At 42.4% G+C, this 282,500-nt stretch overlaps 6 protein-coding genes across 20 annotated transcripts in view; 4 read left to right on the top strand and 2 right to left on the bottom strand.

The window, feature by feature from the left end:
• LOC129813751 (arf-GAP with GTPase, ANK repeat and PH domain-containing protein 3-like) overlaps positions 1-53,858 on the bottom strand; it is a gene marked incomplete at its 3' end in the record, with an annotated part of 150,233 nt that extends 96,375 nt beyond the window's left edge. The window contains 1 exon segment of the mRNA XM_055866247.1: positions 52,976-53,858. Within this exon segment, the coding sequence (XP_055722222.1) occupies positions 52,976-53,345 (370 nt within the window).
• A 29,805-nt stretch (positions 53,859-83,663) lies between these two features.
• Positions 83,664-104,954, top strand: LOC129813749 (RB1-inducible coiled-coil protein 1-like). Of its 2 annotated transcripts, none has more exons than XM_055866244.1 (23): positions 83,664-84,025; positions 85,455-85,587; positions 85,701-85,827; positions 86,021-86,191; positions 89,455-89,657; positions 90,231-90,651; positions 90,847-91,017; positions 91,223-91,407; positions 91,651-91,837; positions 92,008-92,089; positions 92,228-92,292; positions 92,408-92,511; positions 92,649-92,781; positions 92,895-94,810; positions 96,712-96,904; positions 97,889-97,997; positions 98,215-98,512; positions 99,100-99,154; positions 100,717-100,764; positions 102,977-103,035; positions 103,283-103,410; positions 103,755-103,825; positions 104,017-104,954. In XM_055866244.1, exons 2-23 carry the CDS (start codon positions 85,517-85,519, stop codon positions 104,092-104,094), a joined length of 4,875 nt encoding a protein of 1,624 aa, XP_055722219.1. In that variant the 5' UTR covers positions 83,664-84,025; positions 85,455-85,516; the 3' UTR covers positions 104,095-104,954. The 2 variants fall into 2 exon arrangements, with proteins under 2 accessions (XP_055722219.1, XP_055722218.1); XM_055866243.1 differs by having other exon boundaries at positions 103,737-103,825.
• A 6,628-nt stretch (positions 104,955-111,582) lies between these two features.
• LOC129813748 (suppression of tumorigenicity 18 protein-like) lies at positions 111,583-175,816 on the top strand. Of its 9 annotated transcripts, XM_055866237.1 has the most exons (24): positions 111,583-111,671; positions 112,041-112,126; positions 113,554-113,710; positions 145,546-145,664; positions 148,408-148,459; positions 149,404-149,434; positions 149,877-150,070; positions 158,413-159,225; positions 160,224-160,358; positions 161,766-161,856; positions 161,942-162,034; positions 162,791-163,077; positions 163,498-163,703; positions 165,533-165,781; positions 166,501-166,613; positions 167,285-167,347; positions 167,527-167,595; positions 167,931-167,993; positions 168,266-168,346; positions 170,840-171,064; positions 171,177-171,265; positions 171,463-171,566; positions 171,650-171,796; positions 173,491-175,816. In XM_055866237.1, the coding sequence occupies exons 3-24, from the start codon at positions 113,560-113,562 to the stop codon at positions 173,629-173,631; spliced, it is 3,516 nt and encodes a 1,171-aa protein (XP_055722212.1). In that variant the 5' UTR covers positions 111,583-111,671; positions 112,041-112,126; positions 113,554-113,559; the 3' UTR covers positions 173,632-175,816. The 9 variants fall into 9 exon arrangements, with proteins under 9 accessions (XP_055722212.1, XP_055722213.1, XP_055722209.1 ...); XM_055866238.1 differs by lacking the exons at positions 111,583-111,671; positions 112,041-112,126 and adding an exon at positions 112,306-112,541 and having other exon boundaries at positions 162,851-163,077; XM_055866234.1 differs by lacking the exons at positions 111,583-111,671; positions 112,041-112,126 and adding an exon at positions 112,306-112,541 and having other exon boundaries at positions 171,653-171,796.
• Positions 175,817-191,492: 15,676 nt separating this feature from the next.
• On the top strand, positions 191,493-221,232 carry LOC129813747 (protein-L-isoaspartate O-methyltransferase domain-containing protein 1-like). 6 transcript variants are annotated; one of them, XM_055866229.1, is made up of 10 exons: positions 191,493-191,892; positions 200,744-200,841; positions 201,176-201,214; positions 201,388-201,468; positions 202,492-202,807; positions 203,092-203,258; positions 203,510-203,612; positions 210,634-210,805; positions 214,738-214,861; positions 215,365-221,232. In XM_055866229.1, the coding sequence occupies exons 5-10, from the start codon at positions 202,668-202,670 to the stop codon at positions 215,775-215,777; spliced, it is 1,119 nt and encodes a 372-aa protein (XP_055722204.1). In that variant the 5' UTR covers positions 191,493-191,892; positions 200,744-200,841; positions 201,176-201,214; positions 201,388-201,468; positions 202,492-202,667; the 3' UTR covers positions 215,778-221,232. The 6 variants fall into 6 exon arrangements, with proteins under 6 accessions (XP_055722204.1, XP_055722202.1, XP_055722203.1 ...); XM_055866227.1 differs by lacking the exon at positions 201,176-201,214; XM_055866228.1 differs by lacking the exon at positions 201,176-201,214 and having other exon boundaries at positions 191,493-191,910.
• Positions 221,025-258,088, bottom strand: LOC129813746 (gamma-1-syntrophin-like). The gene is made up of 19 exons (XM_055866225.1): positions 257,319-258,088; positions 246,152-246,458; positions 244,652-244,706; positions 242,325-242,459; positions 242,011-242,067; positions 241,739-241,796; positions 241,603-241,646; positions 241,345-241,386; positions 240,925-241,027; positions 240,523-240,605; positions 240,012-240,142; positions 238,231-238,360; positions 230,781-230,819; positions 228,203-228,319; positions 227,452-227,523; positions 226,351-226,503; positions 225,914-226,006; positions 224,201-224,311; positions 221,025-224,021 (listed from the first exon to the last, which is right to left on the bottom strand). Exons 3-19 carry the CDS (start codon positions 244,676-244,678, stop codon positions 223,836-223,838), a joined length of 1,581 nt encoding a protein of 526 aa, XP_055722200.1. The 5' UTR covers positions 244,679-244,706; positions 246,152-246,458; positions 257,319-258,088; the 3' UTR covers positions 221,025-223,835.
• Positions 258,089-260,598: 2,510 nt separating this feature from the next.
• Positions 260,599-263,460, top strand: LOC129813745 (zinc finger protein SNAI2-like). The gene is made up of 3 exons (XM_055866224.1): positions 260,599-260,826; positions 261,124-261,645; positions 262,263-263,460. Exons 1-3 carry the CDS (start codon positions 260,748-260,750, stop codon positions 262,442-262,444), a joined length of 783 nt encoding a protein of 260 aa, XP_055722199.1. The 5' UTR covers positions 260,599-260,747; the 3' UTR covers positions 262,445-263,460.
• The last annotated feature ends 19,040 nt before the right edge of the window (positions 263,461-282,500 follow it).

Raw genomic sequence — 282,500 nt, 5'->3', positions numbered from 1 at the left:
ATGGGTGGAAGCTGAAAATCAAAAGAGACCGACGACCCTGACAGCACCATGATAACAATCAACCTTTACAAGACTGGGACTGTCATGGTGCAAGGTAACATTAGGCTGTTTGAAACAGACTTTCAGACCATTAAGGAGAGAGAGAAGGACACCACCAGTGACATGCCCTCCTACAAGACAAACTCCACCAGCACCACCCTCACCTCTACTATCCCCACCCAAAAAGGCACATCCAGCACCTCTCTTCCCACCATAGCGGAGGACACGCCGCCCCAGGAGAGCGACCCCCTCAGTGCAGAGCAGGCTCAGGCCCGCCTCACCACCATGGCTGCCATGAGGGATGAGTTCACCAAACTGGAGGGGGAGGTGGTCCTGCTCAGGGAGAGCGTGATCAAACAGCAACCAGACAACCACACCTCAGAGGAGCTCCTAACCAAGGTGAGGACAGAGCAGGACAGCAGCCTTGCAACACAGCTGAAAGAGGTTCAGCAAGAGAGAGACGGACTCAAGAGAGAGCTGGCTGATCTAACAAAGGAGGTGAGAGAGCTCCAAAAAGACAGGCAGAGCAGCAATAACGATCTGACCACACTAAGAGAGGAGCTGCAGGAGAGAAAGAGAACAGAGGACAGGCTGCAGGAGCAGCTAGATCACCACCCTATGACCTGCCCTCACACAGCAGAGGAGCCCAGCTCAACCAGCCAGGCTTCCCCAGCCCTGCCTGCTGCACGCCTCCCCCCCAACCCACAGAACAGCCTCCCACTGACAGTGGCACCGACACAGACCAGCCACACCCCAGCTCCAACACCCACCAGCCCCCCCTCCAGTCCAGAAGAAACACTGGCTGACAGCGTCCTGTTAATGGACTCAAATGGGGAGTATGTTCAGGAGAATAAACTTTTCCCTAGACACAAAACGAGAAAGGTGTGGTGCCCAACAACGCAGAGTGCCATGGAGCTGCTTGATAAGGCCCATCTCGGGTCGCCAAGCCACAATCATACATACCGGAAGCAACGACCTGCGTGCTCAGCAGGAGAGGGTGGCGACTTCACTACGGGGAGTGATTGAGAAGGCCTCCGCAGTCTTCCCCAACTCAAGAATCATAGTGTCAACCCTTTTACAGAGGAGGGACTTCCACCCTGCCACAATCCAAAGAATAAACGCCAGCCTATCCCGGGACTGTGCCCTGCGACCCAATGTACACCTGGCCTACCATCCCACCCTCGATCTGGACTGTCTCTATGACCATGTTCACCTGTACAGGGAGACAGTCCCCATCCTTGCCAAGACTCTCAAGGACGTCGCTTTAAACCGCAGCCCGACCTCTCCACCCAGGAACAGCGGAGCAATCTCCACCCCGCCGAGATCACCGAGACAACACCCCGGACCAGCACCCTGGAACCCCCAGCCACGACCACAGCACCACCAACCTCAATGCCCACGACAGCCAGCGCAGCACAGACCACCCCAGCCCAGCTTCAGAGCCACCCAGACGAGGCCTCCCACCCCCCTGCCCCCCACCACAGACCCACACTTGGAGGAGCCACAGTCCAGCAGGCAGAGCTACGCACAGGCTGTGAGAGGAGCAACTGGCCCAGCCCCCACCAACCAAATGAGTGACATTAAACAAATGCTGAGTCTACTATGCTCACATGTGATAGGCCGAGGGTCATGGTAAGATGAGCACAAGAACTCCACCATCCTCACACTATATCCACCCAAGTGGCATCTTAAATGATAAACAAATCACATTTGCAAAATAAGAGTTTAGGTTAATTGAAAAATCCTATTTTAATAGTTCTTGTTGGATTGTGAGTGTTTGTCTCATTTTGAAGGTAAAGAAGAAAAAAAAGTTATGAAATCTTTTTATGTTGCATGTTGGAATTTACAAGGATTGAAGTCCTCTGCTTTTGGGCTAAAGTGCAGAAACCCAAACTTCCTGAAAGAAATTGATGATGGTGATATTGTAGTACTACAGGAAACATGGTGCAGAGGTGATGTTTCCACTGGCTGTCCACTAGGTTATAGGGAGATAATCACACCATCCACTAAATTAAAAGGAATCAGACAGGGCAGAGACTCAGGGGGAATGCTAATATGGTATAAATCTGAACTAATTAATTCAATCGAATTGATGAAAACAGGAGAATTCTTTATCTGGTTAAAAATCAACAAGGAGGCTATCTTGACAGATAAAAACGTCTTTCTCTGTGCCACATACATTCCCCCCTCAGTCACCCTACTTCAATGAAGAGAGTTTCTCCATTCTAGAGGGGGAGATTAGTCACTTTCAGGCCCAAGGCAACGTACTGGTCTGTGGAGACCTGAATGCTAGAACAGCAGAAGAACAAGACACTATTAACAGTCATGGGGATAAACACCTACCAGGAAGCAACAACCTTTCCCTCCCCACATACCCCCACAGAAACAACTATGACAAAGTGAAAAACAAAAACGGAGTACAGCTCCTGAAGCTCTGTCGAACACTGGGTCTGTACATAGTCAATGGCAGGCTGAGAGGAGACTCTTTTGGTATGTACACCTACAGCTCATCCCTTGGCAGCAGCACTGTAGACTACTTCCTCACCAACCTAAACCCAGAGTCTCTCATAGCCTTCACAGTCAGCCCACTAACACCTCTCTCAGACCAAGGGAAAATCACAGTGTATCTGAGAAGAGCAGAACCCAACCATGAAGCATCACAGCCCAATAAATTACATGGTACTAAACAGGCCTATAGATGGAGTGCAAACAGTACAGACATCTACCAAAAAGCAATTAGTAGCCAAAAAATACAATCTCTCCTAGACAACTTTTTAGCCTTAACATTCTCCTTCAGCAATGAAGGTGTAAATTTGGCTGTTAGGAACATAAACTTTATATTTGACAAATTAGCCTCCTTGGCTAATCTAAAGAAGCATAAGAGCAAACCAAAAATAACAGATCATGAAAAATGGTTTGATAATGATTCCAAAATATAAGAAAGTCATTGAGAAATATATCTAATCCAAAAACACAGAGAACCAGACAACAAAAATATACGCCTTCAATATGGGGAAACACTGAAGCAATACAAACACACCATAAGAACAAAAAAGGAACAGCACATTAGAAATTAGCTGGATGGAATTGAGGAATCCATAGAATAAAACCACTTCTGGGAGAATTGGAATAAATTAAACAAACCTCATGAGGAATATGTGGAGAAATCACTTTGCAAACCTCTACAGCAATATAACAAAGAGCCCAGAACAAAAAGATATACAAGAAAAATTACAAATCCTTGAATTAGCAGTCAAAGACTATCAGAATCCTCTGGATACCCCAATTACAGAAGAAGAAGAATTGGAAAAACTAAACACTCTCCAACCCAAAAAGGCCTGTGGTGCTGATGGTATTTTAAATGAAATGATCAAATATACAAACCACAAATTCAAATTGGCTATACTCAAACTCTTCAACATTATCCTCACTGCAGGTATTTTCCCCGATATTTGGAACCAGGGATTGATCACACCAATCTATAAAAATGGAGACAAATTTAACCCAAATAATTAGAGGAATTTGCGTTAACAGCAACTTGGGGAAAATTCTCTGCCGTATTATAAATAGCAGACTACATAATTTCCTTGACGAACACAACGTCCTGAGCAGAAGCCAGATTGGATTTCTAAAAAATTCTCGTACAACAGACCACATTTACACCCTCCACACTCTAATTGATAAACAAGTTAACCAAAACAAAGGCAAAATCTACTCGTGTTTTGTAGATTTCAAGAAAGCATTTGATTCAATTTGGCACGAAGGTCTTTTTTATAAACTAATAGAAAGTGGTATTGGAGGGAAAACATATGATTTTATTAAATCAATGTACACTAAAAACAAATGTGCGGTTAAAATTGGCAACAAGCAAACAGACTTCTTCTCTCAGGGGCGGGGAGTGAAACAGGGCTGCCCAATAAGTCCAACACTATTTAACGTCTACATTAATGAATTGGCAAAAACATTAGAAGAATCGGCAGCACCTGGTATCACCCTACACAACACTGAAATCAAGTGTCTGCTGTACGCAGATGACCTGGTGCTGCTGTCTCCCACTAAAGAGGGGTTACAGCAGCACCTAGATCGTCTTCACAGGTTCTGTCAGACCTGGGCTCTGACCATTAACCTAAAAAAAACAAATAATGATATTCCAAAAAAGGTCCGGAAATCAGGATGACAAATATAAATTCTATTTGGACACAGTTCTATTAGAACACACCAAAAACTACACATATCTAGGACTAAATATCAGCAACACAGGTAGCTTTCACATGGCTGTGAATGAGTTGAGAGACAAAGCAAGAAGAGCATTCTATGCCATTGAAAGGAAAATCAAAATCGAAATTCCAATTAGAATCTGGCTCAAAATGTTTCAATCAGTTATAAAACCAAATGCTCTATGGCAGTGAGGTATGGGGTCCACTCTCTAATAATGAATTTACTAAATGGGACAAACATCGAATTGAAATATTGCATGCAGAGTTTTGCAAGACTGTATTGCAAGTACAAAGAAAAACTCCAAATAACACATGTAGAGCAGAATTGGGCCAATACCCCCTCATTCGAATAGAAAAAAAGAGCCATCAAATTTTACAACCATCTAAAAACAAGTGACCCCAAAACAGAGAAGAGTCCGAGAGAGAGAGAGAGACCGAGAGAGAGAGACCAGGAGAGAGAGAGAGAGAGAGAGACCGAGAGAGAGACCGAGACAGAGAGAGAGAGAGAGAGAGACAGAGAGAGAGACAGAGAGACCGATAGAGAAATTGAGCAGCAGCTGCTGAAAAGATGAGCTCCTACAAATATTGAAATTTACATGGTTTTTAGAGTGAAGTACATCGGAAAAAAAGCAAAAGAAAACTGCAAGACTGAATAGGAGACAAAACAAGCAGCAAACAAAGATAGGCTTTTAAAAAAGTAACTATTTTTCATAAAATTGTACCGTTTCCTTAGCTAGCTGAATTGTTTACCAGTTGCTAAGCAGTTGCTAGGGACTCTCCTGGAAGAAGCTAACTAGCTAACAAAGAATATCTAGTTAACAGAAGAAAATACAAAATAAGACAAAATAAGGACATCAAAGTCCTCTAAAGACACAAAAGACAATAATACAAGAAACAACACTTCTATTGCAACATTGTAGCCAACATCACAAGCGTTGCTATGGAAATTGTTTACCCACCAGACATCCAAACAGAGAAAGCTAAGAAAAGTTTCAAAGGTATGTTGATGGGACAGAACCATGAATGCCTGTTTGCAGATCTTACCAGTTGCAAAACAAGAGCAAATTAAATTTTGAATACCAAATGAGGGGACATATGGAAAAAGGTTATTTGCAACCATTTCCCTTTCTCAAAAAAAGAGAGGCATCAGCCAAGGATGTCAGATCAGCATTTTTGAAGAAGCTGACCAGAGTAACAGGTATCAAACAGTAAACTTATATACACTGCTCAAAAAAATAAAGGGAACACTAAAATAACACATCCTAGATCTGAATGAATGAAATACTTATTAAATACTTTTTTCTTTACATAGTTGAATGTGCTGACAACAAAATCACACAAAAATGATCAATGGAAATCAACTTTATCAACCCATGGAGGTCTGGATTTGGAGTCACACTCAAAATTAAAGTGGAAAACCACACAACAGGCTGATCCAACTTTGATGTAATGTCCTTAAAACAAGATGAGGCTCAGTAGTGTGTGTGGCCTCCACGTGCCTGTATGACCTCCCTACAACGCCTGGGCATGCTCCTGATGAGGTGGCAGATGGTCTCCTGAGGGATCTCCTCCCAGACCTGGACTAAAGCATCCGCCAACTCCTGGACAGTCTGTGGTGCAACGTGGCGTTGGTGGATGGAGCGAGACATGATGTCCCAGATGTGCTCAATTGGATTCAGGTCTGGGGAACGGGCGGGCCAGTCCATAGCATCAATGCCTTCCTCTTGCAGGAACTGCTGACACACTCCAGCCACATGAGGTCTAGCATTGTCTTGCATTAGGAGGAACCCAGGGCCAACCGCACCAGCATATGGTCTCACAAGGGGTCTGAGGATCTCATCTCGGTACCTAATGGCAGTCAGGCTACCTCTGGCGAGCACATGAGGCCCCCCCAAAGAAATGCCACCCCACACCATGACTGACCCACCGCCAAACCGGTCATGCTGGAGGATGTTGCAGGCAGCAGAACGTTCTCCACGGCGTCTCCAGACTCTGTCACGTCTGTCACATGTGCTCAGTGTGAACCTGCTTTCATCTGTGAAGAGCACAGGGCGCCAGTGGCGAATATGCCTATCTTGGTGTTCTCTGGCAAATGCCAAACGTCCTGCACGGTGTTGGGCTGTAAGCACAACCCCCACCTGTGGACGTCAGGCCCTCATACCACCCTCATGGAGTCTGTTTCTGACCGTTTGAGCAGACACATGCACATTTGTGGCCTGCTGGAGGTCATTTTGCAGGGCTCTGGCAGTGCTCCTCCTGCTCCTCCTTCAACAAAGGCGGAGGTAGCGGTCCTGCTGCTGGGTTGTTGCCCTCCTACGGCCTCCTCCACGTCTCCTGATGTACTGGCCTGTCTCCTGGTAGTGCCTCCATGCACCGCCAGCATTCAAAAGTGACCAAAACATCAGCCAGGAAGCATAGGAACTGAGAAGTGGTCTGTGGTCACTACCTGCAGAACCACTCCTTTATTGGGGGTGTCTTGCTAATTGCCTATAATTTCCACCTGTTGTCTATTCCATTTGCACAACAACATGTGAAATGTATTGTCAATCGGTGTTGCTTCCTAAGTGGACAGTTTGATTTCACAGAAGTGTGATTGACTTGGAGTTACATTGTGTTGTTTAAGTGTTCCCTTTATTTTTTTGAGCAGTGTAATAATGGAACTGTATTGATACAAGGCAATGATTCAAGCCTCCAGGCTTTTGAGAATAGGTTAACTACCCTAAAAGCAGAAGCTGAAATCATCTCAGAAACTGAGGAAAAGGTCAAGGATGGAGATGGAGAAAAGCAGACCCCAGCGGTCTCTGTGACCCAGCAAGAAGCCCTCAGTGTCCCTCTACCTACCTCACCTGCAGCAGACAGAGCCAAGGACATGCCTACAACACCAAGAACACCTGCTATGCAACGTTTCCACAACACCCTCTCTCTAGTCGAAGCAGAGGTCATAGAACTCAGAGAGAACAAGCTTCATGAGGAGGAAACTGTCCAGAAACTAAAACAAGAGATGAAACAGTTGAGGGAGGAGGGCATCTATTGCTAAATTATAAAGCAGAATGGACAAACTGAGTCAGACAAATAATGACCTCAGAGACCATCTGAGCACAACGAGAAAGGAGGTAGAACAAAGAGAGAGGTACATTGACACCCTCAACCAGCAGCGAGTCATTATGTCCTCTGCATCTAGAGAACATGTCCACCAGCTTGGCATAACACAAGCAGAACCTGAGACCAGCATGGCCTCCACCACACAGCCTGATGACACTGCACCAGCCTACCAGTCTGCTCCAGCCCAGATCAGCCAACCAGCGTCCCAGTCTGCTCCAGCCCAGATCAGCCAACCAGCGTCCCAGTCTGCTCCAGCCCAGATCAGCCAACCAACGTCCCAGTCTGCTCTAGCCCATGTCAGCCTACCTGCTTCCCAGTCTGCTCCAGCACAGTGTGCTCCAGCCCAGGTCAACCTACCAGCCTCTCAGTCTGCTCCAGCCCAGGTCAGCCAACCAGCCTCTCAGTCTGCTCCAGCCCAGGTCAGCCAACCAGCCTCTCAGTCTGCTCCAGCTCAGGTCAGCCAACCAGCCTCTCAGTCTGCTTCAGCTCAGGTCAGCCAACCAGCCTCTCAGTCTGCTCCAGCTCAGGTCAGCCAACCAGCCTCTCAGTCTGCTCCAGCTCAGGTCAGCCAACCAGCCTCTCAGTCTGCTCCAGCTCAGGTCAGCCAACCAGCCTCTCAGTCTGCTCCAGCTCAGGTCAGCCAACCAGCCTCTCAGTCTGCTCCAGCCCAGGTCAGCCAACCAGCCTCTCAGTCTGCTCCAGCTCAGGTCAGCCAACCAGCCTCTCAGTGTGCTCCAGCTCAGGTCAGCCAACCAGCCTCTCAGTCTGCTCCAGCTCAGGTCAGCCAACCAGCCTCTCAGTCTGCTCCAGCTCAGGTCAGCCAACCAGCCTCTCAGTCTGCTCCAGCTCAGGTCAGCCAACCAGCCTCTCAGTCTGCTCCAGCTCAGGTCAGCCAACCAGCCTCTCAGTCTGCTCCAGCTCAGGTCAGCCAACCAGCCTCTCAGTCTGCTCCAGCTCAGGTCAGCCAACCAGCCTCTCAGTCTGCTCCAGCTCAGGTCAGCCAACCAGCCTCTCAGTCTGCTCCAGCTCAGGTCAGAGTACAAGCCTCCCAGTCTCTCCACCCACAACTGCAATCCTTATTGACTCAAATGGGAAGTTCTTAGTCCAGGAAAGATTATTCCCTAGACACCAGGTGTATAAGTTCTGGTATCCTACAACTGACAGTGCAATGCAGCTACTCAGTCAGACCAGGATTGACACCCTCGACAACATCATCATCCACACTGGCACAAACAACCTTCATGCCAAAGGTGAAAATGTATCTGGGGCAGTGAGAAGAGTGGCAGAACGGGCACAGGCTGTGTTCCCAAAAACCAATATAGTTGTGTCCACCCTCCTACCAAGAAAAGACTTCCCAAGAAAGTTAATCAACAAAATAAATCAACAGATGACTGGACTGTGCCTCACTGCTCAACGTCAGAACGGCTCACCACCCCACTCTGACATGTCAACACTTATACGATAATGTACATATTGATCAGGACAGTATCAGAACCTTTGCCAAGGACCTAAAAGATGCAACACTTGGTAGGGACCCACACACCCATTACCCCAGCAACAGAGGTCCCCCGCCCCACCTTCTGAAACAACAGTACCTCCACCATCCTCAGGAGAAAAGAGCCAGACACGGCTTATTACAGCACAGCTCTACTAGACCAGACCCGCCTCAGGACAGCACGACTAGACCCGGCCAATCACAACACAGCTCTACTAGACCAGGCCCATCACAACAGAGCTCTACTAGACCAGGCCCATCACAACTCTACTAGACCAGGCCCATCACAACACAGCTCTACTAGACCTGGCCCATCACAACACAGCACTACTAGACCAGGCCCATCACAACACAGCTCTACTAGACCAGGCCCATCACAACACAGCTCTACTAGACCAGGCCCATCACAACACAGCTCTACTAGACCTGGCCCATCACAACACAGCACTACTAGACCAGGCCCATCACAACAGAGCTCTACTAGACCAGGCCCATCACAACAGAGCTCTACTAGACCAGGCCCATCACAACACAGCTCTACTGGACCTGGCCCATCACAACACAGCTCTACTAGACCCGGCCCATCACAACACAGCTCTGACCACTACTCCAGGGTCGGACAGAACACTGTCCTTCAGAGAAGTACACCACATGATGCAGTCAACACCATGTATCATTCAGATCATCAGCCTACATATGCTGAGGTAACCTCTGGCAAAAGACACCTAGAACAATCAGAAAAAGGAGAGGTGCGCCAACTACTGCAAATAATATGCAGACTACTGAGCTAGACAGACCCTTTAATTCACGCGCACGCACACACACACACACACACACAGGGTTGCAGATTGCATTGTACAATCTTATTTCATTCTTATTCATTTGTTTACAACTATTCTTAATTTTTATTGGCACCGGTATTATAATAATTATTATTTGTAATGGTGTGTGTGTGTGTGTGTGTGTATATATTATTTTGTTTTTTTTCTACAATGTACTTTACTCAAACCAGTGATTATCACTTATTATAAATGAGATCACTATCTATCAGCTCTTGGAATATCCAGGGCCTATACTCTTCACATTTTGGTTATAAAACAACAAATCCAGAATTGATTAAAAACATCAAGGGACAGGACATCATAATCCTACTGGAAACATGGTATCGTGGAGACATAGATACTCAGTGTCCCTCAGGCTATAGAGAAAGTTTACTACCATCAATCAAACATAAAAATGTTAAACGGGGCCGAGACTCAGGTGGAATCATCATTTGGCATAAGCAGGACTTAGCACTGATTGAAATGAAAAAAGGTACCAGTCACATTTGGCTAAAACTTAACAAAGGTACAATCTATTGTGACAATGATGTATACATGTGTGCAGCTTATGCTCCTCCTTCAGATTCATCATATTATGATGATCAGTTTTTTGACAATCTCCATACAGAAATCATTACATTTCAGGCAGAGGGTAAAGTGCTTCTTTGTGGAGATTTCAATGCAAGAACAGGTTCTGAGCGTGACTACACTGATGCGGGAGGTAACCACCATATATTTGGACACCCCTCCTTGTACAGTAGCCCTATTATAAATAATAGAAACAGTCCTGACCAAATACTGAACAAAAATGGGAAGGAGTTAGTGCATCTCTGTCGAGCCTTAGGCCTGTACATGCTTAATGGTAGAATCAGAGGGGACTCTCAGCTCTTGGGACAAGTGTAGTCGATTATGCCATCACGGACATTGACCCCTCCTCCATTAGTGCATTCACTGTCAGACCACAGACACCATTGTCAGATCACAGTCAGATCAACGTGTTTCTGAAGAAATTAACCGGCAATATTCATTAAAAAAAACAGCCCAATAAACTCTACAACATAAACCAATCGTATAGATGGGCTCCAAACAGTGCAGAGAGATTCATTGAACTCTATACAGTTTTTCAATAACTCACAATACCAAAACAATAAAGATGGTGTCAATTTGGCTACTCAATACATCAACTGCATATTCCAAAAAGCAGCATCGAAAGCAAATTTGAGAAAACCAAAGAAATGCGACATCAATAACAAAAAACAAAATGTTTCTGACAAATGGTTTGATAATGAATGAAAAACAATTAGAAAACACCTAAGACAAATGTCAAACAAAAAGCATAAGCAACAAAACAACCCAGAGCTACGATATGAATACTTTGAAACTCTGAAACAGTATAAACATACACTGAAACGCAAGAAACTGAATTATACCAACAAGACACTTGATGAAATTGAAAACCCAATTGACCAAAATCAGTTCTGGGACATGTGGAACAATTTAAGCACAACAAAGCCACAAGAATTAGCCATACAAGATGTAGGAATTTGGAAAACTTATTTTGATAATCTATACAAAAACATCCCACAAAAAGACTTAAAACAGAACCAATTAGAAATTAAAGAAAAATTGAACATCCTTGAATCAGTCATTAAAAACAACCAAAATCCATTAGATTACCCAATAACAACTAAATGAAAAGCTCAAATCTATTAAATCAAAGAAGGCTTGTGGTCTTTGACAACATCAGAAATTAAATGCTGAAAAACAGCACACCTGAGTTGCAAAATGCTGTGCTTAAATTGTTCAACATGGTTTTAACGTCTGGCTGCTTCCCTGATGTCTGGAACCAGGGGCTCATCTCCCCTATCCACAAAAGTGGAGACAAATCAGACCCCAATAATTACAGGGGAATTTGCGTAAACAGTAAAAAAAAGGTTTTCTGTAGCATTTTGAACTCAAGAATTCAAACCTTTCTTCAAGAAAAAAATGTAATAACTAAATGTCATATTGGCTTTCTCCCTAACCATCGCACTACAGACCATATATACACCTTACACACACTAATTAATAAACACGTCCACCAAAAAAAAGAGGGCAAAATCTTTGCTTGCTTTATTGACTTTAAAAAAGCATTTGATTCTATTTGGCACGAAGGGCTATTCTACAAAATTCTACAAAGTAGGCTTGGTGTATGACTTAATAAAATGTATGTACACAGAAAACAAGTGTGCAATAAAAATCAGAAACCAAAGAACAGAATTCTTTTCACAATGTCGAGGTGTGAGACAAGGCTGTAGTTTGAGTCCAAATCTTTTCAACATTTATATCAATGAATTAGCAGACATGTTGGACCATTCTCCAGCCCCAGGACTCACACTATTTGACACAGAGGTGAAATACCTGCTATATGCTGATGACTTGGTACTTCTATCACCAACCAAAGAAGGTCTTCAACAGAACATTAATATTCTAGAGCAATATTGCCATAATTGGGCCCTGGCAGTAAATTTCTCAAAAACTAAAATCATGATTTTGAAGAAAAAAAAACAGATGTCAGAAACACAAATATAAATTCACCCTGAACAACATCATAATTGAACACGCACAAAATTACACCTACCTTGGTCTGACCATATCTGCATCGGGAAACTTTAATATGGCAGTGAATGCACTCAAAGAAAAAGCCCGCAGAGCATAGTATGCAATAAAAATGAAATTATTCAAAATCAACATCCCAATTAAAATTTGGACCAAAATATTTGACAGTGTAATCCTACCAATAGCTCTTTACGGTAGTGAGGTTTGGGGGCCACTCAATAAACTGGACTTTAAAATGTGGGACAAACATCCAATTGAAGCCCTACATGCAGAATTCTGTCGGAAAATCCTACAAGTCCAGAGAAATACACCAACTAATGCATGTAGGGCAGAATTGGGCCACTTTCCAGTAATAATGAAAATACAGAAAAGATCATAAAATTTTTGGCTACATCTAAATTCAAGTCCATATTCGAGTCTGCAATTTAAAGCACTTCAAACCCAAGAGTTGAGCCCAGAAACGAGCCCTCTCAGTCAGCTGGTGTTGGACCTAACAAACAAGCTGACACCAGCACTGCTTCAAAAGAAAGAATCCCAATTAACAAAATCATGAACCCATCAAAGGACTCATATATACAACATTGGAAAAACGAAACAAAATCCCAAAGCCGACTAAATTGCTATCTGACCCTAAACAGAGAATATGAATTGGCTGATTATCTCTACTCTGTCAGAGATACGAAGCAGAGACAGATACTTACCAAGTACAGGCTGAGTGACCACCGATTGGCAATAGAAACCAGCAGACATAAAAAGACATGGCTACCCAAAGAGGAGCGTGTATGTGGTCACTGCACGACAGGGGAGGTAGAAACAGAGATGCACTTTCTTCTTTACTGTGATAAATATTCCTCACCAAGATATTCATTATTCACAGAAATGACTACATTTATTCAAAATTTGAACTTATTAAACCAAGAGGAAAAAAACAAAATACTCATGGGCGAAGGAGCAATGGCTCCTCTTGCAGCCAAATATGTATTTGCCTGCCATAGCCTGAGGGACACTGAATAATAACATCTGCATAGTAAGCAGTAACTTACTTATTATTACTATTATTGTTATTACTGTTATTGTTATTACTATTATTATTGTTGTTTATCATTCCAAGTAGTAATGGTATGGGTGGTAATGGTAATGATAGCAGTTTAATGATGGTGGTGGTGGTAGTAGTGGTAATGATGATAGTAGCTGTAGTACCGATGTAAATGGTGAAGATGACCGTTATTTAGTTATAAGTTAGTTTCATTTTTTATTTTTATTTTTTATTTATTACATTACATTCGATTATTGACTGTTACCATTTTATTGTTATTGTCTATTTTTATATTTAATTTTGTATTATTATTTACCGTCATTCTATATTATTATTTGTCATTGTTTATAATTTTATTACAATGTATATTGTATACATTGTTGCTTTGGCAATATTGACACAATGTTTTTCATGCCAATAAAGCAGCAGAGAGAGAGATAGAGCGAGAGAGAGACAGACCGAGAGAGAGAGAGAGCGAGAGAGAGACAGACCGAGAGAGAGAGAGAGAGTGACCGAGAGAGAGAGAGAGAGTGACCGAGAGAGAGAGAGAGAGTGACCGAGAGAGAGAGCGAGAGAGAGTGACCGAGAGAGAGAGCGAGAGATAGTGACCGAGAGAGAGAGCGAAAGAGAGAGCGAGAGAGTGACCGAGAGAGAGAGCGAGAGAGTGACCGAGAGAGAGAGCGAGAGATAGTGACCGAGAGAGAGAGCGAAAGAGAGAGCGAGAGAGTGACCGAGAGAGAGAGCGAGAGAGTGACCGAGAGAGAGAGCGAGAGAGTGACCGAGAGAGAGAGCGAGAGAGTGACCGAGAGAGAGAGCGAGAGAGTGACCGAGAGAGAGAGAGAGAGAGAGTGACCGAGAGAGAGAGAGTGACCGAGAGAGAGAGAGTGACCGAGAGAGAGAGAGAGCGAGAGAGAGTGACCGAGAGAGAGAGAGAGCGAGAGAGAGTGACCGAGAGAGTGACCGAGAGAGAGAGTGACCGAGAGAGACCGAGAGAGAGAGAGACCGAGAGAGAGAGCGACCGAGAGAGAGAGAGAGCGACCGAGAGAGCGACCGAGAGAGAGAGAGAGCGACCGAGAGAGAGAGAGAGCGACCGAGAGAGAGAGAGAGCGACCGAGAGAGAGAGAGAGCGACCGAGAGAGAGAGAGAGCGACCGAGAGAGAGAGAGAGCGACCGAGAGAGAGAGAGAGCGACCGAGAGAGAGAGAGAGCGACCGAGAGAGAGAGAGAGCGACCGAGAGAGAGAGAGAGCGACCGAGAGAGAGAGAGAGCGACCGAGAGAGAGAGAGAGCGACCGAGAGAGAGAGAGAGCGACCGAGAGAGAGAGAGAGCGACCGAGAGAGAGAGAGAGCGACCGAGAGAGAGAGAGAGCGACCGAGAGAGAGAGAGAGCGACCCAGAGAGAGAGAGAGCGACCCAGAGAGAGAGAGAGCGACCCAGAGAGAGAGAGAGCGACCCGAGAGAGAGAGAGCGACCCGAGAGAGAGAGAGTGACCCGAGAGAGAGAGAGTGACCCGAGAGAGAGAGAGAGTGACCCGAGAGAGAGAGAGAGTGACCCGAGAGAGAGAGAGAGTGACCCAGAGAGAGAGAGAGTGACCGAGAGAGAGAGAGAGTGACCGAGAGAGAGAGTGACCGAGAGAGAGAGTGACCGAGAGAGAGAGTGACCGAGAGAGAGAGTGACCGAGAGACAGACAGACAGACAGACAGACCCAGGCAGTGTGACGACCCTCCCACTCGGTCTGCCGTATTCTCTCTCTCTGCTCTTGTTTTCCTTATTAGGATGTTGGCGGGCAGCGCTGAGAGGGTCGTCAGTGACATGGGACACACCTGGGCCCGGGTGTGTCCCGGGATAAATACACCTCTTCCCCATTCATTGAGGAGATTCTCTCCATGCAGACAAACTGTTAGATTTTGGTTGTGGCCGATTTGTTTTGGCACCTTAACACTCCATCACGTTTATGCACGCAACCACTCACTTACACTACTGATTCCACACACCATTTTATTTACGTTACCTCAGTTAACAAATATATTTTTGTTATTCCTAATCTCCACGTTATCTACCTTTTTGTTACGGTTCGTGACAAGAGAGAGACACAGACCGACAGAGTCCCAGACAGATAGGCAGACAGGCAGAGTCCCAGACAGACAGACAGGCAGAGTCCCAGACAGGCAGAGTCCCAGACAGACAGAGTCCCAGACAGACAGAGGCCCAGACAGACAGAGGCCCAGACAGACAGACAGAGGCCCAGACAGACAGACAGAGGCCCAGACAGACAGACAGACACAGAGGCCCAGACAGACAGACAGACACAGAGGCCCAGACAGACAGACAGACAGACACAGAGGCCCAGACAGACAGACAGAGGCCCAGACAGACAGACAGACAGACAGACAGACAGACAGAGGCCCAGACAGACAGACAGACACAGAGGCCCAGACAGACAGACAGACACAGAGGCCCAGACAGACAGACAGACAGACACAGAGGCCCAGACAGACAGACAGAGGCCCAGACAGACAGACAGAGGCCCAGACAGACAGACAGACACAGAGGCCCAGACAGACAGACAGACAGACACAGAGGCCCAGACAGACAGACAGACAGACACAGAGGCCCAGACAGACAGACAGACACAGAGGCCCAGACAGACAGACAGACAGACACAGAGGCCCAGACAGACAGACACAGAGGCCCAGACAGACAGACACAGAGGCCCAGACAGAGGCCCAGACAGAGGCCCAGACAAACAGACAGACAAACAGAGGCCCAGACAGAGGCCCAGACAGACAGACAGAGGCCCAGACAGACCCACAGACGGCCGAGGCAGAGACGGACAGACGGCCGAGGCAGAGACGGACAGACGGCCCAGGCAGAGACGGACAGACGGCCCAGGCAGAGACGGACAGACGGCCCAGGCAGAGACGGACAGACGGCCCAGGCAGAGACGGACAGACGGCCGAGGCAGAGACGGACAGACGGCCCAGACGGACAGACCGGACAGACGGCCCAGACGGACAGACCGGACAGACGGCCCAGACGGACAGACCGGACAGACGGCCCAGACGGACAGACCGGACAGACGGCCCAGACGGACAGACCGGACAGACGGCCCAGGCAGAGACGGACAGACGGCCCAGGCGGACAGACGGCCCAGGCAGAGACGGACAGACGGCCCAGGCGGACAGACCGGACAGACGGCCCAGACGGACAGACCGGACAGACGGCCCAGACGGACAGACCGGACAGACGGCCCAGACGGACAGACCGGACAGACGGACAGACGGCCCAGACGGACAGACCGGACAGACGGCCCAGACGGACAGACGGGACAGACGGCCCAGACGGACAGACGGGACAGACGGCCCAGACGGACAGACCGGACAGACGGCCCAGACCGGACAGACGGCCCAGACCGGACAGACGGCCCAGACCGGACAGACGGCCCAGACGGACAGACCGGACAGACGGCCCAGACGGACAGACCGGACAGACGGCCCAGACGGAGAGACGGGACAGACGGCCCAGACGGAGAGACGGGACAGACGGCCCAGACGGACAGACCAGACAGACCGGACAGACGGCCCAGACGGACAGGCGGCCCAGACGGAGACAGACAGGCGGCCCAGACGGAGACAGACAGGCGGCCCAGACGGAGACAGACAGGAGGCCCAGACGGAGACAGACAGGCGGCCCAGACGGAGACAGACAGGCGGCCCAGACGGAGACAGACAGGCGGCCCAGACGGAGACAGACAGGCGGCCCAGACGGAGACAGACAGGCGGCCCAGACGGAGACAGACAGGCGGCCCAGACGGAGACAGACAGGCGGCCCAGACGGAGACAGACAGGCGGCCCAGACGGAGACAGACAGGCGGCCCATATAAACAGACAGGCGGCCCAGACAGACGGCCCAGACAGACAGACAGACAGACAGAGAGACAGAGACGGCCCAGACAGACAGACAGACAGACAGACAGACAGACAGACAGAGACGGCCCAGACAGACAGACGGACAGAGACGGTCCAGACAGACAGACAGAGACGGCCCAGACAGAGAGACAGCCCAGACAGACAGACGGACAGAGACGGTCCAGACAGACAGACAGAGACGGCCCAGACAGAGAGACGGCCCAGACAGACATACAGAGACGGCCCAGACAGACAGACAGACAGGCACCAGACAGACAGACAGACAGGCGCCAGACAGACAGACAGACAGGCGCCAGACAGACAGACAGACAGGCGCCAGACAGACAGACAGACAGGCGCCAGACAGACAGACAGAGACAGACAGGGCCCAGACAGAGACAGACAGACAGACAGGGCCCAGACAGAGACAGACAGACAGACAGGGCCCAGACAGAGACAGACAGACAGACAGGGCCCAGACAGAGACAGACAGACAGACAGGGCCCAGACAGACAGACAGACAGGGCCCAGACAGACAGACAGACAGGGCCCAGACAGACAGACAGACAGGGCCCAGACAGACAGACAGGGCCCAGACAGACAGACAGGGCCCAGACAGACAGACAGACAGACAGGGCCCAGACAGACAGACAGACAGGGCCCAGACAGACAGACAGACAGGGCCCAGACAGACAGACAGACAGGGCCCAGACAGACAGACACAGGGCCCAGACAGACAGGCAGGCAGACAGACAGACAGGGCCCAGACAGACAGACAGACAGGGCCCAGACAGACAGACAGACAGACAGGGCCCAGGCAGACAGACAGACAGGGCCCAGGCAGACAGGGCCCAGGCAGACAGACAGACAGACAGACAGGGCCCAGACAGACAGACAGGGCCCAGACAGACAGACAGGGCGCAGACAGACCGACAGGGCCCAGACAGACAGACCGACAGGGCCCAGACAGACAGACAGGGCCCAGACAGACAGACAGGGCCCAGACAGACAGGCAGGCAGACAGACAGAGACAGGCAGGCAGACAGAGACAGGCAGGCACAGGGCCCAGACAGACAAACAGGGCCCAGACAGACAGGGCCCAGACAGACAGACAGACAGACAGACAGGGCCCAGACAGACAGGGCCCAGACAGACAGACAGACAGGGCCCAGACAGACAGACAGAGACAGGGCCCAGACAGACAGACAGAGACGGCCCAGGCAGAGAGACAGAGACGGCCCAGGCAGAGAGACAGAGACGGCCCAGGCAGAGAGACAGAGACGGCCCAGGCAGAGAGACAGAGACGGCCCAGGCAGAGAGACACAGACGGCTCAGGCAGAGAGACAGAGACGGCCCAGGCAGAGAGACACAGACGGCTCAGGCAGAGAGACACAGACGGCCCAGGCAGAGAGACACAGACGGCCCAGACAGACAGACGGCCCAGACAGACAGACGCTGCCATGCGCTGAACAAATCAAATCAAAGTTTGTCACGTGCGCCAAATACAACAGGTGCAGACCTTAGTGAAATGCTTACTTTATAGGCTCTAACCAATGGTGTGGGGGGAAAAAGGTATGTGTGTGTGTGTGTGTGTGTGTGTGTGTGTGTGTGTGTGTGTGTGTGTAAGTAAAGAAATAAAACAGTAAAAAGACATTTGAAAAAAGAGTAGCAAGGCTAAATACAGACACCTGTTAGTCAGGCTTATTGAGGTAGTATGTACATGTAGGTATCGTTAAAGTGACTATGCATATATGATGAACAGAGTAGCAGAAGCGTAAAAAGAGGGATTGGTGGGTGGTGGGACACAATGCAGATAGCCCGGTTAGCCAATGTGCAGGAGCACTGGTTGGTCGGGCCAATTTAGGTAGTATGTACATGGATGTATAGTTAAAGTGACTATGCATATATGATAAACAGAGAGTAGCAGCAGCATAAAAGAGGGGTTGGGGGGGCACACAATGCAAATAGTCCGGGTAGCCATTTGATTACCTGTTTGTCTTAGACTTGGCACTCCGGTACCGCTTGCCATGCGGTAGTAGAGAACAGTCTGTGGCTGGGGTCTTTGACAATTTTTAGGGCCTTCCTCTGACCGCGCCTGGTCTAGAGGTCCTGGATGGCAGCTTGGTCCCAGTGATGTACTGGGCTGTACGCACTACCCTCTGAAGTTCCTTGCTGTCAGATGCCGAGCAATTGCAGTACCAGGCAGTAATGCAACCAGTCAGGATGCTCTCGATGTTGCAGCTGTAGAACCTTTTGAGGATCTCAGGACCCATGCCAGATCTTTTTAGTTTCCAGGGGGGGAATAGGCTTTGTTGTGCCCTCTTTATGACTCTCTTGGTGTGTTTGGACCATTCTAGTTTGTTGTTGATGTGGACACCAAGGAACTTGAAGCTCTTAACATGCTCCACTACAGCCCCGTCGATGAGAATGGGGGCGTGCTCGGTCCTCCTTTTCCTGTAGTCCACAATCATCTCCTTAGTCTTGGTCACGTTGAGGGATAGGTTGTTATTCTGGCACCACCCGGCCAGGTCTCGGACCTCCTCCCTATAGGCTGTCTCGTCGTTGTTGGTGATCAGGCCTTCCACTGTTGTGTCGTCTGCAAATTTAATGATGGTGTTGGACTCGTGCCTGGCCATGCAGTCGTGGGCGAACAGGGAGTACAGGAGGGGACTGAGCACGCACCCCTGGGGAGCTCCAGTGTTGAGGATCAGCGTGGCAGATATTGCTACCTACCCTCACCACCTGGGGCCAGCCTGTCAGGAAGTCCAGGATCCAGTTGCAGAGGGAGGTGTTTGGTCCCAGGTTCCTTAGCTAGGTGATGAGCTAGGTGATGAGCTTTGAGGGTACTATGGTGTTGAACGCTGATCTGTAGTCAATGAACAGCATTCTCACATAGGTGTTCCTTTTGTCCAGGTGGGAAAGGGCAGTGTGGAGTGCAATAGAGATTGCATCATCTGTGGATCTGTTTGGGCGGTATGCAAATTGGAGTGGGTCTAGGGTTTCTGGGATAATGGTGTTGATGTGAGCCATTACCAGCCTTTCAAAGCACTTCATGGCTACGGACGTGAGTGCTACGGGTCTGTAGTCATTTAGGCAGGTTGCCTTTGTGTTCTTGGGCACAGGGACTATGGTGTTCTGCTTGAAACATGTTGGTATTATAGACTCAATCAGGAACATGTTGAAAATGTCAGTGAAGACACCTGCCAGTTGGTCAGCACATGCCCGGAGCACACGCCCTTGTGATCTGTCTGGCACCGCAGCCTTGTGTATGTTGACCTGTTTAAAGATCTTACTCATGTTGGCTATGGAGAGCGTGATCACACAGTCATCTGGAACAGCTGATGCTCTCATGCATACCTCAGTGTTGCTTGCCTCGAAGCGAGCATAGAAGTGATTTAGCTCGTCTGGTAGGCTCGTGTCACTGGGCAGCTCGCGCCTGTGCTTCCCATTGTAGTGTGTAATAGTTTGCAAGCCCTGCCACATCCGACGAGCGTCGGAGCCGGTGTAGTATGATTCAATCTTAGCCCTGTATTGACGCTTTGCCTGTTTGATGGTTCGTCGCAGGGCATAATCGGGATTTCTTGTAAACTTCCGGGTTAGAGTCCCGCACCTTGAAAGCGGCAGCTCTACCCTTTAGCTCAGTGCGAATGTTGCCTGTAATCCAGACAGACAGACGCTGCCATGCTCTGAACAACCAGACAGACAGACGCTGCCATGCTCTGAACAACCAGACAGACAGACGCTGCCATGCTCTGAACAACCAGACAGACAGACGCTGCCATGCTCTGAACAACCAGACAGACAGACGCTGCCATGCTCTGAACAACCAGACAGACAGACGCTGCCATGCTCTGAACAACCAGACAGACAGACGCTGCCATGCTCTGAACAACCAGACAGACAGACGCTGCCATGCTCTGAACAACCAGACAGACAGACGCTGCCATGCTCTGAACAACCAGACAGACAGACGCTGCCATGCTCTGAACAACCAGACAGACAGACGCTGCCATGCTCTGAACAACCAGACAGACAGACGCTGCCATGCCCTGAACAACCAGACAGACAGACGCTGCCATGCCCTGAACAACCAGACAGACGCTGCCATGCTCTGAACAACCAGACAGACAAAGAGTGAGGGAGGGGGAGAGGAAGTGCTTTCACAGTAAGAGAGCAAAGATACACAGATGGAACAAGGCTCATTGCTCCATGCTGTGCTCTTCACAAATGACAGCATGGTGTGCGCACAAACACACACACACACACACCAAAAAGGTCCAATTGTGTGTGTGTGGACGCGCGCCAGGTCTTGTTTGTGGTGGCTAAGGTTTAAGGGCTGAAACTACACTAAAAATTAGGAGGTTCAACAAATCAACGTGTATTTGTCACGTGCACCGAATAAAACAAGTGTAGACCTTACAGTGAAAGGCTTACTTACAGGCTCTAACGAACAGTGCAAAATAGGTATTAGTGAGGGTTCTTCTAAGAAACTTAGGGTTCTTGGCACTGAAAATGGCCCCCCAAAAGGTTCTTAAAAGAACCCCATAGGAGGTGGGGATCATTGAGGAACCTTCTTAGGTTTCTGCAAGAACCCCCCACGAACTAACTGCCCAACTGAAACATTTAGATTTTTAAGGACCACAGATGCAGGCACTTAACTGAAATGTAAAGATCTCCTCAATTTAAGGTAAGGTTTGTCCCTTGTATGATCTAAATTGATATTGTTTTATGATGATACCATCAATCTTTTCATATTTGTGCCAATCTTCTAAAAACAGAAAATGCATGCAATTCAGTGGATATCAATCAACAAAGAGGTAAGAATATGTAGGCTATAAGAATATGTTGAAGGCTAGCTGTATCGGGTGCAGATGACTGAACTGCTCACTTGTGTCTGTAGGTATACGAGAACGAATGTCAATAGGTATTGGTATGTTATGCAGATCACATTTACCATCCTCCTCCCTTACCTCTTCAATGAATATCCCAGAGGCCTCTACATTATGGACAAGGTATGTGTATGAAAACCATTATCAAAACTGTTGTTTTCATTCACCACAAAAACCAAAGGTATGAATTATGGCTTGTGCATCTTTTCTAAAACAGCTGTATAAATAATATTTTTTTTCCAAACTTCACCCTACCTACACCTCTGAATATAACAGGAAACCTGTTCAATCACCATGCACTGAAAAATATTTCTGGCTATGGATACAGAGAACATCAACACGACAGAGGATATACCCATTGGACTTGGGGCTCTGCTGGGAGTTTACCTCATATTTAGATTTTTTTTTCTGCTTTGCCACTAAAAGCATAATAAACACTGACAACTAAAATTGTTTTATGCACATTATGATTATTATTCATAATAATAATAAATGAAGGTAGTTAAAAAATAAACTTACCCCAAAAGATTCTTTAAAAAAGGTTCTTCGAGAATCCATCAAAGAACCCTTTTAAAGGGGTTCTTGGAAGAACTTAGGGGTTCCCCCAGTTTCAATTTGAAGAACCCCTAAAGGATACTCCAGGAACCTTTCCTTATTAGAGTGTATATACACCCAAGATATAATTGTGTTGTCATCTCCACCTGCTGGGTGAATGTTCACTATGTATGGTACACCTCTGTTTGTAAGTTCAATAGAGTAAATACCTACAAATTAACAACGTAAACGCTGTTTGTTTGCTTGCCAGGCCCCTACAAGATAGACAAGTACTGTTCCATCCTCAGGGCACATTGCTAACATTATTGATTGTGTTGAAAAGAATAGCAAAGTAGCTGAGGAATACGTAGTCTCTCCTTGGTATACAGTAACATATTGTAGGAATCTCCACTTCCTTCATACATTGGTTCTTACTATTGTACATATGTCTAGACACAAAACAACAACAAAAAACTATCATAGGAATAGGTTAAAAAATACATTTGTCACATCCACCCACCAGATAGGTGCAGTGAAGTGTGTGGTTTTACAGAGTCAGCCATCGTAGTACGGCACCAATGGAGCAAATAAGGGTTAAGTGCCTTGCTCGAGGGCACAGACAGATTTTTCACCTTGTCGGCTCGGGTTTGAACCAGCGACCTTTCGATTAATGTCCGAACACTCTAACCGCTAGGCTAGGTACAACACTCAAATATCCAACAGAAAAATGGCCTTGGCTGCAAATCTTTTACAATATCTAATAAAAATGGAATTCCTTGAAAAATAAGAAAATATGCCAATTTTCCTCAACATCAAAACAATTGCTTCCTCCCACCATCCTTCTGTTAAGTCTTCAGATCCCAAAGCAGAGGAAACGGTGAGCAGGAGGTGGAGATGAGCAGGAAAGGAGGGTACTATAGGGACTGGGAAAAGTGGGAACCTTAGCAAAACTCCAAACTGTTTTTTGTCTGTATACAGATGCATACATGTCTAGGAGAGGGAAGTGTGTTAGCTGTTAGCTCATGTTCATTAGTCACAGAACAGAAGAAAACTGACTGAAACAGGGAAAGACTACTTGGCGTTGTCCAAAAAGTTACACATATTGTTTTCCAGTTGCATGCCATAATGAACACAACCCTGGTGACTGGGTACTGCTGTGAGAGAGTCCGTTTCCAGTATGACATCATCATCTGAGAAGGGAACTCCTCATGGGACTAGGCTTCTGGCTTTCTGCCAAGGCCGATCATTTGTGTACACACAGACACGAAAGGCTTTAACAGCCGGCCTTGTCCCCTCCACCTCCCTGAACAATGATCTGACAGGACATGATCAGTGAAAGCAATATGGAGGAAACCTATCCAGTCTCACCTTTCAGTGATCATGAAGGAAAGGATTGGGACTGCAGTGCATGTGACCTCTAAAAACCTCCCAGTCATGTTTGCTTCCTGCCAGAGAATGACAGCCATTCGAAACGCACATGTGCCGCATTAGATGGCTGTATCAATAGAAGCAGCAGCAACTAAAAGCTGGGTACTGGTTACCATGGGGAGAGGGTGATTTAGTTACCATCCCACCGTCTCGGTCTGCCCCATTAACAGTTACATGTAATGAGTGAAAGAACTGGACGAGCAGAGAAAGACATCTGCAAAAGGCATCTAGACTAGAGCACTTTCCATTATTCCTTGAAAGAATAGGTTGGAGAGTTTTACCCATTTACAAACAATAACCAAGACGCATTAAGCACACACTCCCTAATAATACAGAAGGTATAGAAACGGTGACCCACTTCTATTGGAGATTTGCGCTCATTATATTAGCAGGCAGCAGGTAGCCTATGTTCTCATTAAGTAGAGAATGGCAGCAGAGCACTCCCCTGGGAAGAGAGGGAAAGATAAAGGGGGGGAGAAAGAGAGCAGAGGGACAAGAGAAAGAGACAGCGAGAGACCACGCCACTACCTGACCCTGATTGCTTCTTTAGATTAAGAGGTAACAGTGGGTAAAATGCAGAAATATCACATAATGGGTAAAAATGCCAATAGAATAATGACTTCTGGTTGTTTACACCTATTAATTAAACATGGAGATAGATATATTCTTCTTCTGGAAATGTGTAATGTACTGCTCAAATAAGCCAACAGGCCAAACCTAGCGATGCCACAGAGAGAACATGTCCATTGGTCCAACTTCCAATGTCGAACATGCTTCTAAGAGATAAGCTTGATGTCGTTGTATAGTCGATGAGATGAGCTTCAGTAGATGTCATGTCGTGAGCCAGCCAACAGCGGCCTACGTCAACACTTTGGGCTGCTGTCCAAGCCAACAATCTGAGGGAGCAGGACAGACCGGCGTGAACTGCAAAATGGCTTTTTCCCTCCAGGGTTTTCCCTCTTGCCTTGTCTATGCCCTGGCAGCAGTCCTAGCCGTGGTGCGATTCTAATTCTGCCACCATGCAGGCCAGCGAGACCCTGGCATCCTCGCCAGATGGTGCTTCAGGAGGTGAATGGAGAGAACGGGGACATTTGGAAGTGAGTGATGACTCTGGTTCCTGACTACACAACCAACAGGCTGCACACACAGGACCAAGGCACACCCTAATGTTTTGTACACTCAGTGTTGGTTGTGCCTTTAGATTTCAAGAAAATTAAAACCTAACGAAGATTTTTTCAGCTCTCATTGACTTCTCTAGCCCCAAACCCCAGCATGGTCTGTTTGGTCTGTTCTCAAGCGTTCCTGGAAGTCTCGCAATGTTGCGCCTCTGGGTTTTACATCGCAGTGCTAAATGCGTACTATAGACCCGGGTCCATTCCCAGGCTGTGCCCCAACCGGCCGTGGCCCATAGGGCAGCGCACAATTGGCCCAGCATCATCATGGTTAGGGGAAGGTTTGGCTTTACTTGGCTCATTGCGTTCTAGCAACTCCTCGTGGCGGACCGGGTTGCCTGCGGGCTGACCCCAGTCACCAGTTGAACAGTGTTTCCGCCGACACATTGGTGCGGCTGACTTCCAGGTTAAGCTGGCGAGTGTTAAGGAGCACGGTTAGGCGGGTCATGTTTCGGAGGACACCTTCGCCTCTCCTGAGCGTTGGGGAGTTGCAACGTTGAGACAAGATCCACAATTGGGGAGAAAAATACCAAAATATCTCAAATTTAAGATAAATCAGCAAAAAAGGGACAATCAACCTGAGCTTTTTTTAAGTGAGCGACTGGCAAAGCTAATCATCTGGCCCAAAATATCAAATGCAACTTGCGTGGGAAAAGTTGTGTCAGCGCCCACTGAGTTTGACACAAATGTCTACTTTTGTGATGACACCAGGGAAAGTAGCAACACTTAACAGACTGAATAAAAACATATCAAATGAGGGATCATGGATTGCCACAGTGAATAAATAGTCATCGAGTTATATGGTCCACAGTGGATCAGTTACAGTATAATTTACTTGTTCAACTTCATAATAATCCTGCTCAATATCTTCTAAAATACTTTGGAATGATTCAACAACCAAACCTCTGGACCATAAGCTGTACCATCATCACACCAACAATCTAATCATCTTAATGATCATTCATCTCACCATCATTTCTTTGATCTTGACTTCCTGACACCCTCTCTGTGACACTTCACCATGATTGGCAGTGTTATGGAGGACAAAGCTAAAAGGGAATAGATACAATTTGCCCCTAACCACTGATACAGGGTCAGATATGTTGTCATCCCTAGGAACAGTAGAAACCAATGAAGGCCAAGCTATTTAAGGTGGGAGGCAAGAGAACTAAGGGCAGGATGTAAGAAACATGGCTCTGATCCTAGATGTGTTGCGAGGGTGGAGAGAGAGAGAGAGAGGTGGAGGCAGCATGCAGGCAGCGTTGGGGTTGTCATTATCTGTGTAGCAGGTTGATTTATGTCTGGCCTTTACATAAAGCCACTCATCTGGAGGAGCCACCACACACACACGGCTCTCCACAGGGCAATAATCAATCAATCAAGTTTATTTTATATAGCCCTTCGTACATCAGCTAATATCTCGAAGTGCTGTACAGAAACCCAGCCTAAAACCCCAAACAGCAAGCAATGCAGGTGTAGAAGCACGGATGAATTCATCTCTTCCTCTCGCCCGCAACCATGTCTCTCACGTTCTTTGATTTGACCATTATTACATTGACAGAGAAGGGCAGGGAAGTCTATCATAAAAGCCTCTGATCGTATCCATCTTTGTCTGGCAATCAGGAAGACCAGCAAACTTAAAAACATTCTCCAGTGGTTTTTGAACTTCGTTTTGAGCAAAATACATTTTTGGGGGGGCAGAACTGCAGACTTCAAGGAGTAGGTCTGATGTGAATTTGTGAGGTCGCGGCCTAAACCCTTGCTTGAGGAACAATATAGGCGCAATAGAATACAAGAGGAAAGCTCCCCCCACCATGTCATGACTTACCTGGACCACTATTGAGGTGAAAAATAGACTGGAATGCCACTAACTCAATAGGATACTTCCTGAGTCAATGCAAAATCTATGCAAAAGTACCGATCCTCAGTCATAGACCTCACCTAGCCACAGACTGCATATCCACAACAAGACTAAGGCTGCATCTACTGCATCTAAGATTTAGGCCACAAAATGCACCATTACAACCATTTACTACTGCTCTGTAAGTACTTTAGTCTGGAAATGGGCAGTGCTCCACAGGCCAACAGCCACCTAACTCAGAGACAAATACCTTCAGAGACAGACAGGACAGGAGTGGATAGATAGTGCTGATTTGGGAGTGTGTCTGGTCGATAATCCTACTGTTTGGTGCTCACTGCGTTCTGTTGTGGCTGTCCCACCCAATCACACAGGCAGCGCTGGGCTGGGGAGGCTGGCTGGGCATAGAGTTGGAGGCAAACAACAATGATAAAAATAAACTAAGGTGGATGTTCATAATTATCTGCTTTCTGTGAAACTCCCAAATGTGTGTTTGCATTTCTGTATATGAGTTTGAGTGGAGCAGAGCAGAAGTTATGTGTGTCTCACCAGAGCAAAACTAATCAAAGTACTCTTCTGCAGTAGTTAGAAAAATATACAAGTCTGCTGCTGATAACTTCCATCACTACTCACTAGCTTATCCCACTGCGCTGAGAATGATGGCAGGCAAATACGCAGTTAGTAGTAGACCCCGCTGAGACTATTTCTGCTCTCAGCTACAGTACTTCCTCCTCCGTAAGACAGGCCAGGGTAACACTTTATATGAAGTTGCTCTTTTACATGCTATTACCACACTAACAACATAATCACAGCCCTAGCGCCAATCCCATACCAGCATCATCCCCTAGTGGCAACTATGGTGGGGAAACAGTCATCAAATCATCCCATGTAGTTTGCAGCAGGATTTGTGCCACAGTCTGCAGTGTAAACTAAAAGGAGCCTACTGTCTGCCTGCTTGTGCTTTCACCCTCATTTGCCCTCTATTCATCTAGAGTCAACATAATGGAGTGCTTATGGTTAATTGGAGAGCTAGAGTGTTCCACAGAGGGAGACGGGATGTTTCATACATATCAATTGAGCAATTCTCAAGGCTGAGACCATGCATTAAATATTATGAGAGAAGTAGTTTGGCCAGTAGTATTCCTTGTCCGGGGCTATGACCTTGTGTACAGGCCCTGTTTTACAGTGTCAGGATCATGAGCGAGGAAACGGAACATAGCATTAAGCCCAGGTGGAAAAGCGCAGAGCTGTTACTTTAGCATCTGGTAGTCCGAGTTGCTGACAGAACAGGGCAGGGGCAGTCTGGTAGGGTTACGGCAGGGCACAATAAGGGGAATGGTGCTTATACTGTATGCATCACATCACATGAAAATAGTCATATATCCCAAAGTGTTTTGTCAATTTGTTCCGTGTAGCTTCATTTGGGAATAAACTGGTCTTACTCACCTCAGTTATGACATTAAGTAAGCTTGCCACACAAGGCTAGAAATCAACTGCGATGAGTCAGAGCAAGACCTATGTCCTAAGTGCATTGGACATGGAATACACTGGATTCACACAAAAATATGACTTACCTTCAGAGTTGCATTATGGTTGGAATCCATCATATAGGGCAGGGACAGGATATGGGAGAAAAGAAGAGACATCAATCAATAGATGTGACAAATTTGTGATAATTAAATCATTAGATGTTAGGTTGACAAAGTTCGACAGTTGGTAGGGTTCAACTTCCTGTCGTACTAATAAAATAAAAGGTTAAAGAAAATAAATGACGATATCCATAGCTAATTCCTTGAGTGCAGCACAAGTCATTATTCTTGCAGGGTGAGAGCAGTGCTTGTTAAAATTGATTACACACGGCTAAAGTACAATACCAATGTACTTTGAAACAAAACTTCCTTAAACAAGCCTCTATTTGCATGATGTAGCATTTCAGAGAACATGATCTGAATGATTCATGAGTCCGTCACAAGCTGTCAAAATATGATGTATCACGTCCATGTTTCCATATGGTTGACGTTTTAATATTTTGTCATTCTGTCAGATGGCAGAAAGCACGGCAAAAGATTGTGAGGGTTTTTATAAATCTTTAGGCAATATGAAGTCTCCTCATAACAAATGCTTTGTTGGGCAAAATTACAGCCAGTATTTGAATGATATTTTGCGATGGATATCCTTGGTGTATCTGAGCAAAATTGAGGGGTAACAAACAAAAATGCTTACGAGAGAATATTTAGCAATAGTTTATTTTTTTACTGCAAAGCAATGTCCGGCTTTCCTCAGTGTGCACAATATTTCCTCAGAAAGTGTAAAGTAAAAATGTGATATTTCCTAACTTATATTGCCAGCCAGCATGACAGTAGTTAGCTCTTCTCTCTGTCTATTGAGTGTATCTAAGAGTGAGAGGTGCTGTCTTCAGTCCTCTGAATCTGTTGACTACTGGAAGCTCAATTAAATTAATGTAATCTGGTTGCCCATCCACCTTCCCGTCTGCCATGGCTGTAGTTTTGGATACTCCGTTGTTCCTACCAGAATCAGCAGCTTGAACAAGACTCACTGCTGTACAATGGGCCTGTACCTCTTGTTTGTGGTTTTATTTTATTATTTCACCTTTATTTAACTAGGTAGGCTAGTTGAGAACAAGTTCTCATTTACAACTGCAACCTGGCCAAGAAAGCAAAGCAGTTCGACACATACAACAACACAGAGTTACACATGGAATAAACAAACGTACAGTCAATAATACAGTAGAAAAATCTATACACAGCATGTGCAAATGAGGTAGGATAAGAGAGGTAAGGCAATAAATAGGCCATGGTGGCAAACTAATTACAATATAGCAATTAAACACTGGAATGGTAGAACATGCAGAAGATGAATGTGCAAGTAGAGATACTGGGGTGCAAAGGAGCAAGATAAATAAATACAGTATGGGGATGAGGTAGATTGGATGGGCTATTTACAGTTGAGCTATGTACAGGTGCAGTGATCCGTGAGCTGCTCTGACAGCTGGTGCTTAAAGCTAGTGAGGGAGGTAAGTCTCCAGCTTCAGAGATGTTTGCAGTTTGTTCCAGTCATTGGCAACAGAGAACTGGAGGGAGAGGCGGCCAAAGGATGAATTGGCTTTGGGGGTGACCAGTGAGATATACCTGCAGGATCGCGTGCTATGGGTGAGTGCTGCTATGGTGACCCGTGAGCTGCGATAAGGCGGGGCTTTCCCTAGCAGAGACTTGAAGATGACCAAGAGCCAGTGGGTTTGGCGACGAGTATGAAGCGAGGGCCAGACAACGAGATCATACAGGTTGCAGTGGTGGGTAGTATATGGGGCTTTGGTGACAAAACGGATGGCACTGTGATAGACTGCATCCAATTTGTCAAGTAGAGTGTTGGAGAATATTTTGTAAATGACATCGCCAAAGTCGAGGATCGGTTGGATAGTCAGTTTTACGAGGGTATGTTTGGCAGCATGAGTGAAGGATGCTTTGTTGCGAAATAGGAAGCCGATTCTAGATTAAATTTTGGATTGGAGATGCTTAATGTGAGTCTGGAAGGAGAGTTTACAGTCTAACCAGACACCTAGGCATTTGTAATTGTCCACATATTCTAAGTCAGAAGCGCTCAGAGTTGTGATGCTGGGCGGGCGGGCAGGTGCAGGCAGCGATCGGTTGAAGAGCATGCATTTAGCTTTACTTGCATTTAAGAGCAGTTGGAGGCCACGGAAGGAGAGTTGTATGGCATTGAAGCTCATCTGGAGGTTAGTTAACACAGTGTCCAACGAAGGACAAGAGGTATACAGAATGGTGTCGTCTGCGTAGAGGTGGATCAAAGAATCACCAGCAGCGAGAGCGACATCATTGATGTATACAGAGAAGAGAGTCGGCCTGAGAATTGAACCCTGTGGCACCCCCATAGACTGCCAGAGGTCCGGACAACAGGCCCTCCGTTTTGACATACTGAACTCTATCGGAGAAGTAGTTGGTGAACCAAGCGAGGCAATCATTTGAGAAAACAAGGCTGTTTAGTCTGCCGATAAGAATGTGGTGATTGACAGAGTTGAAAGCCTTAGCCAGGTCGATGAATACGGCTGCACAGTAATGTCTCTTAACGATGGCGGTTATGATATAACCGACCTGCTCGTTCTAGGTCCTGCCACAACATCTCAAATCAGATTTAGGTCTGGACAAGGCCATTCCAAAACTTCAAAATGTGTCGTTTCATCCATTCTGATGTAGACTTGCTTGTGTGTTTTGGATCATTGCCTTTCTGCATGACCCAGCTGCGCTTCAGCTCACAGACTGATGGCCTTACATTCTCCTGTAGAATTCTGATAGAGCAGAATTCATGGTTAATTCAATGGCAAGTCATCCAGATCCTGAGGCAGCAAGGCATCCCCAAACCATAACACTACCACCACCATGCTGGACCGTCGGTATCAGGTTCTTAATGTGGAATGCAGCGTTTGAATTTCGCCAGACATAACGGGACCCACATCGTCCAAAATCGTCCACTTTGTCTCTCTGTCCATAGAACATTCTTCCAGGAGTCTTGACGATCATCCAGGTGCTTCTTGTCAAACTTGACTGGACTTTTGGGTGATGTGGGTCCCGTTATTGATGGCAAAAACAAAGCACTGCATTCCACAGCAGGAACCTCATACCAACGGTCAAGCATGGTGGCGGTAGTGTGATGATTGGGGAGGCAGTCATTCCAGTTAAAGATGGCGCAACCAGTTATTGAGTGTAAAGGCGTCCGCGTCCTTCTCAGCCGAAACATTTCGGAAGAGTTTGTGCATATATTATGACATTGTAACGTTTTTGTTAGTTTGGACTTCGGTAAGGTTCCCCCCTAGCTGTTCGGGCACGCATTTCTTCTTGAAGAAATTCAGTGATTGGTCAACAGTAGGGATTATTCGATAAAGTCTTTCTTGTCCTTCAACTTTAAGAAGACTCATTTTCAGGCACATTTTTTCATTTAGAAATACTGCACCAAACATCGTAGTTAGATGTAAAATGTAGCAATTAAGATCTCCTTTGCAAAAACGTCAAAATCAGAAAAGGTGCAAATACTTTTGATAGCACTGTACATTTCCTCGTGCACCTTTGAGTCTTCTGGTTGGGTCTAATTATATACTGCATGTATAACAGACCCAGTGCATAATAAATCCAGAAATACAGTGGTGCAGCAGAAAGCCATGACAAATTTGCATGGCTAGACAGTCCAAGAAAGGGTCAACAAGGCTGAGGCCTATACAATCAACAGACAACATCCCCAGTCAAAACAAAAACATCCAAGCTGTTGAAATCATATACAGTCCTTCAATAAAAACATTTCAGAGAACAATGTGTTGCAATTGCAGTCAGGGACCTTGTTATGAATGCAGCAGAGACAATACAAGCCATTGATCGGCCCCTCCTGAACAGCTTTGAACTGCAACCAACCGCTCGCTGTATGACGTGTGACGCCTTAACAACACTTCTATCTACAGTAACTGATTTCTATGGCCATTCATTTGTTCATTGAGGCAGTGCCATGAGGACAGGACAGAGTCAGATGGCCCTCTGGATGGTCTGTCCTCAGGCTACTGCCACCCTATCTGACAAGATCACATGTCTTTGTCAGGAATAAGGGTGTCTGGGAGGGCTGTAAACAACGGGAGTCAGGGAGTCATAGAGCCAATAGTGAGTGTAATAGGCGAGTGATTACTTTGAGTGAAGATTGAGGAGAGATCGGGGAGGAGCGAGAGAGAGTGAGAGCAAGAGAGAGGAGGGGGTAGTTAGCAGTAGCAGTTGTGTGAATTGGCCCTGACAGGCAACTAGGGTGAGGATAGGGGGGGGCTGCTGAGGTGGAAGACTCCTCTACCAACCCCATTACATCCCATTCATCAAACCCCTCAGGGCTTCGCACTCAACAGCCTTCCTTCCACCCAGGCAGGCGAGGGGGATGTACAGAGAGGGAGCTTCACACCCCCAGGGAGCCCCTCGACACAGAGACACCCTCCCTGGCCAACTCCTTCCTTGGCGGTTACATAACAGGCAGCCGTGCCTACTTACCGCCCACCACCCACCAGCAGCTTCGCACTGTCCTCAAAGACAGTTATATAGACTGAGATCCACTTATAGAGGAAGATAGATAGGGATGCACATAAGAGATGCACAAATATAGATATATCGAGAGTGAGTCCATGGAAGTTGCATATCTAACTCAGACTGACAGGTAGGTGTATCCTACCTTCGGTCAGAATAGGTATGACAGTGAAGGCCGTGAGGTCGAAACATTGGTACAAAATAAATAAATATGTTAGGCCTTTATTAGGCAAGTTTGTGTAGTGGGTGGGGACTTCTTTTGCTTTATACTCCTATTTAACATTTCCTACTACGCACCTGCAAAACAATCCCGACATGTAACTACTGAGGGTATTTTACTGTGATTCTGGTTCACCTCAGACAAACTGGAAAACCTTGATACTCCCTGTATTTGCATGGACAGAGGAGGCTCATGTTGTTCAACCTCCATCACCAATGGTACGCCAAAGCTCCAAGGCTCTGTACAAATACTATAAGTGTTAATGGCGTTCTCTCCACCCCAACTAGCCGCACATAACCACACACACACAGCAGGCAAAATCTTGAGCCCTCTCCCAAATTACACATTCAGAGAAGACGAAAGACAAGACAGTGATGGCTAATTGGGCCAATTCCTGACAAAATATCTTGCAAATTCAGATGAAAAGGGCCCCATTGTCCTCATGCAGAAACCAAAGCCAAATCTTTTGACCAATACACAGTCCAATTTCCCCAACCCTAAGGGTTATGGCACCACTTGTTCCTGAGCTGTACTAGAGTAGACTCTGAGCTGTACTAGAGTAGACTCTGAGCTGTACTAGAGTAGACTCTGAGCTGTACTAGAGTAGACTCTGAGCTGTACTAGAGTAGACTCTGAGCTGTACTAGAGTAGACTCTGAGCTGTACTAGAGTAGACTCTGAGCTGTACTAGAGTAGACTGAGCTGTACGTTACTGCAAGTGTCATAATTCTCTTTTTTATTTAACCTTACAGTATTTTCTGTGAGGCTAGCAGTTTGCCCCTGTGTATGAGAGAGAGATGGCAGAAAAGAGGAGAGCTCATCTTCTGAGAGCTTTTTTCTGCCTGGCCTGCTGATCACTGCACTTTTCCTGCCAGCTCTCCCTCGCTCACACAGCCACTGAGGAACACCTTATCATAAAAACTATTCCTGATGCAGATATAAAAACGTCTGATTGAGCCTTGAGCTTAAGTCTTTTTCTTCAAAATGAAAGGGGTTAGCATATTATTTTGCAGAAAATTGACTTTTGAATTTTTTTACATTTAACTAGGCAAGTCAGTTAAGAACAAATTCTTATTTACAATGACGGCATAGGAACAGCGGGTTAACAGCCTTGTTCTGGGGCAGAATGACAGATGTTTTACCTTGTCAGCTCAGGGATTCGATCCAGCAACCTTTCGGTTACTGGCCCAATACTCTAACCACTAGGCTACTTGCCGCCCCGCGGAGACAATATGCCTACACTTCATCTCAGGTTTTGTCATATTAAGTTTTGCATTGGAAGTTCCACCTCAGAGCATGACAACATTTTGGATGAGGTGTAATCAGAATGGAGTCGGTCTGTGTGTATGACATGGCTGCTCGGCAATGCAGCGTTAGGATGACCTTGATGTGCCCAAATCTCTATAGTAACCGCTTTCCTAACTAACCCGGCAGGCTATTGAGGAACAGGTCATTCATATTAATAACTCAGGATGCAACACAAGTGGTCTCCATTCCTTATTCACATCTGCCTTCTGGTGCTTCTTATAGCCTTGCTTTTATTTCTTGGTGGTGCTTTTATTTATAATAATTTCAGGACATTTGGCTTGTCCCCTTGAAAAATATGTTGTAGTTTTTCCGTTAGGGTCTACTTGTTTAAAACAGAGCAGGGTCTCTCAGTGCTCTGTTTTCTGAGATATTGTCCACCTTAACCAATGGATCTTTGGAATTGTTATAATATAATGGCTTAAAATACAAAGAAAGATATTTTCTACAAAACCACCTGTGTGTAATGCATTATGGGTGCAGTAACGCATACACTAGGATCTTGTTAGGGGGGGGGGGGGGTATGAGCTGTAATGAATGCTTATAGCATGTTTATGATGTTATATGCGTCCTCTGTGAAATATATTATCAATGTGTGTATAGTCTTTGTGTCATAAACATTGTACATAGAAAGTGTTACCAACCAAAGTGTTGAAATAAGGAAACTCCAGGATACTAGCATTCTGGTTTGCATCACAATGCTCTTTTACAGACCACTAAAACCAACTAAAGTCCTCCATTAGGATTTACAGAACAAACCAAAGTGTCAGAATCTATTCAAGCTCAAGCCAGGGCCAAAAAGTAAAACCCAACAAAGGCACAAGTTCAGTAGGGACATAAAACCAACTGAACCACATCCAGCCAAGACCGACCTAGACAAGAAACTAACAAACACCTCCTCACAGCTTGGAGCTTGTCCGTGCCCTGGCCCATACCAGTTACCCTCCCCGTGCTAACAGATGAATGACCAGCCTGGAAACTACTTCAAAGGTGGGGTCCAAAATGGCTGCCAGGGGTGTATGTGTTCCTTCCTGGGTCATAGTTACACACATGGTTCACATACTACACCACATGATACGGGTCCTGGATCAGGGCCAGGGGGAGTGGAATGAACAGCTTTGGGTTATTCCCATCAGGGAACGCAGGAAATGTGTGAATAAACCGTAACGGGGTCATATTAGTTCCCTCTGCTGTATTTCCTTTTAGAAATGGTCCTTTAGACAGGCACTCTATTAAAATGAGTCTTACCTCTACTGTTATGATAAACAATGCATGGACGGAACCCCCAAAACATGGACACTCCCCTCCGTATTTATTTGGACAGTGAAGCTAAAACTTAATTTCACTCTATACTCCAGTATTTTGAATTATATTACATTATTTTCATACACGCCCCCATTTGAAGGTGTCACAAATTCACTTATCGTGTATTAATATGGTCAAATGTTTAGTATTTGGTCCCATATTTCTAGCACAAAAATCACTACGTCAAGCTTGTAACTTTACAAACTTGACATATGCATTTGCATTTTGATTATGTTGTGCCCAATAGAAAATGAATGGTAAATAATGTATTGTGTTATTTGAGTCACTTTTATTATAAATGAGAATATAATATGTTTATGAACACTTCTACATTAATGTGGAGGCTACCATGATTATGGATAATAGGTAAAAATAATGATTAGTGAGAAAGTTAGAGGCATAAAAAACATACCCGCAAAAAAATGCTAACCTCCTGTTATTGGTAATGGTGAGAAGTTAGCATGTTTTGGGGGTATGACCTTTGTACCTCTAAGTTTACATTCTCAATATAAATATCGAAGAGAATGACCTGTTAAGCATAGGTTACAGAGTCCACATGTTTGATGTTGTTTGCAATGTTACTACTTTTACTGTAATTGATCTAAAGTTGGTGAAAAATAGCTCTAAAAAGAAACAGTTTGTGTGCGTTTGTAGTTAGTTGCTCCTACTTGGCATGTTGCCAACAGAAGTCCTTTGAAGGCAGTGTACACAGGGTCACAGAGCTGGCTGCTAGCCTTCAACATGATGACATCTACACCAGAAATGTAGGACGGAGGCGATAACTCTGACGCATTAAACAAGCTCTATTGACAACTGACTTGCCTCAGTAAAACAACCAAGAACACCTACACTACTAGAAAGCAGATATGCTTGTTGTGTTCCGTTAAACAATATATTAAAATGACAAGAAAATGTATATGCTTGTTGTGTTATATAATATAGTATAGTGATACTTGCCTCAGAAAAACCTCAACCAAGAGCAACTACAGTATATATAATTCCATGAGAAGAATAGCGATCTGTGTGTGTTGTGTTTGTGTAATACACTGAACAAAAATATACAATGCAACATGTAAAGTGTTGGTCCCATGTTTCATGAGCTGAAATAAAATCCCAGCAATGTTACACACACATAAAAAGCTTATTTCGCTCAAATGTTGTGCACAAATGTGTTTACATCCCTGTTAGTGAGAATGTATCCTTTACCAAGATAATCCATCCACCTGACAGGTGTGGCATACCAAGAAGCCGATTAAAAAGCATGATTATTACACAGATGGAGCTTGTGCTAGGAACAATAAAAAGGCCACTAAATGTGCAGTCCTGTCACACAATCCCACAGATGTCTCAAGTTGAAGGAGCATGCAATTGGCATGCTGACTGCAGGAATGTCCAACAGAGCTGTTCCTAGAGAATTGAATGTTCATTTCTTTACCATAAGCCATAACCATTTCTCTACCATCTACAGCCTCACAACCGCAGACCATGTGTAACCACACCAGCCCAGGACCTCCACATCCGTCTTTTTCACCTGTGGGATCGTCTGAGACCGGCCACCCGGACAGCTGATGAAACTGTGGGTTTGCACAACTAGGGCTGTGGCAGTCATGACATTTTGTCAGCCGTTACGGTCATGCAAAAGATGTCCGGTCTCACGGTAATTGATCAATAATTAACATAAACACATTTAGCATATCCAGCCCTCCACACATACAAGCTGCTGATTCACACCTTTGGAACATCTACATGTAAAAAAAAAGTAGAATAAATTTATTGGATATACACCGTCACAGTAAATCCATTATTTTTTTAGGCAGGTCTAAAGAAACATGAAGAAAATGTATTTCAGAATAACAGAATATGAGTTGGTCTACTGTATGTTATATGGCTAGGCACCATGCCATAGTCTGTACATTTACATTTACATTTAAGTCATTTAGCAGACGCTCTTATCCAGAGCGACTTACAAATTGGTGCATTCACCTTATGACATCCAGTGGAACAGCCACTTTACAACAGTGCATCTAAATCTTAGGCTTGTTCATTTAGCAGGCAAGATATGCTTATAAGTACCATGTCATTATTTTATAGTAAGAAGATAATGAATTTAGCTGAATAAAATAGAAAGAATATTTTCCCCATTCCAGAGGAGAGTGTGTATATGAAATGGCTATTTTGAGTGTAAAAGTGAACATTTGAAACAGCTCCTATATGCTAGATTTAGAATTATTTGGCAACTTTAATTGTAAATGATAGAATGCCTTTGAAATCAAAAGATATGGGCTGCATGATGTGACTATAGGCTATTGATTTGTGAAAGTTACAAGAAATGCTTGCGCTCTGTTCCTTGCCTCAGGCTGCACACACTGTTCTCTCCAGCTCTATTCAAGTGATCATTATGTCACCCATTGGACTATTCTCAATTTAATCTGGTCTTTACTAATATGTCAAATTAGTTTAGATTTAGAATGTCCCATTATCAAATGGGCACGAACAGTGGCAAGAGAAAAAAAAGACTGTATGCACTTGAATAGTGATTGGAGGCCATTTTCCCACTGATTAGTCCCATGTCAGATAGGCTACTCCGGTTATTTCGCTGTGCAACCGGTGAAATTCTGCCCTAACTCTATATGCCATGGGCTCTCCAAACCTGTTCCTGCAGCTACCCAGCGCTTCATTTGGGAAATAAAGTTATATCTGTTCGGGAACATCGATAGTAACAGGTTTTCACAACGAAACATATTTCATTAAACTGTTGCCAGCACCTCTCTCTGCGCACTGTAGAACGGATTGAAGGAGAGAAGGGAGGAGATGGAAATGCACAATGGTGAGATTCTGTAGTCAAAAGGTAATGTGTCAGCCTATTAATTATGAAAATTACTGTATAAAAAAAATGCCCTATTACTAGGCTATTCAAAATCAAAGGCACTATAATGATGGCGAACTGAATCTGTTTAATTTAGGCTAGACCAATTATGTACCAAAGATCTCTTAAATCAGTTTCGTATGTTTTTCTGCCTTCTGTAATATGTGGTAGGCTATGCATTGTATAAAAAGGCACAAACATTTTAATTCAGAATTGTTTTCATATATGAGCCTATACATAAGCTCTAATATGCATATAAAAGTTTTGAATTCATCGTCACCTTAGAAAGACCTCTCCATTTCGTTGTGTTAGGCTTTGAAACATCCACAAAGACACATTTTTTCCCAGCTCAGTTTCAACCAGTTGTTGAAGTTTTCTAATTCATCAATCACAGAGGTGAGTTTTAAAAGCACATACTTTGATATGATTTTTTATGGCATTTGCAGATGTCAGACTGGTTAGAGAGACAATAGAGCCCTGAGTACAAGGCCATTAGCGACCTGATGATTGTTAGCAAGTTGGGTACTACTAACATGTCCAGAGTGCATAAAAAGGAGATTACCATGATTCAACGGTCAAATAGAATTTTACTGTGGTCATTAATGCCAGTGTGGCGGTAATGCAGTCACCGCAACAGCCCTATGCACAACCGAAGAATTTCTGCACAAACCTTCTCAGGGAAGGTCATTTGCGTCCTAGTCGTCCTCACCAGGGTCTTGACTGCAGTTCAGCATCATAACTGGGTCAAATGCTCACCTTCAATGGCCACTGGCACGCTGGAGAAGTGTGCTCTTCGCGGATTAATCCCGGTTTCAACTGTACCGGACAGATGGTAGACAGCATGTATGGAGTCGTGTGGGCTAGTGGTTTGCTGATGTCAACATTGTGAACAGAGTGCCCCATGGTGGCAGTGGGGTTATGGTATGCGCACGCATAAACTACAGATAAACACAATTGCATTTTATTGAGGCAATTTGAATGCACTGAGATACTGTGATGAGATCTGGAAGACCATCCACTGCTATTACCGCACGTTTCAGCATGATAATGCACAGCCCCATGTCGCAAGGATCTGTGATCAACTCCTGGAAGCTGAAAATGTCCCAGTTCTTCCATGACCTGCATACTCACCAGACATGTCAGCCATTGAGCATGTTTGGGATACTCAATCGATGTGTACGACAGTGTGTTCCAGTTCCCGCCAATATCCAGAAACTTTGCACAGCCATTAAAGAGGAGTGGGAAACATTGCACAGACCACAATTAACAGAATGATCAACTCTATGTGAAGGTGATGTGTAGCACTGCATGAGGCAAATGGTGGTCACACCAGATACTGACTGCTTTTCTGATCAACACCCTACCTTTCTTTTTTTTTTATACATGTATTCCCAGTCATGTGAAATCCATAGATTAGAGCCTAATGCATTTCAGTTGACTGATTTCCTTATATGAACTGTAACTCAGTAAAATCTTTGAAATTGTTCCATGTTGTGTTTAAATTTTTGTTCAGTGTATTAATCTAATTCTATTTCAAGAGCATGAAGAAAACAAAACGTTGGGGATTATACCATATTATCAACACATTTAACCTAGAAACTATACCAAAAGACCAAATATGCCACACGATTTTGCCAGTATTGCAGAAAGTGGAAGTCCTATTGGCTCTGTACTTTCTGGTGGAAAACAGATTCATCATTTCATGACAATGTGACTGTCAATTTCCACTGAGACTTTCAAATGAGAGCAGACCTTTTCGGAAATCCGTGCGGCACACTCAACTGCACTGAGGTGTTAGTAATGCTGGCAGTGAAGGGAGCAATAAGACACTCCAAGAACATTACCCCTGAAAGAAAACCATTCACATCCTTCAACAGAACTCATCAAAACAACTCCACCAGCTATTCATTGCTCTTTTGATGGCATGGCAGCACTCAAAACTGTCCACAAATGTTCTTGAGAAGTGACTGATGCGCAAGAACTGTGACATGGCCTTGTGCAAGAATTGCTATTTAAGAAATTCATTTTAATATCCCAGTTCCACAGCCTGGCCACCAACCCTTAAATAGACATTCCCAATTAGCTTTCTAGGAGTGGGAGATACAGACTCAGACTCCTGACTCCAATGTAATACCCAGCACCAGGTTAGCCCATGCGGTCATGATACTACTCTACATTATGGCCCCGCATATGCCACCTCCCGTCTCGATTTCCCTTATCCAGGATTTTCTAATCAGGGAGGAAAACGTGATGGGCCTTGAGGGAAAGGGAGGGAATGTCACGGTCTGAAGGTTCTCTTCAGAGAGGCCGAGTAAAGTAGAGCCCTGTGGTTCAGCCGAACCCCACAGCTCCCCGCTACACCCCAACCTGTCTAGATCTCCACACAGTGAGACACGGGACTGCTGGCAGGCTTGGAGGCCTGGAGTCTTTCACTCCCCCCGTCACTGCTTTCTAAATCAGAGCCCCTTCCCTTCCAGAGACCCTGTGTGTGTTTGTTTAACTATGCTTATGGGTACCAGAAGTCCTCACAAGGATAGTAAAACAAGGACAAGTCAGACAAGTGGGGTTAGCTTTAGGTATATTTCTAGGGTTAGGGGTTTGGCGTTAAGGTTAGATTTAGGGGTAGGGGAAATAGGATTTGGGATGGGAATCAATTATTTTGTCCCCACAAGGATAGCAATACAAAAATGTGTGTGTATGTTATTGACTGTATGTTTGTTTATGTGTAACTCTGTGTTGCTGTTTTTGTCGCACTGCTTTGCTTTAGCCAGGTCACAGTTGTAAATAAGAACTTGTTCTCAACTGGTCTACCTGGTTAAATATAGGTGAAATAAAAAAATATTAAAATGACTGCTTTCCAACACCCCTTCCCTTCCTCTGTCAGTGGCCATCTGCTTGCAGGCCCAGCCTCACTCTGGCAGGAGAGACAGTACTTCCATGATGTGATCAGGGCGGATAGAACACAGCCAGGTTGAGAAAACACCTCAAATTATTTTGACCACTGCGAAACTTTTGCGACAAGGTAATTACAGGTATCAAGTGAGGATCCGTTACTGTTCTACTTGTTTATATAGAGCACAGAGAGATAGTGCTGAAAGGACAAGCCTTCTACAGAATTTATAGAGGTACATTTCTCATCACGATGTATCACTAACAGTAATTGTGAAGATCACACTCACTTTGTATGGAGTAACACAAAGCTCCTCTCCACATTCATTATGCTTCTAGTCCTGGTGTGATCATACATTACCATAGACATGGAGTAACACAAAGCTCCTCTCCACATTCATTATGCTTCTAGTCCTGGTGTGATCATACATTACCATAGACATGGAGTAACACAGAGCTCCTCTCCACATTCATTATGCTTCTAGTCCTGGTGTGTTCATACATTACCATAGACATGGAGTAGCAGAGAGCTCCTCTCCACATGCATTATGCTTCTAGTCCTGGTGTGATCATACATTACCATTGACATGGAGTAGCAGAGGATTCCTCCCCACATTCATTATGCTTCTAGTCCTGGTGTGATCATACATTACCATAGACATGGAGTAGCAGAGAGCTCCTCTCCACATTCATTATGCTTCTAGTCCTGGTGTGTTCATACATTACCATAGACATGGAATAGCAGAGAGCTCCTCTCCACATTCATTATGCTTCTAGTCCTGGTGTGTTCATACATTACCATAGACATGGAGTAGCAGAGGATTCCTCTCCACATTCATTATGCTTCTGGTCCTGGTGTGATCATACATTACCATAGACATGGAGTAGCAGAGGATTCCTCTCCACATTCATTATGCTTCTAGTCCTGGTGTGTTCATACATTACCATAGACATGGAGTAGATGGAAACATGTCTCAAAAAATCGTTACGTTTTTTACAATTCCCCACAACCCTCTACAGACGAAACCAGATTACTTAAAAAATAAAATAAACCGTCCATCAAATGAGAGAGAAAGCCTTTGTTCAACAAAACAATGGAGGACATTCTACTGTGGAGGGAGCATTGTATCACATTATTCACTAAGACCTATGCAGTAATGGCCTTGTGCAGAGAGTACTGAGGGGACGACAGAGCCACAGAGATACTGCAGTGCACACAGGCAGCCCTACTACGACCTCACAGACACATTCATGCCCTGTGATTGGCTTTGCCGCTTGGCACATCCCTGACAACTGTAGGAGTCAGAGGTCAGAAAGAATGTTGGAACTCATCTGAATAGGGATGAATGTAAATGAGCATTTTGACGCCGTAAAATCGTATGGAGTAACGATGGGACAAAGGGGCTTTTGACACGGAGAGCGAGGCGTGCGCAATCGTAATTTCAAATGCCACCCATCCATCTGTCAAGGCTTGGGGGAAAGGCTCTTACTGTACTCCCATATTAAATGATTAAATGTTACAATAGGCTGGGCTCGATGGAAAAAAGCGATTAAGAGGATCTTTGACAGTTCTCTAAGATTCAACATAGATGAATGGTCTTAAGAAGAGGACTGGCCACCCCTCATAGCCTGGTTCCTCTCTAGGTTTCTTCCTAGGTTTTGGCCTTTCTAGGGAGTTTTTCCTAGCCACCGTGCTTCTACACCTGCATTCTAGCTGTTTGGGGTTTTAGGCTGGGTTTCTGTACAGCACTTCGAGATATTATCTGATGTACGAAGGGCTATATAAAATAAAATTGATTGATTGATTGATTGAATTTTCTTGTTTTCTCTCCAGATAAATCAACATTGTGCTGCTAGGTTGGTCGATATTCAGTTGCTGGCGTAGATCTAGTATTTTCCTCTCTAAAGTGAAAGTTAAAAGCAACAGTAGAGAACACTTTGTAGAATGAGCCAATCCCCACAAGGGTGACAGGCATGATGGCTTCATACACCTTACAGGTGTTCACTCCAATCTTTGTTGGTTCACATGAATGAAAGACTGGGGATGTGGCACTCTGCAAAGCTTCCTTTTTCTTCAAAGAGATGTAGACACATTCTTTAGAGCATACAACTACCATCTTCCAGTCAACCCTATAGTAATGAGGTGCATTGTGGGTTTTGTTTACCTCGTCCTTAAAATGAGAAAGAAAATGTGTCCATTTACAAAATAACATTTCAAATTCAAAACCGTTGGTGTCAAGATAAATAGTCAAATGTCAGAGAAACAAAAGTGAAAGTTTCAACAGTCAGAGACACATTGTACTTCCAGTGATCTAAAGATAACGGTATTTTGTTCCAGTTTGTGCTCCTCTCAGAGGTTGAAGCTGCAGCTTTATTTCAGGTTGTCCTAGTGTGGCAGGCAGATGTGTTTATACGCCAGGCTTCACTTTGGTACAGATTTAGAGCCAGCAAACAGTCTCCCAGCTACTCTATAAACACAACATTCCACATTAAAACATTTCATAAGAGATGCAGGTGGTGGGGCTGACTGACTCGTTCACTCTACTCCCTTGTAAAATGACTGATTCTGTGACTACAAACTGAAATATACTGGACTGGTTTTCTTTATACACTAGTAGCAGCAGTGCCTTGGCTTGGCCAAGGATGCTCCATACTGATCAATACCTGTGGACGTTATATCCCACAAGTATCCAGAAAAAAAACTATTCACTACTCCCACACATCTTATACTAGCCTCCATAATATCGATCCACTACCTAGCAACGCTCCTGTGCAGAAAACACTCTAACTTCAATTTCCGCTCAACAGTGTGGGCCTAAAACAGTTTTTTTGTGGATGACTGAAGGTTATTTGCAAGTGCAAAGTAAGTGAAAAGGAGAAACAGGTGCCTTAATTGGGGCACACAGAACACTTTGTCCATACTACCAGAGGAAAAACCAAATCCATAGGAGCATGCCTTACTGTTTAATTATTAGTCTGATGGGCAGTGTGTCAACACTGTGAGAGCATTGAGAATGCAAACAGCACTTGCCATAACCCCACATAAATAATCGCCATCACTGAATATGACATCAGTCATTTCATTCTCATTTCAAGGGTAGAGGAAAAATCAGCAAAAAGGAGAGACGCAATGTCTTCACTACGTTCTTATGGGCCTCTAGAGAGGTTACGTTCACTATGGTAATTGACTAAAGGAGAGAAGCATAGTGTTTAGGCAGGCTGCTTGTGCCAGAGGACAGCTTATGTTATGTGCCACACTCTGGCAGCAGGTTGGGCTCCCCTGTGTCTTCCTCTCTCTCCCGCTGTCTGCTCTCTCCCGCTCTCTGCTCTCTCCCGCTCTCTGCTCTCTCCCGCTCTCTGCTCTCTCCCGCTCTCTGCTCTCTCCCGCTCTCTGCTCTCTCCCGCTCTCTGCGTCTCCTCTGTGTTGTCTCTTCTAGCATTTTCTGTACACAATGTGACATTGGGCTGGACTCAATACTGAAGTGAGTGCAGCCTTGTTAGCCCATGCTCGAGATCCCCATATTGTATCACTACCTGGGGCAGCTGTGGGTTCAGGAGGTAAGGCCACCAGCCTGTCCTTGACATTGGTTAGTGTCTGGGTGAGTCCCTTGAAGCCAACGGGAGTTTGAAACAACACGCAAAGAGGTACATGAATAGTAATAATCAAACAAATGATGAACAGATGTTAAGATTATATAAACAGCAGTTTATTACGACACTCACAGATGTCAGTTGTGTTTATTACTGTACAACTACGCTATCTTAAGACACCTCCTACTAAAACATTGAAAATCTGAGATTCTATAGAAGAAAGCTGGGTTAGGTTAACTCAAGACTGACAGTCAAATCGTTTCCATACTGAACTGTAAAGGCTTTAATGTAAAAACAAATGAGGGTAACAATTACAACAGCCTTCATCACCAAATGAAACAAGCCATATTCCCAAGGCAAGCAGTCTTGTTAATGGAACACTACCCCGGTCCTCATTGGAATGACTGGCTAAATATAACACAGAAATAATCGGAGGAGCTGCTTCTGTATCACACTGATCTAGATTTTACTTTTACACTTTTCACAGCTAACCCAAAAGTGTTTTCTTCCTAAAGCAGGCGTGCCCTCATTCAAATCCGGCCTACCGGTAATTCCATTGAGGCTATGCGGTGTGAATGACATTACTGTTTAAAAAAAATAACAAGCCTCTCTTCGCAGCCTTTGACCTATAAAAATCTCAGTCACATCTGAGATGATGTATTTAATCTGAATGGTCAGTCTCCCCGCTCTTTAAAACAAATAAATTACCCAGAGGGGATGTAATATCACCAACATGCAATCATTGGACAATAAATTCGACGAGGTACGATCACGAATATCCTACCAAAAGTACATCAAAAACTGTAATATCTTGTGTTTAACGGAATCTTGGCTGAATGATGACATGGATATTCAGCTAGCGGGATATACGCTGCACCGGCAAGATAGAACATCGACAGGGCTGTAGTGGAGCAGCATATTTGTAAACAACAGCTGGTGCACGAAATCTAAGGTAGTCTCTAGATTTTGCTCGCCTGAAGTAGAGTATTGTGTGATAAAATGCCGACAACACTATTTGCCAAGAGAGTTTTCAGCTATACTTTTCGTGGCTGTTTATTTACCACCACAGACGGATGTTAGCACTAAGACAGCACTCAGTCAGCTGTATAAGGAAATAAAAAAACAGGTAACCGCTCACCCAGAGGCGGCGCTCCTAGTGGCCGGAGACTTTAATGCAGGGAAACTGAAATCAGGTCTACCAACATGTTAAATGTGCAACCAGAGGGGAAAAAAATTCTAGATCACCTGTACTCCACACAGAGATGCGTACAAAGCTCTCCCTCGCCCTCCATTTGGTAAATCCGACCACAATTCTATCCTCCTGATTCCTGCTTACAAGCAAAAATTAAAGCAGGAAGAACCAGTGACTCAGGCTATAAAAAAGTGGTCAGATGAAGCAGATGCTAAACTACAGGACTGTTTTGCTAGCACAGACAACATGTTCCGAGATTCTTCACCACTGGCTTTACCAATAAGTGTATCGAGGACGTCGTCCCCACAGTGACTGTACGTACATACCCCAACCAGAAGCCATGGGTAGAGCTGCCGCTTTCAAGATGCGGGACTCTAACCCGGAAGCTTATAAGAAATCCTGCTATGCCCTCCGACGAACCATCAAATAGGCAAAGCGTCAGCACAGGGCTAAGATTTAATCGTATTACACTGGCTCCGACGCTCGTCTTATGTGGCAGGGCTTGCAAACTATTACAGACTACAAAAAGGAAGCACAGCCGCGAGCTGCCCAGTGACACGAGCCTACCAGATGAGCTAAATCACTTCTATGCTCGCTTTCCAGGCAAGCAACACTGAGGTATGCATGAGAGCATCAGCTGTTACAGACGACTGTGTGATCACGCTCTCCGTAGCCGACGTGGGTAAGATCTTTAAACAAGTCAACATTCACAAGGCTGCAGAGCCAGACGGATTACCAGGACGTGTGCTCCGGGCATGTGCTGACCAACTGGCAGGTGTCTTCACTGACATTTTCAACATGTTCCTGATTGAGTCTGTAATACCAACATGTTTCAAGCAGACCACCACAGTTCCTGTGCCCAAGAACACGAAGGCAACCTGCCTAAATGACTACAGACCCGTAGCACTCACGTCCATAGCCATGAAGTGCTTTGAAAGGCTGGTAATGGCTCACATCAACACCATTATCCTAGAAACTCTAGACCCACTCAAATGTTCATACCACCCAAACAGATCCACAGATGATGCAATCTCTACTGCACTCCACACTGCCTTTCTCACCTGGACAAAAGGAACAGCTACGTGAGAATGCTATTCATTGACTACAGCTCAGCTTTCAACACCATAGTACCCTCAAAGCTCATCAATAAGCTAAGGATCCTGGGACTAAACACCTCCCTCTGCAGCTGGATCCTAGACTTCCTGACGGGCCGCCCCCAGGTGGTGAGGGTAGGCAGCAACACATCTGCCACGTTGATCCTCAACACGGGGGCCCCTCAGGGGTGCGTGCTCAGTCCCCTCCTGTACTCCCTGTTCACCCACGACTGCATGACCAGGCACAACTCCAACACCATCATTAAGTTTGTAGACAACAGTGGTAGGCCTAATCACCAACAACGAAGAGACAGCCTATAGGGAGAAGGTCAGAGACCTGGCCGGGTGATGCCAGAATAACAACCTATCCCTCAACGTTACTAAGACTAAGGAGATGATTGTGGACTACAGGAAAAAGAGGACAGAGGACACACCCATTCTCATCAACAGGGGCTGTAGTGGAGCAGGTTGAGAGCTTCAAGTTCCTTGGTGTCCACATCACCAACAAACTAGAATGGTCCAAACACACCAAGACAGTCGTGAAGAGGGCACGACAAAGCCTATTCCCCCTCAGGAAACTAAAAAGATTTGGCATGGGTCCTGAGATCCTCAAAAGGTTCTACAGCTGCAACGTCGAGAGCATCCGCCCTGGTTGCATCACTGCCTGGTACGGCAATTGCTCGGCCTACGACCGCAAGGCACTACAGAGGGTAGTGCGTACAGCCCAGTACATCACTGGGACTAAGCTGCCTGCCATCCAGGACCTCTACACCAGACAGTGTCAGAGGAAGGCCCTAAAAATTGTCAAAGACCCCAGCCACCTCAGTCATTGACTGTTCTCTCTAAAAACTGCATGGCAAGCGGTACCAGAGTGCCAAATCTAGGACAAAAAGGCTTCTCAACAGTTTTTACCCCCAAGCCATAAGACTCCTGAACAGGTAACCAAATGGCTACCCGGACTATTTGCATTGTGTGCCCCCCCCCAACCCCTCTTTTTACGCTGCTGCTACTCTCTGTTTATCATATATGCATAGTCACTTTAGCAATACATTCATGTACATACTACCTCAATTGGCCCGACCAACCAGTACCCCCACACATTGGCTAACCGGGTTTCCTGCATTGTGTCCCGCCACGCCCTCTTTTACACTACTGCTACTCTCTGTTCATCATAAATGCATAGTCACTTTAACCATGTCTACATGTACATACTACCTCAATCAGCCTGACTAACCGGTGTCTGTATGTAGCCTCGCTACTGTCATAGCCTCGTTACTGTTTTTTATTTTTCACTGTTTCTTTTATTTCTTTACTTACCTATTGTTCACCTAATACCTTTTGCACTGTTGGTTAGAGCCTGTAAGTAAGCATTTCACTGCTGTATTCGGCACACGTGACAAATAAACTTTGATTTGATATCATATCTTGCTTAATGATTATAGCTTAATATTAGCAAAATACGAATAATCAGTTAACTAAAGATACATTAAACAATGAATAAGTAATCCCCTCTTTTAATTGGATAAGAAACAAGGCCCAGAAGTCAAATGGAGGACATTTGAATGATCGACCGATCCGATTCAGATTCTACTGCACATGATTATCTCTCTGGCCCTCCTGTAATACTGTAAGGGACAAGGAACCATTTGGTCATGTTTAGTTAATGACAACCAGAAACTGACCCAAATTCATCTTCTGCTTTGATCCTAACACCTCCAAAAGACACACACAGGTTGGAGAGGTTAATGTTAAGTGTTCTACCTAAATCTATATACTTCTCTTACATAAGTGGTCAGGGTGGACCCTAGCATGGAATCTTTCACAGATGCTTCCAATAAAAAGGGACATTTTGTTCTTCCCCTTGACACGCTTGGTACATGCATACACCGGTTCTCAAAAAGTCACATTCATAGCTTGTCATATTCCTCAACACCAGAAAATGTTCAATCGGTTATATCAGACAGTGAGCTGTAAACAAACAAGGTAAAACATTTATATTAAACAAACTGTCATTACAAACCATGTCTTCTGCACTACATTGTTTGTATGACAGTCAAAAGCATTGGTTATTCTGTATTTTCTAAAAATCAATAAAACATTGATCACCCACAACAAAAAACACGCTCCTGCTGCTCCTTTGTCTCAGTTCTTGTAATTGCATTAAATTTGCTCACTGAGACAAACTGGTGCTTGGCATATCAAACATTACTGTGAAGGGAGTGGTGAGAAGAGAAACCTCACCTAGTATTATCACTACTCCCTATGATCTGTCCCTAACGATTCACACAGAAGAAGATATGTTCGACAGAGGCTGCATTTTTCTGTTAGCATAGAATTGTTATTCCCTCTCTAGTAGTTTCAACTGAAGGCATGAGAGCCATTGGTTTCTTAGCAACAGAGACTGCAATGATGCAAGATGGAAGGGGAACGTGCAGTCCTACAGTACAGGTGAAGTCTAGTCGACTACACTAATGTCTCCTGTTGCAGCTCTTCAGGCTTTCTGCAACGGGGACATTAAGAAAAGAGCTAAAACACAGGGTGTGTCAAATATTAATGCATCTAAAAATGGGGAGCTTGCTGAGAAAAAAATACAAATAGATGTTCATTGTTTTGGGGCATTGGACTTCATCATAAGGTACACTAAAACAAATACATAACTTGCCTTGCCTGGGGAAGAAAAATAACTGTCTTTTATTTCAGACTAATAATTGTTTTGTATAATTGAACAATCTAAAATGATCAGATTTTAGAGGGGAAATGTTTTTTCCTAATTTGTGTCACTCCGATCTGGCAGTGAACCAGAAAACTGCTCATCCTCATTAAAACAAATACTCTGCATTTTTTAAGAGGGCAACATAAAAGGCTCTAGTGTTCCCATATTCAGCCATTGCATAAAGCCACGCATTCATTGATAAAATTATGTAATAATTTTCATCAGAACAAGTCAGTGCTATTCCTCAAAGCCTAAAAGGAGACTTTTATCTTAACACATCCATGACAAGTACTACAGGATCAACTCCATTCGCTGAAACACTGCTGTGTCAGCCACGGTGAATGTTATGATGGTACGAGGCACAGGTCATAGACCTCATCACGTACCCACACCAAGGGAACATTTCTCATTCAGCACTAATGGCTCATGCCTGAGTAGAGCTGCTACTAAGAAGAAGTTTCTCAGAATCTATTAAAACACGCCTTGAGAAAAAGTGAGGTCATTGTCTGCCATTTAAAGACGGCATAGTGAAGTTTGTGTAACTTGGAGGTAAAATCTGATGGAAACATGGTTCCAGTTGGTGAGAACACACAGAGTACCTAATCTAATGTTTAATTATGTTAACTGCACCTCTACTCAATAGTTATCAAACCCATACAACTGCAAATACACTGGGTGTACAAAGGAACACCTTCCTAATATTGAGTTACACACACACAAGGTGTTGAAAGCGTTCCACAGGGATGCTGGCCCATGTTGAAGCCAATGCTTCCCACAGTGGTGTCAACTTGGCTGGATGTCCTTTGGGTGGTGGACCATTCTTAATACATATAGGATACTGTTGAGCGTGAAAAACCCAACAGCGTTGCAGTGCTTGACACAAACCGGTGCGTCGATCACCTACCACCATACCCCATTCAAAGACACATTTTTTGTCTTGCCCATTCACCCTCTGATTGGCACACATACACAATCCATGTCTCAATTGTCTTGAGGCTTAAAAATCCTTCTTTAACCTGTCTCTTGAAGTGGCTTTAGCAAGTGACATCAATAAGGGATCACAGCTTTCACCTGGTCAGTCTATGTCATGGAAAGAGCAGGTGTTCTTAATGTTTTGTATACTCAATATACAGTAAGCATCATTCTAGAATGTCAGCATAATGGTACAGATATTGATTTCTGTGTAGGTTAGACAACCCAACCTATTCTACCTGTTCCCTTGCTGCTCTGTTGATAAATTTATGCCTGTGAATAATAGTGTTGCTCCAATGCATTTATTATGTTAGAGCTCCCAAGCGGCGCAACGGTCTAAGGCACTGCATCTCAGTGCAAGAGGCATCACTACAGTCCCTGGTTTGAATCCAGGCTGTATCACATCCGGCCGTGATTGAGGGTCCCATAGGGCGGCACACATCCTGGTTTGGTGGTCATTGTAAATAAGAATTTGTTCTTAACAGACTTGCCTATTTAAATGTAAAAAATGTAACGTTACACTGTCTGAGAAATGAGAATTCACTGTTGGTGGAAGTGAACCCCTGGCTTTCACATGGTCACACAATAGACCTACATCTTAGGTTTGTTCACAGTTCCTCTTATGACAACGACCTGTGTGGGTCATTTCACTAGATAATGGCTCATGTTACAGGTACTATTAACCCCCCTGTGGTTTGAACTCTGACTACTTTTCCTTTCAGTCTCCTATGCAAGTAACAAAATACATTGGTAAACACTTGATGTTAGCACAAGAATTTGCCACCACTTAGACCAGCTCTTTATCTTAAATCCTTAAACATGAGTGTAAGAATGAATCTCTAAATCCAAATGAGGATTTAAGTCAATGAGCCTAATTTAAACCTTTGGAAATGGATAGAGCGGTGGTGGAAACGTGCATTAGATCTAGGTGTCTCACCAGAGCTTAAAGTGTGATGTACAGAATCTAAACCACTATGTCACAGGTGATGCAGAGTACAGTTTGAATGGCATCTTTTAAGAAATAGGTGTTCTTACTGTTAGGTTATATGGGATACTGCTTAGCATTTGAGAGAAATAATTTGTGCTGCAGTGAGGCATCTTTATGCAAATCTGTAGGCTACTGAACTCAGATTGCAATGTACAGCAAATCCAGGCATGTTTTTGTTGTTATTCAGCTGTGAAGTATATTTTCCTGTGTAGCCCTACTGTCATAAGCACTACTAGTAGGTCATATTCTATGATGTGCCTATATAAGAAGCAATAAAATAAGAAATGTACAAAGAAATGGTGGTTCAACACAGGAGCACTGAGAAAAGGTTTTCTATTCACCTCGCATGACTTCGGAAAATTCAGGCATATGGAATACTAATTTATCTGTCTGTATTCTAGATTACAGTAGGCTAGCCCTTGGATGAATGAAGGAATGAATGCATTTGCAATGTTATTCCCTAAACTCCTCCTAGGAGGTTCCTGCGCTGAGCCCCCCAGAAAGTGAGATTGTTGTCACCAAACAATGAGCTGTAGACTACCTCCATGGAGACCATGTTGCCATTGCCCATCAGAGGAGATGACCGACTTGGGTGTTACATTGCAAGTAGCCTACTTGTGACAATTGCTGAGAACCACACTAGCTTTTATCCCTCCTACTCACCTTCAATAGAGATCACATGTTCTCGGATCTGGTTCTGCAGGGCCATGTCATCGATGCGTTCGATCAGGTCGTAGATTGAGTAAATGTTCGGGTGGACCGATTCGAACCGATGGATCTCAGCCCGGATGGCTGCCGAGTTGGACAAAACAAACTGCTGGTTGCCTTGTTGGCCGGCCTGGGAAGCCTGTCCTGATACTGTCCCCGAACCGAACTGACCCTGCCCGGAGCCTCCGGATGATCCTGATCCGAACTGGGACGGGATAGACTGGGGTACTGGTACAGGAACGGGCGCTGGGACCGGGCCTGGGGTGGGCATGGCTGGTTGAGACTGCTGCGCGATACTGGACACCGACCCCGATTGGAAATTCATCTTGGCTTGAACAAGTAAGTCTTTACAATTGGAAAACAAATGAATAGACCCCTATTCTAGGAGTTAAAAACGATGTGATCAAAAGAAGTCCGCGGGAACTAGCTAGTTGTCTGAAAACGAGATTGCACAGACGCATCAATAGTTCGTCACCAATTGCAACAAAACGCGGTTCTTATTCATACTATCAAAACTTGAATGTGGTTCATTTTCCGTTATAAGCTATAGGCTACTGGGCACTTCCGCTTTGGCCGTGTCCTGCCCTTTTCCGGAGATCACAAACCGCAATGCCTACCACTAGACACTAATTTTCTGGGCTATTCGGTCCCTTTTAATGGTTTAATTAATCGAACGGTTTTCTTTGGCTGCTCTGTCAAAAGCATACGATGGGCTCGGCTTCGGCACTGCCCACTAAATGCGTTGTTTCTGCGTTAAAATGAAATCGCGTTGATTCCTCTTTGGTCCAAGTGGTCCCTGCCCAGCGCCCTCCTCCGCATTTTGTAACGTCACATATAACGTAATTGTACTTGAGATGGGGGAGGGAGTAATTCGATTGGATGATTATGTGGAGGAAGAATAAAGCAACGTGCTCATCATTTTAATAACCTAGCCTATTTGACAGTTATGCAACCAAATAATTTGGATGATATGAGAAAATAATTACTCAGATACGTTTTATGTAGGCTATTATATTGATGTATTCCCTTTTACCCCCTCCCCAATAGGAGACCCACGGTCAGTTGCTCTGGTGTGTCTCCTCTCTTATGGTTTACCTAAAAAGCCACATTGAAGGGGGAGCTATTATCTATGTGTCTCTTCAACATCCTTCATCATGTCACAATACCTGCAGGGAAATCTTTTCAGCTTTATACCAAACAAGCAACACTATTTTGACCTATACAATATACAACCGAATGTGACATTTAGCCAATTTCTGCTTTCATACGTTGAGTTCAGACTATTCTCTGAGGGGTTCCCTTCCTCTGATTATTTTCCTTCTATAAGGAAAGGATGTTTGCAGTGTTTCAGTTAAAAAGTCTACAGAGCACCATTCAGCCAATTAGGTTGAAGAGTATCCTTTCAAAATACATCATGGCCGATCTTCAAATAGCCATGAATATTATGTAGAAGACATAACTTCTGAATGCATTAATCAAATGTAAATATCACTTTTCTCAAACAAGCAACATAAATGTAATGCATTTCTCAACATAACCAAAGATATGCCATCACCATGATAGGATAGTGAGGCATTAGTTCTCCTTAGTTAGAAGTAACGCCAAGTGAAGAGAAGAAGAAATCTACTGGTCTGGCTGTACAACAGCCATTATGCAGTGGTGTGGTGTGAAAGTCTGGATACAAAATAATTCAGACTAATGTGACTAGAGGAGATTCCAGACAAACACTAAAATAACCACTTGTGGGAAAACGGAGAAACATGTATTCAGCATCACATCACATGTTTTGTAGAATGAGCTCTGATAAAAAACCTTTTCTGCAAATAAAGTACATAGGCTCATCCTTCTGGGTAATAATTGACATTAGTAACGCTGAAATTACCAGTCACAACACAGTGGTATAGAGAATGTTGCTACATTGCCGTCATCACAGTCCCAGTTTCAACATAGTTTCATTAGATGAGATTCATAAAATGTTATGTAATGAAATAATGCATCTACCCCTCTGGTAGATTACAAAACAGGAATGAAAACGTCTGCATGCAGTACATACAGTGCATTCCGAAAGAATTCAGACCCCTTGACTTTTTCCACATTTTGTTACATTACAGCCTTATTCTAAATTGTATTAAATCGTTTTTGACCTTCATCAATCTACACACAATTTATAGATTTAAAAAAAAAAAAATTTAACAAGGTAAGCCAGTTAAGAACACATTCTTATTTCCAATAACAGCCTACCCCAGCCAAAGCCGGACGACGCTGGGCCAAATGTGCACCGCCTTATTTGACTCTCAATCACAGCCGGATGTGATGCAGCCTGGATTCAGCCTGAACCAGGGACTGCAGTGACACCTCTTGTACTGAGATACAGTGCCTTAGACCGCTGCACGACTCGGGAGCCCCATAAGGACAAAGCAAAACCAGGTTTTCTGAACATTTTGCAAAAAAACAACAACTGAAATATTTACATAAGTATTCAGACCTTTTACTCAGTACTTTGTTGAAAAACTTTTGGGTATAATGCTACAAGCTTGGCACACCTGTATTTGGGGAGTTTCTCCCATTCTTCTCTGCAGATCCTCTCAAGCTCTGTCAGGTTGAATGGGGAGCGTTGCTTCACAGCTATTTTAAGGTCTCTCCAGAGATGTTCAATCAGGTTCAAGTCCGGGCTATGGCTGGGCCACTCAAGGACATTCAGAGACTTGTCCCGAAGCCACTCCTGCGTTGCCTTGGCTGTGTGCTTAGGGTCATTGTCCTGTTGGAAGGTGAACCTTTGACCTAGTCTGAGGTCCTGAGCGCTCTGGAGCTTGTTTTCATCAAGGATCTCTCTGTTCTTTGCTCCATTAATCTTTCACTCGATGCAGACTATCTCCCAGTCTCTGCCGCTGAAAAACATCCTCACAGCATGATGCTGCCACCACCATGCTTCACCATAGGGATGGTGCCAGGTTTCCTCCAGACGTGAAGCTTGGCATTCAGGACAAAGTGTTCAATCTTGGTTTCATCAGACCAGAGAACCTTGTTTCTCATTGTCAGAGTCCTTTAGGTGCCTTTTGGCAAACTCCAAGCGGGCTATAATGTGCCTTTTACTGAAGAGTGGCTTCCACTCTTTCATAAAGGCCTGATTGGTGGAGTGCTGCAGAGATGGTTGTCCTTCTGGAAGGTTCTCCCATCTCCACAGGGGAACTCTGGAGCTCTGTCAGAGTAACCATCAGGTTCTTGGTCACCTCCTTGACCAAGGCCCTTCTCCCCTGATTGCTCAGCGGCCAGCTCTAGGAAGAGTTTGGTGGTTCCAATTAAGAATGATGGAGGCCACTGTGTTCTTGGGGACCTTCAATGATGCAGACATTTTGTGGTACCCTTCCCCAGATCTGTGCCTTGACACAATTCTGTCTTGGAGCTCTACGGACAATTCCTTCGACCTCATGGCTTGGTTTTTGCTCTGACATGCACTGTCAACAGTGAGACCTTATATAGACATGTTCAATCAATTGAATTTACCACAGCTGGAATCCAATGAAGTTGTAGAAACATCAAGGATGATCAATGGAAGCAGGATGCACCTGAGCTCAATTTCGAATCTTATAGCAAAGGGTCTGAATAGTTAGGTAAATAAGGTATTTCAGATTTTTATTCGAAAACATTTCTAAAAACCTGTTTTTGCTTTGTCATTATGCAGTATTATGTTTTTTTATTTAATACATTTTAGAATAAGGCTGTAACATAACAAAATGTGGAAAAAGGGAAGGGGTCTGAATACTTTCCGAATGTACTGTACATTAATAGTGAATAATGTGTACTGAAACATTGGTATTTCATCTTGGCATGCCACTCTAAAGAATACAAATTTGAGCCGGGTGTTTTATAAACGTTGCATTGCCTCAAGAGTGAATTTCAATGGCACAATGTAAAACTGAGCATTCAGATGATAAAGGCAACTTTTTCACTTCGATCCCCAAGAGAAGTACATTCTTGCCATTAGAAACAGAATAGAAAGAGCTATTAAAAAAGGGTTGATTTGTAGTAAATGGTACCTATATCTATAGGATGTGCATATGCCCCTATAATATACACTGCTCAAAAAAATAAAGGAAACACTAAAATAACACATCCTAGATCTGAATGAATGAAATATTCTTATTAAATACTTTTTTCTTTACATAGTTGAATGTGCTGACAACAAAATCACACAAAAATGATCAATGGAAATCAAATTTATCAACCCATGGAGGTCTGGATTTGGAGTCACAATCAAAATTAAAGTGGAAAACCATACTACAGGCTGATCCAAATTTGATGTAATGTACTTAAAACAAGTCAAAATGAGGCTCAGTAGTGTGTGTGGCCTCCACGTGCCTGTATGACCTCCCTACAACGCCTGAGCATGCTTCTGATGAGGTGGCGGATGGTCTCCTGAGGGATCTCCTCCCAGACCTGGACTAAAGCATCCGCCAACTCCTGTACAGTCTGTGGTGCAACGTGGCGTTGGTGGATGGAGCGAGACATGATGTCCCAGATGTGCTCAATTGGATTCAGGTCTGGGGAACGGGCGGGCCAGTCCATAGCATCAATGCCTTCCTCTTGCAGGAACTGCTGACACACTCCAGCCACATGAGGTCTAGCATTGTCTTGCATTAGGAGGAACCCAGGGCCAACCGCACCAGCATATGGTCTCACAAGGGGTCTGAGGAACTCATCTCGGTACCTAATGGCAGTCAGGATACCTCTGGCGAGCACATGGAGGGCTGTGCGGCCCCCCAAAGAAATGCCACCCCACACCATGACTGACCCACCGCCAAACCGGTCATGCTGGAGGATGTTGCAGGCAGCAGAACGTTCTCCACGGCGTCTCCAGACTCTGTCACGTCTGTCACATGTGCTCAGTGTGAACCTGCTTTCATCTGTGAAGAGCACAGGGCTCCAGTGGCGAATTTGCCAATCTTGGTGTTCTCTGGCAAATGCCAAACATCCTGCACGGTGTTGTGCTGTAAGCACAACCCCCACCTGTGAACATCGGGCCCTCATACCACCCTCATGCAGTCTGTTTCTGACCGTTTGAGCAGACAAATGCACATTTGTGGCCTGCTGGAGGTAATTTTGCAGGGCTCTGGCAGTGCTCCTCCTGCTCCTCCTTGCACAAAGGCGGAGGTAGCGGTCCTGCTGCTGGGTTGTTGCCCTCCTACGGCCTCCTCCACGTCTCCTGATGTACTGGCCTGTCTCCTGGTAGTGCCTCCATGCTCTGGACACTACGCTGACAGACACAGCAAACCTTCTTGCCACAGCTCGCATTGATGTGCCATCCTGGATGAGCTGCACTACCTGAGCCACTTGTGTGGGTTGTAGACTCCGTCTCATGCTACCACTAGAGTGAAAGCACCGCCAGCATTCAAAAGTGACCAAAACATCAGCCAGGAAGCATAGGAACTGAGAAGTGGTCTGTGGTCACCACCTGCAGAACCACTCCTTCATTGGGGGTGTCTTGCTAATTGCCTATAATTTCCACCTGTTGTCTATTCCATTTGCACAACAGCATGTGAAATTTATTGTCAATCAGTGTTGCTTCCTAAGTGGACAGTTTGATTTCACAGAAGTGTGATTACTTTGGAGTTACATTGTGTTGTTTAAGTGTGCCCTTTATTTTTTTGAGCAGTGTATATTGGTTGGCTATCCTACACTCAGAAAAAAAATATTCTAAAAGGGTTATTTGCAGAGGGGTATGAAAATCCCTTAATAATAAAAAAAAACCTTCTTCCCTTCCAAAGAATCATAAAATATATTTTAGATTCTTCAAAGTAGCCACCCTTTGCCTTGATGACAGCTTAGCACACTCTTGGCAATCTCTCAACCAGCTTCATGAGGGATGCTTCTCCAACAGTCATGAAGGAGTTCCCACATATGCTGAGCACTTGTTGGCTGCTTTTCCTTCACTCTGCGGTCCAACTCATCCCAAACCATCTCAATTGGGTTGAGGTCAGGTGATTGTGGATGCCGGGTCATCTGATGCAGGACTCATCACGCTCCTTGTTGGTCAAATAGCCCTTACACAGCCTGGAGGTGTGTTGGGTCATTGTCCTGTTGAAAAACAAATGGTAGTTCCACTAAGTGCAAACCAGATGGGATGGCGTAATCGCTGCAGAATGCTGTGGTAGCCATGCTGGTTAAGTGTGCCTCGAATTCTAACGGACAGTGTTACCAACAGACAGTGTCACTAACAAAGCACCCCCACACCATCACACCTCCTCCTCCATGCATCACGGTGGGAACCACACATGCGGAGATAATCCATTCACCTACTCTACGTCTCACAAAGACATGGCGGTTGGAATCAAAAATGTCCAATTTGGACTCATCAGACCAGAGGACAGATTTCCACCGGTCTAATGTCCATTGCTCATGTTTCTTGGCCCAAGCAAGTCTCTTCTTATTATTGGTGTCCTTCAGTAGTAATTTCTTTGCAGAAATTTGACCATGAAGGCCTGATTCACGCAGTCTCCTCTGAACAGTTGATGTCGAGATGTGTCTGTTACTTGAACTCTGTGAAGCATTTTTATGGGCTGCAATTTCTGAGGCTGGTAACTCTAATGAACTTATCCTCTGCAGCAGAGGTAACTTCCTTTCCTGTGGCTGTCCTCATAAGAGCCAATTTCATCATAGTGCTTGATGGTTTTTGCGACTGCACTTGAAGAAACTTTCAAAGTACTTGAAATGTTCCATATTGACTGACCTTCATGTCTTAAAGTAATGATGGACTTTTGTTTCTCTGCTTATTTGAGCTGTTCTTGCCATAATATGGACTTGGTCTTTTACCAAATAGGGATATCTTCTAGATAGCAACCCTACCTTGTCACAACATAACTGATTGGCTCAAACGCATTAAGAAGGAAAGAAATTCCACAAATTAACTTAACAAGGCACACCTGTTAATTGAAATGCATTCCAGGTAACTACCTCGTGAAGCTGGTCGAGAGAATGCAAAAAGTATGCAAAGATGTGTTCAAGGCAAAGGGTGGCTACTTTGAAGAATCTCAAATATATTTTGATTTGTTTAACACTTTTTTGGTTACTATATGATTTCATAGTTTATGTCTTCACTATTATTCTGCAATGTAGAAAATAGTCAAAGTAAATAAAAACCCTTGAATGAGTAGGTGTGCCCAAACTTTTTGACGGGTGCAGTAGCTATCACAAAGGCACAACATTTTATTGCTATAGTGCAGTGTATTGTACAATATATACAGTACAGTGATTTGACTACTCATCCTGGTACAACACATTTAGTTTACATCCAATAAATAGAAGAAAAACAATCAGTCTAGATTTAATTTGAGATCCTCATTTCTGCAGAGCTCAAATCCCTGAGTTCAATATTCATCCATTACAGAATAATGCTGATGATGCGGCCACTGATTATACAGGACTTTCAGATTATGCAAATTAACATAATTCTCTCATTTTATTTAAGAACATTGCACTCTTGCTTCTCAGCATTTTCCACCACCAGTTGTACTAAACATAAAAAGAGCTGTGGTTTGGAGAAATGTCTCTGAATTCCATTGTTTATCAAAACATTCAGATAGAGGCCCTCTGACTGGACCATAGGCTATTCAATCAAACTATGATACCAGGTTTCCTGGAAAATTAAAATGATGATTATGCTTACACTAAAAGCATAGTTAGAGGCCCAGTGCAGTCAAAATAGATGTGTTATATATATATATATTTCCACTCTATGAGGTTTGAATAATATTGTTAAAATGTTAAAATGTAGATAATCTTTTCAAACAGCTCTTTAAAAAAAAGTACCTGCCTATTTTGGTTGGATAGAGTTTTTGCCTGCCTGGTGACATCACCAGGTGGTAAATTAGTCAATAGACCAATAAGAAAGACCGTTCCAAACCGCTCTGATTTTCAGTTTTCCCCTCCCCACTCAGACCACTTCCAGACAGGCCTTGTAACATTCTCGCTTGAGAAATGTGTATCCGCCTTTAAGCTATTTTTGTTTATTTTTGATCATTTTATTTGAAAACAATCACAGTAAGGTACTTAATTTTACCCAGAAATGATTTGATAAAAACGGCTGCATTGGACCCTTAAGATTTTAGGTTCAAGTGTGTATAAATTCACATTCATTATTGATTTTTGTTAGGCAACCTGGTTTCTAAGCATGATGATGCTAACCATCATGCTAGTTACAGCTAAGGGTTTGAGTATGAGGATAAGAGACATGCACATTTTTACAATATATCAATGGAAAAGTATGTAAAACCCATTATAGCTGTAGGAGAGCCAAAAGAAGAGCCAAACTGTGTGGTATTCACTGCCTTCTGCCACCATCTGGTGACCAAATCTGGAACACTCTCAACCACATTCTTATCCAAACTCATCATTATGCTCACTAGCCATGATTGGGAAACCATAGTGTTGTCAGTATTTCTGATCTGACTGGTTCTGAGGTACATTTGTCATGAGGATGGAAGAGAAGGGGATTCCTTAATTGTAGAGCATATGAGTGTATATATACAGATTTTTGAAATATAATGTTTAACCCCATATTCAAGCAAAATACTCTCAAAAGTGAAATAACACATTATGCAGTGCATCTGATCTATAAACTGTGACATGCCTGATTAAGATTTATCGGTTAATGTTTCTGTACATATCACACATAAACTATGCAGCCCTTTCCTCTTGTACCCATTTATAGCCTGAGGACAGATGGCTTTATTGGCACCACTATTATGGAGCGTGATCTATTCCAACAAATGAGGGATGAGTACACAGTCTGCAGGGTTTTCCTTTCTGGTGTTGGCCAACAACCATAACCAGCTTTCAGGATAACAACAGTCCAAACTTCCTTCCACCCACCCACTCTCTGACTGGGGCGTGAGCTTGTAACATGGTGTCTATGAATGCTATGTATGCATATTACAATGCATCATATTCCATTATCTCCGATTTTATATTTAGGCCACGTATTAAGAGATTTTGCTGAAAATTACTCTCAGAATCCTATGGTTAAGCCAGTGTTATGCGTTTTGTGTTGGTATGTGCTTGGCATTTTTACGGCAGTCTACTTAAAAAACACAAACACACATGCACACACACAGTACATTTGAATATTTCTAGATGGAGTTTGTTCCCAATTTCACCTACCTTGGTCTTAATGGTCTTTATGGCCTCAGTAGATGAAGTGTCTCTCTACTCCACTGATTGCTTCTTCCTCTTCCTCCCAGTGCTGTGGGGAGCCTATGGAAGTATGCTCCAGGACACTGAGTTGACGTGAATACAGGATCATCAGCAAAGTGTGGAAAAAGTACCCAATTGTCATACTTGAGTAAAAGTAAAGATACCTTAATAGAAAGTTACTCAAGTAAAAGTGAAAGTCACCCAGTAAAATACTACTTGAGTAAAAGTCTAAAAGTATTTTGTTTTAAATATATTGAAGTATGAAAAGGAAGGGCCTCCTGAATGGCGCAGCGGTCTAAGGCACTGTATCGTAGTGCTTGACAGACCCAAGTTTGATCCCAGGCTATGAGGCGGCCACAATTGGCCCAGCGTCGTCCGGGTTAGGGGAGGGTTTGGCCGGCCGGGATTTCCTTGTCCCATCGTACTCTAGTGACTCCTTGTGGCGAGCCGGGCGCCTGCAAGCTGACAACAGTCGTCAGCTGGATGGTGTTTCCTCCGACACATTGGTGCGGCTGGCTTTTGGGTTAAGCGAGCAGTGTGTCAAGAAGCTCTCGAACTTCGCTTCTCCAGAGTCGGGGAATTGGGGAGTTGCAGCGATGGGACAAGACTGTAACTACCAATTGGATATCACGAAAAAAGGGTAAAAAGTTAAATCTTTTCAAATTGCTTATATTAAGTAAACCAAACGAACAATTTGATTAAAAGTAAAAGTATAAATGATTTCAAATTGCTTATATTAAGCAAACGGCACGATTTTGTATTTATTTTTTTACAGATAGCCAGGGGCACACTTCAACACTCAGACGTCATATACAAATGAAGCATTTTCCCATCCTGCTAAGCATTCTAAATGTAATGAGTACTTTTGGGTGTCAGGATAAATGTATACTGGAAAAGGTACATTATTTTCTTTAGGAATGTAGTGAAGTAAAAGTAAAAGTAGTGAAAAAATAAATAGTAATGTACAGATACACCAAAAACGACTTAAGTAGTACTTTAAAGTATTTTTACTTAAGTACTTTACACAACTGAGCAGGGGTTCATGGGAGCAGAACAGAAAGCCTGGAGGGGCAATGCATATGAAATCTCCCTGAATGATTGATCTTCATTGTTCCCCCTGTAGGAATGGAGACTAATTCTTCATCTTCAAGATTACTTTAGTCGCTGTTTAAAAGATCTTCCAAACTTGGGTGTTTAATGTTCTCCAGTCTCCCAGCCATTAATATGGAGTATGAATTGTTACCTTTATTGATTCAGTGGGGAACTCTAATTTCTGGCTACACCCATAAAGCCTCAGGGAGCACCATACTGTACCCCAGTTGAATGGAATAGAATGGGTGGGGAGAAGTTCCCAACTGACTTCTATGAATTTGCATGAGGCGATGGTGCAACATACATAGACCAGGGTACAATATTTTGGTTCAAACATCTAGTAATTACATACGTAGGTAAATTATAATTAACAACCTTTTTTGGGGTAAATGTTTTGATATATCTGCTGGATATTCTGAAAATTACACCATGCTCTGAGAAGCTATTGTAGAATTAGGCTAATAAATCCATATATATGTATATATATATATATATATATATATACAAAAGTATGTGGACACCCCTTCAAATTTGTGGATTCGGCTATTTCGGCCACACCCATTTTCTGACAGATGTATTGAATTGAGCACACAGCCATGTAATCTCCATAAACAAAAACATTGGCAGTAGAATGGCCTTACTGAAGAGCTAAGTGACTTTCAATGTGGCACCGTCATAGGATGCAACCTGTCCAACAAGTCAGTTCGTCCTGGTCAACTGTAAGTGCTGTTATTGTGAAGTGGAAACGTCATGAAGCAACAACGGTTCAGCCGTGAAGTGGTAGGCAACACAAGTTCACAGAACGGGACCGCCGAGTGCTGAAGCGTGTAGCACCTAAAAATGGTCTGTCCTCGGTTGCAACACTCACTACCGAGTTCCAAACTGCCTCTGGAAGCAAAGTCACCACAAGAACTGTTCGTCAGGAGCTTCCTGAAATGGGTTTCCATGGCTGAGCAGCCGCAAACAAGCCTACGATCACCACGCGCAATGCCAAGCGCCAGCTAGAGTATTGTAAAGCTTGGCGCCACTGGAGCATTGGAAACGCTTTCTCTAGAGAGTGATGTGTGATTCATCAATCTGGCAGTCCGACTGACAAATCTGGGTTTGGTGGATGCCAGGAGAACGCTACCTGTCTGAATACATAGTGCTACTTGTAAAGTTTTGTTGAGGAATAATTGTCTGGGGTTGTTTTTCATGGTTCGGGCTAGGCCCCTTAGTTCCAGTAAAGGGAAATCTTAACACTGCAGCATGCAATGACAACCTAGATGATTCTGTGCTTCCAACTCCATATTATTGCCCATGATTTTGGAATGAGATGTTCAACGAGCAGGTGTCTACATACTTTTGGTAATGTAATGTAAATCAAACAGTGATACCAGCTTTCTGATATATAGTCTGAAATAAAGCACTGCAACGACTTGGAAAGATTGCTTACAAGCCAGAATGTTGAATAAAGACAAAACAGTGACAAAATATACACAGGAAAGTATTAGTTATCCAACTTTTTAGTGCCTCAGTAAATCACCTGGCAAATGCGCAAAACCATGTAAACTCCTACAAGAATTTGGTTAGTATGCATGCATCGCATGTGTTGCTCCCATTTTTCAAGAGCTGAAATAAAAGATTCCAGAAATGTTCCATATGCACAAAAAGCTTATTTCTCTCAAATTTTGTGCCCAAATTTGTTTATATCCCTGTCAGTGAACATTTCTCCTTTGCCAAGATAATACATCCACCTAACAGGTGTGGCATATCAAGAAGCTGATTAAACAGCATGATCATTACACAGGTGCACCTTGTTCTGGGGACTATAAAAGGCCACTCTAAAATGTGCAGTTTTGTCACACAACGCAATGCCACAAATATCTCAAGTTTTGAGGGAGTGTGCATTTGGCATGCTGTCTGCAGGAATGTCCAACAGAACTTTTACCAAAGAATTTAATGTTAGTTTCTCTACCATAAGCCTCCTCCAATTTCATTTTAAAAAATTTGGCAGTACAGCCAACCGGCCTCACACCAGCAGACAACGTGTAACCATGCCAGCCCAGGACCTTCAGATCCGGCTTCTTCACCTGCGGGATCGTCTAAGGAGGGGGAGCGGTGCTGAGGAGTATTTCTGCCTGTAATAAAGTCCTTTTGTGGGGAAAAACTCATTCTGATTGGCTGGGCCTGGCTCCCCAGTCAGTGGACCTGGCTCCCAAGTGGTTGGGCCTATGTCCTCCCAGGCCCACCCATGGCTATGCCCCTTCCCAGTCATGTGAAATCAACAGATAAGGTCCTAATGAATTTATTTCAATTGACTGATTTCCTTCTATGAACTGTAACTCAGTAAAATCTTTTAAATTGTTGCATTTATATTTTTGTTCAATCTTGTGCATGTGCCTTAGGTGATGAGCAAACAAATCGTGATAGCCACACACAGAGACCCGCGTTTTGAAGTCGGTTTAATAAAACTTCCCTCTGAATATTTTTCAAAAATTTCCACCAGGATAAGGACGAAATCAGTGGACAACAGGTAAAGTTCAAATTAAGTTTATTCAACATTCTGACCTATAAAAAGGACAGTTTGGAATTTTTTGAAATCTAAAAGTTAGAGAGACGAGAGTGGACCAGTCCACACCCGGATTCGTAGAGGCTATTGTAGAATAAATATCGCTTAGCCTACAATAGACTACTATTGTGTAACTGATTCAATATTGTGACATATTTATTATTACTAACCCCAGGTTCTATGCCCATTTATAGGGAAACAGTGAAGTAGATATAAAAGAACAAGCAACGTTTATTAAAGGATTGGGGTTTAGGTTTGCTTGTAGTGAATAGGTAACTGTATAAACCATGGACAAGCAGGAGTGGAGTAGACTACTCAAGATGTTCTCAGTTCTACTTCTGCTGGAGGGTCTAATCACAGCATAGTCACGAAGTGTGGCGATGCCTTCAAACGTGTAGGCAACACCTAGCACATTTACATAGAAAAAACCTAAACGTCCCTTGTCTGTCACGAATGTTGAATAAATTTATATTTTAACTTACTCTGCCGATTGTCCGTGGTGTTGGTCCTTCAGCTGGTCAAAATTTGAGACAAAATATCCACAGGAAAGTATTATTAAACCAACTTCAAAACATGGGTCTATGTGTGTGGCAATCAAGATGTGTGTCACGTCTGCTTCCAACTCACACTCTCAAACACGTAGATCCCCTGAATGAGGCTCACACTCTCAAACACATGGATTCCCTGAACGCAGCTCACTCTCCAGATCCCAATCACCTGAATTCTGATCACCTGTATGCCATTTAGACACACTATTTAATTCAGTTCTTTGCACCCCCATAATTGTGAGGTATTGTTTGTTTTGATACACATTTATATTTGGCGCGCTGGGTTCCCTCTCCTCATCAACCTCTTGCCTGATCTCCTGGACTATGTCATTAGCCTTCTCCCTGCCTGTACTGTTGCCTTTTTGGACACCTGTGTATGAACTTCTGCCTGCCCCTGGACCCAGCTACCTGCCTCCTCCTGTGGTCCTTTATAAATAAACACCTGCACCACCCTGCGCTTGAAACCAGCTCTCTGTCGACAATCTTATTCATTACAATGTGTTCATGACCGAAGGCACGTGCACAAGACGGAAGTACATGCACATGATGTATGCATAATGACAGGTGTTTACATGTTCTTGCGCATGTGCCAGGTGATAGAAATGTTAACTTCAGTATAGGCACTATAAAAATTCAGGTAAACAATACTTTCCTGTGGCTATTTTTGTTGCATTTCGAGGAGCTGAAGGATCAACCGCACAGACAACCAGTAGAGTAATTTCAAATGAAATTTTATTCAACATTCTAGCTTGTAAGGAAAATGTCCACGATTTTGCAGTGCTTTGTTTCAGACTGTATACCAAGAAAAATCTGACTTGTTAGGCAACTCACTAGCTATAAATTAAACAGTATATGTGATGCTCCATACCCGTTGCAGATTGGCTAATGGAAAGCCTCGCAAGGAATTTCACACCTAACCTGTTCTTGGTATTACTTTGTTCTCAATTCGGTAAAAAGTGTATCTTCTAAATGTCTGTGTCTAGTTGCAGGTGGATCTCCAAAAACCAGAGAATATTTACAAAGATATTAAATGCATGTTTTTTATTGACTGACCCAGTACACAAATAAACCAAACAAAATCTCAGATATTGAATTGGAATGAATTGAAATAGGTATACAAAATTAAAAACAATCACCTTAGGTTACTGGAGGACAGGTTCCTTAGGCCTTGCATAAACTGCAACAAAAAATACATTGCAGTAGCATAACTTTCAAACAAACATCTTGAATTATTGTATAACTTAAATGAAGACACACTAAACAAATTCAACCACACCCCAAATATTTATTAAAAAGACTGCATGGCCCTAAAAATGGTCAAAAATATACCACCCAGTCTGGACACGCCTTCAGGTACAAAAGCTCTCATCAGAACTGCTGTAATGCTGCGTTCATAACCAAGTGGGATGGTGGTATATACCACATAAGACCTGGAAAAATTTACTTGGAAACTCGGCTATCATCCCTGAGTGCTGACTTCTCCCACATGCTGACCTCAGACATCAGCTACTACAGAAAGAGCATTTTCGGCAGTTAAATGTAACAAAACATAATTTATAAAAATGTATTAATATTTTTTTGCACATAATTTGTTTACAAGTGTGATAGCTGTACTTTTAGTTCATGGTTGATGGAGCTTGTTGCCATTAGCCAATCTGTGTTTCTCAATGAGCTCAAAGCACAAGAATGCATCCAATTGGTATTTACGACTTCACAACTGGTAATTAACACCTTCCTTTTTGGTTATGAACACAGCATAAGCATTGAGCTGTAAAAGAGGCTGTAAGGGGCATGATTTTATACTTAGCTGTTCCACGCTAATTAGCCTCGTCAGAATAGTGACAAAAACAAAGGTTCCCATCCTTTCATATTTAAGCAATTGAATGTGTCATTATATTGAATTACTACAGTACAACTCCAAATACTATATAAAGAGATTAAAACCAGAAGCAAGTTAATCCACAAAATTATTCAATCAATCATCAACAGTTGTCACAGTGTTTATACAGAAACCCAGCCTAAAACCCCACAGAGCAAGCAATGTAGATGTAGAAGCATGGTGGCTATGAAAAACTCCCTAGAAAGGCAGGAACCTAGGAAGAAACCCAAATCGTCCTTCAAGATGTTCAAATCTTCATAGATGCAAGGTCAAATAATAATCATGGTACTTATAGAGGGTGCAACAGGTCAGCACCTCAGGATTAAATGTCAATTGGATTTTCATAGCCGAGCATTCAGAGGTCGAGACAGCAGGTCGAGAGAGAGGGTTGAAACAGCAGGTCTGGGACAAGGTAGCACGACCGGTGAACAGTTTGGGGTTCCATAGCCACAGGCAGAAGAACACAAACTGGATCAGCAGTACGACCAGGTGGATTGGGAACGGGACAACTAGGAGTTGTCAGGCCAGGTATTCCTGAAGCAAGACTGGAGAATTACACCAGATAGGCCAGACTGACCCTAGCCCCATGGCACATAGACTATTGCAGAATAGATACTGGAGACTGAGACGGGGGTTGGGGACACGGGCCCTGTCCAAAGTTATCCTCCAGACAGGGCCAACCAGGCAGGATATAACCTCACCCACTTTGCCAAAGAAAAGCCCCCACACCACCAAAGGGATATCAACAGACCACTAACTTACTTCCCTGAGACAAGGCAGAGTATAGCCCACGAAGATCTCCCCCACCGCTCAAGCAAAAGGGGGCACACTCAACCTACTCAAGCCGAGTATAGCGAAAAAAGCAAAAAAGTAATAGGGTAAGACAGAGAATCCCAGTGGAGAGAGGGGAGCCTGGCAGGCAGAGACAGCAAGGGTGGTTCGTCACTCCAGTGCCTTACCGTTCATCGTCACACCCCTGGGCCAGACTACACTCAATCATAGGACTTACTGAAGACTTAAAAGTTGAGACTGAGTGTGTCTCTCACATGGATCGGCAGTCCATTCCATAAAAATGGGACTCTGTAGGAAAAAGCCCTGTCTCCAGCTGTTTGCTTAGAAATTCTAGGAGCAATAAGGATAGCTACATCTTGTGAACATAGAGTACGTGTAGATATGTACGGACCAAATCGGAGTGATAGATAGGAACAAGTCCATGTAATGCATTTTAGGTTAGCAGTAAAACCTTGAAATCAACCTTAGCCTTAACAGGAAGCCAGAGGCTTGCACTGGAGTAACATGCTAAAATGTTGGGGTTCTAGTCAAAATTCTAGCAGCCGAATTTAGCACTAGCTGAAGTTTTATTTAGTGCTTTCACTGTAGCCAAAGAGTAGCGCATTGCATTAGTCTAATCTTGAAGTGACAAAAGCATGGATTAGTTTTTCTGCATAATTTTGCGATAAAAAAAATCCGATTTTTTTGCAATGTTAATGAAATGGCAATGAAGATAGAAAAAAAGCTGCTCTTGAATTTTTTTTGATATGTTTGTTAAAAGAGAGATCAGGGTCCAAAGTAACGCCTCACAAGTCCTCAACTGGGAGCTTCATTAAATAGTACCTGCAAAACACCAGTTTCAACGTCAACATTGAAGAGGCGACCCACGGGATGCTGGCCTTCCATGCAGAGTTGCAAAGAAAAAGCCATATCTCAAACTGGCCAATAAAAAGAAAAGATTAAGATGGGCAAAAGAACACAGACACTGGACAGGGAGATGGCTTTTTCTTTGCAACTCTGCCTAGAAGGCCAGCAACCCAGTCGCCTCTTCACTGTTGATGTTGAGACTGGTGTTTTGCGGGTACTAATTAATGAAGCTGCCAGCTGAGGACTTGTGAGGCATCTGTTTCTCAAACTAGACACTCTAATGTACTTGTCCTCTTACTCAGTTGTGCACCGGGCCCTCCCACTCCTCTTTCTATTCTGGTTAGAGCCAGTTTGCTCTGTTCTGTAAAAGGAGTAGTACACAGCGTTGATCTTCAGTTTCTTGGCAATTTCTCACATGGAATAGCCTTCATTTCTCAGAACAAGAATAGACTGATGAGTTTCAGAAGAAAGTTATTTGTTTCTGGCTATTTTGAGCCTGTAATCGAACCCACAAATGCTGATGCTCCAGATACTCAACTAGTCTAAAGAAGGCCAGTTTTATTGCTTCTTTAATCACCACAACAGTTTTAAGCTGTGCTAACATAACTGCAGAAGGGTTTTCTAATGATCAATTAGCCTTCTAAAATGATTAACTTGGCCATTGGAACGTGCCATTGGAACACAGGAGTGATGGTTGCTGATAATGGGCCTCTGTACGCCTATGTAGATATCCCATAAAAAATCTGCCGTTACCAGCTACAATAGTCATTTCCAACATTAACAATGTCCACACTGTATTTCTGATCAATTTGATGTTATTTTAATGGACAAAAAAATATGCTTTTCTTTCAGAAACAAGGATATTTCTAAGTGACCTCAAACTTTTGAACAGTAGTGTACATACCTACTTCAAATACCTCATACCTCTGCACATTGATTTGGTACTGGTACTCCCAGTATATAGCTCCATATATTGTATTTTATTCCTCTCTTGTTATTATTTTTAATTTTCTTATTATTCTTTAACTCTGCATGATTGGGAAGGGCTCGTAAGCAAGCATTTCACGGTAAATTCGACACCCAATGTATTCGGCGGATGTGACAAGTATTATTATAATTTTACAAATTAAACCCACCCCCTCCTCCCCCACACACATCTGGGGGACAAAACTATTATTATTACATGTTTTATTTATTAGATTTAATCATTTTTGTTAATGTATTCTTTTTGTTGTTGCAAGGAGATGTCTTTTTTTTGTATTTCTGGGGGGGTATTTCTTTCCTTGTCTTTCGTCCTCCAAAAAATCAGTCGTAGGCAAGTAATACCATTGACAGCCATTACAAATAACCTTCACACAGTAGGGAAGTGGGAGCTAAAGGTTCATGGTCCCCCAGACTACCCGTCACACCCCACCCAGCCCACTACCTCTACCTCGATGTGGTGGACACAAGCAATAACCTAACAAACTAAGAAAGGATATAAAAAGGAATTACATACAAAAAATGAACAACCACAATAAATACAACTCAACAAACAAAAACAAATAATAACTAGAATTGTCGTATTACTGGCAATCTGGAGCTCCTTTCCTTTGTATATGAATGTGTATATGAGTTCGGTCCCACTTATCAGTAAAAATGTTAGAACTCCCACTTTCTTTTGCAATCCATGATTTTAGTGTATAATAGTGTTTGACAATTATTTTGAAAGAATCCAATACTAGCATATTACTTTTCTGAGTTTTAAAAATGAAAACCTTTCCCAACAGAATCAAGAGATTGTATATCGTGTTGCGTCTGTCCCTTAAGTCACCCAATATAAATGTTTGTGGAGAGATAACAAAATTGTGTAAAACAGGAAGTAACCCCACTTGTACATTTGCCCAAAAGGGAGCCACTATGGGGCAATAACTGAAAATATTTTACAAATCTTCCACACAACAAAAATGTCACAAAGGAGATTCGTTGATGCCCTGTAGCTGTAACATATTTTTAGTATACAGAAATGTGTAAAATATCTTCAACTGAAACATTTGGATTGTGGAGTCTAATGTTGTTTTATAAATCAAACCAAAAACTTGTTTCCAAGGGATGGGAGTAGTAAACTGCTCCTCCCAGTAAAAGTGGATTTTGAGTGGGATGGCAACCAATTGGTTGTTTTCCAAATGAAAATGGTACATACTTATTTATTTTATCTCTAGTTAACCATCTGTGAGATTTAATGTGAGGTCTACAAACAAACAGTTTCTCCTTTCTTTCCCTTAACTTTTTCTTCTATTCTGTTGGAATTTCTGCCGGTAACTGATTTCAATTATGATTTGTACATATGTTCCCATACCTTGTGCACAGTGTTTCAAACCAAATAAAATTCCCATTGCTATCAATGATATCAATCTAATTTGATTTGAAGTCACTTTATAATGACCTCAAATGGCTGGAAGGCAAATGTAATACATTCACATGTTCTCTCCCAGTTTGCCAACAGTAGCATGTAACGGCGTTCCTCTCTCTCTTCATAAGAAGAGGTGGAGTAGTGATCGAGCCAAGGCGCAGCGGGTTGTGAATACATGATGATTTATTAAATAAACAAAACAGACAAAGACGAAAACGAACTATACTTGATATAACTAACAAAATAACAAAACGATGTAGACAGACCTGAACAAACGAACTTACAAATACACGAAGCACGCTGACACAGGAACAGACTACATAAACGCACGAACAAACCGAAACATTCCCGTATGGTGTAACATCGACACAGACACAGGAGACAATCACCCACAAACAAACAGTGAGAACACCCTACCTAAATATGACTCTTAATTAGAGGAGAACGCAAAACACCTGCCTCTAATTAAGAGCCATACCAGGCAACCAAAACCAACATAGAAAAAGATAACATAGACTGCCCACCCAAAACACATGCCCTGACCTAAACACATACAAAAACAACATAAAACAGGTCAGGACCGTTACAGAACCCCCCCTTCAAGGTGCGAACGCCGGGCGCACCAGCACAAAGTCCAGGGGAGGGTCTGGGTGGGCAGTTGACCACGGTGGTGGCTCCGGCTCTGGACGCTGTCCCCACACCACCATAGTCACCCAACGCTTCTGTCTACCCCTCCCAATGACCACCCTAAAACTCACATCCCCTAAATAAACGGCCAGCACCGGGAGAAGGGGCAGCACCGGGAGAAGGAGCAGCACCGGGACAAGGGGCAGCACCGGGACAAGGGGCAGCACCGGGACAAGGGGCAGCACCGGGACAAGGGGCAGCACCGGGACAAGGGGCAGCACCGGGACAAGGGGCAGCACCGGGACAAGGGGCAGCACCGGGACAAGGGGCAGCACCGGGACAAGGGGCAGCACCGGGACAAGGGGCAGCACCGGGACAAGGGGCAGCACCGGGACAAGGGGCAGCACCGGGACAAGGGGCAGCACCGGGACAAGGGGCAGCACCGGGATAAAGACCAGCACCGGGACAAGGGGCAGCACCGGGACAAGGGGCAGCACCGGGACAAGGGTCAACACCGGGACAAGGGGCAGGTCCCGGCTGAGGGACTCTGGCAGGTCTATGCAGGCTGACGGCTCTCGACGCTCATGGCAGGCTGACGGCTCTCGACGCTCATGGCAGGCTGACGGCTCTCGACGCTCATGGCAGGCTGACGGCTCTCGACGCTCATGGCAGGCTGACGGCTCTCGACGCTCATGGCAGGCTGACGGCTCTCGACGCTCATGGCAGGCTGACGGCTCTCGACGCTCATGGCAGGCTGACGGCTCTCGACGCTCATGGCAGGCTGACGGCTCTCGACGCTCATGGCAGGCTGACGGCTCTCGACGCTCATGGCAGGCTGACGGCTCTCGACGCTCATGGCAGGCTGACGGCTCTCGACGCTCATGGCAGGCTGACGGCTCTCGACGCTCATGGCAGGCTGACGGCTCTCGACGCTCATGTCAGGTTGGCGGCTCTGGCAGATCCTGTCAGGTTGGCGGCTCTGGCAGATCCTGTCTGGTTGGCGGCTCTGGCAGATCCTGTCTGGTTGGCGGCTCTGGCGGATCCTGTCTGGTTGGCGGCTCTGGCGGATCCTGTCTGGTTGGCGGCTCTGGCGGATCCTGTCTGGTTGGCGGCTCTAGCGGCTCCTGTCTGGCGGACGGCTCTAGCGGCTCCTGTCTGGCGGACGGCTCTAGCGGCTCCTGTCTGGCGGACGGCTCTAGCGGCTCCTGTCTGGCGGACGGCTCTGTAGGCTCATGGCAGACGGGCGGCTTTGCAGGCTCATGGCAGACGGGCGGCTTTGCAGGCTCATGGCAGACGGGCGGCTTTGCAGGCTCATGGCAGACGGGCGGCTTTGCAGGCTCATGGCAGACGGATGGCTCAGACGGCGCTGGGGAGACGGATGGCTCAGATGGCGCTGGGGAGACGGATGGCTCAGATGGCGCTGGGGAGACGGATGGCTCAGATGGCGCTGGGGAGACGGATGGCTCAGATGGCGCTGGGGAGACGGATGGCTCAGATGGCGCTGGGGAGACGGATGGCTCAGATGGCGCTGGGGAGACGGATGGCTCTGGCCGGATACGGCGCACTGTAGACCTGGTGCGTGGTGCCGGAACTGGAGGCACCGTGCTAAGGATAAGCACCTTCCTACTAGTGCGGGGAGCAGGGACAGGGCACACTGTACTCTCAAAGCCTACTCTATCCCTGATGCGAGGTACCGGCACTGGTGACACCGGGCTGAGGACAAGCACATCAGGATTAGTAGGGGGAGAAGATACAGTGTGTTCAGGGCTCTGGAGACGCACAGGAGGCTTAGTGCGTGGTGCCGGAACTGGAGGCACCGAACTGGATACACGCACTACAGAGAGAGTGCGTGGAGGAGGAACTGGGCTCAGGAGACGCACTGATAGCCTAGTGCGTAGTGTAGGCACTGTAGGTACTAGGCTGGACCGTGGAGGCGTACTGGCACTCTTGAGCATTGAGCCTGCCCAACCTTACCTGGTTGAATACTCCCGGTTGCCCGACCAGTGCGGGGAGGTGGAATAACCCGCACCGGGCTATGTAGGCGAACCGGGGAAACCATGCGTAAGGCAGGTGCCATGTATGCCGGCCCGAGGAGACGCATTGGAGACCAGACGCGTTGAGCCGGCCTCATGACACCTGGCTCAATACCCAATCTAGCCCTACCAGTGCGGGGAGGTGGAATAACCCGCACTGGGCTATGCACTCGTACAGGAGACACCGTGCGCTCTACTGCGTAACACGGCGCCTGCCCGTACTCCCGCTCTCCACTGTAAGCCTGGGAAGTGGGCGCAGGTCTCCTACCTGCCTTGGCCCACTACCTCTAACCCCCCCCCCCAAGAAATTTTTGGGAGTTACTTACGGGCTTTTTGGGCTTCCGTGCCAGACGCGTTCCCTCATAGCTCCGGTTCCTCTCTCCGGTAGCCTCTGCTCTCCTCAGTGCCTCCAGCTGTTCCCATGGGAGGCGATCCCTACCAGCCAGGATCTCCTCCCATGTGTAGCAACCCTTTCCGTCCAATATATCGTCCCATGTCCATTGCTCCTTCTTTTCCTGTCCCTTACTCCATTTACTCCGCTGCTTGGCTCTGGAAGGGTGGGTGATTCTGTAACTGCGTTCCTCTCTCTCTTCATAAGAAGAGGTGGAGTAGTGATCGAGCCAAGGCGCAGTGGGTTGTGAATACATGATGATTTATTAAATAAACAAAACAGACAAAGACGAAAACGAACTATACTTGATATAACTAACAAAATAACAAAACGATGTAGACAGACCTGAACAAACGAACTTACAAATACACGAAGCACGCTGACACAGGAACAGACTACATAAACGCACGAACAAACCGAAACATTTCCGTATGGTGTAACATCGACACAAACACAGGAGACAATCACCCACAAACAAACAGTGAGAACACCCTACCTAAATATGACTCTTAATTAGAGGAGAACGCAAAACACCTGCCTCTAATTAAGAGCCATACCAGGCAACCAAAACCAACATAGAAACAGATAACATAGACTGCCCACCCAAAACACATGCCCTGACCTAAACACATACAAAAACAACATAAAACAGGTCAGGACCGTTACATAGCAACACCTGTGCTTTTCGTCTCTTGGGTCATCAGAGCAACAAAGTCTCTGACATCACCATCAATCCACAGCTGTCTGCACCACAGGACTGACTACATTAGTTTCCCCCAATTGTTTACACACTAAAACTGCCCCATGAGGCACAATGACCCAGACCTGTAACTCTGTAACTCATTTAGCAGAACCATACACCGAATCTGCAATACTACTGGCACGTTTTACTTTACACTCAGATTGAAATTGTATAACAAACATTTGGCACAACCTTCACAACTAAAATCTCTTGTGTGCAAATGAAAAGCAACACTGTTCAACAAGCTAAGCTCAATTACCAACTGATCAAGACCAAGAACAAGGGCGATGGTGGTGGACCATGTGGTCAACCATGGTTTGACCTTGAGAGAGTCTGGGCAGAGAGTGCAGCCCAATCTGAGCCGCTTCACCGTAGCATCCATCATCCGGACGTTCCAAAATGAGAATAGGTCCGATGTCTGCAATACATACTGTACCTATCTACTACTTTTACTACTTGACAGTAGTACAACATAAAGCACAGTAAAGACTGTAGATTCCAATACATACTGTACGGGGAAACTGTTTCATGTATTACTGTTATGTATGGAATTGGGAGCTATACTACTTTGTCACATGTTTATCTTGTATACTGTATAACTGTAGTGTTTACTGTACTGTAAGCTATTTTGGTTTTATTGAACTGAAAGACTACCACCAAGTGGTGGTAGAACGTGTCTATTTACAGACGAACAGGAGACTGCCATTGTACAAATGGTAGTTGAAAATTCTGCCATAAAACTACGGGAAATCAAACAACAGATTATTGAAAATCCTGCCATCTTCCATAACATCAGAGTGAGTTTATCAACCTTAAGAAACACCATCTCCGGATGAAGCAAATCTACAGAGTCCCATTTGAAAGGAATTCCCAAAGAGTGAAGGATAAATTTGAATATGTACAAGTAAGTAATGTACTAGTATTACACTCTTGAAACATTAGAGACTCATTGATGTTGTCAGTGAACTTTACTATACAGCAATTACAGTATTTACTGTCATTTCAGAGAATCATGGAGTTGGATGCAAGTCCCATCCCCCAGCAACTCATATTCATAAATGAGGCTGGATTCAATTTAGCGAAGATGAGGAGTAGAGGTAGGAACATAATTGGTCAAAGCGCCATCATTGAGGTACCTGGGCAGTACGGGGGAAATATCACCACATGAGCAGCTATGAGCCACAATGGGGTCCTCCCTTGGACCATACAACACTGCCCATCTCCTTAATTTCCTGAACACCTTACATGACAATATTTTTCAGCCAGAGCAGAGAGGGCCAGGTGACCCTTAGCAGCAAATGTATGTTCTAATTTGGGACAACGTGACTTTCCAATGGGCTGCTTAGGTCCTCAACTGGTTCCATGACCATCCCAGGTTTACAATTCTCTATCACCCACCATATTTCCCCTTTCTCAACCCCACTGAGGAGTTGTTTTCAGCATGGTGGTGGAAGGTGCATGATTGTAAACTCAATGAACGTGTGGCCATTCTCCAGGCAATGGAGGAGACCTGTGGTGACATTTCAGCAGAGTCCTGTCAGGGGTGGATGCGTCATGCCATAAGATATTTCCCCCACTGTCTGGCAAAGGAGAATATCGCCTGTGATGTTGATGAAAAGCTTTGGCCAGACCAATACAACAGACATGCATGCTTCTTATTTTTTTTCGCAATGGAGTATTTCTTTCTTGACTTATGATTTTAATTTTACTGTATTTTAACAGTTTCCTTATCTATTCTGTACAATTGATCTAACATACAGTACAGTAGTACAAATAAGACTCTTCCTTTGCATATGCAAAAAATATATGTACTGTATGTTTGCATTTTTACTGTATTTGTGCTTACAGTATGCTGTTTGACTATGTATCGAGTCATGTTGTAATATAAAAAAAATACATTTATGTTCCTTTCTTGTTTGAGTACACACAAACAATATACAGTGTAAAAACAAAATCATAGTCTTTACAATGAAATTGGTTCTGAGAATAGTGTTATGAATATGTCACATTAGTGTGATGTCGGTAGTCACTAAATTAGATTACTTTGATGTGTGTGTGTGTGTTTCATTTTGAGCATAGAGTACATGATTTTGATTGCTGTGTTTAATTCTGCAAGATGTCTGTGGGGTTTGGGGAAATTGGCTAACTGTTTTGTGTTTAAAGTTTTGAGTACCTGAGATGTAGTTTCAGCAAATGTGTGTTAACTGGGAAAAACTGTAATTAGTATAGCCTTGTTGATTGAAATGTATGATTGTAAATTGGTCTAGAACTCAGTCTATGAATGCTAATATGACTACTACTTTCCCGATATAAGCCTTGTAGAAGTCCCTCTAATTATTTGTTGTCATTTTTAATTGTACATAAACCGTCCTGAATTGAATATTCAGATGACCAAAAGTAGGACTAGGAGTATGGTAGGGGAAATGTGTTTACTTGGTGTGTAATTGTTCTGTTTTGTTGTATCTATAGTGTATATACTGTATGTGGATTATGTGTAAATAATTTTCTTATATATTCTGTCTGTATATTCTGCTTGTTGTGGTCAGCACCATTTCACCAGGTCGTATTCCTGGTACATGTGTAGGCAACTTCATGGTGAATTAAGTTGATTCTGATAGCAAATACTTTATTACTTGAAGGGTTGATTGCAATTATACTAAAATTAAAAAAATCCAAATCAAATTTGTCACATGCTTCGTAAACAAGTGTCGACTAACAGTGAAATGCTTACTTGCGGGCCCTTCCCAACAGTGCAGAGAAAAAACAGATAAAAAAATATATATATATATACAGTTGAAGTCAGAAGTTTACATACACTTAGGTTGGAGTCATTAAAACTTGTTTTTCAAACACTCCACAAATTTCTTGTTAACAAACTATAGTTTTGGCAAGTCGGTTAGGATATCTACTTTGTGCATGACACAAGTAATTTTTCCAACAATTGTTTACAGACAGATTATTTAACTTATAATTCACTGTATCACAATTCCAGTGGGTCAGAAGTTTGCATACACTAAGTTGACTGTGCCTTTAAACAGCTTGGAAAATTCCAGAAAATTATGTCATGGCTTCAGAAGCTTCTGATAGGGTAATTGACATAATTTGAGTCAATTGGAGGTGTACCTGTGGATGTATTTCAAGGCCTACCTTCAAACTCAGTGCCTCTTTGCTTGACATCATGGGAAAATCAAAAGAAATCAGCCAAGACCTCAGAAAAATATTGTAGACCTCCACAAGTCTGGTTCATTCTTGGGAGAAATTTCCAAACGCTTGAAGGTACCACATTCATCTGTACAAACAATCGTACGCAAGTATAAACACAATGGGACCATGCAGCCATCATACCGCTCAGGAAGGAGACGCATTCTGTCTCGTAGAGATGAACGTACTTTGGTGCGAAAAGTGCAAATCAATCCCAGAACAACAGCAAAGGACCTTGTGAAGATGCTGGAGGAAATAGGTACAAAAATATCTATAAATACATGTACACTGCTCAAAATAAATAAAGGGAACACTAAAATAACACATCCTAGATCTGAATGAATGAAATATTCTTATTAAATACTTTTTTCTTTACATAGTTGAATGTGCTGACAACAAAATCACACAAAAATGATCAATGGAAATCAAATTTATCAACCCATGGAGGTCTGGATTTGGAGTCACACTCAAAATTAAAGTGGAAAACCACACTACAGGCTGATCTAACTTTGATGTCTTTAAAACAAGTCAAAATGAGGCTCAGTAGTGTGTGTGGCCTCCACGTGCCTGTATGACCTCCCTACAACGCCTGGGCATGCTCCTGATGAGGTAGCGGATGGTCTCCTGAGGGATCTCCTCCCAGACCTGGACTAAAGCATCCGCCAACTCCTGGACAGTCTGTGGTGCAACGTGGCGTTGGTGGATGGAGCGAGACATGATGTCCCAGATGTGCTCAATTGGATTCAGGTCTGAGGAACGGGCGGGCCAGTCCATAGCATCAATGCCTTCCTCTTGCAGGAACTGCTGACACACTCCAGCCACATGAGGTCTAGCATTGTCTTGCATTAGGAGGAACCCAGGGCCAACCGCACCAGCATATGGTCTCACAAGGGGTCTGAGGATCTCATCTCGGTACCTAATGGCAGTCAGGTTGCCTCTGGCGAGCACATGGAGGGCTGTGCGGCCCCCCAAAGAAATGCCACCCCACACCATGACTGACCCACCGCCAAACCGGTCATGCTGGAGGATGTTGCAGGCAGCAGAACGTTCTCCACGGTGTCTCCAGACTCTGTCACGTCTGTCACATGTGCTCATGTGCTCAGTGTGAACCTGCTTTCATCTGTGAAGAGCACAGGGCGCCAGTGGCGAATTTGCCAATCTTGGTGTTCTCTGGCAAATGCCAAACGTCCTGCACGGTGTTGGGCTGTAAGCACAAACCCCACCTGTGGACGTCGGCCCTCATACCACCCTCATGGAGTCTGTTTCTGACCGTTTGAGGAAACACATGCACATTTGTGGCCTGCTGGAGGTCATTTTGTAGGGCTCTGGCAGTGCTCCACCTGCTCCTCCTTGCACAAAGGCGGAGGTAGCGGTCCTGCTGCTGGGTTGTTGCCCTCCTACGGCCTCCTCCTCGTCTCCTGATGTACTGGCCTGTCTCCTGGTAGCGCCTCCATGCTCTGGACACTACGCTGACAGACACAGCAAACCTTCTTGCCACAGCTCGCATTGATGTGCCATCCTGGATGAGCTGCACTACCTGAGCCACTTGTGTGGGTTGTAGACTCCGTCTCATGGTACCACTAGAGTGAAAGCACCGCCAGCATTCAAAAGTGACCAAAACATCAGCCAGTAAGCATAGGAACTGAGAAGTGGTCTGTGGTCACCACCTGCAGAACCACTCCTTTATTGGGGGTGTCTTGCTAATTGCCTATAATTTCCACCTGTTGTCTATTCCATTTGCACAACAGCATGTGAAATTTATTGTCAATCAGTGTTGCTTCCTAAGTGGACAGTTTGATTTCACAGAAGTGTGATTGACTTGGAGTTACATTGTGTTGTTTAAGTGTTCGCTTTATTTTTTTGGAGCAGTGTATATATATATACAAGAGTCCTATATCGACATAACCTGAAAGGCCGCTCAGTAAGGAAGAAGCCACTGCTCCAAAACCGTCATAAAAAAGACAGACTACGTTTTGCAACTGCACATGGGGACAAAGATCATACTTTTTGGAGAAATGTCCTCTGGTCTGATGAAACAAAAATAGAACTGTTTGACCATAATGACCATCGTTATGTTTGGAGGAAAAAGTGGGAGACTTGCAAGCCGAAGAACACCATCCCAACCGTGAAACACGGGGGTGGCAGCATCATGTTGTGGGGGTGCCTTGCTGCAGGAGGGACTGGTGCACTTCACAAAATAGATGTAATCATAAGGGAGGAAAATTATGTGGATATATTGAAGCAACATCTCAAGACATCAGTCAGGAAGTTAAAGCTTGGAAGCAAATGGGTCTTCCAAATGGACAATGACCCCAAGCATACTTCCAAAGTTGTGGCAAAAGGGCTTAAGGACAACAAAGTCAAGGTATTGGAGTGGCCATCACAAAGCCCTGACCTCAATCCCATATAAAATGTGTGGGCAGAACTGAAAAAGCATGTGTGAGCAAGGAGGCCTACTAACCTGACTCAGTTACATCAGCTCTGTCAGGAGGAATGGGCCAAAATTCACCCAACTTATTGTGGGAAGCTTGTGGAAGGCTACCCGAAACATTTGACCCAAGTTCAACAATTTAAAGGCAATGCTACCAAATACTAATTGAGTGTATGTAAACTTCTGACCCACTGGGAATGTGATGAAAGAAATAAAAGCTGAAATAAATAATTCTCTCTATTAATCTGACATTTCACATTCTTAAAATAACGTGGTGATCCTCACTGACCTAAGACTGACATTAAATGTCAGGAATTGTGAAAAACTGAGTTTAAATGTATTTGGCTAAGGTGTATGTAAACTTCTGACTTCAACTCTATATAACACAAGGAATAAATACATAATGAGGTACGATAACTTAGCTATATACACGGGGTACCAGTCCCGAGTCGATGTGCAGGGGTACAAGGTAATAGAGGTAGATACGTACAGTACATATAGGTAGGGGTAAAGTGACTAGGCAGCAGGACATATAATAAACAGCAGCAGTGTATGTGATGAGTCAAAAGATTTAGTGCAAATAGTATCAATGCAGCTAGTCCGGGTAGCTATTTGGTTAACTATTTAGCAGTCTTATGGCTTGGATGTAGAAGCTGTTCAGGGTCCTGCTGGTTCCAGACTTGGTACCTCGGTATCGCTTGCCATGCGGTAGCAGAGAGAACAGTCTATGACTTGGGTGACTGGAGTCTTTGACAATGTTTTGAGCCTCTGACACCACCTGGTATAGAGGTCCTGGATGGCAGGGAGCTTGCTTGGCCCCAGTGATGAACTAGGCTATACGCACTTGCGGTCAGTTGCCATACCAAGCAGTGATGCAGCCAGTCAAGATGCTCTCAATGGTGAAGCTGTAGAACCTTTTCATAATCTGAGGGCCCATATCAAATATGTTCTGCCTCCTGAGTGGGAAGAGACGTTGTTGTGCCTTCTTCACAACTGTGTTGGTGTGTGTGGACCATATTAATTCCTTAATGATGTGGACACCAAAGACCTTGCAGCTCTCAACCCACTCCACTACAGCCCCGTCGATGTGGATGGGGGCGTGCTCACCCCTCTGTTTCCTGTAGTCCACGATCAGCTTCTTTGTTTTGCTGACGTTGAGGGAGAGGTTGTTGTCCTGGCACCACATTGCCAGGTCACTGACCTCCTCCCTATAAGCTGTCTCATCGTTGTCGGTGATCAACCCTACCACCGTCGTGTTGTCGGCAAACTTAATGGTGTTGGAGTTGTGCGCGGACACACATTCTTGTGTAAACAGTGAGTACAGGAGGGGACTAAGCACGCACCTGAGGGCCCCCCGTGTTGAGGGTCAGCATGGCAGATGTTTTGTTGCCTACCCTCATCACCTGGAGGCGGCCCGTCAGGAAGTCCGTCAGAGTGCTACGGGGCGATAGTCATTTAGACAGGTTCTCCAGGAAAGACTGTGACCCGAATCCAGTGACATGCCTGCCATATTTCAAGTTTGCTAATGCTGCATGGATGTCTGCTTTCAAGTATAATGTGTAGGCAGGTAGCTTAGCGGTAAAGAGTGTTGGGCCAGTAACCAAAAGGTCGCTGGTTTGAATCCCTGAGCCAAATAGGTGAAAAAAAATATGTTGATGTGCCCTTGAGCAAGGCACATAACCCTAATTGCTCCTGTAAGTCGCTTTGGATAAGAGCATCTGCTAAACTTACATAAAATGTAAAATATGTATTGGAGGTGGAGAGTTATCAATCTCGACATACAATGCCATATGTGTTTGTCGTTGGATTATCAAGTTGGTGGGGTAGATCATTAATTAAAGGTCCCCAGTCTATGTGTAGTGGAGCCCCTCTCTACCACACCCCTTCACATGTTGCAGCAAAACACAGCCATTATTTTTTCTTCTCCCAGAATGCACCTTGCTGTGCAGTGACGACGAAGACAACAACAAAACACAGCTGCAGAGTAGGGTGTTAGCTTGCTAGCTGACGTTACTTGAAATAAACCTTAAGTCTTGTCACATAACCCTGGGCAAAAAAAGATACCCGTAATAAACCATGCACATGTGTAGTTACATAGCAATATGAATCAATCGTAAAAACTAGGATTGAGTCAGACTAGCTAATCATTCCACACAGCTAGCTAGATTTTCGGCTAGCTATTAACGTTAGCTAAATCGATGCCGTTAAAGCTAAACCAAGCTAGCCAGCTAAGTTAGCGTGCTACCGGTAGCTCGCCAAAGCGGAGGAGAAGATGGTATTAAACAAAAAAGGTAAGAGTTTGTCTTATTGTTAGACACATGTCAGTCATGTAACATTTATGTAAATAGGAGAGGGCACTTTGCGGACCCATTTCACTGTCATGGTTGTAAACTTGCAGAAATATAACGCTAGATAGTTAGCCAACGTTAGCTAAACTAGCTAACAGTAGGTAGTGATTAGGCAACGTCTGCCAACGCTAAGTTGTTGAGAAGCGTCAGAGAAAATTGATTTAAGACATTTATTAGTTACTTCATTAAACAAATAGCTATTTCGATATAAATGTGTCTTTAGTTCGTACTTTTCTTTGCCTTTTATTTAGTCCAACCTTGACTTCAAGCTAGCTGGCTAACGTTAGCTACTAACGTTAATGGTCTATTACGCAAGCATAGCGAGCTAACGTTAAAGCTTGCTAGCCACGGCCGACGGTGTCAAGGCTTCGTATTTGATCAGCAGAGAGGCATACGGTCATGTTTCACAGTAGACAAATCATTGTTTTTTTCCCGCTGGTGCGTGCCGGGGCGTATTTCCAATGTTTTTACGTGTCTGTTGTGTTTGGCTGATCAAAACTCTAATTTAGTTGGCAGCTAGCCATATTACTTGTTGTTTCTAGACCAGTTTCAATGTGAGACAGGCGTCCTCAGTCTTGTTTACAATGTAGTTCGCCGACGTTAGCGTTTCCTTGCTAGCTAGTAGCCACCATGACTCAGCCTGTAGCTAAACCCCCTGACTGCCTATTTAGTGAGTGTGTCCAAATGTAAATCTTGCCTGATAATAATTTTGCTGGACAATGAACGTTTGCCCAACTAGGAAAGTAGCAGCGTCTATTCACTTTGGAACAAGCCAGATGCTGTCAAATTGAAATAAACATTATTTAGTTGAGTTCAAGCAACTACTGAATTAGTTTAGGTTAGAAGCTCCACATGTGTGGCTGCTTATTAGTTATCTTCTCAGTAAGGCCCGAGGGTGTGTGGTATATGGAAAATAGACCAGGCTAAGGGCTGTTCTTAATCGCGAAACAACGCGAAGTGCCTGGACACAGCCCTTAGCGATGGTATATTGACCATATATCACAAACCCCTGAGGTGCCTTATTGTTATTATTAACTGGTTACCAACGTAATTAGACCAGTAAATATAAATGTTTTGTCATATACCACGACTGTCAGCCAATCATTCAGGTCTCGAATCATCCAGTTTGTAATTATATTTTTGGGATTAGTTTTCTTACCAGTACAGGACCACTGTCTTTCAAAGAAAATTAGCTCGAGATTGTGATTTATGTGTCAATAAATGTCTTTGGTAGACTTGAACGAATTGTCTAAAATTTAAGGTAGCTTCCAGTAGTATAAATAGTAAACAGTATAGAAAATCATAACCAAAACTAAATACCTAGCTATTGTAAATACCTTTTTTTTTTTTTTTTTTTTTTTAATCTTCACAGGTTGGTGTTGAATGACTAAATGATCAAGATAAAAGAGTGTGAAGATCGCTGGAGGATTCAACATGAAGTTGTATGTGTTCCAGGTCAACAATGGAAGCACTCTGACATTTGACACAGAGCTTGCTGTCCAAACGTAAGACCCATTTATTTAATCTTTCAGATTATCCTTATCCTTTTTCTACTAGTTTCTATGGAAAATGTAATTTGTGCGGAAATTAAACATTCTCTGAACCTGTCTTCTTGCAGAGTGTTGGACCTCAAACATGCCATCCAGGTCAAGTACAAGATTGCAACCCAGCATCAAGTCCTGGTTGTCAATGGAGGGGAGTGTATGGTTGCAGAGAGGCGTGTCTGCAGCTACAGTGCTGGCACGGTAAATTTTGGAATGATTGTGTGTTTTTGGAGGTGATTGTGTGTTTTTGGTGGGGATTGTGTTGTAGAAAGGAGCTGGTTTTGACTTGATTGATGGCAGTATTCTGTGCAAGATGCTAAAAAAAAAAAAAAGGATGTCATAATTCCAGATGTGTTCTGTTCAAGAGTCTTGACACATTGTTTTTGTTTCCCAGGACACCAACCCCATATTCCTGTTCAACAAAGAGATGATTTTGTGTGACCGGGCTCCGACTATCCCCAAAACCACATTCTCTATTGAGAATGAGATGGAGCTCAAGGTGGAGGAGTCACTAATGATGCCAGCAGTCTTTCACACCGTTGCCTCGCGAACACAACTTGCTGTGGTAAATGTTTTGATTCTTTCTGGTCTAGTTACTACTTTCTCAAAATAAGCCATCAATGTCGCTCTACCTTGTTTTACCATACTCAATATTACAAAAAGGGTATTTTATTTTTTATTCAACCTATATTTAACTAAGCAAGTCAGTTAAGAACAAATTCTTATTTACAATGACGGCCTACCAAAAGGCCTCCTGCGGGGATGGGCGCTGGGATTAAAAAATATACACTGCTCAAAAAAATAAAGGGAACACTTAAACAACACAATGTAACTCTAAGTCAATCACACTTCTGTGAAATCAAACTGTCCACTTAGGAAGCAACACAAATTGACAATAAATTTAACATGCTGTTGTGCAAATGGAATAGACAAAAGGTGGAAATTATAGCAATTAGCAAGACACCCCCAATAAAGGAGTGGTTCTGCAGGTGGTGACCAGAGACCACTTCTCAGTTCCTATGCTTCCTGGCTGATGTTTTGGTCACTTTTGAATGCTGGCGGTGCTTTCACTCTAGTGGTAGCATGAGACGGAGTCTACAACCCACCCAAGTGGCTCAGGTAGTGCAGCTCATCCAGGATGGCACATCAATGTGAGCTGTGGCAAGAAGGTTTGCTGTGTCCAGAGCATGGAGGCGCTACCAGGAGACAGGCCAGTACATCAGGAGACATGGAGGAGGCCGTAGTAGGGCAACAACCCAGCAGCAGGACCGCTACCTCCACCTTTGTGCAAGGAGGAGCAGGTGGAGCACTGCCAGAGCCCTGCAAAATGACCTCCAGCAGGCCACAAATGTGCATGTGTCTGCTCAAACAGTCAGAAACAGACTCCATGAGGGTGGTATTGAGGGCCCGACATCCACAGGTGGGGGTTGTGCTTACAGCCCAACACCGTGCAGGACGTCTGGCATTTGCCAGAGAACACCAAGATTGGCAAATTCGCCACTGGCGCCCTGTGCTCTTCACAGATGAAAGCAGGTTCGCACATGTGACAGACGTGACAGAGTCTGGAGACGCCGTGGAGAACGTTCTGCTGCCTGCAACATCCTCCAGCATGACCGGTTTGGCGGTGGGTCAGTCATGGTGTGGGGTGGCATTTCTTTGGGGGGCCTCACAGCCCTCCATGTGCTCGCCAGAGGTATCCTGACTGCCATTAGGTACCGAGATGAGTTCCTCAGACCCCTTGTGAGACCATATGCTGGTGCGGTTGGCCCTGGGTTCCTCCTAATGCAAGACAATGCTAGACCTCATGCGGCTGGAGTGTGTCAGCAGTTCCTGCAAGAGGAAGGCATTGATGCTATGGACTGGCCCGCCCGTTCCCCAGACCTGAATCCAATTGAGCACATCTGGGACATCATGTCTCGCTCCATCCACCAACGCCACGTTGCACCACAGACTGTCCAGGAGTTGGCGGATGCTTTAGTCCAGGTCTGGGAGGAGATCCCTCAGGAGACCATCCGCCACCTTATCAGGAGCATGCCCAGGCATTGTAGGGAGGTCATACAGGCACGTGGAGGCCACACACACTACTGAGCCTCATTTTGACTTGTTTTAAGTACATTACATCAAAGTTGGATCAGCCTGTAGTGTGGTTTTCCACTTTAATTTTGAGTGTGACTCCAAATCCAGACCTCCATGGGTTGATAAATTTGATTTCCATTGATCATTTTTGTGTGATTTTGTTGTCAGCACATTCAACTATGTAAAGAAAAAAGTATTTAATAAGAATATTTCATTCATTCAGATCTAGGATGTGTTATTTTAGTGTTCCCTTTATTTTTTTGAGCAGTGTATATATATATAGGACAAAACACACATCACGACAAGAGAGACAACACAACACTACATAAAGAGAGACCTAAAACATACAACATAGCAAGGCAGCAACACATGACAACACAGCATGGTAGCAACACAACATGGTACAAACATTATTGGGCACAGACAACAGCACAAAGGGCAAGAAGGTAGATACAACAATACATCACGTGAAGCAGCCACAACTGTCAGTAAGAGTGTCCATGATTGAGTCTTTGAATAAAGAGATTTAGATCAAACAGTCCAGTTTGGGTGTGTGTTTGCAGCTCGTTCCAGTCGCTACCTGCAGCGAACTGAAAAGAGGAACGACCCAGGGATGTGTGTGCTTTTGGGACCTTTAACAGAATGTGACTGGCAGAATGGGTGTTGTATGTGGAGGATGAGGGCTGCAGTAGGTATCTCAGATAGGGGGGAGTGAGGCCTAAGAGGGTTTTGTAAATAAGCATCAACCAGTGGGTCTTGCGACGGGTATACAGAAATGACCTGTTTACAGAGGAGTATTGAGTGCAGTGATGTGTCCTATAAGGAGCATTTGCGGTGTCAGAGGAAGGCCCTAAAAATTGTCAAAGACCCCACCCACCCCAATCATAGACTGTTCTCTCTACTACCGCATGGCAAGCGGTACCGGAGTGCCATGTCTAGGACAAACAGATAATCAAATGGCTACCCGGACTATTTGCATTGTGTGCCCACCCCTGAACCCCTCTTTTTACGCTGCTGCTACTCTCTGTTTATCATATATGCATAGTCACTTCAACTATACATTCATGTACATACTACCTCAATTGGCGCGACCAACCAGTGCCCCCGCACATTGGCTTACCTGGCTATCTGCATTGTGTCCCACCCGCCAACCCCTCTTTTACGCTACTGCTACTCTCTGTTCATCATAAATGCATAGTCACTTTAACCATGTCTACATGTACATACTACCTCGATCAGCCTGACTAACCGGTGTCTGTATGTAGCCTTGCTACTTTTATAGCCTCACTACTGTATATAGCCTGTCTTTTTACTGTTGTTTTATTTCTTTACTTACCTATTGTTCACCTAATACCTTTTTTGCACTATTGGTTAGAGCCTGTAAGTAAGCATTTCACTGTAAGGTGTTGTATTCAGCGCACGTGACAAATAAACTTTGATTTGATTTGGTGGCAAATCTGATGGCTGTATGGTGAAGAACATGTAGCCGCTCGAGAGCACCCTTACCTGCGATCTGTAAATTACGTCTCCGTAATCTAGCATGGGTAGGATGGTCATCTGAATCAGGGTTAGTTTGGCAGCTGGGGTGAATGAGGAGCGATTACGATAGAGGAAACCAAGTCTAGATTTAACTTTAGCCTGCAGCTTTGAAATGTGCTGAGAGAAGGGCAGTGTAGCTAATCAAGTGTAGGACTGGTTTGGCATTTTTAGTGTGATCAAACTTCTGAATACCTTTTTATTATGCTTCTCTAGGAAATGTTTGAAGTTGCCAAGAAACTTTGCTCTTTCTGCGAACGCCTGGTTCACGATGAACACCTCCAACACCAAGGCTGGGCTGCCATCATGGCCAACCTGGATGACTGCACGCTGTCCTATCAGAAGCTACTGTGGAAATTTGACACAGCATACATGAATTATCAACAAGACTTTGAGGATATCAAATTGAAACTGACAAAGTAAGTGACTCCCTGCATAAATTTGAAGTTCAATGCAATTGGAAAGGGGGGGGGGGGTAATGGAATTTGGATGTGTTGGCCTGCTGTGATACTTCAGTCAATAGGTTCAATTTCAATTAATTATTCAGGTTAAATGAATGGATCTCACAGATAGGGCTGTATCAGGTTATAGATCTCTGTGTGGCATACCACATCAGCTAATTATGTTCATTACATTTGAGTCATTTAGCAGACACTCTTATCCAGACTGACTTACAGTACTAAGTGCATACATTTTCATATTATATATTTTTTCTTTCATACTGGTCCCCATGGGAATCAAACCCACAACTCTGGTGTTGCAAGGGCCATGCTCTACTAACTGAGACACTCTTTCTCTGTCTCTCTCGGTCTGTCTGTCTTTCTCGGTCTCGCTCTCTCTCGGTCTCGCTCTCACTCAGTCTGTCTCTCTCTCTCTCGGTCTGGTTGTGTGTGTGTCCTCTCCGTGCCACACTTGCATTAATGAATCTGTATCCAAAGATGTAAATCTATATTCTATGGTTGTGAACTGAGATTTGGCATGTCTTTTTCTAGACTGGGGACAGCAGTCTCAGTCATGGCCAAGATCCCCCTACTGGAGTGTCTGACCCGCCACAGCTACAGAGAATGTCTAGGGAAGTCCTGCTCCACTCCAGCCAAGGACTCCGATGAGGACGAGAAGTCCACTGACTCTGTGCTCTGCCCCACCCCCACCGAAACACAAAGGAGCTCCACCAAGTTACCTATGTCAGTTTGTGCTCCGGGGGCGGGGGGCTCACCCGACACCGCCCAAGCCCAGGAAAGCAGTGAGATGACTGACAGTAGTGGGCTGAGGGCAGCCCTTCAGGAGGCAGACTCTCCAGAGAGGGCCAACCCCCCGTCCTTCAACGTCACACTGCTGGACTGGATCAACGTTCAAGACCGGCCCAATGACGTGGAATCAGTTGTGAGGAAATGCTTTGACTCCATCAATAGGGTAAGTCACTGTTGTTTGTGTCTGTATGTTGTCTTTACTGTGCCTGTCTGTATTTGTGTATGTGTGACTGAATAGGCCTCTGTGGCCTTGCCATGACTCCACAGTGTAATTCTTTATAAACATGAGTCCACAGTCAGTTATGAGAGTTTATTCAGAAACAGTTCGGATGGAGCCACATCATCCTTTCTATTTCAGCTCGACCCACGGATCATTCAACCATTCTTGTCGGAATGTCGAGACACGATAGCCAAACTGGATAATCAGAACATGAAAGCCATCAAAGGGCTTGAGGACAGGTTATACGCTCTAGACCAAATGATCGCAAGCTGTAACAAGTTGGTCAATGAACAGAAGGAACTTGCTCAGGTAAACAAAATAAATCTTATCTAAATTGTGTTATTGTACCAAATGCCAATAGTGAATAAAACACTGCATAGAAATGTGCCTAATCATTCAAATGACTACTTGATAAAATGATGTACTGTATGTATACTGCAATCAAGCTTTTAGTTGAAAATGTGTTCATGAAATCTAACTAAACTCCCCTATTAATCAATCTATTGGCTGTTAGGGATTTCTGGCCAATCAGAAGCGTGCTGAGAACCTGAAGGATACGTCCGTGCTGCCTGACCTGTGTCTTAGTCACGCCAACCAGCTGATGATCATGCTGACCAACCACCGGAAGCTGCTGGACATAAAACAGAAGTGCACCACTGCCAAACAGGAACTGGCGAACAACCTACAGGTTCGACTCAAGTAAGACATCTGTTCATCTGTGTCATTTTTTATTAAGATGTTCTCCGTGCATCTTCATCCCAGAAGCCAGAAAACATACTGCTGAAAATCCCTTGAGCAATGAAATTAACCAAATTGCTCTACTGAATCCAGATGTGTAACTGGTCAAATACAGCCATTGAAAGCACAAAACGAACTAAGCTAACACTGTAGAAATAATGGTAACTTAGCCAAGCTAAAGCATCCTGACCACTGTGAATGTAGATGGTGCTGCTATGTGATGCTGCACGCGGATCAGGATGGAGAGAAGCTGCAGGCCTTGCTGAGGCTGCTGACAGAGTTGATGGAGAGGGTCCGGGTGGTGGACGCCCTCAGCACCGTGCCTCAGATGTACTGCCTGGCCGTGGTGGAGGTGGTCCGCAGGAAGATCTTCATAGGCCACTACAGAGAGGTCAGAGCACAGAACCATCATGTGACCACTTCTCAAAACCCAATCCCAACCCACATCTCCCCTCAGTTCCAACTTGCAGACCTAAAACAAGCCTCAAACTCCAGCCGGGCCTATAGATATGTGGCGAAACTCAAAATAGTGCTCTTCTGTTCTTCTCTCTCTCTCCTCAGTGGGCCTGTGCTCTCGTGAAGGATGGAAAACGTCTCTATGAGACTGAGAAGTATAAAAGGGAAACGTTTGGCAAGTTGTTCAGTAAGTTCCTTTATTTAATAATAAAAAATAAAAAAAATCCCATTTGATGATATTTAACGAGTGTCCCCTCTGAAATTAACATACATTCATTCCTACCAACAGCTGAGCTGACATAAAGCTCTGTGATCCTCTTTGCAGGGAAATCCTTTCTCAGAAATCGCTTGTTTAGAGGACTTGACTCATGGCCCCCCACTTCATTTTGCGTAAGTAGTCAGTCAATTGTGTTTTTTTGTTTTATATATCTATTTAATTCCCAAAATATTGTAATCCAATCCATTTCTCATGTTTTTGTTGTTTATCCCTCTTTTATCGTGTTAGACGCGAAAGCCTAGAAAGTTTGACTTTGAGCTTCCAGATATTTCCCTTGGTGACCTGCAGTACTTAAAGACCTGTTGTCCTACAGAGGTGCAGCCTTTCCTCAGGTAGGCTGTGGTTTCCCTCTCGTGCATAGTGGAGCAATTACCAGGCATGCCTGCCTTATGTTTTAGTTAACTTGTGAACACTTGGCTGTATTATCTGTTGCGATATGCAGTGCAATAAACCTGCTACTTTTCCCCAGGCTTCCAACACTGTGTGACTTTGAGCCTTTGCACCAGCACGTGGACATGCTTCAACAGTTGGTGCTAGCTACTCAAGCTGCCAGTGTGGACGAGATGTCTCGAACTATCACTAACTTGCTGAGCGAACAAAGGGTAATCACAATCTACAATGGAATATGCACTGGAAATAATCCAAAAGCACAGCGATCACTGTCCCTTAATTGCATATTCTTCACTCACTCCCCTTCTCATTTCTGTTCCTCCAGGTGTCGTGCAGCCAGAGTGCTCAGAGATCCACGGCAGCGGTGACCCTGTTAACCACGCGGTCCAACAGCACCCCGGGGACCACCTTTACCTCCTCCATGACCCCATCCTCTCTCAGTCTCCCAGGCCCACTCTGCCAGCCCCTCCCTGGCCACGGCCCCACCATGCTGGAGGACCTGTCTCCAGACAGCATCGACGCTCAAACCTTTGACTTTGAGACCATTGGCCACCCCAACATGGACCTTGTCCTGCAGCAGGCCAGTTCCCTGGACCTGGACTCCCTGGCTGAGAGCCCCGAGTCAGACTTCATGTCGGCGGTCAACGAGTTTGTGATTGAAAACTCGCCCACCCCCACCAGCCCAGGGATGATGGTGGAGTCGCTGTACTCTTCGGTCATCAACGCTATCGACAGCAAGCGCATGCATGACACCACCACTTTAGAGAGGGAGAACTCCAAGATGGCCGTGCTAAAGCTGAGCATGGAGAAGTACCGCACTGCCGCCGAGGAGTCCCAGACCAACCTGCGGTTCGTCAAGGATGACCTGTACCGCCACAGAGACCTGCTGCTGAAGGAGCAGCGAGACTTTGGTTTCGCCCTGAAGACCATGACCATTGAGGTGCGCAACATGGTGGACACCATCCGTAAGAGAGAGGAGGAGGAGCACCAGGCTGAGCTCCTCTCCCTGCAGCAGGACCACGAGAATCAGCTTCAGGACCTGATGGAAGAGAACCAGGTCAACAAGAACATTGTGAAAGAAGTGCAGCGGGCCATGCTGGAACTGGAGGGGCTGCTGGAGCACAAGAAGAAGGAGCTCACCCAGTTGGAGGTCGAGAGAGAGGACTGGGCCGAGGCAGAGAACGGACACACTCAAACAGCCAGGGTCCTGGAGCAGAAGATCAGCGATCAGGCCCAAGAGGTGCAGACCCTGGCTGCCTCCAGAGACTCCCTCGCCAGCCAGCTGGAGACGCTGCACATTGAGATCGAGCGCGGCCAGCAGAAGATCCGCCAGGAGCTGGAGGGGGCCAAGCAGTCCCACCTGCAGGAGCTGGAGGAGAGGATGAGGCACCAGCACCAGGCCCAGCTAGATACCCTGGCCCGGGAGAACCAGGAGGCCCTGGAGCATCTGGCCACAGAGAACAGGGCCAAGCTGAGCGAGGTCACTGACCTGCACACCGCCACCCTGACAGAGAGGGACTGCCAGCTGAGGGACCTGGAGGCCCGGGTCATCGAGCTGGCTGACCTGCGCTGCAAGCTGGAGGTGGAGCTGGCCCTGAAGGAGTCTGAGACGGAGGAGGTGAGGCTGCTGTACGAGGAGGCCAAGCAGGGGCAGCAGGAGGCCAATGTGGGGAAGGCCACCGTGGAGGCTGAGACCCAGTCCCTCAGCGAACAACTAGCCCAGGTTAACAGGCAGCTGCAGGCCAAGAACGGGGAGTACGAGACAGACCTGTCTGAGCTGAGGAGGCTGATGGAGAAGGACCAGTGTATCTCTGAGTTGGTGGACAGGCACGAGGAGGAGAGGAACCAGCTCCACAGAGAGCTGACTGCCCTGCAGCAGCAGACCCTGGACACTGAGAGGAGCCAAGTTGAGCAGCTGCAGAACCTCCAGCGAGACCTCGACCTGCAGAGAGTGGCACTGTGCGAAGATAAGGAAAAGCAGCGGGGGAGTTCTGAGGAGCAGGAACAACACTTAAGGACTGTTATCTACGATTTGCAGGTGGAGAACGACCTGCTCGCCAAAAGAATAGAGCAAGACACACAAACAGCCCAGGAACGTTTGGAGAAAGAGATGGCCTTGAAGGCTGCTGTACCAGATGTCTTTAAAGACTTAAAGCAACAGAAGGTGGAAATGGAGAAAAGACTGTTAGACAAAATTAGACAACTTGAATGTGACCTTCAGGAAAGACAATCCTCTGAAAGGTAAGAGCTGATGAATGCCCCACTGCTCTCTACTTGCATTAAACAGTGATTTGCTATAAAAATGTCATTCGCCCTGTAATGAACAAGGTAACTATTTATACAGATCATTATTAGCTGTGACATTAGCTTCTCCATGTGATATACTGTATCTAATATAGCAAACATTTGAGTGAATCCCACCCAGACTTCAGCCTGTGTTGACTTCAGTGAGCTGTAGTATACGCTGAAAATAGCACTTTTGTAATGTGGCATAGCTGCATTTTGGGTTGGGGTACCACTATGTGCAATGTTTACATCATGAAAAAAGGGCCTGTGTTAAATGCTAGGGGAAACCAGCGCTTGTACCGTATACTGTGTCAAGCGTGCATGTGGTTGGATGTTTTTGACATACCTGTTGCCAAAGGGATTAACATGAGTTTAAGTTGTGAGGAGTTAGTTTTTATTTTGACCTGGTGTGTGTGTGTCTCTGTCTGCCTGCCTGTGTCTCTGTCTGTCTGCCTGTGTCTCTGCCTGCCTGCCTGTCTTTGTCTCTGTCTGTCTGCCCGTGTCTCTCTGTCTGCCCGTGTCTCTCTGTCTGCCCGTGTCTCTCTGTCTGCCCGTGTCTCTCTGTCTGCCCGTGTCTCTCTGTCTGCCCGTGTCTCTCTGTCTGCCCGTGTCTCTCTGTCTGCCCGTGTCTCTCTGTCTGCCCGTGTCTCTCTGTCTGCCCGTGTCTCTCTGTCTGCCCGTGTCTCTCTGTCTGCCCGTGTCTCTCTGTCTGCCCGTGTCTCTCTGTCTGCCCGTGTCTCTCTGTCTGCCCGTGTCTCTCTGTCTTCCCGTGTCTCTCTGTCTGCCCGTGTCTCTCTGTCTGCCCGTGTCTCTCTGTCTGCCCGTGTCTCTCTGTCTGCCCGTGTCTCTCTGTCTGCCCGTGTCTCTCTGTCTGCCCGTGTCTCTCTGTCTGCCCGTGTCTCTCTGTCTGCCCGTGTCTCTCTGTCTGCCCGTGTCTCTCTGTCTGCCCGTGTCTCTCTGTCTGCCCGTGTCTCTCTGTCTGCCCGTGTCTCTCTGTCTGCCCGTGTCTCTCTGTCTGCCCGTGTCTCTCTGTCTGCCCGTGTCTCTCTGTCTGCCCGTGTCTCTCTGTCTGCCCGTGTCTCTCTGTCTGCCCGTGTCTCTCTGTCTGCCCGTGTCTCTCTGTCTGCCCGTGTCTCTCTGTCTGCCCGTGTCTCTCTGTCTGCCCGTGTCTCTCTGTCTGCCCGTGTCTCTCTGTCTGCCCGTGTCTCTCTGTCTGCCCGTGTCTCTCTGTCTGCCCGTGTCTCTCTGTCTGCCCGTGTCTCTCTGTCTGCCCGTGTCTCTCTGTCTGCCCGTGTCTCTCTGTCTGCCCGTGTCTCTCTGTCTGCCCGTGTCTCTCTGTCTGCCCGTGTCTCTCTGTCTGCCCGTGTCTCTCTGTCTGCCCGTGTCTCTCTGTCTGCCCGTGTCTCTCTGTCTGCCCGTGTCTCTCTGTCTGCCCGTGTCTCTCTGTCTGCCCGTGTCTCTCTGTCTGCCCGTGTCTCTCTGTCTGCCCGTGTCTCTCTGTCTGCCCGTGTCTCTCTGTCTGCCCGTGTCTCTCTGTCTGCCCGTGTCTCTCTGTCTGCCCGTGTCTCTCTGTCTGCCCGTGTCTCTCTGTCTGCCCGTGTCTCTCTGTCTGCCCGTGTCTCTCTGTCTGCCCGTGTCTCTCTGTCTGCCCGTGTCTCTCCGTCTGCCCGTGTCTCTCCGTCTGCCCGTGTCTCTCCGTCTGCCCGTGTCTCTCCGTCTGCCCGTGTCTCTCCGTCTGCCCGTGTCTCTCCGTCTGCCCGTGTCTCTCCGTCTGCCCGTGTCTCTCCGTCTGCCCGTGTCTCTCCGCCTGCTACTTGTGTCTGTCTGCCTGTTACTTGTGTCTGTGTGTCCCTCAGAGAGGCAGGGTTGTCGGAGGTACAGACAGAGGGTCGGGGGTCTGATGCAGGGGCTCCTCTCTCCCTGGACTCTGCATTGCAGGAGCATCTGCAGCAGGAGACTGCCTCGCTGCACACCCAGATGGAGCTCCTAGAGAGGAGGAAGAACGAGGAGATGCAGAACCTCAAGACCTCCCTCATTGCAGAACAACAGGTCAGTGTTAGGCTAGTCCTCCCCAGATCTTCAGAAGGTTCCTCTGTCAATATTGACCAGTACCAAATCTAGGAGCAGCACCTAGATACACTACAATTTAAATCCTATAGTCTGTCGTTTGTCTGCCTAAAATGTTTAGCTTTTATCTTATTGTGAGCCAAATTTTTCAGTTTTTTAGCGTTTGTCTCCAATTAGCTTTCCATTAAGTAGGTCTAATTGTGATCCACTGGCAACTACAAACAAACTGACCACTAGTGACCAATATCTACAATTCTTCAAATACTCCATTACATCACTACTACTAAGTCTTAGTCACCCCATAATGAAGCAGGTCTGTGGGGCAGTATGTGTGTATTATAATTAGAGCACAGTGTTCTCATGTCATCTTGCTTGCTGGGGAGCAGTCCAAATGGGAATATGATACTGGTCACTGTGTGTGACCCTCTTGGTGGAACGTGGTTAGGCCTAAACCATGTTGTTGGGAGAAAAAGCGGTTAGAACAAGTCAAACATTGGTGAGAACACATTCTGCCTCACAAATATATTTTTTACTATTTTTATAAATTATTATTATAATCATAGATTTTGCTACCAAGCCTAAGGTCCTCCGAGCTGGCCTAAGGTCCTCCGAGCTGGCCTAAGGTCCTCCGAGCTGGCCTGGCCTAAGGTCCTCCGAGCTGGCCTAAGGTCCTCCGAGCTGGCCTAAGGTCCTCCGAGCTGGCCTAAGGTCCTCCGAGCTGGCCTAAGGTCCTCCGAGCTGGCCTAAGGTCCTCCGAGCTGGCCTAAGGTCTTATGTTAAAGTGAGCAGGCTTGATTGTGGTCTATTGTTCTGAGCCATGACTCAACCCTCAGTTGACTCACTGAGCCTGTCACCTGTCTGGTAGTTCTTTGTCCTCTGTGACTGCCTCACTGTGTGTTAACTTACCTCCCAGACAATGCAGTAGCAGTATCTGAAAGCCTTCATTTCCCCCTCCTCCCTCCCCAGACTAACTTCAACACTGTGCTGACGAGAGAAAAGCTGAAAAAGGAACAGATCATCAATGATCTGACAGAGAAGCTGCGAAAGGTTACCCAGCAACAGGAGAAGGACAAAGGTACAGGACAGACAGACACGTACAGCTATGGCACTGAGAGAACGGAATGATTTCCGCCTTCTGAAAACTTAATGTGCTGGATATACTGAAACTAGATTGCATTTTCTATGCTGTTATTGGTTTGTGGTTCGTTCAATCCTTGAATATGTTGGTTGATTGTATTGAAAGTCAGTCTTGCTGCAGTCCAGTCATGCTGATATGTTCACTGTGTCTCCAGGTCTAATAGAGACACTGTCTGAAGACCGGGCCATCGTCATGCAGGAGAAGAAGCAGTTGGAGGAGGACCTGAACCGGCTGCGCAGCACCGCCCTGGTGTCCTCGGCCTACTACAGCCCTAACCTCTTAGCTCTGGAGCCCACTGGAGCCGGGCCTGGTCCTGGGACTGAAGTTGAGGTTGGGGCTGGAGCCTGCTACTCGGAGCCCTTCCTTGACACAGACAGACTGGCCTCTGTGGCCGCCATCAGAGAGGACGACAAGGTGGACTCAGCTGTGGAGGCCAGTATGGTGACCGTACAGTAAGCATCTCCCAAACAAAAATAGTCCAATAAACAGTGACTCATAATAACCCCCTAACATCGCAATGAATCTGTCATTTTATAGAAATAAGTTAAGCTTTGACAGATCTACTTGTCAAAATATTTGTCTAATGGTACTTGTTTAAACTTGGAGACTTATTTGGTTGAACTGAGGACAGTGACGGCCTTTGAAAGGCATTAGACCAATTTATGAATAGAAGTTGTAAGCTGTCAAAGAATAATGTTGAAGATAGTAGTAGCATGTCAGTTTTAATGTGTAAAAGATTAAGAAGGATGTTGAAAGTACTTGTTTGAGATAGCCAGACAAGGATGGACAACGTGAGGACAAATAAGACAGAACAAGGGAGACTAGGATTAGAAAATGTAAGTTATTTATTTATTTTTACTTTTAACTACAATCAAGCAGGCTAGCAATCATTATTACCCCAGAGAAGGTCACTCTAAATTCGTATTTATGCTTGTTGAATCTTCATATTTCAGAGTAAGAATTTGTTTGAATGATTCTCAAATGTGTTAAACGCTGTCACCACAGTGATCTGATTATTCATCCGTTGTTTACTTATCAGCGATAACATCCTGATGATGTCCGAGGAGAAACAGCGGATACTGTTACTTGAGAGGGTGAGTAGACACCTCTATGACATAATCTTCTAAATGGAACCGGAGGAAGTTGGGCTCATTGAATGAGGAATTACAATGCTAAGAGGATCTAAACTCAGCAACAAAAAGAAACGTCCTCACTGTCAACTGCGTTTCTTTTCAGCAAACTTAACATGTAAATATTTGTATGAACATAACAAGATTCAACAAGTGAGACATAAACTGAACAAGTTCCACAGACATGTGACTAACATAAATTGAATAATGTGTCCCTGAACAAAGGGGGGGGTCAAAATCAAAAGTGACAGTCAGTATCTGGTGTGGCCACGAGCTGCATTAAGTACTGCAGTGCATCTCCTCCTCATGGACTGCACCAGATTTGCCAGTTCTTGCTATGAGATGTTACCCCGCTCTTCCACCAAGGCACCTGCAAGTTCCCGGACATTTCTGCGGGGAATGGCCCTAGCCCTCACACTCCGATCCAACAGGTCCCAGATGTGCTCAATGGGATTGACATCTGGGCTGTTGGCTGGCCATGGCAGAACACTGACATTCCTGTCTTGCAGGAAATCACGCACAGAACGAGCAGTATGGCTCCAGTCATGCTGGAGGGTCATGTCAGGATGAGCCTGCAGGAAGGGTACCACATGAGGGAGGAGGATGTCTTCCCTGTAACACACAGCATTGAGATTGCCTGCATTGACAACAAGCTCAGTCCAATGATGCTGTGACACACCACCCCAGACCATGACGGACCCTCCACCTCCAAATTGATCCCGCTCCAGAGTACAGGCCTCAGTGTAATGCTCATTTCTTCAACGATAAACGCGAATCCGATCATCACCCCTGGTGAGACAAAACCGCGACAGTGAAGAGCACTTTTTGCCAGTCCTGTCTGGTCCAGCGACGGTGGGTTTGTGCCCGTCTGGTGAGGACCTGCCTTACAACAGGCCTACAAGCCCTCAGTCCAGCCTCTCTCAGCCTATTGCGGACTGTCTGAGCACTGATGGAGGGATCGTGCGTTCCTGGTGTAACTCGGGCAGTTGTTGCCATCCTGTACCTGTCCCGCAGGTGTGATGTTCGGATGTACCAATTCTGTGCTGGTGTTACACGTGCTCTGCCACTGCGAGGACGATCAGCTGTCCGTCCTGTCTCCCTGTAGCGCTGTCTTAGGCGTCTCACAGTACGGACATTGCAATTTATTGCCCTGGCCACATCTGCAGTCCTCAGGGACCCTGGGTATCTTTCTTTTGGCGTTTTTTAGTCAGTAGAAAGGCCTCTTTAGTGTCCTAAGCTTTCATAACTGTGACCTTAATTGCCTTTGCGTCTGTAAGCTGTTAGTGTCTTAACGACCGTTCCACAGGTGCATGTTCATTAATTGTTTATGGGTTTATTGAACAAGCATGGGAAACAGTGTTTAAAACCTTTACAATGGCGATCTGTGAAGTTATTTGGATTTTTACGAATGATCTTTGAAAGACAGGGTCCTTAAAAAGGGACATTTCTTTTTTTGCTGAGTTTATATGGGTTGTTCTAGAGTTTGTCCTGAGTTGTTTGTCCTAACGTGTGCTATCATATTTCAGACTTTACATATGAAGGAAGAGGAAAACAAGCGCCTCAGTCAAAGACTGGTAGGTTTGATTCAATTTGATGACTGATTAGAAAATGTGGAAATGAGGCCTCCCGGGTGGCGCAGTGGTCTAGGGCACTGCATCGCAGTGCTAACTGCGCCACCAGAGTCTCTGGGTTCGCCCCCAGGCTCTGTCGCAGCCGGCCGCGACCGGGAGGTCCGTGGGGCGACGCACAATTGGGCTAGCGTCGTCCGGGTTAGGGAGGGTTTGGCCGGTAGGGATTTCCTTGTCTCATCGCGCTCCAGCGACTCCTGTGGCGGGCTGGGCGCAGTGCGCGCTAACCAAGGGGGCCAGGTGCACGGTGTTTCCTCCGACACATTGGTGCGGCTGGCTTCCGGGTTGGAGGCGCGCTGTGTTAAAGAAGCAGTGCGGCTTGGTTGGGTTGTGCCTCGGAGGACGCATGGCTTTCGACCTTCGTCTCTCCCGAGCCCGTACGGGAGTTGTAGCGATGAGACAAGATAGTAATTACTAGCGATTGGATACCACGAAAATTGGGGAGAAAAGGGGGGATAAAATAAAATAAAAATAAAAAATGTGGAAATGTTGCTGTTAAAATAATGTGATTGTTTAACTGTTCTAGGGCAGATATACAACCAGATATTGCCATTTCTTGATACATACATTTTTTACATGGTTTCCATGTGTATAGTTGTCCCCCACAATGAAATCGGGGAGGGGACTGTGCATCTGTCTCTGTACGTTTGTACGTTAGTCACACGCAATATATCAGACAACACTGGCCCGATTTTGATAAAACTTGGGTGAATGATGCGTTTTGCCGTAGACATACGGCATTTACAAAATTACACTGATAGACCCAATGGAGGTGCTATAGGAATCAACTGAAATTCTAAACTTTCAGCATCCGTATCTCCTGTACCGTTTGAGCTTGAATTGTTGTCACTAATTGGCGCTGCATCATTTGTGGGGGACAGCATATTTACTATTGCCTTGTTACTTATGGATATACACTCATTGGCCAGTTTGTTGGGTACACCCATATTGTACTGGGTCGGACCCCCCTTTGCCTCCAGAACAGCCTGAATTATTTGGGGCATTCAAACATTGCTCAATTGGTATCAAGGGACCTAACGTGTGCCAGGAAAACATTCCCCACATCATTACGCTACTGCCACCAGCCTGTATCATTGACACCAGGCTGGATGGGGCCATGCACTCATGCTGCTTAGGCCAAATCCTGACTCTGTCATCAGCATCACGCAACAGGAACTGGGATTCTGTTTTTCTTTTCTTCAATTGTCCAGTGTTGGTGTTAGTGTGCCACTGGAGCGGCTTCTTCTTGTTTTTAGCTGATAGGAGTGGAACCCGGTGTAGTCGTCTGCTGTAGCCCGTCCGTGACAAGGACTGACGAGTTGTGCGCTCCAAGATGCTGTCCTGCACACCACTGTTGCACTGCGCTGTTATTTGCCCATTTGTAACCCTCCTGTTAGCTTACACGATTCTTGCCATTCTCCTTCGACCTCTCGTCAACGAGCTGTTTTTGCCCACAGGACTGCCGCTGAGTGGATGTTTTTTGTTTGTCGCACCATTCTCTGTAAACCCTAGACACTGTTGTGTGTGAAAAGCCCAGGAGGCGGCAATTTCTGAGATACTGGAACCAGAGCACCTGCCACTGATGATCATACCATGCTCAAAAGTCGCTTAGGTCACTCGTTTTGCCCATTCTAACGTTCACTCGAGCAGTAACTGAATGCCTCTCCTCCTGTCTGCCTGTGTTATATAGCAAGCCACAGCCACATGACTCACTGTCTGTAGGAGCGAACCATTTTTATGAATGGGGTGGAGTACCTAATAAACTGTGTTAGTGTATATCCCATTTGAATTCATTTAGCTTAGACACAGGTATTGTCAGTGTACCCCGGTCTATTTTACCCCAGCACCACTAGATGGCAGTAGCATCAAAGCTTATGTCCCTGTCCAGCAGACCTAGGAGATTTCTGAGCCCTAACAGTAACTTCCTCCATCAAAAGGATAATCAATACAGTCCTTCAGGCAGTTAAACATATTGCACCATTATTGCACACATACATTAAAAATAAGTGCCAAAACGTGTATGTTCCAGCAAATACATTTCACGCCATACGGTGGTGGTATTGACAGCTGCCATGCAAAGATCAGTCAGACTAGGAAAGCATCCATGACCAGCAGTGTCAAGAAGATCATACTCACCATTACCTTTCTCTCTTTGTAGATGTCTCAAAGCATGTCCTCGGTGTCGTCACGGCATTCAGAGAAAATCGCCATCAGAGAGTAAGCTTATAAGATTGCCACAAGTGCTGATGTGTAGAGTGTGTAGATACAGTGCTTGTACGTTTTCTCCTTTGTAAAAAATGAAATGAGTTTTCTCCAGCAAATCTCTGTTTTTCATCAGTATGAACATCAAAGCTTTTTTATGTGTTTTTTATTTCATTTTTGTCTCTTAATATCTGGTTCATCCTTTTGTTGTATCTAGTATCTAGCACCATTTTGTGTCAAGGTTGACCTCTGTCCTTTTCAGTTTCCAGGTTGGTGACTTGGTTCTGATCATCCTAGATGAAAGGCATGACAACTATGTACTGTTCACCGTGGGTCCCACCCTGTACTTCCTCCACTCCGAGTCCCTCACTGCACTGGACCTCAAACCAGGTCAGACAATCACCATAGCCTATACTTAAAAAACAATATGTAGCTAAGTTATTATAGAATATTTAGTTACTAAGTTATAATATACAAAGTTATATACAATTTTAACTTTTGTTGCGTAGATACAAAGTTGCATACAATTATACACATTTTTGTATAAATGAAGATGTTTTGTCGAACAAGTTGTGCAAAAAACAAGCATTTATCTACTCTTTACAAACTCTAAATATTGGTGAATTTATTAACTTGGACAACTGAATTGGAGTAAGCTATGTCAAAATGTTTGTGTGTATTGATTGTATTGGTTTTATTCTGTCAATCGCTGACAGATCCTATGTTTACTTCAGCATCAGGAGCCTCAAGACGCCCGTGGGTTCTTGGAAAAGTGATGGAGAAGGAATATTGCCAGGCGAAAAAGGTAATTAGCATATAGGTAATGAATTGTAATAGTCATTTAATAGTCCATTAGTATAGCACAGTATCTTTTCTTAATATAGATTGTCATCAAAGAAGGTAAAATGATAATTATAATAGTAAATTAATAACCGACTAAAATAATCAACAATCAAAGGGTTTTAAAAACATGTATGTGGTGACTGTTTCCCTTAGGCTCAAAACCGGTTCAAAGTTCCTTTGGGCACCAAGTTCTACAGGGTGAAAGCTGTTTCATGGAACAAGAAAGTATAATATAGCCAAGTTATGATCTAAAATGTATGTTTATATTGCATAAAGTTTTAAATAGACTCTCACATCATTCATAAATACATCTCTTATCAACTTGATAATGAAAAGAAAGATGATAATCAGGCTATTATTTGGGCTTTCAGTTCAACATCCCATCAACCCTCTCTCTTTTTAATCCAGAAGATTTGTTATTGTGGACCAAACGCTATTTCTTTATTAGGGCATGGCCCTAAACACTGGCAGAAAGCATTCATACCTGGGTGTAAATTGAACAAAAAGTATTTGGATGTTTATATATTTCATTCATTATCAGCATTTGTCCTCTTTGTGGAAAATACTGTATCATTACCAACAACAAATGAAAATATACATTTATTATAAATGTTTATGAAGGAATGTTCATGGCATGCATATTGATATATTTTCTTTGATTTCACTTATCCAGTTAAATGTCGTAGTTGGAAGTGTAGTCAATGCTGTTTGTTACTCACAGCGCAGTATGGCCCTGTGTTAATACTGACATGTACATTTTGGCCGACTGGTGAAAGCGGTCGTCATTGCAATCCTTGAAAATGCACTTTCAAAAAAACAATGCTTTTTGTTGATTCAAAAGGGAAGGAATTGTGCTGACAAATAAAATAAATACGTAAAAATGAACTACAACAGCTCAAAACTTCCCGCTGTCATAGAATATTGATATGTAGAAAGGAATACTTTGCTTGTGACTGTGTTTCATTACTGGATGACATTGTACATTACCCATCATTCAAATCACACAGGTAACAATAAATGACTGTATTGTAAAAGAATTTAGAGTTTTGAAACAATAAAAGATTGACCCCAAAAAACTTTACTCCACTGTTATTTCTATACATAACTGAAATACTCACCCATAAAAGCATTGGTGGTTTACAAAATATTTACACACAAAATATAAGACATAAAGACATGACAGATTATGTTTTAAAAACATGCAATTCAGTAAAGTATGACATAAAATTTCCATGATGAGCAACATCTCAGTGCAGCATTAGAGAGAATATCATATATCGAATATACCTCTAATGACCTGATTTCTAAAGCTCATTTATAGAAATCATGTCCCTGAGCTGATCCTGCCTTTAGAATGCTCATAAGGACATAGGAAGGAAAATGCTACTTCTGTAGTTAAAGGACAAGCAACGCATTCATTACACTTAGTGACAACCTGCCTGTTTTAAAACCTAGTTTGTTGGCTCTTCAGGAAATATAGTAGGCCAATATTAATGCTCACTATCTAAGGACATTTAATTAGAATATTTTCATTGTACAACAACAAAATCATTGATAAGAGACCAAAGAAAAAGGCTCTTTATTGCTATGGATTTATTTTAATGGCATGGTGTTTTCCCCCACCAGTATGACCAATTGAAAAATTACAAATAGACAAAGAAAATGTGTAACGTTTTGATAATAGCAGTTGTTTCAGAAATCATTGGTTTGGAAATCCGTGTAAGTTCCCACAAGCTATAAAGAAAATACATTCTTATTTGATTTAGAATTTCTGCTTTTGTGGAAGGCATTAGCTAACGTGGCAGTAGTGTTGGCATGCTATGGCAGGAAACAGACTTCAAAAAGGCTTCAAATCAGGACCCAAGAACGGTGCGGCCCTCATGGAGGAGGAAGCGCACCAACATCACTTTCCCAGATCACAGCAGGGAGCATCGCAGCTCTCTGCAGAGCAAGCGCTCACTAACCGTGTGGGTCTAGGGGTGTTTTAACAATGTTTAGCTCTATTTTCTCCATTTAGCATAAGCCTGTTGTCACATTTGGACAGCTTCTTCATAAATGAATGGTGTGATTCCTACAATTTTTTTCGGGACGGGCCTGAATGAGAAAATATGCGACACAACACAGCATTCGATGATACCGAGGTGGCCTGGCACCCACCAACCATGTGCACTGGACAGGCTCTTAGTGTAAATGTTTACGACCCCCCTCTGAGCTTGGAGCTGCTTGGAGTCACTTATCAGGCTAAATGGGATTTTAGCATTGCCATGTTCACAGTCAATGGCTTAGGATTGTACTCCAACTAGTTCCATTGATTCCACCAGTATTAGTTTAAGACTGCTAGCTCCCTCAAACGTGTCTCAACACTAGCTAAATTTACTATCACACCAAATAGTCTATTATTCAAGTCAATTCGATGGGCAAGTGACGATGTCATGCTTATGGGTCCTGTCCCCTAACCCTTTGAATGGGCTTGATTATATCATCAAATTCATGAAGAGGCATTTTTTTTAATTCCTGGAAAATTACACGTCACTTTCATACCATATAGGCCTTGTGCTGCTCCAAATGCATCAGATTTGAACTATACCATACAAAATATTCAACAACTCAAGTAGTTGTGCAAGGTGAATAAGGAGCTAAAAATGGCTAGCAGGGAAGAAAGTGTTGTCTGTCTAAATAGACAGGTTCTCTGTATGTGGAGGAGCATCTGAACACAGTGGCTGTCTAATACAGTATTTGTCGGCCGCGGGAGTAGGAATGAAAAGGAAAGAAAATGACTGCAATGCAGGAATGTTGGCTTATTTATAGAACCATACAAGGAACGTTGAGTTATTTGTAAAACTATACAAGAAGTGTTGAGTTATTTGTAAAACCATACATCTGCAGTAAATGTGCAACCTGTTTTTCCAGAAACATCTGAGAAAACATTTTAAAACGTGATATTAGAGATTGGATAGCTATATGCATAAGACCCAGAATGCTAGCTATGCAAAAAATAGTAGTAGCTTGTCATATTGAATTGATCTCTTGAATACCATCAGTGCAACAAGAACGATCTTGACTCTCAGCTCATGTATGAAACAACAATAATCATCAAAGATACTCCAAACTGTAAAAGGCAAGGGATAACCAACCACCCCTGCCTTGAAATGGCATAGTCAAAGGATTCTTTCCTCCAGGCATTTATTCACATGTCATCATGCTATAGAAACACTCAATGTTGTGGAGAGTTATAGTGACATATCAAAAAGATTAAGTGAAGACAGGACACACAAAGAATCTCATATTTAGTGTTAGATTCTACCCTTTGTTACTCATCTCATTCAAGATCATACATACGTTGCATTAGATTTTTCCGCATCTTTGACACTATACATTAGATAGTGGGGCAGCAAATAAACAAGTATTGTTCACGGAGTAAATATGCACTTAAAATGGTGGATAAATGAATGGGAATGCATTATAAAAATCTTATTTTTGGAAAATCAAAATGAAAAGAGTCTGTTGAAGAACACCCAGTGGCATCAAGAAGGCTGAAACAGCAAACCAAGGAGTAAATTGACTTAATGCCATCAAATTTCCCCCTATTCATGCTAGAAGAATGGGGTAAGGGAAAGAGATTAGGCTATACATCTGCTGTCAGAGACTGTAGAGACCAAGCAGAGAACTTCACCTAAACAGAATGATGATCAAACAGACATGCCTCCTATCTTCTCCTTTATTGTCCCTTCTTTCCTTCTTTCACTCGACTACAGGCACAAACCCAGACAGGGGCAGATTTAATTCCTGATGAAACGAGTGAGAAATATGAGGGAGTAAGCAGCAATATCTGGATCTGAAATGTTCTACCCACCACATGAAACCCCCCCTCCCCCCACAATGTCACTATTAGTAACACATTCACATAAATATGGATATTTTTTTATTCAAACATTTACTGTGTTGTTAGTGTAAATCTACATCTGATGACATAGCTTTGTAGGTAATTACTACCGTAGAGATAATTCACCATAGAAAGCCTGAGGCTTTGGGGCTTCTGCACTCACTAGGAAGAGAGAGTGCGTAGGTTTATAGTTGAGTAGCTATGCTGTGCCCTAAAGGCACATATGAGGCAAAGTTTGGTAAGTAACATTCTAACGTGTGGTTAACAAGATTTTTTTATCTTAAGTGCAACAGAAAGTATACAAAATTATAACTAAACGCATTTGAAGTGCTTCTCAAGTAATTTTCACATTCAGTTCAGAATTGTATGTAATCCTCTCAAATAGAGTGAACTATTCCATTTGCAAATGAGAATAATTATTTGAATACCACAACACTGTAAATCCTATTGATTAGTGTGCATGACACATTTTTTCCGTTTCCTCCTCCGAAACAAAACCCCTAAGAAGCCAGTAAACATTACAAATATGTTGTTTTATTGGGGTAATCTGGCTGCTTAGTAACTGACAAGTAAATTAAATCAATACAAATAGTTTTGGAGTGTCTGAAAATAGACAGTGATTTAAACTGTAACTAACAGCCATGCATTTTCCAGCTGCAGTGGCAGTGTTGAGGAAATGACACCAGCTTTGATGGGTTGTATAGCTTTTGAGATGAGTCTCTTCATGTTGCTTGCAGTCCCATCATGGCTTTGTTCGAAAGCTTGTTTACCTGCTGATAACATACACTGGTGGATTCAGGAGCACCGATCCAAAATCTGCTGCCAAAGTCACTCAAGTTTCATTGTACCGCAGGAGGAGAAGAATGAACTGTTTACGCGGAGGGTAATGCAAAATGCTAAATGTGAAATCAAACTATGGGACCAATAAAGAATCACAATAACTTTGCCAAGGTTTTATTTTTAGCCCCAGTTGCAATGCTAGCGTTCTGGAAAACTGTAAAAAAAAAAAAAAAAAATGCCTGTGTGCTCTGTATGGCTAGGTTTGCACTATCGGGGGGGGGGGGGGGGGGTTATATCATTTGTGCAAAATGGACAATGAAAAAGCAACATTTATGTTAGTTGTGGATTCAGTTTTCGAGGTGAAATTAAATTAAATCAAGGATTCAACCGAAAATCATTTCTAAATCATGCATCTCATTTGGTCTGTAGATGTTTCATTTTAGAGAAGAAGCTATGTTTGCAGGTCAAAGGCATCCTTTTGCTTTGTATATATAATAACGTGGTCCTCCTTGAGCCATGGCCCAAGCATTGGGCCCCACACCCATCCACAGGCAGGTATCCAGCAGGGCCCCAGACGGCCATCTATGGGGGCCAGGTGAACCTGTCTCTGGGGTTAGCAGGATTACCACTAAAGAGGGATGGGCAGAGAGGCTGAGGAGCCACTGAGTGCGAGTGTGCGAGGCTGGTGATGGCAGCTGTCAATGGTTTGGAAGGAGAAGCCAGACAGATTGTGCGTTCTGTTGGTGCAGCCAGTTCGCCACCTGGCAGGCTTTTCCTTGTTAGAACTTCTTGCTGTTTCTGTTCTCGTCGTCAGAGAGATGGAGAGATGTTTCTTTCCCTCCTCTCTCCTCATTTGCGTTTTCATCTAGGGGGGAGATTTGGGATTTGTCAAACGGTTTAGAATGCTTTTGTATGAAATTATGGAAGATATGCACTCTACGTTCTAGACAAAGTAAGTAGGTTAATCAAGGGCACTATGTCACGTCACATCTACAGCTATAGAAGTATCCCATTGATTCCCACAATGACATTAGTGATTAGCTTTCCCATGCCCATAAAACACATCACCCATTATAGCTCATTATGACAGTAATTAATCAGACATGTAGCAAGCCAGACAGACAAAACATCAGTTTGATCATTTGAATATTGCCCTCGTCATGAAATGTTATTAAGAGGCATTAATTACCATTAATTAATTAACATGTGCAATAATGTTTAATGATTAATTCAAGTTATCAGTCACCTCTCCCTCCAGGCATCTGATTGACAAGATAAAGTATAACACTTAGATGTTTTTTTTAAAGGCTAACAGCCTGATGCATCCCTTATTAGTTAGTCATTCCAACATGTACTGTATCACACCCAGAATCTAGCTGTCACTTCACCATTTCCTTCTATAATGCATATGTGCCTCACACCACACTCACGTCACAACAGCCACTGCCATCTCACAAGTTGATACAGAGGGATGTGATTCAGTTCCAGGTTTTTCTAGGGTTCAGAATCAAGATGTAGCCCACCAGTTGTCCACTGTGAGATGTCTACAGAAGATGTATTGTAGACTCTAAATATGTCTACAGAAGATGTATTGTAGACTCTAAATATGTCTACAGAAGATGTATTGTAGACTCTAAATATGATGTCAATAGAAGATGTGTTGTAGACTCTAAAAATGATGTCAATAGAAGATGTATTGTGACTCTAAAAATGATGTCAATAGAAGATGCATTGTGACTCTAAAAATGATGTCAATAGAAGATGTATTGTGACTCTAAATATGATGTCAATAGAAGATGTATTGTGACTCTAAATATGATGTCAATAGAATATGTATTGTGACTCTAAATATGATGTCAATAGAAGATGTATTGTGACTCTAAATATGATGTCAATAGAATATGTATTGTGACTCTAAATATGATGTCAATAGAAGATGTATTGTGACTCTAAATATGATGTCAATAGAAGATGTATTGTGACTCTAAATATGATGTCAATAGAAGATGTATTGTGACTCTAAATATGATGTCAATAGAAGACGTATTGTAGACTCTAAATATGATATCTACAGAAGATGTATTGTGACTCTAAATATGATGTCAATAGAAGATGTATTGTGACTCTTAAAATGATGTCAATAGAAGATGTATTGTGACTCTAAATATGATGTCAATAGAAGATGTATTGTGACTCTTAAAATGATGTCAATAGAAGATGTATTGTGACTCTAAATATGATGTCAATAGAAGATGTATTGTGACTCTAAATATGATGTCAATAGAAGTTCTAGGCTTTTCAGTTAAGTTTTAACACTGACTATCAACTAACACGTGTCTTTCCAGTGGCTGAAGACCTCTTCATCCACATACAGTTATGCCTCTTTAATTCCTTAACCTCATACTTTAACAGTATGAGCTATACACATTGTGGGGTATTTTAGGAGGTGGCACTGGTCAGAGGAAGTTCCCTCCAAACAGTCACAGTAGGCGGAGACCATCAGAAATCGACTAGGCATTTGTAAAAAAAAAAAAAAAAAAAAAAAATGTAACTAGGCAAGTCAGTTAAGAACAAATTCTTATTTACAATGATGGCCTACTGGGGAACAGTGGGTTACGTGCCTTGTACAGGGGCCGGGACAGAATAAAATTTTTGTTTTACCTTGTCAGCTCAGGGATTCGATCCAGCAAACTGCTGGCCCAATGCTCTAACCACTAGGCTACCTGCCGTCCCAAAGTATAACTGGTTTCCAACCTTTCCCAACCGTTCCAGGGACCACCAAATCTCCGCCAAAAGAACCACTATTTGCGGAGTCCTGGATATATTTTTTTACATAACATATCGTGGACGTCAATATTAGCAGTGAACGTATCTTATTAAAGACCTATTATTATTGTTATTATTCTAAACAATTTGCATTGTGAAAACTATTTAAATTGCTTATATTACGATTAATACTCGCAACTGTTATTATTTTTGGAAGAAAAATATATATATATTTTATTTAATTTTTTTTTTTTATCAACACTTTTTTTGCGGACCCGCTGCAGTACCCACACGGACCACAGGTTGGTAACCGCTGAACTAGAGATACACCATCTTTTAATACAGCATACCTTTGCAACACAGGGGAGTGATATCAAAGGTAATGTATTGATCAGAAGTTAAAGATTTCATGAACAACTTACAATAAACATGTTGGTTGGTGTGCTAGCTTAGAAAATATGCTATGAAAAGGGCACTTCACACCAGTTTGCAAGCTAGCTAGTAGCTATATAACGTTAAGCAAATACGTTAAAAATGACTAACGTGTGTGGTTGAAGTCCACAATTTGTGAAGCTTAACTATAAGAAGTGAAAATATGACTTGTTAATTTGTAGTCTTCAATGTTTTTTTGTGACATGAGCTACAACTTTACAAAGCTAACTATACTACTTCTGAACACCATCAGAGGTAGCTACTGAAATCAATGTGTTGATACAATTTATCCATCCTGTTTCTTTATTTGTTACAGCTATTTTCCAAGAGACCACCACAACTCATAGAGAGACTACAGGACGAACATGGCTGTGTCCCCAAAAAGAAGAATGAGGAGCAGAGGTAAAGTGTTAAAGCCAGCTGCTAAACTGAAAAGCTCACTGTCTGTTCAAATTGGGAGGGAGGGAAGATTTTTTGCAACAGAAGTTGCACTGTTGGCCTGTTGAGTGTGGTGTCAGCTGGTCCCAGACCCAGTGGCCCTCACCGGGCTATGCTCTGCTGAAGGGAGGGAGAGTGGCTAATGGCTGGCCACAGCTCAGGACATGGCCTCGTTTGTTCATGGTCCCCCATCTCTGAAAAGAGTTATGCTGTCTGCTTTGAATGGACAGCGTTTTTCTTTGTGTGCTCGATCAAAACAGAGGGGCAAAGTTAGTCAGCAAGTTGCATAGCTATCTGCATTCTAATTCTTCCAGCCTCTCTTGTATCAAGTTTGGAAACAATGTTTGACACTATGTTTGACTGGACTGGGATGCTGGAGGTAGGAGAGATTTGTTTACCTCCCCAAATACTAGATAGAACTAGATTTTAATTTAGTAGTCAGCCACTTCTCAAATATATCTACTACAGTAGTGTACAGTAGCCTACAATCATCATATAGCCCTCAGAATATAATGCATACAAATGATGGTACAGTGAGTATAAGCTATGTAGTTAAAATATTTATATGCTTTTTTTTAAAAATCTGATCTATTTTCTAACAAGGTATTTGCCTATGAATCCCTGGCACTTTTGATATTACCTGAAGGCAAATTGTACAGATTTCTACAAGTTATTTCCAACAACAGCCAAGCCATTCCTCTGGAAACTAGGCTGCAGATCAAAGGATTGGTTTGATCTCTACTTAGCATATTTGTTTAACCTAGCCAGTGATTCAGAAAAGTGCACAAGCTTTTGCCGTGATATGCAGAGCACCCTTTATCTGTCTTTTTCTTGTGTTAGCTCTGGATTTAAGTACTTTCTGTATTTAAGAGACAACTGGATTTGCCAGCTTTTGAAATTGAGTTGCCCACTGCTAGCTGTCTTGGCAGCCATGGATAGATAACTAGGTATGTTCCACCGCTAATCCTGATCGGCCTTGTAATAGTATTTGTGGACTGTACAGCACTCAATTAGGGCATAATGTGCTATTTTTATTTCCTCTAAGTTGGATTAAATTTGAAATCATGTGCAGTTTTTACATATCTACTGTTTACTTTTTGAAGTATTGTTTTATAGCAGTTTTATTCAGGCAATGATGCTCTGCTGTGCACACACAGATGCAAAATGTCAAGCAAAGAAACAATGTTCAAGTGCTCAAAAAAAAATATGCCAGGGCAATCGGGCCATTTTCTGGAAAGCTTAAGAGAATGCATATGCACACAATTCCCTAATTCTCTCTTACTTTGGGCATGGGGAAAGATGAACACTGGTTTATTGAGAGGCAGAAAAGGGGGCACATAACTCACAAGAGGGATAAACCTGGGAAGTCATGCTGTAAATGTGTTTTACAGAAAACAATGAAAGGAGCAGACAAAGCGATTGTGGCAAAGTCCTTTGGAATATGGAAAAGCAGCTCTCAAAGGTCCAGGACCATGGAGAAGCCGGATGAGCCGTCCGAGGAGAGCAAGGAGAACCTTTCCAGCTGCACCTGTGAGTCCCTGCGAAAAGGTAAGGAACCAACAACCGATGGAGGAAAAGTGCCTCTACCTTATTTCAAATAGTCATAGGCCTATGTCTCTCAGCTTATTTTTCTTGTGGCCATTTTAATTATTACTAGCAACATTGTTTTTCATTTTACTCTCCAGCTAGCCTGCTCTTTCCAGCCAGTGAACAAACAAACAAACAAACCACATTGTTGGGCAGGAGAATTCCTTTTGAGGGAAAGTGTGTCTCCAATGATACCACGCTGCCAGGAAAAAGACAAAGCAAAAAATAGCTAACACAAAAACGGTCACAGGTGCATGGGACTGAGAGAAAACCCAGTGAATGGTCACCGCAGTCCCCAGGAGGTCTTTCAGTGTAAGCCAGTGCGGTGGGTGGACTTCTGACAAGGACATTGGTGAGCAGCCAGGTGGAGTGTGTAACTGTGAATGCTCCTGTTTATTCTTTTCACATGCTAATGTTCCTCCAATCTGACTTCTCTATGTGGCAAAAACTTTACTTTTAGTTTACGTTTATCCCCACTAAATATTGTACTACACTTAACAAAATATAAACTCAACATGCAATCATTTCAAAGATTTGTCAAAGAGTTACAGTTCATATAAGGAAATCAGTCAATTGAAATGTATTCATTAGACTCTAATGTATGTATTTCATATGACTGGAAATAGAATATGCATCTGTTGGTCACAGATACCTTAAATAGAAGTGGCGCTGTGGATCAGAAAACCAGTCAGTATCTGGTGTGACCTCCATTTGCCTCATGCAGCGCGACACATCTCCTTCGCGTAGAGTTGATCAGGTTGTTGATTGTGGCCTGTGGAATGTTATCTCACTCCTCTTCAATGGCTGTGTGACGTTTCTGGATATTGGCGGGAACTGGAACACGCTGTCGTACATGTCGATCCAGAGCATCCCAAACATGCTCAATCGGTGACATGTCTGGTGAATATGCAGGGCATGGAAGAACTTGGACATTTTTAGCATCCAGTAATTGTGTACAGATCCTTGTGACATGGGGCCGTGTATTATCATGCTGAAACATGAGGTGATGGCAGCAGATGAATGGCACGACAGTGGGCCTCTGGATCTCGTCACGGTATCTCTGTGCATTCAAATTACCATTGGTAAAATGCAATTGTGTTTGTTGTTCTTGGCTTATGCCTGCCCATACCATAACCCTACCATGGGGCTCTCTGTTCACAACGTTCACATCAGCAAACTGCTTGCCCACACAACGCCATACACGCTTGTCTGCCATCTGCCCGGTACAGTTGAAACTGGGATTCATCCATGCCAGTGGCCATCGAAGGTAGGCATTTGCCAGCTGAAGTCGGTTAAGACGCTGAACTACAGTCAGGTCAGTACCCTGGTGAGTACGACGAGCACCCTGAGACAGTTTCTGACAGTTTGTTCAGAAATTTTTCGGTCATGCAAACCCACAGTTTCATCAGCTGTCCGGGTGGCTCGTCTCAGACCAACCCACAGGTGAAGAAGCCGGATGTGGAGGTCTTGGGCTGGCGTGGTTACGCGTGCGTTTGCGGTTTTGATGGTGGTTGGACGTACCGCTAAATTCTCTAAAACAATGTTGGAAGCTGCTTATGGTAGAGAAATAAACATTCAGGTCTCTGGCAACAGCTCTGGTGGATATTCCTGCCGTCAGCATGCCAATTGCTTGCTCCCTCAAAACCTGAGACATCTGTGACATTGGGTTGTGTGACAAAACTGCACATTTTAGAGTAGCCTTTTATTCCCCCCAGCACAAGGTGCACCTGTGTAATGATCATGCTGTTTAATCAGCTTCTTGATATGCTACACCTATCAGGTGGATGGATTATGTTGGTAAAGGAGAAATGGTCACTAACAGGAATGTAAACAAACATTTGAAAGACATAACATTTTTGTGCATATGGAACATTTCTGGGATCTTTTAGTTCAGCTCATGAAACATGGGACCAACACTTTACATGTTGCATTTCTATTTTTGTTTATTATATAAATTGTGCCTTCCTGTATTATACTTACGCAAAAATGCATATTCTATTCTTCTGAGCCATTTACTTTATGTTCGTATTTTAATCTTTTATTATTTCTTACTGCAAGTAAGCTTTTCGTTGGATAGTGTATACAATGTGTATCCTGTACATACGACTAATAAAGAATGCATCTTGAAACTTGAAAAATGTAAAACATACAGAAGCATTTTGATAACTCGTTTACATTCAATGTAATAATTGATGATGTGCATTGAAATTGAATTAGTATGCAGTATGGTGCAGGATGGCAATCTAGTGTTACATGGAGATTAACAGGCCTTTTTATTGATACTGTAGGGTCTGACTTTCCATCCTTAATTGATGTAACTCTGTTTTGTCCACGCTTACAGTACCATGTATTTGGTTTATCAGCATACACTTTTGGCATCAAATCTTTGCAAATGGCAGATCAAATCAAATTGTATTCGTCACATGCGCAGGTGTAGACCTTACAGTGAAATGCTTACTTACGAGCCCCTAACCAACAGTGCAGTTTCAAAAAATATTGATAAAAGTAACAAGTAATTAAAGAGCAGCAGTAAAAAATAAAATAACAATATATATAGGGGGGTGCCGATACAGAGTCAATGTACGGGGGCACCGGTTAGTTGAGGAAGTATGTACGTGTAGGTAGAGTTAATTAAAGTGACTATGCATAGATGATAACAACAGAGATGCGAGTAGAAGTTGTTTAGAAGCCTTTTAGACCTAGACCAGGCGCTCCGGTACTGCTTGCCATGCGGTAGCAGAGAGAACAGTCTATGACTAGGGTGGATGGAGTCTTTGACAATTTTTAGGGCCTTCCTCTGACACTGCCTGGTATAGAGGTCCTGGGTGGCAGGAAGCTTTGCCCCAGTGATGTACTGGGCCATACACACTACCTTCTGTAGTGCCTTGCGGTCGGTGGCCAAGCAGTTGCCATACCAGGCAGTGATGCAACCAGTCCGTATGCTCTTGATGTTGTAGCTGTAGAATCTTTTGAGGATCGGAGGACCCATGCCAAATCTTTTCAGTCTCCTGAGGGGGAATAGGTTTTGTCGTGTTCGCTTCACAACTGCCATGTTGTGCTTGGACCATGTTAGTTTGTTGGTGATGTGGACACCAAGGAACTTGAAGCTCTCAACCTGCTCCACTGCAGCCCTGTTGATGAGAATGGGGGCGTGCTCGGTCCTCTTTTTCCTGTAGTTCACAATCATCTCCTTTGTCTTGATCACGTTGAAGGAGATAGGCTCCACATTCTGTTCACACGCACCACTATGTGGACAGTATGAACAGAGAAGTATGTGGATTATACGAATAAGATCATTCAGCCCATCTAGGTCGATGGACCCACAATTCTGTCCACTTTACCAATACTCCATCTTGTTAATCTCACATAATTCCAACCTTACAGTAAATAGCTAACTTTAAAAGATATCATAAGCTTTCATCGTAGTAAAATCATTTATCTATCTGTGGATATGTCTCTTTCAAATTCAGTTTCTGGAAAGGGATATATGGCTCCTCTATACTAGAAACATTTCCATACCTTCTAGTGTGTACTCTCTTAATAGCATCAAAGGCAGCATTAACATCTGCACCTCTAGCATATTTTCTGTATAACCAACCACTACAAATGACATGCTGTGTTCCTAACCCAGCTCCAACCCTGAATTACTGTGTGCTCAGTGTAATTATAAAGGAGGATTGTTGTCAGGCTATAATGCAGAATGCCAGGTACACACTGGCGGTGTCTCCCATTCCCACAAACTCACAGAGCCGTAACTATGTAGCCTACAATATGTACCCTAATCTCTAAGGTCAGCAGTAATTAGTTTAGATTTCTCTCTTTCTTGTTGAAACCTGAAATCAGCCATTTGTCTGCTGATAAAAATAAAACATGAGGGAAATGGAGAAAGTGCAATACTTTGGTGCTCCATTCTTCCTAAGCCTGTTTAGGTCAGGGAGATCATTCAAGATTAAGTTCGAAATTGGACGTCTATCCATGTCCTTATGATGTCTGGAAATGCCTTCAAAACTGTCAGTAGGGGAAACGGTGAGCGCTATTACGGTCAAGTAGGCTTGGGTGGTGTAGATGGCTGGAGGATGGGTGTAATCCCATGACTCTGGGGCAGAATGCTGTGTGTTCAATCCCAGTGGTGGACACAGATATTTTTTTTTTAACCCTATCCCTAACTCTTACTTTAACCATTTGGAATGAATGCCTTAACTTAACCCTTAAAGGCCCATCTCAGAGGAAGTTGCTGCACCTATTTTGAGTAATTCCTTTCCTAGAGCGTAAATTCTCGTTTACATTCCACCTCGAAGACTGACGCAGGCTGCTAATTCAGGAATTGGGGGTGGGAACATTGTCGTAGCAGAGAAATTACAACAAATATGGCGCTGACTGACAGCTGTCAGTGTAACTAGCTAGCATGTTAACCTTAGCCAGCTAATGAAAATTATGTGAGCACCATTTCAGTTAAGAAGGTTGAAAATAATTGTATCAGAAAAGATTACCAGCCTACCTGTCAGGAGATGAGTCCGAGCCAAACCATGCCTCTACGGGCTCCCGAGTGGCGCAGCGGTCTAAGGCACTGCATCTCAGTGCTTGAGGCTTCACTACAGACCCTGGTTCGATTCCAGGTTGTATCACATCCGGCCGTGATTGTCCTATGGGACATAGGGTGGCGCACAATTGACCCAGCGTCGTCTGTGTTAGGGTTTGGCCAGGGTAGGCCGTCATTGTAAATAATCATTTGTTCCTGACTTGCCTAGTTAAATAAAATCTAAAAATATATATACTAGCTGTTGATATGTTGAGGGTTGACATTTGTCCGACTTTTTCCATTTTAATAATACGAGTGAAACCGTGTCGGATTCCAGATGTCATGAATATTTGGACATGCACACGGACATGATCAAATAGCTATATTGTTTGTTCTCTCTGTTTATCATTTTCTCTTTAGGATCAATAGAATGGTTGAAAATGAGAACCCTGCATACCCAGGGCACCGGGCCATGCAAAACAAATTTGCCTAAAACGTTAGTGGTCAAAACCATTCATCTTGGGGGAGTGGGGTTCTAAAATGCAATCATATCACGCAATGTTACCGTTTGTAACCCACCATGTCCATGGCGCTTTCATTGCAACAGTCCTGATCTTCTCAAATATATGTTTGCTGGGTTGTGTCCAGTCCGGGCGATGCTTTCACATCTCTGGGAGGAAGGACATCAACATTGCACAGCAGCTGAAATCTGGTTCCATCTGAGTGAAAGCTCCTTTGTCACAACAACACCAGTTTCCAGACAATTGAAGCTGTAAAGGAGGAAAGCAGACAAAAATAGACAAGACATTAAAACATTGCATACCAGAAATAACATTCATTGACCCCCAAGTAATAAGCTCAAAGTACAAAGACAAAATACCTAAAGTGTTGCTTGTTCACCCTCGATCATCTCCTTGTATTGGTGACGGAGAGCAGGTTTATACTGAAAGACAAATTCCAGAAAAATAGGTTAAAACATTAATGAATTAAACTCCTATAGCTTGTTATTGCCTGTTGACTGCTACAGCTGTACTAAAATGCCCACTACCCGCTCAACCTGCTTCCAGCCAAACAATGACAATGCAGACACTACAAGATAACTAGCTAGATTTAGCAAACATTTGTAAATATAAAATGTTCATCTATTTTTTTTTTTTAATGCAGACTAGCTATACAATTTGTAAATCTTAAAAAATTATCTAAAGGATTCTGATTATTTGCTGGTAAAAAAAAGGGGAGCTGCAAGAACAGTAGTTTGCACCCTCTATTTTAATGGAAAGGTGGCCGTGTGTAGGGTCGTCACTAGTTAACACAGACAAAGTCACAAACCCCATCTACTTCTACTTTTTCTCTTAAAATTGCATTTTAATTCTCTGACATTTACCCTAACTTTAACCACACTGCTAACCTTAGCCTAACATTAAATTAAGAACTAAAAGCTCATTTTAGTTTTCATAAATTTGTACGATATAGCCAATTTTGACTGACTGTTTTGTCTAATGGAAACCCAAGTATAGGCTACTGAGAAAAGCTATTTGGCTCTCAGACGACTCATAATTAGGAAGAACTTTGCAGCAGGGGTTTCTGATTTAATTAACAATTGCCATGCTGGTGGTTGGTAACATTTTAAATAAATCCAGCACTGAAATTAAACGTAGGCTGAAAAGAAAGTGCACATCTCATAGGAAAATACACGTAACATGCTGACAACACCACTCGCGCATGTTGATTTGTCAACCCACACCAGATGCGATCAGGACATGCAGGTTTCTAGTAATCTCTCCTCCTTCAGGCCTCTTCTTGGCGGTTTGCAACCAACTTTTTAAGGTGCTTTACCACCACCAACTGGACTGGAGTGTAGACCTCAGTTCATCTTTCAATCACCCACGTGGGTATATGCTCCTAAAAACCAATGAGGAGATGGGAGAGGCGGGACTTGCAGCACGTCAAGCGTCAAAAATAAACTCAGCAAAAAAAGTTACGTCCTCTCACTGTCAACTGCGTTTCTTTTCAGCAAACTTAACATGTAAATATTTGTATGAACGTAACAAGATTCAACAAATGAGACAAACTTTACAAGTTCCACAGACATGTGACTAACAGAAATGGAATAATGTGTCCCTGAACAAGGGGGGGTCAAAATCCAAAGTAACAGTCGGTATCTGGCCACCAGCTGCTTAAAGTACTGCAGTGCATCTCCTCATGGACTGCACCAGATTTGCCCGTTCTTGCTGTGAGATGTTACACCGCTCTTCCACCAAGGTGCCTGCAAGTTCCCGGACATTTCTGGGGGGAATGGTCCTAGCACTCACCCTCTGATCCAACAGGTCCTAGACGTGCTCAATGGGATTGAGATCCGGGCTCTTGGCTGGCCATGGCAGAACACTGACATTCCTGTCTTGCAGGAAATCACGCACAGAACGAGCAGTATGGCTGGTGGCATTGTCATGCTGGAGGGTCATGACAGGATGAGCCTGCAGGAAGGGTACCACTTGAGGAGGATGTCTTCCCTGTCACACACAACGTTGAGATTGCCTGCAATGACAACAAGCTCAGCCCAATGATGCTGTGACACACCGCCCCAGACCATGACGGACCCTCCACCTCCAAATCGATCCCGCTCCAGAGTACAGGCCTCGGTGTAACTCTCATTCCTTCGACGAGAAACGCGAATCCGACCATCACCCCTGGTGAGACAAAACCGCGATTTGTCAGTGAGGAGCACTTTTTGCCAGTCCTGTCTGGTCCAGCGACGGTGGGTTTGTGCCCATAAGCGATGTTGTTACCGGTGATGTCTGGTGAGGATCTGCCTTACAACAGGCCTACAAGCCCTCAGTCCAGCCTTTCTCAGCCTATTGCGGACAGTCTGAGCACTGATGGAGGGATTGTGCATTCCTGGTGTAACTCGGGCAGTTGTTGCTGCCATCCTGTACCTGTCCCGCAGGTGTGATGTTCGGATGTACCAATTCTGTGCAGGTGTTGTTACACGTGCTCTGCCACTGCGAGGACGATCAGCTGTCCGTCCTGTCTCCCTGTAGCGCTGTCCTCATGCCTCCTTGCAGCATGCCTAAGGCACGTTCACGCAGATGAGCAGGGACCCTGGGCATCTTTCTTTTGGTGTTTTTCAGAGTCAGTAGAAAGGCCTCTTTAGTGTCCTAAGTTTTCATAACTGTGACCTTAATTTCCTACCGTCTGTAAGCTGTTAGTGTCATAACGTCTGTTCCACAGGTGCATGTTCATTAATTGTTTATGGGTTCATTGAACAAGCATGGGAAACAGTGTTTAAACCCTTTGCATTGACAATCTGTGAAGTTATTTGGACTTTTACGAATAATCTTTGAAAGACAGGGTCCTGAAAAAGGGACGTTTCTTTTTTTGCTGAGTTTAGAACCAAGTTCTATTTTATTGCCTAGCTACGCAGACGTGTGGGTGCAATGATTGAATAACATGTATGTGTACATTTATTTTGCAAAGCTTGCGCGGGCGTTGTGGTCAGCATGTAAGAGTCACGAAAACATTCAAAGTCACACATTCGAATTTGGCACTTCAAGCCCAAATACAGTGAGCTCCAAAAGTATTGGGACAGTGACACATTTTTTGCTGTTTTGGCTCCAGCACTTTGGATATCAAATGGTACTATGGGTAAGCTCTGGCCATTGTCTTTCAGCACAAAAAAAGTGCATTTCTATTCGTGTGGGCGTTTTTAAATTAAAAACTTTTGGAGAAATTTAACAATACTGAGCAGCAGCTTCAAAATTTGAGTAGGGTGTCCAAAACACTTCCAAATGTTATGTTTGCAGCAACTTTGAAATTTGATGTTTGGAGAAACGTGGATGAACATCTAATTCTGCCGTGAGACTGTGAGAGCTTGTTGGCTTAGGTGACTGAGCCATGGTTGCTGTGTGAAATTGTATCCCGATACTGGCACTGCGTCCTTGTGAGGGAGTCTTGTAAAATGGGTTTACTTAGCGCCCTTGCTGGCATTTTCCGAAGATAGCAAATGCACAAACACTGCCCCCTGATCGTATTAACTGTAAAACAAAGTGATGTAACTCTTTGTCTTGCTTGTGTGGCATAGGTTTCCTCTGTATGAGTTTAGTGGTCAGCTCAAAATGTATGTTGCCAGGGATGTTACAGAACCAACATGCAGTTCAGCCAAGACAAGTATCACTATATAATATATATGACTGATTGTCTCTTCTGTGGTTTATCATTGGACATGAATTGACTGTAAACGTCTGTCTCCAATGCACCATGTTAAACTAGAGACCTGCTGAGTGAGATACCCTTGCCCTTGGGCAACCATCCATGGAAGCAATCTCTTATAGTAACACATACAGTACTTTACATTAAAGGAACTAGTATGAGACAAGTTATTAATACTGTTGCCCTCTTTTGCAAGCACATGTCTTGCTGATATGGTGTTCTCCTTTAGCCCTTCCTATGGACACATTGTATTTTTTTATCATGCATAAAAATAATAAACTGTATAGTATACTGTACAATGCATACAGTACATGGCCCACATGTGTACTGTACACCTAGTATTTTGCAGAGACTAGAATACCAAGGTGTGTCGACCTTTCTTTAATCACTCAATTTACAGTACAAATCAGTTGAAATATCTCCACGCATCCCACTTATTTACATTTTAATTACTACTATTACTTATTTTTGGGATGTGGCTATAGCAAGGCCTTGCACTAGAACGAAGCAAAAATACTTTTTCACTGGAGGTTTAGGTGCTTGTTTCTTTTAAATACCATCATCTTTGCTGAAATCCCCTCTCAAAAGAACCTTTCACTTGCTGGAATAAATTAAAATTTAAATCCCTCTTTGCATTTCTTCAGCCTCTTTTAAAATAGCTGCCTCCTCTTAGAAAGCTGTTTATGTAGTGATCTGTTCATAATCCAGTTTGTTTCTCAACAGCGAAAAACACAGAAATCGTATTATCACTATCTTGGAGAGATGATGCGAGAAATCAGGAACTATAAATGTCTGGATCTGTAGAAGTTTTTTAAGTGCAAAAGACCATTGATGTAGAACAGTAACATTTGACTTGCAAATATCGATAGTACATTGTATTGAGAGATCTCAGAATGTATCAAATACCTTTTGTGATGTTATTCAGAAAACTAGACAATGGCTGTACAGAAGTCTCAAATATCTGCTAGGTAGATAACTTATCAAAAATGTCCTACCATGTGATATACAGCTTTTGTACTGAGCATATGAAGATTTAACTATTGGCACATTGGGTGAACCTTACATGTCATTGACAATCTTCCAGACTTCTACAAACAAAAACCCTTCTCAATCTCACAAGTCCTTCTAATATTTTGTAGAAAACAAGATTTAAACAAGAATGAAATTAATAAAAACATAAAACAGCAACACATTTATATGGAAGTACCTTGTGATATCTATCCAGTTGAAAAGATGTCAAATAACTGGGAAAAGCCTGTTGGGAGATTTAATTTGCTCCAGCTAGATTGGGTTCATTGTTTGGAAACAAATTATAATTCTGTCTCCAGAAAGTTAACAAATATCTAAACAAAAGGAAATCAATGGCCAAGTCCATTAATCACTCAAACCAAGCTACTTGTGCTGAAGAAACTTACTTCATAATCAATTTCTTTGTTTTGCTCAAAAGGGCATTTGCATTCTGATTCATGTCAGCAAGCTTATTGTATTGGGCGCAATCAAAATATTGTAAACCACATTAATGAAAGTATTTTTGTATTTTCAAGTGTCTCTGAATAGTCATCATGAAAAACTGTGGTTGTCTTACAAACTGCTGTAAAAAGCTGTTTTTAACATAGACCACTGCGCTACTGATAAGGGTCATGTGTTGATTTGTCAACAACAAAAGGTATCGAGGTGGAACATTGTGCCAGACTCTTGTGTCTAGTGATTTAAGACTTATGAGTCTGGCATTGATAATACTGACCTTTAAGCACAAGTACAAGCAATCCAACTCTGCAGAGTTTCTGCTAAAGATCGTTTGTTATATAACCGAGACAAATCTGTGAGCTACAGAATGTGTTGCTGAATGCTACTTATTATTCATTATTATTATTATCAAGACAATCTACTGCTCATCAGCATGATCATTACAGAAGCCACAGACTCACCTGTTGCCATTGTTTGTGGTCATCATTTTGCCTGGCCATCCCAGGGGAGCCACTTTGTGGATGGGTCGGGGGTTATGTCGGTCTGTTGCCTCGAGTCAATATCTGAGACTGCTAGAGTAGACCCAGTTGAAAACCAGTCCCCAAGACCCAATACTTAGACCCAGAACTAGACCTAGTGTTTCAAAACTGTGACAAGATCAAGACCAGTTTAAATGTTGAAAACGAGATCCAGGCCAAGACAATTGTAAGAAGTCAGGCATCTTATTCCTAAACATAAGCCATTGCATTGCCTAACAGCTCACACATAAGGGAAGCAAGGCACCCTGGCACTTGTGCGTTAAATCATTCCTTCTTGGCCACATAACTCTGGCAAGAGGAGGTATTGAGCGATATGTCTTGACCACAAGTTGAGTGACGACGAAGACCATGTTGTCCAAACATTAGCCCAGACCCAGACCAGAAGTATTGGATCCAAAGACACCGATCCATACACCTTTGGCACTGAAACCCTGGTCCATGCGGTCTTAAGTGGTGTTGACCTAGACCATGAGATCAAGTCTCCATCTTTGCTACATTTCACTAAAAGATGAACAACTAGTCCATTTTAATCACCTAGCATACTACGATATTCAGAACTGTTGAGCATACAACTTTTCCCAGAGATTGTGTTTGCCATGGTAAAGCACGAAAGAACAGTCAAACTTTTGTCTGCAATCTGACTTCTTCACTACTACAGCAGCAGATCACCCAACGGTGTTATGTGTGGTATCTTTTCAAAGAAACTTTCCCAGCCTGTTGACATCAACATAAGGATAGTTACATATCCTGGAGCTATATCATCAACATAAGGATAGTTACATATCCTGGAGCTATATCATCAACATAAGGATAGTTACATATCCTGGAGCTATATCATCAACATAAGGATAGTTACATATCCTGGAGCTATATCATCAACATGCACTTACAGTGCCTTCAGAAGTATTCATACCCCTTGATTTATTCCACGTTTTGTTGTTACAGCCTGAATTCAAAATTGATTAAATTGATTTCCTTTCTCCCCCATCGACACACAATAACCCATAATGACAAAGTGAAAACATGTTTTAGAAAATGTAGCAAATTTATTGAAAATTAAATGCAGAAATATATCATTTACATAAGTATTCACACCTTTGATCCGATACATGTTAGCATCTCCTTTGGCAGCGATTACTGCTGTGAGTCTTTCTGGAGTAAGTCTTCTAGGAGCTTTGCACACCTGGATTGTACAAAATGTGCACATTATTCTTTAAGCTCTGTCAAGTTGGTTGTTGATCATTGCTAGATAGCCATTTTCAAGTATTGCCATAGATTTTCAAGACGATTTAAGTCCAAATTGTAACTAAGCCATCTTTGAAAGCGGACAGAACCAAGTTTTCCTCTAGGATTTTGCCTGTGCTTAGCTCTATTACGTTTCTTTTTAGCCTAAAAAACTCCCTGGTCTTTGCCGATGACAAACATTTCCATAACATGATGCAGCCACCACCATGCTTGAAATATGAAGAGTGGTACTCAGTGATGTGTTGTTGGATTTGCCACAAACATAATGCTTTGTGTTCAGGACATAAACTTCCTTTCTTTGCCACATTTCTTTTGCAGTTTTACTTTAGTGCCTTATTGTAAACAGGATGTATGTTTTGGAATATGTTTTATTCTGTACAGGCTTCCTTCTTTTAACTCTGTCATTTAGGTTAGTATAGTGGAATAACTGCAATGTTGTTGATCCATTCTCAGTTGTCTCCTATCAAAGCCATTACACTCTGTAACTGTTTTAAAGTCACCATTGGCCCCATGGTGAAATCCCTGAGGGGTTTCCTTTTTCTCTGGCAACTGATTTAGGAAGGACGCCTGTATCTTTGTAGTGACTGGGTGTATTGATACACCATCCAAAGTGTAATTAATAACTTTACCATGCTCAAAAGAATATTCAATGTCTGCTTTATTTTTTAAAAGTTTTCATCTACCAATAGGTGCCTTTGTGAGGCTTTGGAAAACCTCCCTGGTCTTTGTGGTTGAATCTGTTTTTTTTATATATATATTTTATTTAACCTTTATTAGGCAAGTTTAACTAGGCAAGTTTGAAATTCACTGCTTAACTGAGATGAGGTAGTCATTTATTAGTCCATGCAACTTATTATATGACTTGTTCAGATTATTTTCACTCCTGAACTTGTTTAGGCTTGCCATAACAAAGTGGTTGAATACTTATTGGCTGAATACATTTCAGCTTTCATTTTTATTAAGTTGTACAAATTTCAAAAAATACAATTCCACTTTGACATTATGGGGTATTGTATGTAGGCCAGTGACACAAAATCTAAATTGAACCCATTTTAAATTCAGCCTGTAACACAAAATATGGAAAAAGTCAAGGGGTGTAAATACTTTCTGAAGGCACTGTATGCTTTGTTGCTCTTTATTTGCATATGCAAATTGCTAAAACATTTTTAAATTCCAATAATTTTATGTGACTATTTCTGTGATGAACAAGGCATCAAGTGGTTGCACAATGGCAGACAGATGAGTAAATGGGGTTTTGCACTATAAACCAGGAGGTGGCGATTGGCTATTCGTATTATTTGAGCACAATTCTGAAGCATTTTATCTTAAATTAACCTCACTTTATTTTAGTACATAATGATTTCAACATTTTAGATTAATGACTGAATGAATATTCATACCTACTCTGTTGTATTGCATGGAAACCTAGAACTAGAACCAGCTTTGGGTTGCCGGTTGCCTAGATTTGAATTTAGATTTTTTTAAAGCATCGTTGGTTGACTTCATAAAGATAATTTATTGTTCTTACAGTACATTAGAAGAATTCCGGAAAACATTATATTTGTGTAGGCTTTACACACAGCCCGTATTGTGCTCAAAAACAATGGGTTGCTTTGACATTTCACTCCTTTGCTTACATAATTTGCAGCAGAATGCAAAAAGCTTTTAGACACAGATGTGACCCGTTGTAATACTTTTCTAAATGCATTCAAACACTTTCTACAAACATGAGCAGGACTTTTTAAATGTGAACCCTTGTCTGACATGTAATTTCATCCAACCCACTCCTCTTTTCATTCCTCCACTATCTCCCCCCAGTTTTCCTGTTGATGAAATAGTTTTGAAAAACACTATATGCTGGTTCATGGGTCATGTTGTAGGCTTTGGAATAAACCTTTTTGTAGATTAATCAGGGACAACGAATATTTTTTTGCGATTTAATTTCACTGAATTTGTGAATAACTGAGCTGCTGGGCTTACTACACTGTCCTCTAACGTTTTTCATTTAGGATTGCTGTCTTACAATAGTTCAGGACATGACGTAATCAGTATTTTCTTGGACAAGCGCTTAAGATATTCTTTCACTATGATTGTCTGCATCAGATACGAAAGAAAACATGATTTTATTATTATATGATGTTGAAAGTGATGGCTCTATGCTTTCATATTTTCTAAACCACCAACACGCACGAATGGTGCATAAGAAAGACTAAACGGAACAAGAATGTACTCTTGACGACCCTCTTTTCAGTATGTACCATGAAATGGCTCTTGAAAGACAGTTACAAAATTAGACGTTAAATTGGGCGTTAAACAAGGTGATGATCAACTGCCAAACCTTAAGTAATGATATGCCCTAGCCATCCTCAAGTCCCCAGCCTTGCTTAACCAAATTGCGCAGATAACAAAAAGCACAGAAAATACATTATTATTATTATTACACTGTGTTCACACGTCTCTCCCCGGAGACTGGGATGACACAACCGTGTTGATAAGCGTGTTTTGGGTGGCCTCTGTCATCAGCTGGGGAAGGAGATGCTTGCATCTCTAAGAGGCCCCCTTATGGGTATCACTTATTTTAAATGCTAAACCGCGGCACCCTACCCCCATACACCCCCTCTCCACTCCCCCGCCCCTCACCTCTCCTCCAGCCCCAGGCTCCACCCATAAGTGTGGCTTGCCTTTGTCATTGTAATCTGGCCCTGTTTGCTAAACGCTTCCAATGTTTACTCTCTGCTACGGTGGCTTGTATTAACAGGAGTCAGCAGGATGCGCATGACATCACTAGCACTGGGGCTGGGGGGATTTTGTAGGAGCTGCGTTTGTGATGTCTCGAGGCCCCTGTCTTCTCTCTCTTTATTCCCCCTTCTCTCTATCCAGGCTTGTCTAATGCATGAGCTAACTCAGGAGGCTAACATGGCCTACAGGGAGGAATTACACCTAATTACTCAAATAACTGCTGTGCAGCAGCTAGCCTTCCTTCCTTAGTCACCAAAAATAATTTCCACGTCCCTGGCTTTTAATGATAGCTTGTCCTCTCTGGTAACAGAAAAGATCTAGGACAAAATGGGTTTTCATTCATTCAAATAGGAGAGAGGGAAATAAAATAAGACAGACAGGTACTAAGATACAGAAGGGGGAAAAAATTCCAATTAACCGACAAGGCTTTCATGACATATACTTTGGTTGTTGTTGCCGTAGCGATAAAGTCGCAGACATTGAAACTCGTCTGTTGAGCCATTGTTATCATCCCTGGCCATCTGCTGCCGAGGACTGACATTCCCGCTCATTTGCATGATGAGTGATATGGGAAGCTTGGGAGGGCGTATGCCCCAGTCAGTCCTATGACAAAGCAAGTGAAAGTTTTTGAAGCAGAATGTAAGGGGTAAGAAAAACTATATATATATATATATATATGTATATTTATATCAAGCATGTGTGTGTGTAGAGGGCTAACGCATGCATCTGCCTCCTGTTTGTGTGTTTTGCGGATGTGGGAGTAGAATGAGGAGGGGGTTGTCTGCTGTTGATGTGCAAATGTGCATCATATTGAAGGACTGTGAATGGGGAGGTGTGACGTAAAAAGGGACCCGAACGCAGGTGCTTATCTCCAGGCTGTCAAAGGCATAGTATGTCATATTCCTGGGGACTACCTTTCAAAGACACTGCACCAGCTCGGCCATCAAGCGACTGGGGGGAAATCAAACTTTCTGGATCATAGAAGTAGGTTTGTGTCAAAAGTAATTTTATAATAATAATAATAATGTATAGTGGATATGGTGGTTCGTTTTTTTTGTCATTGACATCAAGTGCTGAGTGTGAGTGCATGTGAAAGACAAGCATTTTATCCTCTTGATGTTTGATGCTGTCATATGACTTCATAAAAAGGTGATTATATATGTTTAAAAGTTAATGCACATGTTTATTGCTATAGGACAGTAACTACTAATGTGTTAATAAGTTTGCTATAATTTTACAATATGAATACAGAAATAATATAAATTGTTATATTTATAAATGTCATGTCTGCACTTCAAGAAAGTATCTGTCTGCTAAATACAGGATTGTTGCCATGATGTGGATCAGTGCTCTTAGTAAAAGTGCAGCTTCTACAAGGGTCTCGGACAGCTAGAGAGAACATTATGTTGCTCAAATGGGGTTTTAAGAAGCACAACCTATATTTGGATCATCCAGATCGCATTAAACGCTGTCGACACAAATGTTGTATGTTTAATTCAGGTAGAGTATAAGCTAAGGTCTTAGAAGAACACGTTAGTATTGTGTCTGAAGACAATGCTTTGTCAGGTTGTGCTGGGCAAAAGTTGCATTAATGCTTGTTGAAATCCTGTTGTATTCTAAATGTTGTATTATGGTCGATAATAAGTGATCATTGAGACTTCTGTGGCAGACATGGTCCAGACCTTACACTTGAACAAACTCTGAAGAGACACAGTACAAGGTCTCCAGGGAAACTGTTGATTTAGTGGGAAGGATGGATGTTTCAAAGGTTTATCATCAGGACCGTCAATAGACTTAGGCCTATGCCTCGGAAGGGCAAGGATAGAAGAATATGTTAAGGGCTAATTTGGAAGAAAATTAATACATTTTTTCATAACATACTGCAGCTAGGGATTTTGTCAAGACAACTGGTGGGTTGATAAGTGACTTGTGTATTGAGAAAAACAACTTGTTTTTTGAGGCCTTTGCATAGGCCACATGATTAAATTAATATATTTTCAGGCGTAACATGTTGTGTGGGTAAGAATACTTTAATTCTAGTCAGTCCCCCTAGCGGAAACTTATTTTCAAGATGTAATTTAAAAAAATATTTGTTTGTGTAGTTCTCTTTTTGCAACCTACTATGTTATTTTAAGCTTGAGTAAGTGTGCAGAGCAAAATGAACATCCCAACTTGTAATTTAAATAGTCTGTTCCTGTTGGAACTGTTTAGAACATACATTTGAATAGATTTTAGAGATTTTCAGAAATTTCTCAAATATTACATTTTGTGTCATGTTTTTGAAAAACCATACTGAAACAAACAAAAAAATGACTTGTTAATCAACTCCCAAATCGCTGACTCCCATTTTAGCTGTGATATTTCAAAAAGGCAATGTGATATACAGACCAATATGCCATGTGTAATATATAATATGCCAAATATAATATATTTAATTTTCCATGTATAATAATTATTGCTGCAAGGTGAAATCTTTTCAAAGTTAGGTATGCACATACAAAGAGTTGTAGATGTGATAATACTGAGACAAACCACTGAAATCATGAGCATATGGTCAATCTTTGGAAGGTATTTTAATACCACAGTTACAACAACACAAAGATGACAAATTATATGGTATTGAAGTGAAGTCATCTACTCTCTTGCTGTACTGTATGTAGCCCCCTTCCTGCTCCAAGCAGGATACTAATACAGTTGCTACACAACAGGGTAATGTTAGCTCTCTTTGCCTGCACTCCAGTACACAACAGGAGCTGTCCATGGTACCTAGAGAATAAAGACTGTTGACCAGAGGGGGAGGTCAAATTACAAGCTCCAGTTTATTTATTTGTGTAAAACTTGATTATTTAGTTCTATGATGATAAAATTATTGTTCTATAGGATATCAAGTGCCCTGCTGTGACTTGTTAACTTTGTCACTTTTCAGTTGACAAATCTTTACATAACTCAACCAATAGATTCAAACAGAGTTATTCAAGAAAAGAGCACTCTTTACTTTTCAATTTCCAGATTGAAGAGCAAGTCAAATATAGACAAAGTAGCTGTCATGCATTGTGAAACACTGCAAGCAGGAAAGAGTTACAGTAGCAAACATGGTGGTAAATATCCATCCAACATGTACTGTGTTACCTGTTTTTCCCCACTCAAACTTCACTTAGTTCATCTAGGGAAATGAATTATGTGGATTTAATTCAGCAAGGTTTCAGAAATGTTCCATCTGCTCTTGAGCAGCTGGGGAAAGGATAAATGTAATTAATTACTTAACTTTTGAACAGTATTCCAGAGAAACTTTTGTATGATTGGGAATTTATTTACAATCCTAAATGTACAACATAAATATGTATTTGTTATGACAATGCTGAATGATCCTTTTTGCTGCATGTGATTTGTTTGGGCCAAATTAATATCACTTGAATTGACAGAAAACAAGTATTTTTAATGCCTAAAACATAGGCCCTCTAATAGATCTATATGTAGAGGATTTCAGAAAGGAGCCACTAAAATACTGTCTGTTTAGTAACCCATGTTTGTCCTTTGGCTATATCAACTTAATTTGAAACCCACATAAATATATGCAATGGATTCTATATAATGATAAAGCAGTACTCCTCTGAAGATCAGTTTACTTAAGGTTATATCTGTTTTAAAATGAGTCTGACTGGGATAGACTATACATTCCTGGTTGCTATGTTGCAGTTAGAGGTTTCCTGATGCACAGACTATGAAGTATTTAGTGATAAATAGGAAATATTGAAATATTATATAAAACGTGTATAGTAACCTAACCAAGATCATCTGAATATAATTGATCTATAAATAAATTACAGGTAGTATTCTTTTTAAAGAGAATACATGTAAAATGTTAGGTTTTTTTAGTGAGTGGTTTTATATGCTTGACATGGTGGTGCTATAAGCAATGTCCCTAATTAAAATTACATGGGATTTTTTTTCGCTCTTTTTTTATTCAAAATATATTTTTGAATTTACCTTGATTGTAATGTTACCTCATTGGCTGTGGTTTTGTTTGTTGGCCTAACTATAAAGGATCTGCTTGTACCCTTGTGGGTTGAGAAGAATTAGGATTTATGAATTTATTTCCTCTGTTGTATTGTTTAAACAGCTTTGGTTTAGTTTTGATCCCTTCCTCTTGCCTTTGAGGCTGTTCCACGGTGTCAGCTGTTGACTGATAGTAAGAGAACTGCCTCACAGTGTGAATGAAAGAAAACTAGCGGTTGGTAAACACTGATAAGGGATAAATAGAAAGCGGTCAGGCAGAGATAGTTCTGTGGGAGCCCAGATTGTGTGCGGTCTGTTAAAATGAGATTCTGAGCCTGTCCTTTTTATTCTCCCCCCCTACCCTCTGCTGCGTTTGTCTGGAAAATCTCCAGTGACCCCGCACAACAGTCCCAGGCTGCACTATTCTCTTTTTGTGTTTTGTTTTCTAACAAGGGTCAAGTTGGCCGATAGACATGTCCCTGATGCTTATAGACAGCTGTCATGACTGCAAGTACTTACAATAATTAATGTTACATGGAATTATAGTTCTGCTGCACCAGAAACACAGCATCAGGGAAATAGTGAAAAGATAAGTATAATGTCTAGAACATTCTCTGAAAATGTCCAGCCTTTGTCTGTTTGACATTTTATTGTTGAATGGTTTCACTTCATGTTTCTTCACAATTCCTTTCAAAAAATGTTTTTTATCTACTTGTGTATGAAAGTTTTGGACTGAATTTAAATTAAATGTTGTAAGAGTTAATACTTTAATGATAAAAAGTGCAACGTTTGAACAATTTTGAACAAACTAATGCACAAGCTTACTTACAGTACCAGTCAAAAGTTTGGACACACCTACTCATTCCAGGGTTTTTCTTTTCTTTTTATTATTTTCTACATTGTCGAATAATAGTGAAGACATCAAAACTATTAAATAACACATATGGAATCATATAGTAACCAAAAAAGGGTTAAACAAATCCAAATATATTTTTTATTTCAGATTATTCAAAGTAGCCACACTTTGGCTTTTGGTATTCTCTCGACAAGCTTCATGAGGTAGTCACCTGGAATGCATTTCAATTAACAGCTGGGCCTTGTTAAAAGTTCGTTTTTGGAATGTGTTTTAGCCAATCAGTTGTGTTGTGACAAGGCAGGGGTGGTATACAGAAGATAAGCTTGGTAAAAGACCAAGTCCATATTATGGCAAGAACAGCTCAAATTAGCAAAGAGAAACGACAGTCCATCATTACTTCAGTCATCAGTCAATCCAGAATATTTCAAGAACTTTGAAAGTTTTTCATTAACAGTCACAAAACCATCAAGCGTTATGATGAAGCGGTCTCATGTGGACTGCCACAGGAAAGGAAGATCCAGAATTACCTCTGCTGCAGAGGATAAATTAGAGTTACCAGCCTCAGATTGCAGCCCAAATAAATGATTCACAGAGTTCAAGTAACAGACACATCTCAACATCAACTGTTCAGAGGAGACTGCGTGAGTCAGGCCTTCATGGTCGAATTTCTGCAAAGACCCCAATAATAAGAAGAGACTTGCTTGGGCCAAGAAACACAAGCAATGGATATTAGACTGGTGGAAATCTGTCCTTTGGTCTGATGAGTCCAAATTTGACTCATCAGTCTCTTTGTGAGACGCAGAGTAGGTGTACGGATGATCTCTGCATGTGTGGTTCAAAAGTTTGGACACCTACACATTCAAGTGTTTTTCTATGTTATCACTATTTTGTACATTGTATAATAATAGTGAAGACATCAAAACTATGAAATAACACAATCATGTCGTAACCAAAAAAGTGTTGAATAAATCAAAATAAATGTTCTTTTAAATTCTTGAAAGTAGCCACCCTTTGCCTTTATGACAGCTTTGCACACTCTTGGCATTCTCTCAAACAGCTTCATCTGGAATGGTTTTCCAACAGTCTTGAAGGAGTTCCCACATATGCTGAGCAGTTGTTGGATGCTTTTCCTTCACTCTGCAGTTCAACTCATCCCAAACCATCTCAATTGGTTTGAGGTCGGGTGATTGTGGAGGCCAGGTCATCTGATGTAGCACTCCATCACTCTTCTTCTTGGTCAAATAGGCCTTACACAGCCTGGAGGTCTGTTGGGTCATTGTTCTATTGAAAAACAAATGATACTCCCACTAAGTGCAAACCAGATGGGATGGCGTATCACTGCAGAATGTTGTGGTAGCCATGCTGGTTAAGTGTGCCTTGACTTCTAAATAAATCACAGACAGTGTCACCAGCAAAGCACCCCCACACCATCACACCACCTTCTCCATGCTTCACGGTGGGAACCACACGTACGGAGATTATCCATTCGTCTTCTCTACGTCTCACAAAGACACTGCGGTTGTAACCAAAAATCTCAAATTTGGACTGATCAGTCCAAAGGATAGATTTCCACTGGTCTAATGTCCATTGCTCGTGTTTCTTGGCCCAAGCAAGTCTCTTCTTATTATTGGTGTCCTTTAGTATTGGTTTCTTTGCAGCAATTCGACCATAAAGGCCTGATTCACACAGTCTCCTCTGAACAGTTGATGTTGAGATGTGTCTGTTACTTGAACTCTATGAATCATTTATTTGGGCTGCAATCTGAGGCGCAGTTAACTCTAATGAACTTATCCTCTGCAGCAGAGCTAACTGTGGGTCTTCTTTTCCTGTGGCTGTCCTCATGAGCCAGTTTCATCATAGCGCTTCATGGTTTTAGCGACAGCACTTTGGATATTGACATTTTTGGGTATTGACTGACCTTCATGTCTTAAAGTAATGATGGACTGTCGTTTCTCTTTGCTTATTTGAGCTGTTCTTGCCATAATATGGACTTGGTATTTTACCAAATAGGGCTACCTTCTGTATACCACCCCTACCTTGTCACAACACAACTGATTGGCTCAAATGCTTTAAGAAGGAAAGAAATTCCACAAACTAGCTTTTAACAAGGCACACCTGTTAATTGAAATGCATTCCAGTTGACTACCTCATGAATCTGGTTGAGAGAATGACAAGAGTGTGCAAAGCTGTCATCAAGACAAAGGTGGCTACTTTGAAGAATCTCAAATCTATTTTGATTTAACACTTTTGATTCCACATGTGTGGCATTTGACTGGTACCTGAGATACATACATAGATACTGTATGTACATACATGCATACATGCATACATACATACATACATACATACATACATACATACATACATACATACATAGCTACATAGCTACATAGCTACATAGCTACATAGCTACATAGCTACATAGCTACATAGCTACATAGCTACATACATACATACATACATACATACATACATAGCTACATACGTGGCAGGTAGCCTAGCGGTTTAAGCGTTGGTCCAGTACCAAAAGGTCTCTAGTCCAAATCCCAGAGCTGACGGGGGAAAAATAAGCCGATGTGCCCTTGAGCAAGGCACTTAACCGTATTTGCTCCAGGGTCAGTATTGTTAATGGCTGACCCTGGCCATGACCCCAATCTCCGAGGGTGCCTCAGAGGGAGTTGCAAAAAATGAATTTAAATTTCACACGTGTATAATGCGCACTTGTAATATAAGCATCCCCCAAATTATTATTACGTAGATACATACACAGATCTATAGTTACATACATACGTACATGCATACACTAACTTATAAATGTATAAATATAATCACGTGTTCTAAATTCATAAAGCCATGAACTGTCAACATCAAACCTCACACTGAATATCTACCATTTTTCAAGCCTATTTTAGGGGCAATCTATTCATTCTTTTGGTATAGATTTTTAAGGGGGATTCCATCTTTTATGTGATTTAAAATGACCTTCAAAGTTCTTACCTTGAGGGTCACCATGTGGTATATTTACACAGAAAATAATTTAGCCCATTGTAGCCCGCTAGCTAATGAGATTGGTCGTTTAGTGAATGACACAAAGGCTACAAAAAAAGCTTAGTGGCTCCGTTGAATATTACAGTGTCCTCGCGTGCGCACACACACACACACACACACACACACACACACAAACCTCGCGGCAGTGACACACTGGACTAGCCTGGCTACCCACCCACCCCACCTCGATTTCCTTCTACACCATCACCTCCTTGATGTTACTATGAAAGGCAAAACAAAGGCTAACAGGGGCATGGTAAGTCAGGCTAACAATTCTGCCCTGTCGGAAATGTTAATGTCTCTGTGTCTACGTATGAGAGTGCGAGTGAGTGAGTGAGTGAGTGAGTGAGTGAGTGAGTGAGTGAGTGAGTGAGCGTATCTGTGCCTGTTTAGTGAATGCAGAGCTTTCAGTCTCAGAGTAAATAGTGCTCTCGACAGATAAATAGATTCATGAAAGGTTAGCGCAGTGCCTAAGGAGACTGTCACTTCCAGACATGTTGGCTAATGTGACAGAGGACTAGACCCAGCTGTTTCCTCTTGCTTGATTCCTAACTGTAACTTTACTCGCTAGCAACCCTCTCTTTTCTTTTCCCCCTGAACTTACGTCTGATGTCTTCTTTATGGAAGTACTGTAGTTTTGTCTTTTACCAGCTCTACTTACAGCTCTACTCAGAAAATATTATCAATGTATGTTTTTTAAGTTACTTGTGCGTTAGCTTCTATTTTCCATTACAGGACGGTAGTTTCATATTGACATATCTGGTTCGTGCATTCAATTCGTGTCCATAATAGTTTTTTTTTCTGACTTAAATTAATTTCTGGCTCAGACATTTTGTTATTCCGCGTGAGAATTCAATATGTAGATGTTTTTTTCTATGTATAACCATACTCCTGAATTTGACATTTAGACCTGTCACTGCCTTGTACTTGTCCTATGCTTGCAGGTACTCTCAACAGGTTTAAGCTGGTTGTTTTACATATAAGTATATTATGTATCCTATATCATTTATATTGTATCAAAATAACATGCACGACCGGCAGACTGCATAGTGGGTTAAAGTCCATATTTTTTATTAAACCCTAGAGTTAAGTCAAATTTACATTTTATTGATGCGTATAATCATAATCACAGACCATCTGCTGATCTGGCAAGCTCGGTTCAAACTCACAAAACAGTCCTGCTAACCTTTAAGTACAAAATACTATAGTCAGGGTTTAACTCGGATATCCCGGAAGAATGTGTGTGTTAGAGGAGATTGTATAGATTTTGCATAATGCTTCATTCAGATCCTCTAGGGCTGCTCCTGCCATGTGTGTTATATATATCACGATCACTTCGATAACCACCATGATATTAAGCATGATCAATGTTAGCAACAGCCTGGCTAAGAGTACACATTACTAACTTTTTGACACATGTAGGACTACAACCTGCATTGCCATGGTTTCAGGCATTTAACTGCACAGAGGTTTTGTATTATTTCACTCTTTTTCCTGGTTTGGAATAATGTTGATAAAATGGTCAATGAAAACTTATTTTCTTTAGTAAAAGTAAATTACAACACTTTTATAACAATTCTTGCTTGATGGTGAATTTCTTATTTTCTTAAAAAAGGCATCTCTATAAGGCATAAAATACTTATGTACAACTCATTCCAAACAAAGCTTACGCAGACTGAGAATTCATATGCCAGAGGTAAATCCCAGTTAACACGGATTTATACTGGCATGAGTTAAAGGACTAGAGTTTGTAATCCAGGTGGCCAGGGGATTTTGCCACACAGTGAAATCACTTAAAACTCCCCCAACGTCCTGAGCCATGGAGCTCAGAGAGCTGGGAGATTTTTCTGAATTTATGACAGCACAGCTGAACTCTTTCTGTGTGCGTGTGCATGCTCGTGTGCAAGCGCCTGTCCACCTGTGTGTGTGTGTGTGTGTGTGTGTGTGTGTGTGTGTGTGTGTGTGTGTGTGTGTGTGTGTGTGTTTATTTGGATAATTTACTTCCTTTTATATACTCAATTAGTAAGATTGGGAGCCAGTTAACAACATGAGACCTTGACAGATTGGTATTATCCCCCTTTGACAGGGCGAGTGGATAGTATTGGGAATTCAGCGTCCCATCTGCATAAACAGAAATAAATGTTTGTAGCTGAAAGTAAAGGATAATGGCCTCTATTTTAACAGCCGTTGACTCCACCTCTTCATTAGTAAAGTGACCAAGTGGTTATTGGAATAATTTCCCTTTTTCCAAGTTTGCTCTCTATGAGCTCCATGTACTGTGAATGTTTGGATGTGTGTGGCTGTGGAGGATGAGAAGACGGGAATAGTTTGTGTGTTTGTATGTGCGTGCGCATGTTTGCGTGCATTTGCATGTACGTGCACACTTAACGTGTGTGTGTTTGGAGGACAGGACAGAGGAGCAGAGATGGAGTGGAGTTGTTTAATGACAGGAACAGCTGACTTGTTTAGAGAGCAGTGAAAGGTAATTAACCCTGGGAAAACTACAGCTGCCATGCGAGCTGTTCACTTCAGTGCAATCTGATTAGGAATCAATGCTTCAGTGCTGCCTGGCTCCTTTCAGACACACTGTGTGTGTCTGTGTGTGTACTGTGTGTGTTTTTTCTAGGTAAACTTTTCCCACCCGGAGGCCTCTGGGCACGGGAGACCTGCCTTTTGTGGCACAGGATTAGCTCGAACGGTTACTACGTTTCTCCAAATTACCGACCACCTGGTAGCATTCAGGCAACCCTCCTCCTGCATGAAAAGAGTCTCCTTGGAAAAAAACAATGGCCAGGATTACTCTGTAGTGATGACAGACACCCGGGCTGGAACTTCTTTTCCCCCAACCACCTGTCAATGAATTAGTCCTTGTTAGTGTTTTGAAAAACTTATGTTCAATAATTATTTGAAAGGTGCAAACTAACGTAGCATACAGTATTCACACCCTTTGACTTTCCCCCCATAATTTCAAAGTGGAACTCTGTTTTTGGACATTTTTACAAATGAATAAAAAATTAAAGTTGAAATGTCTTGAGTCAATAAGTATTCAACCACTTTGTTATGGCTAGCCTAAATAAGTTTAGGAGTAAACATGTGCTTAACAAGTCACATAAGTTATAATGACTAGCTCATCTCTGTACCCCACACATACAATTATCTGTAAGGTCCCTCAGTTGAGCAGTCAATTTCAAACACAGATTCTTCCACAAAGACCAGGGAGGTTTTCCAAAGCCTCGTGAAGAAGGGCACCGATTGGTAGATGGGTACAAATAAAAAAGCAGATGTTTAATATCCCTTTGAGCATGGCGAGGTTATTAATTACACTTTGGATGGTGTATCCACCCAGTTATTACAAAGCTACAGGTGTCCTTCCTACCTCAGTTGCTGGAGAGGAAGGAAACCTCGTAGGGCATTTCACCTTGAGGCCAATGGTGACTTTAAAACAGTTACAGAGTTTAATGGTTGTGATAGGACAAAACTGAGGATGGTTCAACATTGTAGTTACTCCACAATACTAACCTAAATTACAGAGTGTGAAGAGGGAAGCCTGTTCAGAATAAAAAATATTCTGGGACGGCAGGTAGCCGAGTGGTTAGAGCATTGGGCCAGTAACCGAAAGGTTGCTGGATTGTATCCCCGAGCTGACAAGGTAAAAATCTGTCGTTCTGCCCCTGGAGAAGGCAGTTAACCCACTGTTCCCCGGTAGGCCGTCATTGTAAATAATAATTTGTTCTGAACTGACTTGCCTAGTTAAATAAAGGTTCAATTTAAAATATATATTTTTTAAATTCGAAAGCATGCATCCTGTTTGCAGTAAGGCACTAAAGTAAAACTGCAAAAAATGTGGCAAAGAAATTAACTTTATGTCCTGAAAACAAAGCGTTATGTTTGGGGCAACACATTTTCAAGCATTGTGGTGGCTGCATCATGTTATGGGTATGCCTGCCATCGGCAAGGACTAGAGTTCTTTATTTTATTTAAATAAAAAAAAACGGAATAGAGCTAAGCACAGGCAAAATCCTAGAGGAAAACCTGGTTCAGTCTTGGGAGACAAATTTAGCTTTCAGCAAAACAATAACCTAAAACATAAGGCCAAATTTCTTACCAAGACAACATTGAATGCTCATGAGTTGCCTAGTTAAGGTTTTGACTTAAATCAGCTTGAAAATCTATGACAGAGCTTGAAGAATTTAAAAAATAATAATTTGCAAATATTGTACAATCCAGGTGTGCAAAGGGCTTACTGACTTACCCAGAAAGACTCATATCTGTAATCACGGTCAAAGGTGATTCTAACATGTTTTGACTCAGGGGTGTAAATACTTATGTAAATGCAATATTTCTGTGTTTCATTTTCAATAAATTAGCTAACATTTCAATTAACATGTTTTCACTTTTTCATTATGGGGTATTGTTTGAATCTGGATGAGAGAAACAAATGTAATCAATTTTGAATTCAGGCGGTAACACAACAAAATGTGTAATAAGTTAAGGGGTATGAATACTTTCTGAAGGCACTGTAGGTGTTAATTGATTGTGTAGTAACTGCAATCCGGTGATATAGGTTTAATTTCCGTTGGGTTATTATTAGTCTTGGTAGTTATAGATTGCATGGTAGCAAACCATTCCATAAAACAAAGCAATATGCTGTTTTTGAATATTCAACATTTCTGTTCTGATTGAGATTGATATTTGATAATTAATTGCAATTCATCTAAAAATCCATCTTTCATAGAATAATAGAACTATAAAAGTGCCCCAAATTTAGTGAAAAAAATGTCTCTCTGATGGAGGAACAAGAAGAAGAACCAATCTGGACTTTGTGCCACTGTGACTGTGGACCTGGTCCAGATTAACTCAATTTAGAAGGGAAGGCTTTGGGATGACTTTGGAAAGCGATTACAAGATTTTTAAATCACCTTAGCGCAGGTGTCACCGTCTGACTCTTTTATGGGGTGCTTTGCTAACTGGCTCCAATAACAAGTTTCCCCTGTAGTTATGCCATCATAACAAATCATTGAAGCGATAGTGGCTAGCCAGCCAGGCTCCTAATTGTCTGTTAAGAATTCTGTGGAGCCTCGTTCTCTTTATTGAAGCTTCTCAGTCTTGGGGAAGTGATAAGACAGAAGCCAGTTTGTAGAGCCCCGTATAAAAGTACTCATTTGGCATGAGACAAACACTTTGCTTGGCGGCCAGGATGGCTGCATTGGAGACGGTTATGTCTGAAATCACAGTTGTTTCTGGAAGTCCGGAAGCGCCCCTCTATGAGGATTTTGGTGTATAAAAAGTGCCCACTGATCAGATGATATTCTGTTTCCCTTTTACTGTATTTATGTGAATGGATTGGTGTTCTACACTTTGGCGATTGTTCATACGTTTTCTCTCCTCTCTTTGAACTTATATTATCAGTATAGAAATAGCGTGGAATTGGGCAAGTCCGGTATGGTTACCTCCATACCTTACCTGGCTTAGCTTGTGTTAGTCTCTTGAGCCTATTTGCTGTCACTGTTCACAGTTGGTTCCACTGTATTTAGCACCATTCTATCATCTTCTCATGGTACTGAATATACAATCTTTCATTGGAAGAGGTATACTGTGAGATTTTTGATGGGATGAGTTTGGAGCGTTACAAAGAGAAAAGTACATTGTATGATACTTTAAACTTGTATAGCCCTTAAGACTATTTTCAGTACAATTGAAGCTCACAGAGGTGTTGCTTGAGAGGTCAAACTATTAGTTCAATAATATCTTTATTAATTCTGCTTCATAAGAAAGTCAACAATAACTGAAAATCTTGGGACCCATTTGTTTATTTTTAAGGAATATTAAATATATTACTTTTATAGGAACATTACCCTATTATTATTTTCAAGAGTTTATAAAATGCATTTGTATAAAAAAATAATCACCATCATTTTAAGCGCCGGCTTTGATATGAATAGGAAAATCAGAGCCCCCCCCTTTCTCGCTTTCACCCTCCCCCTCCTAAAACGTTTCTTAGCTATTATTCTAATGTCCAGCTGCTAGCTTTTTAAACAGAGGGCATCTGATGGCTGCTTGGTCGCAGCACCGCAAATGAAAATATTTTTTTCAAAAACTTGTTTCTCAAAATCGTCTCTTACGCTATGAATGAATTAGCATTTCAATGAAAGGTGGTGAAATCAGTTGTGTTCCTTATCATCATATACCATTTCAGTTTGGCTCTCCACTGACAAGGAATTACTGTCTGCACACAAGCAACCAGCGTTATTGTAAAGCGCACCTTTTTGTTTAAAAACACTATGTATTGCTGATTCTAAGCACGGTGGAGGATAACAAAAACCCAACCGGTCCTATTTTACAAATACAAATATGATCAGTTTACCGTATACACTTAGACATTCATTACAAGGAAATATGAAAGTAAATTGTACTATCTATCGTTTGCTGTTTGCACTTTATTATGCAGAAACAGAAAACACTTAGCATGTCAAATTAATCTGGAAATTATTCCCGGGGTAAACTATAAACACAGAAGTTACCCCGCACATTTACCCTCCTTTTTTCTCCTTCCTCTAGATCAGAGTGTAATTGCCAGTAATCAGGTCTGTTTGCTGCTGATAAAACCTCTCTGAATGCGAGGAACCCTCTTTGTGTGATGACTCAATTATGCCAGAAGTGGCTCATCAAACCTGGCCCATCAGCTGCTTTAATAAATAAGGAGGAAAACTTGCTGCGGGCGCATTATAATTCCATTCATTCCATAATTAAATTCATTCCAGTTTTAACCCTTCATTCGTATAGTCTGCCTCTGGAAGAGGAAACAAAAACAAGGGAGGAGGGGAGGGAGCGGGTACTGAACAGACAGTGACCTTGCATAGAGCATCTACCCATCCCCATAATTCAAAATGATACTGCTGAAGAAAGGTTAAGAGAAAAGGCTCAGTGAGAAGAGAATGGATGGTATCAGTTCAGATAGAGCCCTTCTGTCTGCATGCATTGTTTCCACACAGTTTTAGACAGTAATTATGTTAAAAGTGTAATCTAATCATAGCAGTTGGTTGGGGGAGTATACGGGAGCTGACATTTTAAAACCTTATTTGGTGTTATTCTCATTTGCCTAGCTATCATCTTGCATCTGCCCCAATCTAAAGGAAATGTAAGCAAAGTAATTCATGTTTATGGTCTTCGCACTTTTACTTACCCAACTGTAAGGTTTTATTGTTTTCTAAATTAAGTACCACTAGTACCATTGACTCAGTTTTACTTTATCACTATAGTGTCTGTTAATTACATGAGGGTGTCCCAAGTGCAGGGATAAGCTGGGAACAAGGGGACATTTGAATGACTCAAGGTTAATGATGATTATTATTATACTAATGAATATCACTATTAGTTGGAGCAGTAGCTTTACAGTAGTTGTTGGGATGGGTAAAAATTGTAACAGCACCACTTGTATTGATGGTGATGTACAAGTACCATTTGGCTTAGGAATCAGCCACAGTATTAGTTGTCATAGTTGCACAGATGTAGGATCTTCATTTGACCAGTTTCTCACAGCAGGAAAATAATCCTGCAGCAACAGGAAATGTGAATTATTGTGTGGATTATAATTAATGGAAATTTCTGAAGGGGTTGGTCCATTTTTTTGTGAGGGCAAATCAAGTCTTTAGAAGCCTTTTTAAACTGTGAATACACTACACGTTTGAATTTCCTGCTGTGCAGGGTGATCAAAAAAGGGGCTCCCGAGTGGTGCAGCGGTCTAAGGCACTGCATCTCAGTGCTTGAGGCACTACACTACTGATTCGATTCCAGGCTGCATCACAACCTGATGTGATTGGGAGTCCCATTGGGCGCCGCACAATTGGCCCAGCGTCGTCCGGGTTAGAGTTTGGCCGGGGTAGGCTGTCATTGTAAATATGAATTTGTTCTTAATTGATTTGCCTAGTTAAATAAAGGTTAAATAAATGTTAAATAGAAACTTAAAAAAGAAAGCTCCTACACCTGTAGTAGTAGTTGTTTTAAACAGTAGCAGGTAGCTTCAGTTTCAACAATATACAAAACTGCATGACCTTGTCAATAGTTGATTTCCAACAACACAAATAACCTCATACTTGTATATTTAACCACTTGTAGTTTTTATGGCTATGATGAACAATAATTATGAATAATAATATGCTTGATTACATATATATTTTGAATTAGAGCAGGGAAAACCACAGTTGGATCCAAAGTAACAGATCCAACGTATAAGCAGTCCCCATTCAACCCCTCTCCAAACAGTGTGTGAGGCCATGGTTATTCATGACTGTTGGACTGGGAAGCCTTCTCCTCTCCCAGTCTCAGTCAGTCACAGCCCATTCTCTCCTATCCTCTGTGGTGGGAAAGGTAGCAGATGGAATAGGGTGGGGAATGGGCTGGTCCCAAGGACAGCATGCAAAGCAGCCAGATTAGCACATAGAGAATCACATAGAAACCCTGCGCATCAGGCATTCTGCAACTCTGCTCAGTATCCCCAGAGAAATCTGTTCTATACATGGGCAAATAGTCCTCAGAGAGCAAGACGTTATTTGTCTATTTGTGTTGGGGGGCAGGAAAATGATTCAGCAGATGACAAACCCACCAGCCTTCCTTAAATAGTAGTGAGTCTCTTTTTTCTTTTTCTTATGCTAATGATTCCGAGTCCCCCCCTTTTGGTTTGCAGAGGGGAAATGCTCTGAGTGCTGTAATTAAGATGTTTTTTCTTTTTCTTTTTTTTCCCCAAAGCTAACAGAAATAAATAATTCCTGTAATAAGATCTGTGAAGTGAAGAGGCTTAATGTACTCATTGTGTTTGTCCTTGTTTTCCCTCTTGGATGTTTTGTGTTAATTAGACTGTGAGCAATTTGATCTCTGTCAAGCAATCAATTTGCATCTTGGTCCTTATTCAACCATGTGAGGTATTATCTTGTTTCCTGCCCGTCAATATCTGACTGACTGACTGCACGTTCACCAACAATGTCTGTCACCACCAGCACCTTTAGCATTGAGGACAATATTATCAATATGATTAATTAGTTAACCAACCTACAGTATACTACAATTTAGATGGAAAACTTGGAAATTGAGAATTAGTAAAAAGTTAGTTTCTTTCCACTCCACGTTTGATTTGTAGGCCTATATCTATTTTTATTAAAGGTATATTTTAATTTTTTTGTTACAGAGAATGAATTTCATGCTCACATCCTGAAAAAAGTCAAGAATTGTGCACAAATCGACCAAGGTGGACTGCGTGGACCTTGCAGCACGTCGTATATATTTCCAAGAAAACTGCAAGTAAAGGTAGGCTTAATATAATTTGATGATATATTTTCCAGTGATGGGTTTGGGTACTATACATTTGGATGAAAGAGCATGGAGCTAGTTGATGCCCTCTACAATAAGGTTGAAATAAAGCCAAGTTCATTGTCCTGAAAAAGAAAGAGTATATTTTACCAATTCACTTTATCTGTGAACGGATATAGTCATGTATTTGTATGGCTAATGGAAGTGGTAGCCATGATGTTCTGGATAAGCAGCATGTTTAGCAGTGTCGTGTCAATGCTCTTTTGAGCCCCGCAAAATATGAGACACAGATATTGTTTTACATATGCAGGGATGTGGGTGTTTGCAGATTTTGTATATTCGATATGTAGCTAACTTTGTTGAGTCTGCGGCTTTATTTTTATACCACAGCACTTGTATTGTAGCCTACTGTACGTTGAATGTGACCATGCCTCCCAGGCTGCATTTAGACAAGCAGCCCAATTCTGATCTTTTTTTCACTAATTGGTCTTTTGACCAATCAGATCAGCTATGAAAAAGATCTGATGTGATTGGTCAAATGACCAATTAGTGGAAAAAATATCAAAATTGGGCTGCCTGTGTAATCGTAGCCCCAGTGTTCTACTTTTGAAAGCCGTTCCTAAGTCCAAAATGGCTGGCTGAAACCATGACAATGTCCAGACAGCCTTGGATAAAAATAGTATGACCATAATGTCCACCGTAAAGAAATGGGAAAACATTTTGTACTGACCAATGACCACCAAAGATCTATCATGTGTATGTGTTATAGTTTTGTGCAGTGTCAGGAATATATAACACAAACAAATCCCCGCCTGAGAGTGTAGTAAATATTTAATACAAACAAAGCCTTATTTGAATAGCATGTACTGTATCTACAGTATTTGTTCTGCCTGTGTAAATATATTCATTGAACGTCATGTGTTCTCTGCATGTCTACTTCTCTCTTACTCGTAAACGTCTATAGGAGATTTCCACGTTGCTCCATTACTTCTGATTCATCCTCTGCAGAATTAGATACCGCTTTGAGTTTGTGAAGGACCAACAATAGCTTTTGTCGAATGGGTGTCAAAAGCACATGCTCTATACCCTCTCAGAACCTCTGTGCTGCTCACAAAGCAGAACATATCATACTTGAACACAAAAAGTTTGAGCTGTTTCTCCATCTCCCCTCAGATGACAATCAATCACATTTATTTACATCAGCTGATGTCACAAAGGGCTGTACAGAAACTCAGCCTAAAACCCCAAACAGCAAGCAATGCAGATGTAAAAGCACGGTGGCCAGGAAAAACTCCCTAGAAAGACTAGATACAGGCCTTTGAAGGAATACAGTATGTAATTGAACGTTCTAACAAACATATTGAGCGCAATTGAAAAAGCATGAACTGACAAAATATCAGTGAAATGTATACTCCTCAGGGTCAAATCCAAGTTCATCAGGTATCTTACGAAGATAGAAGCATTATTATATTCAATATAGTATTTTCAATATATTCAAATAAGTATTTTCAAAATACATGATATTCTGGCTTTACTTGTAAGATAGAGGAATTTAAATGGTTCATGTCCAGAGCATTAATAAGGCATTAAATCAGAGGTTATGTTATGAAATATTTAAAAAGTGTTTAAAACAAGTTAGATTTGCATAATGTGAGTGTTGCCTCTCAATAACACAGAAGTGCCTAATGTGAAAATATTAGTCAATCTGTGAAATTACACTATCTGAATTTGAATTTGAAATTAATTTGTATTATTGTAGACATTGTAACACATACACTATCTATACAAATCTTGTTTAATAAAATCAAGTTACTCACTCATTTTGTATGAATTTATATATCTCTTGTCTGTTTGTTTGTCTGTTCATACGACGATGGAAAAATTGTAATGAACTAATGAGGTAAATGAGTTTTTACAGAATGTAATCTATAGTGTTTGGGTAGTTGTTTGTCTCAATAGGGCCCCTAGTAATCAAAAGTAATGAACCTATTATGAGCAGGTCCTCCGAGGGCCCGGCGTGGCATTGAAGAGTGTGGCACATAAAAGGTTTATTAAAGTAAATTAAGGTCCATCACTGCCACACCTGCTCCCCTATTATAAATGTATGACAGGTCAGTGCCTTCAATCACAACAGCAAACCAGAGAGAGGAGTCATGTTTCCCATTACCAGGAAAAGTAACAGCGTATCTATCCTGTGACTCACAAATTTCACTGGCCTGTGACCACTATACACTGCCATCAGCCCAGAATAATTACCTTTAATAGGTTTTATTTGGGATCCACATGAGAAATGGTGGCGAGGGAGAGTGGATGGATTTGAACAACTATTTTGGTCTAAACACACTGCTGTCTGTCTGTGTACCACCACCTGCACTTTAATGTCATTATTTTGCATTATGATGTTTTTTCCACCTCAAGTTTATTTTGTTTTATTAACTTCACCTTCGGTTGGTGTTTTGCTTTTTCATGACTACACCCATTAAATGCCGCAGATAATCAACACGTAAATACATAAATGTTCTGAGAAATATAGGGTAATGTTGATAGGAAGGTTCAAAGTTACTTCAAATAAACTTCAACCACTAATGTCATGAACCCTCAAATTGGATGGATACAGCATCTGCTGAGCAAATGTTAACATCATTATTCCAGTCCCAGTTGTCAATATTAACAGAATCTGTATTTTGTTAGAACTGAGTGTTACATGCTAAAGAATACATTGTGTGTTCTTTATCAACAGATGGATTCAGAAGGAGAGGAAAACACACTCCAAACATGCAACGGTGGTAAAGGTGAGCAGCGTTGACAACTCTTACCATGTTCAAGCAAGCCCATCAATAGCAGTAACTGAGCACTTCAGCAATTCACGCACATTCCACTTATACATCTATGGGGTCTAGGGAGGAATCAGTTCAACAATCCAACTTTACAACTGTCAGTTTTACAAATTATCTTACCAATTTGAAGAGCACTGCATTGCCATTATTTTATTCAGATGGGGAATTACTTCATCAAATTGGAACTGTGGCTCAAATTCGTTAAGGAGTGAATATATATAGTGTGATTGAAAACCCCTAGACAGGGGGATGCCATTATGCTAGTGTTCCAAGCCTCTAAGGTCTGGCTGGTGGCACCAGAGCCATTACTATGTCTGGGAAATTCATGGACGCTTTATTATGGGGTTGTGCTTCATGGGAATACGGTGGACTTGAATGAGAATGAGATTTGCATCTGTGGTGCATGGCCCTCAGGGAAAATCGATTTGCCTTTTCAGATCATGTTGTCAAAGCTGTCAGGAGGATGAGCTACAGCAGATCTCAGAAAGAGGAGAGCAGATTGGGGTTGTGGATATTAAAAAAAAAAAAAAAAAAAATCTATATAAAGGGTATCCTGACGGTGATTTTAATCATATCAGAAGGCTTTTGTTGAAGTAAAATAGTTCATTATAAAAGGTTGCAAAAAATCTATTTTGATAAGTAGCTGTAAAAGTAATCTTTTCATAGAACATTTGATAGAGTACAATCCAAAATCATACTAGGGGAACACCCCACTACCATGAGTGTAGTCGGCCCACAGTGTATTCATTCACAACTGCTTATCAAAAACATGGAGCTAGTACAGTAGATCGGTAGCTCTGATCGGGATTGTGTTTCCCCAGTAGCCAGATGCGTAGTCACTCCACAGTGGAAATGTAAACATGACTATTTACCTGACGTACTTCTGTTTCTGTTTACAGTTCCAGCTGACTGCATCACCCAGACTCCAAGGTAAGAGTTCACCACCTCTTTGTGAAAATAAACACTTACAGGTATCCTCTAATACACCCCAGGTTTCTATGCCCTTGCATACAGAATGAAATAGGCATCCTTTGTTCGTAGATGTGGTATGCTGGCCATTCTCTTATCTTGATAATACCGGTTATAATTGAATTTGGCCCTGTAGCTCTTCACTGCGCTTCTAGGTACTTAATTTGTATTAATCATCTCAACCATATACAGTTTCTTCAACCTTATGTTGACCTTTTTTCACTCTAGTTACAAAAAACTATTGTTTTTACTTTCTGAATCCTGAAATACAGTTGGGGAATAAACTGACAATGTTACATTTTACGTTCACTTTCAGTTCAAAGTTTTCAGATGAACCCCAGTAACGGCTATGGCCTTTTGTTGACCCTGTTGCTCTTTTTATTCATTCATCTCCCCACAACAGCACATATGGGTCTATGGCTGCTAGGAAGAGGCTCGCCCAGGAAGGGGTGCTGGGCGCCCCCGTCAACAAGAGAAAGTCTCTCCTGATGAGGCCCCGCCACTACAGCCCCAGTGAGGCGTGCTGTGAGGAGGAGAACGAGGACCTGGCACCGCCACAGGACAAAGAAGAGCTGAGGAACATTGACACTCCAGCAGGTAGACAGATGTCCTGTTGTTTGTCTGTTTTGATGAACAATTGACGCTGAATTTTAAAATCCCATCTGTTGCATTCATATTTCCCTCCTTCTCTATTGCCTGTCTGCTCGCCATCAGCCAGACCCCATAGTCATTGTGTATTGGAAGTGAAAGACGAGACTGCTTGGTTCACATTAGTTGTGTCTGTCTCACGTCCTCAGTCCTACTTTTGACAGCTTATCTGCCATGATATTTTTGGCATGGCTTTTCCCCCTATTTTTGATGAGGCCAGATTTCAGACTCATCCTTTTCTTTTTGTCTGTGTTTGTTTTTTCTGAAAAGCCATTCAAAAATGGGTTGAAAACACAGAGAATTGAATAATGATCATGTCTGCTTTAGGCCATTCTAATTAGAATGTCATCTGTTGATGTTTGTTTAGTAAAGTGAGTTGAGTTTAGAATATATACACGATTTATTGATTATTAACACAAGCTAATGTTGCATCTTAAACAGAACCAGGTTCCCTTCTGAAGTATGCTATTGCTTAACCATCTTCTTATAAAGCCAATGTACTCAACAATAACATAAGGAAATGTTTGTTTATTTCATTGAACCCCCGCCCCCCCCCCCAAAGCAAAACATTTCTATTTCCAAATGAATTGAATTTTGAGCATTTTGGCAACAATACCCATGCTTTACATGTGCATTCTCACCCACTATAATCTGCACTTATTTGGTATAGTTTTAACGATGTAACTAAGCAACAAACGTAATTGTCCCCTTCGAAAGCTTTTGTTAGGCCCTCTAACACAGTCCAAATATACATAATTAGGCATAATGTCTATAGCTCATTATAGTACACATGTGGGTAGTTAAATGGACCAAGAGAGTAGCTCAATGAATTGTGCGGATTAATTGGAAATGGAATGTATTTGTTTCTGGGGTTCATATAACATTACAATTATCATAACCCTTTCTGCACTAGCTTCGCTATCTGTTTTTTCCCTTTGATATCTTTCTTTGTTCATATACCTCCCTCTCATGGTCTGTTTGTGTTTCAAGCAGAGCTTTTATGTGTCTGTATTCAGTCACCACTACCTACTTGTACTGTATTATAACCTTTTAATCAAGAAAAGTTGATCTTTTTTATCAAAAGAAGGCACCTGCAAACAGCAAGCCCTATACAATACAGTGAACATGTATCAAAAGGCAGGCAACACAAAGCAATGACTGAACATTTGTGTGATTAACATAAGCCTACATACATTTGTAAATATATTTTTGTCACAATCAGGTCTGGGGATATTTTATGTGAAATGTCGATGACAGTTAAAGTGGATAGAAAAAGCAATAAGAATGTAACAGCGGGATACTGTTCATATCTGCATTTTAAAACAAGAGGGAAAAATAAGCCGCTAATTTGGTCGAGCCGCACTGCGTTCAACTCCAGCCAAGCTCCAACCACACTGCAGAGCGCCTGGAATGGCTATTCTGGAGTACAAACTGTTCACCTGTTCCAATACACAAACCACAGGAGGGATCCATGTTTTTCTCTCCCATGCGGTCTCTTTTCCACTGCACTTCTCACTGTGTATGTACAGTTGAAGTCGGAAGTTTACATACACTTAGGTTGGAGTCATTAAAACTCGTTTTTCAACCACTCCCCAAATGTATTTTTAACAAACTATAGTTTTGGCAGGTCGGTTAGGACATCTACTTTGTGCATGACACAAGTAATTTTTCCAACAATTGTTTACATACAGATTATTTCACTTATAATTCACTGTATCACAATTCCAGTGGGTCAGACGTTTACATACACTAAGTTGACTGTGCCTTTAAACAGTTTGGAAAATTCCAGAAAAGGATATCATGGCTTTAGAAGCTTCTGATAGGCTAATTGACATAATTTGAGTCAATTGGAGGTGTACCTGTGGATGTATTTCAAGGCCTACCTTCAAACTCAGTGCCTCTTTACTTGACATCATGGGAAAATCAAAAGAAATCAGCCAATACCTCAGAAAAAAAAATGTAGACCTCCATAAGTCTGGTTCATCCTTGAGAGCAATTTCCAAACGCCTGAAGGTACCACGTTCATCTGTACAAACAATAGTATGCAAGTATAAACACCATGGGACCACGCAGCCGTCATACCGCTCAGGAAAGAGATGCGTTCTGTCTCCTAGAGATGAACGTACTTTGGTGCAAAAGGTGCAAATCAATCCCAGAACAACAACAAAGTACAAAAGTATCTAAATCCACAGTAAAACGAGTCCTATATTGACATAACTTGAAAGGCCGCTCAGCAAGGAAGAAGCCACTGCTCCAAAACCGCCATAAAAAAGCCAGACTACGGTTTGCAACTGCACATGGAGACAAAGATCGTACTTTCTGGAGAAATGTCCTCTGGTCTGATGAAACAAAAATAGAACTGTTTGGCCATAATGACCATTGTTATGTTTGGAGGAAAAAGGAGGAGGCTTGCAAGCCGAAGAACACCATCCCAACCGTGAAGCATGGGGGTGGCAGCATCATGTTGTGGGTGTGCTTTTCTGCAGGAGGGACTGGTGCACTTCACAAAATAGATGGCATCCTGAGGGAGGAAAATTATGTGGATATATTGAAGCAACATCTCAAGACATCAGTCAGGAATTTAAAGCTTGGAAGCAAATGGGTCTTCCAAATGGGCAATGACCCCAAGCATACTTCCAAAGTTGTGGCAAAATGGCTTAAGGACAACAAAGTCAAGGTATTGGAGTGGCCATCACAAAGCCCTGACCTCAATCCTATAGAACATTTGTGGGCAGAACTGAAAAAGCGTGTGCGAGCAAGGAGGCCTACAAACCGGACTCAGTTACACCAGCTCTGTCAGTAGGAATGGGCCAAAATTCACCCAATTTATTGTGGGAAACTTGTGGAAGGCTACCCGAAACGTTTGACCCAAGTTAAACAATTTCAAGGCAATGCTACTAAATACTAATTGAGTGTATGTAAACTTCTGACCCACTTGGAATATGATACAATAAATAAAAGCTGAAATAGAAAGATTTATCTACTATTATTCTGACATTTCACATTCTTAAAATTAAGTGGTGATCCTAACTGACCTAAGACAGGGAATCTTTACTAGGATTAAATGTCAAGAATTGTGAAAAATTGTGTTTAAATGTATTTGGCTAAGGTGTATGTAAACGTCTGACTTCAACTGTATGTGTGTGTCATCCATCTGTACAAAAATAAGTTATTTTCTGTCTGCTCTGTTAATTGTAACTAAATATAACTGACTTTTAATCTTTGCTGAACAGGCTGATATTCGTATGCCTTTGTTTAGAATTAAATGTCTCTAGCAACAAAAAGATTATCAGCCACGTCATTGCATGTCTCAAAAAATCCAGCTTCATATTTTGCATCAAAAAAGGAGTTTAACCATGTCTTTCATTCACCTACTTCCTCTGTTGCTGGTCTGTCTTCACCTGCCTTGTATTGTGGTAGTGAATATACATCACATCCCTACATTTACACAATCCAAAATCATATGCTTCAACACAAAAGCCGTTTTTTTTGGCAGAGGCTCGCCAGTCAGAGCGCTACACTTCCTGCATTTAGCAGCTTTTATTTTGAGGGATTAAGTTGTATACTATGACCTGATAATGACTAGTAGTATCGGTTTGATAATGCCTTTATCATCCTCAGTGGAATCCACTTACTAGATTATATAGCCTACAGATTTGCATCCTAAATTATCTCCAGATCTATCAACCTATTGGATCCCCCCCTCTTACATTTAATTTGCTCTGTGATGTCTTAAGAGGATAGATCTACTCCCTACTGTACAGCCTACTTATGATTTATAGAGTAAACACTCTTATGGCCTCAATAAAGAGCTTTAGCACTGAAAATAAGTTTCAGTGATTTGGGGGATCAAAAGATATTTTAGTGAATCAATCCAGATGATAGCATTCCATTGTTAATCATCGACCATGACTTAATATAATCAGGGGTGTCACTATATTAAGTGTCATTTAACATACATTTTGGGGAACTAAGAGCCTAGCTTTTCTGTTTGTTTCACTTAAACTGAACAATGCTTGAAACCAGAAATTCAAATGTCATGTCAAATATATTTGACCATTACACTCAGTCCTGGGATATAATAAACATTTTGATTTGTCCATAAAAATGTCCACTGATAAAAAGAGGAAAAGCTTTATTTTAAAAGCTTTTAGTAAAGAATCAATGTAAAAATCAATTCTCAGGTGCATTCAGCATAATGACCTATTGAAAAAAGAGTAATAAAAAGAAAGAAAGAATAAAGGGAAATCAGGATTTTTGTAGAAAATGTAATACTGAAATGTTTTCCTCTTTCTTGGTTCTTGTGCTTACATATGAATATGGGTTCTTAAATGAGTTGTGTGTGATTGACAAGTTAATATCTTTAAAATCATAAAGCCCTGCTTGGCGTACACCTCAACTACTTAAAACTGATGTTCAGTGCCACAAGCCATGTAAATCTCTGTCATTATCTGGTCCGTCTAAATCCACATCAAGTTGTTGTATTCTGATTAGAGATTTCTAAGAAGAGGAAGACAATCTTGTTCTTCATCTTTAGGTTTCATGTTCAACTAGCCAAAACAAGTGTCTTGTGTATTATCTCTGATGTACTTGAGGAATTGCCAGGAAATCTTGTAGTTGCTGTCCTGTCCTGTCCATACTATTACTATTTTTATTACATATTGTATTTGCCAATCCTCTTAACAGTCATTTCAAATGATAAGACATGCGTTTTCTAGATAGGAAAAAGTGTCACAAAATTTGCGTTGAATGTCTCTACAAAACATTATGACTAAGCTGAAGTGGGGACATACAGTGGGGCAAAAAAGTACACTGCTCAAAAAAATAAAGGGAACACTTATTTGGTCCCGTGTGGCTCAGTTGGTAGAGCATGGCGCTTGCAACGCCAGGGTTGTGGGTTCAATTCCCACGGGGGGGCCAGGGTTCAATACCCACGGGGGGACCAGGATGAATATGTATGAACTTTCCAATTTGTAAGTCGCTCTGGATAAGAGCGTCTGCTAAATGACTTAAATGTAAATGTACAATGTAACTCCAAGTCAATCACACTTCTGTGAAATCAAACTGTCCACTTAGGAAGCAACACTGATTGACAATAAATTTAACATGCTGTTGTGCAAATGGAATAGACAAAAGGTGGAAATTATAGGCAATTAGTAAGACACCCCCAAAAAAGGAATGGTTCTGCAGGTGGTGACCACAGACCACTTCTCAGTTCCTATGCTTCCTGGCTGATGTTTTGGTCACTTTTGAATGCTGGCGGTGCTTTCACTCTAGTGGTAGCATGAGACGGAGTCTACAACCCACACAAGTGGCTCAGGTAGTGCAGTTCATCCAGGATGGCACATCAATGCGAGCTGTGGCAAGAAGGTTTGCTGTGTCTGTCAGCGTAGTGTCCAGAGCATGGAGGCGCTACCAGGAGACAGGCCAGTACATCAGGAGACGTGGAGGAGGCCCTAGGAGGGCAACAACCCAGCAGCAGGACCGCAACCTCCGCCTTTGTGCAAGGAGGTGCACTGCCAGAGCACTGCAAAATGACCTCCAGCAGGCCACAAATGTGCATGTGTCAGCATATGGTCTCACAAGGGGTCTGAGGATCTCATCTCGGTACCTAATGGCAGTCAGGCTACCTCTGGCGAGCACATGGAGGGCTGTGCGGCCCCACAAAGAAATGCCACTCCACACCATGACTGACCCACCGCCAAACCGGTCATGCTGGAGGATGTTGCAGGCAGCAGAACGTTCTCCACGGCGTCTCCAGACTCTGTCACGTCTGTCACATGTGCTCATGTGCTCAGTGTGAACCTGCTTTCATCTGTGAAGAGCACAGGGCTCCAGTGGCGAATTTGCCAATCTTGGTGTTCTCTGGCAAATGCCAAACGTCCTGCACGGTGTTGGGCTGTAAGCACAACCCCCACCTGTGGACGTCGGGCCCTCATACCACCCTCATGGAGTCTGTTTCTGACCGTTTGAGCAGACACATGCACATTTGTGGCCTGCTGGAGGTCATTTTGCAGGGCTCTGGCAGTGCTCCACCTGCTCCTCCTTGCACAAAGGCGGAGGTAGCGGTCCTGCTGCTGGGTTGTTGCCCTCCTACGGCCTCCTCCACGTCTCCTGATGTACTGGCCTGTCTCCTGGTAGCGCCTCCATGCTTTGGACACTACGCTGACAGACACAGCAAACCTTCTTGCCACAGCTCGCATTGATGTGCCATCCTGGATGAGCTGCACTACCTGAGCCACTTGTGTGGGTTGTAGACTCCGTCTCATGCTACCACTAGAGTGAAAGCACCGCCAGCATTCAAAAGTGACCAAAACATCAGCCAGGAAGCATAGGAACTGAGAAGTGGTCTGTGGTCACCACCTGCAGAACCATTCCTTTTTTGGGGGTGTCTTACTAATTGCCTATAATTTCCACCTTTTGTCTATTCCATTTGCACAACAGCATGTTAAATTTATTGTCAATCAGTGTTGCTTCCTAAGTGGACAGTTTGATTTCACAGAAGTGTGATTGACTTAGAGTTACATTGTGTTGTTTAAGTGTTCCCTTTATTTTTTTGAGCAGTGTATTTAGTCAGCCACCAATTGTGCAAGTTCTCCCACTTAAAAAGATGAGAGAGGCCTGTAATTTTCATCATAGGTACACTTCAACTATGACAGACAAAATGAGGGAAAAAAATCCAGAAAATCACATTGTAGGATTTTTAATGAATTTATTTGCAAATTATGGTGGAAAATAAGTATTTGGTCACCTACAAACAAGCAAGATTTCTGGCTCTCACAGACCTGTAACTTCTTCTTTAAGAGGCTCCTCTGTCCTCCACTTGTTACCTGTATTAATGGCACCTGTTTGAACTTGTTATCAGTATAAAAGACACCTGTCCACAACCTCAAACAGTCACACTCCAAACTCAAATATGGCCAAGACCAAAGAGCTGTCAAAGGACACCCAGAAACAAAATTGTAGACCTGCACCAGGCTGGGAAGACTGAATCTGCAATAGGTAAGCAGCTTGGTTTGAAGAAATCAACTGTGGGAGCAATTATTAGGAAATGGAAGACATACAAGACCACTGATAATCTCCCTCGATCTGGGGCTCCACGCAAGATCTCACCCCGTGGGGTCAAAATGATCACAAGAACGGTGAGCAAAAATCCCAGAACCACACGGGGGGACCTAGTGAATGACCTGCAGAGAGCTGGGACCAAAGTAACAAAGCCTACCATCAGTAACACACTACGCCGCCAGGGACTCAAATCCTGCAGTGCCAGACGTGTCCCCCTGCTTAAGCCAGTACATGTCCAGGCCTGTCTGAAGTTTGCTAGAGAGCATTTGGATGATCCAGAAGAAGATTGGGAGAATGTCATATGGTCAGATGAAACCAAAATAGAACTTTTTGGTAAAAACTCAACTCGTTGTGTTTGGAGGACAAAGAATGCTGAGTTGCATCCAAAGAACACCATACCTACTGTGAAGCATGGGGGTGGAAACATCATGCTTTGGGGCTGTTTTTCTGCAAAGGGACCAGGACGACTGATCCGTGTAAAGGACAGAATGAATGGGGCCATGTATCGTGAGATTTTGAGTGAAAACCTCCTTCCATCAGCAAGGGCATTGAAGATGAAACGTGGCTGGGTCTTTCAGCATGACAATGATCCCAACACACCGCCCGGGCAACGAAGGAGTGGCTTCGTAAGAAGCATTTCAAGGTCCTGGAGTGGCCTAGCCAGTCTCCAGATCTCAACCCCATAGAAAATCTTTGGAGGGAGTTGAAAGTCCGTGTTGCCCAGCAACAGCCCCAAAACATCACTGCTCTAGAGGAGATCTGCATGGAGGAATGGGTCAAAATACCAGAAACAGTGTGTGAAAACCTTGTGAAGACTTACAGAAAACGTTTGACCTCTGTCATTGCCAACAAAGGGTATATAACAAAGTATTGAGAAACTTTTGTTATTGACCAAATACTTATTTTCCACCATAATTTGCAAATAAATTCATTAAAAATCCTACAATGTGATTTTCTGGATTTCTTTTTTCCTCATTTTGTCTGTCATAGCTGAAGTGTACCTATGATGAAAATTACAGGCCTCTCTCATCTTTTTAAGTGGGAGAACTTGCACAATTGGTGGCTGATTAAATACTTTTTTGCCCCACTATACAAGATTGTTACTCTCTCTGCCTAACCAAATGGTCTCTGAAAAGCATGGCCTTAATATGAACAATTGTTTCAAGCTTGAAAAAAAACATCACAACATAGTTTTTGTTCTCTTTTGCTTTTACTTTGTTTCTAAGATGGATACTCAGAAACACTTAACGAGCCCAAGAGAAATGGCTGCCAGGACGCAATAACAAAACCCAATGATTCCTTTGGATGGTCTGAAGTGGTGACTGACTCTCCCCATCAGGAGGCTGCAGCCTCAGAAACTCTGGAGGACGAAGAGGTGGCGGAACAAAACCAAGAAGAAGAGGAAGAAGACCCAAGTCAGGACAGAATGAGTATCACTTGCAGTTCGTCGCCACGTAAAAGCCCATACGGAGACAGCTGGGAAGCCGAGTGGGAGCCTCTGTCCCTGTCTCATTCTGCAAGGGTGAATGGCTCCAATGGCTCTATCAGCAGCCCCTCCAAAGCCACCACCAGAGAAAGATACCTATTGGGAAGAAACGACTACCTACACATGAGAGACTATGATCCTGACTCGGTCCTTAGTGGGTACAACATGGGCAGAGCAGGTCCCGTCCAGACAGGGCCTCTGCGGGTCTACCGATCAACCCCCAGTGAGGAGGACAGTGAGGGGGAGCCAGAGGTGGAGAGGCCTCCTCGGCTGGAGGCCTGGGCCCTGGGCCTGCAGGAGATGGAGAGACCCCTGAGCCTGGAGATGGACAGAGGAGAACGGGACAGAGACAGAGGAGACAGAGACTGGGAGAGAGGGAGGGTGAACCTGAGCCTCCTGGAGCAGGCCATGGCATTGCAGTCAGAGCAGAGGCAGGTCCTCCACAATGCCTACAGGGAGATGGATAGGTTCCTACTGGAGCAGATGACCAATGAGAGGAGGCACCAACGGCTACTGGATGTGGACACCAGGGTGAGCTATCATGGATGCAAAGGTACAAATACTTCATTTGAAAATATCTTATTTCTTTGTCAATTCAAGATTCTAGATGTTTTATTTTAAAACAGGTTTTTATCAACCTAATGATAGTGAGGACCCTTTTAAGTCCATCCTTTGTTTTTGTATGTGTACTATTAAGGCCACTTGAGAACAATAGAACTACATACAGTGGATATTGCACTTATTCTAATGAAGAGTAGTGGGCATAAAATAAGTATGCAGCAGACATGATTATGCATGTTTATCTAGTATGAATTAGACCACTTGTGATTTCAATGATGAGGCGCTTCGAAACGTCAAAATAATAAAGAATCATATTCAGAGGGGGAAATCCTCTTAAGTACTAAACACATTTTGGCAACAATTGAAGTAATAAATAACCAGACTAAAATAAAAAAAATAAAAAAATCTTCTGATGGAATTGCTACTACCCAGAATATTGGATTTTGATAGGAATCAACTGGATACTTAACCATGACCATAAGTCTTAAATCCGCCCAAAGTACCCCTCATGTTTTCCACTGATTCTTCAAATGACTGCAGCCTAATGTGTAATCCCAAATGTAATCTTTCGATGGATGGGCATTAAGAAGTCAATGCCCCGTGTTGAACTGGAAGCCTTAACTAAAAGGACAGATTAATATAGAAGCATTTTGCGAAAAGTGTCTGGCTCTTTGCATGATACTGTACTTTAATCTGTTTGTTTCTATGTACATACAGATTCATTTTAGCATTTCTCAGAATCTCACTTAAAATAGTTTCGAGGAACATTCATGCAAGCAACATTTACAAGTTTTATGAAATATCAAATTGAAGTTCATTAGAATTTTGCCAAAAGCTCTAACCTTTGTTGCACTCTTTGCTTGTGTGGGTAATGAAAGCATGCTAAGAATGATACTGCAACATTCTTGAAGGTGTCATAAGATTGTTATGAATGTATGTGTGAATGTCTATGTATTAATCTAAGCGCCCCTGTTATTTGCCTCCTCCCAGACTCTCCACGACCAGATAAGAAGGATATAAGATGTCCTACCCCTGGTTGTGACGGCACTGGCCATGTCACTGGTCTGTACCCCCACCACAGGAGTCTGTCTGGCTGTCCCCACAAAGTCAGAGTCCCCCCAGAGAGTAAGTCACTCAGACATACATCAGGTATTCTTGAAAGTCAGGACAAAACCAATGTATCTTCACTTACATCTACATGTACATACAGGTGTAGGATCTTAATTTAATCACTATTTTGTTGCTGAGAACTTTCCTGCACAGCTGTAAATGGAGATGAGCTTCGTGATGTACATAAATTCACTGAAAACCCACACGGTTATATTAACAGAATTGTACTTTCCAGCTAATGGCCTAACCACCGATTATGGACTAAATGTTCACATCATGTTGCTGCAGGATTATTTTTCTCTGACAATATAGGTGAAATTAAGATCCTACATATGTATAGAATAGAAAGTGATGCTTTTTTACTGAAAATAAGTACTGATGTTTAAATAAAACCTTCAAAGTTATCAAGTGGTTCCAGAAACTGATTGAGGGGCATTCATTCTACATTTATAGAATCATGAAGTGAGACTTGTTGTCACCTACAGTTTTCTTGTAATTTCTGAATATTGTAAAGGTTTTTTTATTGGCTGTGGTTTAGTCATTTCAATGTAACATAACAAGCATCCAACATTAAACAGTAATGTTACAAAAGGAACAGAAAAAGTAATTAACTTTTTTCAATATGAAAGCATGTGCTCTTAGACCAGAAGCAATGTTTGCAAATCAAAGGGGTTGCTAATGCTGTATTCAAAAATAAATAGACAACTCCTGCAAACTAATTGGAAAATATGTACAGAAGAGAAAAGTTCCCAAGGACACAGAGTAGAGCTCCAACTCTAGCTCGGTTTCCGCCCAATTGGCCACAGATTTTCATGTGAATATTTAAACATCTGCATGAAATCATATGATCTTTTCCCCACCAGAGATGTTTCCATCAAATTGTGGGTAAAAGGCTGTGCGTGATGATGTGGTGCTTTTTGTTCTATTTTTATTGCCACTAAGGTATTTATATTATGCGACCAACACACAGTGCACTGATAATGGGAACAGTGTTAGTTAGATATGCTTGTGTCCATAATTGTATGACTTTTCTAAGGATCTGTGCTCTTGCTTTTTCTCTGATGTCAGTACAAAGAACGTGTGAATTGAATTGATGTATCTATAAATGAACAAGCAGACTGTATGCCTTTAGTGTACCTCGATCACTCTGGATACATTATTATTTTCCAGTATTATAATTTTGTTCTCTGTTATTGTGTTAACTCTTGATCCCCCCCATAAACTCGGTCACCGCTGACGCAGTACATTCGTCACCGCTGACGCAGTACATTCGTCACCGCTGACGCAGTACATTCGTCACCGCTGACGCAGTACATTCATCACCGCTGACGCAGAATATTCGGCACCACTGATTGTATAGTAAATCTCTCCTTCTACTGAGCCTACTGTTTCACCTACTCTCCCTCTCCTATCTGTCTCCAGTCCTGGCCATGCATGAAAACGTCCTCAAGTGTCCTACTCCCGGGTGCACAGGAAGGGGCCATGTAAACAGCAACCGTAGCACCCACCGGAGGTACATCCTGCAGGACTAACCCATTAAACATGACATACTGTACATAGACAGGTTCAATGGGTTTGATCTCCTCCTCCTCCCCCAGTCTCTCAGGCTGCCCCATTGCTGCTGCAGTGAAAGTCTCCAAACCTCAAGAGGAGAGCCCCAAATGCAGACAAGCACCTGAACGATTGTCCAGGTAAAATCAAGAGGGGAGAATGTATGTTATAATATGTGTTATAGCTGTAATTTTGCAATATTGCCATTTTGCCATTACATTATGATGACAGTAAACCATTGAGACATTGAAAACTATACTATGAAACTAATTGATTGAAGTTCGGAGAGAGCATAGTCCCTTTGATACAAAACAAAGTGTGTCAATTGCAATATCATATAAAATCAGGAGGTATGTTGGTTAACATTTACAGTATCGTATCCAGTTTATTTATTCAGTGTATTGTAAAAGGAATTACAATATATAGCCTATCAAAACTTCACAGACATGGCTTCTCACTATCACTTGTTCTTAAGCAATGGTTTAAGGTCCCATGAGATTCTCCCTATTAGGGACACAGAGCATCACAACTCTTTGTTCCCTGTAGAAAAATCACAGGCAGATTGCCAACCCATACAAAATTAATTAGTTGGGTAACATGTCTGTGTGTGCGTCTACAATACAGATCAGATCCCACATCCAGGAGGAGGACATTGATATTATTCAAACAACACTGTGTCCATTACTTCACAGCCACCTCATATGTATATTATTCACACTATAATGTAGATTACGTCCAAAATCATCACCACCTCTTCCACAGCCCATGCCTAATGTGCATCCATGTGTCTATCATATCCTATGCATTTTATTTGACACTGTAGCCACTTTCCTGCCCACTTGTGTGCATGTGTCAATTTCCTGGATCCTTACATGCGTTTCATTTGACACATACAGTAGCCACTTTCCTCATCAAATCCAACAACACCTCGTCTTCTTGGATTCTTCTCCAACCAGGCCTCTCGGCCCCCTCATGAAGAAGTTGGAGTTGAATCAGTACAACTACAGGTTCGCCCATCACCATCCTGTCACCACCGCCTTGCAAGCCAACCTCACCAAGGACATGGACAAGTACAGCAAGATCCGCTTTGATTACGCCAGCTTTGATGCACAGGTCTTCGGCAAACAACCTCTGATGGCACCCAACCAGGACCAAGAAATCTCTTCTTCACACTTCCCTGACTGTGAGTTTCGCACATTTGATTTGATTCAAAGGGGGGCGGAGGGAGATTGGCTGTACCATAACAGCGTGTCAAGCCACATTAAAGGGATTTAATGTGCAAGTGTTGCTCATCCTCTGCCACAAATGTGCAGCTCAGTAGGACACTATGTAAATACATGATCAGACAACAACCAAACTAAGAGTATGCAACACACTTACAAGGTTCCTGTAAACAAGACATTCATGCTTGTTTAATATATATATTTTTTTTATCAACACAGACCTTTTCTATTCAAGCACAGACTGATCCCACTGCAACCACAGTGTAAAAATTAACGTGCTGATGACATGTACCATACTGTATGTTATAATGTAGGGGGTATAATCATGTGTTCCCAGATCTCTGTGAAAGTTTCTGTATCTGAGTTCTGTTATCCAACAGCTCTACAGTACACTGGCTTTCTGGGCTCCCCTGGCAACCGCCTGCCCACGCCAGGCCCTGGACGCCACAGCCCACCCAGCCATTACAAACTTGGAGGTGAGGGGCTCCAAGCCACCTCTGCCACCACTGCCATCCTCAACCTCTCCACCCGCTACCGAAGCAACATGGAGTCCATCTCGGGTCGGCCCTTGGCGTCCTCCACAAAGGTAGTCAAATTAGACCCAATTATTTCATGTGGTCATTTTAAAGCAACTCTGATTTGTTTATAAAAAGGGTGAAACATCAAAAGGACAGTTTTTGGCAAAGGAAACGTTGTCTCTGGTGGCAGTGAAACAAGAGGTCCCCCTCCGTAAAGCATTAATGTACACAAAATAACATTTGTGTAATCACATCATAAGAAGAAAATACAACAAACATTTCTCAATTACAGTAAGATTCTGTAGTTCCTGTAAAACATGTGGTCATGCATTTAATTTCTACTTTCATGGTAATAGACAAAGAGAGAGAAAAAAAAAGAATAACTGTATGAAAGTGTCTCTTGCATGCTGCAGATGGCGTAAGATATTTAGCTTAGTAATATATTATCCAGGATAAGCTCTGCCTCTATCAGATGGCCTATACAACTAGTTCAGTGGCTTAAACCAATCAGCTGAAGAACTCATTAGCTGAAATATTTTATTCTCTCAAAATCCCCCGATTTTATTAAATGTGCACCAGTTTAGTTTACAATTGGACACCTTTGTGCACATCCTATATAATCTCTAGTGGGAAAACCCCCAACTGCCCTGTCCACTACGCAGAAAACTGTGATCCTCTCAACTGAACTGAAACATGGCCTTCCTATGCATTAACTTTAACTGCATGACAATGAATGTCTCAAAACCCAAACAAGGTCTTTCTACAGTATGTAATTAATGTCAGAATATTGATAGATAGATGATTCAAGGTTTCCAACACCTACACAGTACAGGACCCAGCTTGGTGAGCTGATAATGTGGCCTTGTACCAGGTACCAACCCACTGAATGAATAAAACAGTGTTAACAAGTTAATCATCTGTCCTCTTCTGCAGAGGATTTATGTAGCATACTCCGTATGGGGCCATGCTACTCCTATGTGTCTGTAGTTCTGTAGGCTACCAGTAACGCAAAGGCAAGAAAAGCATCACAACTCAATGTGGAATGCTCATCTATCTCTCCTGCGATTGAGATGTTACCACACATGTCTACCACATGTCACCATCACACACATCATTAAAATGGATAGCCACACATGCAATGCCCATGACAATTATACCCATTCATTAATTTGAAAGGCTGTCTTTTGTTAAAAAAAAAGAAATAAAAAAGAAAAAATGTTTTTTTTTAATATAGGTATAATGGGACATATGCCAGATGTAGGCCACATTTCAGCATTTAATGAGGTAAAACTTCTAATACTATAAAACCTAATAAGCCACAAGTGCACATAGCATTTGACATAGCACAGAATGAGTAACACATCTGTCAATGAGAGAACTTATGCTACATTAAGCTTTTAATTTTTGTTTTAATGGTGATGACCTAAAACCAGCACCCACAGCTGCCATCTTGGTTTTGTGTCCTAGAAAACAGACCGATGACACAGCTGTCACTGACAAACTATACACCAAGGAGCGATTATTATTTTGTTCAACAGAATTAATGCTGGCTTAACTCCATACTTTACCCTGGTGTTAGATAATCACGACATGTCTTATTTTCATGTAAATGTATATTTGAGGGGCAATTGAAGTTATTTCTCACAGGAATTATGCACGTTGTTATTTTTAGAAAGGTAAACCGTTAAAGTATTGCATCAGGTATAAAGGGTATATCATAGTGGTGTATTAATTTCAGTCTTCACTACTTCATACAGTAACTCTCATTTCTCATTCCAATACAGACTGACATCACAGTCTCTCCTTTTTTGTGAACTGTTGACTATTTAATAAAAGTGACTCCATTGTAACCTTATGACTATAACTGAGTCTACCTTGTGAATTTATTCTCCTTTAGGACATGCCCATAGAAGTGGATGAGAACGGCACTCTGGACCTGAGTATGAAGAAGGGTCGGGAGGTGAAAGCCCCACCCCAGGTGCCTTTGGGAGACGCTACCCAGTCCCCTCCTGAGTCCACTCTGTCCAAGCAGGCCGGAAGTGTGCACATCAGCCCTGCCATCTACCAGGCTCTGTGCGAGAGAGACACCTGGGACACCCCTCTCAACTTCAGCAAAGCACAGCAACAAATAATGCACAACAGAGAGGTAAAAATAACAACTTTGCTGTTCCTCCTTTGAAATACTCAAGAAATACTGTACAAGATACCTATGAAACAGAAGAATAAAGCTTGTTTTGTTAACTTTGTTGATAAACAGATGAACATTAACATACCAACAGGCCCCTGGTCTATAAGGGTGATATGGGCATACAATATATAATGATAGATAACTGTGAACACAGTGTATGTTCCTAATAAATCTCTTGTTAAAGAGCATGAACTTCATAGCTGGTATTCCTGGTTGTTGTTGACATTTGTCCTGTAAATAATTCACTGACGACAACATCTGGTGCTGAACACAGAATCTTTGAGAAAGTAAATCCAAATGTTTTACATTACATATCCATATAAATACCGTCCGTGTGGATTATCTGACTTTAAATGGATGTATGGTTTCTGTAAGTATTCTTAAGCGTAATCACTGACTTACCCCCCCCACTCCTAGGCTTGTGTTTTAAGACTTTTTTTAAGTGGGGTGTTTTCATTGATAATTCACTGTTAGATCATGTTCAAGACTTAAGACTGACACAAGAAGTCAGGTGGTTAAAGAGATTTTTAAGGACACTATTATTAAGACTGCATCAGAAATGGCACCCTATTCCCTATGTAATGCACTACTTTTAAACAGGGCCCATAGGGCTCTGTTAAAAAGTAGCTCACTATATAGTGAGAAGGGCCCATTTCGAATGTACCTATGTCTCTCAGCAGGAAGATTTTGATGACGCTTCTCTGGAGGACCAGAGCTACTCTGGAGACGCAAGCATGTTCAGCCCCAAGACCGATATGCTCTTAAGAGACTCTAAGAAAGAGCTGATGAGGTATATCATGTTTAACGTTGGGTCTGCTCGTTCTGGAGGTCCAGTGAAGGGAGAAGTTGACATCTTGCTGCTTCTTTGCTCAGTCATCTGTGTATCATGTGCATGTCCCTCTAAAAATGTCAGCTGACAGATGGTCAGTATTAATAACAAAAGTGTAATTCCCAACCAGACCTGTTTAAATAGGGCATTATAATTGGGGTGAATGAATACACGCTCAGTGAAATGCGCTGGACACAATCTTTCCTGTTATTAGCTCTTATATTGTTACCTATTATATATTACATGTTGTTGTGACTGGTATGTCTGCAGGTTCATGTGAAGAATGTATCTTGTTAAAAGTGAGTTTTTACATGTCTGTATGTCCTCAAAATGAGCTTAAAACTCTTGACTTTGTAGTTAGACTGCATGTTCTATGGAATTAGTATCCACTCTATGGTAAGGTATAATTGAGTAGTTTACAGAAAACAATTAGATCTGCCAAGGGATTTACGAACAACTTCTGCCACACCAAATAAACATTGAAAATAAACATCGAAATTACTAAATTTCCTGCTGTACTAACTTCTGCTTCCACTAATGCAATTCAACGTCATGTTAAAAAGGTTAATACACTGTATCAGAAGTCCATGTATTGTAGAGTATGGTCTAACTAAGTGTTGTGTTCTCTGCAGCTGTCCTACCCCTGGCTGTGACGGTAGTGGCCATGTTACAGGAAATTATGCATCACATCGAAGGTAATTAGACACTGTTAACACCAGCTAGTAAATACTGTACGGCCTGGTTCAGAGGAACTATGTTGACTGTTTCATATTGATCAGTATTATATGCTGCTGAAAATGAAAGGGAAAAGTTTTTTTATTTTTTACATTCAAATAGCATTGTAATAACTCTGGTGTGGATCCTTTGTCTGTAGTGTATCTGGGTGTCCCCTGGCTGACAAGACTCTCAAATCACTGATGGCAGCCAACTCTCAGGAACTAAAGTACGTGTTGTCCTGTCAGTCATCATCTTACCACTATTTATAGACATATCATTCACCTGTTTGGGTTCACTGATTCAACTTTGTGCTGTTTTATTGGTTTACATTATACATTCCACCTGGTCTCATGCCGCTTTAGTCATACATTGACTATATTGAATATGGACTTTTCTCCAATTCATGTGATCAGGCTGCATACATTTACATTATGCAATGTACTGGGTATCTACTGACCTCATACGTTTATTTTTTTAAATTCATGCATTTAAATATGATATCATTGTCCCAGACAACGTGGCACTGAGTTTCGCCTGTTCTGCCGGTCTCTCCGCCTGCAGGTGCCCAACACCTAGTTGTGATGGATCTGGACATGTGACAGGGAATTATTCTTCACACAGAAGGTAGTCTAGACTGGATCGCACAAATTACTGAGTAGATGAATAGGGATGTGTTTGATTCTCATTGTCTAGGTATTTATTTTTTATTAGTTTATACATTTTAGACAATTAATAAACTGCGATTTAACTGATTGATTCTTGTTGTTGCTTAATGTAGTTTCCAATGATAGGCTATGTGAGAACATCATCTTATCACTGATGAAAGAGTTAGCTTTATTTTAGCCCTAAAGTAGTGTTCATTATTGTTAAACCGTATCGTCTCTAAACATTTGTAGTTTGTCAGGATGTCCACGTGCCAGAAAGGGAGGCTTGAAGCTTACACCAAACAGAGATGAAAAAGACGACCAAGAAATAAAGTAAGATATTTTTCTTCTCATTTCTGTTTCATATTTGTTGTTTTAGTTTTGTACTTTTCTTGTTAACTATTCTAGTGCTGGCATGCATGCTTACGTGAATGAAAGTACTTGTATCATGTTGTAAAGAGGTCATTATACCAGAAAGACAAAAAGGAAATGGTTTTCCTGTCCATAATTTACTAAAGCTATCTTTCAAGGATTAACAACGTATTAAATACATGTTTCAAACGTTGTAGTATTTTTCGTTGTCTTAATAGAACATCTGGCTTATCATGCTCTTGTGTGCATTGTGTTCTTGTATTGTTTATTTAAGGTCCCCCATACTACGGGATGTGATCAAAGCTTAATTGTTCTAGATGCAGTTGTCTCTGTAAAAAGCAGTGTGTAAAGTACTTAAGTAAAAATACTTAAAGTACTACCTAAGTAGTTTTTTGGGGTATCTGTACTTTACTATTTATATTTTTGACTACTTTAACTTTTACCTGACTAAAGAAAATAATGTACTTTTTACTCTATACATTTTCTCCGACAACCAAAAGTACCCGTTACATTTTGAATGTTTAGCAAGACAGGAAAATTGTCAAATTCAAGCACTTGTCAAGAGAACACGTGGTTATCGCTACTGCCTCTGGACTGGCGGACTCAATAAACACATGCATATTTTGTAAATAATGTTGAAGTGTGCCCCTGGCTGTCCATACATCTTAAAAACAAGAAAATGGTTCCGTCTGCTTTGCTTAATATAAGGAATTTAAAATTATTTATACTTTTACTTTTGATACTTTAGTATATTTAAAACCAAATACTTTTAGACTTTTACTCAAGTAGTATTTTACTGTCTGACTTTCACTTTTACTTGAGTAACTTTCTATTAAGGTATCTATACTTTTACTCAAGAATGACATTTGGGTACTTTTTCCACCACTGGTAAAAAGTATTATTGTGGGAAAAGTATGTACTTGATTACTGCTTAAATCCAAGCTCAGATGTATGAGACCTTGTTTACTTCTACATCTGGACAGATTTACCCTTCTTTTGAGATACTAATGCAGGGCCAAAACGTTAGGAGTTAGACTGGAATATATCTCATGCACAAGAGGGTGGGTGAGAGAACCTACATGTAGTGCATCTGTAAGGTTATTCGATTATTGTAAATTGTAGGCCATATGGCATGATTCCATTGTCCCGATGCCTTACACTCTTAGAAAAAAGGGTTCCAAAAGGGTTCTTCGGCTGTCCCCAAAGGATAAACCTTTGTGGTTCCAGGTGTAATTTTGGGTTCCATCTGTGGAATGGGTTCTACATGGAACTCAAAAGGGTTCTTCTTGGAACCAAAGGGGTTCTTCCTGGAACCAAAAAGGGTTCTTCAAAGGGTTCTCCTATGGGGACAGCCAAAGAACCCTTTTAGGTTCTAGATAGCATTTTCCCCCTAGGAGTCTACATATACCTGTAGTGTATGGATGAATGTAATGTGCTTGGGGTTGTTCTGTCCTCTAAGTGATCCTGGTACTCTACTGAACAACAGAGTGCAACAATCTTTGTTACAGTAGCACTCTGTTCTGTTTGTACACTAGTTCTATGTACCATCTCAGCATGCCTTTCACCTTTACCAATAAGGGAAGGGGTCGGAAACCCTCGGGAAACATGACAATTATGTGTAATTCATGTCACTCCATTACTGACTTGGAGAAAACAGAGCTGGGAAATGTAATTACCTTTATAACTCTTAATAATATTCAACAAGACTTGTGCGTATGTTTTGTTTATGTAGGTTATATCAATCTGAATGTGTTAATTATTCCAAAGTTTTTGTGGATTAACAACTTGGTTGCTACGATTATTTGAGCCTGTTGTCAGTTTTGTTGACTACATTTTTAATCAGCATTTTACTGGATTAATCAACATAATGGTTTGACAAATCTTCCGGTCTAGTTATTGAGGGATGTTTATGAACTGTGAAAAGGATTTGTTTCAGTATATATGCATTTATTATGTGTGGTTTAAGAGGTTAAGTAAAGTCGTCTCAACTCAGTTCGATAGCATTTTGATCTACTTACATTTCCATTGCACCGAAACTGTGAACAGCGATATATTGACATATCTCAGATCATACGGTATTTACTACCTCTGTCATATCAAATGGTTTGAACTGCAAAACTATTCTGAGGAAAAAACAGCTTACTGGTGACAATCTTTCTCCTGTGCCTCATCTGAATGAGAATAGGCATCTCTCACAGGGGCACTCTGAACATTGTCAACAGTCTGTGTTACAACATGACTCCCTCCACTACAGTAGCAGTACAAGGGGAGGACACCAGGTAGTAATTAACTTGACTCCTGGGGTGTATTCAGTAATGTTAAACGTTCTGAATGTTGCTGAAATAGAATGAATAGACCTGACATAAGCACATCTGTTCTATACGATACATTATAAAATGTTCAGATAGAAATGTATCACCCTCCTTAACGAACCCCTTGTTTGTTCCCTGCTAGGTGTCCAGTGATGGGTTGTGATGGCCAGGGCCACACATCAGGGAAGTACACATCTCACCGCAGTGCAGGGAGCTGCCCCCTTGCAGCCAAGAGGCATAAAGAGTCATCCATCAATGGCCTCCCCTTCCCCTGGAATAAGGCCTGCAAACAGGAACTGCCCCACTGTCCCCTGCCCGGTTGCAATGGCCTTGGACACGCCAATAATGTGTTTGTCACCCATAGAAGGTTAGCCAGCATTCACTCCATTCATTGTGTCCCATACAATACTAATGAAACAAGTTTATTTTTAAGTTTGTAAGTGAAGTTTCTCATTATTTTTCATTTTCTTTGTAAATAGTTTGTCTGGATGCCCGCTTAATGCTCAGAGTATTAAGAAGAAGTTGACAGGAGAGGAGATGATGACTATTAAACTTCAAGCCAGCAGTGGTAAGCCATTATAATATGATTGACAAACATGTTGTTTGTGCTGGTGGACTGTACATGTATGCTTTGGCAGGATAATGTATGTTATGGAAATGTTCATCTCAGTACCATCAGAGAATGTTTAGTCCCCCTGCTAGTTGAATCACTGAAGCAGCAGGTTTAGCTTGATTTTCATGCGAGTATTTCCTATTTTCAAACAGGAGTCGACAACAACGATGACGTGCAACACTTGGATCATGAAATCAAAGAACTGAACGAATCCAACCTGAAAATAGAAGCTGACATGATGCAACTGCAGACACAAGTAAATATCCACAACTGTGATGATATGTTTTTTAAAGGATTCATGCCCGGTTCAGGTTGACAAGTTTCCCTCTCCCCTGAAAGCAGATTTCATCGATGGAATGTAACCTGAAGACAATTGAGGAGGAGAACAAGATGATTGAACAGCACAACGACAGCCTTCTGAAGGAGTTAGCTCACCTCAGCCAGGCTCTTATCAACCGTCTCACAGACATCCAACTGCCTCAAATGGTAAAGTGGGCCTCATACGAACCTCCTCACTTGCACATGTAGCTTTTATCAAATAAATACAAATACTGAGCTATATTGTATGCTAATACAATTATTTTGTTTAACAAGTAATCATTTATTTTCTCAGAAAGATAGGGGTCAAATTATTGGCACTCCTGTTTTCAGTACCTTTTAATGCCTCACCGTGCGAGGATAATGGCACTGAGCTTTTTTCTAAAATGTTTTATGAGATATGAGAACACATGGGGAGAGAGCTTAGACCATTCCTTCACATCTTTCCAGATCCTTGATATCATTCGTCTGCTCTTATGGACTGCCCTCAAATTCAAACCACAGGTTTTTAATGGGGTTCAAGTCCGGACACTGAGGTGGCCATTTTAAAATGTTGATTTTGTGGTCAAGTAACAATTTCTTTGTGGATTTTGATGTGTGCTTGTAGTTATTGTCTTGCTGGAAGATCCACTTGCAGCCAAGATTCAGCCTCCTGGCAGAGGCAACCCGGTTTTTGGCTAAAATTTCCTGGGCTGTATCTGAAATCTGGCTTGCCTACTAGTTACATAAACGACATACTGTGTACTAATCATACTACATACTATTTAGAACGTACTCCCTAGTAAAAAGGTATACTGTAAGCAACAAATATCAACATAATACTCATTCATATTGATAAGACGTCATCTAATGCCCATTCTCCCTTGTTCCCTACCATTCCTTCATTTTTGTAAAGTGTGTCCCCTATTCTGATTATCAGCTGTGAAAAGACGATTCTCTTCCTCAATAGTGTGCAGTGAATTCTAGATGAAAAGCCCAAATGAGTAAGACAACCTGGCATTTAAAGCATACAACATCAAAATGTCACATACTATAAAACTGCTTATTTTCGCATAACCAAAATGCCTACTATTTAGGACGTAAGTATAGGTGTTCGGACACAGCCCTGGAACTGGGTAAAGTTGATTATGCCGTTGACCTTAACAAGGGCCCCAGGACCAGTGGAAAGCCCCATAACATCAAAGATTCACCACCATATTTTACAATATGTTTGGGGGTATTTTCTGCTTTACAATATGTTTGGGGGTATTTTCTGCTTATGTATATCTATTTCGACGCCAAACCCACCACTGGTGTGCTGGGCCAAAGAGCTCTATTTTCATGTCATCCTACAATTTAAATGCCTTGAGTTTGCTAAACGGCATTGGCACTTGGATTGGAACCAGTGCTATGGTCAGATGGCTTGAAAATAGAGCTTTTTGGCCACGCATCTCACTATCTCAGTCTCCGGACTTGAAACCCATTGAAAACCTGTGGTTTGAATTGAAGAGGGCAGTGCATAAACGCAGACAAATGATATCAAGGATCTGGAAAGATAGTGCCATTCTACCCGCAAGGTGAGGTATTGATAACAGGGGTGCCAGTAATGTTGACACCTATCTTTTTGAGAAAAACAAATGACATTTTTAACAACATCTCTTTATCTGAGCAATTATGTAAGCCTAAAATAATATCATTTTTGAATGTTTTTGAGCATAGAATATGGCTCAGTACTGTATTATTTTATACAGTATTTTTTGCTCATCTTTATCAAGGGTGCCAATAATTCTAGATCGGGTTGTGTATCTATAGTGACATAAAATTATTATTGTCACTATAAGTTTCAGTTTGTGAACTAATATTTGAAAATGTTTGTGTTTCAGGGGCCCATCAGTGAGCATAATTTCGAAGCCTATGTGAACACATTAACAGATATGTACAACAGTTCTGAGCATGACTACTCTCCCGAGTGTAAGGCTCTCTTGGATAATATCAAACAGGCTATGAAGGGAATCCACGTTTAAGCTGTCGAGCCATCAAGAGGAGGTATCTTTGAGTTGGGATAATGGCACTGGATGGCTGTGTGCAGTGATGGCTTAGTTGCATGTATAAGACAAGGCTTTGGGAAATGTGTCGACATTTCACCGTTGAATACATTGCACTGAGACAATTACCAGCCAAAAATAATTTGTAATGTTTTTTAACGCTTCTGTATTCACTTGACATGTTTCTTCTGGTGAGATTTCTACCCCCCTTGCACTTAATTATTTTGAATGGTTTGCTTGATTTAAATCTGTATTTATTTGTTGTCTTTTTTATATTATTATTATTTATAATCCTTATTCATCAATGTATTTATTTCCACACATTTGTATTTATTTCTATCATTGTAAAATGCTAAATATTTGAAATCTGTTGACTAATTCTGCACATTGTAAATGACATTGAAGCACGTTCCAGTTTCAACCATAGCTCTCTTTCGTCATCTAGTGGTGGTTTATTTATATATCAGGTCATGTCATAATAAAATCATTTGTATCTCCCATGAAGGTGGAGAACTCCACCAGAATAATCCAGAATCAACATGTTTTTTAATTGTTGCTTTTGCTTTCTATTTAATATTCAACACTGAATGTATGGTAAGATCTAAAATGCAATGTTAGTGTACATCTCTTAATTCAACAATATGTTAAGTTGACTGCAATTAGGGGAATTGCTTTCAGCTGTTCGCAAAATGCAACATTATTTTATTTCATTCAATGAACTGAATGTCAGATTCAACTTGAGTGTGTCGCTCGAATAGAGCAACTGACAGCACTAAGAATAGAGCAACTGACAGCACTAAGAAAATTGAAGAATCCACTTTGACTTTTTTCTTAAATGATATAGATATTAAACTGCCTTCTGTGCACATGCTGTGTGTGCATATATGTGCCTACATGTAAATGAATACATAAAATATACAGTACTCTGTTTTGTGGTAGGACAGTATTATGTGGCTGGTGTCTAATTTATTGTACAGTACACTTTTCAAAGGAGAAAATGTTCTTAATGTTTATATGCCATTTCAAATCTTTAAGCATCGTCTCGGTACTGTAGCTGTAATCTCAAAGTCAGGTCTTGAAGTTTCACAGGTTAGGAAGTGTTAGTGCTTTTCTACTTTTTACTTCTCTTCGGCGTGGGAAAGCAGAAGTTGCTCGAAGAAACGTAACACCATCATACAAACATTTACTCTGGTTTAAGCTATTCTGACATACAATTTTAGCTAATATATACTTAATGGTGGTCAGTGTCATTTCAGTTTCTGTATGTCACATCAATTTCAAAATATCCCCCAAAAGCACTTGGTGGCGTAAATATTACTGCAGGTTCTTCAGGGCCAGATTCAATAAGCGTTTGCACCTTGGTAAATCAAGACCATATTGTCAATAATGGACAACTGTCAATAGAAATGTTCAGTTCATCACTATTATGAAGCAAAAAGAGACAAACAAACAATGATATTGTTAGTTCTTAACTGTTTATTTTCAATTGTTTATTATTTCTTTTTAAATTGAGTTGTGAATCAGTTGCACTTTTTTCTTTTGTATTTCAGATTAGTTCTATTGCCCTGGGGTTCCAGAAAAAGAGTACGCTTTCTTTGTTTGTAAGCATTGCTCTTGATGTCACAGGAAAATGTTATTATTTTGACGTTTGCATGGGTTGATAGTCTTATCAAGTTACAATAAATTGAGTTTGACTTGGCCTGCTACACATGTCCTGAGGAGGAATTGGAAGTGCATATCTGCAAAACAAAGCCAAATTTAGGACACTTGTTGAGGAAAATACTTTATTTTATCCAAATACTCAACTCATTCTAAAGAATTGTAATCTTTAAAAATGTAATCATTGACAGTTTGTTTAACTTAATAATTGTGTTAATTGATCATTCGTAATATTTAATTCACATACCACACATTATTTGCTCAGGAAGTTTCGTGAAGAATATTTATTTTTCTCTGTTTAGTATTTGATGTTTTGTAATGTGAACTGGATTTTTGTGGAATGATATTAGTATGATGAAACTGTATTGGACATTTTCATTAATGTTGTTTTTTCAGTTCAAGTAGTTTGTAAATCGAAGGTTCCTATTACTTTTACTATTTCATAAGCAGATATGCGCTGTGCTGTACAGTTTGTGTATGGTAGAAATAAAACTTTTTAAATGGTTGTGTGATTCTCAGATGTAAAGTAGTATGTTGGCAATGCCTTGCAGCACAAATAATCTTCTTTTTAATTGAAGTCTACTTAACACTATTATATAATCTCTCAAAATACATTTGAATGCGATTTAACAACTGCTCCTCGGGCAGTAATTATCTACTAGAAATGGAGAAGAAAATATTGGACGGCTCAATATTGGTTAACCCAGAATTTCCATATTGGTGCCTCCTTTTCATCTCCATACTCTCATTGTAGCTTCATGAGATTGATACCAGAGTATGACAAGTCTGCCACCTGGTGGCGGGTATCAATAAGACAAGACATCTCAGACGAGAAAGTAGGCCATCTGTGTAATAGTTAAATAGGCCTATTCTTTGCGCATTGTTGACCATTTTGTTGCGGACAACGGAGTATATTAATTGAAATTCAATCAATTGACAATCCTCATAGAATAGTTTGTTTATAATACAGTGTGTTATGTTTATTCACAATGAAGTTAAGACTAGAGTGAGCAGCAGGCCTTGCCAAGCAGCAAGACTACAACAGTGATAGTTCTCAAAGAGTACAAAAGCAAAGAGCAGTAAGAATCAACCCATTTGAACTTGTCACCTTATGTTGAGGTTTCTTGCTAGCTAAGCTTACATGACATTCAGATACAGTTAGCAACTTAGCGGTTTACACTTCAGCACACCTCATAACCAAGTATAGGCCAGCTATAGGTTACTGCCAAAATAATGGAAACACAAGTAAATGAGGGATACAAAGTATATTGAAGGCAGGTGCTTTCACACAGGTGTGGTTCCTGGGTTAATTAAGCAATTAACATCCCATCATGCTTAGGGTCATGTATGAAAGTGCTGGGCAGGCCATTATTTTGGCTACCATGACTATGCCCCCATAGGACGACAATGCATTCATGCAAAGTGCACGACTGGTCACTGAATGGTTTGATGAGCACGAAAATCTATTGCCAAGACCATTTCTGTCACCAGATCTCAACCCATTGAACACTTATGGGAGATTCTGGAGCGGCACCTGACAGCTTTTTTCGCCACAAATGTTTCTGTGGAAGAACGCTGTTGTATCCCTCCAATAGAGTTCCAGACACCTGTAGAATCTATGCCAAGGTACATTTAAGCTGTGGTGTCCCAATGCCCTGTTAAGACATTTTATGTTGTTTCCTTTATTTTGGTAGTTACCTCTACATTATGGTCCCATGTACCTCAGTTGGTAGAACATGGTGCTTGTAATGCCAGTGTTGTGGGTTCCATTCCCACGGGGGACCAGTATTAAAAAAGTATTTAGATCAATCCACTCACTACTGTATGTCACTCTGGATAAGAGCATCTGTTAAATGACCAAAATGTAAATGTAATTGTTATACCTTTGATGAATAAGGAGAATGGACAAAAAATGCATAAATGAAGAGAACAAGTCAAACCATGCAAAACCGTTTATTTTGTTAAAGAAAATGTATCAGTCCTGAATACTTTGGCAGCAAAACAAATACTCCATGTTGATCTATACAAATAGCCTTCGAGTGACACGCCTCCATCCCTGCACCAGCCATTTGGTGGTGGAAGCAGTGTGGATTCCTGAGACGGTGTCGGTCAAGGAGACCAGAGGCTGGCTGTGAGGGTGGGCCGAAGAGGTGGTCGCTCCCTGGAGGGCCCCTGGAAGGTCCATATGTGTCGCCTCAGGGTCCATATATGACACATATCCTTCCACCGCCAACATATCCCTCCACCTCAGTGGAAGGGGGTGTTTCAGAGGGGCGGGGGCTGCCTCCTGGATGGGCTTCGAGGTTGGCTGGCTGGTTGCTGAGGCGAGGGCGGCGTGGTATGATTGGACCTCCAGAAACGTCCTCCTTACATGCATCTCCTGCTGGTGTCTCTTCCAGGTCGGGGTCACCGGGGTCAGGGGCATGTGGAGGGGGGAATGGTCCAGAGAGGAGCTGGTCTGGGTGGGTTTGGTACCGTGGGACTCGGCTGGCTGGGGAATAGTGCTAGTGTTGCTGGTGGTGGTGGGAGTCTTCTCCACAGGCCTATTGTCAGGGGACCTGTCCTTGGGTTTGGCTGGGTCTGTGTCTGCAGGGCTCATGGCCTGAGTCTCCTCGCTCTCCTCCCCTGGTCTTGTCTTGTCACTCAGCCTGAAACACAACTCTGTGTTTTGCTGCCCTCGTCCAACATAGTGGTTCTTGCCTATGATTTTCCCCATCTTGCCGGAGGCGGGGGTGTCTCTGCCCTTCAGTCTCACTGGCAGCAGCATCCTGATGATGGAGATCATCAACACGGCAATCCTTCAGCGTTTAAGGAGGGCCTTAGATTAGAATACATTACTTTACATTAGATTACCACCAAACCCCACAAATCATGACAAGGTGTACGTCCAAAATGGCACACTAACTCCCTATATGTTTGACCAGAGTCCTCCTTTATGGGCCTGGTAACTTGTACAGACCTTCTGTTGCACATTGCCCTCCAGGTGTCGTTGCTGCCAGCGGTGCAGGACGAGAGGCTCACCTTTCCCCGGCACCACCTCAAACAGCTCTCTCACCATAGTAATCTTTCTCACTGTCATCAGTGTTTGAATGGTCTACGCGGTCTGAAGTTGGAGTCTTGGAGTGGACAGTGGAGTTGGAGCCGTTGATGCCGTGTTTGCAGTCAGGTAAAGATGTGACAGTAGAAGCAGCCATGGAAACAGCCACAGAGTCCACTTTGTCCTCCATCTTGCCTGTTTTGTAATGACCAATAGCAAGCAGACGAAGGCAGTACTGGTATTCCAGAGGCAGCGGAGAAGCAGAATGAGTCTTCTACCTCAAGGAGATGGGGGAGGCGTTTCGGGAGTAGCAGGAGGAAGTGCAGGAGATGTGCGTGGAGCTATGGTGTCTGCCGTCACCCTTATCACCTCCTGGTAGCTGGAGACATGGCCTTGGCTTCAGTGTGGCTGGTGGGCTAGGACTAGCTGGTTGCCTGGAGCTACCAGGTGGACTATCCAATGGTGTAGGGACTATCCAGACTACCGCACAGGATCTTCAACCTGTCAGGCTGCAGCGGTCATTTCTGTTGTTTGTTACAGTGTCTGTCACTAGATCTGGAGGACCTAGAAGATATATAATGGCTAGAAGTTCTAGAATGTGTCCTAGAAAGTGTTTTAGTTCTAGAAGATGTTCCGGGGGAAGTCAGAGATGTAGATACAGGAGGGCCTCTCAGAGCAGGAGTCTGAGTCAGAACCAGAGCTGCAGGAGAGGTCAAAGTTCCCCTCAGTAGTCAGGATGTCTATCTGTAGCTTCTTCATGCCCAACCGCCTCTACAGCGCTGGAGGTATTTGTAGTTGAGGCTGACGCCCTCTGTGAACTTGTTTACCAGGTCTCTGCAAGATAAAATGTATGTTATAGCACATTTCTTACAACAAATGCTGTTCAACGTGCTTAACAAATAAAACAAATTACAATTGAGTAACCTAAGAAGGTAAGACTGGTGCTCTGTCCCAAATGGCACCCTCATCAAAATTGGTGCACTGTGGGTGGAATAGGGTGCTATTTGAGTTTAAATTCTGAATTATTCAATGGTTATCAATGTTGTTTTTTATTCACATGAAACATCACTTTGAATTCACAATGAATTATGACAAAGGAAACTTACCAAGCCAATCTCGTTGTAGACCTTATCCTGTAGGAAAAAATGCAAAATTGGCTGTAAGGATGTTGAAATACACACTTAAGGACCAAATTCTGCCTGTCTGGCTGATTGGCCCGCTTCGAATACCGGTACATAAAAGTAGTCGTCGTCGCACTGTAGGCTACTTACATCGTCTTTCTACAGATGGATGGCCCAGAAGAGGAGGATGGAGAGAAGAAGCACCAATAGTTTGAAGGACCCGGTGGTCCCGTCTGAGACCAACTCATCTGACGCTGGGAGGAGCTGGGACACTCGCTTACAGAGGTCCAGGTACTCGAATGAATTGGCGAACATGATTACTTTTCCAGTCACACATCACCACGACCATGCACTGTATGATTAAAGGATCGGCAAAAATGCGCACGGAGATTTAGCTTCGATCCAGTGGTGTTCTGGTGGTTGCGCGTTCTTTACCAAGAGGGACTTGGGGTTGAAGTGATAAGCAAAGTTACTGTTACGGCGCTGTCCGATGGATGTAGTGAATCTGGACCATGGTGGGGTGTAGTTGAACACATGAATGGCGGGTGCGAGCCAAGCTATTACGGCGCAATAATGGGTGTTGTGCGTTAATATGCAATGAAAGGAAACAGTTCTGGTACCCCAAAAACTACGTTTAGACCCACCTGTGGTTTCGACCTAGCCCCCAAAAATCTCTAATCTAGTCTATGGCCCAAATATTCCTCAAATACATTGAGCCAATGCTAGTCATAGACTAAGGCCTATTCTACTGCAATTCACAATGTTCTACTCTAATTAATCGTGTATTATACCCGAAGAGTAAAATCCATAGGTATTTTGTTTATTTATTTTTTAACTACACCAGACAAGAAGTTCCCTCACGGAAAATAAAGTTAATTGAATTATTTTATCGTTTGGGGTGAGGATTCCACAAAGCAGATACAACATCGCCAAGCACCTTACTGGTCGTATGCCAACAGTGTTAGGTTATTCTGACAAACTGATGTGACTAAATAAAATGGAGAAAAAAACTGTTTATTGCAGGAGCAGTACAGGTTTGAAGAAATAATTATACCAAATAGTTAATCATGTAGGCTAAGTTATATCTAAGTTTATCTAAGTTATAATTGAACAAACACAATACACAGATCAAAACCAACTGTTCCATCAACATTTTTAACTAAGATCACTGGCACTTGAAGTTGATTTACAGCGTTCCACAGCATGTGATGTTAAAATTCAACAATAGCTGGAAGCAAAGCCGCATGGCAGCATGTTATAAGCTTGAGAGCCATACTGTATTCAGCGGAGCCTGCAGGCTAGAACCAGAGCTATAGTGGTCACCATGAGGATGAGAAATATAGCCTTCAACAGTAGGTACCACACCATCACAACATCTAGAACACCTGAGAGAGAGATAAAGGGAGAGCAAGAGCGAAAGAGAGAGAGAAAGAGATCATGTAGAAAAGAGAAAGAAAGAAAATAAAGAAATGTCGAAAAGAGAGACAGACAGGAAAGAGAGAGAGAAATAGAGACATTAAAATCATTGAAAAGACGAGGACATTTTTCTCATTAATATCATTGATGCTGGGTGGTGAACTATAGATGCTGGGTGGTGAACTTATAGGGCTGCTAAACCATGTGGATGGGAAATAACATCTCACCTTGTCTGGAAACCCCAACCCTATCCACCTCGCAGGGTATGTGCTTTGGCTCTACTGTGGGCTCAAGGGTATTGACAGAGGGCCCAGAGGTAGGGAGGTCTAGGGGGAAAGAAACTGATCAAAACATTTTAAACTCAGCAACAAAAGGAACGTCCTCTCACTGTCAACTGCATTTCTTTTCAGCAAACTTAACATGTAAATATTTGTATGAACATAACAAGATTCAACAAGTGAGACATAAACTGAACAAGTTCCACAGACATGTGACTAACATAAATTGAATAATGTGGCCCTGAACAAAGAGGGGTCAAAATCAAAAGTAAAAGTCAGTATCTGGTGTGGCCACGAGCTGCATTAAGTACTGCAGTGCATCTCCTCATGGACTGCATCAGATTTGCCATTTCTGTGAGATGTTACCCCGCTCTTCCACCAAGGCACCTGCAAGTTCCTGGACATTTCTGGCTCTAGCCCTCACTCTCCGATCCAACAGGTCCCAGACTTGCTCAATGGGATTGAGATCCGGGCTCTTCACTGGCCATGGCAGAACACTAACATTCCTGTCTTGCAGGAAATCACGCACAGAACAAGCAGTACGGCTGGTGGCATTGTCATGCTGGAGGGTCGTGTCAGGATGAGCCTACAGGAAGGGTACCACATGAGAGAGGATGTCTTCCCTGTAACGCACAACGTTGAGATTGCCTGCAATGACAACAAGCTCAGTCCGATGATGCTGTGACACACCACCCCAGACCACGACGGACCCTCCACCTCCAAATCGATCCCACTCCAGAGTACAGGCCTCGGTGTAACGCTCATTCCTTCGACGAGTAACGCGAATCCGACCATCACCCCTGGTGAGACAAAACCGTGACTCGTCAGTGAAGAGCACTTTTTGCCAGTTCTGTCTGGTCCAGCGACGGTGGTTTGTGCCCATAAGTGATGTTGTTGCCGGTGATGTCTGGTGAGGACCTGCCTTACAACAGGCCTACAAGCCCTCAGTCCAGCCTCTCTCAGCCTATTGAGGACAGTCTGAGCACTGATGGAGGGATTGTGCGTTCCTGGTGTAACTCGGGCAGGTGTTGATGCCATCCTGTACCTGTCCCGCAGGTGTGATGTTCGGATGTACCGATCCTGTGCAGGTGTTGTTACATGTGGTCTGCCACTGTGAGGACGATCAGCTGTCCGTCCTGTCTCCCTGTAGCGCTGTCTTAGGCGTCTCACAGTACAGACATTGCAATTTATTGCCCTGGCCACATCTGCAGTCCTCATGCCTCCTTGCAGCATGCCTAAGGCACGTTCACGCAGATGAGCAGGGACCCTGGGTATCTTTCTTTTGGTGTTTTTCAGAGTCAGTAAAAAAGGCCTCTTTAGTGTCCTAAGCTTTCATAACTGTGACCTTAATTGCCTACCGTCTGTAAGCTGTTAGTGTCTTAACGACCGTTCCACAGGTGCATGTTCATTAATTGTTTATGCTTTATTGAACAAGCATGGGAAACAGTGTTTAAACCCTTTACAATGAAGATCTGTGAAGTTATTTGGATTTGTATGAATTATCTTTCTTTTTTTGCTGAGTTTATAAAGATACATACAGATGTGTAACCGTCTGGGTAATCTGCGTGCTACAAGGCTGCATTAACACACTGAGCTGAAGCCTAGGTATTAGCTCAGGGTGATACATAAATATTCAGGTCTATGACAATTGTACACATCACACATGCCTAAATGTGGTATGTTTTTATTTGACTCTTATTATTGATATTGATTATTGTACTATAATGTTGAGGGAGATAGCACACAAGCATTTCACTGCCCCTTTTACACCTGCTGTAAACTGTGTATGTGACAAATAAAATTGGATTGGATTTTGATTTGATCTTACCTCCCACTGTAATAACAGCTGTGGTGCCCAGGGCATCAGGTGGTTCTGTCCTACAGCTATAGTTCCCACTGTCCTTCTCTCCAGCTCCACTCACATGCATAGACAGAGTAATGTTGGGCAGGATGGAGCTAGCGTTAAGTAGCACCTGGCCATCCTTCCACCACTGCATCGCATGGCTGGGCTGCAGGCAGACAAACTCACAGGCCAGGCTGAAGCTGTGGCCCGGCCGGATTGTTTGATCTACATGGGCTGAGTTGATGGAGGTGTAACAGTGACCTATAAATCCCAAAACATCCACTTGTTATAAGATAACACTTGTGTTAAGCGTGTTATAACCACTTATAAGCTTGTTATAACTACTTGTTAGGCTATAAGCAAAGACTGTCCAAGCTCTATTTCCTATTTATCCATCCTATTCATCCATTTGAAATATGACAAACAGAGAGAATTGACCTTAGAAAGACAACATACTCCTTTCCACTAAAAGCCTATGACTGGCTGTGCCTAGACTTACCTCTTACTTGGACCAAGAGAAAAGCTATCCTTAAGATCAAGCACATAATGTCAATCAGTCCCGTTTGTGATATATGTCAGTCTGTCCTTTTCACAGCTTGATGTGCGGACTGAGTCCCTTCAGACACAGAAAGGCAGTGTGGAAACTACCTATAGGGTGACCTAACAGTTACTCAGGAAACGCAGGTCTGAGTAGCTCTCATGATAAACCAGCAGATGGTTTGATAACACTGACCAACAGATCACATCCTCTTGCAATTCATTCTATTGCAAACTTGCAAAGTTTAAAGTGGAAGTTTAAAGGAGTATATTTTCCTATACAGTAGGGTCTATGACAGTAGAGAGAGAGAGGCAGACAGAGAGAGAGAGAGAGCTTCACATTCATTTGTTCTCTCTCTTTGATGTTTTCACCTTTGAGTCCCCAGGTAAACATTTCCCCTGAATCCATCTTTACCAGGCTATTTCTACTTGTTCATTTTCCAGAGAACGCATAGAGCCCCGTGTTGATTATCCCTTTTATCACATGGCTTTAATTTAACACATATGCCACTAGAAATGTGTTCAACATCAAATAAGTAGCTAGCAAGTTAGTTTACTAGATAGCTACAGTAGTTACCTTGGTCACCAAACAGATTTGCTAATTTAGCTAAACAACCATGAGTCCTAGCTTGCTATTATGAAAATCGAATTCCCAATGACAACAATGCTTTAAATTAGAGCAGATCAAACATAGAACATGTAAGAATGAACTATAGCCATTGAATTCTACCATGCATATGTAAGGGATAATCAACCAGGGACTATGCGTAGCCAACCAAACCATCAGTCCTAGCTTGACATTATGAACATTTAATTTAATGCCAATAACATTAATGTTTTCAATTCGACTTTTGCTTTCAAAAGCTGCTCAAAACAAAGAACATGCAAGAATGAACTAGCCATTGAATTCTACCATGCTGATATACACTATATATATAAAAGTATGTGGCCACCGCTTCAAATTAATGGATTCGGCTATTTCAGCCACACCCGTTGCTGACAGGAGTTACTCTTAAGGATCGGACCATTTTTTTGAAATTTTCGCCAAAAATGACATGCCCAAATCTAACTGCCTGTAGCTCAGACCTGAAGCAAGGATATGCATATTCTTGAAACCATTTGAAAGGAAACACTTTGACGTTTGTGGAAATGTGAAATTAATGTAGGAGAATATAACACATTAGATCTGGTAAAAGATAATACAAATAAAAAAAACATGCGTTTTTCTTTGTTCCATCATCTTTGAAATGCAAGAGAAAAGCCATAATGTACTGTTCCACTAGATGGCAGCAGATTATGTGCAAAGTTTTAGACTGATTCAAGGAACCATTGCATTTCAGTTCAAAATGTTGTATCAAGACTGCCCAAATGTGCCTAATTGGTTAATTAATACATTTTCAAGTTCATAACTGTGCACGCTCCTCAAACAATAGCATGGTATTATTGCACTGTAATAGCTACTGTAAATTGGACAGTGCAGTTAAATTAACAAGAATTAAAGTTTTCTGCCCATATCAGATATGTCTATGTCCTGGGAAATGTTCTTGATACTTACAACCTCGTGCTAATCACGTTAGCCTATGTTAGCTCAACCGTCCCGCGGGCGGGGGGACCGATCCCGTAGAGGTTACAATCAAGCACACAGATATGCAATCTACATAGAAAAACATTGGCAGTAGAATGGCCTTAAGAGCTCACTGCTTCAGTCGGCGTTCCAATTCATCCCAAAGGTGTTCGATGGGGTTGAGGCCAGGGCTCTGTGCAGGCCAGTGAAGTTCTTTCACACCGATTTTGATTGTATGGACCTCACTTTGTGCATGGGGGCATTGTCATGCTGAAACAGGAAAGGGCCTTCCCCAAACTGTTGCCACAAAGTTGGACGCACAGAATCGTCTAGAATGTCATTGTATGCTGTAGTGTCCCTTCACTGGATCTAAGGGGCCTAGCCCAAACCATGAAAAACAGCCCCAGACCATTATTCCTCCTCCACCAAATTTTACAGTTGGCACTGTAGCATTCTCCTGGCATCCGCCAACCCATATTTGTCCGTCGGACTGCCAGATGGTGAAGCGTAATTCATCACTCCAGAGAACACTTTCCACTGCTCCAGAGTCCAATGGCAGCAAGCCTTACACCACTCCAGCCAACGCTTAGTATTGCGCATGGTGATCTTAGGCTTGTGTGCGGCTGCTCGGCCACGGAAACCCATTTCATGATGCTCCCGACAACAGTTCTGGTACTGACGTTGCTTCCAGATATAGTTTGGAACTTGGTAGTGAGTGTTGCAAACAAGGACAGATGATTTTTACCTGCTTTGCACTTCAGCACTCTGTGGTCCCTTAAGAAATTGTGTGGCCTACCTACCACTTCACAGCTGAGCTGTTGTTGTTCCTAGACGTTTCCACTTCACAATAACAGCACTGGCGGTTGATCGAGGAAGCTCCAGCAAGGCAGAAATTTGACGAACTGACTTGTTGGAAAGGTGGCATCCTATGACAGTGCCATGTTGAAAGTCATTGAGCTCTTCAGTAAGGCCATTCTACTACCTATGTTTGTCTATGGAGATGGAATGGTTGTGTGCTCGATTTTATACACCTGTCAGCAGCAGGTGTGGCTAAAATAGCCGAATCCACTAATTTGAAGGGGTGCCCACATACTTTTGAATATATACTGTACGTCAATCTGTCTTTTTCACAGCTTGATGTGTGCACTGAGTACCTTCAGACACAGAAAAGAAGTGTGGAAACTACAGAGTTTATGACCTCACACTTACTCAGGAAACACAGGTCTGAGTTGCTCTCATGATAAACCAGCAGATGGTATGATAACACTGACCAACAGATCACATCCTCTTGCAATTGATACTATTGCAAACTTTAAAGTTGAAGTTTAAAGGAGTATAATATGGCCCGAATTCACTCGATTTTATTTAAATAGATGAAATTGACTTTGTGTGTCTTTCATCCCTCAACAGGCACTATTTATGTACAGTAGCATGGATGTATCCAAATAAATGTCACTAGAAAATAGCTTAAACAAATGCAAATGCAGCTACTTTGATGTTATTCTATCTGCAGAGTTGACACGACTGTGTTAGCCATAGTTGGCTACCTAGCAAGCAAGGGATGAGAACATCGCAAGCCTACAGAGCAATCAAACAAATAGAATGAACAACAAGTCCTCTTCTCTAGCAACTTAACCGATAGAACTAACAACCTGGTTTAGTGGAAGGCTGAAATAGTATGAATTTACTTATCAAAATTAAAATCTCAATGAAAACATGTCATTTTTACCAGTAAATGTGTGCTTGTTTTCTATGGCAACAGTGGCTTAAGTGGGATAAACTCCTCCGCTCTGTACATTATCTGGAATTAATCAACTCGGTCATTATCAGGTCGTCCATTATTTCCAGATAATGTACAAAGTGTCAGTGTTTATCCCTTACATGTATGTATGTATGTATGTATGTATGTATGTATGTATGTATGTATGTATGTATGTATGTATGTATGTAAACTCAGCAATAAAAGAAACATCCCTTTTTCAGGACCCTGTCTTTCAAAGATAATTTGTACAAATCTAAATAACTCCACAGATCTTCATTGTAAAGGGTTTAAACACAGTTTCCCATGCTTGTTCAATGAACCATAAACAATTAATGAACATGCACCTGTGGAATGGTCGTTAAGACACTAACAGCTTACAGACGGTAGGCAATTATGGTCACAGTTATGAAAGCTTAGGACACTAAAAAGAGGCCTTTCTACTGACTCTGAAAAACACCAAAAGTAAGATGCCCAGGGTCCCTGCTCATCTGCGTGAGCGTGCCTTAGGCATGCTGCAAGGAGGCATGAGGACTGCAGATGTGGCCAGGGCAATAAATTGCAATGTTCGTACTGTGAGATGCCTAAGACAGCGCTACAGGGAGACAGGACGGACAGCTGATTGTCCTCGCAGTGGCAGAGTACGTGTAACAACACCTGCACAGGATCGGTACATCCGAACATTACACCTGTGGGACAGGTACAGGATGGCAGCAACAACTGCCCGAGTTACACCAGGAACGCACAATCCCTTCATCAGTGCTCAGACTGTCCGCAATAGGCTGAGAGAGGCTGGACTGGGGCTTGTAGGCCTGTTGTAAGGCAGGTCCTCACCAGACATCACCGGCAACAACGTCGCCTATGGGCACAAACCCACTGTCGCTGGACCAGACAGAACTGGCAAAAAGTGTTCTTCACTCACGAGTCGCGGTTGTCTCAGCAGGGGTGATGGTCGGATTTGCGTTTCTCGTCGAAGGAATGAGCATTACACCAAGGCCTGTACTCTGGAGTGGGATCGATTTGGAGGTGGAGGGTCCGTCATGGTCTGGGGCGGTGTGTCACAGCATCATCGGACTGAGCTTGTTGTCATTGCAGGCAATCTCAACGCTGTGCGTTACAGGGAAGACATCCTCCTCCTTCATGTGGTACCCTTCCTGCAGGCTCATTCTGTCATGACCCTCCAGCATGACAATGCCACCAGTCATACTGCTCGTTCTGTGTGTAATTTCCTGGCCAGCCATGGCCAGCGAAGAGCCCAGATCTCAATTCAATTGAGCACGTCTGGGACCTGTTGGATCAGAGTGAGGGCTAGGGCCATTCCCCCCAGAAATGTCCAGGAATTTGCAGGTGCCTTGGTGGAAGAGTGGGGTAACATCTCACAGCAAGAACTGGCAAATCTGGTGCAGTCCATGAGGAGGAGATGCACTGCAGTACTTAATGCAGCTGGTGGCCACACCAGATACCGACTGTTACTTTTGATTTTGATCCCACTTTGTTCAGGGACACATTATTCCACTTCTCTTAGTCACATGTCTGTGGAACTTGTTCAGTTTGTCTCACTTGTTGAATCTTATGTTCATACAAATATTACCACATGTTAAGTTGGCTGAAAATAAACGCAGTTGACAGTGAGAGGACGTTCATTTTTTTGCTGAGTTTATGAGTGTATGTACATTTTGTCTCTCTGGTTCTATCTGCCCTTTACTTGCTGTGTTCTGTCCTCTCCTTTCTGCCTCTGTCTCTGTCTGGTGCAAGCTGCAGCCACTTTATGACAAACTTCTGTCTCTCAATCTGTAGCCTTGGATGTAAAAGTGTTTCTCCTTTTGAATAAAACAAAAAAAGTTCAAAATAAGTAGTCACTGAAATCCTAGGAATCACAATCCAGACCTCAGGTTTCCAATTTCAACACTGAGTCAAACAGATCAAGAGATATGTGCCTGTTGTAGCGCTCCCTTGTGGTCAATCTGAACATGCTTGCATATGTTGAGTCTTGACAGGGTTTGTAACATGTGTACTTGTGTATATACATTTATGTGCCAGCCCACGCCCACATTAAGGTTTATTGGTCAGTTGTTTGACATACTAGTCTGGAAAATATTGCGTTGAAAGACGTTGGTCCATAGATGCCATACAGTACATTCGGATAGTATTCAGACCCCTTGACTTTTTCCACATTTTGTTACATTACAGCCTTATTATAAAATGTATTAAATAAATAAAAATCCTCATCAATTTACAGATAATGACAAAGTGAAAACAGGTTTTTAGACATTTTTGCAAATTGATTAAACAAACAGAAATACCTTATTTACATAAGTATTCAGACCCTTTGCTATGAGACTCGAAATTGAGCTCAGGTGCATCCTGTTTCCATTGATCATCCTTGAAATGTTTCTACAACTTCATTGGAGTCAACCTGTGGTAAATTAAATTGATTGGCCATGATTTGGAAAGGCACACACACCTGTCAATATAAGGTCCCACAGTTGACAATGCACGTCAGAGCAAAAACCAAGCCATGAGATCGAAGGAATTGTCGGTAGAGCTCTGTCGAGGATTGTGTCGAGGCACAGATCTGGGGAAGGGTACCAAAACATTTCCGCAGCATTGAAGGTCCACAAGAACACAGTGGCCTCCATCATTCTTAAATGGAAGAAGTTTGGAACCACTAAGACTCTTCCTAGAGCTGGCCGCCCGGCCAAACTAGGCAATCGGGGGAGAAGGGCCTTGGTCAAGGAGAAACCGATGGTCACTCTGACAGAGCTCCAGAGTTCCTCTGTGGAGAATGGAGAACCTTCCAGAAGGACAACCATCTCTGCAGCACTCCACCAATCAGGCCTTTATAGTAGAGTGGCAAGACGGAAGCCTAAAGGACTCTCAGACCATGAAAAGCAAGATTCTCTGGTCTGATGAAACCAAGATTGAACTTTTTGGCCTGAATGCCAAGCATCACGTCTGGAGGAAACCTGGCACCATCCCTACCGTGAAGCATGGTGGTGGCAGAATCCTTCTGTGGGGAGGTTTTTCAGCGACAGAGACTTGGAGACTAGTCAGGACCAAGGGAAAGGTGAACAGAGCAAAGTACAGAGAGATCCTTGATGAAAACCTGCTCCAGAGCACTCAGGACCTCAGACAGGGGGAAGGTTCACTTCCCAACAGGACAATGACCCTAAGCACACAGCGAAGACAACGCAGAAGTGGCTTCAGCCAGAGCCCGGACTTGAACGATAGAACATCTTTGGAGAGACCTGAAAATAGCTGTGCAGAGATGCTCCCCATCCAACCTGACAGAGCTTGAGAGGATCTGCAGAGAAGAATGCGAGAATCTCCCCAAATACAGGTGCCAAGCTTGTAGCGTCAAACCCAAGACTCGAGGCTGTAGTCGCTGCCAAAAGGTGCTTCACCCACGCTGATGGTTTTGTTACTTTGCTGACCACACCCCTCTGCTCTTGATTGACCAATGTCTCTTTCAGCTGGTCAAGCACATCATATGGGATTTTCCTACATCCATGAACAACAGGAGGGACTTTTGGATCAATGTAGATGTGGTGCAGGCCTGGAAACTCAGAGTCCTTTAATAAATCTTCTTTGGGATTGGTGTCCCATCCACGGGACAGTTGAGCTAATGTAGGCTAATGCGATTAGCATGAGGTTGTAAGTAACAAGAACATTTCCCAGGACATAGACATATCTGATATTGGCAGAAAGCTTAAATTCTTGTTAATCTAACTGCACTGTCCAATTTACAGTAATTATTACAGTGAAAGAATAGCATGTTATTGTTTGAGAGTGCACAATTTTGAACATGAAAAGTTATTCATAAACGCAAGTTTGTGCCAGCCAGCATCTTTTTTGAGCGCTTGTGTCACTGCACCTATGAACAACATGTCCACTTCCTTGACCTCTGTTTCAAAAGGAGCAACATCTGTCCCTGACCTCCACACAGCTGCAAAGTGATTTATCTTGCCACATTTTTTACATTCAACATTGAATGCAGGACACCTCTTTGGTTTGTGTGTTTTTCCACAAGTCTTTGTCTGCTGCTCGCTGGTTGAGCATGGGGGTGGCCTTTATTCTGACTGTGCTCATGATTGTATAATGGCAGCCCTTTTGTTCCATAGCATGCACAAACTGTTCTGTGCTATTGCTAGCCAACATACAGTATCAGTCAAAACTTGACACACCTACTCATTCAAGGGTTTTTCTTTATTTTCACTATTTTCTACATTGTAGAATAATAGTGAAGACGTCAAAACTATGAAATAACACATGGAATCATGTAGTAACCCAAAAAAGTGTTAAACAAATATAAATATATTCCAAAATATATTTTAGATTATTCAAAGTAGCCACCCTTTGCCTTGACAGCTTTGCCCACTCTTGCCATTCTCTTAACCAGCTTCACCTGGAATGATTTTCCAACAGTCTTGAAGGAGTTCCCACATATGCTGAGTACTTTGACTGGTACTGTAGCCCAAGTTGATGTAATTTATTTTGTACAGCAAACATGTATTGCCTTAGCTAGGGTTAAATCTGAAATGGAGAGGAGTTTCTCTTATTCCACTATCAGTGGCGATAAACACATACCCATTAGCATTAGATCTTCGGTGTCTTTGAACTCACAACCGCGTGTTCTCAGTCTCAGTTAGGTTGTACACTTGTCAATAAATGCCTGTTCATTGAAGTTGTGTGCCCAAAATTGATGTCTCTCGAACACAGTATTCCTGCGTGGTGCACAGTAGTTGTCCAATGCCTTCATCACCTCGGCCAGTTTCTTGTTTTCTGGGTCGGCATATGTGTTCTCCATCGTGTTGTATATCTCCAGCTCGTCTAAAAACTGCTATTTTCCTAGCCGTGGGCTTGTCATTTATCCCTCTGGCTAAGTAGTAGAAGTTTAGTCTTTGTTTACATTTCTTGCAAGGATTCCAGTCAATAACAACGGAGAAGGTGGTGTAAACGACTGCATTGCTGCTCACCCCAAACTACATAGCTATTGGGACTGCGTTGAACTATTTGACTCTGCGCTGTGAGTATTTTCCAATCTGTAAGTGCAATGTCGACATTTTGTCTGTTATAAAGTGGCTACTCGCTAACTACCATGGCTTTGTCTGAATTGGTGACGCACACTGTTTGGGCCTGCATGTGTTCAAAACTTCTAGAGACGATTAACATCTTTTTACACTAATGTCCATCTGTCAACTCCACTTCCTTTCACCACGAATCGCTATGTATTTTTGCCAATTCTTTCGTTAATACTTAGCTAGTTTAGCCTACGTTCGTTGATCATGGCCATCATCGACTGCTAAATGGAGCCTGGAGCTAGCTGGCAACGTTCAATATGTATTATGCTATTTGGTCCACATTAACTATTGAACCTGCTGGAATGCTGATGGATAGCTATGGCGCAAACATAATGAAATTTGTTTTGTCACGCCTTGCTTGCATAACAACACTAGTTTTTAGCTACTAACCTGCCATTCGTTGTGGCTAAAAGCCTAGCTAGTTACGTTAGCTAGGTAACGTTAAATTGTCTGCAATGTCGTGTTGTTTGTTTCATGCGTTGTGTGATTAAAATAACGCAACACAACACCGTTTCAGCCAATATATGCCATTTAGACAGCTGATGTTTCTTAGCTAGCCAACGAGCTACACCATGAAGCTCAATTCTATGCAATATTAAAAAAAAAAAAACTTATTGTTATCAATTTTAAAGGTAATTAACCAGAAAAGAGGCTAGCCCATTTCCTGTTTTTGTTTTGTTTTCCACAATACGCAGTGCTGAGATATCAGGGCAAGATGGTTGGTTAGAAAACGTCCAATCTGTGTGGTAACTGTTTAAGAAAGCAGTTGATTGGCTTCAAATAATTCTGCCAATCCTGGATGAGAACTAGTCAATGAGCGGGTTTCGATTAATGTCATCCGTGTATGCGTGTTTTGCACCGGCTGAAAGTTGATTGCATTTGATTTGGAACCGGGCTGCCTCGCTCTAACCAGGAGTGATATAGCCTAAACTATCAAATCAAATCAAATCAAATTTTATTAGTCACATACACATGGTTAGCAGATGTTAATGCGAGTGTAGCGAAATGCTTGTGCTTCTAGTTCCGACAATGCAGTAATAACAACAAGTAATCTAACCTAACAATTCCACAACTACTACCTTATACACGCAAGTGTAAAGGGATAAAGAATATGTACATAAAGATATATAAATGAGTGATGGTACAGAACGGCATAGGCAAGATGCAGTAGATGGTATAGAGTACGGTATATACATATGAGATGAGTACTGTAGGGTATGTAAACATAAAGTGGCATAGTTTAAAGTGGCTAGTGGTACATGTATTACATAAAGATGGCAAGATGCAGTAGATGATATAGAGTACAGTATATACATATACATATGAGATGGGTAATGTAGGGTATGTAAACATTATATTAGGTGGCATTGTTTAAAGTGGCTAGTGGTACATTTTTACATAATTTCCATCAATTCCCATTTTTAAAGTGGCTGGAGTTGAGTCAGTATGTTGGCAGCGGCCGCTAAATGTTAGTGGTGGCTGTTTAACAGTCTGATGGCCTTGAGATAGAAGCTGTTTTTCAGTCTCTCGGTCCCTGCTTTGATGCACCTGTACTGACCTCGCCTTCTGGATGATAGCGGGGTGAACAGGCAGTGGCTTGGGTGGTTGTTGTCCTTGATGATCTTTATGGCCTTCCTGTGACATCGGGTGGTGTAGGTGTCCTGGAGGGCAGGTAGTTTGCCCCCGGTGATGCGTTCTGCAGACCTCACTACCCTCTGGAGAGCCTTACGGTTGTGGGCGGAGCAGTTGCCGTACCAGGCGGTGATACAGCCCGACAGGATGCTCTCGATTGTGCATCTGTAGAAGTTTGTGAGTGCTTTTGGTGACAAGCCGAATTTCTTCAGCCTCCTGAGGTTGAAGAGGCGCTGCTGCGCCTTCTTCACAACGCTGTCTGTGTGGGTGGACCAATTCAGTTTGTCCGTGATGTGTACACCGAGGAACTTAAAACTTTCCACCTTCTCCACTACTGACCCGTCGATGTGGATAGGGGTGTGCTCCCTCTGCTGTTTCCTGAAGTCCACAATCATCTCCTTTGTTTTGTTGACGTTGAGTGTGAGGTTATTTTCCTGACACCACACTCCGAGGGCCCTCACCTCCTCCCTGTAGGCCGTCTCGTCGTTGTTGGTAATCAAGCCTACCACTGTAGTGTCGTCCGCAAACTTGATGATTGAGTTGGAGGCGTGCATGGCCACGCAGTCGTGGGTGAACAGGGAGTACAGGAGAGGGCTCAGAACGCACCCTTGTGGGGCCCCAGTGTTGAGGATCAGCGGGGTGGAGATGTTGTTACCTACCCTCACCACCTGGGGGCAGCCCGTCAGGAGGTCCAGGACCCAGTTGCACAGGGCGGGGTCGAGACCCAGGGTCTCGAGCTTGATGACGAGTTTGGAGGGTACTATGGTGTTAAATGCTGAGCTGTAGTCGATGAACAGCATTCTCACATAGGTATTCCTCTTGTCCAGATGGGTTAGGGCAGTGTGCAGTGTGGTTGCGATTGCGTCGTCTGTGGACCTATTGGGTCGGTAAGCAAATTGTAGTGGGTCTAGGGTGTCCGGTAGGGTGGAGGTGATATGGTCCTTGACTAGTCTCTCAAAGCACTTCATGATGACGGAAGTGAGTGCTACGGGGCGGTAGTCGTTTAGCTCAGTTACCTTAGCTTTCTTGGGAACAGGAACAATGGTGGCCCTCTTGAAGCATGTGGGAACAGCAGACTGGGATAAGGATTGATTGAATATGTCCGTAAACACACCAGCCAGCTGGTCTGCGCATGCTCTGAGGACGCGGCTGGGAATGCCGTCTGGGCCTGCAGCCCTGCGAGGGTTAACACGTTTAAATGTTTTACTCACCTCGGCTGCAGTGAAGGAGAGCCCGCAGGTTTTGGTAGTGGGCCGTGTCAGTGGCACTGTATTGTCCTCAAAGCGGGCAAAAAAGTTATTTAGCCTGTCTGGGAGCAAGACATCCTGGTCCGTGACGGGGCTGGTTTTCTTTTTGTAATCCGTGATAGACTGTAGACCCTGCCACATACCTCTTGTGTCTGAGCTGTTGAATTGCGATTCTATTTTGTCTCTGTACTGGGACTTAGCCTGTTTGATAGCCTTGCGGAGAGAATAGCTACACTGTGTGTATTCGGTCATGTTTCCGGTCACCTTGCCCTGGTTAAAAGCAGTGGTTCGCGCTTTCAGTTTCACGCGAATGCTGCCGTCAATCCACGGTTTCTGGTTTGGGAATGTTTTAATCGTTGCTGTGGGTACGACATCGTCAATGCACTTCCTAATGAACTCGCTCACCGAATCAGCATATTCTTCAATGTTGTTGTTGGACGCAATGCGGAACATATTCCAATCCGCTTGATCGAAGCAGTCTTGAAGCGTGGAATCAGATTGGTCGGACCAGCGTTGAACAGACCTGAGCGCGGGAGCTTGTTGTTTTAGTTTCTGTTTGTAGGCTGGAATCAACAAAATGGAGTCGTGGTCAGCTTTTCCGAAAGGAGGGCGGGGGAGGGCCTTATATGCGTCGCAGAAGTTAGTATAACAATGATCCAGGGTTTTACCAGCCCTGGTAGCACAATCGATATGCTGATAGAATTTAGGGAGTTTTGTTTTTAGATTAGCCTTGTTAAAATCCCCAGCTACGATGAATGCAGCCTCAGGGTGTGTGGTTTCCAGTTTACAAAGAGTCAGATAGAGTTCGTTCAGGGCCATCGATGTGTCTGCTTGGGGGGGAATATATACGGCTGTGATTATGATCGAAGAGAATTCCCTTGGTAGATAATGCGGTCGACATTTGATTGTGAGGAGTTCTAGATCAGGTGAACAGAATGACTTGAGTTACTGTGTGTTGTTATGATGATCACACCACGTCTCGTTAATCATGAGGCATACCCCCCCGCCCCTCTTCTTACCAGAAAGATGTTTGTTTCTGTCGGCGCGATGCGTGAAGAAACCAGCTGGCTGCACCGACTCCGTTAGCGTCTCTTGAGTGAGCCATGTGTCCGTGAAGCAGAGCACGTTGCAATCCCTGATGTCTCTCTGGAATGTTACCCGTGCTCGGATTTCATCAACCTTATTGTCAAGAGACTGGACATTGGCGAGTAGTATGCTAGGGAGTGGAGCGCGATGTGCCCGTCTCCGAAGCCTGACCAGGAGACCGCTACGTTTGCCCCTTTTACGGCGTCGCGTAGGGTCGCCGGCTGGGTTCAGATCCATTGTATTGGGTGGAAGGCAAAACACTGGATCCGTTTCGGGAAAGTCATATTCCTGGTAGGAACGATGGTTAGTTGACGTTAATCGTATATTCAGTAGTTCCTCCCGACTGTATGTAATGAAACCTAAGATCACCTGGGGTACCAATGTAAGAAATAACACATAAAAAAACAAAATACTGCATATTTTCCAAGGAACGCGAAGCGAGGCGGCCATCTCGGTCGGCGCCGGAAGTTTTAGAACTAGATTGAGCACGTGGAGTAATCAGTAGGATTCTGTGTTTTCACATGCAAAAGTGATTGCTTAAATAAAATAAAAACGCATTATCTGCCTTCCCAATGAAAATTCGAACATATATTTTATGGAAAAGAGATGCTGCCTTGTGGACAACCACCGAGCAGCGCAGATTACTGTAGATTTGAGAAGGGCGCTCCTCCCTCACCACATTTGCCCATCACGTCACGGGCCATAGCCTGATGGACCGCGGCTCAAATTACTCAATTTCCATCACTGTATCATCAGACTACACTAGCTGCCTACAGAGGCAACATTGTAATGTATCTGAGAACAAATGAGTTTATCCTGCAGATGTAGCTAGGCCTATTTGTTTTTCGCTTAATATATAGTTTAGAGAGCCTACTTAACACACTAAACATTATGCTACTGGCAGCCTGTCTACTGTTCTTTGACAATTCTTTATGTAAATAGTGCAGGGGAATTAAAAGTCGATTTTTTTCTTTCTACTGACCCAAAATAGGCAGGTAGCCTAGTGGTTGGAGCATTGGTTTCAGTTACTGGATCGAATCCCCGAGCTGACAAGGTAAACATCTGTCGTTCTGCCCCTGGACAAGGCTGTTTTTATTTATTTATTTTTATTTCACCTTTATTTAACCAGGTAGGCTAGTTGAGAACAAGTTCTCATTTACAACTGCGACCTGGCCAAGATAAAGCAAAGCAGTGTGACACAGACAACAACACATAGTTACACATGGAATAAACAATACACAAGCCAATAACACAATAACCAAGTCAATGACACAGTAGAAAAAAATAAAGTCTATATACAGTGTGTGCAAAAGGCATGAGGAGGTAAGCAATAAATAGGCCATAGTAGCAAATAATTACAATTTAGCAGATTAACACTGGAGTGATAAATGAGCAGATGATGATGTGCAAGTAGAGATACTGGTGTGCAAAAGAGCAGAAAAGTAAATAAAAATAGTATGGGGATGAGGTAGGTAGATTGGGTGGGCTATTTACAGATGGACTATGTACAGCTGCAGCGATCGGTTAGCTGCTCAGATGGCTGTGTTTAAAGTTGGTGAGGGAAATAAAAGTCTCCAGCTTCAGCGATTTTTGCAATTCGTTCCAGTCACTGGCAGCAGAGAACTGGAAGGAAAGGCGGCCAAATGAGGTGTTGGCTTTGGGGATGATCAGTGAGATATACCTTCTAGAACGTGTGCTACGGGTGGGTGTTGTTATCGTGACCAGTGAACTGAGATAAGGCGGAGCTTTCCCTAGCATAGACTTATAGATGACCAGTGGGTCTGGCGACGAATATGTAGCGAGGGCCAGCCGACTAGAGTATACAGGTCGCAGTGGTGGGTGGTATAAGGTGATTTGGTAACAAAACGGATGGCACTGTGATAGACTGCATCCAGTTTGCTGAGTAGAGTATTGGAAGCTATTTGTAGATGACATCTCCGAAGTTGAGGATCGGTAGGATAGTCAGTTTAACTAGGGTAAGTTTGGCGGCGTGCGTGAAGGAGGCTTTGTTGCAAAATAGAAAGCCGATTCTAGATTTGATTTTCTGATTGGAGATGTTTAATATGAGTCTGGAAGGAGAGTTTACAGTCTAGCCAGACACCTAGGTATTTATAGTTGTCCACATATTCTAGGTCAGAACCGTCCAGGGTGGTGATGCTAGTCGGGCGGGCGGGTGTGGGTAGCGAACGGTTGAAAAGCATGCATTTGGTTTTACTAGTTACTACTTAACCCACTGTTCCTCGGTAGGCCGTCATTGTAAATGAGAATTTGTTCTTAACTGACTTGCCTAGTTAAATGAAGGTTAAATAAAAAAATGAACTGTGAATCATCATTTGTTTACCCTGTACGCACATTGAGTAACACAGTATAATGTAGCCTACATCTTGGCCCCTGTCCAGATCAATAGCGCATGGTCTTGTGTATAGATAGGATTTCACTGAGCATGTTATTGGGTTGTTGTCCCAGGATCGGTTACATGTTTCGTCACCCGGCCCTGCAGGTTGGCTGTCCCTGTCACTGAGTCGGATACCAGCCAGTCTCCCTCGTTCTTAGAAAGCCATGACATGTCACGGCATGTTCTCTCTTGGCCTAAGCCCAGTGGGTCAACTCAGGCCTCACATCCTGGTTAACCATGTGAAATAATCATGATTTGTCATTTAATCCGGGTCACGCTCACTAGGCAAATGTTATAGAGCGTTGCAGATTAAAAGGTCTTGAATAGAGCTGACATGATTCTTTATTCAAATCAAATTGTATTAGTCACATGCGCCGAATACAACAGGTGTAGACCTTACAGCGAAATGCTTACTTATGATCCCCTAACCAACAATGCAGTTTCAAAAAAATACAGATAAGAATAAGAGATCAAAATAACAAGTAATTAAAGAGCAGCAGTAAAATAACCATAGCGAGACTATATACAGGGGGGTACCGATACAGAGTCAATGAGCAGGGCCACCAGTTATTTGAGGTAGTATGTACATGTAGGTAGAGTTATTAAAGGGACTATGCAAAGATTACAACAGAGAGTAGCAGTGGTGTAAAGAGGGTTGGGGGCACTGCATGTAGTCTGGGTAGCCATTTGACTAGATGTTCAGGAGTCTTATGGCTTGGGGGTAGAAGCTGTTTAGAAGCCTCTTGGACCTAGACTTGGCGATCCGGTACTGCTTGCCATGCGGTAGCAGAGAGACAGTCTATGACTAGGGTGGCTTGAGTCTTTGACAATTTTTAGGGCCTTCCTCTGACGCCGCCTGGTATAGAGGTCCTGGATGGAAGGAAGCTTGGCTTCAGTGATGTAATGGGCCGTTCACACTACCCTCTGTAGTGCCTTGCGGTCGGTGGCCGAGCAGTTGCCATACCAGGCAGTGATGCAACCAGTCAGGACGCTCTCGATGGTGCAGCTGTAGAACCTTTTGAGGATCTGAGGACCCATGACAAATCTTTTCAGTCTCCTGAGGGGGAATAGGCTTTGTTGTGCCCGCTTCACAATTGTCATGGTATGCTTGGACCATGTTAGTTTGTTGGTGATGTGGACACCAAGGAACTTGAAGCTCTCAACCTGCTCCACTGCAGCCCTGTCGATGAGAATGGGGGCATGCTCGGTCCTCCTTTTCCTGTAGTCCACAATCATCTGCTTTGTCTTGATCACGTTGAGGGAGAGGTTGTTGTCCTGGCACCACACGGCCAGGTCTCTGATCTCCTCCGTATAGGCTGTCTCGTTGTTGTCGGTGATCAGGCCTACCACTGTTGTGTCATCGGCAAATTTAATGATGGTGTTGGAGTCGTGCCTGGCAGTGCAGTCATGAGTGAACAGGGAGTACAGGAGGGGGTTGAGCACGCACCCCTGAGGGGCCCCTGTGTTGACGATCAGCGTGGCAGATGTGTTGTTACCTACCCTTACCACCAGATGGCGACCCGTCAGGAAGTCCAGAATCTAGTTTCAGAGGGAGGTGTTTAGTCCCATGGTCCTTAGCTTATTGATGAGCTTTGAGGGCACTATGGTGTTGAATGCTGAGCTGTAGTCAATGAATAGCATTCTCACATAGGTGTTCCTTTTGTCCAGGTGGGAAAGGGCAGTGTGGAGTGCAATAGAGACTGCATCATCTGTGGATCTGTTGGGGTGATATGCAAATTGGAGTGGGTCTAGGGTTTCTGGGATGATGGTGTTGATGTGAGCCATGACCAGCCTTTCAAAGCACTTAATGGCTACAGACGTGAATGCTAAAGGTTGGTAGTTATTTAGGCAGGTTTGGTAAAAATGGACTTAAGTTTCCCTATGTTAAAGTCCCTGGCTACTAGGAGCGCCGCCTCTGGGTGAGCATTTTCCTGTTTGCTTATGGTGGAACACAGCTCATTCAATGCTGTCTTAGTGCCAGCCTCTGACTGTGGTGGTATGTAAACAGCTACAAAGAATACAGATGAAAACTCTCTCAATAGATAGTATGGTCTACAGCTTGGCATGAGATACTCTACCTCAGGCGAGCAATAGCTCAAGACTTCCTTCGATATTGTGCACCAGCTGTTGTTTACAAAAATACATACCCTTGTCTTACCAGACGCTGCTGTTCTATCCTGCCGGTACATCGTATAACCAGCCAGCTGTATGTTGATGTTGTCGTCGGTCAGCCACGACTCCGTGAAGCATAAGATGTTACAGTTTTTAATGTCCCGTTGGTAGTTCCATCTTCCGCGTAACTCGTCGATTTTATTGCCCAAAGATTGCATGTTTGTTAGCAGAATGGAGGGAAGTGGGGGTTTATTCGATCGCCTATGAATTCTCAGAAGGCAGCTTGACATTCGGCCCCTCTTTCTCCGCCTCCTCTTCACGCAGATCACGGGGATCGGGGCCTGTTCCCGAGGAAGCAGTGTATCCTTCGTGTCGGGCTCGTCAGAGTCGTGAAAGGAAAAAGAGGATTCTACTAGTCCGTGGTGAGTAATCGCAGTCCTGGTGTCTAGAAGTTATTTTCGGTCATAAGAGACGGTAGCGGCAACATTATGTACAAAATAAGTAAAAAAATAAGTTACAAACAACACAAAAAAACACAATCGACTGGGGGTAAAACGTCTGCCATCTTCTTCGGCGCCATCTTCTACTTGTTAGAGGTGTGTTTGTTCTACATGGGATATTTCTAGCTTATTTGAACGGTCCACAACTTTGTGCCCAACTGAATGCAGCCCTGAACATAGGTGTTTAATGCATAGGCGAATATAATTTCTCGCTGTGTGTATATTTAGCTAACTAGGTTATCTGAATCTATTGCAGGATTTCCGGTCAAGTTCAAACCGAATATACCTATTTTAGGTAACTAAATTAGCTCCCACCCTTCTCTGTCTGTATGTTTAAGACAAATCATAGGCTTGTCAGCAGCAGCATGCATGGCTGCAGTGCAGTGCAGTACTCTACTCAGTCCTTTACTGCTGGTGGAATACCTTTACTGCTTGACCCATTTTGACAGCCCTTTTTTTTGGTTGCAGAAAACTCAAAGGACTATGCATTTCAGGGATGGATGAATAAAACCAGAACAAACATCTGTAACACAGTACTATCATACAAGGGTGAGAATGAATCAATTATTTATTTTGCCAGTGTGTGAAAGAAGAGCCAATGGAAAATTACCTCTCCACAAGCCCTACTAGCTACTGTACTACAATGTCACCTCTGAATGTAATCTTTATTAGCTGACTCAGATGTGTTAGGTGGAGATGCTGAGAAGGCTGATAGAGAATTCAAAACGTGTCTTCCTCTGCTGTGTCTTTCATACACATTAGATGGGCTTTATGATCTCCTCACAGACCATACTCATTCGAGTCATGCTAGGTTTTTCACTTATGTTTTGTAGTAACTGAAATGATAAGTAGCTACCCGTCCTGCAGTGTTTTTCACGCTTCATAAAAACAGGATACTATACTTAGTATTCTATAGTTTTACAGAATTATTAATGAAAATCTCATTGTAGTTAACATCAATAAAATCATAACAATTTTGGTTACCACTAGCTTCATGTGCTTACACAGTAATTCACAACATATCTTTTTCTCCATAGTTGCTTGCTTTGCACTATCTGTAGCTACATGGGTAATGCTTGCTTTGCACTATCTGTAGCTACATGGGTAATGCTTGCTTTGCACTGTCTGTAGCTACATGGGTAATGCTTGCTTTGCACTATCTGTAGCTACATGGGTAATGCTTGCTTTGCACTATCTGTAGCTACATGGGTAATGCTTGCTTTGCACTGTCTGTAGCTACATGGGTAATGCTTGCTTTGCACTGTCTGTAGCTACATGGGTAATGCTTGCTTTGCACTATCTATAGCTACATGGGTAATGCTTGCTTTGCACTATCTGTAGCTACATGGGTAATGCTTGCTTTGCACTATCTGTAGCTACATGGGTAATGCTTGCTTTGCACTATCTGTAGCTACATGGGTAATGCTTGCTTTGCACTGTCTGTAGCTACATGGGTATTGACCTCTAGGCTGCGTAGTTCTGGTTTCTCCATAGACTGACACCCCCTGCTATACTTACCATCTTATCTCTCTTTTATCATTGTCTCCCTCTCTCTCAATTCCCTGGAGTTAGCCTATCTTGATATGACAATGGTGTGAAGTGGCCCTCAGGGAAGAAGAACACAAGTCCCTCAGGTGTCCCACTGTCCTCTTCATCGCTCCATGCCCCGCTAAGAAGACAACACAGTGTGCCACTTGTGGAAAGAAGAGTTTTGCACCCTCTTTTTGCTCTACCGTTTCTTTCTCGCCATGGGGGGGGCAGTGAGCGCCGGGGAGGACAACGATGATCTGATTGACAACCTGAAGGAGGCGCAGTACATCCGTACAGGTCGCGTGGAGCAGGCCTTCAGGGCCATAGACCGCAGGGACTACTACCTGGATGGCTACAGGTAGTACACTACCCTTAATGCTCTATACAACCTATCCAGTTTTATCAACATCAGGTTTGGGGTCCATTTCAATTCAGGAAGTAAACAGAAATTCCAATTCCATATTTTTCTCATAAGCAAAAAATACAATGTGAATTTCAGTTTATTTCCTGAATCAACTGAATTGAAAAGGTATTTCCCCAACCTTGGTACCTATAATGCTCTGTACAAAATTGTTTTTATCTTAGTAAACATTTTCCTGGAGCTAACATAAGGGTGTCCCCATCTCCTTACCTACACTACAGGGACAATGCCTATAAGGACCTGGCGTGGAAGCATGGCAACATCCACCTTTCTGCCCCCTGTATCTACTCTGAGGTGATGGAGGCTCTGAAGCTCCAGCAGGGACTGTCCTTCCTCAATCTGGGCAGTGGGACTGGATACCTCAGCACCATGGTGGGACTCATAATAGGTAACGATGCCTCTGTTTGTTTAATTAAATACTTTTCCATTCTACGATGTGTTGAGATATTCATTTAAATCTTGATTAACGATTATATGGTGATGGTATACATCAATGCTCTAGCCCTAATGAGTTAACCTATGCTTAAATAACACAAGGCAACACACATGGATAGCATACAAAGTCAAACGCAGACCCACCTAACCGGTCGTAACTGATGTGTAATCACTGCAAATGAACTTTTAATTGTTTTTTTGCAGGTCCATTTGGTGTGAACCATGGAGTGGAGCTCCATACGGATGTGGTGGAATACGCCAAGGAGAAACTAGATGACTTCATCAAGAATAGTGACAGCTTTGATAAGTGAGTTGGAAGCTTAATCAAAACGTTACACATGTTATATAGGGTGTAATGGTGCATGCAGTGAAACTCTGGTTAAATAACTAGATGCAGTTCAGTTAGTATTTATCTGCCTGCCAATTTTCAGACATGGAAATTGCCTTACAGTTATGCTCCAGAGCTTTTGTATAATTTCAGCCTTTTATTTTATTTTTTTGTTGTTGACTTTCCCCCTCTGTTTCCGCTACTGAATTTATCACCCAGGGAGGACTTGGCCTACAGGCCATGATTAATTATTGTGAAGATCTAGATTATAGACTGCATTTCTTGTAGATACCGTCTTTCTTTTTTTGTACATAGTATAGAGCACATAAATGCTTAATACAAATACTTTTTTCCTTTATTTTTCTTCATTCCCCACCCTAACTCAACAAGTCTGCAAACTTTACTTTAAAGGTCTGAAAGGTTAAATGGTTACTTATTTTATGTTTGACTTTTTTTTCTCAATAACCCCAAAAATATGCTGCTTTAGAGATTTCATATGTAAAGCCACTCACCGTTATGCTGCAACCCTGTAATGATAGTGCAGGTAGGGGAGAACCGACGCGGGAGGGCTGGGGGGCTAGGGGGCTAGGGGGAGTGGTTCATGGGAGGAGGGGCGGGGGGTTTCTGGGTGGGGAACGACCAATGGGTTGGTTCCCCTGTGGGTCTTGATTTTTGTTTCACATCCATAGGCTTATTAACACTAAAGATAAAGATTCATCATTAATAATTAATTGTTTTTTGAAAAACAATGGCAACGCTAGCTATTCTCTCTTGGAATTTGAAAGACCTTAATAGTCCTATCAAATGTTCCAGCTGTCTTGATGTCCTAGCAAGACACCATATTGATATGGCAATGCTCCAAGAAACACACCTACTCTAAAAGGATGCACATAGAATAGAGAACCATTTGTACAGACTGGCTGCTTTTTCATCAGGCCCAAACCGAACTAAAGGTGTAATCATAATGATACATAAGAGACTCAAAATCACCATCTTGGGTAAAGGCGAAGGCCAAGAAGGCGGTATCACTTTCCTTAAATGTATACATAATGGAAAGAAAATTGCCTTTTATTAATGTGTACACTCCAAACTCATGATCCTAAATTTTTTGATTCTCTGAACAACATATTGTCAAAATTAACTGAATTCCATCTCGTTATCGGGACAGACATGAATGCCATTTTGGACATGCGGGACAAATCTGATAAGACCAACTACAGTCTACAACTACTAACCACCATGCTTACTACTGCCAACTTAAAATTTCAGAATCTCCTACGCAACAAGATGGCATTTCAATGTTTCATAACTACAAACTCCTACATTCTGTGATCAATTTGAAATTGAACTAAATTAATTCATAATGATCAATAAAAATTCATCGATGAACCCCGGATGCTATGGGATGCCATCATAGATTTTATAAAAAATAATGGAACTGCATTTGCATCTGTGTTGAATAAATCACAATTAAAAAAGATAGCAGAATTGGAACTGTTGTTATTTGCGTTAGTGTTCTCAACAAACACTTACTCTTTTCTAAGTCAAGACCAAGCTTAATTTATTAATAATACAGAGAGCAGAATTTGCCATCCATCAAGTTAGACTCAACCATTAATTCCATGGTAATAGTCCCAGTCGTTTACTGGCCAAAAAGCTTTGCAATAATGATCAATTAGCAGATATAGCACCTATTGAATCTGAAATAGGGGAATTACTATCAGAACCCAAATTAATCAAAGATTCTCCCGCTTCTATAAAGAATTGTACACCTCTGATTTTAAATCCACACCAAGCCAGACTATCCTTTCTAAAATAATTAAGAACTCCTCTTCTCTCAATAGAGGAAGCCACCTCGCTGGGAGCCCAAATCTCTCTCAATGAACTCAAAAGGGCATTGGATAGCACGAATAAAGGCAAATGACCTGGATGTGATGGTATTTCTTCTGAGCTCTATTTCAAATTTTGTAATCAATTAGGGTGGGTTTGTTAAACACTTTTTCCTTGGATAACCTCCATCGATTATTACAGATCTTAAATACATACAGCTCCTTGTGCTGCGTAATCGCTCGATGCAGAAAAAGCTTTTAATAGACTAGAATGGTCATCTGTGGTCTGTCTTAGAACCTATGGGAATTGTCTCCAATTTCATTAATATGATTAAAATGCTATATGCCAATTCCTCAGCCATAGTTATAGCAGGCAATATCTGCTCCTCTCCTTTCAGAATCAATAGAAGCAGCAGACAAGGCGATCCAATTTCTACTTTGCAATTTTTATTATCCATGGAACCCCTGCCCAAGGCAATTCATCAATCAAAGGAAAGAACACACATTTCTTTCAAATCTACTGATCACTCATCTCATTATACACAGATTATATTTTACTACAATGAACAAATATATAAAAGCAACATGTAAAGTGTTGGTCCCACGTTTCATGAATTTATTTCAACTGACTTATTTCCTTAAATTAACTGTAACTCAAAACAAAATGTTTGTTGCATGTTGCGTTTATATTTTGGTTAAGTATATATTTACAATTTAGGTCAGCTATGCTAGCCAGTGGAGGCCCTTGGGAAACCCAACTATTGAACCATCCAATTATGGTCCCAAAAGGACTGATCTTTATAATATATAAACTTTTGGGAAGCTCATATTCTGAGTTAGCCATTAAGAAAGTATGGGCCCCAGATCTAATTGAATTTGAACAACCCTTTTAACTGGAACAGAATATGTAAATATATGACCATGGCATCCTTTAATCTAAACCATAAACGTAAACATTTTACGTTTGTTCACAGACTGTATTTAAGACAGAGGAAACATTTTACGATGACATTCGTCCCAACTGTTCACTGTGTCTCCTAAATCAAGTAGGAACATTCCTTCATATCATGTGGGAGTGCCCTGCAGTTAAATGCTTTTAATCTATTATGTTACTTAATCATGATAGCTCCTTGAATCTCTCAATCAATCAAAGACAATTACTGATGTAGGCTCTTCGATGGCAGTAACCTCACTCTCTCCCAATTTGCCAGTGGATACAGTTACTATTAGATGTTAAAACATTAGAATTATCGACAGCAATAACTAATGGTGCTAGTCAAAGAACAATTGAGGCCTGGACAAATATACTGTGGTTGGATGGAGACATGTTGGTTCGGTGAGTAGGAGGGGAGATTGGGGGTAGAGGCCCACTTGTATATATATATTTTTTGGGGGGTTAATACTGAATTTATTGTTACTTAAACTCTATGTATTTCTTACTTTTGTTTTTAATTTGAGTGGCATCCCACGGGTACATTTTATATAAAACAAAAATATTAATTGAAATTGATATTGTACCTCTAAATTGTGCATGACACAAGTCATTTTTCCAACAATTGTTGACAGACAGATTATTTCACTTATAATTCACTGTATCACAATTCTAGTGGGGCAGAAGTTTACATACACTAAGTTGACTGTGCCTTTTAAACAGCTTGGAAAATTCCAGAAAATGATGTCATGGCTTTAGGAGCTTCTGATAGGCTAATTGACATCATTTGAGTCAATTGGAGGTGAACCTGTAGATGTATTTCAAGGCCTACCTTCAAACTTCAGCCAAGACCTCAGAAAAAAATTGTAGACCTCCACAAGTCTGGTTCATCCTTGGGACTAATTTCCAAACACTTGAAGGTACCACATTCATCTGTACAAACAATAGTACAAGTATAAACACTATGGTACCACACAGCCGTCAGACCGCTCAATAAGGAGACGCGTTCTGGTTTAAGGACAACAAAGGCAAGGTATCGGAGTGGCCATCACAAAGCCCTGCCCTCAATCCTATAGAACATTTGTGGGCAGAACTGAAAAAGCATGTGCTAGCAAGGAGGCTTCTGAAACGTTTGACCCAAGTTCAACAATTTAAAGGCAATGCTAACAAATACTAATTGAGTGTATTTAAACTTCTAACCCACTGGGAATGTGATGAAAGAAATAAAAGCTGAAATAAATCATTCTCTCTACTATTATTCTGAAATTTCACATTCTTAAAATTAAGTGGTGATCCTAACTGACCTAAGACGGGGAATTTTTACTTGGATTAAATATCATACAATGTGAAAAACTGAGTTGAAATGTATTTGGCTAAGGTGTATGTAAATTTCCGACTTCAACAAATATATATATAACTCTTCAAAAAAAAGGAACGTCCATTTTTCAGGACCCTGTCTTTCAAAGATAATTCATAAAAATCCAAATAACTTCACAGATCTTCATTGTAAAGGGTTTAAACACTGTTTCACATGCTTGTTCAATGAACCCATAAACAATTAATGAACATGCACCTGTGGAACGGTCGTTAAGACACACTGCTTACAGACGGTAGGCAATTAAGGTCACAGTTATGAAAGCTTCGAACACTAAAGAGGCCTTTCTACTGACTCTGAAAAACACCAAAAGAAAGATGCCCAGGGTCCCTGCTCACCTGCGTGAACGTGCCCGAGGCATGCTGCAAGGAGGCATGAAGACTGCAGATGTGGCCAGGGCAATAAATTGCAATGTCCGTACAGTGAGACGCCTAAGACATTACTACAGGGAGACAGGGCGGACAGCTGCTCATCCTCACAGTGGCAGACCACGTGTAACAACACCTGCACAGGATCGGTACATCCGAACATCACACCTGTGGGACAGGTACAGGATGGCAGCAACAACTGCCCGAGTTACACCAGGAACGCACGATCCCTCCATCAGTGCTCAGACAGTCCACAATAGGCTGAGAGAGGCTGGACTGAGGGCTTGTAGGTCTGTTGTAAGGCAGGTCCTCACCAGACATCACCGGCAACAACGTCGCCTATGGGCACAAACCCACCGGCGCTGGACCAGACAGGACTGGCAAAAAGTGCTCTTCTCTGACGAGTCGCGGTTTTGTCTCACCAGGGGTGATGGTCGGATTCACGTTTCTTGTCGAAGGAATGAGCGTTGACACCGAAGCCTGTATTCTGGAGCGGAATCGATTCGGAGGTGGAGGGTCCGTCATGGTCTGGGGCGGTGTGTCACAGCATCATCGGACTGAGCTTGTTGTCATTGCAGGCAATCTCAACGCTGTGCGTTACAGGGAAGACATCCTCCTCCCTCATGTGGTACCCTTCCTGCAGGCTCATCCTGACATGACCCTCCAGCATGACAATGCCACCAGCCATACTGCTCGTTCTGTGCGTGATTTCCTGCAAGACAGAAATGTCAGTGTTCTGCCATGGCCAGCGAGGAGCCCGGATCTCAATCCCATTGAGCATGTCTGGGACCTGTTGGATCGGCAAGTGAGGGCTAGGGCCATTTCCCCCAGAAATGTCCGGGAACTTGCAGGTGCCTTGGTGAAAGAGTGGGGTAACATCTCACAGAAAGAACTGGCAAATCTGGTGCAGTTCATGATGAGGAGATGTACGGCAATACTTAATGCAGCTGGTGGCCACACCAGATACTGACTGTTACTTTTGATTTTGACTCCCCCTTTTTTCAGGGACACATTATTCCATTTCTGTTCGTCACATGTCTGTGGAACTTGTTTATGTCTCAGTTGTTGAATCTTGTTATGTTCATACAAATATTTGCGCAAAATAAACGCAGTTGACAGTGAGAGGACTTTTCTTTTTTTGCTGAGTTTAGTACCAGTCAAAAGTTTGGACACACCTACTCATTCCAGCGTTTTTCTTTCTTTTTTACTATTTTCTACATTGTAAAATAATAGTGAAGACATAAAAACGAGGAAATAACACATATGGAATCATGTAGTAACCAAAAAAGTGTATATTTTTGAGATTCTTCAAAGTAGCCACCCTTTGCATTGATGACAGCTTTGCACACTCTTGGCATTCTCTCAACCAGCTTCATGAGGAATGCATTCCAACAGTCTTGAAGGAGTTCCCACATATGCTGAGCACTTGTTGGCTGCTTTTCCTTCACTCTGCGGTCCAACTCATCCCAAACCATCTCATTTGGGTTGAGGTCGGGTGATTGTTGAGGTCAGGTCATCTGATGCAGCACTCCATCACTCTCCTTCTTGGTCAAGTAGCCCTTACACAGCCTGGAGGTATGTTGGGTCATTGTCCTGTTGAAAAACAAATGATAGTCCCACTAAGTGCAAACCAGATGGGATGGCATATTGCTGCAGAATGCTGTGGTAGCCATTTTGGTTAAGTGTACCTTGAATTCTAAATAAATTGGTGGCGGTCCTCATGAGAGCCAGTTTCATCATAGCGCCTGATGGTTTTTATGACTGTGCTTGAAGAAACTTCAGAATTTCTTAACATGTTCAGGATTTACTGACTTTCATGTCTTAAAGTAATGATGGTCTGTCTTTTCTCTTTGCTTATTTGAACTGTTCTTTCCATAATATGGACTTGGTCTTTTACCAAATAGTCTTCTGTATACCACCCCTATTGTCACAACACAACTGATTGGCTCAAACGCATTAAGAAGAAAAGTAATTCCACAAATTAACTTTTTTAACAAGGCACACCTGTCCATTGAAATGCAATCCAGGTGACTACCTCGGAGCTGGTTGAGGGAATGCCAAGAGTGTGCGACGCTGTCATCAAGGCAAAGGGTGGCTACTTTGAAGAATATAAAATATATTTTGATTTGTTTAACACTTTTTTATTTACTTGATTCCATTTGTGTTATTTCATAGTTATTATTCTACAATGTAAAACATAGTAAAAATTAAGAAAAACCCTTGAATGAGTAGGTGTGTCCAAACGTTTTACTTGTACATATATAATTAATTTTTAATTCCTAATGTATGTTACAAATACTAATTCATACAATATGTTACGAATTCGTAACTGCTAAAGATCCTGGACAGCATCTTTGAAGACGTGTCTTGCCATTTGAATACATTTTAAGGCGTTGAAATCTTTTTTACATTATTTCTGACTGATTGAAACATTTTTTTTCATGGATGCCTTTTGGCTTGCTTTTATTACCTTTTTACTTTATTTTGTTTTTGTCAGGTTTGAGTTCTGTGAACCCATCTTTGTGGTGGGCAACTGTCTGGAGATCTCGTCAGACAGCCACCAATACGATCGTATCTACTGTGGTGCGGGGGTGCAGAAGGATCATGAAAATTACATGAAAATCCTGCTCAAAGTTGGGGGTATTCTAGTGATGCCTATAGAGGATCAGGTAAGCGGTAGAATGTCTCTGAATAATGCAGATATTATAAACATCATTATTCATGATAGTGCCGTCTGCGAGGCTGCGTCTGAAGTGGCAACTTATTCACTATGTAGTGCAATACTTTTGACCAGAGCACTATGGGCCCTGATCTAAAGAAGTGCACTATATACGTAATAGGTTGCCATTTGGGATGCTGTTAGTGATACAGCCCTGGCCTGCATGACTAATGATGTTACGATATCCAGCCATCGTTATTGTTCCTCAGAAGCCCTTGAACTGGTACTTACGCCATCAGTCTGGTCTATTTTGTCCTCTAACAAATTGGAAAATAGAAAAAACACTTTAGAAAAAGGATGACGTTGTGTGGCACTCAAGCAGAGAAATAATATTTTTGAAGGGCTTGCACAAGCCCACACAGTCTGTCGTCTTGTGAAATGGAAAGTCTAGCTGCTTATGTTGTTTTTCAGAAAACAGTTGGAACTCCTGCATTGCCAGGTTTGTGTGGTGGTGCAATAAAGAGGGGGAAGGTTTTGATGTGGGGAATTGAGGCCAAGGGCTGAGGCAGCTTAGAAGCTCAGGTCCACCACAGTTCCTCTGGATCAACACCTCCATGTGACGGCCAAAACCAGCTTTTTGTCAATTAGATATTTGAAGGCACCCATGTCTCTTTCTGGTGTGGAACTGAAGATGCATATAATACATGGGATTTTGTCCCTCTTGTCTTGGTGTATTGGTGGTGGTGTTATTATGGTTGGTATAACTTTTCCATTGTCTAGTGCTGGGTACTCCAAATTCGACCTGATTTTTATTTGCCCCCCCAAGCTTTCTAATAAAATAAAATAAACAACATCCTAAATTGTTGTTGAAGATTAAGACTGTCAAATCACCAAGAAATCAGCTCAGTGATTTTAAGTATTCCCACGCATAAATAGAGAGGCATACGTGATCGTATCCCAATGTAATCAAGGTTTTGAATGATTCTGTTTTTGTCAAATACTATATCTGTTTGGGCTTCTTGCATTCATTTTGCAATGTACAAATGATTTATAATTGTGTACTGGCCCACTGACCATCCGCTCAAGAAAGAAATCGGTCTGCGGCTGAATGTAATTGGGGACCCCTGAGGGATATCCGACACTGCAAGCTAGATCTACTCTGGGTTTTCTAAAGCTAACCAGCTTCAAGTTAGATTCACATTCCAGCTCAGGCTTTATCCGTATTACGACGGTGGATATTGATTGTCCACCTGCCGCTACCTCTGGCAGGCTTGTGACTGCGCGTGCATGTCACACATGGCTAGTCATTCAGACAATGCTGAAACATAAATCCATGGGCGAGTGAGTGACAAATTTTCATTTGTGCCGAAATCAAAATGAAAGGAAATGTATCTTGCAAATTCAGCAGGCTATGGCGTGAAATGGGCTTTCAGAAGCGCCGTCTTTATTTTATGACTTACTGGTAATGCCGTCTTTGGTGTGCACAAACACCTTTTTTTCCCACACATATCAATATATTTTTTTAATTATTAAGTCATGCAAAGGTGTTACATTGCGTGAAGTTTTAAATGCATTCTGTCTTTACTAAATGTGTAATGTGATATATTCCAACACTACACATTTTTTTACACCAAAAACCCATTGGATTAATATAATATTTCCTGTGCAACTGGGTTGCAACTGGGTTCTGGACTTCCTGACAGGCCGATCCCAGGTGGTGAAGGAAGGCCACAAAACCTCCGCCACGCTGATCCTCAACACGGGCCCCACACGGGTGTGTGGTCAGCCCCCTCCTATACTCCGTGCTCACCCATGACTGCGTGGCCACGCACGTCTCCAACTTAATCATCAAGTTTGCTGACAACACAACAGTAGTAGGCCTGATTACAAAACAATGACGAGACAGCCTACAGGGTGGAGTGGTGCAAGAAAAATAACTTCCCCATCAATGTCAACAAAACGAAGGAGCTGAAATGGTCCCTTCACACCGACAGTGTGGTGAAGAAGGCGCAACAGTGCCTCCTCAAACTCATAAGACTGAAGAAATTTGTCTTGGCCCCTAAGTCCGTCACAAACTTCTACAGATGCACAATTGAGAGCATCCTATCAAATGTATCACCACCTGCTACAGCAATTGCACCATCCGCAACCTCAGGGCTCTCCAGAGGGTGGTACGGTCAGCCCAACTCCCCATCGGGGGAACACTGCCTGCCCTCCAGGAGCTCTATAGCAGCCAGTGTCACAGCAAGGCCAAGAAGATCAAGGACCTTAGCCACCCAAACCACAGCCTGTTCACCCCACTACCATCTACAAGACGTAGACAGTACAGGTGCATCAAAGCTGGGACCCGAGAGACGGATAGATGCTGTTTATCTCCAGGCCATCAGACTGTTAAACAGCCACCACTATACGACCTCCACCCAGTACCCTGCCCTCTGTCCAGTACCCTGCCCTCCGTCCAGTACCCTGCCCTCCGTCCAGTACCCTGCCCTCCGTCCAGTACCCTGCCCTCCGCCCAGTACCCTGCCCTCTCTGCCCAGTACCCTGCCCTCTCTGCCCAGTACCCTGCCCTCTCTGCCCAGTACCCTGCCCTCTCTGCCCAGTACCCTGCCCTCTCCGCCCAGTACCCTGCCCTCTCCGCCCAGTACCCTGCCCTCTCCGCCCAGTACCCTGCCCTCTCTGCCCAGTACCCTGCCCTCTCTGCCCAGTACCCTGCCCTCTCTGCCCAGTACCCTGCCCTCTCCGCCCAGTACCCTGCCCTCTCTGTCCAGTACCCTCCCCTCTCTGTCCAGTACCCTGCCCTCCGTCCAGTACCCTGCCCTCCGCCCAGTACCCTGCCCTCCGCCCAGTACCCTGCCCTCTCTGCCCAGTACCCTGCCCTCTCTGCCCAGTACCCTGCCCTCTCTGCCCAGTCCCCTGCCCTCTCTGCCCAGTCCCCTGCCCTCTCTGCCCAGTACCCTGCCCTCTCTGCCCAGTACCCTACTCTGACCTTCAGTCACTGTCACCTGCCGGCTACTCTACCCTGCACCTTGGGGACTGCTGTCCTATGTACATAGTCATGGAACACTGGTCACTTAAATAATGTTTACATACTATTTATATACCCTGAGTATACAAAACATTAACACCTGCTCTTTTCATAACATAGACTGACCAGGTGAATCCAGGTGAAAGCTATGATCCCTTATTGATTTCACTTGTTAAATCCACTTCAATCAGTGTAGATGAAGGGAAGGAAACAGGTTAAAGAATCATTTTTAAGCCTTGAGACAATTGAGACATGGATTGTGTATGTGTGTCATTCATAGGGTGAATGAGCAAGAGAAAATATTTAAGTGCCTTTTAAACAGGGTAGTAGGTGCCTTTTAAACAGGGTAGTAGGTGCCATGTGCACCGTTTTTTGTCAAGAACTGCAACAGTGCTGAGTTTTTCACGCTCAAGAGTTTCCTGTGTATATCAAGAATGGTCCACCACCCAGAGGACATCCAGACAACTTGACACAACTGTGGGAAGCATTGGCCTCAACGTGGGCCAGGATCAGTGGGAGGCTTTTGACACTTTGTAGAGTCCATGCCCCAATGAATTGGGGCTGTTCTGAGGGCAAAAGTGTGTGTGGGGGGTACATCTTAATATTAGGAAGGTGTTCCTAATGTTTGGTATACTCTGTGTCTACTGATGAACCAAATGTGGGATTCTTTTTTTTAATGTTGGATTATTGTGTGCTTGTTGCTTTTACTGCATTGATTGATTACAACTAGAAACAAAAGCATTTGCTGCACCTGACACAAAACCTGCTAAACTGGGTACGCGACCAATATAATGTTATTTTATTTGTCTAGTGGATTGGTGTTAACATGGTTGGTATGTTCTCCGTTGTCTCAATGGACTGATGTTATTGTGGTCGCTATACAGTAACTGTCACTCTTTATTTTCTGGTTGCAGCTGATCCAGATCACCAGGACTGGTCAGTGTTCCTGGGAGAGTAAGAATATCCTGGCCGTGTCATTCGCTCCTCTGGTACAGCAGAACAGAGCTGAGGGAAGCAAGCCTGATGCTGTAGAGCTCCGTGAGTTCACTACTCTAACCCCTGTTCTACTTTAAACCTTGGGTCTTATTCACTAGGCAACAAACTAGAAAAATATAAGAGTTTTGCTACGGTGTGCACTAATGATTATATAACCCTGTTCTGTACGCAAACCATTTTTTCTGTTATCTGTAAATAGACACATCAGAACAATTACCCCTTTGTTTTGTTTTCTATCTCTCTTTTCAAGTTTAAAGTAAGCCACACTTTTTAAGTCGAAGGATTTATTTAAAGTTAAGACGAACCAATTTCTAATTAAAACTTTGCTTTGACTCTAGAGGCTTAGTTACCCTGTGGGTTGGTGCATCATTCAAAGTATTTCATTAACCGTAATGACATTTTTCCATTACTTATTTTTCTATAAATGTATTTGAAGTATTTTCTCCAAATGACCAACCTATAATCGAGCTCTTGCGTACTGAAATGTTATTGGGCTAATGGGATTTGACCTGCCATCCATGTCCCTGTCCTCTCCTCCTCCTCAGCCCCAGTGACAGTCAGTAGCCTTCAGGACCTGTCTCGCGTCTACATCCGCCGCACCCTCCGAGATCTGACCAATGAAGAATGTCCTGACAAAGGTCTGGTGCAGAGGGCGCCCCAGAAACGCAGGCGCAGGCATTGCCGGCTGCGACGCATTAACACGTACGTCTTTGTGGGTAACCAGCTGATCCCCCAAGCCATGGAGAGCGAGGAGGATGAACAGATTGACCAGGAGCAGCACAAGGAGGACCAGGAGCAGCAAGAGGCGCAGGAGAAGGAGCAGGAGGAAGAGGAGGAGGAGAGAGACATTAGCAGCGTTGAGATACTAAAGGCAGTGAATGTGCTGAGAGACAAAATCATGACTTTGCCTCTGCCTGAATCGCTGAAGACCTATCTGTTATACTACAGAGAAAAATGACTGACTGCTCAACCTGCTGACATCCGTTCTCATGGATACCATGCCTGCTGAGATGCTTTTCTTCATTCTCCTGTTTTCTCTTTTTTCAGTACTGAATGATGTAGTATTCTTTTTTTCTTCAATATGAACATGGAATGGACACCGAGACTTCCTGGGTCGTCTTGGATCATTTTCTATAGTTACTATGATATGGTTATGTTAGTTTTTATGTTATCGATTGTTTTTTGAATTTGTATATCAAAGATTTATTTAAAAGCCTACTGAATGGAAAATCCTTTTCAAATATGGTATTTTGAGGATGTAGATTGTATCACATGTTAATATTCCAGCAAATTGTCACAAATGAAATTGTATAAAGTAAAATGCTACCTATATTTGATAACAATATGATAATATAAAAATCCAGATTTTTACTGCACCTTTTTCTAGCAGCATTATGCACTTGATATTACTGAATTAAGATTTACAATTGCTGAATAGAAGAACCAGAGACCAAAAAAAATGCATGTACACTTCCTATTTGAATCGACGACTATTATGGAACATTTTATGAAACATTTCCTCATGAATCATTGAAGGGACAATTCTTTCATTGTTCTTTCCTCACACTGTTATGTTTGAGTAGAGGGATTGTAATGCTGTGTGACGATGAGAGATCAATGGGAGATAGGTTTGTCATTTATTTTTTACCGCGTTTTTAAATCTCTGAAGTATTTCTTTAGAATGGTTTTATCCTCTTGCTTTCTCTCACTTTGCTATTATGTAATAGGCATTTTAACTTGGTGATACATTTTTATTGCCTTGAATGTTTCGTCCGCCAGACTTATTTTAACCTAATTTTTTTGTTGACGTGCAAAGGGTTTGCAGTTATCATACCAGCAGTTAGGCTAACGGGGAATCTGATGAATTAAGATCTTTCTAATGGTGAATGAAAACGGCCTTGTCTCATTGATTCTGGGTTCAAGAAATTTTTCCCCCACACATCATCTCCAGCTCTTTATCTAGACCTTGAAGAACTTACAGTACGGCAACACTCAAGACCCATAAAGTCACGGGTATAGGATTCATATAATAATAATAATACTCCTGTACTGCAGTGGTGGCTGATGTCACGTCAAACAGGAGGACAGGCTCATGGTAATGTTTGGAATGGAGCAGTATCTAACAGGAGGACAGGCTCATAGTAATGTTTGGAATGAAACAGTATCTAACAGGAGGACAGGCTCATAGTAATGTTTGGAATGGAGCAGTATCTAACAGGAGGACAGGCTCATAGTAATGTTTGGAATGAAACAGTATCTAACAGGAGGACAGGCTCATAGTAATGTTTGGAATGGAGCAGTATCTAACAGGAGGACAGGCTCATAATAATGTTTGGAATGAAACAGTATCTAACAGGAGGACAGGCTCATAGTAATGTTTGGAATGGAGCAGTATCTAACAGGAGGACAGGCTCATAGTAATGTTTGGAATGGAGCAGTATCTAACAGGAGGACAGGCTCATAGTAATGTTTGGAATGAAACAGTATCTAACAGGAGGACAGGCTCATAGTAATGTTTGGAATGAAACAGTATCTAACAGGAGGACAGGCTCATAGTAATGTTTGGAATGGAGCAGTATCTAACAGGAGGACAGGCTCATAGTAATGTTTGGAATGGAGCAGTATCTAACACATTGAATTTAATTTATTTTGGGTTACAGACATATACAACAAAATGCACAATGTGGACCCAGAGGATATCACTTGAAAGTATTAATTAAAACGCTTGTTTCCAAAGTGGTCCTCGATGGTAAGAACAATACATGTATTACATGGTTTCCATGTATTTGATATCATTTCATTCCAGTCATCACTATGAACTGTTCTCCCCTCACTGTCCTCCACTGCTGTGCATTGATTAGTAAGTGTTATGGCTTCTCTTAAAGATAATGTTTGTCAGCTTTGGTAAACTCAACATACTGTCCCACATGATCATAAATGTACTATTACTTTCTGGTATGAAAATTTGTACTGTGTTTTAAACCACAGCAAATGGCCCGAGGCGGGTCATGACACAAAAACTCACAATACATTGCATAGTACCGCATTTTCTTTTTGCAGTAGCAAAATCACTTTAATGGGAGATTTTGGGATCCTTCTATTTCTGGACTGTGGCAGTATCCACAATAACGAGCACCTCATTCTGTTAAGTCCTAAATCATGAAAATAGACCTGCCATCCTGGGTGTGATGTACAGTACCAGTTAAAGTTTGGACACACCTACTCAATCCAGGGTTTTTATTTGTACTATCTTCTACATTGTAGAATAATAGTGAAGACATCAAAACTATGAAATAACACATATGGAATCATGTAGTAACCAAGAAAGTGTTAAACAAATCCAAATATATTTTAGATTCTTCAAAGTAGCCACCCTTTGCCTTGATGACAGCTTTGCACACGCTTGGCATTTTCTCAACCAGCTTCATGAGGCAGTCACCTGGAATGCATTTCATTTAACAGGTGTTCCTTGTTAAAAGTTAATTTTGTTCCTTCTTAATGTGTTTGAGCCAATCAGTTGTATTGTGACAAGGTAGGGGTAGTATACAGAAGATAGCTCTATTTGGTAAAAGACCAAGTCAATATTATGGCAAGAACAGCTTAAATAAGCAAAGAGAAATGACAGTCCATCATTACTTTGACTGACCTTCATGTCTTAATCTGGAACATTTCAAGGACTCTGAAAGTCTCTTCAAGTGCAGTCGCAAAATCTATCAAGCGGTATGATAGAACTGGCTCTCATGAGTACCGCCACAGGAAAGGAAAACCCAGAGTTACCTCTAGCTGCAGAGGATAAGTTCATTAGAGTTACCAGCCTCAGAAATTGCAGCCCAAATAAATGCTTCTCAGAGTTCAAGTAACAGACACATCTCAACATCAACTGTTCAGAGGAGGCTGTGAATCAGGCCTTCATGGTCAAATTGCTGCAAAGAAACCACTACTAAAGGACATCAATTCTAAGAAGAGACTTGCTTGGACCAAGAAACATGAGCAATGTACATTAAACCGGTGGAAATCTGTCCTTTGGTCTGATGAGTCCAAATTTGAGATTTTTGGTTCCAACCGCTGTGTCTTTGTGAAACGCAGAGTAGGTGAACGGATGATCTCCGCTTGTGTGGTTTCCACCGTGAAGCATGGAGGAGGAGGTGGGATGGTTTTGGGGTTGCTTTGCTGGTGACACTGATTTATTTAGAATTTAAGGCACACTTGACCAGCATGGCTACCACAGCATTCTGCAGCGATATACTATCCCATCTGGTTTGTGCTTAGTGGGACTATCATTTGTTTTTCAACAGGACAATGACCTAAAACACACCTCCAGGCTGTGTAAAGGCTATTTGACCAAGAAGGAGAGTGCTGAATCAGATGACCTGGCCTCCACAATCACCCGACCTCAACCCAATTGAGATGGTTTGGGATGAGTTGGACCGCAGAGTGAAGGAAAAGCAGCCAACAAGTGCTCAGCATATGTGGGAACTCCTTCAAGACTGTTGGAAAAGCATTCCTTGTGAAGCTGGTTAAGAGAATGCTAAGAGTGTGCAAAGCTGTCATCGAGGCAAAGGGTGGCTACTTTGAAGAATCTCAAATATCTTTTGATTTGTTTAACACCTTTTTAGTTACTACATGATTCCATATGTGTTATTTCATAGTTTGATGTATTCACTATTATTCTACAATGTAGAAAAATGTAGAAAAACCCTTGAATGAGTAGGTGTGTCCAAACTTTAGACTTTTTCTGTATGTATTTTTTTTTATTTTGGACTAGAGCAATGTACGAGACACATTATATACGAGTCATGTAGCTAGCTGTACATGTATCAGTTAGAATTTTCTTGTGAAACTCCCTTTTTAAGTGATAGCTTTTAAAGTGCCAATTCACCCCATCACATTATCCGCTCCCTGTCAATTGACTCTGGTTTTATGGCAAAGTAAAGGGGGACATTCTGACCTCTGCCTTTTGGGGGCCCTAAGCGAGATTTGGATGGAGGGCCCCCCACCTCGTGGCAAACCATTTTAGTGACCCCCTCTTAATGGTGGAGAGAAAATGTGTAGTTTTAAAGTTAATTTCTTGCAATTCTACAAATTCTTCCATGGGGTATAGAGGAAATGTTTCAGTTTTAAAGCAAGTTTTTGGCAATTCTACACATTTTGCCATGGGGGGGAGAGAAAACAATTATTTGGCCATGATTACTACAAGTTTAGATTGCTGGCTAGACTAATTACCAATCAAAAAACTGTTAGCTGACATGGCTAATTGAGTGACTGACATAACAAGAGAAACTGCTGATGCACATTTCAAAATGCAAATTTTCACATTTCTAAAATGCACCTGGTGTATTCTACTGTTCTTATTCTCAATAGTAAGTTGAGACCCCTAGCTTCCGGGGGCTCTAACCGGCCCTGATTCTGACCATAGTGACTTCTAAGAATGATGCAGTGCTTTTACAGTACATTCCATTAATGCTTGAAAAAGAATAGCATGCCCATGTTCATTGGTAGATGTTACATTTGTGTTGATATTTTTCAGTTTTATCACATACTTGGAAACTGATGATTGATCTTGCTTTCAAAGCATTGAAATTATAGTTGTTGATATATTATTGAGGTTCTATTTTGTATTAACATGACAACAGTAAAGTAGATGGTTATGTTGATACTGTATGTTTGGTTATAAAATCATTTGGATTGGGTTTGATTTGTTTGTTGTTGCAGCGCCCTCTTGCTGTCACAAGGCACTGCGGAATGTGCTTGTATGTAGGCTAGGTCCAAACTCCACTGGTGTTAGTTCTATGGCTCAACATGCCTTCCATCTCATTCTGGTCTAGGGTATAATATTTGGGTTTGAAATGGAGTTGGTTGATTTCTATATTGGTTAGTGTATTTTTGTGAAGAGGTGATACTGTGTACCTTTTTGAATTGTAAGCATTAACACAGAATTGACTAACTAGCACATGCTGTATAAGTAGCAGTAGTCATCTTATCTCTGAAAAAATGCAAATGCTCAGTTATGTACACATGATACTGTGTTGAAATCACATTTACTATGGGGAAAACGGCAAAGTTAATGTGTTGAACATCATTTATGAGACCTAGGCCTTGAGATTTTGGGTCACCCCATGCACCAGATGTGATGTATTATCATATGTACGTTAACACTTGATAGGATTGTTTGGTTCACCAAATGGTCCCCACAGTAAAGACACAATTCCAAGCCAATGTGGCCAATGTGACCTTTATTTAAATTAATTCAAGGTCTTGCCTTGATTTGTACAGAGGTGAAACTATTGTTCTGTTTTTTCTTATCAGGCTCATGTTGATATTTCAAAGTACGCTGGTAGTACATTTTTGAAATTGTTTTTGTTGTTCACTATGTACATGTTTCAGCACACACAAAATAAAGGTCACAGTCGTCACATGTTGCCTCTGTTTGAATCATTAATGCCTTCCCACTGCTGTAGAGTCCCACAGCTACTTACTGTAGCAAGATGCTTTTCTCACCCAAGTCTTTTTAATTATTCCACTTGGCCAAGACTCAGTGAGTCGTGGTTTAACCTTTCTCATCTAATTTCTTTCTGTAGAGAATAAGCATAGCAACAACCTTAACCCAGCACTAGCCCAGCCCTGACTAACCTAAAAATAGTAAAAATAAATAAATAATGTAATTAACAGTGGTGATATAAAATACATTATTGTCAAGTTTGAGGGTAAAAAATATTATTTGCCACCATCTCTGACTTTACTGTCAAACAATGTATCTATTATCTCAAATCGGCCCCATGTCATAAAACATTTTATTTATTAAGTAGTACACTATATATTTGTTAATAAAACAGCTATCATTTGCCAAAAAATAAAAGCCACCCCATCAATCTCTTGCTTTGAAGTGTTCCAAGCCAAGAGTATGTGAAAGAGATCTAGGCTATATGTAAAGCACAACACAGTGCCACTTCAACTTTCTTTGCATAGAATCTACAGCACCACTTTCCCTTTCTACACTTATGTCAGATAACCAACTTGTTATGCTCTTCCTCACCCCATTTCATTTTGTCCTCTGAAGCCTTATACTTAAGTGAAACTGAAGGGAATGGTGGTCAAGCACATTACTTCATATAGCACTCTGAGTCGAAGCCTTTCAAAATATGTTTTTGGATTAGTTGTCAGACTACAATATTTTAAAATCGATTTTGACTTTAGAGCGGATGGACGCAGTTCAAAGAGGCTTTTCTAAGCGCTTTGGGACATGATGCTACAGTACATATTAGAATCTGCTTGCAATGTGGTTCTTATTGTCATCATTTTTCCACTGACATAACAGAGACAGCATCTTTTTAATCATGGGTCATATTGTTCATCGTCATTGAACTTGGTAAAGAGAGCATGAGGTTATCAACTATGTATTCTCTGTGGAACGCATCAAATTAATGAATGTCCTAATTCTTTTAAGTAATCCCTCAAGTAAACGCCCATATTCATTATTCCCCTTTTGTTAATTTGGATGTCAATCTTTATTTTCATCATCAAGATTAGCAGAAAAAATAAAAATTACAGAAAGGGTTTAATTCATTTCAGTGAATTGTATTTCGAGCAATATCTTCCAGTGAGTGCAGGACCAGGTATAGACATTTTCACACAACCACATGTTCTGAATCTGACTGACTGTGTTGGCTGAAGCACTTCGTCAAAATAATTCTCAATGATTCACTTTGTGAAATCCGTTCTTAATAATCCGGGTCCAGTCCAGGTTGGGTGTGTGAAGGATTACTGTTTGCTGAATGCCTTTATTAAAAACACCTCTCGATTGCCTCTCTGACAGACTCATAATAGCAGCACTCATCCCTGTCCTCTCCTCAACATCAATAAAAAAAAGCTATGCTTACGTACATCTATAACCTGAGTCCTTCCCTCTCTATATGACCCTGTTGTGTTAAATGAAAATCGTATACAATTTGACATGATGTGATTTATATTTATAGTTGGACTATAACCACGTCATGGGCAACAACAACAAAAATTCAAAGGTGCCATGGGGTTGATTAATTTCATATTTGTGTATAATCCATAATGCACACATATTTCAGTGTTTCTTCATTGAATTAAAATATGTTTTCAGATAAATCAAAACACATAGGTTAGAGAATATGAAGTGCTTTCAACTTCATTATACAACCACACAAGAGTGAAAACTACTTAACTATGTAACATTGCAGTTTACACTCCCATGATGCCATCTAATCCATATTTATTAATCTAATCATTACTCATGGTCATTAAGATATCAATGTCCATGAAAAGAGAGAAGGGGACATATTTTTTGTGTGGCTAATTTACATTTCCAATGATAAATTATGGCAATACTAACTGACCATCCTTACAATTGCTATAATCATCAGAAATCATCAGAAGTCTTCTTTAAATCTTCTTTGGTCGAAAAGAAGAAAACAATTTGTTTATAGTCACCATCCTTATACTGTATGTCTACCTGTTCAAAAAAAATCTACTTCAAGAAGCGATTGAATACTGTAGAAAACAGTTTGTCCGCTTTGACGCCTTGGCAACACGATCATGTTATGTTTAACAACAGTGTCAACAACATGTGTGAATCATTTTGAAAGGTGCCTGGGGATCTGACCAAAGACAAATAACTGAATTCAGAATGTTTATAATCATCCATCCATCCATTCTATATCCATTGGTTCTGCACTCACTCCTTCGTCTTACAATGATCTTCGAAGTACAGCGCAATGTACTGGTCAAAAAGTTCACACAGCTAGCTTCCTTTTCTCTGATGAAATATCAAATGTGCCTTTCGGAAGGAAAAAAAAGAGTTCTGTCAATAATACTTCAAATGTTGGATTCACATGTCCTTGTTCATTAGACGGCTTTGGATACAGTATAACACACTGGTTTGTGGTCTCTCCTCTGCCTCTCAAGGCCATGATGTAGTAAAAGTGCAGTGTCTTAGGGGAGAGGGGGGACTCGGGAGAGAGGGATAAGGAGAGGGGCTGAGCAGGCTCTGTCAGATGGAGTATTTGATTCTGGATGTCTGTGTATTACAGGACACACTGGTGAGCGTGGAAACCCCCCCAGCGGTAGTCGCAGCACCTTGACTCTCCACAAACATCGGATCCAGGCAAGCAACTTTGGCAGCAAAGAATGCATGGATACAGTGCAGCACGGCAAAGAGGTTAGAAAATTCCAGCTCCTGTGAAACAAAAGATAGACACTAACTTATTCATGTTTTGGGATAATTAATTAAACATTTCTTATGCATGATTTATCGGTTTAATTGGTATCGGCTGATAATGGCCAAAGAAAGCATGATAAAATATATAACTATTGGCTAATTTAATTTATATCAGAGATACAGCATAGGTTTGTTACCTTGGCTTCAATTGCTTTATTGTCCTGATTTTGGAACAGAAATTTGATCTTGCTCTTCCCATCATCAGACGATCCTTTCAGTTGGGAGAATTTGTATCTCCACAGCACCGCCTGTAAAGAGGAAGTAAACACAGTTGAAGGTGGTTTATAAAGAACATTACCTTCTTTTTCTCGTTGTTATCTTATCTTTCATCTAATTATTATCTGTGGTCTAATCTCATTCTGATTTTCCACAACAAAATTAATCCCATCATGTTTTTGTTCATAATTATTTGCAAATGTACCAGACGGTGCAAGTTCCTAACCTTGGATGATGAGCGTCAATGTACTGTTGTTAATGATGATTTGAATCTATGAGTAATGATACACTTCCTCCTAATTGTCAACAATTTTGTTGGGCCTGTCTAGACAACGCACATCACCTTGTTCTAAATCAGATGTCTGCATTTTCCACATGGGATAGGTAGGTTTTAATCTGTATCAATAGACAATGAGCTCTGCCTCTGTGTCACAGTCTGTCTGACTTGGTCATGAATAGAATGGAACTTTATTTGCCCTTGAATTTGCACATGTAAAAGCTTTGGCAATATAAAACGAATGTACATAGTACACATTCCATACAAAACAAGACATCCATGTACACAACCTACAATCGTAAGCAACACTTTTCCCCCTAGGGGCTTCACACAGATCTGAACACTGAGTGCATAAGACAAGGCCGGTTTTCTATCTGATTGAATTATTAAACATTCCCCACCATGTGTATTGTTTTACAATTGCAGTTTAAATATGAATTGTACTTTCATGCTTGTTTTGGTAAACAACACCCTGCCTGTCAGCAGTTGGCTAGGCTGCTGTGAGACTTTCTGGGGAGAGAAAAACCACTTGCTTTGCTGTGTAGGAATTAGGCCAAGAAACACAGGGAACAATATAGCTGTCGATGCGTCCTGTTCATCCACATTATGTGTTCTAGTGGAATAGTTATTGTGGCACTCAGACTTGGCAAAAGGCCTAAGTCAACTGCAGGCAGAATGTAAGGGATTTGGGCTGGAGGGGACCAGCCATCAAAGCAAATGTGCTCAGTCTATCAAAATGCACACGGTGCAGAATAAGTTAGGAACACCACGGAGTAGATTTGAATGGTAAAACATTTCTACATCTGCACACACTGTACATAGATTTTTTTCTATTGTGTTATTGACTGTACGTTTGTTTATGTGTAACTCTGTGTTGTTGTTTTTGTCACACTGCTTTGCTTTATCTTGCCCAGGTCGCAGTTGTAAATGAGAACTTGTTCTCAACTGGCCTACCTGGTTAAATAAAGGTGAAATAATTGTTTATATATTTTTTTATTTTACTTTATTTTACTAGGCAAGTGAGTTAAGAACAAATTCTTATTTACAACGACGGCCTACCCCGGCCAAACCCTCTCCTAACCCGGACGATGCTGGGCCAATTGTGCACTGCCCTATGGGACTCCCGATCACAGCCGGTTGTGATACAGCCCGGGATCGAACCAGGGTCTGTAGTGACACCTCTGGCACTGAGATGCAGTGCCTTAGACCGCTGTGCCACTCGGGAGGTAATGGCGTCATGGTTACTTCTACTTTTAAAGTAACGCTAGAGAAACTCAGTGTTCATGTCTATGTATCCTTCATCTACATGTATGACTTCTGGACAAATGAACGTTGATGTACCGGTAATGTAACTTACTTTTGAAGCAGCATCGAAGCAGACAAAGCCCATGCTGAAGTCTATGGTCAGCCCCATCAGGTGGCTCTCCATGATGCAAGCATATGTTTTACACTGCGGAGAGGCAACAGTGCATGATGTTAGTTACAAGATGCATATTTAATACACAGCATAACCTTCCACAGGTTAAACATGTCAACTGAACATAAATCCGTTGGGAGAGGCTTGGCCTGTATGTCACGGCTTCTCTTAACCACTTTTCAGTGTTTCACCTACCATTTTATAGGCAGGATGTGCCCTCCCGCCTAGCTCTGCCCCACTCCCAACCCACCTAAAATAGTTTGATTTGTTTCAAGTGACAATTTTGATGACAGAGAGCCTGGATGTTGGACTGAGGCCATTGTACCCCTCCACGAAATTGGTTTAGGAAAAAGTGCTGCCTCTTATATATTGTGTACCTGTATTCTCTCCACCTCCAGGAAAGTAGCCATCTGAAAGGCTTTTTCCCAGATGAGCAGCTCACACTCCAGCTCTACGCTGTAGAACATGTCCTCCCCACACTCCGTCTGGATGCTGAAGCAGTGCTTCCGCTTGTCCAAGAGGTCACTGTCCTGAGAGAACCACGTTAGTCATACCTGCCATCGCACCTGGATTCAAGTTGTATTTGTTTTCTTTCAAATGCTTTGAATGGATTTATTGAACCTGCCTGGTATGCCAGATGGGCAGGGTTTGTATTTTTGTACTATTCAAATTGGTTTCATTGGCCCTGGAAAGCACAGCTTACGTTTTTGAAATGTCTCACATATTATTTGAACCCAGGTCTTGCTGTCATGCTGATAATGCGCACAAGGGACAATGAGAGACTCATACTGTACTGTAAACAGGTAAGAAACTTGGATATACACAGAGGGGATGTGACAGACATTGGCTGGAATTTTATCAACATGCATTGTGCTTTTTCAGAAAAGCTGTTTCACATGTTCAGAAATGCTGTTTTGGATGTGTGTTATGGTAGGAAGGGAATAGTTGACACTTACTATAGGAATCACCAGTTCTGTGCATGATGTAGGTCGATTGACCAGATCAGTCAGTATGTGACAATGAACCTGGCTGAGTGAGAAATTAAGAGGTGGAGCTGCAGTCGCTGCTGTGAGGATTTCTAAATCAAATGTCAACTCCTTCCACCCACCTGAGACACACTGCTGTGCATAGCAAACACAATTGTGAAAGTGTATTGCAGAAAAATTCAATGAGCTTTGTTTGATTAAATACCAGCCATAGTTTCAGAAAGTATAACCGCTTCCAATAGTAGTATTGTGAGTTTTGCAAGAAAATAGCTCAACTCCAGCCTTGCAAAGATGCAATGTGCACTGCGTAGAAACCGTAGAATATCCCCACCTTCTATGTCACAACTCTTTCTATGCATGTGACGAAGGACACATAGCACAGATCTATTCTCTTTTTAATGTGTCGTATTTCAAACACAGACCAGGAGATTTGTTACTCAGCACTTCCTAAACATTTGACTCATATCTCCGTCGTAAAAGTTGTTGCCTTACCTTCAAAACTTTACACATGATCTCGTACACGGTGTAGCTCTTCTCTGCCCTGGTCCAGTCCCATGTAGTCACCTGCAAAATTACACATGAAGTACACTTTATAAATACACCTTGCACATGATATTTTATTAACCCTACTTCCACTCTAGAACACAAAGAAACGGAACATTCTCCACTATGCATCATGAGTTCCCAACATAACCAAAGTCTCCAACATAACCATTTAATTAGGATTTTAGCCACAGACACATGCAGTTGAGGAAGTCATTCAAACTAAAAATAGTCCCTTGTTCTATAGTTCAGTTTAATACCAGCAACACAATTGTCCTAATAACTCCTATTCTGAGTTGTGCCTATATCCACAATTACTGATATGGTTGGCATAACATAATTATATTAATAATAATAAATCAAATGGCAAGCAATGGGACACAGACGGACATCAATCAGGTGTGGAATTATAATCGTTGTCCATTTATAGTTTAATAGACCATAAAAAATGTGGCGAACCTGTGTTGGACTCATTGACCATTTTTGGACACATATTTTCAGAAACTAATTGTATCAGTTGATATGGTAACTGTTTATTTTACAGCCTGGTATTTAGCAGGTAGTTACCAGGTAAGTGGCAGAATGTATCCATTGTTGCCATGTAGTTTCTTAGTTAAATGCCAGGTAAATACCAGCTTAAACCAGGCTATAAAATAGTGTTACCATTGCTACATAAGGAAAGAGGGTGTATAAAGCGTACAGGAGGTGCTGAGAACTTGAAGAGTGAGGAACCCTTTAAGGCGAGGAACTTTGGTGAATACATTCGGTCCTGACCGGAGTCCTGCTCCTTCTCATCTACCCAGCCCATGTAGATAATCTGTCAGGGAGATAGAGAGGGGGGATAAAGAGGAGAGAGAAAAAGGAAAGGGAAGAGAGGTAGAGAAAGAGAGAAAAAAAGAGAGAAAGAGAGAGAAGAAGGAGTGGATAAAATGGAAAGGGAGAGAGGCAGAAAGGGGAATGCAGCAGGCATCAAGTCTTTCTGCACTTTTCTTAGTCTGGAGGATTGCAGCGAGACACAGTGAAAATGTTTGGCAAGAGATGGATTCATTATGAAAACAGCTAACTAACTATCCATGTCTAGGCTGAAGGAGGGATTGGTGGTGAAGTGGGGAGCAAGAAAACTTGTGTTGCCTTTTCTCCCTGATGATTTCATTCTGGTTTGACTTTATTGTGTAAAAATTCTTCCTCCCCCTGCAATAGTTGCCACTGGAACTGTCAGTCAACCATGGCCTTTCTGTGGACTATTCAACCTGGTTGGATTGACATTCCGAGAGCATATTCTAGTACAGTAAGCCGTGTCGAGTGGAGTAGAGACGAAAGGATGAAGCATCTTTTGGGCAAAGTCTGTTTTGTAACTGTAAACTGTGCTACAGAAGAATGCAACATAATATTGTGAGAATTTTCTATTGAACAAAATACTATGTCATAAATATTTATTAACAATGTTAATAATTAACTTGTATGGTATAAATAGTAATACTAGAAGTAGTAGTAATAGTAGCAGTAGAAAAGTAGCACTAGTAGTAGCAGAAGTAGTGTAGTGTAGTAAAATAGTAATAGTAGTAGCAGAAGTAACAGCAGCAGTTGTAGTAGAAGTAGTAGTAGTAGTATTATTATTAGTGGTAGTAGTGATAGTAGTAGTAGCGGTAGTAGTAGGTGGTGTTATGTTAATAGCAGTAGTAGTAGTCATTGCAGTAGCAGTAGAAGTAGTTGCAGTAGAAGCAGTAGTAGTAGCAGCAGAAGTAGTAGTAGCAGTAGTAGTAGTAGTAGTAGTAATAGTAGTAGTAATAGTAGTAGTAGTAGTGGTAGCGGTAGTAGAAGTCAGTGAATACCATTCAATTGATACCATTCCATTCACTCCATTCCGGCCATTATTATGAGCCATCCTCCCCTCAGCAGCCTCCTCTGGTAGCAGTAGTAGCGGTAGTAGTAATAATAGTAGTAGTAGTAGTAGTAGTATTAAATTAGTACTACTACTAGTAATATTAGTGGTAGTAAAGTAGTGGTATAAAAGTAGTAGTAGTAGCAGTAGTAGTAGCAGGAGTAGTAGTAGTAAAGTAGTAGTAGTAGTAGTAGTAGTAATAGTACTAGTAGTAGTAGTAGTAGTATTAAATTAGTACTACTACTAGTAGTTTTAGTGGTATTAGAGTAGTGGTATAAAAGTAGTAGTAGCAGTAGTAGTAGTAGTAGGAGTAGTAGTAGTAAAGTAGTAGTAGTAGTAGTAGTAAAGGAGTAGTAGCAGTAGTAGTAGTAGTAACAGTAGTAGTAGTAGTGGTATTAAAGTAGTAGTAGTAGTAGTAGTAGTAGTAGTAGTAGTAGTAGTAGTAGTAGTAGTAGTAGTAGTAAAGTAGTAGTAGCAGCAGCAGCAGCAGTAGTAGTAGTAGTGGTAGTAGAAGTCAAAGTAGTAGGAGTAGTAGTAGTAAATGAGTAGTAGTAGCAGTAGTAGTGGTAGCGGTAGTAGAAGTCAGTGAATACCATTCAATTGATACCATTCCATTCACTCCATTCTGGCCATTATTATGAGCTGTACTCCCCTCAGCAGCCTCCCCTGGTAGCAGTAGTAGCAGTATTAGCGGTAGTAGTAATAATAGTAGTAGTAGTAGTAAAGTAGTAGTGGTATTAGGGGTATTAAAGTAGTAGTAGTATTAGTATTATTATTATTAGTAGTAGTAGTAGTAGTGGTAGTAGTATTACATGAGTCGTAGTAGTAGTATTAGTGGTGGTAGTAGTACCAGTATTAGTATTAGTAAAGTAGTAGTAGTAGTATTAAAGTAGTAGTAGTAGTAGTATTAAATTAGTAGTAGTAGTAGTAGTAGTAGTAGTAGTAGTAGTATTAAATGATTATTAGTAGTAGTAGTAGTGGTAGTAGTAGTATTACATGAGTCGTAGTAGTAGTATTAGTGGTAGTAGTAGTACCAGTATTAGTAGTAGTAAAGTAGTAGTAGTAGTATTAAAGTAGTAGTAGTAGTAGTATTAAATTAGTAGTAGTAGTAGTATTAAATTATTATTATTAGTAGTAGTAGTGGTAGTAGTAGTAGTAGTAGTAATAGTAGTAGTAGCAGTAGTAGTAGTATTACGGCTACTGTATTATGAACCGTCCTCCCCTCAGCAGCCTCCACTGGTAGCAGTAGTTGCAGTAGTAGCGGTAGTAATAGTAGTAGTAAAGTAGCTGTAGTATTAGTAGTAGTATTAAAGTAGTAGTAGTTGTATTAAAGTAGTAATATTAAAGTAGTAGTATTAAAGTAGCAGTAGTAGTAGTAGTAGTAATAGTAGCTTACCTGTTGATTAACTGGGAAGTTTCTGTTAATCTTCTTCACCTGTAAAATCAAACATAAAACTCACTGCAATATAATACACAAATAGTACATTTTACGATTTTATAGTCCAGAGACTACTTGTTCTCTTGCATATTAATTACGACACTATAATAAACTAATAATCACTGGTTTGTTTCACTGAAACACCATTTGTTGAATGTATAAAAATAATATTTCATTAAGTATCATCATACCAGTATTATATGCTCCTCTTTGTGAAACACACTCAGGCTGGCATACTCATACCAATAAAAACCAACAGCTAACTGTTATCCCCAAAGAAATAAAAGAACCCTGTTGAAGTAAAATGACTTCATTTATTCAACATATGCAAATTGCAAAATGGATAGATAGTCATTTCCACAAAGACTTGAGGCTGTTCCCCAAAAAAGCAATTGTCCTCTCTTTCTCTCTCTCTCCCTCTCTCTCTCTCTCTCTATTGCCCTCTCGCTCTCCCCTCTCGCTCTCTCTCTCTCTCTCTCTCTGTGTGTCCGTGAGTAAAACAAGCTGTGCCGCCACTGAGAGAGAGAGAGAGAGAGAGAGAGAGAGAGAGAGAGAGAGAGAGAGAGAGAGAGAGAGAGAGAGAGAGAGAGCATGCTCAACATGCTCAACTCACACCTACTGTGATGGTCAGGGCCTAAATCACACAAAACAACACTAGACACATTGGAACACAAAGCTTTTCCTTTCTCATCCTGGAATATACAAGGTCTAAGGTCATCTGCCTTTGGCCTAAAGAGCATGAACCCAGACTTAATCAAATAAATTGGAAATACAGCCATTGTCATCCTACAAGAAACATGGTATAAAGGAGACGGACCCACTGGTTGCCCTCTAGGTTACATAGAGCAGGTAGTTCCATCCACCAAACTGACAGATGTGAAACAGGGAAGAGACTCAGGGTGTATGCTCATTTGGTATAGAGCAGACCTAACCTACTCTATTAAATTAGTCAAAACAGGAACATTTTACATCTGGCTAGAAATTACTAATGAAATTATCTCAACAGAGAAAAATGTCCTCATTGTGCTACCTATATCCCCCCAATAGAATCCCCATACTTTAACGATGACAGCTTCTCCATTGTAGAGGGGGAGATCAACAATTTCCAGGCCCAGGGACATGTACTAGTCTGTGGTGACCTAAATGCCAGAACTGGACAAGAACCCGACATCCTCAGCACACAGGTGGACAAACACCTACCTGGAGGTGACAGCATTCCCTCCCCATATGCCCCTCTAGACACAACTACGACAACATAACCAACAAAAACAGGTCACAACTCCTGCAGATGTGTCAGACGCTGGGTATGTACATAGTCAATGGTAAGCTTTGAGGGGACTCCTATGGTAGGTACACCTATAGCTCATCTCTTGGCAGTAGTACTGTAGACTACTTTATCACTGACCTAAACCCAGAGTCTATTAGAGCGTTCAGTCAGTCCACTGACACCCCTATCAGATCACATAAAAATCACACTCTACTTGAACAGAGCTATGCTCAATCATGAGGCATCAAAGCCAAAGGAAATTAATAATGTTAAGAAATGCTATAGATGTGTCACGACTTATGGCGAAGTCGGCTACTCTCCTTGTTCGGGCGACATTCGGCGGTCGATGTCTTTCTAGCCATTGCCGCTCCATTTTTCATGTATCCATTTGTTTTGTCTTGTTCCCTGCACACCTGGTTTTCATTCCCCAATCACACTACATGTATTTATTCCTCTGTTCCCCCTCATGTCTTTGTGTGAGATTGTTTGTGTGTTACGTGTTTTTGTACGCACTAGTCTTGCGTGCGTTTTTCCCGTGTTATTTCACAAAGTCTGTTTGTATACATTTGATGTGTTGTGACTGTTTTGCGCGCTTTACACTTTCCCTTGTTGGCTGGAGGTTTTTGACGCGGCGTCCGTCTGTATCTCTCTCCTGCCAAAATAAAGTGTGCACCTGTTCACAATTCTCTGCTCTCCTGCACCTGACTTCAGCACAAGTATGCACACGCCTGACAAGATGGAAGGAAAATAGTATGGAAATCTACCAAAAAAACATTAGGCAACAACAAATTCAAACCCTTCTAGACAATTTCCTGGACAAAAGGTTGCACTGTAATAGTGAAGGTGTAAACCTGGCAGTAGAAAACCTAAACAGGATATTTGACATCTCAACTTCCCTATCAAATGTAAAATTTTCAAGCAGACAACCTAAGAAAATTAACAACAATAACAAATGGTTTGATGAAGATTGCAAAAACCTAAGAAAGAAATTGAGAAATCTATCCAACCAAAAACATAGAGACCCAGAAAACCTGAGCCTACGCCTTCACTATGGTGAATCTCTAAAACAATACAGAAATACACAATGGAAAAAGAAGGAACAGCACGTCAGAAATCAACTCAAAGTAATTGAAAAATCCATAGAATCTAACCACTTCTGGGAAAATTGGAAAACTCTAAACAAACAACAACACAAATAGTTATCTATCCAAAAAGAAGATGTGTGGATAAACCACTTCTCCAATTTGGTTGGCTCTATAACAAAGAACATACAGCAAAAACATATACAGTTGAAGTTGGAAGTTTATATACACCTTAGCCAAATACATTTCAACTCAGTTTTTCTCCGTTCCTGACATTTAATCCTAGTAAAAATCCCTGTCTTAGGTCAGTTAGGATCACCACTTTATTTTAAGAATGTAAAATGTCAGAATAATAGTAGAGAGAATGATTTATTTCAGATTTGATTTCTTTCATCACATTCCCAGTGGGTCAGAAGTTTACATACACTCAGTTAGTATTTGGTAGCATTGCCTTTAAATTGTTTAACTTGGTTCAAACGTTTCGGGTAGCCTCCCGCAAGCTTCCCTCCATAAGTTGGGGGAATTTTGGCCCATTCCTGCTGATAGATCTGGAGTAACTGAGTCAGGTTTGTAGGACTCCTTGCTCGCACACGCTTTTTCAGTTCTGCCCACAAATTCTCTCTAGGATTGAGGTCAGGGCTTTGTGATGGCCACTCCAATACCTTGACTTTGTTGTCCTTAAGCCATTTTGCCACAACTTTGGAAGTATGCTTGGGGTCATTGTCCATTTGGAAGACCCATTTGCGACCAAACTTTGACTTCCTGACTGATGTCTTGAGATGTTGCTTCAATATATCCACATAATTTTCCTACCTCATGATGCCATCTATTTTGTGAAGTGAACCAGTCCCACCTGCAGCAAAGCACCCCCACAACATGATGCTGCCACCCCTGTGCTTCACGGTTGGGATGGTGTTCTTCGGCTTGCAAGCCTCCCCCTTTTTCCTCCAAACATAACGATGGTCATTATGGCCTAACAGTTCTATTTTTGTTTCATCAGACCAGAGGACATTTCTCCAAAAAGTACAATCTTTGTCCCCATGTGCAGTTGCAAACCGTAGTCTGTCTTATCAGTAGTATCAGGAAATCAGTATTTTTGGACACCGATTTGGCCGATTTAAAAAATATATATAATAATATTTATTTTTTTACACCTTTTTACACCTTTTTTACACCAAGAACACATTCTTATTTTCAATGACGGCCTAGGAACGGTGGGTTAACTGCCTAGTTCAGGGGGAGAACGACAGATTTTTACCATGTCAGCTCGGGGATTCAATCTTGCAACCTTACGGTTAACTAGTCCAACGCTCTAACCACCTGCCTCTCATTGCACTCCACGAGGAGCCTGCCTGTTATGGGAATGCAGTAAGAAGCCAAGGTAAGTTGCTAGCTAGCATTAAACTTGATGATGATATTACTAGTTTATCTAGCGTGTCCTGCGTTGCATATAATCGATGTGGTGCACATTCGCGAAAAAGGTACCTAACCATAAACATCAATGCCTTTCTTAAAATCAATACACAAGTATATATTTTTAAACCTGCATATTTAGTTAATATTGCCTGCTAACATTAATTTCTTTGTGTCACTTCTCTTGCAACAGAGTCAGGGTATATGCAGCAGTTTGGGCTGCCTGGCTCGTTGCGAACTGTGTGAAGACTATTTCTTCCTAACAAAGACAGCCAACTTCGCCAAACGGGGGATGATTTAACAGAAGCGCATTTGCGAAAAAAGCACTATCGTTGCACGACTGTCCCTAACCATAAACATCAATGCCTTTCTTAAAATCAATACACAGAAGTATATATTTTTAAACCTGCATATTTAGCTAAAAGAAATCCAGGTTAGCAGGCAATATTAACCAGGTGAAATTGTGTCACTTCTTTTGCGTTCACTGCACGCAGAGTGAGGGTATATGAAACAGTTTGGGCCGCCTGGCTCATTGCGAACTAATTTGCCAGAATTTTACGTAATAATGACATAACATTGAAGGTTGTGCAATGTAACAGGAATATTTAGGCTTATGGATGCCACCCGTTAGATAAAATACGGAACGGTTCCGTATTTCACTGAAATAATAAATGTTTTGTTTTCGAGATGATAGTTTCCGGATTCGACCATATTAATGAGCTAAGGCTCGTATTTCTGTGTGTTATTATGTTATAATTAAGTCTATGATTTGATAGAGCAGTCTGACTGAGCGATGATAGGCACCAGCAGGCTCGTAAGCATTCATTCAAACAGCACTTCCGTGTGTTTTGCCAGCAGCTCTGCTGTTAATGACTTCAAGCCTATCAACTCATGAGATTAGGCTGGTGTAACCGATGTGAAATGGCTAGCTAGTTAGGTGAACCTTCCCCTCAGTCTGAGGTTTATAAAAAATGTGGCAAATTTGTTGAAAAAAACAAACTGAAACAATACCTTATTTACATAATCATTCAGACCCTTTGTTATGAGCCTCAAAATTGAGCTCAGGTGCATCCTTTTTCCATTGATCATCATTGAGATGTTTCTACAACTTGATGCGAGTCCACCTGTGGTAAATTCAATTGATTAGACATGATTTGGAAAGGCAAACACCTGTCTATATAAGTTCCCAGAGTTGGCAGTGCATGTCAGAGCAGAAACCAAGCCATGAGGTGGAAGGAATTGTCCGTAGAGCTCCGAGACAGGATTATGTTGAGGCACAGATCTGGGGAAGGGAACCAAAACATTTCTGGAACATTGAAGGTCCCCAAGAACACAGTGGCCTCCATCATTCTTAAATGGAAGAAGTTTGGAACCACTAAGACTCTTCCTAGAGCTGGCCGCCTGGCCAAACTGAGCAATCGGGGGAGAATGGTCTTGGTCAGGGATGTGACCAAGAACCTGATGGTCACTCTGACAGAGCACCAGAGTTCCTCTGTGGAGATGGGCGAACCTTCCAGAAGGACAACCATCTCTGCAGCACCCCACCAATCAGGCCTTTATGGTAGAATGGTCAGACGGAAACCACTCTTCAGTAAAAGGCACATGACAGCCTGCTTGGTGTTTCCCAAAAGGCACCTAAAAAAGTCTCAGAACATTCAAAATAAGACTCTCTGGTCTGATAAAACCAAGATTGAACTCTTTGGCCTGAATGCCAAGCGTCACATCTGGAGGAAACATGGCACCATCCCTACGGTGAAGCATGGTGGTGGGATGTTTTTCATCTGCAGGGACCGGGAGATTAGTCAGGATCAATGGAAAGATGAACGGATCAAAGTACAGAGAGATCCTTGATGAAAACCTGCTCTAGAGCACGCGGGACCTCAGACCGGGCCGAAGGTTCACCTTCAAATAGGACAACGACCCCAAGCACACAGCCAAGAAAATGCAGAGCCAAGAAAATGCAGGAGTGGCTTCGGGACAAGTCTCTAAATAGCTTTGAGCGGCCCAGCCAGAGCCCGGACTTGAACACGATTCAACATTTCTGGTGAGACCTGGAAATAGCTGTGCAGTGACGCTGCCCATCCAACCTGACATAGCTTGAGCGGATATGCACAGAAGAATGGGAGAAACTCCCCAAATACAGGTGTGCCAAGCTTATAGCGTCCTACCCAAGAAGACTCAAGGCTGTAATCGCTGCCAAAGGTGCATCAACAAAGTACTGAGTAAAGGGTCTGATTACTTATGTAAATGTGATATTTCATTCTTTATTTTTTTATTGTTGATAAAATTTCTTAAACCCCATTTTGGCTTTGGCATTATGGGGTATTGTGGACAACGATGATTTTTTTTTAAATAAATTCATAATTTTTAGAATAAGGCTGTAACAGTAACAAAATGTGGAAAAAGTCAAGGGGCCTGAAAACTTTCTGAATGCACCGTAATCATATCTGGGTAACAACCTCTTTCATGCATCATGGTACAGTAAGAGATGAGCGAGGTGGCGGCAGCCAGAAAACACTCTCTTCCACACAGTACAGTATTGACAGTGACTCATCATTATTATGCTCAATGTGACCCCTCACTTATTCCACTCCACATTCGCCCCCTAGAGACGCTGGTCTCTCTCACACTGCCCTCAGGCTGCATTATATTTACATTTCTCAGAGGTTGCTAATACTATGCTAGGTGTTGAGATGCTCTTTACTAGCTACATTCCTAACCCCTCTCTCAGCAGTGCTCCAACCACCCACCTAGTCCAGAATGAAGATTTAACTGAGTGGGACTTAGCGTTAGCGAGCGACAGCCAGGCTAGCTTTTGGCTCTACTTCCTGACCTGGTCTTTGCCAGGTCCACTTAATCATTAAACACTAATGGCCAACATGTTATGCATTTGGAAAAATCAACTGTGCTGCTAAGAGATAGCAACACTAAAAAACAAAACGTATATTTGCTTTCTGTCTGGAGGATACAAATTGAGGATGGTCCATGCAGTAAGATACAGAACTGCCTTCCCCTGTTTGTTGAACACTATCCATCTGGAAGTAACACAAAGCACTAACTTGTTTCACACATCCAGCCAGAGAAAGCTTTTTCAAAGACATTCAAAGAGAGAAATGGAGCATAGTATACAGTCGCTATCTCCTGAGTTACTTTTAATTTGCTTACCACCTCTCGGGATGATTATTATTACATAATGCATTATTATGAATTATAGCTAATACAAGTATATTGGTTAGCATGGGGGATGTAAGTGTGTGTAGTAACTGCCTCCAAGCACCAACACTGATATTGTGACTTACGTCTCTAAGAATGTGGATGTTTCATGCCCCATAGCATGAAAAGACATTCATAAGTATATGACTTATATGATACATCTGACACATTTAATGATAGTTAGCTGTGTGAAACCTTAATGAAAATTGACAAGATCATAAACTGTTATAGGTTAACTACTGTGTGTAGATACTCAATCACCTTAACAGCCATGCTTAATTCATATGAGTGTAGTAATACAGTGTTCTATTACATTTTTCATCAAAACCGAACCCGTGGCTGTTTAAGACTATGGAATATCGACCTAAAATCTAATCTATCTTACTCATGTTTTTGCCTAAGAAGCACATCAATTTAGTTTGATTGTACTCACATTGTGCTTGGTGAGAGCTGATATATTGGCTGCTATTGCTTGGAGCCAATCTAGGCAGTCTTCAGCAGTGGGGCATGTGATAACCCCACTGCAAACCCCATCCACAGCTATGACTTGAAATGCATGTTTCCTTTAGAAATCAGAATCAGACAAATATACTTTTTAGTAGTGGTTGGCACCAATTCAGTATGGTATTAACATCGATATCAATATGAACAAGGCATATCTCAAAATTGTTTCATCCTTAGTCAGGCAAACAGCTTGTCTGTCCACATATTAATCATAACCCATGCCCTCTCAATTTCTATTCAAGAGAAATAAGTAACAGCCAAGCAAGCTTTGCAGCAAATGGAGGAATCACTGTCTTATAGTGCCTTTGGAAAGTATTCAGACCCCTTGACTTTTTCCACATTTTGTTACGCTACAGCCTTATTCTAAAATGGATTAAATAAAACAATTTTATCAGCAACCTACACACTACACCCCATTATGACAAAGCGAAAACAAGTTTTTAGACATTTGTGCACATTTATTAAAAACAAAAAACAGAAATAGCTTATTTACATAAGTATTCAGACCCTTTGCTATGAGACTCGAAATTGAGCTCAGGTGCATCCTGTTTCCATTGATCATCCTTGAGATGTTTCTACAACTTGATTTGAGTCCACCTGTGGTAAATTCAATTAATTGTACATGATTTGGAAAGGCACACGCCTGTCTATATAAGGTCTCACAGTTGACAGTACATGTCAGAGCAGAAACCAAGCCATGAGGTCAAAGGAATTGTCCGTAGAGCTCCAAGACTGGATTGTGTCGAGGCACACATCTGGGGAAGGGTACCAAAACCCTTCTGCAGCATTGAAGGTACTCCACCATTCCATCATTCTTAAATGGAAGAAGTTTGGATCCACCAAGACTGTTCCTAGAGCTGGCCGCCCGGCCAAACTGAGCAATCAGAGGAGGACAGCCTTGGTCAAGTAGGTGACCCAGAACCCGATGGTCACTCTGACAGAGCTCCAGAGTTCCTCTGTGGAGATGGGAGAACCTTCCAGAAGGACAACCATCTCTTCAGCACTCCACCAATCAGGCCTTTATGGTAGAGTGGCCAGACGGAAGCCCTATGGTGAAGCATGGTGTGGGGATGTTTTTCAGTGGCAGGGACTGGGAGACTAGTCAGGATTGAGGCAAAGATTAACGGAGCAAAGTACAGAGAGATCCTTGATGAAAACCTGCTCCGGAGCGCTCAGGACCTCAGGCTGGGGCGAAGGTTCACCTTCCAACAGGAAAACGACCCTAAGCACACAGCCACGACAACACAGAAGTGGCTTCGGGACAAGTCTCTGAATGTCCTTGAGTGGCCCAGCCAGAGCCCGGACTTGAACCAGATCGAAAAACTCTGGAGAGACCTGAAAATAGCTGTGCAGGAAACCAAGTTTTGCATTGTTATTATGTGGTATTGTGTGTAGATTTATGAGCGGGAAAAAAAAGATTGATTCAATTTTAGAATAAAATGTGTAAAAAGTCAAGGGGTCTGAATACTTTCCGAAGGCACTGTACCTGCCAGTGGCTGACCTCTCCATCTGAATAGTCTCAAGGTATTTACAGGAGACAAGTCATCCTAACACCTAGCCCCCAAAGTCCCTCGCCAGCAGACCCCTCTCAAATAGACGAGGCACAGGGGCCACTGAACCTTCAGCAGTAGTGACAGAGAATGGCCCCTGGCTGTGTTTTGACAACAAACATTCCCCGGTCCCCCGGCCGCAGCCCAGCGCTGAGCTTACCTGCAGACGTCAGAGCCCGGGATGTGCTGTGACAGACGGGAGTGGAGGAGAGGAATAAGGCGCAGGTCCACCCATCTCTTCTCCCAGCGGAGCCCAGGGGACGTGGGCCAAGATGAGCAGGACAGTGAGTCCTAGAGGGGTTTATACACACAGAAAGAAGAGAACACCTCTTAGTTTAATTCTTCATATAGTATCTCCCATGGTTTTTCTAATACGTCAATAGCCCAGGCCTGTTCATGATTCATACAGGTAGATGTAGATGCAGCAGAAGCTGTATATGTGCAAGCCATAGTTCAACTACTGAATAAGTTGTTTTTTCCTCTGGCCCAGAGAAAGAGTGAGAAAGAGTTAGAGCACCCTGACTGTCACCATCTGCCTGTGAATGCCACTGCGGAATAACAACAGCCTACTGGCATTGTTACAAGAGTTGCAGAGAGACAGATATGGCTGAGAGTTGTACAGAAAGGAGATCAGTCTCAAAGTGGGGTGGGTTAAGAATGCTAAACTGTACCGTATTGTTAGGATGGTAGTTCAGGTGTAAGCCACTGTCGCACAGAGGGGAGGACGTTCCACTGCTCTGGTCACTTGGAACACCTGGGAGGAGAATGACATTCAGAAGTTATTTATTCAGTCATATCATATCTTCTTTAGCCTTGGTACAATATCCAGAACTTTTATGTCTAGCTCTATTTCAGGTAAAACTATATTCAAATCAACTTTTCTTTACAGCTCTTTTTCAGAGATAATTATACTAGAGACAAATAATAGTCAACGCACGAATCATCATATAATCCATGTGTAGATGGAGTTTTTTTCTCCAATCTTGTTTTATTTTCTCTCATCATATCCTTACTGAAAATAACATACAATTTCAGCTCTCATATTTCTTTGGAGGTTTCTAAGATGCACGTACATGTGCAGTCTTCACAGAGGGGCAGTTTCAGAAAAGCAGGTGTCTTCTTCAAGAAAGACACAGTCAGAGTGACTTCCTCTCCTGCATTTCGCAAAACCTGTACCTGTAAAGAAACATTTGGTGAATTTACAATACTGCCATAGGACTTCTAAGTCTGTTACTCATTTCAACCACGTATTTGGATGATGGATGCAGTACAAATTCCCTTCTTAGAACAAGTAGATTAGATATTGGCTAAAAACCTGGGAGATTTATGCAGCTTCACACATTTGGGAGGTTGATACACACAAATTGGAAAAGGCCTAAAACTCATCTTACATGTCCCAAAGATAAGGTCCAAAAAGTTAAACAAGATAAAGTGGTGTTGCAAGTGTTTGCAGCTTCAGGGAAATATAAAATATTAAGTTGGCAGCTGCTTACCGCTTCCTCGTGGCGATAGCTTCGAACATTTATTCCATTTATCTAAAAACAAACAGTCTTATTGTTAGTAACAATAATATCCAATCCATTAAATTGATGACATGCATGATATGAGGTGGCTCAGTGAACTAATATTTCATATTGTGATCCATCCGCAAAGTGTAAAGGAGTTGGAATTTGATCAGACATACCTGTAGTACAAATACTGAATAACCCAAGACAGAAGAAACTGTCAAAATACTCATCACCATCCCTTACCTGGAGGATCCCATCTCCAATAAACAGCAGCCCAGACAGTTCAGCTGCAGACAATATATTATATATTATTACGTTTGGGTAAATAAACCACGATTCATAACTCATAGTGAAATGGAAACAAAAAAAGAAAGCTTACCTTTTTGCTCTTTTGATATTTTTGATATCACAACAGGGATTTTGTGTTCTGCGCCTCCCTAGGGGGTGAATTATATAGTTATGTAGTTTGTTGCACAAACATTTGAAGGAAAGACACAGAGAAAAAAAGAGAAAAACCCTTCCCCAATACGATACTCCATTAGTCTACTGTTGATATATCAATTGTGGCTTTAAAAGATCAATGGCATTAGGTAACAGTAAATTCAATGATAGAATGGCAGAAACGGACTAATCAATGGAGATCTAAATGACCTTAATGCTCAAGCCAAAACCTCCAATCGTCTGTCTTCTGATCGTTACAGTTCTCTCCTACAAGGAATCAGAGGGAATAAAGAGGTGTTTATTGTGGACATACTTACGAGTATAAAAGTTTACTGTAGATAATACAAGTATAACAAAGCTGACAAAGGAAAGGCCCATTTGAAAAGGTATTTTCTCTCCAGTCATGCTCACACTTCACTCTCATGGTTCCAAATGTATCGTCTGCCCGACCTTATCTTTTGTTCTCGTAATTGAAACATCCTTTCCCAAGGTATTTAATTTGACAGGCAGGGCAGGTTACTTACACTGGAATAAAATGGTTCTCCTGACACGCAGATGACATCTTGCTCTTGAATGGTCAGAATGTCTTTAGCCAAGTGCAGTCGAATATTGAAAGGCTCCTCGTTACCATCTTGCAGCAGATAAACCCCAGTCTTTGTCTGCAAAGTAAATCAAAGTGGGAAAATCATGTATCGTTCTTCTTTGTCCAAATTAACTGGCCATGAAATTAAATAAAATGAAAATTTCATCAAATTGTAAAGACATTGGAGAGACTTTTGACAGAGTGACATGTATGATAATGATAATTCTTCTTAGCCTGTTAATTTCAAAATGGTGACATGTAAAACAATGCCCCATACATCATATGAATTCCACTCTCAGAAAGCTAGTAACCAAGAAACCATTTCAATTACATTGTATCTAATAGGTTTCGAAAAGAGTTATCATTATTCATGATCACTTCAGGGAAATCTTTTTTCCACTAGTGTTTATATTGCATACATCTTCAATATTATGTTGCAATTATGTTTGATAATAGGAGACAGTAGAAATATAGTTAAGCTAATTAAGTTAGTTCTCAGTAAATAATTTTCACTAATTAGTTTGAATTACATGTGTTTTCTATGCACTGTGCTATAACATTAATCAGAATAAAATATATTGTTGTCTTGGCCCTGAAAATAAAAATCCTTATTTGACAATTTTCCAAAACCAAATAACTGCAACGATACGCCTATTAATCACAGGCAACAGAAAAAAATGATTTACAATCATCTAATTCAATAAATCTCCAATTAAATAATCAATCTTCATTTTGTCTATCCATCTAAGGTCTTGTGGAATTAAAAGGTTTGAATAAATTATGCTCAGTCACCAGATATGCATTTCTCAGAAAGGAATGAGAGAAATCCTCATCGTATCCCGTGATCCATTTAAAACAAGCTGATCTGCATACATTTGCATTCTGTATAGCCAATTCCCCACCAACTAATTGGAATGCCTGTCCTGTCCTTGAAACTACGGTTAAGTCTAAATAATAAAAACACCTTCACCTGACATGATTCCATGAATTAGGTGCTCCTGAGTGGCGTAGTGGTCTAAGGCACTGCATCTCAGTGCAAAAGGCGTCACTACAGACACCCTGGTTTGATTCCAGGCTGTATCACAACCGCCCGTGATTGGGAGTCCCATAGGGCGGTTCACAATTGGCCCAGCGTCATCTGTGTTTGGCCAGTGTAGGCCGTCATTGTAAATAAGAATTTGTTCTTAACTGACTTGCCTAGTTAAATAAAGGTTAATCGTTTTTATTTTAATTATTCATGTAAAGCCAAGCACACCAATGTCACTAAGCATCCTTGATGACAAACGCAGTAGTGTCACTAAAGGATACCTGGTAGGTGACATGGTAGGTATGGCAACTCAAAGAATTACATTTACTTGTACTGTATCTAGCTCTGTGTAAAGAAACCATAAAAAAATCAGCCGGGTGTGTATTAATATCAACAGCAACATCTCAATGTGAAAGTGTTTTTACAGTGAGTTGCCTTGCACACTATATCCATGGCTAGTTCAATATCACCATTATGGTGTGTGCATGTCTCACACATGTGAATTTATGTGTGCGCGTGCGTGTGTCTCATGAGAGAGAGAGAGAGAGAGAGAGAGAGAGAGAGAGAGAGAGAGAGAGGGAGAGAGATGGAGGGAGAGAGAGAGAGAAAGAGAGAGAGAGAGAGAGAGAGAGAGAGAGATGGAGGGAGGGAGGGAGGGAGGGAGGGAGGGAGGGAGGGAGGGAGGGAGGGAGGGAGGGAGGGAGGGAGCCGTTGGAGGCAGAGTCATTCTCGTTAGCTGAGCTGAATCCGTGCTACGATGCTGATATATCTATCACTGGGTAGATCAGAAGCAGCCTCTACTCTTGTCTCTCTCTCTCTGCTCAGCTGAGCATTGTTTGACCTGCTCTAGAGCATGTATGTAATTACCCTTATCTCTGATCCCATCTTGTGTTTCATCATTACCTTCTCATCCTAATCCTCTCCATCTTTATCTAGCTACATCATCAACTCCAGTCAGACACTGTCGTCTGTGTACATTCACAATTTACACCACAGGCGGTTGGCACCAGGTATGCAACAAGGACAGTCACATTTTCATCTACCCATTTTCATCTACCTTCATCTACCTATATGATAACTCAATGACACTTGTTGTGGTGCAAAGGTTTACATGTGTGAGCAGTTGAGTATGCTGTCAAGTAAAAAGACAAAATGCTATTTGCCGTAGCAGACCAATTTGCTCCAATTATCTTTGCAAAATGCTGAGGGGTTGAAATCTATTCAACTGAAATTGTACCTACCTCTTCATTTGAAGTCCTGAAATCCATGTGCTATGGTACAGTGAGGGAATCTGCCCTGGAAAAAGACAGAAGAGGAAATTAAATTGAATTAGCTTCCTGAACAAAATACCTAGCAGTTAGTCAGTGACATGGTTCTTCTCACTTGTAGTAATAACACAGAATACCTAGCAGTTAGTCAGTGACATGGTTCTTCTCACTTGTAGTAATAACACAAAATACCTAGCAGTTAGTCAGTGACATGGTTCTTCTCACTTGTAGTAATAACACAGAATACCTAGCAGTTAGTCAGTGACATGGTTCTTCTCACTTGTAGTAATAACACAAAATACCTAGCAGTTAGTCAGTGACATGGTTCTTCTCACTTGTAGTAATAACACAAAATACCTAGCAGTTAGTCAGTGACATGGTTCTTCTCACTTGTAGTAATAACACAAAATACCTAGCAGTTAGTCAGTGACATGGTTCTTCTCACTTGTAGTAATAACACAAAATACCTAGCAGTTAGTCAGTGACATGGTTCTTCTCACTTGTAGTAATAACACAAAATACCTAGCAGTTAGTCAGTGACATGGTTCTTCTCACTTGTAGTAATAACACAAAATACCTAGCAGTTAGTCAGTGACATGGTTCTTCTCACTTGTAGTAATAACACAAAATACCTAGCAGTTAGTCAGTGACATGGTTCTTCTCACTTATAGTAATAACACAAAATACCTAGCAGTTAGTCAGTGACATGGTTCTTCTCACTTGTAGTAATAACACAAAATACCTAGCAGTTAGTCAGTGACATGGTTCTTCTCACTTGTAGTAATAACACAGATTACCTAGCAGTTAGTCAGTGACATGGTTCTTCTTTAGTTAAATAAAGGTTAAAAAATAAATAAATACAAATTCTCACTAGTAGTAATAACACAGATTACTCAAGTACTGTGATTGTGCACCACTTAATATAAACACAAAACCCACTAGCATGGTCTGCCTATTTTCTGTCATGTCATCCTTGTGGGACCAGCAATATCAATCCAGAGTAATAGATTTTCATTGCAATTTCACTTCTTTCAAGCAGAATCCTGTTCAGAACTAATCAGGGGGGAAACCAGAGACCATTAAATGTCTATGAATAATTCATAAAATGAAGGTGGGAACCTAAGTATTTATCCTAATAAATGTTTCAATATGGAATCTATTGCTCCCGTCACCTGACTGACTGTGTTACCCTATCTGTTACGGAGTTACAGCAGGGCAAATCATTGAAGCTTTTGAAAACAATTTTCAGATGAAGGAGTAGTACAGTTCTGTTCTGTAGTAGTAATATAGGTTGTTTGGAACAGAGCAATAAATAAATGGCTCTGGTTTGGGATGAGGATAGATATAGAACATATGCTTCCCTTGACATCAACTTTGTAGTGACAAAAACTGCTGTCCTTGAGAAGGAAATAGTTACACTATAACAACATTGTGCTTGAGGGGTGTATGTTGCAGTATATATTCAAGGTTCACCTCAGTAGAAAGGCCCCCGGCTCTTCGTCTGTAGAGGTCTAGCCATGAAGCAGGCAGGTGAGGACTGATCCTACCCGTGGCAGATGAGCTTCCCTGGGCATGGCTGTGGGGGGACGCATGCCCTCCCCTGGAGCTGGTGGCAAAGCCTTGCCTGCGGTGAGCTTGGTGTTGGCTCTGGGCAGTGGCTGACCTGGTGTATGTGCTGCCACAGTTCCAGGTTGTTGTGGCCAAGGTGCTGTCGCAACAGTGGTTACGGAGGGTTTCCGATGGTGGACTCAGGAGCAGTTCCACTCAGGTGCAGAATGAGCTGAGTTGAGATCAAAACATAACATTAGTTTGTTTGTGAGGTAGTGGGAACTAGACCATGAGGCTATAAAGGGCTAATGCCAACAAATTATGGCACAACAGTAACAGCCCATACCACTTTAACCGGTTGCAATGATGTTTCATATTTACAGAGCTCCCAATCATCGCACAGAAATATTTCCCAGTGCAAAAAGACTGATGACTTGACAGAATAACTCTGGGTGTGATGGTTTTCAAACCAGTTTATGGGAAGGTACGGAGGCAATTTGTTTGACAAGTGCAGAGGGTGAATTTCAGAGAGCAGTTTGTTACAAAATGGTGAAAAGTCTCAACTGCTGCAGGTTGAAGGCACCTGTGGGTCCAACAATATAAATACCTAACGGCAATTAACCCGTATTCTTCAGTGTCCTTGTTGTTTGTATGCCAAGCACAAACGTTTCTGCCAAGGTGTTTTGTTGTGTTGCAATTGAAACCTCAGGAGAATTTATTCTCGTTAGTGCGCATTTGTTGACACGATATCACATATCTGTGAAGCTGTACTGGCAAGCTGCCTCTGTGATCATTGTTTTAAGACACCTTTTCAACTCACTTTTCATTCACATTTGAAACTATACATCATCATGTTAAGGAAATATCTTTTCTCTCTGTATCCAAGAGGATGCTAAAATACATTTTTAAAAACCTTTATTTAAAACACTCGTGGCATTCCATCTGGAGCCTGCCAACTCATTGAGTGATGTATTCTGACGCCATTTTAGACCTTCTTTAAAAATGAATGTCTACATCTGTCCTAAAATGTGCATCTAAAAAAGGAAATGTTTCATATACTGTATGCAGCCTGGCTGTTTGAAGACGAATGCAGGCCTGCTTCCAGCAGAGGCCCTCGAGAACATACTGACAAATGCAAGCAGTTCACTTCACTGCCAGAATCCCAGTCAGATAGACTGAGCTGAACCTTTTGTACAATTTAAGTTGAGTCAGCGCAACTCACAGGCACGTCATCAGATGTTTTCCCCAAATCACTGCACAGTGTTTCTCAAATAGCCCTCCTGGCTCTGACACAATAGCAGTAGAAAGTTAGCGTTGAGTAGAGAGGAGTAGTTTTGCTTAATTTGCTTGGAAGGTGTTAGCTGATAGAGACATTGCCTTGCCTAGGACCTGAAGACAGCAGGTGTCGGCCCTCGAGGAAGAGACCAGCCATTTATTCTACCTGTTACATTGGTACCGTGACCTGAATCTTAGGGAGGTGACTATAGTAGCTAGAGGCTTAAGCTTTAGGGCTCGATTCAATACGTATCGCAGAAGATCTGTGGTATAGCGTGACAGAAATGTAAAGGCAATGTTACCCATGCTCGCGGAGACTGCATTCACCGTAAATGCTGCATATGTCGGCTCAATCGAAAATTACCTTGAAATGACAATCTCACCATACCACAGATCTGCCGTGATACGGATACGGACCGAGCCCTTAGTAGTCTTATGTAACCAGACAAGTGTGCCTCTGGATATGGAGTATACCCCAACATACTGTGCATTTACACCTATCTGTAAAGTCTGGTATGTGAGCTTAAAGCTTTTAGCAAAGACAGCTTTGCCTTAGATTCAATGCACTAATGACCCAGGCGAAATTCCCATTATTGTTGATTAGTTGAAATGAACACATAGGTTCAGGAGGAAAAATTCAATCAATCAGATGACCGGATCAATTTACAACTCTGCCTACCCTTCTGCCTACACAGTATATAAACAGTGACATACATCACAATGGTGTGCTGGCTGATTTCTGCATCCCACCTCCAGCAACGCCCATCTCCCTTCCTTCTTCTCTCTTGGCGGATTCTTCCATAGAGATAATATGAGATGAAAACTACTAGATATTCTCTATGAGTTCTTTTCTACCTCGGTCCTTGATCTGGAGCCAAACCGACCAGAGGCCGTATCCAAACCAAAGTAACTACAGTATTTTTAATGTCTCAACCATATGGCCATACCTGCACAGTCATCAGAAAAATGGGAAAATAACCAAATGCACAAATTTGGTTCATGTGGAAAAATGAACTTAAATGAATTGGTGACAAAACAACCATGAGTAGTCCTATGAAACAGTGAGCTGACTCTCCAATTAAATAGTTGAAGTCTATCTCATTGCATTCCATAGCCCTTACCATGAGGTTTCATTATAATAAATAGTGTTTATGTTCTTATCCTGTCTGTGCTCGATTTCTCCTGATAGTTTTTGCATGACAGAAAGAATAAGAAAAACAAGTCAACAGTGCTTGATCGTCGCTCTCCAAAGGCTAACCTCAGAAAGCAACCAATTATTTTCTCAGTATTTACAGAGGAGCTGTCAGATTCAAGAGCATCCTAATTAGTGTACTGTTTTCAAATGCTCCATACAGTAGGCATGGTTGTGATTGTGTGTGTGTCTGTGTGTGTGTGGCTTTTGTATATTCTGCTAGGTCCTGAGTCCTTGTCTACTATTTTGCATCATTTGAAAAAGGGACTGTCAAACTGCTCCCCGCATTACCCCCGTAACTTTCTTCATTCTGTCAAGTATATAGGGAGAGGAAGAGATTGCTATTACTTCTTGCGATTTTCAAGTAAACTAATACCTGAGCCACAACAGTATGTGTGCTCAATCTCTCTATACCAGTATGGTCAGTGCTATTACGCTAGCTCTATACCAGATCCATTCAGCAGTGAGAGTGAGGGAGCAGAGGTAAATTAGTGACAGACACATTTATGGACCCGCTTCCTGACCTTCCTGATTGTGATGAATGGTTCTTGGCATGGCATAGCCTACAACTATCAAGTGGGTGCCAACTTAAATCCAACCGGAGCATTTCACAAACTGGTGCTGGCCCATTATAGCACTGAATATCCAGGAATGGTTCATTATGACCAAATGGTGTTGTGTGAATATACGGTTAATTTATAGCTTCAATATGTGTTTAAACTATAATGTTGAACTCATGGATTGTCGGTGCTTGTGTCCATGGCTCTGTTTATGAATTTGAGAGTGTTGGTTACGTTTCCCCAGCCCCATCTCTCAGATTTATACCAAACCGAGTGGTGGGGCTAAAACACAAACTCCAGATTGTGGCTTTAAAGAGGGGTACATTTTATTTAGAGTTCAAGCGTTTACCATCTGGTGGGTTTCATATACTTTTCTCCAGTGAGTTTCTTAATTAAAATGAATAAATTGTCCCATTAACAACACAGGATAATATGCTAACATATAAGCCAATGGCTTGAGTGAAGTGAAGCAAATAATCGGACATTGTTGTCTCAATTAACATTAACGCATTAATTTAACTCATAGGTATTCATGCACATTACAGTGCCTCATAATAGATAGTTCATTCCCCCTAATTCATTTTTAAAAATGAGAATAACATGAAGTACAACATGAAATTCAAGTAGCAGCCATTAGCAGTGTAACAAGTCAGTCCTACATGAGAGGGGGGGGGGGGGGGTTATCATGCTGTGAGGATACACAAATATGAAAGATGAATAACCTAAGTGCATTGCAGTGAGCATCGGCCTGATAGAAACAGCTTTGCACTGTCAGATGACGTAGCCTATTATTTTCTGAAATAAAGGACTGTATCTATGGGGGGAAATTAAATCAGCAAAAAACTTGAAATGCTAAGGGACATGGTTGTGCACGAAAAGCAATTTGTTTGACAAGTGACAAATTTGTCAAATGGGGGTATACTGTCTGAAGGATGTATAGCACATTACCAGAAATAATGGTCTTATAATAGCCTACATTTAATGTACGTCATAGGGGAAAATAAGAAACTTCTCATTTTAGTTTGAGCTAAATCTGACAGAACTCTAATTCTGTACATTTATACCTCCCAGATGAATTGTGTAATTATGTGGAGTTGTTCCCAAATAGTACTCCTAGACATTTTGCAATTTCATGAATGATTTGAAAACATATATCACAAATGAAGCAATGAACAATCAACAAATAATGCATCAAGACTCTGTATGGCATTTACCTGGCGTCTAATATATAACTGATATATATTTAAGGAAATATATATATTTTCCCTTTAAGGAAAATTATGAAGTCACAACCTACTATCTGTAATAAGCAAATAACATCATAACTTGAGCCAATGTGCTGTACGTGCTCTAACTAAACAATGTGCATTTTAACTCATTCCCACATTGATATTACACAATTAATAACACCACTGGGCTAACATCAGCTGAAATCAATCTCTATTTTTGAGTTGCAATACAGTACAAAAGTAATTAAGAAACAAACATAGCACTATTAGTGTTGTGTGTTTTGAGCTATGAGAGTTCGTGAGGATTGACTAATTCACTCATCGCTCTGCGCTGCCTGGGCTAGAGGACTAACGATTTTATATTTATACAACAGCGACTCTGTAGCAAACAGAGAGAGATAAAACTCTGAGGTACACTGAATGACAGACTGACTGAAGCATCTACAGTAAAATCTGTTTGTGTTATTGTTTATTCATCACACAAACCATTATACAGATGAAGTTGAACGTTAACATACACTTAGGTTGGAGTCATTAAAACTCATTTTCCAACCACTCCACACATTTCTTGCTAATAAACTATAGTTTTGGGAAGTCGGTTAGGACATCTACTTTGTGCATGACACAAGTCATTTTTCCAACAATTGTTTACAGACAGATTATTTCACTTAAAATTCACTGTGCCACAATTCCAGTGGGTCAGAAGTTTACATACACTAAGTTGACTGTGCCTTTAAACAGCTTGGAAAATTCCAGAAAATGATGTCATGGCTTTAGAAGCTTCTGATAGGCTAATTGACATCATTTTAGTAAATTGGAGGTGTACCTGTGGATGTATTTCAAGGCCTACCTTCAAACTCAGTGCCTCTGTGCTTGACATCATGGGAAAATCAAAAGAAATCAGCCAAGAAAAAGAATTGTGGACCTCCACAAGTCTGGTTCATCCTTGGGAACAATTTCCAAACGCCTGAAGGTACCACATTCATCTGTACAAACAATAGTAAGCAAGTATAAACACCATGGGACCACACATCCGTCATACCGCTCAGGAAGGAGATGAGTTCTGTCTCCTAGAGATGAACGTACTTTGATGCAAAAAGTGCAAATCAATCCCAGAACAACAGCAAAGGACCTTGTGAAGATGCTGGAAGAAACAGGTACAAAAGTATCTATATCCACAGTAAAACGAGTCCTATATCGACATAACCTGAAAGGCCGCTCAGCAAGGACGAAGTCACTGCTCCAAAACCGCCATAAAAAAGCCAAACTACGGTTTGCAACTGCACATGGGGACAAAGATCGTACTTTTTTGAGAAACGTCCTCTGGTCTGATGAAACAAAAATAGAACTGTTAGGCCATAATGAACATTGTTATGTTTGGAGGAAAAAGGGGGAGCTTGCAAGCCGAAGAACACCATCCCAACCGTGAAGCACGGGGGTGGCAGCATCCAGGAGCGGTTCTGGGGGGCAGGGGGGGCCAGTGCCGCTGTGACAACAATTTTGGACCCCCTTGTGGCCCCCCTAAATGTGGAGTATGAAATAATTTTTACATAACTAATTTTTGCTATCGTTCTTTTTTTACATCCGTTATTAGACAGTGGCAACGCGGAACACTAATGATTATTAAAATGGTCTTTTGCCTGCTAATGCCTGCAATGCAGTGAAGAAAACGATGACAACAATAACGTCTAATGTAACTGGCCCCTCTAACGGTACAACTGGCCCCAGCTTGGCCCCCCCCAGTTGAAATGGTCTAGAACCGCCACTGGCAGCATCATGTTGTCGGGGTGCTTTGCTGCAGGTGGGACTGGTGCACTTCACAAAATAGATGGCATCATGAGGTAGGAAAATTATTTGGATGTATTGAAGCAACATCTCAAGACATCAGTCAGGAAGTTAAAGCTTGGTCGCAAATGGGTCCTCCAAATGGACAATGACCCCAAGCATACTTCCAAAGTTGTAGCAAAATGGCTTAAGGACAACAAAGTCAAGGTATTGGAGTGGCCATCACAAAGCCCTGACCTCAATCCTAGAGAGAATTTGTGGGCAGAACTGAAAAAGCGTGTGTGAAGCAAGGAGACCTACAAACCTGACTCAGTTACACCAGCTCTGTCAGGGGGAATGGGCCAAAATTCACCCAACTTATTGTGGGAAGCTTGTGGAAGGCTACCCGAAACGTTTGACCAAAGTTCAACAATTTAAAGGCAATGCTTCCAAATACTAATTGAGTGTATGTAAACTTCTGACCCACTGGGAATGTGATGAAAGAAATAAAAGCTGAAATAAATAATTCTCTCTACTATTATTCTGACATTTCACATTCTTAAAATAAATTGGTGATCCTAACTGACCTAAGACAGGGACTTTTTACTAGGATTAAATGTCAGGAATTGTGAAAAACTGAGTTGAAATGTATTTGGCTAAGGTGTATGTAAACTTCCGACTTCAACTGTAGCATACGTTCTCAGTAAAATCCAGTCAACATCTGGGACAATTCATACGGATGGATGGTCGACCGAATCGGCCCCCCAGAGAAATATGAGGTGTGATAGTCTTCCTCTTTCCCATGCTCAGCTCTGGAACTGCAGTAAATTGGGATGAAGATGACCAAGGCCACAACCTCACCTTACATTTCACATTTACATTTTAGTTATTTAGCAGACGCTCTCATCCAGAGAGACTTACAGCCTCTCCTTGACATATAGCCTCTCTTTACCCTCCACATTTTTCCTTCAGAGGCAGCAGCCATAGCTAAAGGGCAACATCAGGATCAGTGCTTCTAATTTGTCTTTTCACAGTGGAATTGGCTTTCATTCAGGGACCGACTACCGCATTTGGGAACCTGGGGCAACAATCTTTTTTACATGTTTTTTTTCTTCTTCAGATTTCCTTTTGTGAAAATAGCTAACTTTTTGCATTTCAACACATTTGATAAACATTTAGCAGTTGTATAATGCTATTCTACACATTTTGTCATGACGCTAAGATAAAATATTGCAGTTCTACCCTTTTTTACCATGGGTCAGAGAGAAAAATGTGCTGCTTTATTGCTCATCGCATGCTATTGTTCACATTTTGCCATGAGGCTGAGAGAACATTTAGCAGTTTTAACATTTTACTTATAACTTTCAAAGGTAACATTGAAGACTTCCGTTAACACTTGTGAAGCAGACTCAACGTACCAGGCCAGGGTTTGAGGTTTGAGAAGTCAATGAGAGAAGTGAAAAATTCCTCCTTAGTTGTTAATTTTCTCGATTTCTAAAGGGACAACCTACGTAGATTCAAGCCAATGTCTTAAGTAACTGAACATGTTTTTACTCCAACCTCGAAAGTGACAAACTTACATTTCTGTCAAAAACTACTTTATATCAAAGGAGTGCTTTTGATTTGACGGCAGATGCGCAATTCTGCGCGATTACATGTTTTTGCGCATTAGCTTAGCTAGCCAATGTCACCATGACATCGCCTACAATCATTTTCAAGGATTTCTACTGGAGAAGCAGCTTCTGCCTATCTTCAAACTGTACTGTCTTTGGTAATAGTGTCAGTGTAGGTGTTTTGCAAAAATGGACATTTGAAACCATACCAAGATTGGATTGGGTGTGCTTAACAATGCTTTATGTCAGTGATCATCAACTATAGTAGATTCAGCTGATTTTTTCTTGAAGGGATGGCCAGGGGGCCAGAACATAATTACAAATCAATTGTAGACTGCAAATTGACTGCAAGAATCCCAAACAGATATAATATTTGACAAAAACATATATACGATCACATACTGTATATCTCTCTATTAAACGTGGAAAAACTTTGGAACAGATTTCCAAAATTAAAATCACTTGGAGCTATATTTGCTGGTGTTTTACAGTCTTTTATGTCCAACAATGGGTGGCCAAATAAAATCACCCGCGTACCACCAGTTGGGGAACCCTGCTTTATGTTATGTGCATGTGTTAATCTATCATACTCCTTCCAACTTCATGGTATACAATGTGGCACTGTAGGTAGGAGAGAGCTAGTCATAGTGTAGGCTGTTTGACACCTTGTCACAGGACCTTATTGGCCAATTTCCCTCAAGCCTGATTTTCTTGACAAAGACATTCTTAACTTGACCTACAGATCTTTGATTTATGGTATTAGCTGTATGGGGTAGAGGGGGTATATTCGGAACATAAACATGTCAATGATATGTCACCACCTTTGTATTTAATAGAAACTGGGATCTGCCTCAATACATCAACTAGATTGCTACCTTTGACCATTGACCTGCACTGCTCAATACTCCTTTCACAAGAATTTGTAACAATTACAGAATATTGATGATAAAGCCTTGATACAGCCCTAATAGGTGTAGCTGTTAGGCTCATTGAGCTCAGCGGGCAGCATACCTTGAATACTACTTATGAGAGAGTGACGATCAAATCTAGGATCTTAACATCCACTTCAAAGCCAATGGATAGTAACAAGATACAGTGGGTATCATAAGTATTCATCCCCTTGGATTTCTTCACATTTATTTATGTTACTAAGTGGGATTAAATTTGATTAAATTGTCATTTTTTTGTCAATGATCTACACAATATACTCTAACATTTCCATTTTTTTAAAGATTAATGAAAGACAAAACACTAATATACCTTTATTAGACAAGTATTCACCCCCCCCCCCCACCCCCCCCCCCCCCACCCCGCTTTTCACACCTGGATTGTGCAATATTTGCCCATTATTCTTTTCAAAATTCTTCAAGCTTTGTCAAGGTGTTGGGAATCATGGCTAGACAGCAATTTTCAAGTCTTGCCATAGATTGTCAAGCAGATTTAAGTCAAAACTGTAACTTGGCCACTCAGGAACATTCATTGTCTTCTAGGTAAGCAACTTCAGTGTAGATTTGACTTGTGTTGTAGGTGATTGTCCTGCTGAAAGGTGAATTCCTCTCCCAGTGTCTGCTGTAAAGACTGAAACAGTTTTTCCTCTAGGATTTTGCCTGTGATTAGAGCCATTCCGTTTATTTTTATCTGGAAAACTCCACCGTCTTTGCTGACGTCAAGCATACAAATACCATGATGCAGGCACCACTATTCTTGAAATTAAGGAGGTAGTTACTCAGGGATGTGTTCTGTTGGATTTGCCACAAACATAAGGTTTTGCATTTAGGCCAAAAATGTTATTCCTTTCCCGTGTTTTTTTGCAGTAGTACTTTAGTGCCTTTGGAATATTTGTATTCTGTATATTTGTTTTCTTTTTTTCACTCTGTCATTTAGGTCATTATTGTGGAGTCACTACAATGTTGATCCAACCTCAGTTTTCTCCCATCACAGTCAATGAACTCTGTAGCTGTTTTAAAATCAATGGTGACATCCCTGGGCAGTTTCCTTCCTGTCCTGCAGCTCAGTTCAGAAGGACAACTGTATATTTGATGTGTCTGGGTGGTTTAATACATAATCCACAGTTTAATTATTAACTTGACCATGCTTAAAGAGATATTCAGTGTCTGATTTGTTATTATTACCTATCTACCAATCACTGCCCTTCTTTATAAGGCTTTTGAAAAGCTCCCAGGTCTTTGTAGTTGAATCTGTGCTTGAAATTTAACACTTGACTGAGGGACCTGACATATGTTGTATGTATGGGGGACAGAGGAAGGGGTAGTCATTTAAAAAAATTATGTCAATCCCTATTATTTCACACAGATTGAGTCCATGTAACTTATTATGTGATTTGTTAAGACAAATTTGACTCCTGAACTAATTTAGGCTTGCAACAACTATATTATAGTTATTTAATTGTTATTAATTTGTAAATATTTGTAGAATTTTCTTTCACTTTGACATTATGGAGTTTTTTTGTGTAGATAAATGACCAAAAAAATCACAATTAAATATATTTCAATCCCACTTTGAAACAACAAAATGTGAAAGCAATCTGAAGGGTGTGAATACTTCTGATACCCACTGTATCTGACCCCTCAAGTTATTACGTTGACTTGCCCTGTCTTTATCAAACGGTACTACTGTAAGAAGAGTGGAACTGGTATATACAGTATCTATTGTATAATAGATCAGATATATTCCAAAGGGCTATTCAGGTAAATCTAGATAACATCCTAAAAAGTATTACAACCAGAATGCAGACTATAGTTGGGTTGCCATGGGACTGGTCATAATATGCCCGGCTGGTTTGATTGCATGCATTCCACATTATTAGGTGCAGAAGACTAACAACCAGTAGGCTATAACCACGTAGAACATTGGAATGGTATTAATACCAACAATACATTCACTGTAACAGCAGCATTCCCTCATCTACCAGTCTATTTAAAACTGACAATGTCGATATGGGCAGTGTATAGACTCTATACTTCAACCTTGCTTTACATCATTGTGGACAGAAAGAGGACTGACACCGCACTTAGCTGGGGGAACTGCGGGTGCCTATACATTTGGACACGTCGGAGCCTCGGAGGCAATATGAAGGGCTACTTACTGCATGCTGAAACCTGAAGTAATTGCATATTTTACACTTAATAGGTCCTTTATCATAATCTGAATGAACTGTTCCCCATTGTGCATTACGCAATGTGAGAGCCAATGATGATGTATTGTTAGTCTACTTATTAGATATTAGATGATGGATCATGAGAGTATTATACTGAAATGAACCTATATAGTAGCGATAGGCTACAAATGGCGTATGAATAAAAGTGAACGTTTTTCGAGGTATCATAGGCTACACGATAGCCCACTACTGTGAATAACCATCATTATCTTACATGTAAATTGCATTGTAAGCTATTATACAATATACAAATTAGTGGTTGACTAGAATGTCTAGCTTACCTGATTTTCTGGTAACAGGTGTGATGTAATATTGGATCCAGTCGGCTCCTCACATCAATCTGTCCTGAAATGTGTTCATTTATTCAGTGATGGCTACAGATTCAAAAGAATCTCTGCAAAATCTCAACGTATCCTGGCACCGTCGCCCACGATATCCAATACACTGAGGCAATGTGCAAAAACCGTTAAACATCCCACACTTACACGAAAAACATATTTCTCATGCAGAAACAAGACACGGCATCCTTTTCATCGACAGTAATTTCCAGCATGGCATGGAATACTGTTTCACATGTTTCCTTACTGTGCGCTCTGGTGCCAAAATGACTGGCTGAAAATCACATGCGATTTGTTGCAACTCACGTCAATCGCCTCATTTATTCGTTTAGGATACTCGCGGAGCTCTCGCGGATACTCCCGATGTGAAATTACTTTTAGTGTTGAATAAGAGCATCTACTATGTACATAGCCTAAGATACATCCAACCTAAAGGTATCCGGTGCAAGGAGCGCTTTTAAAGGAAATTATCGGCGAGCACTGCGGTGGGGTTTTGTTGAATGGGAACCGGGGCTGCTATCAGCCTGCAGTGAAGGCGAATGAATGCAAAAGCAGATTCAAATGAACCGGTTCCAACATCTTTTTCTTCAAAACTGTGATTTTTAAAGTAGTCTATTGTGCAACATATTAGCTTGGAATACATATCAATAACATGTATTCCTAACCCGTTATCAGGGCTAGATATGGTCTCCCTCTCAGTTATGCCTACCTTCTCTGAGTAGCAGAGAAGGTAGGCTATTCAGGATTCAGTGTGTATCTCACAGCAGATCAGGAAACTCACTTGGAGCTCCTCAATACATTGACAGCTGTTTTCAGTGCCTCGAGATCCTCTACCCTGCAGCCCTTATTGCGTAAGCAACTGTGCAGGTTTTCCAGTTGCAGATGTCATGCAATCAGAGCTATCTAGGCTGTAGCCATATAGATTACAGCCCAATATGTAGGCCTAGATGATTGCAATAGTGTCTATGTTTTGTTCTGCACAACACACTGCCCCAAAGTCTAACACTTTGCATGAAGTTGATATTATACCTGTGTAATAATGGTGTTATTACATTGTAATAAAATTGTGTTGTTACATAAATCTTGCACTCACATTTGTAAGGGTATTGCATTACCATGTAATTGCATTCAGCTTTGTAAGTGTATTGCATTGCCATTCTAATTATCAGTTTTATACACACTTGATATAAAGTGGAACCAATTTGAGGATCATAGACCTGAGAGTTAAAATGGCCCTTATAAAACAGTCATGTGAATGTGAAAGCTATTATTTTATGCTCCACATAGCAAGCCATTCTAGTCATGATGTCATATCACAGGTAAACACTTGATCCTCTTTTCACAAATGAGTTCTTGTCATTTCAGGTGATTTTCAAAATGATTGTTGATAATATTTATAGAAAATGTAATCAACTTATCACTTTTCTGCCCTGAACATGACCTGATTAGATTGAAGAGGATGCACACCAATATGCTTTAGCATCACATCCCCCTACAGTACAACCTGTGTGTAATGTAACCAGTGTGAAATGGCTAGCTAGTTAGTGGGGTGCGTGCTAATAGTGTTTCAATTGGTGACATCACTCGCTCTGAGACCTTGAAGTGGTTGTTCCCCTTGCTCTGCATGGGCTGCGGCTTTTGTGGAGCGATGGGTAACGGCGCTTCTTGGGAGGCAGTTGTCGATGTGTGCAGAGGGTCCCTGGTTCATGCCCAGGTAGGGGCGAGGAGAGGGACGGAAGCAATACTGTTACAGTAACACCTGTATATTGGGTATCCATGTTGATGTATATGTGGAAACCTGCAGTTTTGACTTGTGATTTCTCAATAAAGCTTTGTTTTAAGTGCAGAATAGTTCATCCAAAATCTCAGTTTACCTTTGTGAAACATTGTTGCTTTCTTACCTTGTAAAAAGTAGGCAAGTTTACTTTGTGTTTTAGTTGCTGTTGTCGTTTTTTATTTATAAAAAACTATATATCAGAAAGTACAACATAACACGCACCAACATTCAACATGCAAAAATACAAACATAAATAAACATATGGAGCCGCACATCCATTTACAGTGTGTTGTCAGACAAATGTTGTTCAAGACAGCTTCATCCAACATGCTGGAACATTAGGTCGGTGACCACATCGATCAAATATTGAGCCATCCAACTAATTATGTACAGATAACCCCTCCTCCCCTCTATAATTTAGCCAGTAACAAAGGGAAATTATTTGTCTCCAATTAGGTTTTGAAGATAATATAACCAGTTCACAATTAACTTTAAGTTAGCACCACAATAAGATTTAAAAAATCGGATGAATTTGCCAATCTTAATTCCTATGCTAACTATTAATATTCCTCCTTTGTTTAATTATTTTTGCCAAATAAAGCCATTGCCAAAAGTTAACTGGACACAAGGGGGCGTAGGGTGATACGTTCCCTTCCCCTTCTCAGCCTCAGCTCAGCAGACTTGGAAGAGGTAAATGTGATTATGCTGTTGAGATTGACCTTGAAAACCAACTGTAGTTAGATTTACATTTTAAGGAAGAATACCTTATTGGATTATTGGAAAGGAAATGTATGACTTTCTGCCTGCATACACACCGACGTCAGAGGACGCCTCCCTGAGGACAATCACATTCAATGACAATGTGAACAGAGTTTGTTTCCACCTTTTACTGCATGTATTTAGCTACATGTCATTATTGTATTGGGGAAATGGGAAACATATATTTTATAGGCCTAAATAAATAGAAAATAAAACGTGTGTATGCTGTAGCACATAGGGATCAATATAATGTAATACCATGCAGATGTGTTTTTACAACTCTATCCCTTATTAAATTGAATGAGTCCTCCATGTCATTGCACCGTCTATTCATTTTCATGCCTTCTGAGCTATGCAACACACAACGCTCATTACCAACAATCTGCACATTCCGATGATTGCACTGGTATGCATCCTTAGATCAGAGCTGTGCTCAGCTACACACCCAAACACCACCACCACCACCACCACTAGTCCACAAACCTCCCCACTCCACACACAAAAACACCTGTTTAGTGTTTAGCAAGAGGGTGGGTCTTGACTCCACCCATTACAAATGTACGTGTAAAAAAATGTTTTTAATTGGTTTGAAGACCCCTGCTATGTAAATTAATTTTGTGAGACTCCTCCCATGCACCTGATAGGGAGTATTTACAGCTCTTTACTGCTGCCTGCTGTACTGTTACAACAGCGCTCTCTGCACTACACGATGACACTTCACTGGACTATGCAATAAGGATTTCCGTCTCTGCAGTGATTTGTCGCGCCCTGAGGGGACCGTTATATTTACGAAAAAAGTTTTATACCACATTTCCAGTCCCATTTATTTTTCCAAGATGCCACGCTCGTTTCTTGTCAAGAAACATTTCAACTCATCTAAGAAGCCAAATTATAGCGAGCTGGAAAGCCCTATAGGTAAGCAACAACCTTTTCTAAATGAATCGCTCAACAGAAACATGGATTACACTGACATGCTACAAAGTTTACAAATTGACTGCGGTCAGGCTATTATGCTGATATGTCGTTTCATTGTATCTCTATGTCAAAGTTAGTGTTACTTTGTAACTTTCTAATCCGTGCAATTCAGGGAGGCGATGTTATTCAGCTCTTTTTGAAGGAAATTATAAATTGACATATATAGGCTTATTATTACTGTGAGATAAAATTACTTTTAATCACCTAAATGAATGTTGTCTCTATTTCCATTTTCAGTATTTATTTCACCGTATCTCTACAAGGGCCTTCCATTGCCTGTCATCCCTCAACCGGAGATCCTTAGCTCCGTGGTTTACAACCCTATCACGGTATGGACTACGAGCAGCTTGCCGTTATCTCCGCTTTCAAGTGACCTGTCTCCCATCTCTGGATACCCCTCATCGCTCTCTGACACCTCATCCAAAGACCACAGCGGCTCTGAGAGTCCCAGGAGCGATGAAGACGAGCGGATGCTTACCAAACTAACAGACCCTCATGGAGTGGAGGCAGAGAAATTCCAATGTAGTTTGTGTAAAAAGTCCTATTCTACTTATTCTGGACTGCTGAAGCATAAGCAACTGCACTGTGACGCTCAGACGAGGAAATCATTCAGTTGTAAATACTGCGAAAAGGAGTACGTCAGTCTTGGAGCGCTAAAAATGCACATCAGAACTCACACTTTGCCTTGTGTCTGTAAAATATGTGGCAAAGCTTTCTCAAGACCGTGGTTGCTTCAGGGACACATCAGAACGCACACTGGTGAGTGACTAAAGATTTGGAGTGCCATACTGTATTGTAGCCTATACTTGGAAATAGTGAAGATAGCTGCTTGGTGGGCTATTCCAATTTAGGATAACTGTGCGATTTATGGGATATATTATTTATGATAATGGGTTTTAACAGACTGTAAATGTGTTTATCATATACATATTGCAAAGTGCATTGCAATGCTGAAATTCCCTATATGCCTGTCAAAACAGTTATGTGATAAGTGGTAACTCATGTTAAAGAAGGGGTTTTCACACCACTTTACAAGACTTGGGACATGCTTGTGTTGTTCCATGTTCTGGTTCATACTCTTCACTAAGTAGCCTAAAAGATTCCTACTCCTATGTCAAGCCATATCTCATGCTTGACATAAAGTCAGGGAAGAAGGAATTTGGCTTTCCTCTAGTGATTCCTAACTTTTACAGTGCACTATAAGAGTAACTGTATAAGTCCATGCTCTAGTTAAATTATTACAGTTGATTATGGAGCAAATAGTTCATACAGTATTAGGCCTATGTCAGTTTAGTGGAGTGGATAGCTGTGTTTGTTTTGTATATCTTATCTGCCTGTGAATACTGACACATTTCTTCTCCTTTCCCCTCTGACAGGAGAGAAGCCCTTCTCCTGCCCCCATTGCAGTAGGGCTTTTGCGGACAGGTCCAACCTCAGGGCACACCTACAAACCCATTCGGATGTGAAAAAATACCAATGCAAGAACTGTTCCAAAACCTTCTCCAGAATGTCTCTTCTGCACAAGCATGAGGAATCTGGTTGTTGTGTAGTACATTGAGACTGCTGGGCTGGGAGACAGTGCCACCGCCAGAGACCTCTGGTACTTTTCAGTCCTCAATAACTGTTCAGGGGATATTACATACTGAGGCTTTGTTACCAAATATGCAAGACTTTCTTTGACTGACTGCCTGAATGACAATCCATTTAATATCAGTGTAAAAACAAATACTCTCTGTCATGTGCTTTTCATTTTAAGCAGGTTTTTTTTCTCCTATTGCAATCAGTGTTGAACTATACAGTATGTTAGTTATACCATGTGCCATTCTGTCTGTACATTTCATGTACTTTTGGGCAGGGGCGCAACTTTGGTTTTAGAAGTGGTGGGACATAATTATATATCTTTTTTTTATCCAGTCGGATAAACACTCCAAGCAGTCTACCCGACCTCTTGGAGGAGTCTGTATGGTCCATAAGCACACTGTTGCCTCGTTTGGTATCACATTCCAATGATAAAACTGGGGGGGGGGGGTCAAAAATGCATGTCCCCCGTCCCCAGGGAAGTTGCGCCCATGCATTTGGGAAGTGGAGAGATATGAAATAATGTGCCTTCTCAAAGATTTTGATGTTCTGACCAATCTCTCTTAGAGGATATGTTCCTGCTTATGTCATATTCTTTTTGTTTTCTTAAGAAACCACATAGTTATTCCAAGTGGACATGGTGTATGGAAACAAATGATAGAGACAGAGCAGTGCACAACCAATGAATTATTAGAAGCCATCATAACTTAGGGATCAAGTGCAAAGATGTATTTTTAGGGTGAAAGTATTACAATTCCTGCACAATCATGACACAGCAACTGTTTTGCTCAAGATAGCAATACTTTTATTAAGTGCCTCACTTCGCCTTGGCAATTATGTAGTTTTTCTAAAAAAATATGTTGCATTTATATTTTTATATATTTGAATGTAAGTGTGAATAAGATGATTGTATTTTTGACAGTGTGAATTGTGATATTGAATGAATGATTTGATTATTTTTAAGATGCTTTTTAAAATAAAGGTTCATGAAATGTTTGTAATGCTTGATTTTCTTTTTCTGTGCAAGGACTGTGAATAGTTTGTTATCAGGGATCCATCATGGCATGGTGCCATGCACTTGCTGGATATTCACTGGATATTCACTATATCCATGCACTTGCTGGATATAAAATGTCTTCTTACTTTAACTTTATGAGATTATTAATCAAAGAAATATACTAAATCACATGTATCACATCATGTACGATGTCTATACCTTAGCTTTTTATCAGTATACAAGTTAAAATATTTGTATTACTTTCTCTGAAACTACTAGCCTGGCATTACTATGGTAACAACCTTTTTGTGGAGTCATAGACAACTTTATATGGTAACTTTCCAACTGCTTCAAAGATAAACATACAACAGCAGAAGTCAGGCTCCTGCTCCAGTCTGCTTTCATGCTTTCATTCCATGGTGGAGGTGTAGAAAGAACGAAGGATGACTCAACCCAGACTCAAGGCTGGACCTGCTCCTTGTGAACCTGTCCAAACAAACTTGAAATTTAACACATGCTGGCTATATTGATCAGCAGTCACTCGTTACACCCTTTGAGGGCCCACGGCCCTTCATTTTCCTGCCTGCAGCCAGTTTTTCTTTTTAAATGGAAGAGCTGATTTCTTGTGGACAGCTACCTATTGTAATTCTAATTGGCCAATCAACTGGATCCCTCAGGGTTCTGTCTGTCTCTCTGTCTGACCGTGTGGTGAATGCTCTCAGGCAGTGAGTTGATTGAATCTGTCTTCCTGCTAATGCATAAACTGAGGTCTAATACTGAATGCTTAATTCACAGCAATCACTGCAGAGACACTGGAATAGTTTAATTCCCAGATTTGCATTATTGCTTTGACAACCTCCAAGGATTCTGGGATGTGTGCCACCAACAAATTCCTCGGGTTACATCTTTACCAGTCAATCAATCTATCAAATGTATTTATAAAGCCCTTTTACATCAGCAGATGTCATAAAGTGCTATACAGAAACCCAGCCTAAAACCCCAAACAGCAAGCAATGCAGATGTAGAAGCATGGTGGCAAGGAAAAACTCCCTAGAAAGGCAGGAACCTAGGAAGAAACCTAGAGAGAAACCAGGCTAAGTAGTACATTACCTAAAAGGATACCATTTGCATTGAACTCTCTCTAACAAGCCAGACTTTTTCAATGTTCTGTAATTCCCAAAAGCTGCTGACCCGAGTGATCTGACTTGACAAACAGACACTTGTGCTCCTTTCTGGGTAATTTTGAAGGGCTGATGAGCTAGTCTTTCCTGTAGGTAGGTTCTAAATCCATACATACACTATGAGTCATCATCAAAATATTCCAGGTGCTCTCCTGGGCTCCTCTGATTGGATCAGGTATGAACCAGGTGGCTCCAGGATTTTATGTCAGACCTCTCTGTGAGAGAAGCAGGTGCAGGCACTGATATACACCACATAATATTATCTCATAGCTATGGGGAATAAGGCCCTGATTTCATATTGAAATATCAGTAACATGGTGTATATGAGAGAATACGAGGAACATGTCCCAAAGGAATACTAATTAATCAGCAGCTCTTGGGTATACTCGAAATGCCACCATAAGATAAAAGCATGGTTTCTTTCTACTTAATGCACACTGCATTGTACAATGTTGTATTTTCAATGTAATATTTCCATAACTTGCTATCTCCTTCTCTTGTGAAATAGGGCCTACCATTTATTTTTATTACAATGATTATTAATAGCCTGGCTGATTTATCATCCGTGAAAAGGACATGCAATGCTTTTCATCCTGGCATGAATATTTAATGTAGCAGCTGTGGTGGTGGTAGGAGGAGGAGAAGAAAAGGTTTGCAACATATGGCTATTATGGTAACGTGTGAAATCAAATATTTGTGGGGGGTGGAAACTGTTAATGTTGGTAGTTATCCTGTTGTGCAGAGGAGAGTGGGGTAAGCTGAGCCACCCTTGTTGCTAGGAAACCATACACAAAATTAATGATTTGACCAAAGATGTAGGTAGGGGTCATCATTTCATGGAGTCTGTGAAAAAAGAAACCACATGGAAAAAGTGGTAAGCAATTTAGGTCCAAAAAAATGATTTTCACCAAGTCTATGATTTTATTGTGTTACAGGTTTCATGATGAATGTATCTAAACCAAAGTAGATCATTTTAAGATTGTTCGATACATCATTTGGGGTCTTCAATTTGAGGTCCTAAACCTAGCATGAAAGTGCGTCCTTTTATTTTTATGTATTTTTATTTAACCTTTATTTCACTAGGAAAGTCAGTTATTAAGAACGAATTCTTACTTACAATGACGGATTAAAAAAAGGCAAAAGACCTCCTGCGGGGACGGGGGCTGGGATTAAAAATAAATTTAATTAAAATATAGGACAAACCACACATCACGACAAGAGAGACAACACAACACTACATAAAAAGAGACCTTTGATGACAACATAGCATGGCAGCAACACATGCCAACACAGCATGGTAGCAACACAACATGACAACAACATGGTAGCAACACAACATGGCAGCAGCACAAAACATTGTACAAACATTATTGGGCACAGACAACAGCACAAAGAGCAAGAAGGTAGAGACAACAATACATCACGCAAAGCAGCCACAACTGTCAGTAAGAGTGTCCATGATTGAGTCTTTGAATGAAGAGATAAAAGTGTCCAGTGTGTTTGTTGCAGCTCGTTCCAGTCGCTAGCTGCAGCGAACTGAAAAGACGAGCGACCCAGGGATGTGTGTGCTTTGGGGACCTTTGACAGAATGTGACTGGCAGAATGGGTGTTGTATGTGGAGGATGAGGGCTGCAGTAGGTATCTCAGATAGGGGGGTGTGAGGCCTAAGAGGCTTTTATAAATAAGCAGCAACCAGTGGGTCTTGCGATAGGTATACAGAGATCACCAGTTTACAGAGGAGTATAGAGTACAGTGATGTGTCCTATAAGGAGCATTGGTGGCAAATCTGATGGCTGTATGGTAAAGAACATCTAGCAGCTCAAGATCACCCTTACCTGCCGATCTATAAATTACGTCTCCGTTATCTAGCACGGGTACGATGGTCATCTGAATCAGGGTTAGTTTGGCAGCTGGGGTGAAAGAGGAGCGATTACGATAGAGGAAACCAAGTCTACATTTAACTTTAGCCTGCAGCTTTGATATGTGCTGAGAGAAGGACAGTGTCCCATCTAGCCATACTCCCAAGTATTTGTATGAGGGGACTACCTCAAGCTCTAAACCCTCAGAGGTAGTAATCACACCTGTGGGGAGAGGGGCATTCTTCTTACCAAACCACTTGACCTTTGTTTTGGACGTGTTCAAAACCAAGTTAAGGTCAGAGAAAGCTTGTTGGACACTAAGAAAGTTTTGTTGTAGAGCATTTAACACAAAATCTGGAGAGGGGCAAGCTGAGTATAAGACTGTTTCATCTGCATATAAATGCTTGAGAGAGCTTTCTATTGCCTGAGCTATGTTGTTGATGTAAATTGAGAAGAGAGTGGGGCCTAGGATTGAGCCTTGGGGTATACCCTTGGGGACAGGCCGTGGCTGAGACAGCAGATGTTCTGACTCTATACACTGCACTCTTTGAGAGAGGTAGTTAGCAAACCAGGCCAAAGACCCCTCAGGGACACCAATACTCCTTAGCCGGCCCACAAGAATAGAATGGTTTACCGTATCAAAAGCTTTGGCCAAGACAATAAAAATAGCAGCACAACATTGCTTAGAATCAAGTGCAATGCTGACATCATTGAGGACCTTTAAGGTTGCAGTGACACATCCATAACCTGAGCGACAACCATCCTTGTAGCTGTGGGGACTAATATAGTCAAAATATTTGCCTTGGGGTAAGTTGAGCCAATGGTCATAGAGTAAGTTGAGCAAATTGAAATGTTTTCTTCCCATGCAAGGCAATATTGACAGGATATGAGGTAACAACAGTGCCTGCCCTATGTTAATAGTGTTTTTTTTAAGTACAAAGAGTTTGTTAGGTGTTAAGCCTGTGTTAAAAGATGCTTAAAATTATTAAAACACAAAAAAACAATTCTGCTGAATTGTTTTTTGGAAATAAAGATAGACATGGTTTTAAAAAGCTAGCAGTAATTTTTCATTCAGGGCAGAACAGTGAGCAGTGCCAAGAGACCACTTTTGTTAGACAAGCTGTTTTCAAAACTATAATGTTTACATGAATTCAGATTATTTCCAGGGATACACCACATCCTGAAATATAGGTAGATATCCTTGTTAGAAAGAATATGGAGTGATGCTGAATGTAAAAAATGGCTCAAGTTACCCCACTTTCCCCTATAATTACCAAACCTGAAGATTTAAACAATGACATAATCATGCTCTGCATGACAAGGTTGAATCCATTTGATTTTAGGTGCTTTCAAAATAACTTCAGGACTATTATTTGTTTGTTCTAGTATATAGTTACCCAATTCAAATCCATGTCATTGTCCTATAACATATGTTCTATATAAACACCACAGAATGTCTGACACGAGAAATAGAGCACTGACACACACATAGAGCACTGACTGCTTGTGTTGGTCAGATAGATGTGAGGGGGGCACATTCTTTGAAAGCTGCTGACTTAATGGTGAATGAGGAGTGTGGTTCCTCTGTGACCGTCAAGTGGAACAAATAAAGTTAAGGGTGTCCTCTGAGGCCTGATTGTCCAGCCAGCCACAGCGTGATCCACCAGCTCCTCTCCAAACCCTGGCTCAGAAGAATGACCTGATTGTGCATTCTCTGTTACTCCCTACGCCCGCCTACAGGGATCCTACCCTGGCCTGTTTAAAGACCTCACACATCTTGTTAAAGAGCAACAAACAAACAAAAACGTATCTAGTTGAAAACGGCCTATGTGGTGTCGATATGAGTCAGAAGCATTTATTCTATTGTCAAAATTGACTACAATGTGTAAATAGGATAAATTTGGTTACTACATCAGTCTCGTTCAATACTGAGATTTGAAATATTATTAGGAAAAAAGGTTATGTCTCGGAATGAAGGGATTGTAACAATTTTCCTTGGGTTGGGTTTATGTCAGTACTGTCCACATGCCCTAAGCTGGCAGCAACCAAGTAATCATCAATTCAGAGCACAGCTGCATACCCAGCACACTGACCATGTTCAATTTGGTTTGCCTTGGGATTTCCCGATGGGGCTAGTTAGGGACCATCAGTAAATTACACAATGTACATGGGACAATATTTTCAATTTCAATTGCTCCAAATTTCAATGACATATAAACCTCAAGCCAACTGTAAATGAGAGAAATTCATATACTGAAAAAAAAAATGAAATCCACATGTAAAGAGTTGGTCCTAAGTTTCATGACCTGAAATAAAAGATCCCAAACATGTTCCATACTGTAACGTGGACGCTGGGAGTCGGGAAGCAAGTGCAGGTGGTGAGTTTAATAATAAATGGAACATGCACCAAAACAAGAAACACGAGTAGCGTACAGACATGAAACACATAGTCAATACTGACTGGGGAATGGAACTAAGGGAGTGACAGATAGAGGTGAGGTAATCAGTGAAGTGACGGAGTCCAGGTATGCCTAATGATAAAGCACAGGTGCACATAATGATGAATGCCAGTACCGGTGGTCAGTACACTAGCAACGTCAAACACCGGAGGGGAGGAGCGGGAGTAGACGTGACACATACACACAAAACAATTATTTTTTTGTGCACAAATTAGTTTACATCCCTGTTAGTGAACATTTCTCCTTTGCCAAAGTAATCCATCCACCTGACAGGTGTGGCATATCAACAAGTTGATTAAACAGCATGCTCATTACAAAGGTGCACCTTGTGCTGGGGACAATAAAAGGCCACTTTAAAATGTGCATTTTTGTCACACAACACAAAGCCACACATCTCAAGTTTTGAGGGAGCATGCAATTGGCATGCTGACTGCAGGAATGTCCACCAGAGCTGTTGCCAGAGAATGTCATGTTAATTTCTCTACCATAAACGTTGTTTTAGAGAATTTGGCAGTACGTCCCACCGGCCTCACAACCGCAGATCACATGTAACCACTCCAGCCCAGGACCTCTACATCCACATTCTTCACCTGTGGGATTGTCTGAGACCAGCCACTCGGACAGCTGATAAAACTGTGGGTTTGAACAACCAAAGAATTTCTGCACAACCTGTCTGTAACCATCTCAGGGAATCTCATCTGCGTGCTCGTCGTCCTCACCAGGGTCTTAACCTGACTGCAGTTCGGCATTGTAACCAACTTCAGTTGGCAAATGCTCCCCTTCGATGGCCACTGGCACTAGAGAAGTGAGCTCTTCATGGATGAATCCCGGTTTCAACTGTACCGGGCAGATGGCAGTGTTGTGAACAGTCACACATGTTGGCAGTATGATTATGGTATGGGCAGGCATAAGCTACGGACAATGAACACAATTGCATTTTATCGTTAGCAATATGAATGCAGAGATATCGTGAGGCCCATTGTTGTGCCATTCATCTGGCGCCATCACGTCATGTTTCAGCATGATAAGGCACAGCCCCATGTCGCAAGGATCTGTACACAACTCCTGGAAGTTGAAAATGTCCCAGTTCTTGGCCTGCATCGCTAGACATGTCACCCATTGAGCATCTTTGAGATGCTCTGGATTGACGTGTACGACAGCGTATTCCAGTTCCGACCAATATCCAGCAACTTTGCAAAGACATTGAAGAGGAGTGGGACAACATTCCACAGGATACAATCAACAGCCTGATCAACTCGATGTGAAGGAGATGTGCCGTGCTGCATGAGTATCACAACAGATACTGACTGGTTTTCGGAACCATGTCCTTACCTTTTTTTTAAGGTACTGTATATGTGACCAACAGATGCACATCTGTCTTCCCAGTCATGTGAAATCCATAGATTCGTGCCTAATGAATATATTTCTTTTTTTATTATTATTTTTTATTTAATTTTTTATTTTATCCCCTTTTCTCCCCAATTTTCGTGGTATCCAATCACTCGTAATTACTATCTTGTCTCATCGCTACAACTCCCGTACGGGCTCGGGAGAGACGAAGGTCGAAAGCCATGCGTCCTCCGAAGCACAACCCAACCAAGCCGCACTGCTTCTTTAACACTGCTTCTTTAGCCAGCCGCACCAATGTGTCGGAGGAAACACCGTGCACCTGGCCCCCTTGGTTAGCGCGCACTGCGCCCGGCCCGCCACAGGAGTCGCTGGAGCGCGATGAGACAAGGATATCCCTACAGGCCAAACCCTCCCTAACCCGGACGACGCTAGCCCAATTGTTCGTCGCCCCACGGACCTCCCGGTCGCGGCCGGCTGCGACAGAGCCTGGGCGCGAACCCAGAGACTCTGGTGGCGCAGCTAGCACTGCGATGCAGTGCCCTAGACCACTGCGCCACCTGTGAGGCCCCCCCCCAAAAAAAAAATTGAATATTTTATCACCCACAACCTGCACTCAGAATGTCTGCTATATGTAATGAATATATTTCAATTGACTGATTTCCTTATATGAACTGTATCTCAGTAAAATCTTTGAAATTGTTGCATGTTGCATTTATATTTTTATTCAGTGTATATAAATATTTAAATCCTTTCAAGGGATACTTGTGGTTTTGTCAGTGAGGCCCTTTATCTACTTCCGCAGAGTCAGATGAACTTGTGGATACTATTTTTATGCCTATGCGTGCAGTTTGAAGGGAGTTATCAACTAGTCTTATAGCAATTGTTAACCAGTGTTAGCATAATGACTGGAAGTCTATTGTATCTGCTAGCAGATACCCATAGACTTCCAGTCATTGCCCGAACGCTAGTAAGCATTGGCTCACAAAACTACCTTCAACTTCCTTCATACTGGACACAGAGACATAAAAATGGTATCCACGGGTTCATCTGACTCTGGGGAAGTAAATAAATGGCCTCATTACCAAAATCCTGAAGTATCCCTTTAATGAGAGAACTGAAAGGCATGCAAAATGAAAATACTGTCCCATTTAAATTGTGTAATATATTGACAGTCCCTAACTAGTCCCACGGATACGCTATCTAATGTCAAACCAACTTTATCATGGTCGCACACCGGCCAGTTGAAGATAATTGGCTAAATAAGTTGGCTAGCTTGCTAGCAAGCCGAGGATATTCCCAGACACAGGACCTGGTTAGACCGGGTTAGACTGTTATCTAGAAGGGTGAGTGACTGTAACTGTGTTGTCACGCCCTGACCTTAGTATTCTATGTTTTCTGTATTATTTTGGTCAGGTCAGGATGTGACGAGGGTGGATATGATTGTTATGTATTGTCTAGGGTTTTTGTATGTCTAGGTGTGTGTGTGTAGTCTAGGCATATGTAGGTCTATGGTGGCCTAGATTGGTTCCCAATCAGAGGCAGCTGTTTATCGTTGTCTCTAATTGGAGATCCTATTTAGGTTGCCATTTTCCAGTTTGGTTTGTGGGATATTGTCTATGTGATGTTGCATGTCTGCACGCAGTGTTTATAGCGGTCACATTCGTTTTGTTGTTTTGTATTAGTTTGTTCAGTATATTTCTTTATTAAAAGAAGTATGTATTATAATCCCGCTGCGCCTTGGTCTCCTCTCTACGACGTTCGTGACATGTGTATTGTTTTGTCAGAGTGAATGTACAAATGTGTCCGACGTACGAAAACACACACAATCAAAGCACACCTCCAAGACCCAAATCTCGTTCTCAGTTGCATTTTCTAATGAGAACTATTAAAACTGAGGCTAAATCACTATGTTCAGCCCCCCTTTCATATCAAATTTCACTATTACTTCCAACTGACTGTATGGATAGCTTTTTTCAATACATGTTTTAACTTATTTCTGCTGAAAATGGTCCACGTGTCTTGGGCTATGTTCACACAGAACCCAATTATTATTTACATTTTTTCCACTAATGGGTCTTTTGATCAATCCCTTCAGATCTTTTCACATCAGTTATTTTTCAGGGCTAATCTGATTGGTCAAAAGACTCGAATTGGGCTGCCTGTGTAAACACAGCCTTGGTGCCTCAGACCCTTCAACTTCCAGCAATGTAGCAGGCTAGGTGTTAAAGAGTTTTATTCAACGTGCACATACACATCAAGTTAGTGCTGTCAAATAGGTGAAGACATTTAAAATCTTATTATGTATTTTGGCTGTATGAGCAATTTCTCTGAGTGTCTAAACACTTGGGAAACAAACAAACAAACACATTTGATTTGCATTTAACTTGATGTGTACATCCATGATTGTGAAAGGGGAGTGATGCCCTTACAACCAGGTCAAGGAATAATTTAGGTCAACATGTCGTTACAGAAGCTCTAAGAAGAGTTGGAAGTGATGACGAACAATGCTATGTTCCAGTCAATAGGAGGCTACTCTGATATTTCCAAGATGCAGTTTCATTCGAACAGAGGTCAACTGTCGAAGGTCCTGTGATCATACTTAGTTGATTGTATTTCCTCCTCGATGTGCAAGTCGCAAAATCTCATGACTACAGCAAGAGAAGAGAACATTTCAGTAAACCACATGTCCCTGTGGCCTTGGAGTGTTTGGCAGAGCTGAAACATGTCCTAAGTTAACCAAGACTTGTTCTTCAATGTTATAGGCCTATTGATTATATTAGTAGTGGCGTTTGAATAATGATATTGATTGTGATGGATTCTTTCATCTATTTTAGTTCTATATGTTAAACAGGTTGAACGTAGACAGACTACAACTATTAATTAAGGCTTAATGACGCCTTTATAACCATTTTATGAGACATATGTAGATGATTCAGAAATAATTCAGAACAAAGTTATGCTAAATAAAGGGTGACAAAACGGTAAATGTCGTAAAGAATCATGTATCTGACAATACTGTTAAATCATTAATTACAAAAGTTCTGACTGCTTCCATCTTTTAACCTGCACTGCTTCTGTGCTGAGTTTGATATCTTACAGTGAGACAGACTTTCCAAACATCAGTAACCCCCCCCCCCCCCCAACCTTGACAAATTGGTCTGATCCATCATGTGATCATGTGACTGTGACAACCTGAATCACATGTCACTTAACTAATTAGAATGAATCTCATCAGAATGACAAGTTCTACGACTGTAGTACAGAAGCTACCATCCCCTCTCAACAGTAAATCCTAACTGCACGAAATACCCAGAGCAGCTGATTCATTATTATTCATTGTGTTTAGTTAATAAAGTTTACTTTTAGATTAAAAGACACACAGAAATGTGTATTCTGGGATCTTTCAAGGTGAACTTCATTCAACTCCAATCAAGGTGTTTGGCAGTGAGGCCATTCCACAGTATACCTCTACTATTAGAATACTGACACACAGACCCATTAGATAGGCTACATGGTTCTTCACAATAATGTGTTCTCCACAGATCGGTGATACAGTATGCCTGCTAAATGTGTGTATGCCAGTTCAGATCTCACAGAGGACTATACCACCAGCTGCTGTGACTTTTACCCCTATAATTGCATCAGCTCATGTCCAAACAGGAAATGAAAACAAATTGTGAGAAATAAACCATGTTACTCTCAATACATATGCTATATTGTTTATAGACTACTTCTGCTGTTTCTTATGAAAAGATTTCAGGTCATTTAAGCCTTGTTCACTCTATAGGCCTTAATGCTCAAATCAGTTTTGTTTTTCAAATCCGTTGTGGAGTATTGACTGTCCAAATAGCAAGTTACAAGTGACAAATGGGATTGGTGTGTGTTCAGGCAGCAGTTATTTGCTGACATGGCTACACTAGTTGGCAATGTAACGACAGGTGTGTGCGCAGTGGTGTAAGCTGATTGGTGGTGGTGCTTGTGATTCCTCAACTCAGAAGTTATGTTGCAAGCTAAGGTGACAACAATGTCTGCCATGGACATTTCCTATTTGCTTTGAATGTTAAAAATCACAGTGTAAGAACACTTTTAAACTCTCAAAGGATAAGATGATCCAACTTTCAAAATGAGTCATTTTTGTCTAGCCACAGCAGTCAACTATCTAGCTAGGTAGCTGTTTAGCTTTCTAGCACATTAACTCATTTGTTTGTAAACAATAAACAAGCTAGTTAGCTACCACGTGTTCTTGTCAGACTGTCAACAGAGTAACTAGCAAGCAACAAGATATACCAAATTACAGTCTGAAACCCACTTGAGGGCAAATAAATCAGATTTGACCTTTTAGAAAAAGTCACATGGCCAGGAATCAGATTTGTATCTGATTTCAAACCACCTACGGAGGTGGTTTGAAATGTGGCTTGAAATATCTGATTCCATGTTGCTTTTTGGCTGTTCAGACTGCAGGCAAAATAACAGATTCTAATCAGATCTGAAGAAAAAATTGATTGGAGTCACTTCAAACTGCCAATGTGAACAAGAATTTGGTGAAAAACTATTCTTAAAGTGTTTGCATTCGTCTGCCACTGTGATGAAGCAATACACATTATTTCCGAGCACATTGAACGTAGTATCTCCACTTGCACATTCATCTTCTGCATATCTATCACTCCAGTGTTTAATTGCTAAATTGTAATTACTTCGCCACTACGGCCTATTTATTGCCTTACCTCCCTCATCCTACCTCATTTGCACACACTGAATATAGATTTTTTCGATTTTGTTTTTGACTGTACGTTTGTGTTGTTGTTTGTGTCGCACTGTTTCACTTTATCTTGGTCAGGTCGCAGTTGTAAATGAGAACTTGTTCTCAACTGGCCTACCTGGTTAAATAAAGGTGAAATAAAAAATGTAAAAATAAAAACATCTCTGGGTCCATCATAATTTTTTTAGCGCTGATTATGCGGGTAGCTGCTTGAACACAAACCTGGCCATACAGTGACAGGTGTACAGGGGTGTAGCTGGGGCACGGTGGAGTGTGTGAGAGCATCCCCAGGGAGGGAGGGGAGGGAGGCCGAGCCAGTTATCTAATTATAATGAATCAGAGCTAGGGAGAACTGCCTGGATGCCTGGCTGCCTGGCCACTAGCCGCTTAGTAAGTGGTTCTCCACTCCATTCCACAGCAACAGAATGCACAACTACAATTTACAAAACATTGGGGAGCCAAAAATGTGTTAAGATTTTGATTCAGAATTAGCTAATGTTACCTTGAGATATTTGTTTGCAAAAGGTGACTGAATGTCATAAGCTATCATAGCTAGGCTAAACAGTTCCTAAAGCTTTTCAAACACAGCATAGCATATGAACGGTGGGCAATTTATAATAGTTTAAGTAGAAATTTGGATATGGATAAAATTTCCTAATGGAAATGGAGTTTGGCAGATTGACGTTTGCTAGTCTATAGAAGTAACAGGATCAAACCCCAGGGGAGGTCCCCTGGGAATAGTTCCCAGTCCCCGGCTTCCCGGCAAATTCCAAGGTACCAACATCAAAGAACATCTGTTCAGAGACAACAATATTACAGCATGACCTCTCTTGACTGAATGGGTAAATAGTGAAACAGAATGCGGCAGGGGCTTGAAAATTACCAATCCTGGAGACCAGCATGAAATCATTGGACCTCAGAATTGGATCAGGTGCCATTAATGTTAGAGCTTAGGTGCATCCTGTTTCCATTGATCATCCTTGAGATGTTTCTACCACTTGATTGGAGTCCACCTGTGGTAAATTCAATTGATTGGTCAACTGTGGGACCTGTCTATATAAGGTCCCTCAGTTGACAGTGCATGTCAGAGCAAAAACCAAGCCATGAAGTCGAAGGAATTGTCCGTAGAGCTCCAAGACAGGATTTCTGCTGCATTTAAGGTCCCCAAGAACACAGTGGCCTTCAGCATTCTTAAATGGAAGAAGTTTGTAACTACCAAGACTCTTCCTAGAGTTGGCCGCCCGGACAAACTGAGCAATAAGGTGAGAAGGGCATTGGTCAGGGAGGTGACCAAGAACCCTGTGGTCAATCTGACAGAGCTCCAGAGTTCCTCTGTGAGGATGGGAGAACCTGTAACGTTCCTGACCTGTTTTATGTTGTTTTTGTATGTGTATATGGTCAGGGCGTGAGTTTTGGGTGGGCAGTCTATGTTTTCTGTTTCTATGTTGGTTTTGGGTTGTCTGGTATGGCTCTTAATTAGAGGCAGGTGTTTTGCGTTTTCCTCTAATTGAGAGTCATATTTAGGTAGGGTGTTCTCACTGTTTGTTTGTGGGTGTTTGTCTCCTGTGTCGTCTATGTCTGTACCATACGGGACTGTTTGGCTGTTCGTTCGTTTTGATGTAGTCTGTTCCTGTCCGTGAGTTTTACGTTTAGTTATGTAAGTTCATGTTCAGGTTTTCGTCTACGTCGTTTTCTTGTTTTGTAATTTTGTAAGTGTTTTGTTTTCGTGTTGCCGTCGTTTCAAATAAAGAGATGGCTTATTTCCCTAATGCTGCGTATTGGTCCACTGATCCTTCTCTCCTCTCCTCGTCCGAGGAGGAGGAGGACAACAGCCCTTACAGAATCACCCACCAAACTAGGACCAAGCGGCAAGGGAAAGCTCAACAGAGCAACCAGGACTTCTGGACTTGGGAGGAGATCCTGGACGGTAAAGGACCCTGGGCTCAGCCAGGGGAATATCGCCGTCCCAAGGCGGAGTTGGAAGCAGCGAAGGCAGAGAGGCGCTGGTATGAGGAGGCAGCGCGGCGACGCGGTTGGGAGCCCGTGAGTCAGACCCAAAAATTTCTTGGGGGGGGGGCACACGAGGAGTGTGGCAAAGCCGGGTAGGATACCTGAGCCAACTCCTCGTGCTTACCGTGGAGGTAGAAGGCGTAGTACTGGTAAGACACCGTGTTATGCGGTAAAGCGCACGGTGTTCCCAGTACGCGTGCTTAGCCCAGTGCGGGCTATTCCACCTTGCCGCACTGGGAGGGCTAAGTTGGGCATCGAGCTGGATGTCATGAAGCCGGCCCAACGCATCTGGCCACCAGTGCGTCTCCTCGGGCCGGCATACATGGCACCAGCCTTACGAATGGTGTCCCCGGTTTGCCAGTATAGTCCAGTGCGGGCTATTCCACCTCGCCGCACTGGCAGGGCTACGGGCACCATTCAACCTGGTAAGGTTGGGCAGGCTCGGTGCTCAAGAGCACGTGTCCTCCTTCACGGTCCGGTATACCCGGTGCCACCTCCATGTACCAGTCCTCCGGTGGCAGCCCCCCGTACCAGGCTGTCTCTCCGGGTTCTCTCTCCAGCTGTTTCCTCCTCTCCAGCGCAGCCAGTGCCTATACCACGCACCAGGCTGTCTCTCCGTCTCCTCCCTACTGAGCTGCCCGTCGGGCCAGAGCCGTCCAGCCAGGACCAGCCAGAGCCGTCCAGCCATTCCCAGCCAGAGCCGTCCTGCCATGACCAGCCAGAGCCGTCCTGCCATGACCAGCCAGAGCCGTCCTGCCATGACCAGCCAGAGCCGTCCTGCCATGACCAGCCAGAGCCGTCCTGCCATGACCAGCCAGAGCCGTCCTGCCATGACCAGCCAGAGCCGTCGCACTGTTTCACTTTATCTTGGTCAGGTCGCAGTTGTAAATGAGAACTTGTTCTCAACTGGCCTACCTGGTTAAATAAAGGTGAAATAAAAAATGTAAAAATAAAAACATCTCTGGGTCCATCATTATTTTTTTAGCGCTGATTATGCGGGTAGCTGCTTGAACACAAACCTGGCCATACAGTGACAGGTGTACAGGGGTGTAGCTGGGGCACGGTGGAGTGTGTGAGAGCATCCCCAGGGAGGGAGGGGAGGGAGGCCGAGCCAGTTATCTAATTATAATGAATCAGAGCTAGGGAGAACTGCCTGGATGCCTGGCTGCCTGGCCACTAGCCGCTTAGTAAGTGGTTCTCCACTCCATTCCACAGCAACAGAATGCACAACTACAATTTACAAAACATTGGGGAGCCAAAAATGTGTTAAGATTTTGATTCAGAATTAGCTAATGTTACCTTGAGATATTTGTTTGCAAAAGGTGACTGAATGTCATAAGCTATCATAGCTAGGCTAAACAGTTCCTAAAGCTTTTCAAACACAGCATAGCATATGAACGGTGGGCAATTTATAATAGTTTAAGTAGAAATTTGGATATGGATAAAATTTCCTAATGGAAATGGAGTTTGGCAGATTGACGTTTGCTAGTCTATAGAAGTAACAGGATCAAACCCCAGGGGAGGTCCCCTGGGAATAGTTCCCAGTCCCCGGCTTCCCGGCAAATTCCAAGGTACCAACATCAAAGAACATCTGTTCAGAGACAACAATATTACAGCATGACCTCTCTTGACTGAATGGGTAAATAGTGAAACAGAATGCGGCAGGGGCTTGAAAATTACCAATCCTGGAGACCAGCATGAAATCATTGGACCTCAGAATTGGATCAGGTGCCATTAATGTTAGAGCTTAGGTGCATCCTGTTTCCATTGATCATCCTTGAGATGTTTCTACCACTTGATTGGAGTCCACCTGTGGTAAATTCAATTGATTGGTCAACTGTGGGACCTGTCTATATAAGGTCCCTCAGTTGACAGTGCATGTCAGAGCAAAAACCAAGCCATGAAGTCGAAGGAATTGTCCGTAGAGCTCCAAGACAGGATTTCTGCTGCATTTAAGGTCCCCAAGAACACAGTGGCCTTCAGCATTCTTAAATGGAAGAAGTTTGTAACTACCAAGACTCTTCCTAGAGTTGGCCGCCCGGACAAACTGAGCAATAAGGTGAGAAGGGCATTGGTCAGGGAGGTGACCAAGAACCCTGTGGTCAATCTGACAGAGCTCCAGAGTTCCTCTGTGAGGATGGGAGAACCTGTAACGTTCCTGACCTGTTTTATGTTGTTTTTGTATGTGTATATGGTCAGGGCGTGAGTTTTGGGTGGGCAGTCTATGTTTTCTGTTTCTATGTTGGTTTTGGGTTGTCTGGTATGGCTCTTAATTAGAGGCAGGTGTTTTGCGTTTTCCTCTAATTGAGAGTCATATTTAGGTAGGGTGTTCTCACTGTTTGTTTGTGGGTGTTTGTCTCCTGTGTCGTCTATGTCTGTACCATACGGGACTGTTTGGCTGTTCGTTCGTTTTGATGTAGTCTGTTCCTGTCCGTGAGTTTTACGTTTAGTTATGTAAGTTCATGTTCAGGTTTTCGTCTACGTCGTTTTCTTGTTTTGTAATTTTGTAAGTGTTTTGTTTTCGTGTTGCCGTCGTTTCAAATAAAGAGATGGCTTATTTCCCTAATGCTGCGTATTGGTCCACTGATCCTTCTCTCCTCTCCTCGTCCGAGGAGGAGGAGGACAACAGCCCTTACAGAATCACCCACCAAACTAGGACCAAGCGGCAAGGGAAAGCTCAACAGAGCAACCAGGACTTCTGGACTTGGGAGGAGATCCTGGACGGTAAAGGACCCTGGGCTCAGCCAGGGGAATATCGCCGTCCCAAGGCGGAGTTGGAAGCAGCGAAGGCAGAGAGGCGCTGGTATGAGGAGGCAGCGCGGCGACGCGGTTGGGAGCCCGTGAGTCAGACCCAAAAATTTCTTGGGGGGGGGGGCACACGAGGAGTGTGGCAAAGCCGGGTAGGATACCTGAGCCAACTCCTCGTGCTTACCGTGGAGGTAGAAGGCGTAGTACTGGTAAGACACCGTGTTATGCGGTAAAGCGCACGGTGTTCCCAGTACGCGTGCTTAGCCCAGTGCGGGCTATTCCACCTTGCCGCACTGGGAGGGCTAAGTTGGGCATCGAGCTGGATGTCATGAAGCCGGCCCAACGCATCTGGCCACCAGTGCGTCTCCTCGGGCCGGCATACATGGCACCAGCCTTACGAATGGTGTCCCCGGTTTGCCAGTATAGTCCAGTGCGGGCTATTCCACCTCGCCGCACTGGCAGGGCTACGGGCACCATTCAACCTGGTAAGGTTGGGCAGGCTCGGTGCTCAAGAGCACGTGTCCTCCTTCACGGTCCGGTATACCCGGTGCCACCTCCATGTACCAGTCCTCCGGTGGCAGCCCCCCGTACCAGGCTGTCTCTCCGGGTTCTCTCTCCAGCTGTTTCCTCCTCTCCAGCGCAGCCAGTGCCTATACCACGCACCAGGCTGTCTCTCCGTCTCCTCCCTACTGAGCTGCCCGTCGGGCCAGAGCCGTCCAGCCAGGACCAGCCAGAGCCGTCCAGCCATTCCCAGCCAGAGCCGTCCTGCCATGACCAGCCAGAGCCGTCCTGCCATGACCAGCCAGAGCCGTCCTGCCATGACCAGCCAGAGCCGTCCTGCCATGACCAGCCAGAGCCGTCCTGCCATGACCAGCCAGAGCCGTCCTGCCATGACCAGCCAGAGCCGTCCAGCCAGGACCTGCCAGAGCCGTCCAGCCAGGACCTGCCAGAGCCGTCCAGCCAGGACCTGCCAGAGCCGTCCAGCCAGGACCTGCCAGAGCCGTCCAGCCAGGACCTGCCAGAGCCGTCCAGCCAGGACCTGCCAGAGTCCCTCAGCCAGGACCTGCCAGAGTCCCTCAGCCAGGACCTGCCAGAGTCCCTCAGCCAGGACCTGCCAGAGTCCCCTCAGCCAGGACCTGCCAGAGTCCCTCAGCCAGGACCTGCCAGAGTCCCTCAGCCAGGATCTGCCAGAGTCTCTCAGCCGGGATCTGCCGCCCCTTGTCCCGGTGCTGCCCCTTGTCCCGGTGCTGCCCCTTGTCCCGGTGCTGCCCCTTATCCCGGTGCTGCCCCTTATCCCGGTGCTGGCCCTTATCCCGGTGCTGCCCCTTATCCTGGTGCTGCCCCTTGTCCCGGTGCTGCCCCTTGTCCCGGTGCTGCCCCTTGTCCCGGTGCTGCCCCTTATCCCGGTGCTGGCCGTTCATTTAGGGGGCTTTAGTTTGAGGGTGGTCATTGGGAGGGGAATAGAGAAGCGGGGAGTGACTATGGTGGTGTGGGGACAGCGTCCGGAGCCTGAGCCACCACCGTGGTCAACTGCCCACCCAGACCCTCCCCTGGACTTTGTGCTGGTGCGCCCGGCGTTCGCACCTTGAGGGGGGGGGTTCTGTAACGTTCCTGACCTGTTTTATGTTGTTTTTGTATGTGTATATGGTCAGGGCGTGAGTTTTGGGTGGGCAGTCTATGTTTTCTGTTTCTATGTTGGTTTTGGGTTGCCTGGTATGGCTCTTAATTAGAGGCAGGTGTTTTGCGTTTTCCTCTAATTGAGAGTCATATTTAGGTAGGGTGTTCTCACTGCTTGTTTGTGGGTGTTTGTCTCCTGTGTCGTCTATGTCTGTACCATACGGGACTGTTTGGCTGTTCATTCGTTTTGATGTAGTCTGTTCCTGTCCGTGAGTTTTACGTTTAGTTATGTAAGTTCATGTTCAGGTTTTCGTCTACGTCGTTTTCTTGTTTTGTAATTTTGTAAGTGTTTTGTTTTCGTGTTGCCGTCGTTTCAAATAAAGAGATGGCTTATTTCCCTAATGCTGCGTATTGGTCCACTGATCCTTCTCTCCTCTCCTCGTCCGAGGAGGAGGAGGACAACAGCCCTTACAGAACCTTCCAGAAGGACAACCATCTCATCTCAGCACTCCACCAATCAGGCCTTTATGGTAGAATGGCCAGATGGAAGCCACTCCTCAGTAAAAGGCACACTTGTAGTTTGCCAAAAGGCACCTAAAGGACTCTCAGACCATGAGAAACATGATTCTCTGGTCTGATGAAAACAAGATTGAACTCTTCGGCCTTAATGCCAAGCATCATGTCTGGAGGAAAACAGGCACCGCTCATCCCTTGCCAATACCATCCCTATGGTGAAGCATGTTGGTGGCAGCATCATGCTGTGAGGATGTTTTTCAGCATCAGAGAATGGGGGACTGGCCAGGATATAGGGAAAGATGAATGCACCAAAGTACAGAGAGATCCTTAATGAAAACCTACTACAGAGCACTCAGGACCACAGACTGGGGCAAAGGTTCACCTTCAAACAGGACAACAACCCCGAAGCACACAGTCAAGGCAATGCAGGAGTGGCTTTGGGACAAGTCTCTGAATGTCCTTGAGTGGCCCAGCCAGAGCCCGGACTTGAACCCGATCAAACATCTCTGGAGAGACCTGAAAATAGCTGGCGCAGCAACG

This window comes from Salvelinus fontinalis, chromosome 17, assembly GCF_029448725.1.
Source record: "Salvelinus fontinalis isolate EN_2023a chromosome 17, ASM2944872v1, whole genome shotgun sequence".
Taxonomy (NCBI): Eukaryota; Metazoa; Chordata; class Actinopteri; order Salmoniformes; family Salmonidae; genus Salvelinus; species Salvelinus fontinalis.
This window is presented reverse-complemented; position numbering and strand designations above follow the sequence as displayed.

Coding starts and splice junctions, on each gene's coding strand:
- LOC129813749 (XM_055866243.1), top strand. CDS start 85,517: ATGAAGTTGTATGTGTTCCAGGTCAACAATGGAAGCACTCTGACATTT. Junction 92,782..92,894: donor ACTTGCTGAGCGAACAAAGG/GTAATCACAATC, acceptor CTGTTCCTCCAG/GTGTCGTGCAGCCAGAGTGC. Junction 103,411..103,736: donor TGCACTGGACCTCAAACCAG/GTCAGACAATCA, acceptor AATCGCTGACAG/ATCCTATGTTTACTTCAGCA.
- LOC129813748 (XM_055866233.1), top strand. CDS start 112,503: ATGTTTGACACTATGTTTGACTGGACTGGGATGCTGGAG. Junction 166,614..167,284: donor TCTAAGAAAGAGCTGATGAG/GTATATCATGTT, acceptor TGTTCTCTGCAG/CTGTCCTACCCCTGGCTGTG. Junction 171,797..173,490: donor ACATCCAACTGCCTCAAATG/GTAAAGTGGGCC, acceptor TTTGTGTTTCAG/GGGCCCATCAGTGAGCATAA.
- LOC129813747 (XM_055866232.1), top strand. CDS start 202,668: ATGGGGGGGGCAGTGAGCGCCGGGGAGGACAACGATGATCTGATTGAC. Junction 203,613..210,633: donor AATAGTGACAGCTTTGATAA/GTGAGTTGGAAG, acceptor TGTTTTTGTCAG/GTTTGAGTTCTGTGAACCCA. Junction 214,862..215,364: donor GCCTGATGCTGTAGAGCTCC/GTGAGTTCACTA, acceptor CCTCCTCCTCAG/CCCCAGTGACAGTCAGTAGC.
- LOC129813746 (XM_055866225.1), bottom strand. CDS start 244,678: ATGGATTTCAGGACTTCAAATGAAGAG. Junction 224,312..225,913: donor GCTTCGATGCTGCTTCAAAA/GTAAGTTACATT, acceptor TCCTCTTTACAG/GCGGTGCTGTGGAGATACAA. Junction 224,022..224,200: donor ATAAAGCAATTGAAGCCAAG/GTAACAAACCTA, acceptor TTTGTTTCACAG/GAGCTGGAATTTTCTAACCT.
- LOC129813745 (XM_055866224.1), top strand. CDS start 260,748: ATGCCACGCTCGTTTCTTGTCAAGAAACATTTCAACTCATCTAAGAAG. Junction 260,827..261,123: donor CGAGCTGGAAAGCCCTATAG/GTAAGCAACAAC, acceptor TTCCATTTTCAG/TATTTATTTCACCGTATCTC. Junction 261,646..262,262: donor ACACATCAGAACGCACACTG/GTGAGTGACTAA, acceptor CCCCTCTGACAG/GAGAGAAGCCCTTCTCCTGC.